General features: G+C 44.0%; 1 protein-coding gene across 1 annotated transcript; it reads left to right on the forward strand.

The window, feature by feature from the left end:
• Positions 1-1,767: 1,767 nt before the first annotated feature.
• CACNA1I (calcium voltage-gated channel subunit alpha1 I) lies at positions 1,768-210,190 on the forward strand. The gene is made up of 35 exons (XM_048499231.1): positions 1,768-1,872; positions 3,050-3,183; positions 40,246-40,343; positions 97,300-97,459; positions 99,290-99,605; positions 101,423-101,515; positions 103,581-103,887; positions 107,498-107,904; positions 126,900-127,051; positions 129,142-129,327; positions 131,711-131,828; positions 132,246-132,401; positions 133,116-133,197; positions 137,121-137,293; positions 138,956-139,375; positions 140,937-141,037; positions 142,039-142,162; positions 142,291-142,359; positions 144,362-144,546; positions 147,092-147,218; positions 148,627-148,752; positions 151,497-151,586; positions 154,845-155,037; positions 156,490-156,641; positions 160,463-160,572; positions 161,735-161,868; positions 163,886-163,956; positions 175,141-175,219; positions 179,211-179,332; positions 182,052-182,372; positions 182,983-183,129; positions 189,144-189,257; positions 190,279-190,444; positions 198,178-198,374; positions 200,956-210,190. The coding sequence occupies exons 1-35, from the start codon at positions 1,780-1,782 to the stop codon at positions 201,667-201,669; spliced, it is 6,237 nt and encodes a 2,078-aa protein (XP_048355188.1). The 5' UTR covers positions 1,768-1,779; the 3' UTR covers positions 201,670-210,190.
• The last annotated feature ends 78,168 nt before the right edge of the window (positions 210,191-288,358 follow it).

Genomic DNA, 288,358 nt, shown 5'->3' on the forward strand with positions numbered 1-288,358 from the left:
CCTGACAGCAGTGTAAAACTGAACCATTTGTCTGGAAATCAGAGGGGGAGGTTGGTGGGGTCTCCCCCTCTCATGATTTTCCGAGTCTGAGCTTTCCACCTTCGACAGTCAACAGCAAGGCAAAGTACAGCAGTCACATTAATCTCTCCCTCCCCACATCCCCTTCATGTTGGCTTCTGGCAGAGGTGACAACCATACGTGGAAGCTGGAAGAGAGAGGGGAAGCTTCTGCTGTGACTGCAGATGCAACTGGAGCTGCCATGGGGAAAGGGAAGGTCACAAACAGCCTAAGGGCAGAGGAGCTGGGCCTCTCTTTGAAGCTGGTGACCTGCTGGGAGGTAACTGCCTATCCCTTCACCTGTACCATTTGGGAAAGGATTAAGGTGGCTGCATCTGAGATCTCTTTGCCTTCCTACCTCAGTCAGGTCCTCTTATCAGGTGGCAGCAACTGGTGGATGGCTGATTTCCTGGCCAAAGTCGGCATCCACATCAGCACCCCTACAGGAGGACACGGAGGCTTGCGGTGACCCTTGTCTCTAGACCTCAGATCTGCTTTTCCTGAGATCTGCCTTTGGACAGTGCCCCCTCTTTGCCTGCGCCTGGGGCAGCTGCTCTCCATTGCCTGCCCCTCCCACCCATCTGCCCCTGGCAAAGAAAACAATTAGATTATCAGTAGTTGTGTTTCAGGATATGTAATGATCACCAGCTGGGGTAAGGAAACAAATTTCCCCTAGTTAAAGCGTCGTGTAATTAAGCACATCATGGAAGTTATATCCAGCATCGGTCACTGTTGGGAACAAAAGAACAGTTTAGTTGGTCTACTGATCTTTTCCAATGTAGCACCGGGAAGAACTAGAATCTTTAATTTCTTGAGCAAAGAAGGCAACAGAGAGAGAGAGAGAGAGAGAGAGAATAATTTGAAGACAACAGAGTCATGAATGGCATCCACTGTAGGAGAGACATTTTCCTCCAGACTTACAAATTGCTTCCTTATCCAATTGTCATGACCTAGTGGCTCAAGCGTGGACATGGTCCTTTGATGCATGCAGGCAATTTGCAAATAAAGGCCTCTTCATTTTAATGTTAAGTAATGACCCACAGAACTCTGGAATCACTGTGTCGAATCTTTCTCCCTGTTACATGGGTGTCCTCTGCAGCTAATACATGCAGAATGTATCAAATAGCTAAAATGGATGTTTGTGCCTTTTCATGTTTAATATTGCCTGCTGATTTGCAGTATTCACAATGTGTCTCATGACAGCCTTGACTCTGATTATTCCACACTAGTAAATGAAGACCAAATTATTTCACATCAATTTCAGGTGATGGTAAAAGAGTTCTTGGACTGCTGCCACTTCATCCTGTTGGGGGAGGGCAAGGAATGGCTGGAACTGATCCCCCCCTGAAAATTATTTATTTACTTACCAAACTAACATTTCAGATTAAAATCAAATCTGGGATTCTTGTTTCCTGGGATCTAGTTTTCTGTGTGCATGGAACATCTTTTTATGTAGTGAAAACGTTCAATCATTATTTGCATCCCACTATTTCACTCAAAGCAGCATTCAGAAAAGAAACTAAAAGTTTACATCTCAGCTTGTGTTAATTTAGTATCTGATGGCTTAGCTGTTTCACAGAATGAGGTTTGGTATATGAATGTGTGTGTTTTAAAACTTTTTTTTATTTTTATGCTGTCATATCTTGGGTGTGGCTATATTGACTGTAGCAGATATTTTCCTTGACTTCATTTCTTCCTTCCACTTGGTTTGAGTGTGTCAGCATGATGGTGATCCTGTTGAACTGTGTGACCCTTGGGATGTACCAGCCCTGCGATGATATGGACTGCCTTTCCAACAGATGTCAAATTTTGCAGGTAGGTAGCTTCCTTCTAGTTGTGGTCATGGATGGTTGGGGTCTTGACTTCATGGTTTGGCTGACAGTTTCCACAACATGGTTGTGTTTATTAGCAAAAAGATTAGAAAATAACCACAGCCACAAACTAGCATAAAAAAAACCTGTCAAACACACTAGAGGGAACATCTGTGTCTTAATATCTGTACTTGTACTCCTCTAGATCAAACTATGGATAAGCTGATATACCAATCCATTTCCTTTTGATTCTCTGTATTGCCGTGGTTATTGGTTTCTAGCCATCTAATATTTGCTGCTGTCCTCATGGGCCAATTTTACACAATTAATGTGAAATTGACCTAACTGTAGAAAAATGTGTACATATTTATGGAGAAAATCCAACAGCAAGGACACAGAAAGAAGAAAAAAAATCAAAATGGGGATATTCACATCAAATGAGCAAGCTTGCAAACTCCCCAACAAATCTTGTACTAGTAGGATACATGAATACATACAAACATATGTCAGGAAAGCAAGTTATGATAAATCTGTCCTTGTATGGTTTTTTTCTCCTCAATGGTGAATTTAACCCTTGTCCAATAAGCTTGAAAGGATAGGCCACTTTTGCATGGCCCGTTAAGACTGGTGTGGGGTTGGTAAAAGCACCGTTGTTGGGGGGAAGATCGCACACTGCAGCGGCAGTGGCGTTTCCCCTCCACAACAGCGTTTTTTGGACTTGCTTAATGAGTGAGTCTTTTGGAAAATGCTGGCTTCTCTTTGTTGCCGAGCAAGTGGGACCGGGTGGAAGGTGGCGTTTTCCTCGCACCAGTGCAGTACCCTCTTACCCTTTCCCCCAGCCATGTCGCTCTGGAGAGGCCAGGGAACATGCCTCCTGGCCTCCAGCCCTGGAGGCATTGCCATAGCCATGGGGGCGTGTCCCCTGGCCTCTCCAGTGTGACGGCAGCCAGGAGACAAGGTAAGAGGGATCTGCACCGATGTGCCTGTGTAAACGTGGCCCCATGGGCCACTGGGGCACCGAGGCCGTTTGCAGGGCACCGTGCGAACGGCCATGGGGTGTGCACTGGCATCAACTAGGCCGGTGCACCTCCGCTTGTGAGGCTGTGCAGGAATGGTTTAAGATTAAATAGGCAGTGAGTGAAGATTAAAATCAATCTCACATTTCCTTCTGGGTCTTTCAGGTATTTGATGACTTCATTTTCATCTTCTTTGCTATGGAGATGGTGCTGAAAATGGTGGCGTTAGGTATCTTTGGCAAGAAATGCTACCTTGGAGACACCTGGAACCGCCTGGATTTCTTCATTGTCATGGCTGGGTAAGTCACCTGCCTTCTTTTGCGTAGTCTAATAAAGAAGCGATTTGGATCAAATTCACAAATAAGGGAAGTGGGTGTCACCTCTAAGAATGAGAACACCTGGGTGCTGTGTGGTTTCCGGGCTGTATGGCCGTGTTCTAGCAGCATTCTCTCCTGACGTTTCGCCTGCATCTGTGGCTGGCATCTTCAGAGGATCTGATCCTCTGAAGATTCAGATCCTCTGAAGATGCCAGCCACAGATACAGGCAAAACGTCAGGAGAGAATGCTGCTAGAACACGGCCATACAGCCCGGAAACCACACAGCACCCAAGTGATTCTGGCCATGAAAGCCTTCGACAATACAATGAGAACACCATTTGGAGTGCAATAAAGTACAATAACACATTGGTTCTCATATATACCTATTTTTGTTGTCTTAGATAAATGTAAGATATTAGCTTGACGTTTTCCACACAGGCAAAATATCCTGGGATAAGGAGGTGAAACATCCCATTCGGGCATGGCTTCTGCATGGCTTCTGGGCCTAACTCAGGGCTGCGCTGCAAGATTTCCCTTATCCCACGGCTTTCAAAAAACAATTAAATTGGCAGTTCTTTTGGAAAAGCCCGCACTGCTCCCGCTCCCATGCAAACACCATCGGAGACAGACTGCTTTATTTTTCTGGCTTTGCCGCCTGCTCTCTCCTCCCCCACCCCCTTAGCTGCAGCCAATCAGAATGTAGGAAAAACGAAATTGACATAAACTACGTAAACGTACGCAAACAATGTAAGCAACATAAATGTGGAAAATGAAAATAAACCGGGGGCTCGTGCATAATTCACTGGAGTTCTTCCTCCCAGCCTGAACGCACTGATGGGCAGCCATGCGAAGGGAGAAACCGGGATAAAAACACCTTGGGATATATAATCCCAGGTCTATCCCAGGATATTTTGTCCATGGGGAAAACGCCATCGAATCTTGGCAATAGAGTAACTGCAAAAATTAGCTCAGGTGACATGATTCCCATCTTGTTTGGAAGTCAACAGGTTAAACTATAAGATATTAGTCCTGTTCAACTGTTTGTGTGAACAAGAAGCTGATTCTTGGTTCTGCCTCTAACTTTCATGCTTCAAAAGTTTGTTTGGAGCCTATTAATGTACCCCAGAATGTGAGTTGTATATAGTATATTCGATCCCTGTACCTTGGTAAACAGAAGGAAAGAATGTGTGCATAAGGGTACAGACAGTAAGCTCCGTGCAAATGATACACCTGGAGGTCTGGAGGGGCCCTCAGGCCTTTCCCCGCTCAGCCCCAGTGACCCTGGAGAGACCCAAATGAATGCCTGAACAAGGCTAGTGAGAGAGTGTATTAGGAATTTGTGCAAACTGGTAAATAGGGAGCAGGAGGAGGCTCGTGCCCCAGGTGTTTCTGGGGAGGCTCAGGAAGAGCCTCCACCCCAACTGATCTAGTCTGTGCTTGCTGCCTTAGAAGTAAGATAATCTTAATTTTAAAGCAACTAGAAGGGTTTTTTTGGTTGCAACAGGAATGGGGATTGGGTGGGGGGGAGGAGAGAAAAGTGGCCCATATTCTCCTCCCTGCTACTGCTACCAAAAAAAAGCCTCTGGTTGCTTTAAAATTAAGATTAGATTACTTCTAGGTGAGCAGTTGCAGGGAGGAGTCTGAGGGCACAGGTACAAGGCCACAGAAAAGCACAGAAATGGATGCTATTTTTTGTGAACATGTGACTTGCTATCATCCTTAGCTCTCTGTTTGTAAAATGGCAGTAATCAGTGACTTTTGTTAGGATAGTTATGATAAAGACCATGGGTCAAGTCAAAAGTGTTATGTCTTGTTTCACAAAAGTCGGTCCCTGTTCTGACTCTGACACACTCAGAAATGACTAGCAAGAATACAAGATAGAGCTATGTAGTTAAAGTTCAATTCAGTTCATGTTGGCTTCCATTGAATTCTATGTACCATAGTAAAAGGGCTGCACTCTGAAATGCCACGGAGGGCATTTGTCCCCAGTTCTGTGGCCACCTCTGCCTGTGACAGGCTGGCAAGTTCCCCTTTGCACTCCTTCCAATGTTGGATGGCACAGCCCCTCTGTAAAGCCTGGGGAAGATGCAGTTTGTCTGTGGATATATTCAGGTGTCACAACAAAACCTCCACAAATATGATTTGCTTGTCATTCTTGCATGCTCACTTCCCAGCCCCCCTCCCTCCCTCCCTCCCTCCTGCAACCACACACGCTCATAGAGCACAATCAAAACCTTCTGGGCTTGGAAACCTTCAGTCACACTTCAATTTGCTGTGCTATCTAAATGCAGGCACCTGGGCAAATTGCTTTCTCCCCAATAGCCTGGATTCCAAACTGGGGTTACAATCCCTGGGTGTGAAGAGGAAGTGAATTCCCATGCAAAGATGCAGCTGCCTTATACTGAAAGAGACCACTGGTCAAGGAAGGTCCATTTTGTCTACTTAGACTGGCAGCATCCCTCCAGTGTCTCAAGTACTGCTGATCCTTTCAATGAAAAATGCTGGGGATTGAACCAGGCCCCTTCTGCATGCCAAGCAGTCACTCTGCCACTAAGCCACAGCCCCTTTGCAGGCAATTCCAGTTGGCTAGGGCCCTCCAGCTTTTGCACATGCCTGGTCATTGGAGCATGTGGGGATGGCAAATGGGCAGTATTTATTCTGCCTGATTCACAGAGGTGTAATGTACCTCCTGCGCTCCTTTCAGTACAAAGGCTCATTACTGACACCCCTCCACTTATAATTGAAGAAGGGGGGTAGGTGGGAGCAGAAGGAAACCTTCTGGATAACATCAGTGCCATTGCCTTTTACAGAGTTTTGGGATTTGCAGCATCGTTGCGAAAAGCACTATGTGCTTCCTTCTGCCTTGGCATCCTTTTAGCCCACCTAAGCGCACCTCAGGGACACGATGACATTTTAGTGTTTTTTTCACAGCAAAGCTGCTGAGGTACAGCTCCAGCTTTTCATTTCAAATGTCTTGCTGCATCTTGAGTAAGGCACCCGCAAGGAGTTGCCAGTCAAAATTTCACGGGCGAAAATCCATGGGTGAAATTACATGGACCGCGTGAGAGGGCATAATTTTGTAGAGTGGGCTCTTTCATTTAAAAGAAAATCAAATTCCCCAATGGCATCAAGGGCCAGTTTAGGGGTGGGGGGTGGGGAGTATTACTGTGCCCAGTAGCAGACGTCTCCTGTGTACTGTGGAACCGTAAGCTTCTTTCTTATTTGGCACTCACTTGCCAAACTAGCATTGAGTTGAGGCTTGAATAGCAGCCAACTCTGCAGGACCGAGCACAGCCTTGTCTCTGCATTTGTCTTCAGACTAGCAGATCCATGTAGAGTTGCTATCTGGCTTGTTTCAAATCCACTTAGGGGTTTATTGCTGCATAGGAGCTTGCATTGTCTCTCTCATTTAGTCCAGCGATAACATCAGGTAGTGGTCAATGTGAAAAGGGAATGTTGTCAAATTAAGATGTACAAATGCAAAGCTGCTTATCCCTCTGCAAGGCATGCCAGCCTTAAGTCCAAATCCAGCCATTTGTCTATGGCCGATTACACACAAGGTGTTTGCGGGATGGTGGAAGCAAAACTCCACCACCGTCCGAGGCAGTGAATTCCACCGTTGAACAGCCCTGACAGTCAGAAAGTTCTTCCTAATGTTTAGATGGAATCTCTTCCTGCACCTTGAATCCATTACTCCGTGTCCTAGGTCGATTCCCCACTTCAAAAGTGAAAGTAGAGGGGACCCCTGCTCTGTGTTCGGTGCCCAGTTTCAAAAAGATGTACTTCCGACCAGGATCCGAAATGACGCGCGCTGAGGGGTGGGAGGAGTGGTAGAATCAGGGTGACTGCGTTGTCACTGCTGGTGTAGTGGGGAGTGCTGCAGGGCCCCGGGGTATTTGGCGTGAGGAGCGCGCATTTAATGGTGGGTGGGGAATCGTCCCTAGTCTCTGAGATAGCAGAAAACAAGCTTGTTCCATCTTCGACATGGCATCCCTTCAAATGTTTAAACATAGCTATCATGTCCACCCTTAACCTTCACTTCCCCAGACTAAACATCCCCAGCTCCCCAAGCCTCTCTTCATAGGGCATGGATTCCAGACCTTTTACTGTTTTGGTTGCCCTCTGGACTTGTTCCAGCTTGTCAATATCTTTCTTAAACTGCAGTGCCCAGAAGTGAACTAGCAGCATGGAAGGGAAGGAGAGGGGAGGTGAGCAAAGCAACAGAGAGGGCTTTTGCAAGGGACAGCACAACCAGGGTGTCTCTTTGGCTCCAGCCCACCTCCCCCACTCTGCTTTTGCCCTCCCCAATGATTGGGAGGGCTTTTAAAACTTTATGTCTGTCTGTGTGTGTGCGTGCATGCATGTGTGTGTGTGAGAGAGTGAAAGAGAGAGAGAGAGAGGAGGAGGAGGAGGGGGGGAATACTGGGCATTGCTGGCATTTCTTCTCTCGGCACAGCAGTTCCCACCTTGAGGTAGGGAGGTCGCTACACGCACACCTTTAGAATGTGGAGGTGGAGTTAGAATTCTGCTCAGCCAAAGCTTCAGGAGCCATCCTCAGGGATTGCCTGTGAGGAAGGATCAGTGGCCAGGTGACCTCCTGAAACCAGAAGATCTGATCAAAGTAGATTCAAAGCAGGAGGGACTTGGAGGGAGAGTTAGTCGAGTGTTGAGAGTCTACTGAACTGGGTGGGTGTTGGAAACCCTTTTGTTTTGTAGGACCCATGGCACCTTGTTACTAAACTCTGTGATCTTTGGAGGCCATTTGTGTTTTGAGACTCTGTGATGAGATCTGTGCCTTTAAAGCTGAGTGGAGTTAAGAGAACCAGAGTGATGGGTGGAGTTAAGAGATGGGTGGAGTTCAGAGTTAAGAGAACCAGAGCCCATTTGAGCAGCTGTTCCCCTTCAAACTAAACCAAGAGTGAGTAACTCCTGGTTTTACTACACTGGGGGAAAAAAGGGGCCAGTTTTGTTGGATGACCTCATCTCTGGGAAATGGGTTTTACAGCATCCCATGAACCCCCTGCATAACGTGACTAGCCATGTTAATGTGGGCACTTGAGGCATATAATGAATCCCCCTCCCTCGATAGAATCCAAAGATTATTTCGGTTTGAAACTTTATGAAAGTCATCAACATCGCTTTCAGAATCCTTAACAGTTTCCAAATAATCCATAGGAAATGCAAAGGTCAACCTAAACAAGCTGCTAGCCCATAGAAAATCTGATTAATGCCACAAAGCCAGGAGCAGCTAATTCTTCATTTTTCAAATTGTTGTTCACACCTTATGCCAGCATCAGAAAGAAATGGGATACACCAGGGTGGTGTAGAGGTTAGAGTGTCAGACTGCAGTTTGGCAGACCCAGGTTCAAATCCTCCCTCTGCTATGGAAGCCCGCTGGGGGCCGTTGAGCCAGTCACACAACCTCAGCCTAGCCTACCTCACAGGACTCTTATGAGGCTATAATGGAGGAAAGGAGAGTGATGTAAAATGCTTTTGGTCCCTATTGGGGAGAAACGGTTTGAGTATTACTCTTAAAATCACGACTAAACAAAATATCACAAAATACCAGGTGTTCATTTACTCAGAACCTTTCTTCAGCCTGGATGGTTCAATACAAAAATGGTGAAGTGAGAAAAGAAACTATACTTCTGTGCAATGATAGAAAGACCGGTCATCTGCATTTTGAAGAGGCTTAAAATGAGATCTAGGAGGTGTTGTGCTCTTTATTGGATGGGGTGGTGTGGAGTCCAAAGCTGTTTTCAAAACCCACCAAGGACTATTGAGAAAGAGAAGTAAAAAATGGCCACCCTGCTTTGAGTAATTAAATGCTCGTGGTTAATCAGATGTCTCTCCAACACTAATCAGAAGACACAGGTCCCTTGTAAGGCAGACAGTAGAAGGAAAATGTGATAGCCTTGTATTAGCAAAGCAAATCTGTTCCAGCTCACATCAGAAGCCGGTTGCTTCAGCTTTCTCTGAATGGAATTATGTACAAATGAGCCTGCTTCTTTACAATGGATTTGCTTGTATATTTTCACACTGTAATAATGGTAGTTTCAGATATTCTGTGAACATTTCTGCTGCAAAATTCAGACAGCCCAGTGCAGAACTACCTGAATAGACAGATCAGCCAGCATCCATTCAAGAGACTTTCGCATGGCTGCCAGTCAGTGCCAGTCTGACTAAGATGAAACCTGCCTAATTCTGTTCCTTCATTGCAGGATAGTGTTGGGAAACATGTGAGTAAACTGTGGTTATGTAGGGGGAAAGAGAGAAAATTTAAGTCCGTGTTCTAGTACAGTGAATTCAGACTTAGTCTCCCAGACTTCAGATTCTTTCTTTAGTTGCAAGCCTCAATACATGTCCCATGGAATAAAATGGGACTTATTTCTGAGTAGACTGTCTCAGACGTGCTCCCTCTGTTATTTCCTAATACTTTTGGCCCTTTGTTCACATTCCTGAAGTGCATTTGCATGGGAAGTATTAGTCAAAGTTTGTGATTTATGCAGTGTTCTACCAAATGATCTCAGAACTGGAGGATAGGCTCTTAGATGTGAATCATAAGATCATATGAATATTATCATATAGATGCTCCTGAAGAAACTATTCCAGAAACCATCCCATTCATTCTATCAAAACAGGAAAGTCTTAACTCAGAACCATCTGGGTATTACTGCATTCAGAAACAGCACTGTACTGTGACTTAAGAGGACCTCAGACTAGGGCAACACATTGTTAGGGCCAATGCCACTGTTTCCCTTAACTACAGTAAGGGCAAGAGGAAGGAAATTTGTATCCAAAAGAACGGATAGTGTAGCTAGGGGCCCTGGGGGGCCTTAAGCCCCAGGTGCCACTCCCAATGGTCATATGGGGGCACATTGTACACCTCCTGCAACTGCACCCCTTCCCCCAAACTCCCTGCCAAGTTCAGGGAAAGGGCGCAGTTGAATGTGACCAATAGGAGTGGCCCCACCCCCAAGCTCCATGTGGAGCTGGGAGCAGGGCCAACTGGGCTCACTTTGTGGAATTTGGAAGCAGGGGGAGCCCTGTGGCATAGCGCCAAGGAGGAGAAGGGGTGTGCAATGCACCGCCGACAGGGCGGGGGTGTTCCAGGGCATGGCGTGGCAGGGGCACACAGTGCACATGTGCCCTGGGCGCAGTTCCCCCTAGCTCTGGCCCTGGGAGAGCCTGTTGAATGCTGGCTTCAGGTGGCCTGGGTCCAGCTTAAAGCTAAACTCTGGGTCCAGTTTAAAGCTCGACTCTAGCCTCCCTGCGGCCAGGATCAGACTGACAGGATATGACAGGATCAAACTGAAGACAGGATCAAACTAACTGACTCGTAGCTCGCCGGCTACAGTTTTATACTTTTGGCTCCACACACACCCCTCCCCCATAGAGCTTGGTAGCAGGGTGAACCCGACTGGCACCTCTCCCAGCTCCATGTGGAGCTTGGGGGCAGGGCCAGCCCTACTGTGCCCAGTCCCAAAATCTGGGAATTCAGGTGCTACTGAGGGGGGCAGGGCCCCTGAGTCCCTCAGACTGATTCCCAACTTCTTACTAGCTGTTCAGAGGAAGCCAGTGTTGTGTCTGCTCCAAATCATGTTTCCTTTCCAATGCATAAAGTGAGCAAATCCTACTGATTCTATTCATGGATTTCCGGATTTGGTGTTCTGATTGTTAAAATGACTAGGGTTGCAGATCTATTCTCTACAGCTGCCATTTTTTCCCAAGGGAACTGATCTCTGTTGTCTGGAGATCAGTTGTAATTCTGGGAGAAGACCAGGCTTCCTTGGGCCGTTTCCGCACGGCCAGGATGCGCCCCCACGCCGCCAAGAGTTCTGGCGGTGTGGGGGCGCAAGCCCGTTCGCATGAACGGGCGAAGCGGAGGCCGGCAGACGGCAGGCGGCTCCGCATGGAGCCGCCTCTTCCCCCGTCCCCGCCCCACTCACGGTGTCCTCGTCGTCGCCTGCTGGGCAGAGTCCGCCCACGCTGCCCTCCGACCCCTGGAGGTCGGAGGACAGTGTGGGCGGGGCTGCAACGCCCAGCAGGCGACGACGAGGACACCGTGAGTGGGGCGGGGACGGGAGACAGACGCTCCCCTGGGGGGAGGGAAGTGCAGTCAGGTCGAACGGTCGCAGTCAGTCACGCCGCCCTGGGGGGAGGGAAGCGCAGTCAGGGCGAACGGCGGCCTGTGCGAACGGCGGCCTGGGGGTGGTGTTTTTACCGCCCCAGGCCGTCGTTAATGGGCCGTGCGGAAACGGCCTTGGAGGCTGATAACCCCAAAAAGTGACACCAAGGCTGCAGTTCTGTATCTCCAAATTGCAAAGCTACAATTATCTGGAAACAAATACAACTGTCCTTACTTTCTCCCCAACAACCTGGACTAGTTAGCATGGGTGGATTTCACACAGCATCAATATAACATCTTTAGGACATTATAAAAAGTCCTCTTTTGATATTTTGTGTTCCCATAGCACTAGAGAACACAAGCATTGCCAGCCAAAACAGATCTTTTTTCCTGCCTGCTACATGGAGCTCTTGTCAGTTTCACAGTGGCACCCACCATTTTGTGAGCTGCAGCAGATTCTCCATGAATATTCCCCACTGAGGTTTCTTCTGCTTGCAGTTCATCTGTTTGCTATTTCACTGTAAAAAGTAGATGAATAAAGTTTGTCTTGCCTAGCAATCCCAAGCACGTGTCATTTTTCCTTTTTTGCTTTGTTTTGTTTTGAGGGGAATGTCTGCAAAGGTTCGGTGACATGATTAGAGAAGCTGCAATATGCACATATTTGTGTCACCAGAGCTTTGCAGACATCCCCCTCAAAAAAGAGAGGAAAAATGACATGTGCATGGGATTGCTAAGCAAAACAAATGTTATTCATCTACTTTTTACAGTGAAATAGGAAACGGATAAGCTGCAAGCAGAGGAAAGCTCCATGGTGAATCTTCACAGAGAATCTCCTATGGCACACAGAATGGTGGGTGTGAGCAGTGGAAACTAAAGTAAAAGGTTTGGGCAGAAGAAATAAAGTGTTTACTGCCTGTTTGTGTTTGCTTAGCAGGCAGGGAACATCTTCAACCCAGGTTGCGGGGAAAGATAGCTCTGCGATTTTTGAAAAACCTGGGTTGAGAGGAATATAACAGGCTGAACTCATTTGGGGATGAGAGCTGTGCAAGGTTCTTCCCCAAAATGCATTTTATATTGTCCTAAAGATGTTATATTTATGCTGTGCAAAATCCACCATGGAGAACCGGTGTCAGAGTAACTGGAGTTACTGATATCCTGATATTTTGAGTTTTGTGCTACAAACTGAAGGGAAGATAGCATTGTCCTCAGGACCAAATAGGAAAGTGTGTCTTTTAAAAAGGGGCTCCAGAATTGAAAGACTGCTGTTATACTGGAGATCCTTATATGGTTTAAGATGTCGCTGCATCTCCCTTTGTCTGTGGCAGTATCTACTGTAAAAATAACACAAAAAGGAAACCCAGTCATTTGCAGATATTGCTTCAGCCTCTACTGTAACTACAGTCTACATATCAGCTACATAACAGCAAGTTTGCCTTTTTTGCTGGCTCAGTTGCGCTGCACTCCCCCACTCCCCCCATGCAAATTCCCCGTGATGGTTTCTCCTAACTAAATTCCAGTGTCTGTTCATTGCCCTTCTCGCTCCCACTCCCCGTGCAATTTAGCAGCTTCAAGAGGAAGACTCCGCTGTCACTAAAAATGTACTGTTGCCATGGTGATGAGAATTGACATCACTAGAACTTTACCTCCTCCCCACCCCCCGGCCCGGTTTATGGAGTGGATTTTAAAATAAAAGGCCCTAAATCAATATTTTCCTTCTTTGCTGTTTCCCTTAAGAAATCAGACAGCTCCCCAAACAAAAGCATACTTTTGCTGGGCTAAATAAAACATGCAAGTGCACACAGAGGTGATGAATCTCCGCTCTTGGTTCTGGGGACTTGGAGCCTTGCTCAAGTCACCTGGTAATACTTGGCTGCAGGTACTCAGGTATCTCACGTGACCTGTATTTGGCAGATGGTTTCCAAGCATCAGATTGTTCTCTCTCCCACTTGTTTGGGATATTTTCTCCTGTGATTACTGGTGCACAACTTAAGAGCTGGCCTTTGATTACTGACACCCAACTAGCAACATCTTATCTAAAAGGATGTGCTTCTTCCCAATACTGTTAAGTCGTGAGTCCTTAATGCTGAGCCAATAAAAATCACTTGTCAGCTTTGAAATGGTGAGCCTATATGTAAGTGTAACTATAATCTAGGTGGGGGATTGGAAGCCCAGATCTCAAAAGAACATCACCAAATATTTAGGTTGTGATTTCCCCTCCACTGGGCTTCATCTGGGTTTTGCGGCTTGCAGTGGGTGATTCACTCTACTGGCACTGAGTCATCAGCTAACTGAACTGTCACATTGTCTAACCTAATTTCAGGAGAGAGTTGCTTTGTGGCAGGTTGCAATGTTTACCTTGCCTGTCTTGAGGGGCAACCATCACTGCTTATGTGGGCTGGGAATATTTTTACTGATCTAGTCTGTGAAGTCACTTTCCAGATCGAAAGCAATAGCTATTTTACCTATTCTGTAATGTGAGCCATACCAGCCAACTATTACAAATCCAGAAGATCCCCTTTATCCAGGCCTTGGAGCCGACCCCCATACCTCCAGTTGTTTTTATATCAAGCAGTTGTTTTTATATTAGAATATTTCATATCCCTCAATGTATTGCAAGAGCATTCAAGATGCCTTCAAATTTCATATCTAAATTTTAAACTGAAACAATCTACCCTGTCTGCCCTGAGTTAGATATTTCCTGCCATTTTTGCTGCCTAACCCCACCCTCCTTCACCTCCAAAAAACCCCTCTTCAAGATGTTGGTCAAGAGATTTTTGCTAAATTCGAGTAACATGGACAAGCAGGAGAAAAAGGAATAAACCTGCTTTGGAGCTTTGCCTCTTCAGACTCCAGGGTTTGGCTTGTGTGATTAACATCTCTTCAGAGGCATAGTGCCAATGGGGCCAGGTGGGGCACGATGCCCCAGACGTGCAGTGTGGCGGGGGCATGGCTGGGATGTTCCAGGGGCGTGGCATTTCTGGGTGCCTTATGGGGTGGGGTGGAGGTGGACAATGCCGTGTCAGGGGCGCAGGGCATGCATGCGCGCGTCCCGGGCAGAGTTCCCCCTCGCTCCACCCCTGCATCTCCCCCATGCAAAACATTTCCCCTGCATGTACAAAACTACTTGTGAACGGGAAGACTCCTCAACTGGTCTTCTCCCTCATGCCAGATGTCACAGTGCAGAATGCTTTTTAACAGAGAAGCATTCATTCAGTCTTGGGAGCCATCTGCAATCTAGCAACGGGTTTATAACTAGGCCTAGACCTACTCTTGCAAAGTCTGAGTTACTCTCTGCTCAGATTTAGTGATTATGTTAATTAACATGCAGAGAAACTTGCAAGTGAATTGAACTGGGCATTGTTTTCTTATAATTTAGCCAGCTCAATCCTTGAGAAATTGTTTTATTTTAATTGGAGATACCGTTGCTTAGGAAACGAAAATGAAAGTATCAGCAAAGTTTGGAGAACCATCCTCAAAATGGGAAGGAGGGGGAACTGTTTAAAATTGGTCCTTCCCCCTAAGCGGGATGGAACTGGCAATTTGTAAGACACGTTCAGAGTCCTGTATAACCAGACCAATCCAGTTCCTTGGGTCCAGACTACAGCTTTCAAGCGGCGTAGGCCTGATACTGGCTCACATCTTCCCAAAAGGATCTAGTAAAAGAAATAATTGGCATGATTAATTGTGCTTCCTCAGCATTTCCCACCTCCTTTCAAGCTGTAGCACAAGATGCAATGCACAACAGTGTCACGCCATGTGTTCCTTTTATTAGGCATCACCAGAGAGACATTGATCTGGGACGTGGATTGGCAGTCACAATCCCCCTTACAATATCTATTTAGGCCCTGAAATATGCCATCTAATCAGTTGAAAACAGTAACCTTGAAGAACAGATAATCTTTGGGCTGTTTGCATTGTGAACTGCTGTCCAAATTTCTGCTAGGTTGGGACTGCTGATGAACTACGATTAATAAATGTATAGTGTAATCCTATTCAGAATTACTCTGTGCGAAAACAGATTGAAGATAATGGGTTTAGATTGGAATATCTCTGCATGGGACTGCACTGTTGATAACCTATTCATAGTGATTTCTTGTAAATAGCTGTACTTGTGTTAGGAGGGGATTTCTTTTTGTAATCAACCCATGCACCAAATGATGCACTCTACTTTTTTGAGTCGTTTCAGTGGAAGTTGTTGAAACCCTGACTCTCATTAAACCAGCACCTTTGACATTGGTCTGCCCTCGTCCTCCTTGCTCTTTGCTTGCGGCACTCTGTAATTTGTGTGATCATAGGCTATAATTTATTTAAGTTTTTATGTAATTGCATCCAACTGCATAGGTGGCTTAAACACCATCTTTATCAACCCTCCCCTTTTATCCTGTTTCTTTTCCCTTTGTCTGCATTTTTTTCAGTTGCAGGCTTTTATCAGTGGTCTATGTAATTTAAAACTTTAATGTATTAACAGCACAATATGAGGATGGCAGCAGTAAAATACCAATAATGTAGAAAGTGATCTAACCAAAATTAAGCATTGCAAGTCTACATTCTTAAAACTATGTAGTCAGTTTAAAAAGTACTTAAGTTTGACTAGATATTCAGTGGGCAATAAACAATGTTTTATCTCCTTGGTTTGATTTTTTTACAAGTGAACTTATATAATCATTAGCATAGGTTGAATCCTATGGGTATACAAATAGAAGGAACTATTGGTGATGGACCTTTCCTATATGTTTGTTTATATATACATACATACTCACCCAACCCTTTCCCCCAAATGAAATACAAAGGCCACGTCTACGTGCACTACTTACCCCATGGTAGTTAACTTCACAGTAGGGTTTTCCTGCTGCATTTTGTTTGCAGGGGTTTCTCCACCTGTGAAGTGTTCCTAGTTGATCTAATGCATCATTTTGCCTGCCCATCATTTCCTTGTTGTTTCTATGGAACCTACATTTGCCTGCTGGTTTTTTTGTTCATTAGTTTGTTTTTGTTTAAAATGGATCAGGTCTGGCAAAATAACACTAGACTAAAAGACAGCAATTAAACAAAAACCTTCACCCCATCCCCTCTATCAGCATATAACAGTAATAATTCTGACTGATCAATAAAACCATTATCTGCCTAGAATGTACAAAACTTCTTTAATTTTCATTGTGGAATATAAAGGATAATAATTGTTTGATAAACTATAAATGAAAGTTGGGTAGAACTTTCAGTTTCCATTTAGGAATACATCTAGATCAGGGGTCGGCAACCCGCAGCTCCGGAGCTGCATGCGGCTCTTTCAACCTTATACTGCGGCTCTGCATGGCCTGGAGGTCGGAGGGTAGCATGGGGGTGTCCCTCCAGCCCTCCAGAGCAGCTCTGGAAGGAAAGGTGAGTGGAGGGGCCGAACTGGAGGTGGCTCCGTGCATGAGGACACCGCTTTTCGCGTCCTCTCCACACACCTCTCCTTCCAGCGCTTCTCTGGAGGGCTGGAAGGACACACCCATGCTACCCTCTGACCTCCAGGCCATGCAGAGCCGCAGTGTAAGGCATGCATGTGAACGGGAAAAGGGAAAACAGGTCCATTTATAACAAATGTAACCTGTTATATATTTGCTGTATGGAATCAACCATAGTCAAAGCACATTTAGCCACTGAATGCTACTGACTGAGACGGAGAAAGTTGAGTTCTATAATGTTGGATAGCAGCTGCTTGCAGGATATTTTATGTTTTGATTTCTGTGTAGGAGCAGTATTTCTGAGCAACAAGAATTTCCACCACAGTACTCTTAAAGGATACAGTCTTAAAGTTGCCCCCCACCCTGGTACCAGTTGCTATGGGATAGGGAGGTGCTGTAGATATGAGTAGTTGTGTCACAAAGGTTGGATGAAAGTGCAATGTGAAATTTATATTCTGCTCTACTTGCTAAGTTCAAAGCTGGGGCTGAATCTTGACATTTCATGAAATATAAAATTAAATTGGCATTAAATTAAAATAATCACAGACATGCATGCCCATATATTGGCTTGGTATCTCAACCAGCAAAGTTCCTTTCCTAATGAAAAAGTTTCAGATCCATTATATACCATGTGTTACGTTATTCTTCCAACATTTTTAATTGGTTTTTCTAATTTTTTTAAAGTAATTGTAACCCCCAACAGAAAAAAAATTGAAAGCATTAGATATAACATCAATAGGACAGGTCTACAGCTAAATATCTATAAAAGGTTTCAAAATAACTAAAACAATGTCCTTGAGCAATTGTTTTCTCAAATGTTGATAAGGTTGTAATATCCTCAATCCACTGGAATGTCAGAGATGGGCATTTATCTTTCCAGTGAAGTAATGTAAGTCTTTTAGCAACAGTTAAAGGCACAGGAGGTTCTTTTTCACTGATCATCAGTTAGCCTCCAAGGAGACAGACATATAGGCTGTTTCCGCACGGGCAGAATACAGTGACCCAGGGATGCTAAAAACAGCGTCCCTGGGGAGGGGTTCGCATGGCGCAGCAGCGGCGGCCTTGCAACCCCCGAGTGGCGCGAAGCCGCTGTTTCCGAACCTCGTTCCCTGGGTGAGGTATTTCGGAAACAGCGGCTTCCAACCGCTGCCATGCGAATGGCAGCGGCTGGAAGGCGCCACCCCCCTTTCCTGAATGCCTTACCTTCCCTCCGACCTTCCGGCGCGTTGTCCAGGCCTGGGGACATGCTCCCCCTGCCCTGCGACTCCAGAGCTGTTGCGCAGGGTGGGGGGGGCGTGTCCCCTGGCCTGGGCGACGCGCTGGAAGGTCGGAGGGAAGGTAAGGCGTTCGGGCGACGGCGCAGCGCTGCACCGTCTTCCCCACTCCTACCAGGACCGTTAATGCGAACACTTCCGGGAGGTGCGTCAGCATCGTATACACCAACGCACACACACACACACCCCGAGCATCGCCGTGCGGAAACGGCCATGGTTTTAAAAGTATATAAACATCCTCAGAGATCAATGAATATTCTAATACAAAATTGATATTAGTCATTACTTCCTCTCAAAAAACTCAAATAACTAGATAGTACCAAAGCAGACTTTTAAGAGATGTGTTGCATCAATTACAATGCCAACAATTAGATACTTTTTGTGGTTCTTTATGCTACCTTTACACTTATTCCTTAGTTGCTAAAAAGTGGTTTTCTCCCTACATGGGGAAGCATGTCCATGTTCAGATGAGAGGACATGTACTATTTTCATGCTTTTGTCTGCACAGAAGTGTCTTTCTGTGTAAGCTGGGTATATCTTGTGGCCCAACCCTTAAGGCCAATGAGCATGATTTAGGGATAGTGAACTTTGCCTGCCCTAGGTGAGGGAAAATGGGGAAAATGTTGCTGGAAGTCCCCCCCCCCCAAAAAAAACAACATTTTGTGAGAATAAGTTGGGCTTCTAAATTGTACTTCCCTAAGCTGCTAAATACAAAGGAGTCCTGTGGTGCAGAGTGGTAAGCTGCAGAACTTCAGTCAAAGCTCTACTTAAGACCTGACAGTAGCCAGTTTCAAGGTTCAGGTAGCCAATTTCAAGGTTGACTTCCATTCTTCTGAGGTCAGTAAAATGAGTATCCAGCTTGGTGGGGTAAAGTATAACTGCTGTGAGGTGACAAAGGATCCCCATTGGTCAATAATGACCCGCTGCTTGTACAAGGGACTACCTTTACCTTTAAGCTGCTGAATACCTTTAGTTAGAGCAGTGGTTCTCAACCTGGGGGTCGGGACCCCTTTGGGGGCTGAACGACCCTTTCACAGGGGTTGCCTAAGACTCTCTGCATCAGTGTTCTCCATCTGTAAAATGGATAAATGTTAGGGTTGGGGATCACCACAACATGAGGAACTGTAGTAAAGGGTCGCGGCATTAGGAAGGTTGAGAACTACTGGGTTAGAGTTTCCTGCTGGGATCCAAACTTCCTTGCATTGAGTATGCTGCCCCTCCAAACAAAGGACTGACAAATGAAGAATGCTTTTGGCTTGCATTACTTTTTCACATCTTAATGCCACATAGTTGGATTGGCTTAGCTTCTCATTGGCATTCCTTCTCCAAACCCATCAACTGTAAGGGAGGTATCCTGTTGCTGGCTATCTGTTCCCAGAATAGAATGAATTTCTGTATCCCAAATAGTTGCTGGCTTTTATGACCTGGTTTATTTTTCCCAGACACACAGAAAGAAGGTTTTAGGAGAGAGCTTGTTTGAAGGATATCCACAGCATCACAGCCATCTAAACAATTATCATGTGAGGGACTATAAGTGCTGTTTTTAGTATTTTTGTTGCTCTCAGTATAGAACCATGCAATGTGGGTTTTGTCCATCTGGCTTCATTACAAGGTCTACATAACTGATGAGCCAGAACAGGTTGTGCAGGTGATATGTCTGGCTTTCATGAATGTGTGCGTAAAGTGTTTTAGCAGTTACAAGATCTGTTCAGGTTCTTCTGCTGTTTCTAAGATATGGTCATGCTAATGTTGTAACCAGAGGTGTAGCAAGGGGGGAAAGCGCCCGGTGCACTGGTGCATCCCATGCCCCTGCCCTGCCCCGAACACCCCTGCCCCACCCTGGAACACTCCTGCCATGCCCCGGAATTCCTCTGCCACCCCCTGGAACGCCCTTGCCACACCCCCACAGGGGCGTGCACCCGGTGCGTCACACGCACCCCCGCCCCATTGGAGCTAAACCTCTGGTTGTAACATATCTTGAGGGTTCATTTTGTGACCACCAAACAATTAGGGTTAACAGAACTATCAAGCCACCAAATATCTCTTGTTGACCTCAGCCATAACTGTTAAATGGCTCATTTACTTTGGAAGTCATGCTTCCACAGATGCATGAATAAATATTTAGGGTCAAGTACAGGTCCAGGACTTTAGGCAATGTTGACTTCTTCTCCCTTTGAAAATGCATTCGATGCCTTTTGCCTTTTAAAAATCTGGCTCAGACAAAAATCCTCAGCTCTCCCAAGAGCTGTACCACCCTCTTGAAATGACTGCTTGTGTCTCCACACATTAGCTTCAAAATGTCTCCACAACTCTTAATGGACCCTGACACTTTCTCTCCTTAGGTTTGGATGGAAATGTGAACATAACAAGGGTGTGAAATTATCACAACAGTGTGCATCAAGGGATGGGTGTCATAGGCGGCTTTCAGGAAGCTTTTCCTTGAAAAGAAAGAAATAAACCCTTGATTAAATCAAAAAATTACTTACTCAATTAAGTTATTCGCAACTTGAGGGTGTTGAGTATCTCAGCTCTAGAACTGCACACCAAAGTAACTGTGTAATTAGTAATTAATTTTTCACTCCCAGAAGATATGTCTTGCTCAGTGCTAAGAGAAGAAGCAAAATAAAAACCTCAATTGGTTAAAAAAAAAGCAGAAGGGGTTGAAATTACATCCTGTCTAACTGCTCTGATACCTTCTAGAAAGCTATATTCAGAGCAAGAGCTTGGGAAAGAGGGTGGAAGGGACCTTAATGGAAGCTGCTGCAAGCCCTGTGATTAGAATGTTCCACCGAGGATACTTATGCAACTTCTAGCTGCAGAACAATATACTACTGAGAGCAGAGCTGGGCAGGTCAGGAAGCTGGGTGGGAGAGACAGTGAAATGTTCTTGGCAGGACAAGATTTGTGCAAATTACTGAGAGAGAACGGAGTCTTTCAAAACCAGGGCCCAAGAACTCCAGGGGGACATGCATCAATAGAAGTTGCTAAGATAGGATTACATGTGTACAAATCTCAACCAATTTACGGCAATCCCACCAAGGCAAGTGAGAAGCGGAGGTGGTTTGCCACTGACATCATTTGCAGAGCCTGTCTTAGGGGTCCCCCATCCAAATACTGACGCTACATACCTACTGAGATCTGACAAGATCAGGGTATATCATGCTGCCTTCCCTCCCAAAATAGCCTTACTGAAGAACTTAAGTATGGCCTGACTGGATTTTATTTATTCATTTATAATTTGATTTATAGGCCACCTTTTCCCTGATGGGCCTAAGGCAGCTTATAACAATATCAATAATCAATAATAAAATCAACACAATTTCCTATGCAATATATCCAATGCCACCTTAAACAGTTTTTAAATTAAGGGGAAGAGTGGCAGAGAGGGTGGCCAGAGCTGTTGAACTGCCCTCCACCAGAGGCCTAGCAGAATATCAATAATAAAATCAACACAGTTTCCTATGCAATACATCCAATGCCACCTTAAACAGTTTTTAAATTAAGAAGGGGGAAGAGTGGCAGAGAGGGTGGCCAGAGCTGTTGAACTGCCCTCCACCAGAGGCCTAGCAGAATAGCTCTGTCTTGCAGGCACTTGAGGAACTGTGACAGGTCCCACAGGGCTTATTCAACCAAGTATTCCACCCTGCTGGTGCCACAGTCAAAAAAGCTGTGGCCTCGGTCAAGGTCAGACAGATATCTTTTGGGGCCAGGGATCACCAGTACATAGTTCTCTATAGAGCAAAGAGCTCTTTTGGGGTGTATCTGGAGAGGTGGTCCTGCAGGTTTCTTTTGGGGTGTATCTGGAGAGGTGGTCCTGCACACCAAAACTTTGAATGTGACTTGGTCCTCCACTGCATTGGAAGCCAGTGCAGTTGGTGAAGCACTGGACAAATGTGCTGATGCCACAAGGCCCCTGTGAGAACCCATGAAGCATCATTTTGAACCAGTTGGAGCTTCCTGGTCAGCCTCAAGGGCAGCCCAGCATAAAGTGAGTTACAATAGTCTAGCCCAGAGGATCAGGCCAAAGGTCAATCTAGTTTAGAATTTTGTTACCAGCAGCAGTCAACTGATGCTGTAGAGGTTTACAGGGAGAGTATGAATATGACTACTTTAACCCATTCAGTCTGGTTTTCAGAAATATACTGTCTCTGTATGGTGTTATAATTACCCTATATACTCGCATATAAGCTGAGTTTTTTTAGCCCTGTTTTAAGGCTGAAAAATGCCCCCTCGGCTTATACATGAGTCACCACTTACCAGCAATCACAAGCCGCTTGTTGCTGCCCTCCCCAGAGGGCAAAGGGGAAACCCCCGCAGCCAGCCAGCTCTTCAGGCCTCTGCCGAGGCTGGGGCTGTGGCCCGGGACGACCTCCCTGCGGCTGCAGAAGCCGCTTATTGCTGCCCTCCTCGGAGTGTGAAGGGGGAACCCTGAGGCACCCGGCTGGCTGGGCTTCCTCAAACCCCAGCTGGGAGGCAGAGGGAGCTCCTTATTGGGGCAGTGACATCAGGGGGAGTCACTGCCCAAATAAGGAGCTCCCTCTGCCTACCCCTGGGTTTTTCTAAGTCATCCTTTTTTCCTTGCAGAACAGCCAGTCTGCAGGTGAGTTTGATGTGGGCACCAGAAAAATCTTTTGCATTTGGATTCTTCTTCAACATCTCATATCCAGTGCCAAAATATCAAATAAAAATGTGAGGAACCTGTATAAAAGCAGACTCATCTGGATTTGCTCATCCAGAAAATACTTGAATTTCAATCCAACTCTATTGGGGGTTGGGGGTGCATTTAATCTTGTTTACAGCCTGTGGCACCAAAATACTGGTTCATTATTATTTCAACATTGAAATGCCCAAATTATTTTATGGTACTTTGGTTCTTCACATCTCATGGTTTTTCAGGACTTCTGAAGTTGGACCATTTGTGGTGTACTTTATATATATTCGATTGCTGCAAGCAATGCAGCATTTTGAGTTTTAAAATGCAACGTTTTGAGTTTATGTCGCAAAGCTTACTCACTGTCAAGAATAAGTTTGAATGTGAATGGATCATGGGTCCCTTGGTGCTACACTGCTGATTTCAGGACGCTTTGCCATTTTGGTCTTTGCAGATGAGCCAGGATGTGCAATTTCCATTAGGAGATCTGATGGTTTGTGCCTTGTGTGACACTCACCACCCACTTAAGCAATTTAGCTGCTTGTTTGCTCTCTTGCCCATCCCTTCGCTTGCTCCACCATGTCATTGCCATTAGCACTAATGGGGCACACTAACCAGACAGTAATTGACTCTTAAAGAGCTAGGAGGCTGAGCTGCTGCTGCTTCCCTTTCCCTCTCTGCTGCAACAACTGTCAGGAAAGTTTACAGGACTTTGCCTCCTTCCTGAGGCAAAATAACTGCCCTGAACTGAATATGAGTCGTTAAAATGACTGAGATAAAATAAAAAGTCCTTGAAATGTAGAGGGTCACTTGGAGTATAAGCCAGGAAACAAGTGGAATGCAGGACATGTAGGCTAAGATCGACCTGTCTGACAGGGGCAGCCCTGTATATATTTTTTCCACATGTCTGTTCTGCTACTGTACAAAGTGGTCTTTTTCATATAAAATGGGGGATGAGAACGCAGAATGAAACTCTCCCTATGTATTACTTCACTTTGCTGTTTCTTCATCCCCCCTCTTCCACAGTCCAATTAACTTACTGTTGTCAGAGCTGAGCTGGGATAAAATGCTTCGGGCCCACAGAATATGGTGAAGTGAAATAGGAAAGAGATTCTTCTTACAGTTCCTTTTTTTTTTCCAGAAAAGAGATCCCACATCTCTTTCCACTCTCATACATAATATGTGAATGGAGCAGACACCTGAATAAATTATAAACTGCTTCCGTTGCCGGATCTAGATAGATCCATTGAAGAAAGAAAAGGCTAGTGCCCGTAACTGTAGTCCTTGCCATTCTTGAGCACCCAAATTCCATCAGTCTAGTACATTTTTATCTCCCTTTACTTTTGTGTTGCCAGCCTCCAGGTGGTGGCTGGAGATCTCCTGTTATTAAACTAATCACCAAGTGACAGAGATCAGTTCACTGGGAGAAAATGACCACTTGCGAGGTAGACTCTATGGCATTATACCCCATTGACATCTCTCCCTTCCCCACTCCAAACCCTGCATGTTGTGCTGCAGGTCTGTTCAGTAACAAGACTCTATATTCAGATGGTTTCTTTATTATGAAACAACATCAGGGAAAAGCATTTAGGGCGATTCCGCACACGAGTAAAATAGGTTCGACGCAGTTCCCTGAGAAGGGTACTGACCTAGGTCGAAGCCATTGTTGTTCCCCACTGCAACCAGCTTGATCCCAGCTTGGAGGGCGGGATCATCCAGTGCCTGTTCACCACTCCATTCTGATTGGCTACTGTTCTACGGCGGGAAACGTGACCACACATTTCTCTTTTTTTAAAAAAACCTACGTAGGAGCTACGTAGAGGCGATGCGACAAAGCGCCGTACAGATGAGGGCAAGATTTGCATAGCTCCCGCCTCTTGTCAGAAATTTGGCGTGAGTCGCCATTTCCATTGGGAGCGCTTGATCTGAGCGTTTCTGTTCCTGCATTCCACAGCACATCTGTTGTGCCCCCGTTTCTGCATTTCCATTGCCACCCTCTCAAAAATATGAATGTTCCCTTTGGTGCCTTTGAGGGTCCGTTGGAGTTCATGTTCCCCCCAAATGCCAATCAGGTCAGCAGTCTCCTGCTCCTTCCAGGTCACTCCTCTTCCCGGACCTCTGGCACCAGAGCTTTCTGCACCAGCCATGCCTGCTGTACCAGCTGCCATGTCCCATCTATCCCCACACTCATTATAAAAAAAAAACCGCCACAGGAATGGAGGGATGAAGGTGGTATTTTTTGATTGGCTGCTTACATTGGTATGCGGAAATTGTGCGCCGTTTGTGTGACCAGCCATCGCTTCGAACGCAAGAAAGAAGAGGGGGGAAAATTAGGCACGATTTTTGCCGCAGCGGTTCTCCAGCTCTATGCATGCCCGAAACACTCAGCTGTGATTGGCTGAACAGGGGACTCCTGGCGCCAGAGATTCCGCATTTTACTGGAATTGAGCTGAGTTCAAGCATGGTTCCCCAAAAAAGTAGTAGTTCCCAACTGGATTCGGAAATTTGACCATTACACGGGGCGAAGCTGGTACAAAACCTCGTCAATCCCAGTGGTTGTGCGGAGCACTTAGGTCAAACGCAGCTCAAACTTAGGTCGATAACGCAAGTGTGGAATCGACTTTAGACTTCTATTGCCAGAACTAAAGGTTAAGCCCCCCAAAACCTTCCATTATACCCCAAATCATGCCCACCACATCACACAACACCACAACTGAACACCATTTCACAAGGGAGTTTGGACTTCCTCCACCCCCATGGTCCAGTGACAGTGCTGCCTTCAATTAGGTCAAAACAACCCACACTCCCCAGGGCTGTCAAGGGCAACAACTTGCATGTGTCTAACAAGCAGATTAGGCTTTGCTTGAGATATGAAACTGAAACAGCAGCAGACAGGAGGGAGAGAGGAGGGAAGAGGATTCTATGTCCCAGCTGGGAGACATGGCAGGTTTGAACCAGAACTGGGCATAGCATGACACCCAGAGGTGTACTGGGGTTAAATGGCGCCGGGAGAAAAATTGTCTCTGGGACGCCCCCCAAACTCTGCCCCCACCACAACCCCAGCTCCGCCCCTGATGCCCCCAGGCTCCACCCCCCACTGCTGGTGCCCTCAACCCTGCCCATATCACCTTGGGCAAGGGCTAGGGTGTCCAGCTCCCCCTTCCCTTCCCCCCTGCCAGCTGGACTCCCAGCCGGCAGCCACCAGTTCCAGCCTCAAAGACCTGCTTTTATAAGCACTGAGGCTGGGAGTGGGGCTTGGGGAGCAGGAAGGGGTGGGACTTCCTGCTCCCCGAGCCCCACCCCCAGCTTCAGTGCTTATAAAAGCAGGTCTCCAAGGCCAGGACTGCAATCTCTTCTGGCCTGCCCGGATGGGAGGTCAGAAGAGACTGCAGGCTGCCGGCTGGGAGTCCAGCAGGAAGGGAAGGGGGAGTTCATGGCGACATGGGTGGGGTTGAGGGCGCTTGGAGGCAGGCCCTGTCGATTTTGCACCCCTTGACCCCGTCCATGTGTCACTGGCAGGGGCAGGGGTTCTCGGAGACAATGAGGTAGCAGGACTTCCTGCTGCCTCATGGTTTTCGAGTGCCCTGATCCCGCCCATGTCGGTGACACATGGACAGGCTGAGGCACGCAAAAACAACGAGGCAGCTGATAACCCTACCTTCCTCTGAGACCATCCACATTCTATGGAATATACAGTTCTACCTTCCCATTTTATCCTCACAACAACCTTTTGGTTAGGTTAAATGATAATGACAAGCCCAAGATCACTCACCAAGTTTCATGGCCAAGTGATGTTTTGAATTCATATTTATTAGAGTCTAGGTTGACACTCTAGCCTCAATGTTGGTGGTTCCCAACCTTTTTTCACTTGTGTACCCTTGGCAACCCATTTTCCTAAAATTATAGTCCCATATGAGCAAACCCATGATTTTCTTTGCATAACCCCCCCCCCCCCCCCCCAACACTCTGGCATGTACCTCTGGAGGTACACATGCCCCAGGTTGGGAACCACTGCTGTGCACTACATGTTGGACAGAAAATGGCAAGGCATACAACTAAGTCTCCATGGTCAGAGAGCAAAAGGCAGTTGCCACTGATGGTGGAAAGTGTTGCCAAGTCACAACCGATTTATAATGACCCTGTAGGGATTTCAAGATAAGAGATGTTCAGAGGTGGTTTGCCATTGCTGCCTTTACTTAGCAACCCTGGACTTCCTTGGTGGTCTCTTATCCAAGTGCTAACTGAGGCCAACCTTACTTAGCTTCTGAGATCTGATGATTGCTGCCAGGTGATCACCGCCAGGTGATTGCTGCAGTTCTCCTGCTATTACATATGGTCTCCAGGCAACAGAGATCAGTACACCTGGAGAAAATGGCTGTATTGGAAAGTGGACTGTATAGCATTGTCTTGGCAATCCAAGCTAAGGCACAGTCACCACTAGCACAAGGCAAAACTGTGTAATTCCTAACAGAAGTAACAGCATCTAAAAGTACATTTTTACTTTTCCCATCTTCCAGGAAGCTCAGGGTGGGTACATGTATCTCTTTTCCTGTATTTTATCCTCACAAAAACCCTATCACATAGGTTAGAGACTGAGTGAGAATTACTGATCTAAGGTCATTCCCTGGCGTGTGTTTTTTTGTGGCAAGTAGGAATATGAACCCATGTCTCCCAGGTCCCACACTATAATCACTGCACAGTATAGGAGTCTTCAATGCAAATCAGAAATATTTCCTGATAATTTTAAAGTGGTGAGTGGCAGTATACCCTCTCCCTCCCTCCCTTTCAGTGATATGAGGCAGGGTGTTGCATTTTTGGTTCTCTAGGTCCATAGTACTGTGCTCACAGTGCTCTTACTGGACGTGTGCTGAATTAGCATGGGAATTTGCCTGTCCCCAGTATGCTTGTTATCTGAGCCAGGATGATGAAGGAATCAACAATCAGACTGTGTTTGTCCTCTTTAATCAAGGTTGGAATCTTTGCAGATGGCCCAACACATGGTGCCTTAACCAGGACTTCTAGTGTATGAAATAAAGCAGGTACTGATTGTTGTTGAAACAAAGGATGGGAGAAGAAAGCATTTTAGAAGACAGTGATGATCAAATGAAAGCAAGGTTAGATTGAGAAGATAGAAGGCACATAGGAGAAAAATGGGCACTATAGGGAAAAAGAGGAAAATGGAAACAGAAAATGAGAGACAGGTGTAAAAGAAAGTGAGATGGGGGCAGGTGGGCATAAATTGGGATTGAGATACAGAGCGGGGAAACCACAATATGGAAAAAGAGGAAGAGAGAATATCAGAAACTGAAGATGAAAGTTATCTTCAGAATTCTTTTGCACAATGTTAGCTGTAATGCATTGTTACTGTCTTTCTCCACACTTCTTTCTTTTCTGTTTTCACCCTTCTTTAGCCCTTTTTTGTCTCAAAATGACTAACTGGCCCTTTCATTATGTGCACAAGCAGAACAGAAGTAGCTTTGTTTGGTAAAAGGCACTGGCCCTATCATGGAGATATCACACTGGATTCTCCACGCTGTGCCAAGCCCTCCAGTAATTGATGCTGTATGCTTGACAAGGCATGTCATCTGTTCTGTGAGACCTAAACTGAGAGCTGATCTCAGCAAACAGGTGGGGAGCCACAGGGGCTTCTTCCTGGAGCTTCCTATTTTAATTAATTTTGTTATTTTACTACTAACAGGGAACTGCCAACCAAATGCGAATCACTTGGATATGGCTTCAGAACCTGTTTCAAATGCTAGGGCTTAACCCTGGAAGCATACACTAGTAACAAGGGAGCATCTATTCACCCTATGTATCTGTATCGCATCAAATCAGAAACGGTGGTCTCCAGACACACCTACACAGTTTGTCTGCCTCATCTCTCAAAATGAAGTTGGGTTATGGGGAGCATCCATGTTATTCTCCTCCTATATTCCTTCTGCAGCTTCTTCTCCTTTGCTGTCATATTTTCAGAATCTGCTTTGATCTGATGTTTCTGAAAAATCAGTGCAGAATTGGGGTTTTTTGTGATGTGGACAGGAAGGTGTGGGATTCCACATCCAGTACCATATTTCTTCTCCATTGCCTCATGATTGCCATTCACCCTACGTCTGCCAGCCAGAAAGAATTTTGCTGGGGCTTTTTTTTGGTGGTGTTAGTATATTCCTATAACCCTGCTCTAAATGGCCCAGGCTAGTCTGATTTCACCAGTTCTCTGAAGTTAAGCATGGCTGATCCTGATCAGTATTTGGACGAGAGGCTATTAAGAAATACCAGGCGGGCAGTGGCAAACCATCTCTGAACATCTCTTGCCTTGCAAACCCTACAGAGTTTTATTCTTTATTTTTTCATTAAAACATGCCAACATTGTAGAACCAATTAAGCAAGCAAAAGAATAGAAACTGAGAATGAACCTTAGCTTAATTTCAATTCTAAATATAAAGAGGGCGATTCCGCACACGAGTAAAATAGGTTTGACCCAGTTCCCCGAGAAGGGTACTAACCTAGGTCGAAGCCATTGTTGTTCCCCACTGCAACCAGCTTGATCCCAGCTCGGAGGGCAGAATCATCCTGTGCCTCTTCGCTGCTCCGTTCCGATTGGCTACTGTTCTACGGCCATGTTCCATCTATCCCCATACACGTTATTAAAAAAAACTGCCACAGGAATGGAGGGATGAAGGTGGCATTTTTTATTGGCCATTTACATTAGTACGTAGAAATTGTGCGCCGTTTGTGTGACCAGCCATCGCTTCGAACGCAAGAAAGAAGAGGGGAAAAAATTAGGCGCGATTTTCGCCCCGGCGGTTCTCCAGCTGTATGCATGCCCAAAACACTCAGCTGTGATTGGCTGAATCGGGGACTCCTGGCACCAGAGATTCCACACTTTACTGGAATCGAGCTGAGTCCAAGAGTGGTTCCCTGAAAAAGTAGTAGTTCCCAACTGGAGTTGGAAATTTAACCGTTACATGGGGTGAACCTGGTACAAAACCACGTCGATCCCAGTGGTTGGCGGAGCACTTAGGTCGAACGCAGTTTGAACTTAGGTCGATAACGCAAGTGCGGAATCGACCAGAGTCAATGAAGTTATACAAATGATGTTCTATAAGGGCATATAATGTTCAACTGATATCCAATTGCAATTACTACTGTATTTTAAGTATTTTTCCCCCAAATTATAACATCTATCTTATGAACTTATTCTGTCCTCCTTCTCAAATATCACAATACTAACACCTACACATATGCCGTAAGTTGGCTGAGACTTGACAGCACTTTACACACACATCTCACTATAACATTATAGCAACATGCCTGCTACCTATTTTTAAAAAAAGACATTGAAGATGTCCAATGTGGGTGTTCTGTTGCTGTGCTAATGCCTCTGGAGGCCAAACTAAACAACACGGGCATCTTCCGGTTTGCCCTGGCAATTCTTTCTGAAATAAAGTTTGTTAAGAACTTGTCAAACTCAAAACAAATTTTTATTTTCATGGAAGAGGAAGGCTTGGTTAAAGGTTGTCAATCATCCTAGAAGCAGATTTATCCCATGATCCAAGGGAATGGTAGCGGTAAACTGTAGAGAAATGCTGCGTGTATTAAATTATCTTCCAAGCCCTATGCTCAAATCCTTTCACAGAGGAGCTTTCCCATCCACTGTAATAGCGGTTTAGCTTCCTAATCCCTTTCTGTATTTACTTCTCAAATATATTAGCAGCAAGTAAACTGTCATTTCCATATAATGGAGGATGTTGGCATCCTAATGCTGTGGTGGGCAGTGGAATGAAAGAGTGCACAGACTTTGGTTACATCTCAGGCTTGGCTGCCTTTTGCCCATGGGGTCAATCATCCAGTGCAGCTGTGACAAAAAAATGTTCTTACAACCACTGTATATAATATGTGCATCAATCAAAGGACATTCCTTAAAATAATAAGTCAAATTATATATCACAACCATTTAAAATGTGAGCTAGAAGGGATCATGATCCATGTGGTATACTTGTGGGGAGAGGAAATATATCAAATTATGCAACAGTGGAAAAGAATGATGCGTGACATGCTTCATAGCATTGGGTGGGGTTGTGACTTAGTGGTGGAGCGTTTTCTTAGCATGCTGAAAGTCCCAGGTTCAACCCCCAGCAGCTCCAGGTTAAAAGATAGGAGTAGGTAATGTGGAAAATCTTTGCCTGAGTCCCTGGACAGCCACTGCAAGTCTGAGTAGCCAATACTGACTTTGCTAGATCAGTGATCTGATTCAGTATAAGACAACCTTGTGTGTTCATGTGACTGCCCTTTCCACAAGAGCCAACTTACTTAGATTATTTGTGTTTGTAAAAAGGCGTCTTTGGAAATCTCTAAAAAAACTACAAAAATATCTACTACTTAGATATTAGTTAATCTGTTTCAACTAAGATACTGCTCAGGAGCTGCAGTAGCCTAGTGGTTAAGAGCAGGTGTACTTTAATCTGGAGGAACCAGGTTTGATTCCCCGCTCTGTGGCCTGAGCTGCGGAGGTTTATCTGGGGAATTCAGATTAGCTTGTACTTTGCAACATATGCCAGCTGGGTGACCTTGGGCTAGTCACAGTTCTTCTGAGCTTTCTCAGCCCCACCTACCTCACAGGGTGTTTGTTGTGAGGGGAGGAAGGGTAAGGAGTTTGTAAGCCCCTTTGAGTCTTCTATAGGAGAGAAAGGGGAGATATAAATCCAAACTCTTCTTCTTCTTTAACTTGCCAGTCTTATTGGTAGGTCACTAATCTTCTTTATAATGTATCTGTGGTGCTTCTTTGTGTCCTTTGGCATTTCTTATGCACCCTGGAGACCATTGTGTGTGTGAATGTTTATCTTTCTCCCATTCCTGTTCACATGCCCAGCCTCTGTCCACTGCTGATGATTTTTGTGAACCACCTATGCCTTTCTGAGTTATTTTTGTTTAACTCGATTTTTTTTATTATGTGCACAAAATCCCATCTGCTTCTTTCTCTGAGCTCCAGGGGGGTTTATCAACGCTACTGCATTTCAAGAAACGAATCATTTCACTCAATTACATCAAATGTGAACAAATGGGGAAAAACGGGGGATATGAGAAAGAGGAGCGGAGAAAACAATCACAACAGTTTGACAGATTTACCTCCTTGCCTTTCAAAATGTGTCCCTCTGACAACTGCTTCTATCAACAGTTTTGACACATGTGTTTGGCCAGGTAGAGCAGCCCTGAGTGATGGATCCCAGGTAGCAGCCCTTTGGTTAGAAGCACGGAGGGGATGGGGATGGGGCCTAGTGCCGGAGAGGAAGGGCTGATTCAGCAGCTAGAGCAAACTTTGATGTTTAATAATGCATGAAGCGAATTAGGTGCTGACAGCTTTCAAGCTTCAAGCCTTCTGTGTGTAATTACCTACTGTTGAACTTACAAAATGTCTTACTTTTGGAGAGGAACTGGGGCACATTACGATTAAGCATTTATGTAGTACTCATGATCTGCAAAAATGATGATTTTTATTCATCTTTACAATCACCCTGTGAAGTCGGTTGGTCGCTGTTACTCCTGCTTTGCAGATTTATTGCTGAACCCAAGAGATAAGTCACTTGCCTAAATAGCTGAGCTGGAATTGAAACTCATGTTTTCTCAGGTCCAAACAGATTTCTCACTGGACTAGTTATTGCCCCTTAGCCCAATTTTTGCACACACTGAACAAATTCCAGATGGGGTAGCCAGGTTAACCTGTTTCAACTAAAACAATGAAGAGTCTTGTGGCATTATGAAGGTTGACTAATTTATTGTAGTCAAAACTCTGGGATTGGATCCCGTCTAGTTTTTCTGCTGGTGAAAAAGGCAAGTTGACCACCAAAAAGCCTGTGCTAGGAATTATGGGATGTGCATGGGGGAACGCCATGTGTGACTGGGGAGGGGAGCTATTTGAAAAAGGGAAAGTGGCTAGATTAAACTTCTTGTGATCTGAGGCAGAGAGAGAAAAAGGGAAAAAGTTGTGAGATGCCAAAAGATTAAACAGTGCAAGCGACAACAGTAGATTTGCCACAGTAACAGACAGCACAATGAATTCAGCATTCATTCACATAATACAAGATTCAGTTGGCATGGGTGTGACCCGTTCCCAGCATCCACTTGAGATGAATAGGCATAGCAGCCATGTAGACAGACCTGTAAAGAGGGACAGTTGCTGCCTCTAGTGATGTAGTCATTTTCAGAGTTTGATGCCAATTACTTTCACATTTGCTACTGGCTTCTAGTTGTGACAACTTCACGCTGGATTCTCCTTTGGAAGCTTTTGGTAACTGATAATTTTGCATTTCCTTGTATAGACACTAACTGACTTGGCCTGTGCAAATTGAAAAAAGGCATTGTTTAATTCCATGATAGCATCACCCAAAAGGATATGGAAATATAACTGGCTCCGGACTTTGTTCTTCTAGGGGGTTGTTTTGGGGTCTTTGCACCACTGTTTGTTTATTTAGAAATGTTCTACTCCACTTCTCCAAAGAACCTTCTGCAGAAGTCTTACAAAGCAAAACACAATACAAATATGAAAGACAATAAAATTACTTTACATTTAATATACTATTAAACCCAGTTAACATACCATTAGAAACCCAGTAAATAAAAACCCAGTAAAACAGTATAAAACATAAAGTATCTCAAGCAAGTTTCACCGCTCTGAGCCCTTTGGGGGAGGGCGGTTTAAAAATGCAATCAATCAATCAATCAATCAATCAATCAATCAATCAATCAATCAATCAAACAGTTTTCATAAAACAGTTTCAGACTCAAAAATGTTAAAAATCAGACTCTTAATTAAAAGCTTGGTTAAAAAGAAACATTTAGGCCAGGCACTTAAAAGAGCAGGGTAGGTGGCAGGTGACCCTCAAGGGGAAAAGCATTCCACAGGCAAGGATGCCTTGATGAGGGGAAAAAACCCTTCTCTCTGGCCACCACTCATCTGACCTCTGACGGTGGGGACACAAACCAGAAAGTAGGGTTGTATGTGAGGAAGCAGGGTTGCCAACTTCCAGGTGGAACCTGGAGATCTCTTGGAATTACTACTGATTGCCAGACAATAGAGATTAATCCCCCTGGATAAAATGGATGCTTTAGAGGGTGGAGTTTTTCTTCCCCTCCCCAAATTCTGCCCTCCCCTCCCCAAATTCTGCCCTCCCAGGAACTGTACCCCTCAAAAAATCTCCAGTAATTTCCCCAACTCAGAGTTGGCAACCCAGTGAGGAAGATGTTGACAGGCAAGCGACTTTAGAGTTAAGATGCTTTAGCAATAGCATAGCAGCAAAAGCTTCATTATTCTTGGCGCTGAACAGTCAATCAAGGAATTATCATCTCAATGCAGTTAAACTTACTCAATAAACTTTGTTTTATATGTCCAAGGACTCCTAAGGTTTTAAAAGCATAACATTTTTGCTTACATTGTTATCCATTTCTCTAAGGAACATTACTTGTTTCTGCTACTTACACTTGTTTTTCAATTTACAATTATTCAAGAGTCCTTGATTCTTTTCAGGTGGTTCACGTTGCTCGGAGCTTGTTATAAAATGCCTCTTCACCTGCAAAAAGAGAAGGAGGGGGCTGAACCTCTTCATCTAAGCTATTACCTTGAGATAGGGGGCTGAACAACTCTTCTTCCATACCCTCCTCTTTACAATAAAAGAAAAATTGTTCAGTCCATAGCTTGGCTTCAGTTTAAGAGCAATGACTCGATTTTGTTTGGGATAATATGGTAGATTCTCACTGTAAGGCCATAGGGCACCAATTGGGGGGTGGGGATGGATTTTTATATGATGGAGACTACAGACAGTCATATTCCAGGTACAGAAGGCCTGTTCACCATGTTCAGCATACAAGTGTCCCACCCCCAAAGAAATGAAATGCATAGAACACTCTATTGAGTGAGGCCAGGCCCTGCAAGACCAAATGCAGGGCCTGTAAGATAATTGTTCTACTGGGCATATGGTTGGGGTAGCAACAGTTACCAACTTTGGCCTCCCCCTCTATTCTAGTGGTATCAGCTTACTGGATCATAGATCTGTGCAGAATTGTTCAGTTTCTACTTGGTCCACTACCCAGTTTGATGGGCTGTTTTTTGTCTCTATCTTTAAATATATTGTATATTGATTTTGAATTTACTACGATATAATTTTATGACTTATTGCATATTTATTTTTTAATCAAATTTGACTTATATAATTATATGGAGACTCTGTATCTTGTAACGCACATGCCGAAAGTGAGTTCACTCGTGAAACTGTTGACATGATCATTTTAGCAGTCACTTACCTTGAATGTGTAAGAATGAAGCTAACGGACAATAAACTCACCTTATCAGAGCTGGGAGCAGCAGTGGCATAAGAGAAGTTGCATTCTAATCTGGAGGAACCGGGTTTGATTCCCTGCTCTGCCGCTTGAGCTGTGGAGGCTTATCTGGGAAATTCAGATAAGCTTGTTTACTCCCACACATGCCAGCTGGGTGGCCTTGGGCTAGTCACAGCTTCTCGGAGCTCTCTCAGCCCCACCCATCTCACAGGGTGTTTGTTATGAGGGGGGAAGGGCAAGGAGATTATAAGCCCCTTTGAGTCTCCTACAGGAGAGAAAGGGGGATATAAATCCAAACTCTTCTTCTTCTTCATATGATGACTATTACTAAGATAGTCCCTAGATTTCGAGGCATCCTAGCTGTACTAATTTACCTTTTGTGGGTAGCAGGGAGTGCAAATTATGGATGCTATGTCAACTCTCTTGGGTCAACAGAAGTAGAATAGCAACAGGAACTGTACCTAATAACTGTTTCCTTCCAGTCCTTTACAAGACAAGACAGATTTCTTTCATCTAAGGAATGAGCTGACTGACTATCAGTTAGACAGAACATTTGAATTAATCCTTAAAATATGCTGAAGGTCGCATTAATTTATAAATTTTATAAATTAGACAAAAGTCTAGTTTTATAGAGCGGCCAAAATAAACATTAATTTTATATAAACAGCTTGTAGTCTGCAGAATGAAAAAGTAAAACAAACGTCACATATAAATTGAACCTGTTCATTTACTGGTTAAAATATCCATTACTCTATTTCAATAAATGTGCATCTTCATGTGATTTAATGAAGGGAAAAGGTTCTGTTGTCAGACAAACCATTTATTGTTTGCGGTGGAAATCATCTTGAATGCATCACCTGATTTGAGGGAGGAACATAAATTGTTTATGACAGTGCCATCAGCCTTGAAAATACTTCCACAGAGATCCCTCTGAATTTTAATTTGATTCATGAATTAATCGATGAATTATACCAATTAATTCTATCAGCGCTAATCCCTTTTGCTTAATGTTCTCAAGCAAGGCTAAGGAGATTTGGTTTTTGCTTTTGATCTTGTTTTCTGTGTCACCGTGCCTCAGTTCTTGCTTTTGTAAACTGCAGCTAGAAAAAGCCAGCCAGCCATAAAAAGGACTTATTACAGATTTGCCGTTTGCCCAAAAAGATATAGAAAAATATACAGGGAGCATTCCACCTAGAAAACTCAGTAAATTTGTTCCCACCTTTCAGTACTCCGGTCACTGAATTTAAACTCACTGAAATGACTGAGTGCTTATATAGTTTTAATTTATTTTTCAATACCCTTAGTTAACCATTCACGCTATTTTAAACATGCCATTCTACTTCTGTATGGGTCTTCTGCTGTTTGGTATTGGATGATGATGCCCTCATTCACAAACAGGTGAGATAAGTCCCATATTTTGTAATATAACATTGATTTCAATGGGACTTTTACACTGAAATCAGAGGGCCCTGGATTGACAGCCTCTTGAAGAGGACAAAAGCCATTCATATTTTTAATTAAAAAAAAGAAACAAAATGTTTCCTTTTAGCAGCTTTCAGACTGTTAAGGCTGAGAAAGCTCTGCTGGATCAGTGCCTGTGTGCACCACCAGCACCTTGCAACCAGTCATCATGCACCTGTCCATTTCTTAGAACAACTCTGCTTGAAAAGTCATTCAGGTAGCCAGGTTTTTTAACAAGCCCAAACGCTTGTATCTTCTTCCCTGAAGCAAGCATGCTGTAGAGACACAAAGATGGCCGGTGTGAATCTCTGACTCACCAAAGTCAACAGAGGATCTTATCGATTTCCAAGAAGGAAACCCAACACTGAAGTAAAATCTCTATAAGGAAAATGCACAACTCACTCTCTCTTAATGCTTCCTGATAAGGTTCAAGGCCATTCTAAGGGCACATGAACCTGCCTTATAGTGAATAAGACCATCGGTCCATCAAAGTCAGTATTATCTACTCAGACTGGTCGTGGCCTTCCAGGCTGAGGTCTTTCATATCACCTACAACTTCGTTCCTACTGAAGATATCAGAAATTGAATTTGAAACCTGAGTGCTGAGCAGATGCTCAGCCACTAAAGCCACAGCCCCTCTGCCCAAGACCCCACAGCACCAAGAGCCCCTAAAGGCATTTTGATCAAAACTGTTACTTAAAGTGACTTTTCTTTTACCTGATTTGTAATGCAAACCCTCTGATGGCCAGAATGCTGATTTAAGAACATAAGAACATAAGAACAAGCCAGCTGGATCAAACCAAAGTCCATCTAGTCCAGCTCTCTGCTACTCGCAGTGGCCCACCAGGTGCCTTTGGGAGCTCACATGTAGGATGTGAACGCAATGGCCTTCTGCGGCTGTTGCTCCCGATCACCTGGTCTGTTAAGGCATTTGCAATCTCAGATCAAAGAGGATCAAGATTGGTAGCCATAAATCGATTTCTCCTCCATAAATCTGTCCAAGCCCCTTTTAAAGCTATCCAGGTTAGTGGCCATCACCACCTCCTGTGGCAGCATATTCCAAACACCAATCACACGTTGCGTGAAGAAGTGTTTCCTTTTATTGGTCCTAATTCTTCCCCCCAGCATTTTCAATGAATGCCCCCTGGTTCTAGTATTGTGAGAAAGAGAGAAAAATTTCTCTCTGTCAACATTTTCTACCCCATGCATAATTTTATAGACTTCAATCATATCCCCTCTCAGCCGTCTCCTCTCCAAACTAAAGAGTCCCAAACGCTGCAGCCTCTCCTCATAGGGAAGGTGCTCCAGTCCCTCAATCATCCTTGTTGCCCTTCTCTGCACTTTTTCTATCTCCTCAATATCCTTTTTGATTTGTATTACAAATATCCCTGTTCCTTCTCCTTGTTGTTCTGAATTAACCATTGTTCTATGTAACTCTGCTGAAGCCTGATTTATTTATTTATTTATTTATTTATTTATTTATTTATTTATTTATTTATTTATTTATTTATTGTATTTGTATACCGCCCTCCCCAAAGGCTCAGGGCGGTTTCCAACAAAATAAAAATTTAAAACATCATATATATAAGTTAATTAAAATACATAAAATATTAAACTAGAGATGGCTTCAGCTATTCTATTCCCCCTTTTATGAACCCACGGGAGGCCAGATGTTTGCTTTTTATTGCAGTTGATATCATCCCGGCTGGCCAAACGCCTGGCGGAACAGGTCCGTTTTACAGGCCCTGCGGAAACTTTGTAAATCCCGCAGGGCCCTGATCTCACCTGGAAGCCTGTTCCACCAGGTAGGGGCCAGAGCCGTAAAAGCTCTGGCCCTTGTAGAGGCCAGCTGGATCGCCTTGGGGCCAGGGATCACCAGTAGGTGATCACCATTTAGATATGGGCATGCACTTTAGAAACCTTAGGCATCAAGTTAGCTTACCTATACCAGTTCATTTGACTCCTAGCCTGAGATAACACCTCTGTTATAGCTTTGTTCTGGGTGTAATATACACATAAACATCATTAGAAAATCTCTTTTTCCATTCTAAGCTTTTTTTTATTAAAGCAAATCTATTGTGTTCTTAAGACAGATTAAATATCCAGAAAGCATTATCCTATCCATTTATCACAGTTACATAGATAATTAAAGGAGAGCAATTACATGAACCTACAAACGTTTCTTACCCCTCAAGGAAACAGGTCACAGGCAAGGAGTTCCTTCTGAGAAGAAGCTCTCAATCAATATTTCCACATTTATAAGCTTTTAAAATCATCTCCTAACAATAGCTACCGTAACTGTTCCACTTCAGAAAATGCACATTTTTGGCTCACTCATAATGTCAAACACTACACAAAAGTTATCTATACTTAAGGTGTTTTCTGTATGAAATATGTTCATTCTCACTATTATCTTAATGAAGTGAATTTAAAATAATGATTACAGGTTTTTCATACTTATTAACATTTTTTGGCCCTTAACAAATACTCCAGTTTTTTAAAATCATAACTTCATTTCTGTGACGGTGGACATTCTTGGGATTTTCAGATGCTTCTGCACCTGGACCACCACAAATTATATCTAGCCTTTTTTTTTTGTTTAGAACAGTAAAAAGTTTTGAGCTTGGCAGGAAGCTCAGCTCCAAATCAAATCCTTGGACTCTCCAGCTGCTGTCACTGTTCTACCTTTCCTCTTGAATATCTCATCACTATTCCTGCCTGCATTTATTACCTCCAACAGAGGAACTTGATTAACCTTCCCAGGGAGACGGATAGGGTATCTCAGCTCAGAACTTTTAATAAGAGCCTCATCCTGACACATCTGTCTCCGTAGCCTCTGAACTCTCATCTCCCTCCATGGTTGCTGTCTTTTTCAAAACCAGGGCTGGAACCAGACTTGTTCCATGTATGGAGATGTAGTCTTCCTTTCTTTCTACATGGCTTATTCAGAGCCTACTGTTTGCTCTGGGTTGTTCTTGCCCATCATGCCTATGGGACAAAAGTCCCATATTCAAAGACAAAAACAGCTGGATGGAAAGACTGAAAAGGAAACGATGCCAATGTGCTCACTGTCAGCTTCTGATTACCTCAGTGACAGCACGTCACTCAAATGCTACTACCCATGTTGGATACCCAATGATGAAAGGACCGACACTTGCTCTGGGTGAGGAGTGCACTGACACTCTGGTTACAATACAGCATCTTCTTATCCCTTGTGACAGACAAAACAGGTAAATGCCAGAGAGGAAGTGGGTCCGGTGGAGTCTGCTGGCTTTTCTTGATGACTTGTCAGAGCTGGCCTTTCAGCTTTTCTGTATTCCAAAGGATATTGATTATGGGACTAGATGTTCTGCCTTGGGACTCTAGTATCTGCTTTTGTAAATCACTGGGGGCATTTGTGCTCTCTGCCAAGGGTCCCTGGAGGGGGTCCATGCTCTGATCAGCAGTATACTGTCTCTGGAGTCCCCAAATAAAATGCAGCCTTAGAAGTACAACACTGAATATCAGTCATTAGCTTGGTCTCCCCAGTCTCAGTGTGTGGGAAGAGAAGCAGCCTCACTTATTATTAACATGCATGGAGCAATGCCACATTTCTAACCCTTTTTTACCAGCAAATTCTCAGGGTAGTATGATGTGGAAGTATTGACACACCAGAGAGCTTTTGCACCACTCCACCTGTGTGAAGAGTTCTATGTCCCTAGTTTCCCATGCTGCTTTCAATGTTTCTCACTTTCTACATCTCTTCTTTTCAGGATGGTGGAATATTCTCTGGATCTCCAAAACATTAACTTGTCTGCAATCCGCACTGTACGCGTTCTGAGACCCCTCAAAGCTATCAACCGTGTGCCTAGTAAGTCCATCTGCTTTCCTTTTTACATACAATTTTCGTTCCTTTGAAATGCATGTTTCCCTTCTGATGTTTTTAGTTTCTTGGGGCAAGTTTTCATTCAGCCTTTAGGGGACAAGATCTACTCATATAGCACATATAGGCTCTATCAATCATGTAAGAGCTATTTTTTGCTATGATAGAAACATGATGCTGAAAAGACCACAAGAGTCCTCTATTTCAGCCCCCTGCAAAACAACCTCTCTCCTTCCCCACCCCCCACCCCCCTCTCTCTTTCACACACACACACTATTTGCACTGCTGTCCAGAAACTGAGCATAACTGACAAAATTACCATGGGGGAAGGAACAATGTTGATAGAATTTCTGTGCTAAAATGGTAAGACAAAAACAGAGGAACCACAGGAACTCCTCATAAATGTGGCTTTCCAAGAATATTGTATTCACATGCTATAGCATCACAGTCCCTCTTGAAGGACTGAGCATCATAAAGTAGCATTATGTCTCCCAGGCACTCAGTGGTTGATTCTGCACAGGGCAAATAACAGGTGTACGACACTATAAAAATGTGGACGGGGGACTTTGCATAGGTTCCATCCTCAAAACAACTCTGGGCTGCTTTAGTTCTCTCTATCTGGGAAGTTCGAAAATCGCTAAACTAGTGATTCTTTTCAAAAAATCTCAGGTGTGAGCTGCTCCTGAGTGAATGCCCAGACAGGAGACATTTTGTTCATTTCGCCCCCTGCACTGGAACCTCCGCTGGTGGTGGCCATTATAAGAGGGAGAATCTGCTTGGGCCCCATGGGCTGTTTCGTGCTGCCCCTCCGCCCAGCTCCCAGTGCTTCAGTCCCCCAAGCACGTTTCCCACCTGATTGCATGGCTGCCAGAGCCTGCAGCCAGAGCCATGGCAGCTCATTCTGTGCTAACTGGCAATGGCCAGACAGTCTCTGTGTTTATTTTTTATTTTGCGTACTGTGCCAGCGTACCTACGCATGTGCAACTGACAAAAAAAATTGTGAAGTGCCTTCATGCAAAGGTGCAGAGAGGAGTCAGATCACTTCCTGAACATGAGATTGGCACCTATGCAAACAGAACAAAAGGGAAATGGGGTCATTTATCATGGATGCAACACATATTGTGCAGAATCGGCCATTTTTGTCCATTCAGTTCTTTTATTACTTTAGGTTTTTTTTCTCTTCCTGCACTTTTCAACAAAGTATTAGAATAGTCTTCCAATCCCTAGAGGATCCTCAGGTAGAATATGCAGGTCACAGATTAGAAGCTACAAAAAAGTCCAAGAGGAGGTTGAAGAGTAGAGTCAAGGAAGCCCTTTAAATATAAAGTGTTACTTTAAAGAGTGAAAGTCTTGGTCATAAGGAGGAGGGAAAGTAGCACAAACGCAGGCAAAAGAAATGTAAGTTGGCAATAAGGCAGACAAAGAACCCAGCTAAAACCCTAAAACAGTAACCTCTTTACTTACATTCCTAAGAAGATCAGTTAGGAAAGAAATCAGACTATTGGTCAACAATGAAGAGATAAAGGAGAACAGAGAATATAAAGAGAGGCTGAATAAATTATTTGCATGAGCTTCATAGTGGAAGATATTGGGCATACTCACTCTTAAAAAGCCATTTTTGGTGCAGATGTCTAAAGAATTAAGTCAAATAGAACTGACAAGAGATAAAATTCTAGGCTAATGGACAAATTAAACATTAACAAGTCACTAGGTCCAGAGTATGTAGCTGAAAGTTCTTGAAGGACTCATGGGAAATACTTTCTAATTAAAAATATGGAACTTGTTGCTAAATTGGCCTGCTTACTGGAAGACTGGAAAGTAATCAATGTAACAGTTTTTGTTGTTGTTGTTAAAAAAGGAATGCAGGGGTAGCCAAGAAATTGCTGTCCCCTTTGTATAATATCTATCCTTGGTAAATTGATAGAAATTTTTATTAAAGAATCAATAACAAATGTTGAAGAACAAGCCTTGCTGAGGAAAAATCAGCATGGCCTTACAAATAGAGGCCCTTGCTCACAGATCTTTGGAGTTCTTAAAGAGTGTCAACAATTTGTAGATAAAGAGACATTTACTTCTGAAGAACATGTATTTGCTGCCCCTCTAGAAACTGCCCAAGGCTCATTCTGCACATGCAGAATAATGCACTTTCAAATTGCTTTCAGTGCTCTTTGAAGCTGTGCGGAATGGCAAAATCCACTTGCAAACAGTTGTGAAAGTGGTTTGAAAACACATTATTTTGCGTGTGCGGAAGGGGCCCCAGGCTGCTTAAAGCATACACAATAAAACAACAGCCAACCTAAGTAAGACTCACCCAGCCAGCAAAAAAACTATCTCAGTTCAGCAGTCATAAAACCAACACTACCATCAGCACAGAAAAAATAATTAAACAACATAAAAGCATACCAAAACCCAGCATGTAATAAGCAGAATACAGGCCATAGTATCTCTAAAAGATATTAAAATAAAAAATTAATAGGTGAGATAAAGTTCAACTAACTTTTGTCCTAGCACTTGAAGGAGGGAGGCACCTTGTTTACCAGCTCACAGAACTGCAGGAAGCATTTCTGAAACCAGACCGGACACTGGCTTCTGGAGATGCTTTGATGAACTCCTTGCAATGCTGCTGTACAAGTGTGTTATGTTTTTAATGTGTTTAAGAAATGTACTTCATATATATTTATAGGGGCATGCTGGAAATATTTAAATAATTTTTATATTTCTCGTTGGAACTGTAATGTTAGGCACTGAATTCTTAACTTGGAAACATCCTTTTCATTTTCCTTACCTATCAAACTTAGTGCCCATCCCCCACTACACACATTGTCTCTCTCAGCACCGCTTGAAATATTGTTTTATATTTGTGTGTTTTAAGGGCATCACTTTAAAGAGGCTTTGTAAGAACAGAATATTATGATTCATTTTCTTTCAAACAGTTTAACTAAGTCACAAGCCTTTTGAGCAGCCTGCAACAAAGCACCAGGCCTTGTTAGATGGATTAAATGCCAAATGTAAACATTCTCTTTGCAAGTCTAATTTCCAAGTGTCAGGAATGTGTATGGACAATGGTTTTTCTGCTGCCAAGTAGTGCCTTGAGCAAAGAATTGGGAATTTCCAACCCTTGTCGAGTTTCTAGGGCTTTCCTAGTAGAACTGGAGAAGTCAATTTCATTTATCTTATTTTCTGTCATAACACAGCTTAGGTTCTGGCACCTTTAGCCAGTGAATCATCAATGACCTCTCTTACTTTGCTAAGAACCGAATTGGGGGGGATCTGCTAGTGGAAGTGGCAGATTTGCCCTCCCCAGGGCACTTACCCTGGTGGACAGGTGATTCCATTGGCATGTGGCTCCCCCCTCCCTGAGCTGGGACATGGCACTGGATGCAGTGTCAGCATCCCAGTGCCCCTGCCCACATAGCAGGGGCAAGTCAGGGGCATGGTCAGGAAGGAGCCAACTTCAGTCAACTTGGTCATTCACTGCATTATGCTGGGACATGACTTTTGAGCAGGATAAGTCTATGAAGCACCATAGAGGCTTCTTGGCAGCGGGGAGGCATTTCCACTTTTCGAGCCTCCCTGTGCCACCAGGAAGCCTCTTTGGGGGCTGCAGCTGGGCGCCCAGCTCTTGGGCAGGGCTGTTAGTTGTTTTACCACAGCCACCAACCTGATTCTCAACCAGTTCCCCCATGGAGCTCTCATTCTGTGGAAAGTCACTGCAAGAAATATCCCACATTTGTCCAGGCAAATCCAAAAAGGTATGAGTGAAAAAATAACCTGGGAACATTAAGCAATCGTGAAAAAGACTGATCTAAAGCTATGCCTGTGATGAGTGCATGGTTATGCTATTGTCCAACTCAGCAATACAGATGCAGCCAGGCTGTGGTCTTGATTCACACTGAGACACCTTACTTATTTTAGCCAGTGCACAAGGGTCGTGAGTCACCAAATTAAGAGAAGGAGTAAGGAAACCAAAGTAGTTTAGGGACATAGCTCTTGTCATCAAACTATTTTGACAGTTTTTGGGGCGTGGCTTAGCTGATGGGGTTTGTGCTGATTGGTTGGTAGGTGGGACTTCCAGTTTGGTAGGCTGGACTTCCAGTTTGGTAGGCAGGACTGCCTGTTTCTGGAGCTCTGAGGTGGGACTTCTGGTTTTTGCCTGCTCACAGTCTGCCAAAATGACTTTAAAATAACTGTAAATTGTATTTTGGGTTGATTTGGGCCACGTGTGAGGGTTTTCAGGGCTGCAGAAGAGTATTGAGTTTGGAGCTGTTTGGCGCTTGTTGGGAAATGAATGGAAATAAAAATAAAAGTTTATAGAAGGGGATTTCCGAGTGTAGGCTTGTTTGTGGCTGATGAAACAAATTAAAATATTTTTTTATTTTGGGTTGCTTTGGGCTCTGTGTGATTGTGTTTGACTATGCCAAGGTTGGGGCTCTTGTAGAAGCGTGTGGGGGGGGGAGGTGTTTGTGGGTAATAAAAATGAAATAAATTAAAATAAATTGTGTTGATTTGGGCTGTGTGGAAGGGGCTTATGCTTGAATGTGCTCTTGTGTTAGGGTTTGGGGGCTCTGTGTACCGTCGAAAGCAACCTCCCTCTCCCTGTATAGATCTTCCCTAGGTAGCCTACTTGAGCAGTGACCTATCGTCTGCCCCTGTAGAAATTTAGCAACTTTAGAAATTTCTGTTTCCCTCCCCCCACAAACACACACACACACACACACACACACAATTAAATGCTGGCTTTTCAAAAACCCACTCCCCTCGTCTGTTCTTGTTTCTAAAAGCACGCTCAAAGAAGTCAAAGCTGGCTGCTGAAATGCCTTTAAAATAATATAAATTGTATTTTGTGTTGATTTGAGCTCTGTGTGGAAGGTGCTTGTGACTTGTTACCAAAAAAGAGTAATGTAAACTAGAATGCTGCAGTTAGTAGTTTTGCAAGACTGGACGTGTCCTGACATAGACCCTTAGATGTGTAGGGAAAGCACTTAGGGGTGGGGCGGGCTCTTAAGCAGGACCCATGGGAAGCCGCAGCCAGGAGGAATAAATATGCTGTGTCTTCTGAGTGTGAAAGCTGCTCATTTGTGTGCTGACCATGGCAGTGAGAGGTTCTGAGAGCCTGTTTGCCACCACTCCACCCGCAGCTCCGAAAAGGAAGGCATGCGTGCCAAAGTGGCGTTTACGCATGGAAGAGGAGGAATTGTTTTCTAACATTGCCAGGAAGTTGTTTTCACCAGCTGAGAAAGCTAATGGAAAACGGGGATACGCAGCCATTCCAGAAAGCTCAGACACCGCACAACAAGAGCATAAGGTGAGTTGTGTGGTCTCTAGAGAGTTTTATGTTGTAACCCACCTTGAGACCTCCAGGGATTGGGTAGGATAAAAATACATAAACAGAAATAAATAAATTAAGAAATAAAAATAAAATGTTTTATCAATATTTTAGGATATTAAAGTCAAGTATTGTCCCCACCTATACTTGCAAAAACAAAACTAGACAGGACAGTTTGGGGAAGTATAAGCCAGGCAGCACAACTTTGTCTAGAACTTCACAATAAAGAGTGATTAGTGAGGGCCAAGATCTTAATGGATAATTAATAACTTGAATTTACTTTAAAAAATGTCAGAGAAACCTTGTTTCTCCTTTTGATCATGGAACTGTATTAACAGACCAGGAGAATGCTGTGCATGTAATGCAGCTGCTCTCCAGTAGAACATTTGACATGACATGGTAAGAAGATGGAGAATGTCAGCCTGGGAGGGACAGCTGTAACAAGGTGAGTGCCCAACTGAATGAAACACTAGCCTCAAAGAGAGATAATTAATGGATTGTTGTCTGCTGAGGGGCTTCACAGGGTCCGAAAATTTGGGGTCCTAACCTCTTTGGAAGATAGGATTCAAAATGAATTTGTTAAATTGATGTACTGTGCTGACTCCTGCAAAGTGAAATTAAGTAGACACAAATGTTAGGTATTGAAAAAACAGCCTGTTCTCACATTTCATATGCTGTTTGGCACCACAACTGCCTCCTCTCACCTATAAATCCTGCTCTCTGTCAGCAACACTAGCTTCATATCACCTCTTTCTATTATCACTTGGTACAGCTGCCCCCCCCCCCCACCCCAAGCATTATACTTTATGTGAGACATCCATGATTAAATCTTCTGAGGTTTACCATTAAGGTAGGTAGGTTAAACCTTTCTCTCAGCAGTTTCCCCAATAGAAATTCATACACACACGGACACCCCAAATAACTTAGTTCTGGTAGGGGGAAAACAGTTACCACAGAGATGCTTGTAATTTTTCCTTGCTGGAACTGATAGAAATTGTCCCTTTCTTCCAAAGCTTCTTTCAAGGACATAGTGAGGAAAGGGTTAACATACACACTATCTTAAATACTTTGACCCAATCCACATCACCACAGCTGCTTTAAAGTAAACATCAGAAGATTCAGTGATGGATCTCCCACATAACATGTACTTTGATTCAAATATGCCACTTCCAGGTTTAGAGGCAGTATGATGGGGAATAACAGCAGAGAAAGCTATTGTCTTAAGGTCCCATGGGTAGACTTCTTGGAAGCATCCATCTGTTCGCTATGGGAAACAGGATGCTGGATTAAGATGGACCTTTGCTGTGATGCAGTAGGGTGGTTTTGATGTTTTGATGTTAAGCATAAGCTGTTAAAAGAATCTCAGCAGAAGCCTGGTAGATTCACATGTAGGCAGTTCTTTTATGTAGAATGGCCAGTTGGCAAAGTGGATATTTAAAGAACCATAGTTAAATTTTCTTAACCATGGTCTGACATATTGCCTGAAGCAAGTGAGAAGTAATGTTGAGGCTATATTGGGCTTTCTGCATCCTAGGCTAGTGTGGCAACTGATGTTTCTTATTTCAGATGTTAAAACTGACAATCTCACATAAATTGAATCATAAAAACAAATATTCACTGATAAACAAATAGGGAACAGCTGTTGTCCCCCCATTTTCTGAATGCATAGAAAAAAATCAAATAATCTGGTGCTGGTGTCTGTTAGGGAACTATGGTTGATATTGCACACATGAAACTGACTTATAGAAGCCCCATTCACATGTAGGAAATGTTATGACTTACATGTATGTGCATTTACCTGTTTGTAAGAAACTATCAACACACATTAACTTTTCAAATGAAACTGTTGACCAGTACCTGGATAAATGTGAAGTTTAAATCAAATATTGAGCTGTATATAAGTTGAATATAACACAAGAATTAGAGTGTTGTGGGTTTTCCGGGTTGTATGGCCGTGTTCCAGTAGCATTTTCTCCTGAGGATCCTCTGAAGATGCCAGCCACAGATGCAGGCAAAACATCAGGAGAAAATGCTATTGAAAGACGGCCATACAACCTGGAAAACCCACAACACCCTAGTGATTCTGGCAGTGAAAGCCTTTGACAATACATAACACAAGAATTACTTGATACATGTGAAGGAAAAATCAAGCATACATTGAACATGGATTGTACATGCATTTACTGTAACTCTGTAACACAGCTACAGAGTCAGACCGCTGATCTATTAAGGTCAATACTTTGAAACGCAGCAGTTGTTCGGGGCCTCAGGCAGAAGTCTTTCATATCATTTACTACCTGATTCTTTTTTAAGGGTAGAGGGTGCCAGGATTTGAACCTGAGCCTTTGCTTTTTGTATGCAAATTGGATGCTCTTCCAACTTAATCACGGCTTGTCCCATAAGTAAATAACCTTCCAATAATATGGACTGATATTGAGTCTGGTTTTCGAGATAGAGGGATTAAAATGCTCTAAGTAAAAAACGATTAATAAAACCTAAACCTAATAGGCCAAATTCTTTGATTCATTTATTATAAATGACTGAAAAATGAGCAACTCAATAATATTTGAAAAATGTCTGGAAAATGTACACTCTCAGCCCCGGCTAGAAATCAGGGACTCTTGAGGATCAGTTCACAGTTTCTCTTTCCTTGGGTTGCCAAAGGCCTTCTTATGCCTGCTCTGCGAGTGAGAATTTTAATTGCCTTTCAAGTGGGAATACTCCGACTTGTCTGAAATTTGGCAGAGCAGATTTCTTGGACAAGTGGTAACAATCACTGAAAATGTCATCACCATTAACTATGTGGGAGAAAAAAGTTAGAGCAACAAATGTGTTTTCTACTAAAACCAATGAAAATGAATAACAAATCTAATAAATGAATAACAAATCTAATAAATACTAGACCTATATGACAATCATTAAGTGTTGTACCTTATGATTCTTGACAAATGTATTTTTCTTTTATGTACACTGAGAGCATATGCACCGGAGACAAATTCCTTGTGTGTCCAATCACACTTGGCCAATAAAGATTCTATTCTATTCTAACAAATCTAATAAAGTTGCACCCCTCACTATTGCTAAATTAGGCTTGCAAAGTTCTGCCTTTATGTTGGAGTTAATATTCACCCTCTCTTCCTGAGCCAGGCTCAGTGAGCAGAGAACACACAGTTAAGTACAGACAGAGTTAAGATCCAAACCCAGATCTAGGTGCTCATATACACTGAATCACACACCACTTTGCATTCAAAATTCCTACCTAGTTCCCCACTCCCTTACACTTCTTCCAGAATTAAAGGAACAACCCAAGAGGATTCCTTACCAAGTGCAGTATGCTACTGATGAACACTTTTGCACTACTGGTTACAACTGTTCCCATTTTATAGATGACTTACTGAGAGACCCTGCAGCAACACCCCATGGAATGTTCCATCCCCCTCACTGAGTTCCAGTGAATGAGGAGGGAAGGTGGCATTCTTACTGTCAGGAGTGATGACAGAGTTGCCAGGGTCATAGCAGCAGTGCCTGGCAAGTGCACAGCTGCCGAGGTACTAGCAGGACCTGCCAGAGGGTGATGACAGTACCTGCTGGTGCTGGGTTCCACTCAGAAGCAGAGTATTTGTAGCCATCATCATCATAGGTCTGTCACCACCTCCTGATGCACAGTGGCCCACCTTCTCCCTCTCCAACATTGGTGAGGGCCGGGATTTTCTCTAGCCCAGCCTATGAACTGCCACAGTCCCTGAGAAAAACCTGCCCAAGATCTCACCATAAATTGCTGGCAAAGATGGGATTGCAACCTGACTGGAAACAGTGGGTCTGAAAGCCATCCCAAGACCACTGTATGTCTGGGAATAGTTGTTTTTTCATCATCTCAGTTAGTATATGCTTCTCTCTAGTTTGATTGGATGAGCCTTGACCAGAGGGATTCACTTGCATAAACCAAATACATGATGAATAATTCTTTTCTTCATTTAAACCATGTGTTTTCACTGTGTTCCCAATATCAAGTCATACCCATGATACATTGGAAAATACAGTTTATAATACTGTTGCTAGTTTCACTGACAGCGTACAGATTTCTCCACAACTCATATAGGCTACATCCCTTGGTGAAAGAAAGAAAAATGGTCTGATTAACATTTTTGGCTGTACTCCAAAGCATGCAGGCAATTCGGTAGGTTCCACTGGTTTCAGAGGGACTTACCACTGAGTAAATGTTGTTATGGATGCTGGATGACTTTGTTAAGCTGATTGCTTGCTATTGCTAATTGTCAGAGTTCATCAGCTGGTATTTTTCCTCAATGGATTACCTAGAATTTGACAAATATTCCTTGATGGCAGCAGAAATCTCTCCCCGACTTTTGGGAGGGAGCAGCCTACAGCTAAGAGGAGGGGACAGAGAAACAGCTGGGATCCAGGTTTGCAGCCCAATGTATGGGGTTTCTGTTGGGAAAATATTGGGACACAGTTGTTTGTGCGATGATGCCAACCGCCTGGCCATCTTTTGGGGAATGAATAAGTACTGAGGGGTATGAATTCTGCAGTCTTCTGCATGACTTCTTGGTTTCCTGCCATCTAAAAACACTCCTGACTTACTCTACATAGAGGAGTAAATAATGCCCTCTTTTATCTGTATGCATCTTGATTCCCCTTTTGTCCCTACTCCCACCTCTGTAGGTCTGTGTGCATGATATATAAATATGAGTCAGGCTCCTCTGGGAATTGTACTGTCAAGATTTGCTGGACTGCAGTGTGAACTTGGATGCACACACACACACACACAGACTGTCTAATGGCTTTCTTAACATGTTTGCTCTAGGCCTGAAAAACAGACATATTTTAGTAGTTTGGTTACAAGGGCAGAAAGGGGAAAGAGGAAGAATACAAAAATAGAAAAGCTATTCACCGTACAATTTTAAGATACTGCTGCTCCTGTCAGTAACTTGAGGGCTGTGTGGAGTCATAGTTGGTGCACTGTTGGTATTCTGCTGTGCTTTATTAACTCTGATCAAATAATGTCAGCAGTGTTTGCACAACTATGCATCATGCAGCAGCTAGTAATGAATTAGTAATTAGTAATAACTTTTCCTGTGCAGAGTCACAGAGAAAGACAGGATTCCCTTGCCTGCTTAAGGGCAAAATAAACATTTGCACCCAATCCTGAATGAGCAATCTCTGCTCCTCAGTTTGTTCTATGGGTTTAATGGTAATATTGTTTCTGTTGAAGTGCACAGAGAGGATCTTCTGTGAAAAACAGTATATAGGCCCATATGGCTCTGCAAAGGAAACTGCTGGAGGAGGGAGGGGTACAAAAATAGCATCAGTTGAGTAAAGAATAAAGTGGGAGAAACTACTAAAATGAACTTCAATAATAAAAATTATATGTTGGGCATCCTTCTCTAATTTCCTCCCAAAATTTGTCTTGGAGTAGACAGAAAGTGGAATACTATTACCTTGCATTATTCAGAAGAGCAAAAATCTTCCCCATTCCAGCCAGGCAGTAGGTTTCCCCATCTCATCAACACCCTTGGGCTTTTTTTGTGGGGGGGGGGAGGGGTTTGTTATGGAGAATTCCATAAAGAATGTGCTCACTAAATTCTGTCATCTATTCTTGGTGCATTTACTTCCAATGGTAAAAGCAGCGGGGGAATCCTGTGGGACCAATGATATAAACAACAAGAAATACAACTGACAAGTGCTGTTTTCTACATCATCTGTGATACTGAAACTGAAATCCTGCCCACTCTTAGTTGACAGTAAGCCCCACTGAACTCAGTGAGACGGATGCATGCCGAGGCTCAAGGTCTTCAAAGGAGGCTTCTTATTTTTATTCCTTGGGGAAGAAGCCATTAAGGTCAATATGTGCCAATTCCTGTCATGCCCCCTCCTTGTTTCCCACCTTCGCAGTTTAGCTCCAGATGCCTTCTTAGATACATTAGACATATGTTGACAGTCTTACTGCAAGTCAAAAATATGAGAAGGCTTTCACCTTGGTTATCACGATTGGAGTGGGATTTGATGTAGTATTGTTGTGACAAGCAGAATGCACCTGAAGGGAGAGATTGTATATTGTAGGGACCCTGGAGGGAGGAAGGGAGGGAGTGAGAGAGAGAGAGAGAAAGCATTCCATGCACTTTAATCACAGAGGCAGAAGAACTGAGTCCATTGAGGCCTTTGTTTAGTACATGACCTGGTCATCAGAAGAAATTTGCCTCCACTCTGAGGTCATCCTAAGCATAATTCTTTCTTTGTAATATGAGTGCATGACAGCCATTCATTTATATAGGCAAAAGTAAAAAGGAGTATTTAAGGTCACCTCTAAGGAGCAAACTATGTAATAACCTGTAGTTGGGTGTCCTGCATAGGTTTGCCGGCTCTGAGTTAGGAAAGACCTAGAGATTTTGGGAGGGGGTGGGGTGGAGCTTTGGGAGGACTGAGTTTGGGCAAACCTATGAGTTTGGGAAGGGACCTCATCAGGGTGTAATGCCATAGAGTCCATCCTACAAGGCAGCCATTTTCTCCAGGGGAGTTGATCTTGGTAATCTGGAGACCAGTTGCAAAAGCAGGAGAGCTCCAGGTGCCACCAGGAAGGCAACCCTAGTTCTGCCACCCTGACAACACATTCTGCCTTTCAGGTAGCCCACGGGAGAAGGCTGTCTGGCCTAAAGAGAAGGGTAGGGTGGAAAGGAATTGGGGAGCCCTAAGTTAGGCAGAAGAAGGGCATTAACATGTTTTAAATAAAAATAAAGTAAACTTCTCCCCACTAAAACTCCCCTGCCCTGCCCTTTAACATTGAGCTATGCAAGGGTAAAACCCTGGAACTCTTTCCCAAAGGAGATTTGTCTGGCCCCTTCTGTGGCTGTCTATCGCTAGTGGGTAAGGACTTTATAATTTCATTTGGAAATCCCTCAGTGATCCTTTTTGCTCAGTGTTTTAATTGATGTCTTTATGATGTTATGTGTACTTTGGTCTGTTTTTAATTGCTTTAATGATGTCTGTGTTTTTCTCAGGGTTGGTTCCAAATGGTTTTTAAATGTAATTGTGTTATGTAGGTTTTAATTTGATGGATGCCTTGGTTGCTCTTGTGAGCGTAGTAAGATGGGATATAAATGTTGTAATAAATAAATAAAATGACTAGGAAAGATTTTCAGGGGGGAGGAATGCTGGACAAACGAAGTGTTCATTTGCTTTTGTTCTTTCTCTATTTCTTATCTAGGCCAATTAAAATTGAATATAATATATGTGTTTATTTAGGACATTTCTTATCCCACTTTTCTCCCCAGTAGGGACCAAAAGCAGCTTCCAAAAATACCGAGCCAGTTTAAATAAATAGAATTCTGCTTAAACATCAGCAGCAAACATCAAGGTAGACTGAACAACATCCTGGAACCTGGGCTGGCCTTGGCTCCATTGGGCTGTTCACTCCAGGCCACAGTCTCTGAGCCAAAAGGACTTTGGTTTGCATCAAAAACCTTGCACTTTAGGTCACACCCAGACTTTTAGTAGCTATAACAGGAGAGAAACAGAGCTGCCAGGCAACGTTTCAACATCCCTTCCTGAAGTCATGTGGTTTGCCAATTTAAACTAAATCTATCTCTGGCAGGGTCAATCCCAGATTTGGGAGGCCCTGGGTGAAAAGTGCTCAGGGGGTTGTCCCCTTCTCTGCCCACCACTAACCTTCAATTTACAGCATTTTCCCTACCCTGCAAGGCCCACACCTCCCTGTATATTCTTCTTCTGCTCACTCACAAGCTCTCCCAGTGTTTATGTTCGCAGCTGCCCACAATCCCTTTCCCATTGATGCCAGGAAGTGTGTGACTAGGAGTGAGGCTGCTGTGGCCACCAAAACCACTACTACCACTTGCATAAAATTCCCCACAGCACTGGGCAGCACACACAGCTGACAGCATGGGTGGCAGAGTGCTCCTAAGTAGATGGTAGAAAAGTGCACAGATAGGTGATAAGACAAGTACATGGACAGTAGACCCTTCTAGAAGCCCTGTGCCCTGGTAGGTGACTTACCTCAGGGTGCATTGACGCTGGTGCTGGTCTCTGGTAACCTCAATATTTAGCGATGAGAATCAGACTTGCCCCTCTTAATTATAGTCCATAATGGTGTCAAATGCAAAATATTAAGAGCTGAGGGGACATCTCATTACTGCATAGCTCCACTTCTTCTGAATATCCTTCTCTTGGTTTCCATTTCTTTGTGGGATGCTGGATGGTGACAGCGTTTGAAGACACAGAGAACAAATGACTATATTAACTCAGGGACAAATTAGGGTATTTTCTGTGGTACTGCTGCCTATTTCAAATACAGAGAAGCAATTTCTACATATGGGTCTTTTCCACATGAGTTGTTTGCAATAAATCTTGCTGCCAAATGCATTTTTCCTTTGAATTCCACATTTCTCCCTTCTCCCCACTCCTTTTGGTTCCAGAAATGTTTTTCTTTCATTTTTCCTCCATTGGTTTCCCAATCACCTTTACCACGATTTTATCTCATCTGTTTCCGAGCCAGCTTCCCTTGTGCATGCAATCATGTTGAAATGTTCTCTATTCCTCTGTCTCACCTGGTTCTTATCCATTCTCCAATGTAGTTGCCCAACCTCCTCTTCAGCCATTTTCTCCTTCCCCTATCCTCCATTTTTGAAAGGATTTTAATTTTTCTCTCTTCGTTATATTGAATTAGAGAAGTAACATTGAGACAGAGATAAGAAGCAAAGGGCGATTAGATCACCTTTGTCAATTTCATGGAGAGCTTGTGATATCAGTGTTCAGGCACAGATACAAAAAAGCAGGAGTTGGATCAGTTTTCTCAATTTCACATAGAACTTGCAGTGTTAAGTTCAAACACAGATATATAGAAGCAAGGGTGATTGGATCAGCTTTGCAAATTTCATATAGAACTAGTGATGTAGCATTAAGGTGTAGTTAGGAGCAAATGAACTTGACAAGGGACTGTCAATAATGATTGTGCATTATTACATCTCTAATTTGACTGGAAAATGTGTTGGGGGCCCCTACAGATTTCTGTTCCTTCTGGTGATGGTGCTTGCTCCAGTTGGTTTTTTGGCTTCCATTTTGTGTGGTGGAAACGGAAGTGGAGACATTTTTGAATTGCCACTTCAACGTAACTGTGTACCAATGCTGGAGCACCTGCACAAATGTGGGGAAAAGGGGGGAAGGTTGTTCTTCCATGTCATGGATGACACCCCACCAGCATTAGGAATACTAGATTTTCAGAAGTAGCATGTGGAGAATAAGTGCAACTGAAATGACAAGGGAGGAAATGGCAGGGGGAATGGAGGTGTGCAAAATGATTTCACAGAAAATGTTTCCAAGGCACAATGTCTGACCACTGGAAAAATCTGTGGGAAGCTGAGCATGAGGAAAATACCATGGTTTTGTGAGATGTTTTCAGCCATTCATTACCTCCCTTTTCGACAACACCTTAAGATTTATAGTGATGCTTGCGGCTTCTTCAGGACTGCCTCAAATGTTGTTTTAAACACAGAGATGTACTGTTGGGAGTCCGTACCTAAAGATGGGAGAAAATGTAATGCTAGAAGGGTAATCGATATGTCTGTTTTGGGGGGGAAACTTTCAGGCATGTTGGGCAATCTTCCAGAAGCAGTTTTTGGAGTTCATTCATCCTCATTCTGTAGCCAGCTGCAAGATTTGACAAGTCCTAGGTCTCTGGTCTCCATAGTGCCTATTAATTTGACAGTGGCATCTACAAATCTGAAATATTCTTTTCAGTTCTGTTCAGGCACCATCACTTCAATTATTCAAGCTATGACCTTTTCCCCCAGTGCAATATTTATATTTATATTTATACTGAAGTATTTATGTCTATCTTATGTTAACAATTATGTATCTGTATTAGAATATTTGTGATCTTTTACATTAAAGATGCATGTGTCAAGACTGAGTCAGTTCTTCATGTTTCTCGAATGGGATGTGGCACCCATCATACTGGATTTTTGGCCTGACTGTTCTAACTGTTTCTTAGAGCTACTTTCATTTTCCATTGCTTTACTTTGCTATGCGAACTGCGGGCTTCAAGGTCAGAGAAATAATGCATCTGTTGCTCTCTCTGGCTGGGAACTTGCACAGTTTGGGAGATGGCTGAATGCGGGGGGGGGGGGCTGAATTGCTTAGCAACAGGAGGGGGCCTGTATATCGTGGCAAGATGGGTGCCAAAAGGCAGTTTTGTCAAAGATTCTTACTGTGTTGCATTCCTGAGACCTCTCTTTCAATAAAAAGGGCTTAATTATTAAATGAGTCTCATTAATTGGATAACCCAGGGCCACAACAGCATGTGTTAGACCTAGAGTTTTCAAACCTCCGGTAGAACCTGAAGATCTCATGGAATTACAACTGATCTATAGACTACAAGGATCATGTCACTGGAGGAAATGGCAGCTTTGAAGGTGGACTCTATGGGATCACAACCCTTCTGAGCTCCCTCCCCTCCCCTCCCCAAACTCCTCTCCCCCCCCCCTTGTTCCACCACTAAATCTCCAGAAATTTTCTACCCCAGATGTGGCAACCCAAAGTACAGCAGGTCAACATTTGCGTAGTTTTAAAACTGCAATAGCCATGATGCAGTGTGACTACTGATAAAATCATATGTGTAACAATAAGTGCCTGGTTCACTTTGAAAATATGGTGGACCTAGACTGATCCATGGCAAAATCCTCTTCAGTGTTCTGTTTTAAGCTAGAATGTGTTTTTTTTAAGTAAAGCAGAGGGAGGAAAAATGTGTTTCATTTCATGATCCTAAGACCCCCTGGTCCAAATATTAACTGATGCACTAATTAAAGAGACGGTTGGAGCTGTCAGAAAAAGTTTTTGGAAGAAATTTGTAGAATGGACCTTTTTGCACTCCCCAACCAGCCTGCTGTTTTATCTGAAAAATCCTGCTGGGGGAGGTGGGTAGAGGCTTGGAAACAATATGCACAACAAAGTCTGAGGTAATCAAGTAATGTCCCACGTCGGTCTCTGCGTTCGGCAGAGGCCAATTTACTGGAGATCCCTGCCCCCTCTATGATGCGGCTGGCCTCCACCAGGGCCAGGGCTTTTACGGCCCTGGCCCCTGCCTGGTGGAATGCTCTCCCTCAAACTGTCCGGGCCCTGCGGGACCTACATGAGTTCCGCAGGGCCTGTAAGACTGAGTTATTCCGCCGGGCTTTTGGGGAGGCCGGCTGCTGATAGGTGCCCATTAACAACTAAGATCCGCTGTTCCCCTCTTAAGGGAGCTGAGGAGTTAATGGCTGAACGCCATCTGTTTTAACTGAGTATGAATTAGGAACGCTGCTTTTAACTGTTATGAATTTTTAGTATTTTATCCTGTTATCCGCTTTTATTGTGATGTAAACCGCCCTGAGCCCTTTGGGGGAGGGCGGTATAAAAGTGGAACCAATAAATAAATAAATAAAAATAAATAATGCTAATATGAGACATACTGCATTTTCCCTTCGTTCTCAGCTTTCTGAGTATGGTCGCCTGCTTCCAGGTGGTGGCTGGTGATTTCCTACAATTACAGCTAATTTCTAGGTGACAGAGATAAATTCATCTTCCCAGAATGCACCTGGATACTAGCTGCATTCTGGACCTGCTAAAGTCTGCTGAGCAGCCTACCTCCCTCAACCTTTTAAAAAGAAATTTTTAAACATCCAACCTGCTGAAGAATTCTGGAGAACTTGAAAGCTTGCACAGTTTTATGTTATTTCAAAGGATTTTAATAAAATGACACCACATGGATTTTGCAGCAAACCACCAGAGCAAAGAAACTGATTGATTTCTGTTAGCCAGTAGATTTTCTGGCAATGCCATTTATCATGTGAGTGTTGCACATGACTAATAGAAGGCATTAGTCAATGCATGCAAGGAAGTTTCTCTCTTGATCTGTCTTCCTCCCACTTCCATTTGTTCCTTGCCACAGCTACCTTTAAAGCACTCAGAAAGCTCTTCCTCAATTGCATACATCTGTACTATCCAGGTCTTGACAATTTTTCAGGTTCAGGCTCCACTTCAGTGCCCACTCAAAACTATTTTATCTATATAATTGGGTATTACTTCATCACTTTTTAAAGGGGAAAACATTGCAGCTCAAGAAAAAAAGGAGAAACAAGTGGGCGTCCAGCAAAAACTTGTAGGGAAGACATCCCATTTTCCTCTCTGCCACTGCTTCCTCATTCCCTTCCTTGAAAGCCCCCACAGCCTCTCCCTTTTTCTGTTTTCTTCTCTCCTTTCCATCCACCAACCTCCTTATTTTTTTATCTGCCCATCTGTCTTCACCTTTCCCCCATTTTCTTCCCCTGGCAGTCTGTACCCAGGAAAACCAATTACGCCACTAGACTGGGACCAGTTGCATGGTGGAGAACTCACAAAGAGTTGGGAGTGCTCCTCATATTCCCCTGTATCATCCTCTGCACAGTTTTTCCTCCTTGTTGTCTTCCAGTAACCTCCACATCATCCCTTTCCATGCTTCCGTCTCTCCATCTACCACCAATCAACTTAGCTTTTCTCTGCCCCCCCCTTACAGCTATATTTATAATTTAATTTATGCCCTGCCTTTCTCTACAATGGGGCCCTCGAAGCAGTTTACATCATTCCACTCTCCTCCCTTTTATTCTCACAACAACCTTGTGGGGTAAGTTAGGCTGAGAATGTGTAACTGGCCTAAAGTCATGCAGTGGACTTCCACAGCAAAGTGGAGATTTGAACCCAGGTCTCCCAGATCCTATTCTAAAACTCTAACCACTATAGCACATTGGTTTTCATGGGGCCATTGCTGCTGAACAGTAGCAGGCAGCCAGATGTGGGTGAATCATGCAAATCACATGGTAGCAAATTGTCTGGTGGTATTTCACGTCCCTCGTCCCGAACGTTCCTCCCTCAAAAGCCAAGACAACCCTTGAAAGGCTCCTGCTCCTTCCCTTGCCCTTTAATGACAGACAGCAAGGCTAGATGGTTGACAAGAACTACTAAAGGCATTTGTCTCATAAAGCTACCAGCATTGTTTCTATTACCTGGGGGGGGGAGGGGTGGTTAACCCTCCATGATTTTTTAAAGATTTCAGATTTATCTACAAACCTGTGACATTTTTTAGGTTTCCAGAAAGATCTGCCTTGTCTGTTCATGGCTCTGCTCTCGGGATTTAACTATCTACAGATTGGATCATGTTGAGAATTAGATATATTCAGAGGTGGGATTCAGCCAATTCGGACCGGTTCGCAAGAACAGGTAGCTAAATTGGTAGCTAGTTTGCCGAACCAGTAATCCCACATCAAAGAGGCCCCACAGCACCTTCCCTTACAAGGGAAGGAAGAAAAGGCTGGTGGCTGGGACTTCCTTCCTTCCCACAGAGGCAGGCCGGCTGGCTGGAGGCCAAGGCGAGGATTCTCGCCTTGTCCCCTAGCCAGCCAGGTGGCCTCCATGTGGGGAGGAAGCCCCAGCCAAGGGCTGGCAGCTGGGGCTTCCTTCCTTCCCACGGAGGTTGCCCAGCTGGCTGGGGGGTGAGATGAGGACTCCTGTACTGCACTGTGCACTCCTCGTCTCGTCCCCGAGCTAGCCGGGCAGCCTCTGAACAGAGAGGAAGTCCCAGCCAGCAGAGGCGGAGCAAGAGGGAACTGCGCGTTCGTCCTGCACCCCCGGAATGCCCCCAGAATGCTCCTGCCACGCTCCTGCCATGTCATAGCCACACCCTCACAAGGTGCGCAGCTGGGGCATTGTGCCCTACCTGGCCCCCTGGGCACTACACCACTACCAGCCAGCCCCCAGCCCTTGGCCTTCAGGCCAGTGGGCGGCTGGGTGTGAGCCTCCGGGGGGTGGTTGGGGCTTTCTTCCTCCCCACGGAGGGTGCCCAGGCCTCCCAGCCACTGCCCTAGCCCGAGAAGGCCACTGTGGTGCTTCTCAGGCTAGGGCAGTGGCTGGGAGGCCTGGGTAACTTCCAGCAGGGCTCCAGCCTCCAGCTCAGGCATGCGGCTCCTTCAGGCCAAGCCACCACCACCTTCCCTTGTCTCCCCCTAGCCCAACATGGAAAGGGGGGGTGCAGCAGCCAGGTAAGTGGGCAGCGGTGGCGGGGGGAGGCCAAACTGGTTGTTAAAAAATTAAATTCCCACCACTGGATAGATTCCTTTGGAAAATTTACATGTAAGTGATAATGACTAACATAGAAGCCTCCTGATCACAGCTAAATATCTGCACTCAGTTTCCTTTCTGCAGCTGATGTTATTGTCCATCATAGTCATCCATTCTTGGTAGAACCATAAATTTGGCAGGGAGTCAAAGGCCCACCAGTCCAGTCCTCTATTGCCCAGCAAGGGCATTTATATATCAACTCTCCCAAGATCAGCCATTCAATCTAGATTGCAGTTCACCATTGCTAATCTCCAGACAACATTGTGCAACGATGACCAATTGGCCATTTTCTTAACAGCTACATCAAACTTTTGCTTGAATTAAAATCTGCATTTCTTCAAGAATGCGTTGTCTCTTTTTTCTGCTGATATAGATTTATTTATGTATTTATTTACCATGATTTTTGCATAACCTGCTATCTACCAAGCAATTCATCGGTCTTAAACTGAAGCATACCCTTTTAGAGTAAGGATAAACCACAGACTGGGTTGGCAGACTGTTGCTTACATTGTTTGTATAACCTGGCAGATTTCCATCTGCTCTAGTGGAGGAGGCAGCCAAAGTTGTTCCTGGAATGTGCCAGACAAATCCGGTGAGGGGAGGCATGGTGGTGTGGCAGGAGATTTAGTTTTAGAAGGTCTCTGAGATATAGAAATCCTCAGACTTGTTCTAATTTCCAACCCATCACAAGGAATGATGGTGGACAGATCCAGAATCTTTCCTCCTCTTCAAGCTTGATCCTGTCAAGTTGATTAAAAAAACAAAACAAAATTCTACCTTCTGGGAGCTTATTTGGAGGAGGAGTTTGGATCTGGTTTGCTTGACTGAGACTTGGGTAGGTGAAGATGAAGTGCTTCCACTTTTTCAGCTGACTTCCTCAGGTTCTCCATTACTCCATTAACCTCAGATAGGAGAGTGGGGGGCTGGGGTGGAGTGGCAGTCCTCAATTGAGATTATTTCTTCTTCCATAGGATCACTGCATCAACAATCCCCAGCACTGAATGTTTTCCTAGCATGGGGTGCCAGGGAGAGAGTGGATGTCTTGCTGGTTTACTGTCCATCAAGCTCACCAGCTGACACCCTGCTGAGGCTGGCAGAGTTGGCTGCCTGGTGGGCATTGTAAATTTCCAGGCTATTAGTCTTGGGGGGGAGGGGCAGTGTTCAATGTCCGTGTGGAATCTGACTTGTCAGAGGCTGCCACAAACTTCCTGGCTGCCATGGCAATTCTCCTAGGCTGTTTTGGTCCCCCAGTATGAAACAGGCCTCATACTGAATCCTATTTTTGAGCAGGGATTGATCTGAGTTCTGCAGTTCTGTGCAAACCAGTGCCATGGATGATCATTTCCTTGTGGAGGTTAATTTGAGTTTTGCCCTTCCCTCCTGCAGAGGCTATGAGCTTACTTACACTAATCCACAGAGACTTATGTATCCAATAGGGTTCCAAATGCTCTGTGAGATTTGTCTGGTTTAGTTGACTGAGACCTAGGAGACCTGAGGCCCAGGTGTGGCCAACTTCACCTGCACTTGGTTGTTACCCAGCTTAACAGTATACAAACTTATTTTTATATAGCAATGGGAAATTACTCAGCTTGGCAATGCAAGAGGTAGGCTGGGAGGGGATCTTTTTACACACTATGCCAGAAACAGCTTGAAACGTATCCACAGAGAATTCACAAAAGACCAAATTGCAGTTTATATATTTTTATATAAGTTTTTGGTTGCAAGCAATCACACAGTGAGACGTTAAGGCACATACACATAGTTCCTAAGTATATAAACAGGGAGGAAAGGATAGGTTGGATGATAGAATGGGAGTTGGGGAAGCAGGGGACTTATACGTTACCTAAAATCTGCAGAGAAGTTCCAGAAGAAGGCAAGGATCTCTATGCCAGCATAGGGACCCAAGTGAAGGACACTATATCGTGTCTCACATCAACTTGACCAAGGGAGGTTCAGGCTAGTAATGAGCATGGAGGCCCTGGTGAGAAGAACTTTTATACCCCTTTGCGCAGGCAAGGCAGGAAATTCAAACTTAGGTTTCATTTCTTTACAACTGCTTGGGGTTTCCTTTCTGGACTTGCGGGGTTGAGCTAATTAGCAGCTCTATCCATTGTCTCTACTCCCCGAGACAATGGTGTTAATTGGTTCTAGATTATATCAGTGAAACCTTGAATGGTTTATGCAGAGGTGCTTCCTAAAGTCTCTGCCTTAAGTATTCAAATTTGGCTGAGGCTTGAGTGAATCAGGAAGGGATCTTGTTAGGGAGATCGTATCTGAGAGGTAGGGGAAATGCAGGGAAGAGGCAATTGTTTGGAGAAATATTTTCTCAAGAGCACAGTATCAGGGGCTTCCAAAAAACAGCTTAGCGAGGTGTGGTGTTCAGGAGTTCTATAGATTCCATTATGTTAAAGGAGTATTTTGGCAGGGTGGGATAATCAAAGATGCATGTCCTTGTTATGAGGCGTCCAGACTGTACCAGTGGAGTAACTCATAGATCTAATCTCTGCAAACAGACTGTTTTGCCTTAGGCTTGCTTTCAGCTTGGACACTGCTATCCACCAATACAAACATGGAAACTGGCATTTTGTAGCACACAGTGTAAGGAATAATATGAAAATCCAATAATTCATAAGGAAGGGGATAAAGGCCATGCTAACATGGGGGAGTCCACACTTTGCATTGGACTGTGTTAGGAGCTTAGGGTGTGTCTCAATTTTCCCCTGCCTTGGACAAACATGTATCTAGGGTGGTGAAGACAGTATTTTACCATCTACTTCAAACCTACCAGCTGGCCCCCAACTTTTCAACTTGACCTTTAAACTGTGATCCATGCAACAGTCACCTCCAGATTAGAAGACTGTAGTGGGTTCTACACATGGATGCCTTTGAAGAAGCTTTGGAAGCTTCAGGCAGTCCAAAATGCAGCTGCTAGATTGCTGAGTGGGTCTCCCTGGTCTTCACATATCACTCCAATACTTTGGCACATGCATGGGCTTCCAATTAGCTTCCAGTGCCAATTCACAGTGCTGGTGTTGTCTTATAAAGCCCTAAATGATCTGAGACATTCTCATCTGTTGACTGCCTATCCCAGTATAACCTCCCTTGCCTCCTTGGGTCTTCATTGTGGGGCCTTCTACAGGTGCCTGGCTCACAATTTCCCCTCCTGTCAACCTACCAAGGCAAGGGTGTTGTCAGTGGTTGCCCCCTCTCTCTGGAACCAGCTCCCCGGGGAAATTTGTGCCCTGCAGGACCTTCTAGCATTCTTTAGGGCTTACAAGTCTGCTTTGTTTTATGCAGTCTTTTGTTAGCATTACAAACCCAGGGAACTGGCCAGTTGTTTTAATCCTTCAGATTGACTTGTCAAGTTGATGTTTCAATTGTTTTATACTTATTGTATTTATTTGTATTATATTTACATTTATTGTATTTTAAACACTGTAAGCCGCATCGAGTTCCCAGTGAGGAGAAGGTGTGGAGTATTTAATTAATTAATTAAAGCAAAATTAGTCTAAACAATGCTTTCTACCTGCTTCAAAAATTCACTTTTAGAAACATTTGTGGCACATAACACTATTCTGATAATCACTTTTTCACCTGTGTTTTGTTCCCATACAAAAACACAGGGTACTTCTGGTTGTTATCTTCAATGTTTCTTATTGAGGAAGCACTCTTGCTAGCAACAGAAGAAATAATAGTAATTTTGTTGCATATGACCATTGCTCTAAACTGGAAAATGGCTAGAGGATTGTATATTTTGAAAGAATGAAAAGTTGGAACTGGGCTGAGTTGGAAGCAGGTGTCTAGCTAGACATGGCACAGATTAGTGATGGAACATTTGGGCCCTTCCCATAAACCTTATTTAATGTCTTCATTAATAATCTGCATGGAGGAGTCAGGTCTGTTAATGACATTCACAGATTGATGCTAAAATTGGAAGAGGAACAGATATTAGTGGGGATAAAAGAGTAGTACAAAGGGATATCAAAAGAGAGAGGACAAACTGAAGAGAATTGATAAAAAAACCCTGCTGACTTTAAGAGTGTATATCTACCTATTGCATTCTTTCTCCCCCCTCCCCCTACCTTTAATGGTAAGAGCACCCAAATAGTTTCCATGGCAGAGTTGCCATTGAAAGGTAGTTCTTCCTATAACTGTCATGTGGTACAGAGGCGTAAGCCAGACGCTTCTGATCTATAAAACATTACTGTTGGTCTACCTGATGTGTAACCAAAACATGTTCTGCATTTGCTCAAGATGGTATAAGTGATTTCTGGGTTTTGTTATCCTGCAGCCTGGGTTTGTTACACATAATTTGCTTATAACAAAAGTTGGTATTAAAACCATACCATTGTTGGACCCTGTGATAGTTTGTTACCGTCAGCAAACTTTTTGCTAGACTGATCATTCAAAAATATCACCCTTCCTCCACCTGCTGCCTACCACCCCATTCTCTGCACTAAGAAGAATGTCTTCAGAATCTTTCAGTTGTAGGAGAAAGGAATAGGTACAAAATTGTGGAAGGCAGGAAGATCATAGAGGATCCTTTATTGCAAAAGATCGATCTTTAGGCAATTTTTGAAACATATGTCCACTTTTTCAGCTAAAGATGACCCGCTCATTAGCATCTCTATTTAGCTTTGTCTCCATCCTGTATTAATATTCATTAAACTGCATCCTGTTCTTGCATGGAGTTGCACCTTTCACTCATTGACAGCAAAGTTCTGCAGAATATAAAGAGAAAAAAAAAGACAAAGGGGTTTTCCTCACATTGTTACTCCATTGGGTCTGGCCTCACACTGCTTCTATTTATCTCCTAGCTTCCACACAATCTCCTGAGCTATTAGCTTCCATATCACATTTCCCTTGCTTGTTCTGATAATTTTGAGATGACTTTTATCTCAAACTTTTTCTGCCAATCAAATCTGAGTCACATTTGTTCACATGTGAAATGTTTCCTGTGTTTTATTGGTCCTTACCACTTCCCACACAATTTTGCCTGGCTGGATTGTGCCTATGGGACAAACACCCCCCCCCCCCCACACACACACACATACTGTTCTCTCTTTCTTCTGCCTTGGTAATGAGGAATTTTTGTCCCTTGTTGCTCTTCCCAAATTCTTGCAGCAATTGATACCTCTTTTCTTTCTGTCTTGATTTTTTTTTTTGCCACAGCCATTTGCTTCCTTGTACTTTGCAGCCCCTCAGTCTTCCCTCTATGGCTTTATGCTTGGGTCTCTTGATGTGCCCTGACCCCCTCCCCATCTTCCCGACAGAAAGAAGGTAATTTTTCCTTGTGTAGGCAAATCTATAGGCAAGTCTTTGATTTTTAATGTCAGAAAACCTCCTTGATAATTCTGTGTCACTGTAAGATGTGTGTTTGCTTTGATAAAAGCCTCCCTCCTTTACAATGTTTATTTTTCATGGGACTTCAATATTTTATGGAGGGAGGGTTGGCGTATTTGTTCTCACTTTTGATTCTGGTGGGGACTGTCACAGACTGGCCTGTATGCAGGCTTCATTGGTCTTAGCCTGCTAGAGAGTAAACATTAAACACCTGCTGCTTGAAAGCAATTGACTAGATGGGGGAGCAATTGACTCCTTTCCATTTGCCTGCCATTTGTCAACAGGAGAAAAATTAAAAAACAGTTTCCAGCCCCAGATGTCCAAGTAGGGACGTTAATCTTGGACTAAAGGGCATTTTCCCACAGGGACAATATTTACTCCATGTATAGCCCACCTTTCTTTCCAATGAGCACCCAAAATGACTGACAGCATTATCATTTTCTCCATTTTGTCCTCACAACATCCCTGAGAGGTAGGTTAGGCCAGGCCAGACAAGGCTGAGTGTGTGTGACTGACCCAGGTTCACCTAGCAAGATTCCATAGCAAAGTGGGGTTTCAAGCCTGGGTCTTCCAGATCCTAGTTTGACACTCTAACCACTACACCATGCTATTTGTCATGGAAATCCTTTATCTGGTTTTATTTCTACCCTGCACCTCTCCCAGTGAAGCTGGGCTCAGGGTGGCTTCCAACAGTCAGTACGTATATCACATGCACTTAAAAGCACAATTGCAGTCTAATATAAAATCCCAGTTTATAATGTACAGATTCAGATGGCACTCTGCACCATTTAGACACCTGGTATAAGTGGACTATCTAGAATAGATGAGGATGGTCTGAAGATGATGATAAGTAAGTGGCGACAACCAAGCTGTAAGAGCTCACAGGCCCAAGAAGAACACAGGGAAATGGGAAAAGGAATGTTGGGGAAGAGAAGAAAGAAAGAAAAAGTAAGAAAAGGGGAAGAAAAGAAAAAAGGGAAAGAATCAAAGTAAGAAGAATGAGACGAGGAGAAGAGAGGGGAAGGGAGGAAAGGCCAGCCTACTATACAACAGTTGCTATCCTCAACTCTATGCCTGGTGGAACATTTCCATCTTACAGACCCTGCAGAACTGAAACAATTTCCTGGCTCTTTGCCACCTCTAGTTTTTCTGAATTTGTGCACAGTTTTTCTTTGTTCTTCTGGAATGGCAAGACTTTAATCACCCTTTTCTCCTATTCTATCATGATTTTGACATTGATGGAGAAAATCTTTATTCCTTTCACTATTTCTGCAGTCATATTAGTTGTTTCTGTTTTCACTGTGCTTTCCATGCTTCTTCTTAGCTTCTGGCTTATAGCAACTGACTTGCTATAAGTGTCCTTAGTTAGTACAAAAGGATTTGTTTAATACTGAGCTGAATCTGTGCTAGCTACACTGTGGCATCTGTTGGGGATGCTGAGGGCTCCTCTTTTTTTTTACTTAGCTGTATCCCTCAATTATTTAGGTTTACAGCTCTCCAGCTTGTCAAATGCCCTTTGGGGTAACATAGCAGATTTTGTTTGAGATTTAAGTTGTGGCAGCAGCTACTGCTGTTCAATCAACAGATCGGAAAAGACTTGGAATAATATTGAAAATTAAGAAAGGGTGTTGGAATTACATTATGCCATGGAAGGGATCCGGATAGTGTCATTCTTCTCAAGGTGAAGCAGTGGAACAGGACCAGGGTTTAGGAAGAGAAAAGGAGGCCTTGACTTCTTTGGCTTGGAAGTTTTGCTGAAAGCCATTGCAGACATTGGCCTGCACTTGGGATGCAAGCAGAGGTGGTCAGCTGGGCTTGTGCCATAAACTCTGGGCAAGTAATACATATGAATCCCATGAAGGAAGGGTCTGCAGGTGAGCAGTGTGGGAAACCTGCGCTAGGTCCTGGGTGTAGCAAATATCAGCCAATCTATCTTTTAAGGCAGCGGTTCTCAACCTGTAGGGGTTGAATGACCCTTTCACAGGGGTTGCCTAAGACTCTGCATCAGTGTTCTTCATCTGTAAAATGGATAAATGTTAGGGTTGGGGTCACCACAACATGAGGAACTGTATTAAAGGGTTGCGGCATCAGGAAGATTGAGAACCATTGTAAGGTATGAATTACATGAAAGTAGTTCTGGTGGAAAGAGTATGCAAGAGAAGAGGACAACTTTAAAAGCCTCCCTCCTGGATTTGGCAGTATTTCAGATTGCAAATATGTCTGGCTGTATTACTGCTGCAACTACTGTTGTTATTATTACTTATTTATTTATGCTTTTATATGACCAGTCAGTCATGGTGAAACTCTTTACATTTCACCTGCAGATGTCTGTAAGCACCATAAATGTGTGCTTTTACTATTATTAGACTTGTATTCTAGGTAGAGGTGACTGAAATCTAGTGAGTCACTGAGTCAAAAATAGAATCATTCTCTCCTGTTGCTCAGCCTTGTTCTCAACTCACTAAACCAAAGTAATGCAACAAAAGTGCTATGAAAAGCCAGGCCTCAGGTTGGCCCAGAGCAAAGGTGAACTTCAGCACTCTTCTTGCCTAACTTTGAAATGTGTCCCACTCCTGTGAGGTATATTGCTTGATGTCAAATTCATCCCTTGAAAGACAATGCCCAGCTTCCAGCTGAGAGTATGAATTTTCTTGTGTAGTAATAGGTTTTGAGGGCTTCCTACTTCTGGAGAGTACATATACATTTACAAAATCATTTGGCCAGATATAGTAGAGTATTAGTCCTCTTTGGAGTAAACAGACTTCTTTTGAATCAGTAAATAGAGCAGCGTTTTGCCTGTAAGAATGGCTTGTATGCAGTGGTGTAACTAGGGAAACTGGAGCCCTGGGCAAAACCTGAGTTTGATGCCCCCCCCCCCCGGCGCGTGCCCAATGCAACACGCACCCCCCCTTGTAGCTCGCCCAGTGGCGTATCCAGACAAACTGGAGTTTGGCGCCACCCTCCCCCACTGTGACCAAGCAATGATTTTTTACACCAGGTTGTTTCAAAATCACCGTCACATTATAGAACATGCCCCAACTCACAAATCTGAGCACAGCAATAAGCCATGCCACACAGCAGAAATAATGTTTTGAAAACATTTTCAAAATGCTATCAAAATGTTTTATTACTGCTATGAAAACATTTTATGGTGTTGTATCCAGTACCCCCAATTGGGGGAAACAGCATCACTTTCAATGTTTCAAAGGAGAATCTGGGCTCCCTAGTTTAAACAAGTGATGCTGGAATCCACCCCCAAACAGCACCATTTTCAATGGTGTTTAAACTAGGGAGCCCAGATTCTCCTTTTAAATCCACCAAAGGGAGAATCTGGGGTTCCAAGTTTAAACAACATTGGAAGTGATGCTATTTTGGGGTTGATTCTCCCGCACCCTGAAACAAGCATCACTTGCAATGTTTAAACTGGGGACCTCAGATTCTCCCTTTGGGAATCCATGTCAAAGGCGGGGGGATTCTAAAAAGGAAAAATCTGGGGAAATTCTGGGAGGTGCCTGCTGGCAGGGCGTGCAATTAGGTTAAAGCTAGCAGCACCAAACCTCTCAGGTTATCTTTTTTTAGGGAGACTCCCTAATGATACCAATCTCAGGTTTGGTGAAGTTTGGTTCAGGGGTTCCAAAGTTATGGACCCTCAAAGGTGTAACCCCCATCTTCTGTTAGCTCCCATTGGAAACAATGGAGGATGGGGCACCCCCTTTGGGAGTCCATAGCTTTGAACCCCCTGGACCAAACTTCACAAAACCTGGATGGTATCAGTAAAATATTCTCTTGATGATAACTCCCAGGTTTGGTGACGCTTGGTTCAGGGGGTCCAAAGTTATTGACCCTCAAAGGTGTAGCCTCATCTCCTATTAGCTCCCATTGGAAACAATGGGGGTTGGGGCACCCCCTTTGGGAGTCCATAACTTTGGACTCCCTGTACCAAACCTCACCAAACCTGGGGGATAGCATCAGGAGAGTCTCCCAGAACATCCCTGCAATTTTGGTGCTGCTACTAGCCTAAAAACTGTGCCCTCTGCAGGCCAAAAATAGAAAAACACTGAAAATACAAAAAATCTCACAAACAAACCTGCGCCCCCCACAGGGCTGCGCCCAGGGCAACTGCCCACTTTGCCCAATGGGAGGAACGCCTCTGCTTGTATGGCTTCTACAGCAGCTTTCTAACAGCCTCTCACCAGGGGGATGAGGAATAACAGTCTCTCTCAAGGACGGGAGAAAGGGCTAGAAGGAAATGCTTTCTTCCAACTCAGTCCAGCATGCACGATGGTCCTCTTACCTTGACATGGCCAGTCTGGACACCTGGACCATGCCACAGTTACATCAAGACTAGATTACTGTAAGGCACTCTGTGTAGATCTCCCCTTGAAGTCAGCTTGGAGTCTCCAGTTGGTGCAGTGTGCCACTGCTTGCTTATTATTAGGGCCTAGGGCCTAGGCATAGCATGCCTATTACTTCCATTCTGCAGCCATTTGCCATCAGTTACTTGCCATCAATTCAAGGTACTGACTATCACACACAAAGTCCTTCCTGGCCTTGGTAGCTTATATCTGCAGGGCCACCTCCCTTTTTACGCTCCATCACAGTAGTATTGCTCATCTGAGCAGGCCCTTTTGTCGGTGTCACCCTGAAAATGGGCAAAATCAACAGCTGCCTGTACATGTGACTCCCTCTGCCTTGCCTCTTTACAAACTGTACGAAGTTGATCCGTTCAGGATGGCTTTTTTACACAGGTAATGAACCAGTGCAGAAAAATGCTTTGGTAAATATAACCCGGGTTGCCTTTTTCCATCTTCGCCAGGCCCGGCGGCTGGCCCCCTTCCTCTCCCAAGCGGATCTAGCCACAGTGATCCATGCAACGGTCATCTCCAGATTAGACTATTGTAACTCAGCTTCTATCGCTGGCCTTCTCTCATGCTTGATCCGGAGTCTAAACTGGTGCAGCATGCGGCTAAGGCGTATTTGCTTCAAGTAGGCAGCGCTTCACCTGGGAACACACATCCAGCCTGTGCTGCATCAGCTGCATTGGCTCCCAGTAGAGTTCCAGATCATCTTCTGCAAGGTGTTGGTGCTGACAATCTGTTAAGGCCTTTAACGAGGCCTGGGACCATCGTATCTTCGTAGACCGGTGATCACCCCATAATGTTCCCTGTAATGGCCTCTTTGGATCAGCGCTGAGAGGCCAATCTACTCAGTGGTCCCTGGCCCCTCGGGTGATGCGGGTTGGCCTCCACATCGGGCCAGGGGCCTTCACGGCTCTTGGCCTCCGCCTGGTGGAACACTCTTCTCCTCCAACTGTCCAGGGCCCTGCATGGGACCTTGGTGAGTTCCTGCAGGGCCTGTAAGCACTGGAGCTGTTCCGGCTGGCCTTTGGAGGAACCGGCACTGATGGTGCCCCCTCCCCCCTCATGGTCTCCTCTACCTCATGGCTCTCCTATATCTGGGACCTGCCATTCTCCTCTTGGGAGGGAGGACCTCCCAAGTCTGGGACCTGCCATTCCTCCCTCTGCTGGATGCCATTTATATTTATTATTGTATTTTTATTGTATTTTATTGTATTGTATTTATAAGATTTAGCTTTTACTGTTTTATCACTGCTTTTAAAGATTTAGCCATTTTATGTTATATTATGTTTATTGTTGTGCACCGCCCGGAGCCCCTCGGGGATAGGGCGGTATAAAAATCTAATAAATAAATAAATAAAATAAATAAATGGACTGGGACTGTAGACTCTACCATTGTACACTGTCACTGTAAGTATGCTCCTGCTGCATAATTGCTGCATCCTTTCACACGTTAGGTTTAAAACCACATCCTTTGCTTCAGTTCTATTTCAGATTTCTGCTTATTTTCCAATTTTTGCAGTCCAAACACTATTGCACTGTTCATTGCATGGCCATTCCTGTTGGTCATATTGACTTACATAGTGTAGTTCACCTTGACTCTCAGTGAAAAAGGCATATAAAAAATGAAAATAAGTAAATGTGAGAAAGGATTTTGGTGACAGTTTTTCTGGCTCTTTACAATTCTATTTTTATTTTCATAAATATTTTAAGTGCTCATGTTTACACGGCCCTGGTGTGGATGGCCAAAACTAGCCTGATCTCCTCAGATATCAGAAGCTTGGCAGGGTCAGCCCCGGTTAATATTTGGATAGTAAACAACCAAGGAATCCCAGGGTCATATGCAGAGGAAGGCAAAGGCAAACAACTTCTGCTAGTCTGTTGCCTTGAAAGCCTTCTGCTGGGTTGCCATAAGTCAGCTGCAATTTTATGGCACTTCACCCACACACAAGGTTTACAACTCAGTGTTTTCTTCTGTTTTGGACTTGCAGAGTTCTTGATAAAACTGTCAATAAAATAATGCCTCATGAACAAAATAATGGAACCCTTCTTTATGTTGTCTCTTTAAACTATAATCTGCTAAGGGATGGAACGTTGCAACAATGAACCCGCAACCAGTGGGTGGGCAGGACTAACACATTGTGTTCTGCCCACTCATTGGCTGCAAGTTTGCCTCCCCGCATTCCATCCCTTAGTGGCCCTGATCCTGGGTATTAGACTCAGCTGGCTGAGTCCGGCACCCAGGATTGGGCTCCCTGCCTCCCCTTCCCAGCCTCAGCTGGGCCACAGCGGCAAGCCACAGCCCCACTGAAGGCCTCCCCTGCTCCGAAACAAACCCACCCAGCCAAGCAGCGGTGGCTGGCCGCACCCTGCTTCATCACCCCGACACACCAGAAATCACCCACCCCCAAAAGAACCACTCCCCACAAGGCAGGAGCAATAGCTGACTGCCCACTGCCCCAACCCTTTCCCCTGCCCCCACAACAAACTCACCCCTTAAAGCAGCTAACCTCCCCCAAAAACTTAGCTCATGCTCCTGCCGTCCCAACAGTCAGCAACCACAACCTTCGTCACTTACCTCAATCCTGCACCCACACTGGCCCTTGCAAAAATAAAGGCTAGGAGGGGTGGGGGGGAAGGCATCAACAGTTCAGGCCATTGTGGGGGGAAATGCTTGCTAGAGCCCAATGCATTTCACCCCTCTCCGCAATGGGCTTTTGCTGCTAGTAGTAAATAATTGGTTAAAACATAGTTCATCATGTGCCATTCTAGTCCACAATAGTGGTGTGCACTTCACAAATTTCCATTTTAATTTCATTTCCAGATTTGGAGAAGGGCATTATTTTGTTATCCCAAAGTTTGGGGAGTGCCAATACCATTCTGGAAATCCATTTCAGGGTCATACTTTCAGTTTGGCAATATCTGCCTTGCCCAAAATAATTAACAAAAACAAATTAAAATGCACTCCTCCCCACAAAGCAACAGGTATAGTGAAGATGGAGGAGGAAGGTTGTGGACCTCAGAGGTTCCATAGCACATTTATCTCTTTAAAGGGCAATAGTTTTCAAAGAGCAGTTTATTGAAAATAATGATCCATTGAATTTTTTGCATCATGGACCAGCTGCCTCCCTCAGGCAGCAGGAGTGATTGGGGGCAGGGGGACTGTTCAGCTGGGATATGCCATTGCTGCAAACTTTTAAACTCTTTGAAGTTTAAAATGCATTATGGTAGTTCCCTGGCATCTGCAGTCCAGATCTACCACCCATTGGCACTAGTGGGTGGTAAAAACCTGATGTCTGGACCCAGGGGGATGATTTACCACACTGCATGTTAAGCTGTAAACATTTTGAAGAACTGTGACACCACTGTGCCCCAGTGCTCAATTTTTCCAACAGTCATTGAAAATAATGACCATTTAAAGTTTAAAGGAGCTTTAAAGTTTAAAGGAGCTTCAGATCCTCTGAAGATGCCAGCCACAGATGCAGGCAAAACGTCAGGAGAGAATGCTGCTAGAACACGGCCATACAGCCCGGAAACCACACAGCACCCCATTTAAAGGAGCTGATTGCCAAAGACCTGAGAGCCAGATACATTCCTGAAGTTCTGGGGAAGAAAATTTTGTCACTGCTGGAATTTCAAAAATGTTTTGAGTTGTTTCAGGTATCCCTGAGTTGAAATGAAACTGCAAATTTCAGATTTAATTTCCGCTCAGCAATATTTGAATGTGCATTCCTAGTCTGTGATAGAAACGCTTGAACACACATCGGTCGGGCCCACCATCTTTTTGCTGGTTGCAAACAAGGAGTCAATTGTATTTTGATTGCTGTTTGCAAGCAGATCAAACTTGTTTGTCAGGTTACATTTCAAGCTTTTAAAATGTACAAAACAACTGTCAGTTTCTCACACATGTAGTTTCTCAGAAAATTCAGTGGCAGTCCTCTTCCCCCATTCCCTCACAGACCTGTTTTCACTGCACATCACGAGGCAACCAGTACTATAAATAAACAGTGAGCAAATCAATCAGTCAGTGGTTTTAAGTAAAGGGGTTTTTTTTAAGTCTTACCATTTGGTGCATGTTATTTTGCCCGTGTGCATTTTTGCACAGCCATATGGGGAGCAGAGTTCCCCACTCACTTTATTTAATGACCTGATCCATGACCCTGGCCTATCTAGATCTTCACTGACTGTGCAGATGTAAAACCCCTCATAAAGCACTGAAACGAAACTTCACCACCGCTAGTACAGAGGGTATGTTCTTGGAGTCTGGAGATGCTGTGTGCAGGGGAAGCTCTGGAGATAGTGATGGAGAGAGGAACACTGGCCTTCTCCCAGCTATGGATGTATTTTCCTTGATCTTGGGAGAGATTCAGTAACAATCCAGTCAAAACAGACAACAGCAACTTGCATAGATCAAGGCAGCTTCGTATCTTCAGGGCACAAATTAATGAGGCTGGGTTATTTTATGACATGTCATAACACATGGCAAAATGTGATCGATGAAATTGTTTTGACCCAACAAACTCAAAAAAGACTGTTTAAAAAAACAGCCAATTATTGGGCCTATCAATACTTTGGAACACTGAGCTTAATACATGTTACCTTGTGTGTGCGTGAAGTGCTGTCAGGTCATAGCCAACTGTTGGTGGTCCCAGCAAGGGGTTTTCAGGGCAAGTGGTGAGCAGAAATGGTTTGTCATTCATTGCCTGTACTTCAAAGTCTTCCTTGGTGGTTTCCCTTCCAAGTACTGGCCCTGCTTAGCTTCCAAAATCTGACAAGATTGGGCTATACCATGCCACCTTCCCTCCCATGTTACATTAAATAACTATAAATAGTATTTTGATAAGGTTTGGGTTTCAGCATATGTTGTCTACCTTAACACAGATGAATAATTCTACTAAACTCTATATACAGGTAGTGGCTTTTATTAACCAGAATTTCAGGAAGATTTTACATGACATCTGAAGACAATGATCTGAGTTAGGGCAATCACAGATGCATCTTTCCATGTGTGATATTCAACTATTCTTTATTAATCATGATATCGTGTCCTGCCTTTTCTTGTGGCTCAAGGCTCCTTACAAATTCTGTCTCAGTCTGCACAATTTGGGGCAAAAAAAGTGGCACCATGAAGGAAGACAGTTGTGATAAAGGGCTCACTCTGAGCCAAACCAAACAGTTGCTTTTAAAAAAAGGAGTTGGGCCTTGGTTCCCCACAGCCACACAGCAGCTGCGGGGAATAGCTATTAAGAAATAAAGCAGAGGTCCTTGGGACTTAGAACACTGCCATGGGCAGAGGCAAAGTTCTGCCTCCCCCCTGAACCATTTTCCATGCTGAAACAGCCTGTGGGGTGGAGTCATTTCCATGTTTTTGGCTGCTCCAATACAGCAAAACTGGGGAAATAACTTGCAATTGTGTTGATACAGAAAACAGCTGTGTAGGGGGGAGGGTGGACCTCTTCCTCCCCTGGCAGCACCATTCTAATCCCAAACAGCCTCTGTTTTACCTTTTAATAACCATTCCCCACAGCTGCTACAGAGCTGCAGGAGCCGCACCTGCTTTTAAAAAGCAAACTTTAGTTTGGTCCTGCCTCACTTTAAATCCTATTCAAGGATTGCATACAGAAGACAGTGAAAAGGGTGTGGATAGTTTTCTCTGCCTGCACAATATTGGTCCATTCTGCACAGCACAAGACATCTGTGGGACATCTTAAAAAGAGGTGACTGCTTCTTTTTGGTCTACAGTACACACTCAAAATAAGATGTCTGGAAGACATCTTAAAAAGAGGTGGATTCTGGGTGCTTTCCAGCAAAGGCATCACAGAAGGAAAGAGGCTATTTCTGGCCAGACCATTTTGCACCCTGGTCAGCTTTACTCTCAGTTTGCGTCTGACATTTTGTCTTGCAGCTGAAGGGATTCTTCCTTCTGCCATTTGCTGACGGTTGCCCCAGAATGTTTGCTCTGCAGGCTCCAACCCTGGGTGCCTTTTCAGTTCAAAAAGCACACAGGTGTATTCATTTGGTCCTGCCAATTCTGCCAATTCTGGCAAGGAGCTATTTCCATAGTAACACAGACATGAATACAAGAACCTTATTCGCTCAGAAGACAGGTCTGCCACCCATTGAAAGCAAAAGTAGATCTGCTCTCCATGGGCCAACTTAATTTTTCTGTGCAGTAAGAAAAACTAAGTTGATTGGTGGGCAGGTCAACCCAATGCTTTTCAATGGGTAGCAGATCCCTTCTCCAAGCAGCTAAGATTCTCTTATGTGTCTGCATGGCTATGAAGATAGCTCCTTGAAAATTTAAAAAAAGGGAGGGAAATTACATATTGCCAGAGTCAGCAAGACCAACTAAATACAACTATGTACTTTTCGGGCTGAAAAGGCACCCAGGATCAGAGCCTGCAGAGCAAACATTCTGGAGCAACCGTCAGCAAATGGTGGCAGGGAGAATCCCTTCAGCTGCACACAAAATGGTGGGTGCAAGCTGAGGGTGAAACTGACCAGAGAGCAAAACAGTTGGGCGGGAAACATAAGATGCCTTCTGAACTCTGCATTCTGCATAGCCAGGCGGGAGAAATCTTGCAAGCAGCTTAGGGGAAAAGGATCACTGCAAAGTTTTGGTTTTTTAAAAAAATATGTTTTGTGCAGAAATAAGTCCTTGGGGAAAAGGCTGTGCAGAGTGCCTTCCCAGGAGGTGGGGGTGTGTGTTTGTTTTTTGCATCCTCTGGATGTCTTATTTCAGTTGCATGGAAACAACAGGGAAGTGGCAGGCAGTCAAAACATCAGGCAGGCATCAGATCTGCTAGGGACACTTTGCAGGGGGAGAATCCCTGTGTAAACAAAAAACCTGTAGGAAAACCCCACTGCAAAGCAAACCACTGTGGGTTAAGTAGTGCATGCTTCAAAGGCCTTTGATTCACACATTGAATTGTTCCTATATACAAGCAGCCTTTTTTGGCTGTGTGTGTTTACAGTAACATGATCAGACCTAGGATTTATGTGGATATGCCAGAAAGTGATTTCCATGTTCGCTGCTGCATTTTTTCCAGCTGTGTCATCATAGGAATTCATGTAGTTGTATCTGTATATGATTCACTTTGGGTCTATGTTTCAGCTTGTGCACCAGTGTACACCCACTCAAGAGCAGATCCTAAGTGTGGGGATAGTGAATAAATCACTGTGTTAAGTGGTCCTCTGGTATCTTTCCTTCCTTCCACCATTTTCATAATATTATTGCGTTTGTCAATGAGATATTGAAAAAAGGATGAGATAGTAGGGTTATGAATTTTACTTAAGAGTAGAATAGAACAGAATATTTCTACAAAGAATCATGTTTGAAATTATTGGTAACTTAAAAATGGACAAGAGAGCATGCTTGCTCTTGAAGAGGTGAGAAGATGGGGGCAAAATAAATTGTTTAAGAGTAAGAATGTAATCATAAGACATTTTTATCCATATTAATTGCAGCTCGTATGCTCTACTATGCTCTTTCTAGATTGTGTGTTATAGCTTTGCTTTCCTGAGGTTGCTGGTTGCTTCTCTCAAGGTTGCCAGTTCTTCTCTCAGGAAGGTTTCAGCTGTGGCAGCCAAGCTAATGGGAGTTGACAGGAACTGTCTGGAGGGAGTCATTGACTCTGGTAAATTGACAGAAACTTGTCAAAAAGGGCCCTGATGCACCTCCAGAGAAAAACAATGGATTCACTCTGTCCAGCTCCCAAAATAAGCAGCAACTCTCTCCCCCCCCCCTGCCAAAAAACCTACATCCTTTGGGTTTAGTGTATTGAGCAGTTGTTTCCCTTATAATCCCCTTCTGCTCTTGAGGTGTGATGTGTGGCTGCAGTTAGGAGTGGCTCATTTGAGTGAGATATTTGCACTGTGTTCAGTATATCCCTGCTGCTGCTGATGTTACTTTGCAAACTTAGGATAGCCAGTCTTTCAGTGGAACATGGAAATCTCCAAAATTACAAGGGATCTCCAGGCAACAGTAATCAGTTCCCCTGGAGAAAATGGCATTAATTTATGTACATCTCTGCTGAGCTCCTTGCCCTTCTCACCTTCCCCCCAAATCAAATGAATTTTCCAACATGGAGCTGGAAATCCTACACAGACACTTCCATTCTGTAGACCAGGTCAACAGTTTCCTCTACATGCTAACACTGTTTTTATACATTCAGTAGTTATGAAGAATATTTTCAGAGGGTAGCGATGTTGGTCTGCAGCAGAATAATTAGATTAATTTTTATTTATTTTCCAAAATTTCTTAATCACCCCTCCCAGAACTGGCTCCGGGTTACAGATTCACAGATTGATCCGCAGTATAAAAAAAACTGTCTTTGCTTTCTTAAAAACCCATAAAATTGAAAAAGCTGAGTAACGGTCTAGAATTTATAATATAATTAATCCAATTATAATTAAATAAGTCTAATTAAAAATTTAATAAATATCACTAACTGAACCAACCACTGCAGCTGGATCAGAAGGTAGGTCAAATAAAATGATGGCTACAATCACAGAGTTTCACACCTGCAGCAGAGCAACACATACCCATGGGGAATAGATGGAAAACAACCGGGCCTTGACAGAATGCCTGACAGAATAGCACAGTTTTGCAGGCCCTTTGGAACTCCATGAGGTCCCACAGGGCTCTGATCTCCTCTGGGAGGCTGTTCCACCAGGTAGGGGTCAAGGCCGAAAAGGCCCTGACCCATATTGAGGCCAGACAGACCTCACATGGGCCAGGGGTTACTAGGAGCCCCTTTGCTCCTGATCTAAATGTCTGCTGGGGGTTATATTGGAAGAGGCAGTCACGCAAATATCCTGGGCCCACTTCGTGCAGGACTTTAAAAGTTAACATTAAAACCTTGAACTTGATCCAGTTCTCAACTGGTAACCAATGCAGCTTGTGCAGCACTGGTGTCATATGCACGTGGCATGGAGTCCCTGAAAGGAGCCGGGCAGCTGCATTTTGAACCAGCTGCAGTTTCCGGATCAGACTCATGGGTATCCCAGCATAGAGCATGTTGTAGTAGTCCAATCTGGAGGTGACAGTCACATGGATCACAGTAGCTAGGTCAGAAGGCGACAGGTAGGGGGCGAGCTGCCGCACCTGGTGTAAATGAAAGAATGTAAGCTGGGCAGCCTTGGTGACTTGAGCCTCCATGGACATGGAGCCTCCAAAGGATCACCCCCAAGCTCTTGACTGTTGAAATGGGTTCTAGCAGAACCCTATCAAGAGCTGGATGCCATCCAGATGTCTCTCCCCCACCCAGCCACAGGACCTCTGTCTTTGCTGGGTTCAGCTGGATTCAGCTTCAGGCAACGGTGTAGCTGCCATGGGACGGGGGTGCTGTGCCTGGGCATGCACAATAGGGGTCAACAGGGGGTAGAAAATCACCCACACACACACACACACACACACACACATCCCTCCCCCTTCCCCCACCCCACCAAGCCCATCAGAAGCCCAGAGCAGCCTGGAGTTCAGCCAGCTGCAAAAAGCAGCTGGCAGAACTAAAGTAAGTGGGGGCCAGGGCCCCATGGGGAGCATGGGGGTGGGGTCCCACAGGGGGCAGCCCGGAGCAGCCTGGAGTTCAGTCGGCTGCTCTTTGCAGCCTGGAGTTCAGCCAGCTGCAAAGAGCAGCCAGCTGAACTAAGGTAAGTGGGGGGGGCAGGGAATGGGGCCCGGGAGCCATTTTGCCCTGGGCGCAATCCCCCACCCCCACGCCACTGGCATCAGATGGCTCAGTTTAAGCCATTCCACCATGGCTCCTAAGCACTCCCAGTTGTCCTGGGGTGGAAGCTTAATGTCATCGACATACTGGTGACAACCTAGCCCAAACCCTTGGACCAGTTGGGCAAGGGACTGCATGTAGGAGACAATTCACAGCAGAATCACATTACTTAAAATGAGGTAATTCTCAATTTCCCCACATATCCATTCTAGACTGAAGTGCAAGAGAAACTGTGTAAGATTCAGCAAGAGAAGTTAGCTTGGGCCCCAACAGGTGCTTCTTCAATAATAGTTTCTGAAATACCTTGGAAAATAGAAGCTTTACTGTCTTCCTCTCCTGCTGCTTATGTTTCCCTCATTTCCCACCATCAACCTTTCTCCCTGTTTGTTTTTTTGTTTTAATTCTTAACCTCTTCTCAGTGTGTCTCTTTCTCTTGCTGTTTGTCTACGAGTCTCCCTCCCTATAAGCTGTTGTTTGGAAGTCTCTGTCCTTTTCCCTCCCTGTTTATCCTTTTTCCATTGCCAGAGCAGAAGCCACAATGGCTCGCAGTGAGGAGTAGCAGATTTGAAAGGGACAATGACCTTTTCAAAGGCAGGTTCTGAACAGTCATTCCATGAGGAGAGGAGAGGAAGGCTTGGGCTATGTGAAGAGAAGGGAAGAGGGCATCGATGAAGTAACACAACTAAACAAACATGAAGGGCATCGGATTTGAAAAGATTTACTTTTCATAGTAAAGAAAAGCACAAAGAATTAAATATGCATGAACAGCAGGTAACAGCTCTGAGGAGGGAAAACAATGTTATATCTTATCTCAGTTGCCCTTGTTGGAGAGATTTGGGGTGACAGGACTGTCTGAAAGAGGACCTAATGGAATTCTCTGGCTGGCAGATACTGTTGAGAACACGAAGCTGGTGAAATATATATTTAAGTAGTAAGAACCGAGACCAGGTCACGGGGCGGTCGCATAATTCTTAGGGGTGCCTGCCTCAATGCTTACTGACCCCAGCATAAGGCTGTTGCTCACCTCTCCTGCTGCAAGGAAGACCAAGTGGGGTCGATGCCAATGCCAGCACAGGGGTCTCAGTGAGCATCAGAGGGATGCTTTCTATGGCAGGGCGATGTTATCTGGTTGATTGAGATGCATTCCCGGAACCATGCAGCTGCTTAAAATAACACATTGCTGCTGCTATTAAGATATATGTAACCAGCCTGGTATGTGTAACCCCGCCATCTACACATTATTTCTTTGATCTTTGCTTTATGGCTTCCATGCTCCTAGACAACTAGGCTTCCCCTAGTCCTCTTGTCCCATGAGAACAATGTTGCTTTCGTTATCTCATGGGGCAGGATGTCAGGTGGCTTTCACTTGCTATCTGCTGGTGACCTTGGGGCGCTTTAGCTCCAAAGGCTGTTTTTCACAGATTCCTGGGAAAACGGGATGGGGGCTAGCTCAGTGGGATAAAGGGGACTGTGAATGCCAGCTTCGTCAGAACTGGCTTTAATGGTGTGGTGCTGCGATACCTGCTCAATAAACACCACTGATCAACACTTCAGAGTTCACTTATTGGCTTAAGCGTCTGAGACCTAACATTAAGCCAGTTCTCTCTGACCCCCACACCCACTTCCATTCCTATCATTATGGCTGAAGCTATGGGAAGGAAGGATACCAACCATGGGAGCAATGGGAACAATGGAGCCCAAGGTATGGACAGTGGGACTGTTGAGGATGACTTTGAGGGCATTGGAGAGGGGACTCCAGGAGGTACCCATGACAATATGGACCTACACAGAGTGGAAGAAACACCCTCAAGTTCTTTCTGCTGGGAGTGAATTGGGCGCACTCCATCCCACTGGGTCTCATGGCTAGGGGTTATACCAAGGCCCCGAGTGGAGTGAAGGGGGACAGCTTCTGGAAATCAAGTGGCAGGACCCCCTGAACATGGGGAAGAGCCAGGTGCATGAGACTGCTTTCCTGTAATGGTGTCACGAAGAGCTGAGACAGGACCTCCATCTTTTACAACAGCAGCTGATGGCTCTATGCTGGGCTCCTGGTCAACCCCCAGGGAATGCCCCAGTGGTGGCCCAACCACCGATGGTGGATGCACAGCAACCAGTAGCACCTGTAGCTGGGATTGGTGCACAGGCCCCACAAGCCCCCAAAGCTCCTGCTGGGCAAGTGGGGCAGCAATGGAAGAGGAAGGAGCTGAAAGCTACTATCAACGGGGACCCTGAGAAACTCTCCTATTTCGTTGTCCAAGTGTGTTCCTACATGAGAATGAGGGATAAATTTGAAACTGATGTGGAAAGGGTGTGAGGTCAGGACATTACAGAAAAGTGAGGCCGCTACCTGGCTCGTGGGGCTATTCAAGGATAATGGGCTAGAGCTGGAAGATTTTGACCGCTTCATGCTATTGTTACAGTGGCTATTCGAGGATCTGTTCCTGGAATACAAGGCCCGGGCGCAATTACAACATCTCTGCCAAGGTATGTGGTCAGTGGCAGATTATGCGGGCGAGTTCTGGCAGCTAGCCTGCAGGATATGTAACTGGCCCAAATGAATCTTCATCCATATGTTCAAGGATGGCCTCAATCCCTATGTGCTGCAGTGGGCATTGGTTGCTGGAGACCCCAATACCCTGATGAGTGGATCTGCCTGGCTGGGTGATGCAGAAGGGTGATTGAAAGAGGTACAGCGCTCCTGGCAATGAGCAACTGGACCCCCACGAAGTGCGGTCTCGCAGTCAGGGCCCAAGAAAGGCAACCACAGCTGGGCCTCAAAAGAATGAGACGAGATGGTGTTCGAGCAGCAGTGCCACATGGCTGTGCCTTCGGTGCAGAGAGAATGGCCATCTGATTGTGACATGCCCGAGGAAGCCAACAGGGCCAGGACTGGCTCCACTATCGTGTGCCTCCACCCACAAACCCACCCCAAGGAAGAAAGGACTGAAGCGCAACCCCATAGTCAGAGAAGGGATGATGGTGGGGACCCTCAACTCAACGGATGACACTTCCACCGGGGAAACATCTGAGAGCGAGAACAGAGGCAAGCTGGTGGGAAATGGCAGCGACCTGGCCTAGACATCACCAACGGCCCGGTCGAGAAATTGGGTGCTACCAAACAGGTAAGTGTTGTCTTTAGTCTTGCCATTGACTCTAATAAACAAGCAGAAGGGGAATAAGATGTCTGTGTGGGGCCTAATTGACTCTGGGTGCTCAAAATGCCTAATGGACCCCACTGTGGCCAAGGGACTGGGACTTAAGTTGTTCTGGCTCAAACACCCCCTCCAATTTGAACAGATGGACAGGCGTATGATGGGGGGGCCAATGGCCTATCAAACCATGCCAGTATTGGTTGGGTGTGGGGCTCACTGAGAGAAGTTGCAGTTCATAATTGTGGCTGTAGGAAAATATCCTGTCCTGGGGATGACCTGGTTGGCTAAACATGACCCCGAAATTCAGTGGAGGAGCAGACTAGTGTGGTTTGGGTCCCCTCCCTGCGAGACCCATATGTGGTCCCAGCAAACCAGAATACATCCGGAGCTATGGAGGGAGGGACCCTATGGAGCTATGGAGAAGTTGATGATCCTCACAGAATATCAGGACTTGGGGAGAGTGTTCGAGGAGAGTACGTCCAATGTCCTCCCCCCACATACTGCAAAACAGGTTGCAAAATCAAACTAATCCCAGGGGCAAAACTGCCGAAGGAGCAACTGTATGCTATGAGTCCCCAGGAGTTGGAGGCACTCTGGGAGTTCCTGGATAAAAACCTAGAGAGGAGGTTCATCTGACCTGTCTTAGTCTATTCTGAAGTTCATGTAGCAGCACTAACCCTTCATAATGAGTGCAAGCTAGACACCTTCCACATGGAGGGTGCTTTTCCTGCATGGAAGCCCCCGATTTAAATGGGAGCATCCACATGATACTGTGCCCATTCTGAGTTTGACTCTGGGGCCTCCTGGAATTTTCCCCTTTAAACCATATCAAAGGAAAACTTCCTTTAATCTAGTTCAAAGGGTTACCAGGCTATCTTGATCACTGTCGTATTTGTGTCTTTGCACACATGCAAAGGCATGATGGGACATGCAGTTGACATTCCTGCCTGCCCCATGCAGCTTGCTGTTGCTGTGACAAAGCATGTTTTCATGCTCCCAAGTAGAAACAACCTAGTCTTGATGTGTGTCTTGTGTTAATGACATTGACTGCATTATTCATGGTACTAGTACAGATGCACGACACTGTGTTGTACTAGACAGTCTCAGTATATTTGTTTGAATTAATCCACAGCTGCTAGTGTTATCCAGCGGGTAAATTTGCTGTAACTTATCAGCCTGAGAGAATTTACCTTGGCTTTGGGGACATTTATACCAGACTTTGGGAAAGTGATTCTGTGACCATGTGAAGCTCTTTAAATTGAAGTCCTCAAATTTGATTTGGGGGGTGGGGGAGAGACTCTTAGGGAAAGGCCACACTCAAAAGAAGTCCTGCCTCGGGGCAGAAGGCCACAGAACTGGTTCACGGGTGGCTCATTCAGAGACTTCCTGTTGTGGCACCCAGGGATAAGCTGTAATAACAGCGAGATTGATTTTCTGAGCCTTTGGGCTTTGGGGCATGCTGGGGAGAGCAGGGGTTGTCACAGTGCATTTTTTCAAAGAAGAGTTAGTAAGAGGAAAATTGCTAAGAGCCATATTAGCAGACCCTTATTAGTTGGGAATTTCATTAGAAATTAGTATCATTAAGAAAAGGGTTGCAGATAATTTGTGGCTAACATAATTTTCCTGAAAATGATATAAATAGTGGAGGCTAAAGCGCAAAGCCAATGCTGCAAAGAGTGTGGATCTCTGTCCAGCTGTAAAAGGTAAATTGCACACACAAACAGCCCCAGTTCAGATCAGTACAGCAGAAGAGGTGAGAGGAAATTCGACCCTGCTCAATTTTGCTAATTGAAACCAGTGTTCTCTAAATTGTTGTTAATGTTGTGAAAAGATGAGTCCTTTCATAAGTGTAATGTACCTTTTATTGATGGGCATTGTCAGGAAGTTCTCCTAAGCCAAGGTTACCAAAACTCCAGCCTTGTCCCAAAGTTGGGAACAAAGCGGCCAACCAACCCTGTAAGGTAGTAGTAGTGTGATACCTGAGGAGTCAATTGTCTTTATACTGACGCCACAAAAGAGAAAGGAAATACTGATGACAAAATTATTAAGTAGAGTGCAAGAATCTAGGCAGAATACACTTAACCAGAAAAACAAAAACAAATAACCTCACTAGCAAATGTATAACAGGTTGCAGTCATTATAAAGGAACTTGTTTTCCTTTTTCCCGTTCACATGTGTCCTGTGCAGGCAGCAATTGGAGCCCATGGAAACAGTCCAGGTTGCTTTCACACCTTCACACAGAGACACTTCTCTCTCTTTTTAAAAATTTCCTGCAACACATGTGTAGCTGCACAGGAAAACAGAACCTGCAGGCATGCTGATCGGGCTACACCTGAATAGCTGCACATGTGTAACATGCAATTTTGAAAGAAAGAAAGAAAGAAAGAAGAAAGAAAGGAAGAAAGAAAGAAAGAAAGAAAGAAAGAAAGAAAGAAAGAAAGAAAGAAAGAAAGAAAGAAAGAAAGAAAGAAAGAAAGAAAGAAAGAAAGAAAGACCTCCCTGCAATGGCAGGACAATAATCAATGTGTTGTTATAGATCGGTCATACATGCTGCCATGAGGAGGAAATGTGCTTGGGGGATTCTGTACCCTGCAGGGCCCTCAGAGAGAATCTGCCCACAACCTGCTGGGCGACCTGTGCACAATGGCAGGCAGGCGGATTTTCCCTGATGGTGGACAGCAGAACTTACAGTGAACAGGTGGAAGGGAGGGAAACAAAGCGCCTCCTGCCTGGCCGTTAGCACGGGAGTGGCTCCTACCTGGGATTTTTTTAAACGATCACTGGTTTAGCGATTTTCGAAAATCCTGGCTTGAGGGAAATAAAATGAGCCAAACTCATTTTGGGGATTGGACCTGTGTGAAGTCCCCCCCACAAAAAACCCCCAGTTTGTATTGATTGTGGTGGTTTTTCCAGGCTGTGTGGCCATGGTCTGGTGGATCTTGTTCCTAACATTTCGCCTGCATCTGTGGCTGGCATCTTCAGAGGTGTATCACAGAGGGAAGTCTGTTACACACTGTGTCCAGAGAGAAGGGAAAGTTTGGGGTATATATTGTCCATGTCCCAGGGTGGGAAACCAATCAGTAAGTGTTTGGGTGGAACTTGTTATGCAAAGATGTGGTTGATAGTATTGTATTGCGGGTGGGGCTTATCAGTCCAGGGAGTGATTCACATTTTTATGCCCCACAGCAGCAGCAGTGTTGGTGAATGCAAATCCTGTGTTTGGGTGGAGTCCATTGTTCATGAACTTAGCGTGCCTTTTCGGTTTGCTTGTATTGAACGCTATACCTGTTATATTTGCCCTTTGCAGAATCTACCGTTGTCTAGCACTCAGCAAAGACAAACAAATGGCAAGGCTTTCTCAATAGTTCTCATCTGCGCTTCATGGTTGGCTTCATGCCCTGACCCTTTAGCCCAGAAAAGTCCTGGGGTGTCTAGATCCATGTTGTAAAGTTCCACAGAGCATCCTGAATGCAGGTAAAACCCCATTTTATCAGAAATTCCCAAGTGCCAATCCCAGTGTCAATCATACCAGTTCCAATCATACCAGCTACTCAATCTTACTGATGGCATTGTCTTAAGAATAGAATAGAATAGAATAGAATCTTTATTGGCCAAGTGTGATTGGACACACAAGGAATTTGTCTCCGGTGCATATGCTCTCAGTGTACATAAAAGAAAATACATTTGTCAAGAATCATAAGGTACAGCACTTAATGATTGTCATATAGGTCTAGTAAGCAATCAGGAAACAATCAATAGTAATAAAAACATAAAATGTAAAATCATAAAATAAAATGAAATGTCAGCACAGGCTATAGTCATACAGTCATAGTAATTGGGAGGAGATGGGTAGCTGGCAATACAGGAATGATGAAAAAAGTAGTGCAGTAATGAGTATATAATAAATATATATAATAAATAGTTTGACATTATCGAGGGAATTATTTACCGTTTAACAGAGTGATGGTGCATCTGGGAAAAAAACTGTTCTTAATAGTCTAGTTGTCTTGAGGTGTTGTGCGAGTGCTCTGTAGCGACGTTTAGAGGGTAAGAGTTGAAACAGTTTATGTCCAGGATGCGAGGGGTCAGTAAATATTTTCACAGCCCTTTTTTTGACCCGTGCAGTATACAGGTCCTCAATGGAAGGCAGGTTAGCAGCAATTGTTTTTTCTGCAGTTCTGATTATTCAGATGCCCCTCCCTGTGACTAGGCAGAATCAGGCATGTTTCCTCAGGCCAAATGGCCCATCTCCCTCCATACCAGAATGACCAAATGATTTACATTATATCACTGGGCACAAAGTCAATGAAGGGGAGTGAGAGGCCAGCCGAGACATGTTTTTCACACCTGCAGGCTTATCACATCTGACAATTAAGCATATAGTTAGGCAAGGTCACCCCTTTGCTGCTGTTAGCCTTTTGTTATTTCACAGAAGAAAGGAAACAACACGACTTCACAAAATCTTCCCAGCCACACATAAAGGCAATAGCATATAATATAATCACAATCATAGGGGGAACTGAAAACAAGACACAAAGTCTCTTAGGAAAAAAGAGGCTTTGTGACAGGCATCACGTCACAGCTGCTTTGGCCCTATGGTATAGGCCAGTGGTTCTCAACCTTCCTAATGCCGCAACCCTTTAATACAGTTCCTCATGTTGCGGTGACCCCCAACCCTAACATTTATCCATTTTGCACATGGAGAACACTGATGCAGAGAGTCTTAGGCGACCCCTGGGAAAGGATCGTTCGACCCCCAAAGGGGTCCCATTTGAGAACAACTGCTATAAGCTATGGAAAGTCCCAGTTGTCTATCTGTGCCATTTTCTAGTTTAACATTAAGAATCATTTCATACTTCTAGCTTCCCATAATGAGTCCCATAATAAAAAGTGTGGAGGAGAGCTACATACCCTTGAGGTCTTAGGGATGGGGCAGCCTTAAGGACAATTCACACTTTATAAATTCCTTGTGTCCCCCTACATGTCTGACCTGCCTGCCCATGGGGGGGAGGGACTCAAGATTTTGCACCAGGCTCCATTTTCCCTAGCTACGCCTCTGTGACCCACTCCTTTGATCAGACGTGTTCTGGGAGTTCCATGCATGGAGTTTAATTCTCAGGTGCACATATTCCCAATTCCAATCAGGACCACAGTGCATGGGTGAGAGGGCTAACCAAAATGGCCCATCAGCACACAGGGTAAATAATAACTCCTCAGGTCTGGGAGAACAGGCTTAATCCTGCATTCTCTGCATGCTGCAGTTCTGATCTGAATTGGGCCCACAGATCCCTGAGCACAGAATTCCCAGGCCATGTCTGATCAAAAAGACCAGGGCTGACACTTGGAGGACACAAAGAATCTGTATATTGACTTTGACGTGATCTGCAGCTACAAGTCTCCAAATGCTTGAGAGCAAACCATCTGCCCATCCCATTATACTTTTTGTCATCGGAAACACCTGTGGGATCAGCTTCTGTGTAAACTATGAAGGTGTAGTTCTGAGGTATTTTAAGTGATGTTTATCGGTTAACTGGAATCTCAGTTTACATTTAAGAATTAGTAAAGGGGAAATTGCCTTATAAATGTTTTCACTGTCAGAAACTTTGGGAAACAAATCCTGGTATTCTCAGAGGTGCTTCTTGTATTTTCCTCTTCCCACCCTGTTATAGCTGAAGAATCTTGCACCCTGCTGGGAAGAGAAAAAGATGTGGCATGGCTTTGCCAAATTGCTCAAAATATATTGTGTGATGTGGACTCAAACATTTGCTGTCTCCTCTCAGAGAGCTTAAGACACAAAGTTATCGTGTTTTCAGATTTTTCAACATACCAGCGAGAACTGCAAACCTCCTCTTTTATATATAAATCAAAATGAATCAAGCTTTTCAGGAGTCTAATAAAACTTTCCCCAGGGCTCCACTGAAGCGTCTTCTGGGTTGTGCACAGCCTGCATATAAGCAAGGCCATCATTGAAAGGAGTGTTGTTGCTGATGGCTATATTCCTATTCTCCAGCTATGCCTATTTAAATAGGTACACAATATGTTTTCCAGTTGCTAATGGAGGCCTAATGAATATCCGATCCTTTAAATGGATCCATTTGATTGACACAATGAGATATTTCTTGACTTTGATACTTGATGTTGCAATTTTTTTCCTGTATATAATCATCTAAGACATTCTGAATATTATGGTCTGTTATAGCTAAGTGCTCATAATGCAATTAAAAGTACAGCTCCTGAAGTAAAAACTGGAGGTTAAAAAGTATGGAATGTATATCTTATGATTGTTTTTGCCACTTACTTAACAAGGCTTATTGACTAGGTTTGCCAGCTCTGGGTTGGGAAATACCTGGAGATTTTAGAATTGGAGGCTGAGGAGAATGGGGTTCAGTGAAGGGAGGGACAAGAAGAAGAAGAAGAAGAAGAAGAAGAAGAAGAAGAAGAAGAAGTAGTAGTAGTAGTAGTAGTAGTAGTAGTAGTAGTAGTAGTAGTAGTAGTAGTAGTAGTCTGGTTTGTTTGACTCAATGAAGTAGGCACTTGTAATGAACCCCTTCTCAAGTGTCAATTTCTGAAGTCAACCAGGCGTAATTTTTGATGGAAATTCTCAAATTTCATCTTGGCAAATGGTTTTGTCAGTATGTCAGCTGTCGTTTTCTTGTGTAAAGAGTCTACTTCTTCTTTTAATGCCATCATCCATTTTTCTTTTTTATGTGGTGGCAACTTCATCATTTTATCCCAGCTTTTAGGTTCATTATGGCTTTGCACATTCATGTGGTAGGTGTATTTCTTTCGTGCCACACCCTTTGTGCTTCTTTCTGACCAACTTACAGTTACTACAGTCTCTCTTTTTGTTGGTTTGGCTTGGTCTTCTTACCCTTCTAATTGGGAAGTCTCTTGTTGAAACACAGTATAGGCAGGCATTGCTGTTATACACTCTGTAAATGTGACTTCAGTATCATATCTGCTTTCTTTTGTGAAATTATCTTGTTTTGGAGCACACAGAATGCTTCTTACAGCTACATAGGCATTGTTGCTTATCTGGACATCATAGATCTTAGGATCCATGACTCTGTAGGCCCTTTCCGCACAGGCCAAATACGGTGCCCTGGGGACTGCAAAAACGCCGTCCCCAGGGAGCCGTTCGCACAGGGGGTGCTGCTGCTTCGCAGCCGCGCCGCCCGAGCAGCACGAAGCCACCGTTTTCCTACCTCACTTCCCCAGTGAGGTTTATGGAAAACGGCTTGGAGCCACTGCCGTGCGAACGACAGCGGCTCCAATGCGCCTTCCCTCCCCCTGTGTCCGGTCCACCTACGCTTTCAGCTCTAAGCGGCCCTCCGCGCTGTCGCTTGGAGGCCTGGGGACACGCCCCGTCCTGCCCTGCGCACTCCGGAGCCGGTCACAAGAGGGCAGGGGGCGTGTCCCCTGGCCTCAGTGACATGCCGGAGGGCCTAGAGCAGCTGGTAGGTCGACTGGCTGACTCCACGGGCGCAAGAAGGCCCAGCCACGTAGATCCCGGGAGGTTCTGGGACCGTTCATGCGAACGGTCCCAGAGGGGTTGGGTTGGCGTCATATACGCCGACCCAACCCTTACCGTGGCCGTGCGGAAACGGCCTGTAGCCTCTTGAATTTGGATTGTAGCCAACTAATATTCCAGCTTCAGATCTTGGATCTAGTTTACTTCTTCTCTCTTTGGGAATTTGTATACACATTTTTGCTCCAAATGGCTTTAAATGTTTTAAACTGGGTTTCTCATGCCGTATTTCAAAAGGAGTCATTCCAATAGGTTTGTATGATGTTCTGTTGTATAGATATATAACTGTATTGACAGCTTCTGCCCAACTTTGAGCTGTCAGGTAGTCTCGCTTGCTTTAATAAACAACATGCAGTCTCAAGTATTGTACAATTAAAGTGTTCTGTTGGACAATTTTGTGGAGTTGAGTCACTGATCTTGCATGTTGCGTACCTTCTTGTTCGAAATAATTCTGGAATTCACTAGCACTGTATTTAGTCCCATTTTCTAAGAATGAAATTTCTGGTGCTCTTCCATGCTTGCTTTTAACAGCTGCTACAGAAGCTTTGAACTTATTCAATATTTGATCATTTGGTTTGAGAAAATACACATGGGCAAATCTGTATGCTGCATCAATAAAAGTAATCACCTATTTGTTTCCACCAACAGAAGGTGCTAGAGGTTCAATTAGGTCTGAATGTACTGTTGTTGGTACTTCCTTTTCTCCTGCTCCTTGATGCCCTGAATAATGAGGAGCAGTACATTTGGCCTTAGTGAATATTTCACATCGTTCAGTACTTTTGTTGCATTCAACTAGTTTTAAATCCCAGTCTTTTGTAAATGTTCTCACCGAGTCCATACTCGGTGGCCTAATTTTACATGCCAACCATAAATACAACATACTCGGTGGCCTAATTTTACATGCCAACCATAAACACAACTGGAGTGAGAGCAGTCTTCTTCTTTTATATGATAAATGGCTCTCTCAACTCCATATCAAGTTTTGGATTATAAATGCAACAAATTTCTCCATCCATTGTAATCTCATTTCCACCATTTAGCAAACTAGGCACTGAGATTAAATTTTCACTAGCATCAGGTGCATACAATGAAGGTCATGCTGTCCTGACTAGTAGAACTCAAAACATCAATTCTCAAAATATTTTTTCCGTATTTTTTCTTCATTTTTCTTCAAAATATTTTTTCTTCATTTTCTTTCAATTCAATAAAATATTTTTCTTTTACTTTACTTTTACAGTTTTCTGTAATTATGATTGCACATCTTTTCTTTGTTTGTCCCTTTTCTTTAATTTTCTCTTCTTCTTTGTCTTAGCAGCTAAAGTTTTATTAACATCACCTCTTCATTACTTGGTTCTTCCCCTCTGCCTCTCGCAGCTGATTTTCTTTCACAACAATATTTAGCCAGTCCCCTTTTTTCACAGTTAAAGCAAATTACTTCACTGGCACAATCTAGTCTAAGCACAGATAAGCCTTTCATTGCATTTGATGCTTTGCTTCTTGCATCTTTATCTTCTAGATAATTCAGAACATAATTCAGGTCCAATGACTCCTTGGCCTAAAGCACAGACATCTGATTTTCAAAACTTTCAGGCAAGAACCGCAGGATTACAGAAATCACATCTACATCCTCCAAAACTTGTCCTGTTGCCCTGATTTGCATGACCATATCAACCCACCATTTTAAATGCTCATTCAAATTGCCCCCTTCTTTCATTCTTCTTTTGTAGAACTTCTTTTTTAGAAGTCTTATTTTCTGAACTGATTTTCTTCAGTATTTTTCTTCCAAGCCTTTCGAAAGATCATGGGCAGATTTGTAGCTCATTAATAAGGGCACTCTTCTCTTTGTGGTGAGAACCACAAAGGATTGCGAAGAGCTCCAAGCGAACCTTTATAAATTAGGTGAGTGGGCTGAGAAATGGCAAATGCAGTGCAATGTAGCAAAATGTACAGTGATGCATAGGGGCAAAAAATCCAAACTTCACGCTACAGGGGTCAGTGCTATCAGTCACAGACCAGGAAAGGGATTTGGGCATTTTAGTGCTCAGTCTGGGTATTTGTGCAGTCTATCAGTGCCTGTGTGTTTGCCTCTCCTCTTTTGCTGGAAGAAGAAAGGAGAGATCTTTCCAGAAGGTCATGTGATTCTAGGCATGGGCAGTGGTGGGATTCAAATAATTTAACAACTGTTTGTTTACAAGCATCATTTTAACAACCAGTTCTGCCGAAGTGGTGCAAACCTGCTGAATCCCTACCACTGGGCATGGGTCTTCAGCAGTTAGTTCTTTCTCCACTGAATGAAGCAGGCACTGTAAAATCCTAACAAAAGTTGATGGTGGATTATGTGTCTGCCTCTTCTCTAATACCTCAAATAAAACTTCCAGGCCCACATCCTGAGAGATACTGGTATATAAAGAAACCACATCCATTGTTGCAAATAATATGCTCTCATTTTCTAATACTATTTTATTAATGTGGTTTAAAAAATCCATTAAACAATTGAATGAAAAAATAAAAATACCTGTGAGAGTGAGTTAACTAAACTCAGCCATCTAGATGAAGAGACAGAGAAATAATTTAAAGAACTGAAGGAGACCGAGTTTAAAAATTTTCAGAGGAACAAAAAAGATTATGAAAAGAACAGAGTGTATAATTGGACACCATTTTACAAAAGGGATTCTAAGAAGTCTGTATCATTTGATAACACTCTCAATACAGACTTAGATTTTGACAGAATTATGGCATCAAAAGATTTGGGCTCCACCTCCTCCACACGTTCCACGCAACATAAAGAAAATCATTCCATTTTGAAGAAAGATGACAGTTTTTTAGGGGCAGTCAGTATTTCCAGAATGATTCCATATGTGAAAACTGCCAAGAAGGCCAAAAGAATCAAGCGGGACATGCTCCCCCTTCTCCTGTCCTGGTGAATATCAGCAATCACACATCCAAGGCCATTTGTATCCTATATCCAAGCCAGAATCCAAATTGAAATGGGTCCATCTCCTCCAAAGCTAACTGAAGCTGTGTGACAACCACTCACTCAAGAAGCATGCTCAAGACAGACTACTGGCCTCTGAACAGTGTTTATGTCATGTGCTTGCTGCTTTCAAATTGGTTGGAAGTGCACCCTCCTGCAGAGATGACTTTATTATTTTCTGGTCCTGATTAATACTATCAGTCCTCAAGAGCAGGGGCTGAGCTAGAAGTAGTGAGTCTCAAGCTGCTTCTCTACTTCATTGGGCCTCATAGACTGAAAGACATCCATGCAACGAGGACCAGACGGTGTTGAACTAGCATCTTGTAACTGAACTGAACTATATATATATTAAAATTTATTTTATGGCCACGTACAAGTCTGGTTTGTTTGTTTTACAGTTTACTATTATGATTTGATTCCATTGGGGTTTTCTTCTGTTATATTAGCTTATTTAGTTTTGTAGAGTTCTCTGTTGAAAAGCTGTGATTGTATTATTTTATTATGGCCTTGTTTTTCACCTGCTGCCTGGTTCAAGTTGTTTAATGATCTTTTTGCATGGTTGTTTTAATTATTAATTGCCTTTACAATTTTATGCTGTTTCGCTATTATCAGAGCTGCCTCCCGCAGCGTTTTCTTTGAGAGACAGCAAAGAAATATACTTTGTTTGTTTTCCTGTTATTAGTAGGGGTGCAGCTTGGAAAGTTTCTGTCAACACTGAACATAATTTTAAATGTTGTCCTATATGCTGTATACTAGTGTGTCTGTTTTAAATTGCATGAATTTTACTGATTGTTAGCCATCCTGAACTCGACCTTGGTTGGGGAAGGGCAAGGCAGAAGTAAAATAAATAAATATTTTCTTTTTTAAAGGGTATGTCTGTTTTTCACTAGCCAATCTTGGAGGGTATGCTTGCTTACATGACTGAAGGTGCTCAAATGAATGAGGAGCTTTAAAAAAAACAGGTAGGACCCAGGCAGATAATAACTAATGACCATTCTTCTTTCTGTCGGCCCAGATCAGTGTGGAATGACAGATTCAACAGTCCTCAGAAAAGATTGCATGAATAATTGAGGCTCCAGAACAGCAGCATACGGGGGGGGGGGCATTCTCCCCAGGCACCATTCAACTGGGTCACATGGGTGGTACATTTTCACCACCCGCCTCCTCTCTCACCCTCCCCTAGGCCAAGACAAGCAATGCCATCCTAACTGTCCTAGTTGCTGGTGCTTTCGGCACCTAGCAGTCGGTGCTGCGAGCAGGATGCAATGGGTAGTGCTGAGTGCCCTCTGCCTCAAGGCACTGCTAATGCCACTGCCCGCTCGACACCCAAGAGCCATGCTCCAGGGCTCCGACCGACAGATCCCACAGCCCCCGCCAGTCCCCCCACCAAGCAGAGGTGCAGGAAGAGCCAGTGGGGTGCACACCCAAAGTGACCAGGTAAGAGGGGGCCCTTGTTGAGGTGGATGGCAACTTCATTGGGGCGTAGCTTCAGAAAATGGCACCCAGGGAATGCAATTTCAATGCTTGCCCTGGGTGCCATTTTCTTTAGTTATGCCTCTGCTCCAGAAGCAAACTGACAGGTGCTCAGTGCTACCTTTTGATAGGTCAGGAGCCTAAGACTTTGAATTGACCCTCGGAGAGAGTAGTGTTTAAGATCAGATGAGACAATTTGACCATTCATCCTCAAAGCATATTGATATTTAAATTCTCGTGAATACTTATCAATTGATGTTCAGGAGTGAAGCTGTTGCAACGCTCAGGAGTGAAGGTTTTCTACTGACCCAGCAGCTGGGATTGAACTGAGATGATTCTCGTCATTTCTTCTCTGAGAACATTTATATTTGCAATGTTGCTCATCCCGAAAATCCAAATTCCTCCCAATAAGAATGCATTTATGTCTTTATTTGGAGCATATGTCTTCATATTAACATTTGCAAAAGCAGAGGAGGGTGTAACTCCTAAATGGCTGCAGAAGGAAAGATAATCCTCAATTATTTAAACTAGACCATTTGGGGGAATCATAAAGTATGAATTACTGGTGTTTTGATATGTTCTTATGAATACTGACAAGCGAAGGAGATACCCCCAGAATGGGTTATTTTTGGACCTTTACTTCCATGAGCAAAGTTTTCTATTGTTCCTTCCCAATTGTGAGATAGTCCTGAGAAACTTTAACTGGGTAACTGATCATGGAGTCACTTCAAAAAACATCTCACAAGATATGGAATCATGTACAAAAATCAACATGGGGATGTAGTTTGCTAGCTGAAACCTGTCCCACAAATCTGTCCCATGAGAAATGTCTTCTTGAAGATTCACATTCCCATTTCTTCCCTACCACACTGCCATTGATGGACCTGTTGAACATTTGAAGGGCATACCCACAACTGCTTTCTCATTCCTTTATAATACTTGCTTTATAGTACTTATAGAACATTATGAATGGAGTCTGCATGAAATTATTTTATATTCTTGCACAGCTTCTGCATTGTAAGGTCTTCTGAAATTAAGTGTGTGTGTGTATAGCAAAATACCATCAGTAGTAAGGTGGAAAACAGGTATTTTTCATTATTAGTTATGCATGTGTTTCTAAAACAATAAATCAAGGGAGTTTTAACTCCATACTCACAGCAGTATAATTACTATGCATTTTTACTGTTGATAAAAATCAGAGCCCCTGTAGCTAATGCTACTAGTAATTGGCTGTTTGCATAACACTATTCTCTGGCCATTAGTGATATGTAAGCAGTTTGGGGCATCTTGCTCTTCATTTTTTCCCTCCCTCCTTGTGACTTGGATTAAAGAAAGAAGGCTATTGTAAAAGACAATTGTTCTGCCAAGGTTTTCAGAATGTCTTCGTAGTAATTGATATCCATACCTATACAAATACATTTCCATTTCTGAATGCCCTAATTCCCTTCTCTCCAGTGTACCCAGTTCCATGTGCTCTTGTGAGTCACAAATTCCTCCATTCCCCAAAGCAGGAACAGAATAACAGAGGAAAATGAGCCAAAATGTAAAGCACAACTTGATGTGGCTAATTACTTGACAGTGGGCATAAAAAGGGGATTAACTGCTGCCTCAAGGGATTGTCATTGAATCCTAATCTTATCTTTCCCTCTCCCTTTGCCTTCCCCAGCCATTTGAAGCAATGAACTAGTTATAAATAGCTAATTAGTTAATTATATGCTGGCCTACATGCAGCATCTTGTAACATGTAATTCCCTAGACCCCTGCAGTAGGGAGTCTCAGCTGAGGATGGAGGAGCAGGTGGGATTGTTTGGGGGAGGGATTAAGGAGGTAAAGGATGCTCAGAAAGATTTGCAGCGTTTAAGTGACCCCAGAACACAGGACATATGATTAATTTTGCAAAGCATGGAGCTTGTTCTGGTATCTGCTGGTTCAGGCACCTAAGGGATCAATGGGAGAAAAATACTCAAAGCTTCCTGGTCTGATTATTTTTAGAAAAATGCATTTTGAACATTTTTAAAGCAGGCAGATTCCAAAGAAAATAATGTGTATAAAAATAGGTTTTTGACAAATTCTCAAATTTTCAGCTAAAACATTTGTTTCATCAGGAGTTACTTCAGAGATATCCTATTCCAAAATATGGTTACCTAAAAGTCCTCTGAATAGGAGCTTTCTTAGAACTTCATCAGTGTGAAATAGTCCAAGTTTAGCGACACCTTAAAATCTATTGTGGCACGTACTTAAATAGATTGGAACCCATTTCATCGAATCAGATGCATGAAGTTGACTTTCAGTTAGTAAATTTACATTCATGGTTAGAGATGAGAAGAAAGGCAAATAGTGCAGCTGTGATATTTCTGTATAAAACATAAATGTACTACAGATAAGGCCATGTTATCACATCTACCCCTCTAAAACAGGATCAGTGAACTTTTAAGAGAGTAATTTTGTTAATTCAATTTTTGTGCTAATTAGCAGGGAAGGGGTTGTACCTTTGTAATCTTGACATTTTAAAATCCAGTACATTTAGCATATATTAGAAGAGGCGAGATTGGGTCCCTTGAATTCCCCGAACCTGATTTTTAGAGAGTATTTATCTTAGGAGAAATATACATAATATATAAGGATTAGAAAAACTAGCACACAGGTAAATTTGGGCTGGATTAACCATTAGGCCAAATATGCTTTTGAACTTCAGACTTAATCCTAGTTCAAAGTTACAAATCGGTAAAAGGCTTCTCTTCTACATTTGCTTTTCCTCTAAGATTTTTTCCTCTAAGATCTTTTTTTTCCCCTTTCCCCACTGTTCCTATTTTTACTTTTCTTTTTTACTGCTTTTCGTCTCTTCTTCTTTGCCAATATCCTTGCTCCTGTGCCATGATCTTCCTGGCCCTGTTCCCTCTTGCAGGTATGCGGATCCTGGTGAATTTGCTGCTGGACACCTTGCCCATGCTGGGGAATGTTCTGCTTCTCTGCTTTTTTGTCTTCTTCATCTTTGGCATCATTGGAGTACAGTTGTGGGCTGGACTGCTGAGAAACCGATGTTTCAGGGATGAGAACTTAACAATGTGAGTGAACAGCAAATGACTATACCCACTCTTCTAGCTGTGAAGCCTTCTCTCTCCTCTTCAGTCTTTCTTAGACTGCTTCCACAAAGGAGCAGGAGAAGGTCATCCCCTGCCCCTGGCTCCATAAAAGGAACAGTAGGCCATATGGGAACAGGCAGGAATGGTGTCCATATTCTCTGTTTTTGGGCCACTCGCTGTTGACACCTGTTTCTGTCTTTCCTCTTTCCTTCAGTTTCATCAACACAGCATTGCCAACATGACAACAACTCCCCCCTCCACCATGGCCTAACAACCCACCCTTTCCCCCTTTCAGCTGTCCCGTGTAACAAGTCTGTTAAGGGCTGGGGGTGGAATCCCACTGTCCACGTGGGCAAAAATCCCTATGGAAAACCAGCAGCTCTTCTCTTTCCCAGCCAGTATTTGACAGGAACATTTTCCACTACCTGAATGCAGAGAAATGTTCCTTATTCTTTAATGCATTTTTTAAAAAAATCTTGACAATATAGGTAATACAGAAATGACCAGTTTTAATTTAAATGATAATCACTAGCAAAATGAGTGTTTAATTGGAATTAACTAGTGAATGTGTATTAATCATCCATTCTTTCCCCCACTATGTTCTCATTCCTCCATTTCAGTTGTTGCTTAGTAACCTCCCACATGCTTCCCCATGGTGTCGTCTGGTGTTAGAATGGGTGTCAGACAATGAGCTTTTGATAACTATCAGCAATAACGCAGTGGACATGGCCTCTGGTTGGTTGCCTTGGGTATCTTTCTATTGGTGCTGAGTGATGACTAGCCCTGGCACTTGAGCTCTGCCCAGTTGTATAATCCATATTCCCGCATTTCAAATGAAATTAGTACAGTATGTGCTAGAGACTACTTTATTCTACTTTAAAAGTTGCAATCATTTAAAATTATTCTTTCAGCTCTAATTTTTTATGTGAGTTCGCATGAATTGGATTCATTGAGTTTTCTTCCACAGTTTTAACTTTGAATTCAATATTATGGGAAGCTTTGCTGTCAGATGTTATAAAATAAGTATGTTAAACAGTTCCATATACTGGCACCCCACCAGATTACCCATTTGCTGTTTAAAATGCTTCTGCTGTTCAGTTCAGAATGATGTGAGAAGATGTCTTCTTTAGTAAGGGGTGGGTATAATTTTTTTTGGTAAAGTAAGTTTTTGCACTCTATCTAGCCTGTCCCCAAATCTTCCTTCTCGTCTTTATTAACTTCCTTCAACCCTTTCGTTAACTTCTGACTTTTCTTTCTCTCTTTTTAACAATAAGGAAATCAGGGTTTGCCCCAGGATTTTGAGGGTTCTTCCTCCTTGGAGGTCTTTAAGCAGAGATTGGATTAGTATTTGTCAGGGATGCTGTAGGACATCCTGCGTGGTGCACGGGGTTGGACTGGATGGTCTTTAGGGCTCTTCCAACTTTTTGATTCTATTTTTCTAATTTCCTGTCTAGCTCCTCTAACCACAGTTTGTTGCGATATCTGAATCAGCAAACATTGGCTCTTGCCCTTCCAACTAAAATCAGAAACCCACTTCAGAGCATGGGTTTCCTTTCTGGTCTGGAGGGCAGCTGTTAACCAAAGTATGCCAATTTGAATGTGATGGCATCCAGTGGTGAAGGCTAAATAAGAGGCAAGCCTCTAATGCATTTCCTATGAAATTGGATCTTGACAACTGAGCTTAATAAACTGTCTACTTCCCCTTGCTGTAATGGATTGCTCAAAAGCTATTGTGGCACTCCTGATCTCCACAGACATTAGTGCTAATGTTAACCATAATAATCTATTCTGTGTGTTTTCTGTTGTTGACAGACAAGGTAACATCACCCTTCCTCCCTACTATCAACCTGAGGAGGAGGATGAAAAGCCCTTCATCTGTTCACTGTCAGGAGATAATGGTATCATGGGGTGCCATGAGATTCCTCCACTGAAGGAGCGGGGACATCAATGCTGTTTGGACAAGGATGACTATTTCTACTACATCTCTGTGAGGCAGGAGTTCAACGTCAGCGGCATGTGTGTCAACTGGAACCAATATTACAACGAGTGCAGAACAGGCAATTCTAATCCACACAAAGGGGCTATAAATTTTGACAATATTGGCTATGCATGGATTGTTATATTTCAGGTAATCTGAGTTGGGATTTCTAGGACCCAGCGATATTTCTGTATACCAGGCATGTACAACTTCTTGTCAGTGCCGAATCCCTAGTCCTTTATTGGAAACGTTAGAGTGCTCTGTTATTCTCATGGTAATAGAATAGGCTTGGCCTTTGCAGTCAGTGCTAAGCCAGTAGAGAGGTAGAACTTTAGCATATTTTGTGTTACAACTCTTTCCACATGATTTTAAGTTCCTAAACCTCTGGTTACCCAGGAGGCCTATGGGACAGACCGAGCTAGGAACTCAGATTAATAGTACATGACTGCACCCATGATGATAACTTCCCTGTTTGAAACTGTCATAGTTAACAATGATATTTTATCACCTTGAGGTTTTGTATTCATCAGGAATTTCCCATTGGGGAACATCAGCCAACTACGTGATCACCCATATATATATCATCTACCACAGCTATCACTTAACACTAATATCTAAATGTCCCCAATTAGTTTTACTTAAACTGTATGAATTCTGACAGGCTTCATCCACACAATGAGGATTCTCTATTTTGCATTCATGAATGCTGCAAATACAGAGGCAGGTATATTGGCAACAGAGCTCCCACACAGAGTTTCTCTGCATAGTTTCCTCTTCAGCCTGCATTTTTCCTTTGTTTTTCCCCACTACATCACCAGAAGGCTTTTAAAAAATCACTAAATGGTATAGCACTGATTTTTTTCAAAAGCCCCCCCAACACCTTCCAATATTGGTGTGCAAAAAAGATTGGCTATGAGAGGTGACAGAAAGTAAATGGTGGTCCTCTTCATGGGACTTTTGATAATGAATACCTTCTTTGCTAGGATATTCTTCCCCAAAACAGACCTTATTAAAGCGGATCTGGGAAATAATGTGCTGAGGACAGGGAAATGAAAATTGAAGCATGATTGGAATCAGTTAGTGCTCCTGTTTGCATGTCAAAGGGGAGAAAAACCTCCATGTAGAAGCAGCCTCTCACTTTCTTTTGGTGCTAAAGGGACAGCAACTCTAATTGTGTTGCTGTTTAAGCAATTGAAATGTGTTGTAGAGAGAGAGACTGTTCTTGTTCTTGTCTATCCGGTTTGTGTGCTTATTTAAACGTAGGCCTCTGGCAATAAAGTAATCATAGGAACATACGCTGAATTCTTGTGATGATTTCCTGTTACGTTCGCAACAATATGGAATTGAAAGATGCGACTGGACCAGCATCAAGTACTCTCACATTGATTTCAGTGAGAGGCTTAAGGACAAGTCTCTGCCTCTCCTGTTAAGATCAGAAGGACTTAGAAATGCTTACATTTGGTTGGATCATGCACCAACATTTATAATTCTGAAACAAGTTCAGAGAACCCAGCTATTGCCCACAACAAAGCTGTCAATCCTCCAGACATCTCATGGGGAAGAGAATTGCACTGCTAGCCTTATTTAAGTGGACAATGTGTTTTCTTGCCATCAAGTCATAGCAGACTTATGGTGGTGCCTTAGGGCACAGATGTCAAACTTGTGGCCCTCCAGATGTTATGGACTACAGTTCCCATCCATCCCCTGCCAGCATGCTGGCAGGGGATGATGGGAACTGTAGTCCATAACATCTGGAGGGCCGCAAGTTTGACACCTATGCCTTAGGTGAGGGGCATGGAGTGAGAGAGCCTTAGCTATCAGATGCAAAAAAAATGGCCTTCCCTTCTTTCTTTGAATGTCTCTGTTTACTAACACTGTCTGTTTTCTCCAGGGTAATGAACTTCCTAGTTTCAGACCAGAACCTGAAGAGTTACATTTTCCCTTTTTTTTTTGTTCTCCCATGGCAGGTGATTACACTGGAAGGGTGGGTGGAGATTATGTACTATGTGATGGATGCTCATTCATTCTACAACTTCATCTATTTCATCCTTCTGATCATTGTAAGTATCGAGTGTCCTTTCACTTCAGTAGACCAGATCCTATCAAAATGGGAGTCAAAAAAGTTTCAATCATTACATGGTAGGTTTAGAGATTTTATCCTAGGTAGCATAGGAGTCTCTTAAATAACTAAAACATTCTAGAAAGCTGTGCTCAGCTGTTTTCTTTTACTCGGAAAAATAAGATCACATTCTTTGTTCCCTTTGCATCTATAATACTGGGTGTCACAAAATCCCAGGTCTCTGGCCCAGGCAGTTCAATCCATGGAGGGGGGTAGTTTCACAAAAGCTGAGAATGGCGTAGGCATCGCATCCTCAGGGCAGTGTAGTTGTGGTGTGCTAACAACTTATCTCGATTTCTCATCACAGTCAAGAGGTGAACCTTCCTCTATTTCTGCCCATACCAAAGAGCAGCTGGTGTTCTCCTTTCTGAGATGTCTTTAAGTGAACAGAGTTTCTATACACAACAAAGGATGTCAGTGTCTTTGCATAAATAACACTCCTTCCTTTGAACTAGGGAAGACTTTTAAATGTTGTCTTCCCTTAGCTGATGCTGGTTTGGAAAGACAGATTATTTGTGCCTCTCCTTGAGAGATGAAGACAGAATCAAATTGATTAGATCAGCCCAGTATTTAGGAGTGAATCTGATCCATCTGCTCAGACTTGATGATCTTGCCTTGAAGTTATAAGCTTCAATTTCTGTTGCTGAATCAGTGTAGAGGTCAGTCTACATTCTCCTTCCACCCACACATGCATTCACAGGAAGGGGGCAGAGTGTTCCCTGTAGAAACACAGCTAAGGATACTCACCACTTCTGTTCAATCAGAATAAGGGCAAGAGGGCAATACTAAGAAAAAGTATATGCAAGATCCTTAAAACCATAGAGGTTTTAATACAAGAAGCAAACATGAAAGGTCTGTGAAATCCTCAGCAGCTTCCCCCACCCCCTCACCCAAGGAAACATAATGATTCTAAAGGGCGATAGCTGATAAAGGGAGACCAGATTTAGAATAGCTTTGAAAGCTGGGCAGCCCCATCTACACCAGAGGTGGCAGGTCACGGCACTGATGCAGTGCTGCCTCGCCACTCCCATTGAGGCTTCCAGCAGTGTGGGGAAGCTCACAAAGTGAATAAACCTCTACACCACCAAGAAGTCTCTATGGGCATCAACAGACTTATGCCACATTTCTGGGGGCTTAAGTCTGAAGTAGGGCCCACCAGTGTAATACCAGGTGGGCCATGCCACTGTCCTGCCTCCTCTATGCAATCAGTGGCAGCAGGGGCCTTGGGATGATGGCGAAGCAGTGCCGAGGGGCAGCTGCCACCATATGCTGGCAGAATTGCCCCTCCACTGGGTAAGTGCCCCGGGAAGGGCAAAACCACCAGCACAGTGGCACACCACTCCAAAGAGTGGATTCACCCCTCACCCCTTTGGACAGGCTGCAATAGTATGTATATGCTTGGAAGTAAGCCTGACAGAAATTAATGGGACTTACTTGTGAGTAGAGATAGGATTGAACTATAAAAAAAGAAACTAAAGAATTTTAAAAGAACATAGAATAAGAACAACAGAGCTTTGCCTTCAGGCTCACACACTAAATGAATAGACACATGAGACAAAGAGAAAGCTGAAAGGCAGTAAAAGAAAGACAATGAAGAAAGAAAGATTCCAACTTAAAACACTTCAATTAATTGGAAAAGATGTGTGAAAACAGATATGTCTTGAAGCACTTCTTAAACTGTGTGTGTGTTGGGATGGTTATAGAAGAGCAATGCAAGAAACTAAACCAAACCAGTTGTGTCATCCTTTATAGTTTTTTGCCAAAAAGTGTCTTACTTAAAATTACATAATCTGACATGTGGCACAGCCAAAAATAAACCTCCAGTATCCCTCCCAATGAAATGCAATTGAAAATTTACCTCAGGAGGCTTGTATTAAAATCAAAGTTGTTTTTAAACATTGGTAATAGATACCTTACCAGATGAAGCAGAATTTCAGCTGTATCTCCTTCTTTCCCTTCTTGTCTTTTAATTGTTTCCTCTTCCGCTTTTCTCCACTGATACGTAGGTGGGCTCATTCTTTATGATCAACCTATGCCTGGTGGTCATTGCCACGCAGTTTTCAGAGACAAAGCAGCGGGAGCACCAGCTGATGCAAGAGCAAAGAGCACGGTACCTGTCCTCTAGCACTGTCGCCAGCTACATGGAACCAGGAGACTGCTATGAGGAGATCTTCCAGTACGTCTGCCATATTGTGCGCAAAGCCAAGCGCCGTACTCTTGGCTTCTACAACAGCCTGCAGGATCGACGCCTAGGCCGAACACCACCAACTACTGTCAAGCGGAGGATGAGTAGGAAAAATCAGAGGCAATACAGTAAGATCTGTGAGAAGAATGTGGATGGTAGTGGAAGCAAAAAAAAATGGATATCAATAAGAACATCTCTGAATACCAGGATGATTAAAACATGACCTGTAGTAATAGTAATGGGAGATATTTATATAGCAAACAGAGCAGACGATGACAAAATGAAATAACTGTATGGAGGATAGTCTGTATTGTTCAAGGCTGTTGATGGAAAGGTGGTATACAATTATCAGTAAATAAATGTAAATAATTTATCTGATAGTGGCGGCCTTGACAAGCCATATGGGACCTTTGATTTAGGATAGAAGCATTCAGGTCCCCAAGTTTTAAAAAGCAGAACATTTTGGAAGACAGAATTGCATTAATGGAATGTGAGGTTGGCAAAATAGACACACTTTTGTGGAACCTAAATGGGCTTTTATAAGTAAGAGGAAGATTTTACTGGCCATTGAAACTGAGTTTAATCCATCATTTCTGAGTGGTGGAAGCCCATACTGGCAAAATCAGAATAGGAGACGCATTTTAGTTGTTGAAGGGGCAGAAGATATTGAGTCAGTCACCTACTTCAGACTAATCTATATCACAGTAATATTCTTAAGCTAAAATGAAGTATGGGTGAACCATGTTAGCTGCTTGGTTCCACTTCCGGTCGCTGAGCTGACCAGATGCTGACGGACAACTTCTCCTTTTAGATTTTAGTTATGTTTTATCTTCAGGCCTCCCTCCTTATGATTTGAAACTTTTAACAAAACAGAGAAAATTTTTAATGAGTATATGTAGAAGACGAGCGTCAGCACAGCTGTTTCATATTGTTTACCAGAATGATTGTTGATAAAAAAAAGTCAAAACTGACTCTAGAATGTCAGAGTTCTGATTGCCTGTTAGTAAATAGAACCTACTGGAATAAAAACTTCTTTACAAAAGACCTTATAATTGTTCAGAGGAAAGATACTAACTGGCAATTAGTACAATGTTAGCTGCTTGGGTCCTCATTGGGGAGAAAGATGGATGTAAATGAAACAATTTTTTTAAAAAATGTGAACTGCAAACTGACCCTATGATCATGTAAATTATTCTAGAGGATATCCAAAAGATTGCAGTAATCAATAGTGCTTTTTATAAATGGCCCAGTTGGCTTGGGTAGAGTTGAGTCTTTGGCATTTTTGTGCACTAGGTAAAATGGTAAACCAATGTCCACACATTTAGAGGTTTTTTGAACTCCTGAGCCTGGCAGCTCCTTCTTAGCTAACCTCTCTGTCCTGCATCTTGTCCAGTCCTAGAATAACTGAGTTTTCCTCTCCCAAATCCCGCAATCATGCCAACTAAAGGAGAGTCCTGGCTCACGTCCTGCCTACGCACTCTGAAGCAAGAGAGGTGATCCCAGCATTCCAGTGGGCAGGGCTACTGCTTTTTGCTTACCCATCCATTCTTTTTACATTGGGCCCTTCCTGCCGCTGTTAGGATACATCTCCCACTGTTGTTGTCTTGGTTCTTCCTTGCTGCGGTATTTACCAGACTGTCTACTCTTTCTGAAGGAAATGCACCAAGGTAGAACAGATATTATTAAGTCGGGTAAGGAATTCAGATTGTAAATACACATTGTGTTTGGCCATGTAGTCGTAGTCTGAAAATAGTGACATAAAAAACCCTACCTTGGAGTGCTTAACTTTCCATCAAGATGAATTCTGCAAGGAAAGAAAAGAAATAGCATTTTTCTGCCACACCAGCAAACTCAGCCTTTTGAATGATAAGAGCAATTTATCACCTGTGAGTGATTATTTCTTTTACTATAACCACTGCCTTTCTGACCTCATGTCCACCTTTTTAGAAGGAAACTTGCCGAGTACTTTTGCAAACTCTGCAAAGAATATTGATGGCGTTGAAAGTCATAATGGTGTGTACATGAAATTATGAACTCAAGAGGTATACATAAACCATCTCAGGTGTATGTTCCAGAGACATCTGTGAAGTGGCCTTTAGAGCCACAAAACAGTACAGGATATACCTCTGCTAGCACCAAAATACCTTTAGGATTTAGCACAAGACAGAATTCTGTGCTCTTCAGTGAGTTTAACTGGAATTAATTTCAGTTGTAATGAGAGGGCTTTGTGAACTATTTTACTACGGTCAATTCCCCACTGGCAATTAATCGCATGGTACTTACGTGAAAAAAACAGGTTTCAGGAATGCCTCCCCATTCCTTGAGTGACAAAAAGAGTTTCTTACCACCCCACCCCCCTTATTCCACGTCCTGGCTGTACCTGCTTGGAAGTACAACTTTTTCTTTTACCATGGTTTTCCCAGTCTTGAGGGGAGGAATGGGGGACTAATCTTTAATTAAAATTCCTGCCGTGGAGCGTGATGTAAATGCTAAGTGATCGGTGTGATGTAATGCAGTGATCGGCGCGTGCTGAGCGATGCACGTGCAACATTTCCTGGTTCGTTTTCACCTTTGGGGTCAGACAGCGCATGTGTAAGCAGACAAGGACACATGAATCAGTAAACCGTTGCCATAGGAGATTGAGCAGCCGCTTAAACTATTAGCCATCCACCCTTCCAAACCAGCAAAAACCTGTTTATTCAGCCGTAAAGGAAAACTTTTAAAAAGTAGCTGCTGACTAAAATGCGAGAACACGAGAAAATGTTAGGTCTCGCGAGAACATGAAAACACGTTAAAAAGGGAAAACGATAACCAATCAGAAAGCAGGGGTGGACGTGTTACCATTCTAACGTCATGATGTGATCGCATCATGACGTGATCACGTTTTTTGCCGGTGTGGGGGAAGGACCCGCCACAACATAGAATGCCAGCCAATCAGGAGAGGCAAAAAATGGAGATCAATTTGTTGTGGGGATTGCTGCATTTCTGGAACCCGAAATAGTCCTACATGTCTTCGCTGAATAAATGCTGCAATGGGGAGGTTGAAACCCCAATGAAAAGGTGCAGTTTGTTTTTAAACTTGGTTTTAACTATATTTAATTTCCAGTGGGGAATCGCCCTATATCAGATTTTTGTTGCCCTTTCTTTTAATATCTGTGTCAGTTCTACAAACCCATTAGGAACAAGAGCTAACAAAAAAGAGAAAGAAATGTTGACAGCAGAAACAGTTGAATAAAAACCAAATAAACCTAATGACCACATGGCAAGCACCATTTCTTCAGTATCTCCACTCCCTCCAAAAATGTATTTTGGAAACATTTCTTCACATAAATAGGGTGTCATAGTTTTTTTTTTTTCAGAAAAAGGAAGCATCTTTGGTATTTTTAACCTCTTGGATAATACTGGCCATGGCCCCTTACTTAATGATTTCAGCAATATGGAAAACTGTTCTGTCTCTGCTATGTAACCAGACATAATTGAGTCCAAGCTATTGTGGCTGAAGTAGAGCGTGTCTCTGAGAGACAAACAATCTCTGTTTAAAGTCTCTCAGTGATGATGAGCTTAACACTTCCCTTGGCAGGCAGTTCCAGTGTTTAATTTTCTGCCCTCTTAAAATGGCCAGCAACCCAGTTGAGGAGATGCTTTGCTTAATTTAGCACTGAGAAGTAAAACTGTTCTTAAAATTTTTAAATGCATTTTTATTTCCATTTAAATTTGCTTCTTCCGTGTATTATGTAGGGCGTTGCCGGAAACACAATTCTGTTGATTACATGCCACCAACTCTTGGTCAGCCTATTGCCATGTCAGTGACCTCTGATCCCAGCAATTGTCCAAGCTGTCACAAGACCCAACAGGAAGCAGCCCGAAGACTTTCTGTGCTGGATAGTGCCGATTCAGATCAGGAGGAAGGAGGGGAAGCCAGTGATGAAGATGGAGATGGGAGGAAGGGAAGTGAGGGGGCTGCAGACCTGGAGAAGGAAGAGGAAGATGGAGAAGAAGGCAGACAACTGACACATTGTGGTTATGTGTGGCAAGAAGTGAGGTTCAAGCTGAGGGGAATTGTGGAAAGCAAGTACTTCAACCGTGGGATCATGATCGCCATCCTTGTGAACACCATCAGCATGGGTATTGAGCACCATGAACAGGTAATTAGACTGTGGACAGCAGTGGTGGTGCTGGTGGTGGTGGTGGTGGTGGTGGTGCAGCAGCTTAAGATGGGTAGAAATACTTCATCACGATGAGACTGTAAGGATACCTTCTATAGAACTGAATGTTACGTAACTGTTTGGTACGTCTCCAAAAAATTTGGTATTCCTGGGAGCTAATAGAACGCAACTAAACGCAACTAATAGGACGTGGCCAAGACGCAACTAAATTTGAGATGGCAGGTTCAGATGGTTACAAAGATGTTCACTTGAATCTACCACTTGCCTTTGCATAGTTGTCACAATTTACCCATTCTATTCAGAAGTGTTCCTCCCATTGGGCAAAGTGGGCAGTTGCCCAGGGCGCCCCCTTGTGATGGGCGCCAAAAATGCAGGTTCGTTTGTGGGATTTTTTTGCATTTTCAGTGTTTTCCGTTTTTGGCCTGCAGGGGGCGCAGTTTTTAGGATAGCAGCACCAAAATTTCAGGCATTTTTCAGAAGACTCTCCTGATGATATCACCCAGGTTTGGTGAGGTTTGGTGTAGGGAGTCCAAAGTTATGGACTCCCAAAGGGAGTGCCCCATCCCCCATTGTTTCCAATGGGAGCTAATAGGAGACGGGGGCTACACCTTTGAGGGTCCATAACTTTGGACCCCCTGAACGAAACCTCACCAAACCTGGGTGGTATCATCAATATGGGCTCGTGAAGATACTCTGAAATTTTGGTGCTGCTATCTTAATAATTGCACCCCTGACAGCAGGCATCCCCTAAATTTCCCTAGATTCTCCTTTTAAATCCACCCCCTTCTTGCCAATGCTTGTTTTCTTTCTTTCTTTCTTTTATTCTCCCAATGCCTAATAAAGGTTATTATTATTAATATTAAATCCACCTCCTTCTGCATGGATTTGAAGGGAGAATCTGAGGTCCCCAGTTTAAATATTGAAAGTGATGCTGTTTTGGGGGGGGGAATCAACCCCAAAATAACATCACTTTCAATGTTGTTTAAACTGGGGGCCCCAGATTCTCCCTTTAAGATGGATTTAAAAGGAGAATCTGGGCTTCCTAGTTTAAACACCATTGAAAATGATGCTGTTTGGGGGTGGATTCCAGCATCACTTAAACTAGGGAGCCCAAATTCTCCTTTTAAATCCACCTTAAAAGGAGAATCTGGGGTCCCCAGTTTAAATAACATTGAAAGTGATGCTGTTTCCCTCAATTGGGGGGACTGGATACAACACCATAAAATGTTTTCATAGCAGTAATAAAACATTTTGAAATTGTTTTCAAAAAAATATTTCTGCTGTGTGGCATGGCCCATTGCTGTGTTCAGATTTGTGATTTGGGGCATGTTCTATAATGTGATGGTGACTTTGAAACAACCTGGTGGAAAAAATCATTGTTTGGTTATGGTGGGGGAGGGTGGCTGCCCAGGGCTCCAGTTTGCCTATGTACGCCATTGATTCTATTGCTATTTCAGAGAGCCAGCATGGTGTGCTGGTTAAATGTGCTGGACTCTAACCTGGAGAATTGGGTTAGATTCCCCACTCCTCCACATGAAGCCTGCTGAGTGACCTTGGTCCAGTCACAGTTCTTTGAACATTCTCAGCCCAAGTGGAGGCAGGCAACGTCTCTTGCCTTGAAAACCCTACAGGTTCGCTGTAAGTCAGCTATGACTTGACAGCATGCATGCACTCACGGACCCACACTTCTATTTTTTGTGCACAACTCTGGAAAGCTTTGTGTGTTAAAGTTTGTACAAAAAGAAAATTCCACTGGAAGGCACTGCATGAGGCCACAGGCAAGTAAAGGGGCCAGAGGAACCAACACATATGAATATACGATGTGAGCCAATCAAGCAGTTAACCATTACTATGTTTATCCAATTATCCTGCAGTTGAACTGGTGATGGGATTGTTGGGATCCTGCAGTGAATTATTTCAGGTTTTACTTCCATCCCATCCCTTTCTTGTTGTCCTCTTCTCTAGCTTTTTCTCTTTCATAGTCCACCTCTTGCCCTACTCTTTATGTACTTCATCCAGCAGATCACTTAATTACTCCCCCCACCCCCCGCTCTGTGTCACCTGCTCCCCTTGATTCCCACTATCTTCTCTCTTCCTGTCTCATTTTTCTTTTCATTAGCTAACAGTATCCATAGTCTACTTGGTTTAGTCTAGTACAATCCTCTGGAAACAGCACAGGCTCTTCACCCCACAGCTCAAATCAAATCCATCAGTTTGTCAGCCTCTTCAGCTTAGGAGACATGCAAGTGTAACCTAGCAGATCCCTGGCTACATAAATTTCTATTAGCGGTTTGGGGGGAAATTTAAAATCAATAAAATGACAGCACCTTGTGGCTTGCTAAACAAATGTGAAAATGCTTCAACAGAATAACAAACATTTAATATGAACACAACAACTTTACAACAATTAAAACCAAATCATAGTGACTATTAATATAACACAACTCAAATATACAGAATCTTCAGTGCCCTTAAGGAAAGGCACTCAGAACAGTAACAGATGTCTAGTAATAAAAAGGGGAGGGGAGTCCAAAATATTAATTGTACGTGCAGGGCTGCTTTTCCCCATCTGCTCTTCTGTGGTAGCTGTGGCTGCTGCAGGTCTTTCTCTAACTTGGGCCTGTAAGGAAATAACCAATTCCCTCAGTCAAGCCCTGGGCCTTCTTTCTTCTGCTGCAAGCCGGATTGACTGACAGCCTGATAAATCCTTTTGTTACATTAGGGGAAATTCTAATATACCATTTCTCCCTTCTTGGGCCTACCACGTGCCTCTAAAGAACTTCCATCCGTCAAGCAGTGGACCTTCTTTCTCCTGCTGCAGTCTGGATTGACTAAGCAGGGTGGGGCTCTTGTTGTTGGTAGTACATGAGCAAACTTATCAACTGCAAATGCTCAGTAAGCTCTTGTTCCCTGAAGGCTAAACATTCCAAAAATCCTATGTTAAAAGGGCATGGGTTACACAAGTATTGTCTGATTTTTCAGAAGTATAGAAAAACAAGGTGAATCCTACATTAGCAGGACAGTCAAGGGCGGATTCCGGATGGGCCTGGGAAGCGGCAGAGCACTGGTGTACATGACACCCTGAGGCCGTTCGCACACTTCTGTGCAAGTGGCCCCAGAGCCGCTGCTGCCCACGGTGGCACCTCCAGAGAGAGGTGCACCACTTTTTAAAACTTGCTTCCTCTTTCCTGTAGTAGCTCTGCAGAGACGAGGGGACATGCTCCCATGGCCATAGCGACACGTCGGGGGTCAGGGGCCAGGAGGCATGTCCCCTCGCCCCCACAGAGCTACACAAGGAAGAGGAAGGAAGTAAAAAAAAAGCGGTGTGCCGAAAAACGGCAGCTTCCACCCGGTGCTGTTCGCTCAGCACCTGGCGAACACCGCTGTTTTTGAATAAACTTGCTCATTTAGCGAGTCACAAAAAAGCCATTGTGGGAGAAATAGGCCATTGCCACTTCGCTCCAGCAGTGGCAGCTGTGCAAAGTCCTCCTCCACAATGGCGTTTTTACCATCCACACACCACACACCGGAATCCGCCACCACACACCGGAATCCGCCAAGGAACCCTTTCATCCCCTCAAGCTACAGAGAGGCCAGAACCTGTCTGTTAGTATCTGTGGAAGAATGGGTTGAGGCACTGAAAGCAGTTGTTGATCTGGAGGTAAATGTGGATCTTATCATTGTCAAACCTTCAACCTGTAATACTCAGTTACAAGTTTCCTCCTTCTAACACTGAGTGGGTTTGTAGCCTAAGAGCCTGAAAGGGAAGAGGTAGTATAGAAATTTAATAAAATAAAATTTGATAAAATAAAATAAACATCTGTGTTAGGGCTCAACTGTCAAGCCCAAGGGGTTTTTTTTACAACACTGCCACCCAAGAGTCTTGTCTATTTACTGTAATATCATGTGGGTGGGTGGCCTATAGTCTCCAAGTCTTGTATGACTCTGAAACTCATGCTGGCATGTTGACAATTCCAGCCCCCATTTTGGTTTTAAGAGTATGTTGCCATGTCTTGTGGTTGTAAAGATAAACTGAAAACAAGATGGTCAGTATACAAAGGAATGAGACTAGTAGTAATTCTTGTTGTTTTATGTATTGTCAAAGGCTTTCATGGCTGGATTCAACTGGTTCTGGTGGGTTTTCCAGGCTGTGTGGCTGTGGTCTAGTGGATCTTGTTCCTAACGTTTCGCCTGCATCTGTGGCTGGCATCTTCAGAGTGTAACAGAGGGAAGTCTGTTACACACACACTTCCCTCTGTGATACACCTCTGAAGATGCTGGCCACAGATGCAGGCAGCAACTTTAGGATCAGTGAATCTGGGCTCCATCCACACAGCCAGGCTCCACAGAGGCTGTCTTGTTGTTTTGTTGTTGATATTGTTGTTGATAAACTGCTTCAACAGTATTTTGTTAAAAAGAACAGAGCTGCAAACAGCCTTATAATCTAAGCAATGAAGCAAGTGAAAAAATTTACTAATCCATTGCTTTTGCTCTCCTTTGGGAATTTTAGTTTAAGTTCTTTCGGTGACTGATTCAACTTCTTCCACATCAGACAGTTAAAAATGAACATCAGTAGTTTGGCCTTAACAAAGTTCATGAAAACAATTTGCAACTTGTGTTAATAACAGGCAATTATTTCATGCAAATTAGTTGTGTTCTTCTGCATGATTTAGTCCCAGAGTAGCCCCACCTTGATGAAGGGAATCTACAGAAAGTTAATAATCTGGTCATTTTAATGAACGTTATACATTATGACTCCTTGGAAAATAATTATATTTCTGAATTAGCAATTACAATGCATGATACAAAGAATTTGCAGTTCATGTGAGATTATTTATTAAAAGGCACGTCTGCTTTCCCACAAAGCAGCCTGATTAGCCTTATTTGTTGATACATATTCACATGGTTTATGATCTGGACATTTTTATATGAAAACAAAAGATAAACAAAGCACACCCATGCTCAGAATTTGATGGGGAGGAGTGCAAAAAGGCACCTTGTCTGTGTAACACTGCACAGTGCAACCTATGGTTGGCCTCATATGTAATCTACAGAGGCTAGAGATTCTTCTCTTGATTTCTAGACAAGTGGTAATGAATGGTCTTTGTGTAGTTTTTGGCCAGACATAGTTATTATATTATGAATTCACTCATGTGGCATGAAAATGAGGGAAATGATCTTTTGGAAATTGTGGTTCTAGATCAGTCACAAGAGAAATCTTTGCATGTGATGATGCTATTCTCAGAATCATCAAAACCATCTATATTTCTTCTGCAAGGATATTACATTTCAGAATGCACCCTAGGGTTGCTATCTTCAGTTTGGAAAATTCTTGGAGATTGGGAGTGGTGACTGGGCAGAAGAGAGCAAAAAGGTGGTGCCCAACCTTTTAAAGCTTATAGGCACCTTTAGAATTCTGACACAGGCTGGTGGGCACAGTGACAAAATGGCTGCTGCAGAAGGTGGAGCCAACCAGACACAAGAAGTCAAAGCAATGTGAATATGAGGGGTAATTTTTAAAATACCCTGGGAAAATGGAGTGAGAAATTTAAAAACATCATGGGAGGAACTGTTGTTGAAACAATGTCATTTTAATCTGCACAGCAAGGACATAGGCTGGGGGAGTTCCCAGGTTCAACCCCCCCATTACAAAAAGGCCTTCCTGTTTGTGCTTTTTTGTATTTTTAGTGTTTTTCTTGTTTTTGGCCTGCAGGGGGCCCAGTTTTTAGGATAGCAGCACCAAACTTTCAGGGATTTGTTGGGAGACTCTCCTGATGATACCACCCAGGTTTGGTGAGGTTTGGCTCAGGGGGTCCAAAGTTATGGACTCCCAAAGGGGGTGCACCCATCCCCCATTGTTTCCAATGGGAGCTAATAGGAGATGGGGGCTGCACCTTTGAGGGTCCATAACTTTGGACCCCCTGAGCCAAACTTCACCAAACCTGGGTGGTATCATCAGGAGAGTCTCCTAAAATACCCTGAAAGTTTGGTGCAGCTAGCATAATAATTGCACCCCTGACAGCAGGCATCCCCCAAATTTCCCTAGATTCTCCTTTTAAATCCATCCTCTTCAGCATGGATTTAAAGGCAGAATCTGAGGTCCCCAGTTTAAACGTTGAAAGTGATGCTGTTTCAGAGTGGGGGAGAATCCACCCCAAAACAGCATCACTTTCAATGTTGTTTTAACTGCGGACCCCAGATTTTCCCTTTAAGGTGGATTTAAAAAGAGAATTTGGGCTCCCTAGTTTAAACACCTTTGAAAGTGATGCTGTTTTGGGGTGTATTCCAGCATTACAGTGGCTGCCCATGGTGTGTGTGTGTGTGCAAAACTCAGATTTTGCACTGGGCTCCATTTTGCCTAGCTAAGCCTCTGTCTGGAGGGGAGGGCAGAAGGGACTGCCCACTGCCAGCTGGGAGCCCAGCCAGTGGGGGGGGGGCAGGGGAGTTTGCCATCCCTGGCCCTGGAGAGCTGCTTTTATAAGCACTGAGGTCGGGGGCAGAGCTTGGAGAGGTGTGGCCACACACCCCAGGGTGGGTGGGGGCATGGCCCCGTCCCCAAACCCACCCCATAAAAAATCTATACCACATCACTGCTGCGCAGCCAAACAGATCTCCAGTGGACAGCAGAAAGGTCTGCTGAGCAAGAGCCCCACCTAACCCCATCCACTTTCTAAAAGCACTTGGTGGGCACTTTGAAAGGTATCCATGGAAACCATGACACCCACAGGTACCACTCTGGGAATTTATGCCGTACAACCTGCCTTTCAAAGATGTCATTTTCTCCAGGAGAACTGATCTTCGTTGTCAGGCCCACTCTAGGCCCCACCTGGCAGTTGGTAACCCTACAGCACACCCATGTACCTACAAAGAGTGCTTGGAGCTGTTTTTTTTCTGTCACTGATTTCAGTCACACATTTTGGGTCAATTCCTTTATGGGATTTCAAATTATGCCTTGAATTAGATAAGAGCGCTACAAATCCTACACAGAGCAGAAAGAACACACACATGTGGAAAATGGCAAAGTTCTCTCAGCATTGTTGCTGAAGAATGGTAATTGCCCGCATTCACTGACTAACTTCTATGTCATACTCATTGCACAGAATCTACTGTGAATCAGATCCTGTGGGCATAACCTTTCAAAGATAAACATGGTTACCATATGTTGATTAGCACCTTGGTTTAATTAAGGCTAATGGAGGCTCCTCAGTCTCAGAGAAACGTCTCCTAACTCAGACAAGAGCAATGTAAAACCATAAATTGCATACAAAAGAAGAGTCTGGATAGAAAAAGAATATTAAATAAGCTGAATTGGTAACGCTTTGATCGGTGATGATTAAGGGCAGCAGACAATCAGGATAATCATCTACTAATAATTCAAAAGCTATAAACACACAAGGTTTGCATGAGGGATATGTTATCTGGAAATCGCATAGCTAGAGGAGGATGTGGGTGGGAGATCAAGAATTGTTTCTTCAAAAATTTTCTAACTCCAGGATAATGTCAGAGTTATTTTTGGAGCAGCATGCATTTTTTTAAAAGACAACAGTGTTTACTAGGACCTCTGGGAAGTATTTAATTTGAGCCAGGGTTCAACATGGTTTAGTCCCAGAGCTTGTTCTTATCAGTGCCAAGCCTCAGCCCTTCAAAATGTGAAAAAATAGCACAGATTAGAGTAGTGGCCTTGGGCCAGTTCAGGGCTCCTCACCCTGAGGAACCACAGTTACATCATACACAGGGGCAGAGGCTATGGATCCTAGGTAGGACTGACCCTGGTGCCTCTCATTTTAGATCAATATGATCACAAGTGACTGTGAAATGCTGTTCATTATGATGACTTAGTATGGAATTTGTATGGAACAGATTACTGTTCACAGGATGACAGGGGTGTAGGGGGGCAAAATGGCACCCGGGCCCCACAAGTCCCCCACCCCCCTAGAGCACCATAGCGCCCCGCCTCACCCCCACCCACTTACCTTAGTTCAGCCAACTGCATTGACCAGCTGGCTGAAAAAGCAGCCTGGCTGGGCGAGGCCATCTGAAAAAGTAGCCTGGCTGGCTGAGACGAGATGAGATAGGGGTGTGGGGGTGATTTTCCACCCCCACGTGACCCCAGTGGTGCGCCCCCGGGTGTAGAGCCCCCCTCCCTGTGGTAGCTGTGTGACTGCAGGATGATCCACATTCACAGATATTCTATATGCTTATAGCTGCCATTTGGATGAGATAATGGTTACAGCAGCAGTGGTGTAGTGGGTAAGAGCAGGTGTACTTTAATCTGGAGGAACCAAGTTTGATTCCCCGCTCTGCTGTCTGAGCTGTGGAGGCTTATCTGGGGAATTCAAATTAGCCTGTACACTCCAACACACGCCAGCTGGGTGACCTTGGGCTAATCACAGTTCTTCTAAGCTCTCTCAGCCCCACCTACCTCACAGGGTGAGGGGAGGGGAAGGGAAAGGAGTTTGTAAGCCCCTTTGAGTAAGCCCCTTTGAGAAAGGGTGGGATATAAATCTAACTCTTCTTCTTCTTCTTCTTCTTCTTCTTCTTCTTCTTCTTCTTCTTCTTCTTCTTCTTCTTCTTCTTCTTCTTCTTCTTCTTCTTCTTCTTCTTCTTCTTCTTCTTCTTCCATTAGTCTGAATGCTCCAGGACAGTAAAGTCGAATCTGAAAAAAAAACCCTGAGAAAAGCCCTATTTTGGGTTTTGCACAAAACCCCCTGAGCCAAATACTTTAAAAACATGATAACCTGAACTTCTATTGTGGTTAAAGGGTCTCTTCCACAGCTGCTTGGAGACCCTTTAAACAGGCTTGAAAAGAAAATTTCAAATCAGAGAACCCCCTGCCCTTACTTACCTTTGCTGAGTGTCTCTTCTGGGATTTCTGGTAGGGTCTGGGGTGCTGCTACCCTTTCTGCATTACTGAATCAGGGCTGACTGTAGTCTTCTTCCTGCCCTAGCAATATGGTTATGTTCTGTGGGTTGGTTTCCAGGGCAACAATTTTTTCAAAGTTTGGTTGGGGGGTCCCATGGTATGGGCAACGAAGTGAAGAAAAACTTGGTGCCTATAGAACAGATAAGTTGGTTGGTTCCTATGAGGAGAGCCACCAGCAGCAGTGGGGCAAATTTGGGGCCCTTGCTCAGAGCAAGGCCCCCACCAGATTTCCCAATGAAATCTCCAGCACAGTTCAGTTTGAAGCACAACACAACCCCCATGTAATTGTATGATGGGAAAAAGTAATTACTTTTCCCCAAATATGGAAGTTTATGTCTCACCATAGATAGTTGCTGAAGCCTGCCAGATTCTTTGATCTTGACTTGGCTCCATTGTAGCCAGCGGGGGATTTCTGGGACTGTCTGTCCAGGGTAATTTTTAAGGTAGAGGCACCAAACTTTCAGGGTGGCTTCAGGAGACCATCCTGGTAAGAGCACCAAAGTTTGGTGGAGTTTGGTTTTGGAGGCAACAAACCTTGGTGTTGTTACCAGGAGGTTTTCCTGAAGCCACTCTGAAAGTTTGGTGCCTAAATCTTGAAAAATGTGCTCCCTGCATACACACCAGAAATTCCCCATTGGCAATTCCACCAAGTCAGTTCAATAGGAGAATTTGGGGAATTTCGGGGGGGGGGTCTGTAGGGGGTGTATTTTTAAAGGCAGAGGCACCAAACTTTCAGGGTGGCTTTGGGAAACCCTCCTAATAAGACCACCAAGGTTTGGTGAAGTTTGGTTCAGGGGGCCAGTTTTATGGGTCATCAAAGGGGTAGCCCTAATCTCCCATTAGAAACTATTAGAAACAATGGGAGATGTGAGCATCCCCTTTGGGGGTCCATAAAAATTTACCCCCTGAACTAAACCTCACCAAACTTGGGTGGTCTCATCAGGAGAATCTCTCAAAGCCATCCTGCAAAGCCATCCTGGTGCTTCTATATTAAAAATGTACCCCCTACAGATGGAAAACCATAAAATCACCAAAAAAAATATCCCATAAGCTTAAAGAGAAGGGGGGGTGGAGCCAGGAAAGTGCAGGTCAGTTAGCCTAACATTTGTCCTGTGCAAAATGAACAAAAAACTGTAAAAGAGACCTTGGCCTCTGTGCCCTGTTGTTGGCACTGCAGAGTGGTTGATGAGTGTATAAGACAGGTTGCTGGACTAGAGACGAACCCCAAACCTGATCCAGAAGGACTCTTCTTAAGTTCCAAGTTCTCTTGCTATCTACTGTTACAGGTCTACATAGTGAAACAATGGTTCTGTGTCTACACTAGGCTTAAATCACAATCTTGGAATAGATTGTGATGTTCGGATTTTGCTTAATATACTGATGGTGTCAAGTAATCAGGGCTGGTCTGAGTACAAAGGGTAGTGGCTGTATGAGATGGCAATGTTTTTAGGAAGCTACAGCATGTAATATAAGTGACACATTCCAGGCCCCCATGCTACACTATAGAGCAGGGGTAGGGAACCTGCGGCTCTCCAGATGTTCAGGAACTACAATTCCCATCAGCCTCTGTCAGCATGGCCAATTGGGATCTGTTATCTCAAGCTGTATGTGTGTCGCTAGAACTATTTCCGTTTTTTTTCTCTTTCGCTACCCTAATATTTTTTCCTGGCTTCCTCCCCTTTTCTTATGTTCCTTTTTCTCTTTCAGTCTTCATCTCTGTTGTTCCTTTTCTACCACTCCATATAATGGGGTTATTGGCCATGCTGGTAGGGGCTGATGGGAATTGTAGTTCCTGAACATCTGGAGAGCCGCAGGTTCCCTACCCCTGCTATAGAGGATGCCTGGGGCATAGCTCTCAAATTATAGTGCAGGTACTAAGGGTCATAAAATGCCTTGATACATAGCAGGAAAAAAGTGATTGTACCCCTATGGCATCTTACACAGGGGGGAACAGACAGCCCTGTCATCCTGCCAACAATCACTATTAACTAGCTTTCTCCATAATTCTGTATTTAGATTTACATCTCTAAGCAGTGTCTTTTATCATTGCAAATCATTGCCACAAGTTCCTTGTTTGCTGCTTTTTTCCTTCTTCTTGCAGCACTTTGATAGTCACTTGGCAGTCTCCTGATGCTTTTAGGTTATTGGGCACAAATGAGTATTCAGTTGAGTTCATTCTCCCAATTTTCTGTATAATTTTTTTTGGATGTGAGAGAATGATTGTGATTTGTTCCAGAATGAAGTGCCTCTATTTTCCTGTCACAGCCATCAGTTCCATGAGAAGTCAGGCAAACCTACAATGATTTTAATAGTCTTAGAGGTGATAGGGTCCCTTGGAGGATGAGCATCCAAGGATCTCTAGACAATATATAATGGTACCTGAGACAGAAAGCTTTTTTCACTGTGTCTAATTTTGCATCTCAGCAGCAATGGCAGCCACAATGTATGATCTGCTTCACTCCATTGGGATCTGTTATCTCAAGCTGTATGTGTGTCGCTAGAACTATTTCCGTTTTTTTTCTCTTTCGCTACCCTAATATTTTTTCCTGGCTTCCTCCCCTTTTCTTATGTTCCTTTTTCTCTTTCAGTCTTCATCTCTGTTGTTCCTTTTCTACCACTCCATATAATGGGGTTATTAAAAATAGTTTCTTCTCCTTTGGTCCTCATTTTCAGATTCCTCTGTGGCTTATCTCTCTCCCTTATCCATCTCCCTGGGTAGGGCCATTCCCTGGGTGACTGATGGACCATTAGAAAAAGATTAACAGGTTAGCACTTGTCTAGAGAAACGCATGTCAAGGAGGAAAGCAGAATGAGCAGAAACAGGTGACCTTTTCTGTAAGAGACAGAATCAGGACTGTTAAAACATCCATCCCTCACTATGATACAGAAGAAGGAAGAGAGTGAACACATCTGCAGGAGTAAGGACAGTCCACTGTTATATCCCCTTCTGGCACCACATTACATTTCTCTTTATCACTGACATAATCTTTCAACTTAGTCTGAAATTGGTGTATTGGCTTTTCTTTTCCCCCACCAGAGTGAATTTGCATGTGCAACTTCAGGTTTATATTTAGCTGTATGATGCAAATCCAGGTAGGTCAGACATGGTCTGTGCTGAAAATAGGCACATTTAACACATTTGAATGTGTGTCTTTGTGGTAGAGAGTTCCTTGAAAATAAACACTGTGTGAGAAATGAAAATTTGCCCTCATAATCCTTCTAAACAATCAGGTTTGGGGGTCAAAAATAGATGAACCACTGGGAGAACAGTAATGAGATCCTCCGACAAAAGCACTAATAACAGTCATTTGAGGGTATGAATTAGATTGGGGTTCACATGGGGAGAAGAGGGGTTTAATTCTTTACTCATCCTAGTGCAGGGATGGCCAACCTATGGCACTCCAGATGTTCATGGACTACAATTCCCATCAGCCCTGCCAGCTGGCAGGGGATGATGGGAATTGCAGTCCATGAACATTGGAGTGCCATAGGTTGGCCACCCCTGTCCTAGTGTCACTGAACAAAACCACTGTTGTGCTTCTGTACATTTTAATTAACCCTAAAAGGAGAAAAATAGACAGCCAATCTTTTGCCTGTCTCTTTGCATTTCAGGGATAATTGCAACATGTGGGAGGGTGATTTAAAATAAAATTCATCTTCCATCTTCCTCACATGCCCGTGAACTGAATCAAGTCCTTACATAGCTGATATTAACTTTTAAAAAATTAGGTTGATTTGATCATGTGTCACTCAACATTCCCTTTATGTTGACCCTCAGCACAATGAATATATTTATTTGCCATCTTTCTCAAAGGCTGCACTTCTTTTGTGGGGATACTGCATTTTTTCAAGCATTATTGTGCTATATTTGGGGCTTGCTGTATCTTCCCTCATAGAGCATACACATAATTATTGTGATTCCCATAAGGAATGTAGCTGTTTGAGTGTAGGCGGTACCTTAGAGGATAATTTTATCTTATCATTAGTGCTGTTGGGTTAACTTTTTCCCCCGTAATATTTATATGTGTACATATAAGAAAGCCAGCGTGGTATAGTGGTTAAGAGCAGGTGGATTCTAATTTGGGGAACCCAGTCCTCCACCTGGGTGGCAGAGGCTTATCTGATGAACCAGATGTGTTTCCACACTCCTACATTTCTGCTGGGTTACCTTGGGCTACAGTTTTTCAGAACTCTCTCAGCTCCACCCACCTCACAAGGTGTTTGTTATGGGAAGAGGAAGGGAAAGGAGTTTGTAAGCCGCCTTGAGTCTCCTACAGGACATAAAGGTGGGGTATAAATCCAAATTCTTCTTCTTATTGTTTCTGGGGTGATTTTGTACTTCACCTTAACCCAATGCAATTCCAGCAATAGAGCACTTTTTATCTAGTTCTTTTTTTTTTCTGAGTAGGTGTACTCTAAAGTCTCTCTTTCCCCCACCTCTCTACCTTTTCATAAGCCAAACAAAACTTCTGATTTGATTTACCCACTCAGCATTGTTCTGTTTGTTACAGGATAATTGCCCTGGCCTGGATATCCTAGGCTAGCCCAATCGTAGGAGCTCAGAAGCTAAACAGGGCTGGCCCTGGTTAGTATTTGGATGGGAGACGACTAGCATATATTAAAGTTGCTATGCAGAGGCAGGCAAAGGCAGACCACGTTGCTATGCAGAGGTAGACCACCTCTGACTGTCTCTCTCCTTGAAAACCCCACCAGGAGAACTGGGTTTGATTCCCTGCTCTGCCGTTTGAGCTGTGGAGGCTTATCTGGGGAATTCAGATTAGCCTGTGCACTCCCACACACACCAGCTGGGTGACCTTGGGCTAGTCACAGCTTTTCGGAGCTCTCTCAGCCCCACCTGCCTCACAGGGTGGTTGTTGTGAGGGAGGAAGGGCAAGGAGATTGTAAGCCCCTTTGAGTCTCCTACAGGAGAAACGGAGGATATAAATCCAAAACTCTTCTCTCTTCTCTCTCTATCGCTCATTCCGCACATGCAGAATAATGCACTTTCAAACTGCTTTCAGTGCTCTTTGAAGCTGTGCGGAATAGCAAAATCCACTTGCAAACAGTTGTGAAAGTGGTTCGAAAATGCATTATTTTGCGTGTGCGGAAGGGGCCTATAGATGCAGTGGTGTACCTAGGCAAACTGGAGCCCTGGGCAAAATGTGAGTTTGATGCCCCCCCAACAACAACAACCTTTATTAGGCATTGAAAGAATGAATGAAAGAAAGAAAACAAGCATTGGCAGGAAGGGGGTGGATTTAAAAGGAGAATCTGGGAAAATTTAGGGGTGCCTGCTGTCGGGAGTGCAATTATTAAGATAGCAGCACCAAAATTTCAGAGTCTCTTCATGAGCCCCTACTGATGATACCACCCAGGTTTGGTGAAGTTTGGTTCAGGGGGTCCAAAGTTATGGACCCTCAAAGGTGTAGCCCCCATCTCCCATTAGCTCCCATCTCCTATTAGCTCCCATCCCATGGGGGATGGGGACACTCCCTATGGGAGTCCATAACTTTTGACTCCCTAAACCAAACCTCACCAAATCTGGGTGATATCATTAGGATAGTCTCCTGAAAATTTTGGGTGCTGCTAGCCTAAAAACTGCGCCCCCTGCAGGCCAAAAACAGAAAAAACACTGAAAATTCAAAAAAAATCCTACCTGCATTTTTGGTGCCCCCCACAAGGTGGCGCCTTGGGCAACTGCCCACTTTGCCCAACGGGAGGAACGCCTCTGGTCAGATGTGATTTGACAGCAAAAACAAAATAAAAACATGATAATTTAAGGCCTTACGCATCCTGGGACCGTCGTAGCTTCGAGACCGCATCACCCCATATGTCCCTGTACGGCCTCTCCGATCAACTGAGGCCAATCTACTAGTGGTCCCTGGCCCTTTGGTGATGCGGCTGGCCTCCATGCGTGCCAGGGCCTTCACGGCTCTGGCCCCAGCCTGGTGGAACGCTCTCCCCCGAGCTGTCCGGGCTCTGCAGGACCTTAGCGAGTTCCGCAGGGCCTGCAAGACGGAGCTGTTCCGCCGGGCCTTTGGAGAAACCAGCCGCTGATTGTGCCCCCTCCCCCGGCCCTTGACATCTGGGCCGTTTGCCATCCAAGGGGACCTACCATTCCTCCCCCCTTTTTCTTTTTGGGGAAGAGGGAAGTCTAACATTGGAATACTGGACGCCACTTATATTCCATCTTATTGCGACTTGTTGTATAATTATCGGATTTCATTACTATGGTTTACCGCTGCTTTTAATGTGTTAATGTTTTAACTGTCTTATATTGTTTCCTTACATGCTGTACATTGCCCAGAGCCCTTCGGGGATGGGGCGATACTGAAATCTAATAAATAAATAAATAAATAAATAAAATAATTATGTTTGAACGCTGAAATATGAAGATTAAACTTGGTTTTACTCACACATCCTGAACTACAATTCAAATTTGCATGGCAGCTCAACTGTGCTCCAAGGTTCACAGGGGGGAGGGAAATGCTAATCAAAATGCAATATGATGTGTTTTGTGAACGTTTCAACCAGTGACCTTTGAATCCCAATGAACTTTGGTGTACATGCTCAGGACTAGTTTTTGCATTTCAAGGCAAACCCCAGTTTAGTTTCCATTCCCATCATTCATTTCTGCCAAGAAAGTTGTAAAATATAATGAAAATATCTGCCTGAACAGCAAAAGGACACATTCAAGGCATTCTGTTTTTAAGAACAGCCTGACTTATTTCCCACCCTCCCTACCCTAGGCTGACCAGCTGTCCCGCTTTTGGCGGGACCGTCACGCCTTTGGACAATTTGTCCCGCGGGTTCTACAAATTGTCCCGATTTTGGGGAGGCTGCTGCACTGCCTTGGGGGCGCAAGGCAGTGCGGCAGCCTCCCGTGCACCCAGCCGCAGGAGCGCATGGGCTTCTGGGGCTTGCCGTTTGCCACTCTGTCACAGGGCGGCAAATGGTGAGCCCCAGAAGCCCGTGCGCTCCTGCGGCCGCCTCCCCGTCCCGGATCATGAAGGTGACCATCTGGTCACCTTACCCTACCCCCATCCCCACCCCCAAAGCACCCAAGCAGGCCCAGAAACATGAAAAGTACAGTCAGTGAAAAATCTCTGCTAAAGATAGAGACGTTGGAATGAAAGTTGATAAACATGTTTGAGACATTCTATGTTTTAAATTCAATCCCAGCTCAACCACCACACCCATTTTCAAGAGAATAAGGACAGCTATTAAGCGTAACATAATGCAATATCTGCCTTGACATCTGAGATACTGGTATGAAAGCTGATGTGCACAGGTTGAAAAACATTCCGTAAAGTTCAAAACCTCATGTTGATGCAAGCTACTACGAAGCAAAAGAGACATCTGAGATGATCAGAGTTCTGGTTCTGTGGCTCAGGAGATGGTAAGGAGAGAAATAAAAGGAAAGATTGCCTTTGAGAAGGCAGCTTATATTTCTTCTCTAAAGTGACTTGCTGTTCTCCCACTGCGCAGCAGACCTTTAGTGATCCTGTGGGACTGGGATGCCATGTTGCTTAATCCCATTGATCAGGAGTGGGCAATTATTTTTTCCATGGGGCCGCATAAGAAACAGAAAATATTGTGGAGGGCCGGGCCAGAAGGCAGGGGGGTGAGGCGCTTTCGAAAGCCCCGCAGAAGCCGGCAGCCAAGGCAACCGGCTTCTGCGGGGCTTTCAAAGACGCCTCGCTCCCCAGCACAGCAGGGGGGCCAGTCAGGGTCATCCGGCGGGCCGGATGTGGCCCGTGGGCCGTATAATGCCCAGGTCTGCCATAGATACTTGTTCACTACTGGTTATAATGGGACTTAAACCAGTGTGAATGAAACTGCAGGCATATTCTCTGTAATCAATATTTGTCTTTGCCTTTCAGTCCTTGCTTTAGTGCTTTATTATTCAAACATAATTACAGATGAAAATTGAGTCTTTCTCTTCTCCTCCTCCCCCTCAGACACAAACACATATGCAGATCACTCCATATTTTTGCATTGAGGGGAACTGGCAACTTTAATAAAAATGCTCTGACACAGGAAATATGGCCCATTTTCCCTCCCCCACATTTCCGTATTCAAATTAGCATGAGGTCACCAATCATACTGAAGTGTGGGAATGAATTAGGAGGCTGTGAAGAGAAATGGGGTTTGCTTTTTTCAGAATGAAAAAAGGGATTTTTTGGACAGCAGTTGTCAAAACCACTTGGTACAAATAAACAGATAATTGTGTGGGACAAAGCTCTCAGGAACTGGAATGGAAACTCAGGAGAAAGCTTTGGAGGGCAGGTGGCCGGGGAGCAGGCCCCAGCTTATTCATTCAGTCACTTAGGATAGAGGAGAAGCAGAACTTATTTTTCTGCCCCAATAAGTGGAAATTGTCTGCAGCTGCCAGGCTGGTGGTAAAGGATCCAGATTTAAATCCTGATCTGTCTGTATCTTGTGCACACAATGTTGAGCAGTTTGATTTACACCTCTTTCCGCCTTTAAGTGAGAATGAAGCATTGTTCTCTCTACTACGTACTAGCTTGCACAGATCACTGCAGATTCCATTAGGAGGAGTTTGTTCATGGCTGATGTTCTGTACTCCCAACTTCATTTCAGCTGCCTGGTATTTAGAAGGAATGGAACTTTTTAATGTACCTGTTTACATACATTATGCATAAAATGGAAACAATGTGAAAGGCTAGTAACTGAGTGCACATCAGTCTATGGAACTGTGATATGGGCTTGGGTGTGCAGATGTTTGCTTTTTTGCTCATTAATGTAATATTATGCTATAACAGTCTAAATTAGGTTCACATGTTTGTATCACTTCCCATGACTTCTGTGGGTAAGAAATACAAAGCATATCATACTAACAGGTATTTTGCTAGTTGCATTTATGCAATGAGACACTATCGGGTCCAAGGGAAAGGGTGTCTTAAGAGAGAATGACAGGCATCTTTCTAGATTTCAGAACTGATTTTTTTTTTTTGCTGGTGTATTGTCACAACCTCCAGGCTGGTGGTAATAGCACCATTATTCCCACACTAGTCATTTTGCTTCCAGTGGTGAGATGCAAACTTAACGGATATATGGTTGGGTCCAAATTACTGCAAGCATGGTAAAACATTCCCACTGAGCATTCCCACTGTAATTTTCTTCCTGGATTTCAGGGATCCCTCAGAAACAGTGTGGTGGGCAAATTAATGGGCATCATCAGCCTAAAAATCCCCACTGCCTACTAAAGTGTCATTTTGCTACGAGTGCCATTACAATCATGGATCCAACCCAGGGTTCTTCAGTATACATTCTGGTTCTTCCCCAAAGATAGAAACAATTTCAAATTTGCTGTGGGATGCTGGTGTGTAAATCTGTTTCAGGTTTCCGAATGTCTAGAGTTTCAACACAATAAAAATGGGATACTAGAATGAAAAGCATAGTAATCCTCCGTCATTCATTGCTTTTTTTGCAACAGTGAATTATTGTATTAAACTGACTGAAATAACATTTCTTAATTCCAGAGGGGTAGTCGGTTTCAATTAGCTGGCTTAAGGTTGACTCAGCCTTCCATCCTTACGAGGTCGGTAGAATGAGTACCCAGCTTGCTGGGGATAAGTGTAGACAGCTGGGGAAGGCAATGGCAAATCATGTTGTAAAGATAGTCTGCCTTGTAAACATCATGATGTGACATCACCCCCTTGACCAATAATGACTTGGCGCTTGTACAGAGGACTCTACCTTTACCTTTACTTAACTCTAAAGCAAGTACTAAAAATCATTATTTGGAGGTGATCACTACAGTGATAGTGAGATTTAAGAATGTAAAGGTCACCAGGTAAAAAATGGGAAGAAAAGGTCACAGAATAATGGGATATCATGTGGGGGGGCGGGGGGACTTGCTGATGTACATTTATTATTCTGAAAATAATTGCCTAGGAAGGCTCAGAAAGAACCACTGCACCCTGCTGACCTCATTGTTTGCACATGATGTGGAACAGTATGTGGTTGGTTATTTTTCTTTCTGAATTGCTTTTGATTTTTGTTTGTTTGTTTCTATCTCCTGCAGCCTGAAGAACTAACCAACATTTTGGAGATCTGCAATGTGGTGTTTACCAGCATGTTTGCCCTGGAGATGATCTTGAAACTTGCTGCCTTTGGACTCTTTGATTATCTCCGCAACCCTTACAACATCTTTGACAGCATTATCGTCATCATCAGGTGACAAAAAACGTTCGAAAACCAGTTGTCTTGTGCCATCTGAGAGATTAATACTACACCATGCTGAAAAAGCTAGATAATAAGTTAAATCGAAACCTCAGTAGGGTATGAACTGCAGGGATATGCTAGGATTATGAAACACTTTAAGGACTCCAACTTTCTCAGGAGTTCTATCTGAGATCTGTTAATTGGAACTGCTTGGGATAATAGGGCTGCCAACCTCTGCTTGAGAATTTCCTGGAGATTTGGAGACAGTACTTGTGGAGGGCAGAAGATGGGAAGAGGAGGAATTTCAACAGGAAAGTGATCCTATAAAGTCTACCCTTTGAAGCTGTTCTTTCCTCCAGGGAAACTGATCTCTATAGCATAATTCTAGAAAAATCCAAGCCCTGCCTGATGGATGATAACTTCAGACTGAACCAGTGGCGTAGCACCAATGGGATGGAGGGGGGAATGAACTCCCAGGCCCTCACCACGGCGGGGGCATGATGGGGGCAGGGCGGAGGCATTTCCTTATTTAATTCCAAGATTCAGATATTTTTTTTAAAAAAGAGATTTTAGCAACTCCACACTCCAAAATAAGCTAGGGACCACAGCTAACTATAAAACATGCTCTGGTAGATCTGTGCATCACCCTAGCTTGAAACAAAGTCCCTCAGGCATTAGTATGTGAGGTACCCTTAAACAGCAGCAAAGTATCAATAGTTTGTCATTATACTTTTCCCCATCACTCTAGGGCTGTTAAGAATTTTTGTTTCAAGCTCTGAAACATCTTGGCCTGTCTCTGGCAAGACTGTGCAGTAAAAGATGCCCTGTTTATGCACCCAGTCCAAACATTTGCATTGGTGCAGCCTGCTCCCAAGAGGGTTGTCTCCATGAGCAACACAGCCTTGCCTTGCATTAGAAATTCATCTGCAGATCATGAACTGATTTGTACTTTCTTGAGGACAAAAAGGTGAGAAGGAAAACTCTAGAGGTTAATGCACAGGGTCAAAGAACTAGGAGATAGGGATTTTATCAGCCACTCTGCTGTCAAGTTTCCGGTGAACTCTGAATAACAATTCAAGCTTCATAAATGTTGGTTTCGCCACATTAAAAAGTTTATTATTTGTTTATTTGCCTAAATTATACCCAAAGTAGCTTACACTGTTCTTCTCTCTGTTTTATCTTCACAATAACTCTGTGACATAGATTAGGCTGAGTGTGTGTGATTGGCCCATGGTCATCCAGCAAGCTTCCATGGTGGAGTGGGGATTCAAACCTGGGTTTCATACATCCTCTGCATGAACCCACCTCTGGAAGCAGCATGGGCTTTAGTCAATCTCCAGAGTCTGATCAGCCCCTGTGCACCACGAAATCACCAGCAGAAATATGCCACAATTTCTGAGGTGTATCTCTATTCTCACCAGGGGCAGAGCGAGGGGAAACTGTGCCCTGTGCCCCTGCTGCAGCACTGCCTGCCCTCTCCCTGGAATGCCCTGGAACGCCCTCACCATGCCCCCCCCAGAATGTCCTGGTCATGCCCATGCAGGCCTCACACTGAGGATGGAAGTAAATGCTCTTTTGGTTGATGGTAGTTGTGAATCTGGCTCTCTGTGAACTGCAGAGTGAGCACCACTGGACTCAGAAATGTTAAGTTTTTCAAGAATTGAAAAACTCCCTGCGAGGAAAGTGTATTCTCTCCTATAGCAGGAGCAATCAGGCATATGCACATTTTCCAGTTTAAAATCCTCTCAACACTGACTCAGAAGATTATCTATTACAGAGATGCTTTGTTCACACATGATTAATTCAGACTGATTTTGTATTACTTATATGCACGCACACAGAAAAATTCGTTCATATAGTAAGATACGCTAGAGCGATTGATATGGAAATTCATTTTGTCTCTCTCCCTTTCTCTGTGCCTCCACCCAATACACACACACAAATGAGGATGTGTGTCTTTTTTACCCTAATTGGAGGTCCCTCAAACACACTCTCTGTTTAATTTGCACCCTGTCTTTCATCTCCTTTCTGTCATCATGCTCAATGTTTCATTGCAACCTTTGCACACTTTCTCTCTTGTTCTGTTCATTTCTTGTCTGTAGTATCTGGGAGATCATCGGTCAGGCAGATGGAGGCTTGTCAGTGCTGAGGACATTTCGGCTGCTTAGGGTGCTGAAACTGGTGAGATTCATGCCTGCCTTGCGGCGTCAGCTAGTCGTGCTAATGAAGACCATGGACAACGTGGCTACTTTCTGCATGCTTCTCATGTTGTTTATCTTTATATTCAGGTAAGAAATAGAGGGGAATGGTGGTTTTCTGAGTACAACTTGGAAGGTTGTTTAAAATACAGGAGACAATATTATTAGTGGAGACAAATAATTACAAACCATTATAATTAGACGATGTACAATAAGTAGCCTCTCACTATTCCTTTCATTGTGATAGCCAGCGTGGTGTAGTGGTTAAGCCAATATATGGTTACGAAGTCATGTAAGGGAATGGTGTTGCCTCTGATTTTTGCAACCCACATGAGGGACCTTCACCTTGGTACATATGTGGTCCTTAAGACACTCTAGCCCAGTGGTTCTCAACCTGGGGGTCGGGACCCCTTTGGGGGTCGAACAACCCTTTCACAGGGGTCGCCTAAGATTCTCTGCATCAGTGTTCTCCATCTGCAAAATGGATAAATGTTAGGGTTGGGGGTCACCACAACATGAGGAACTGTATTAAAGGGTCATGGCATTAGGAAGGTTGAGAACCACTGCTCTAGCCTCTCTGGGGCAAATAGTTCTCCTTAGTTACCATCAACCATCTATTGTTATGAAACTGAGAGCAGCACTGCATGTTCAGTATAGTTCCATTATTGCTTTTTCAGTCTTTTTTAAAATACGGGCAACTTCCCCTTGTATGCAGTTTGTCTATTAAACGTTGCCTCCCTCAAACGATAGGAGACCAGTATCTGTATACTTCCTCTAGGGCTGGCAGCAACTTGGGTGCAACCTAAAATTCCATACAGGATCCAGTTTAAGCTACATCAAATGGGAAGGAAATAGATACAGTCGGAATGGGGTTGAATTTAGAAAGATGGAGCATTGGTCAACAAGAAATGAAAGACAGACTTAGATCAGTATCATTTATGATATAACTTTTCCCAAAGTCTGGTTATGGGACCAAACATGCTTTCAGACTAACATTAGTGACGATGCAGCACTTCTAGTCATGACTATTCTTCATTATTATTGGTTGGTGGCATAGTGACGGACTCTGATCTGGAGAACAGGGTTTGATTCCCTACTCCTCTACATGAAGCCTGCTGGGCCACCTTGGGTCAGTTACAGTTCTCCCAGAACTCCGTCAGCCCACACAGAGGCAGGCAGTGGCAAACCACTGCTGAATGCCTCTTGCCTTGAAAATCCTATAGGGTTGCCAGAAGTCAGCAGTGACTTGATGGCGCATGCCCACATTCAAAATTTAAAGTAGTAGGGATGATGAATTACCGTTATAACAGATGAAATTTTCTCATGCAAGTTAAAGTATCCTCATAATTACCTATTATGAAATACTCTATTAGCAACTCCATCCCCAAGGAATCCTCATACAGCTTCGTTGCTTCTTCTCTGGAATATATTAAAGTTCTCCTTCTGGCCTGCCTCCCTTAGTGGCCTCACACTCTTTGTGCAGAGGCCAGCATGGAGTTTTTCATCACATATGGTCTTAGGGGTGCAACATACTTAGCAATTTTTGTGCAACAGTACAAGAGGAATCCATCTGTGGTCATTTGTGAAGATTACATTTTCATATGTTTCACTGTTCACACAAGTAAGCATGCTCTCCCCCTCTACACCAGTACATGCAAAGTTAAGGGGGGGGGGGAGTCATTTATGAAGGTCTGACAAACAAAAAACATGTAAGCTGATAGGGGCCCAATTAGGCACAGGTGTCTCAAAGGACACCTTGGGGCAAACAAAAATGAACTACGTTCTGGAAATGCAGTAGGGAGGCACGTTTATACACACTCATGCAAATATTTACAGTTGTGATCAGCCAATGTGGTGTCTGGATAAAGGGACTCTGTGAGGCCTCGCATGTTCACTTAGCCTCAGTTCTTCAGCTGTGTATTACATCTCATGATATTATGCATAGAATTCTAAATTTGAATGAAGGAGGCCAGGTCTAAATGGGCTAAATGAGCTACCTAAACAGTTATTCTTTTGCAAAATCTGCTGTGAAAATAAAATGGAAAAACTTTGCTGAATGATCTTAAGGCTGGTCATGTCTCTCAGCCTGATCACCTTTAGAGAGTAGGTTACTAAGATAAAATAGCAGGGGGGAGAATAATGTTGTAAGCCACTTTGGGTCTTTAATATCTACATCAATATATACTGCCTTATTCTGTTTTGGCGGTAGGGTTGCCAACCTCCAGGGGGTAGCTGGAGATTTGCTTCTATTATCATTGATCTCCAAGCAACAGAATAACCTAGAGAAAAAGGCCACATTGGAAGGTGGAGCCTACGGCATTACACCCCACTGAAATTCCTTCCCCAACCATTCCCTCCTCATGCTACACCCCCAGAATCCCCAGGTATTTCCCAAATCGGAGCTGGAGGACAGGCAGGATAAAATTAGAATACCACAGAAATGTATTGATAATATATTTTTTTAACCTGACAGCATCCTGGGAATGCACATCTTTGGATGTAAATTCAGCCTCAGGACAGACACAGGAGACACAGTTCCAGATCGGAAGAATTTTGACTCTCTGCTTTGGGCCATTGTCACTGTGTTCCAGGTGAGTCCAAGGAGGGACAAAAGGAGGTTGCCGTGAGAAGGAGGTATCATCTCTCAGAAGTATGGGGTGGTAAGGGAAAGAATGGCAAGTGAACAATGGCAAGTGTGCTTTCTTGGCTATATTGAACACAGGCTGCCATGTATCAGAAATCTGCTAAGGAGCTGCATTTTATCTGCTGCTCATCTCCAGTAAACTGCCCACGAGATTTCATGAAGCACTTGTGGCATTGACACGGAACAGCGAGGCCAGTGGTCCCTTCCATAGAAACCATCTCAAGAGATATGCATATGAATGGACCTAAAAGACTCTCAAAAGCAAAGGGCCAGGCAGAGATTTTTTACTACTAATTAGTATAGTTTCATAAAGCAGCATATTTGCTCTTGATTGAGCTTTACAAGGTTGGGTTCTGTTTTTCAGATACTCACTCAGGAGGACTGGAACGTTGTTCTGTATAATGGCATGGCCTCAACTTCCCCTTGGGCATCCCTTTATTTTGTGGCTCTCATGACATTTGGCAACTATGTTCTCTTCAATCTGCTGGTGGCCATCCTAGTGGAGGGATTCCAGGCTGAGGTGAGTTGCTATGATAACTGCTTTCTAAGAGGAAGGTCTATGGAAAATAGTCTTCTAAGACATGCTTTTGTGGAGGGTGGTCTTTAAAACAGCTCCAAAAAAGAGCTTCACAAATTCAGCAATGTCACATGATACAACACCTCTCCTTCACTGGGGCTTCAGCCTTCCAGGCTGGTTAGGTCACACCTCCAGCAGTGCAGGCAAGACTATGCAAATTTGTATAGTGTCTCCTGGACTATAGGGGACCGGCTTCTCCAGTCTAGGTAGCCTTCAAGTGTAGATTGAGGCTACTTCAGTAACTCCATTATCTACATGTTAAAATAGAAAGAGAAACTAAATTACTCATCAGTAGTAATGAAAGAGGAGAAGACTATCAAAAAGTTCTCTTCTTGTCCTCATGTCCTAAAGGACTTGAAGGAAAAATGCTCCATGACAAGCAGGGAAGGAACAGCAAAAGGGCCCGAATAAAATGGCTGTGGGAGAACTTCCAGAGGCTCTGGAAGGCCTGAGAGCCATGGGAAGGACCTGCCTTTCACCTAACAGCATCCAACCAGTGGCAAATAAACTTATTAATTCCATGGAAAGGTTTTCCAGCCTTGAAGATTTCCTAGTTAGCAATGCAACAAAATGCTGTAATTGCAGGCGAAAGTATTTTTTTGTTCTCACAACACTCTTCACAATTCCCAGGTCTTTGCATTTATTTTCCCAACTCAGGGCGATGCTAACCGGTCGTATTCAGATGAGGATCAGAGTTCGTCAAACATAGAGGAGTTTGACAAGTGCCTGGACAGCTTGGGTAAGATCAATGGGTCTAAGAATCTGAACAATCATTATAGCAATGGGATTTGCCGAGCTGGGATGTGTCTTGCATAGAATATGTTGGCCTCTAAGACTAAAGCACAGGCACTCTGAAAACTTCAAATATTATTATGAATCAGCTTTCCTGTCATCTGTTGATTTAGACAAGGAAGGAAGCAGGGAAAGGAAAGAGAAGGAGGGGGATAGATAAAACTTAAGGAGGTAGCAGAAAAAGAGGCAGGACAGAAGAAAAAGAATGAGGATACACAGGGTCATTTAACAGCATTATGGAGGTAGGGTGGAAAGGAAGATACAGGAGAAATGAGACCATCCCTGGGAATCCTCATGGGTCCCTCTCTTGTAATTCCTAGTTTAGAACTGTTTTTTTTTTCATTTTTTCACATGTGTTTACCAAGAGTGGGAGAAGGGTTCAAAACTGCTTTGCTCAGGACTTTTGAAATCAGCTTCAGTTTGCAACAAGAATGTGTAAATTATTATGTGGCGTTAAAAAGAGGTCCTTAATAAGTACACTTCATTCCATTCCCCAAGTTTAGCTGCAGAGGGTTTTTTTTTAGCATGACCAACTAGTTTCCTTGAATAAGAGGAGCATCCAGCTGAATAATCTTGAGTCCTTCCTACAGCCTGTATTTTATAAAAGCATAAAAGATCTTGGGAAGCTTCCTCTTTTCTCCAAGGTATGGTCCAAGTCCACAAAGACTGCGTTCTTGTACAGGGAAGCTTCGTACTTGCGTTTCTGGTTGCTAGAGGTAGTGCTGTTGCAGTGCACTATGAAATAACTTTTAGAGTCCTTTGGTCATGCTGTAGCTCAGATGTCATGGTGTTTTTTCTTCTGTCTGATAGGAAGGGCTGTTGATTCAGATTGGGAAGGTGATTTTCCAGACAGGGTTGACATACTCTGCATGGTTGGATGATTTGTCTTGAGTTTATGTGAACTCGGATAAAGATGATAAAGATGCTGATGGATTTGGTCCCCCACATTGAGGGTTAATCAGACCCCTAGTGTCCAAATTGCAGAAGCAAATCAGACAAATGGGGAAAAAATCTGCCTAAAATATTCAGTGGCTACTGTCTTGATATAATAAAACCTGGGATTCAATCACAGATAAAATCAGCCACAAATCAGAGGCAGGAAGGATTTGTGTGATAGTCATTATTTTGAGGGTACTGGCAATATTGCAGGTAACCTTACCAATATTGCAGGTATTCACAAGATCAGATCAATGTACAAACAGAACATGGTTAATAGTTTTGTGCTGATGGTTATACAGGATATCTACAACTTTGAGCATTCCAACTAAGGGGCTGGAGAGAAAGGGAATCATTCTATGTTTGTCAGGATTAAATGGGGTTGCAGAAAAACAGCGAGCTGTGTATGATAATAACAATGGAGATTATATGAATCATTAAGAGGGTACAAGCTATTGGTTTGATCCCACAATATATTTTGCTAACAAGAGGAGGTGGTGATTTTCACTATTTCCTCTTCCCACTACAGTATGCTGATACACCTCTCATGCTGTTCCTATGGAGCTCTTCTCCCCCAGGAGTGTTGTGGGAATCATATTAGGCTGCAGAAGAAGAGGAGAAGTGAGGGACTCTACTGTTCTACTGTTGAAAAGTCTTTCATTGGCTGAGACTTACAGGATTCAAGCCTACCAGTGGGCTACTGTTCACAACATGATGGAGGGGGGAACTATTCTGACAAAATGCTGTAGTTGGCGAGAGATATCCTGAAAAAGGAATCTTAAACTTGGGTCTTAGTAATCCTGTAAAAAGGCATAGGAATGGTGTTTTGCCATATAAATACCTTGTGGGTGATTTCTATGTTTTAATATCTGTTGCTGTGATTTAAAACACAGGTCTGTAGGGCAATAAAGAAGGAGGCTGGATGGGTGAGTGAAGTGTATTATAACTGGTTGGTAGCTGTACCCTAGGGGGTGGAAGTTTACTGGGTGATTTAGAGAGAGATTTTGTTTGAGAATTCATGCTCAGCAATTTGTGTGTGGAGGAAGGAGCTTGAGTGAGGTGCTGTACAGTGTGAGTGAAATCTGCACTCTTTGTGGAAGCTATTAACCAAAGTGACAAGTTGGGGAGGGGGATTAATCTGTGTGGAAGTTGTTGGCCTGGGTGAGAAGTTGCCAACCTAAATGGCAAGAGAAGAAAATAAGTTCTGTGTAGAGATTATTAGCCTAAGTAGCTAAGGTTCTTTAAATAGCTTTAGAGAACCAGCTGAAACTATGATGCCTATGTACCATGTACCACTAATCTTTTTGTTTTGCCATGAAGTTGCAGCTGACTTATGGCAACCCCATACAGTTTTCAAGGCAAGAGATGTTCAGAGGTGGTTTGCTATTGTCCGCCTCCAGATCATTTGTGGGTTCCTATGCAGGAACACATTGGGGTCCGCACATGTGCACAGGTCAGCCATTGATAGAATAAAAAACTTTCTTCTTCTCTAGCTGAAAAAAAAGCTCTAACTCCCTCTCCCCCATTGTCAGAGGCAGAAAATATTTGCACAGAAAACTGCTCGAAAAGTGGTATGCAATCCCAAGTGGATCTGGGTGACTTTATCCTGGAAGTGCCTAGCAAAAGTGTTGCAGCAGATCTCTGGGGGGTGTACTGGCTCTAACTTGCCCGATTGGAGGATAGCAAACCATTCACCACCCAGAACAATTATTTTGGATGGCTGCTAGAGGATTCAATGATGGCAGAGAAGTAAGTTTTCATTGCCACCCTCACCAATCCCAACTTGAATCCCTTTGTTCAACTAGCGGCCATCAAGGGATCACTACATAAATACTACATGAATAGTTATTTTGTGAGATAGACTTTGATCGGGATTTTTTGCGTCCCGCAGGTTACACATAAAGGGGTCAGACAGAGAAAGAGAAAAAAGTAACAATAAATAAAGCTTGCCTTTAAGTTAAACATTGCCTTTTGTTTTCTGTGCAGCACTCTTTGCTTATTTGCTCTGCATTCACACATCTGATGCCTCATACTGCTTATTTTATTAGCTGTGGATTTTTAAGAGTGATGTGTGTTCTAGACTGGGAGTCTTGTCACTTCGGGCCCTTAAAACCTATGATATTTCAAATGTATGCCCATGGTCGGTGCAATCTGTTGCCAGGGAATCAGACACGAAGCTGACGGTCGCTTAAATGGTACTGCTTGCCTCCTAGAGAGGCCAAATAAAGGTCAATTGTGCTGGTCTGGGGATGGAAATGGGCCACTCAAATCCAGGGGGCACAGCACTCGCCCACAGGGTGGTTAATGCCTTTTCCAGTTGCTCTTATTGTTCTGTGTTGTGACTTTTTCATGCGTGTAAGTGTGAGCTTGCAAAGGGAACAAAGCTACAGCTGCCACCTGTTCTAAAGAAAAAGTCAGGCATTGAGAATTTATTGGCATTGGTTTATTTAAATGTCAAATTGTTAACAGTGCACCCAGCCATCATTCTGCCATTGGTTCTGCTTCTGCCACAGTGGAACACCTATGGCAGGGACCCCTCTGCACAGGTAAATGCTAAACAAATGAACCCTGCACTATGGGCATTATAGAAATAAGTTTTCTTTTTCCAAAGGAGAAGAGATTAAATGCTTCTAAGCTGCAGCTGTGGGAATGTGAGAAATTTCTCTAGCAGAAGCTGATGGTAGGTGATTGGAGGGCTACATTTTTCATTCCTATGTTTCTCCGTCTTCAAGAGGCATTACTGTTTTGAGATAGCAGAAATGGAGAACTGGATCTGGGGTCAGTACTTGAAGGCAGTTTCTTCAGGATCATCACCCTTAGCATACCAAACATTTCCTTGCATAAACAATGCCAGTAAAGAAGAGACAGTCCAAAAGGGAAAAAGAATGTTTTTTGCTTTCTGTCTCTCTTTTTCTTTTGTGTTTTCATGGCCAGATCCAAAGCTCTGTGCAGTTCCTATGACCCCAAATGGACATCTTGACCCCAGCATTCCTTGTCTCAACCAACCTGGGGCAGCTGCTGGAATTATTCATCCTTCCCGCCATACTCTGCAGCCAGAGCAAGTTCTTGTTGCCCTTGAATCCAGGAAAAGCAGCGTGATGTCTCTGGTGAGTCAGTTCAGTCCAGGGAAGTGAGAAGCTACTTCTCTTCAAGGCCAACGTACTAGATAGAATGAGCCCCATCCTTAATTCCTGAGATCTCTGACTTGGGAGTGAGCCATAGTCCTTTCCCATCAAAGCTACTGTTCTGCTACTGCGTTGGCACGTAAAAGCTTGCAGTCAACAGTTTCTGCTTCCAGATCAGCCAGCCCCATGCATCTTGTGCTGCTTATGCAGTCCTTTAAGTCATCCTGTTCTGGGACACTCCACTTCCCACATAGCTTAAGCCCACCCCAGCAGTTCAGTAGGAAGGGGAAATGGCGCCTGGGGCAAATGGTGGCCTCGCCCCCCCCAAAAAAAACACCCCTCACCTTCCTTTTTAAAGTAAAAAAAGCAGCCTGCTGCTGTCCGTGGGGGCTGCTGCAGGCTGTGGAGGCTGCTGTGGGCTGCGGAGGCCTGAATGATTCTCTGCCCCCCTGCGCCTGGGCCATTTGTGTCCCCTCCCCCCGCCACCCCATGGTAGCTCTGCTACTGCATCCCAGTATTGTTTGTGTGTGTGTGTGAGATGGCAAAAATGGGCACAATCTATTTCCGGTTTAGTGCCACTGAAATGAACCGGAGTTGTGCAATAAAGCTTTTGGGGTTAGTGCTAGAAATATCCAGAATGTATCCAGTATCCAGAATGTAGTATCCAGGATGTGTTGTGGTTTTATTAGAAGAACCAGGCCAGCTCTATCAACTTGTATCTCCTGTTGTCCTTCCCTTTCCCCAAATAAATGCAAGGTGCTTGGAGAGTCAGTAGAACATAGCAAATGAGGACCTTGAGAGGAAGGACCAAGGATTATATCCCTGCCTAGCCATACAGCTCAATAGGAAGCCTTGGGCATTATGTCTTAGTTTAACCTGCCTAGCACAGCCTTGTTGTAAGGATAAAATGGGCATAAAATGTAAAGATATAAAGATAGGTCATCTCATGTATGCTAAAAATGGTAAATGCAGACTGCAAGGTACGTTGTACTCCTATGGCAATGAACATCAATCTGAAGTGAGATTTGCTCTTTGAAACTCAAATGCTCAATTTGTGTCATATTTTGACAAACTTTCAAGAAGGAAAAAACGAGGGAGACAGTGATGGGGATGTGGTATTGGGTGACAAGATTGCTGAGTGTCCCATGAAGAAATGAGGTTGAGCGCTTCTACCACGCTAGGGCAGCCATGGGTTTTTGTCTGCTGATTCTCTCTTGTTCCTGTGGATCTGAGTTGAGAAGGCAAATGAGCAAATATTCTTTCACAGTGTGGTGATCTCCACAGTGGCCTGAAGCTGCTGTTAGATGCAGCTGCCAGGAAATTCATGGACACCTGATAAGAATCAGAGGCCTCACAGGGTTTTTAATGGAAAGAGGAACAATTTTTCAACAGTGGCTGAAAATCAGGAATGGCTCTGCAAGTCAGAGAGTTTTGAAAGGTATATTTGTCCTCACTTTCTAAAGGCTTCATTTACTTGAAGTTTTGTGCTTGCCCTGGTTTTATTGGCAACCCCTTCCAGATGAACTATGAGGAGGGAAAGCATCTCTAGGAGGCATTGGGTGTGAGTCCAAGACTGAAAATGCTAGTACATAACCTTCATGTTTGGGCTGGGGCGCTGAACTCTTTCTTGGATCTTTCTTGCAGTCTAGCTCTCGTAGTTCTCACTATGGAGCATGGGGCCGGAGCGGGGGCTGGGGCAGCCGGCGCTCCAGCTGGAACAGCCTTGCAAGAGGCCACAGTCTCAAACACAAGCCTCCTTCAGCTGAGCATGAGTCACTCTTATCTGGGGAAAGGCACCGGACCTCTGAGGGAGAACGAGAAGGTCTGGTCAGAGTGCGACACCATCGACGGACACTCTCCCTAGATACTAAAGGCTCCTCTGATCTGGTTGAGTTGGCACCATCTGGCCCACCCAATCACAGGGCGTCACGGAGGATAGGTGTGACCACAGGGCCTACTGAGCATCAGAACTGTAATGGTAAAATGCCAGCTATCACAAAGGACATCTTCCCAGAAATGAACAATCGCAAGGACCATGGAGAAGATGAGGAGGAGATAGACTATGTGAGTACTTCCTACCTTCATTAAGGAAATCATAAGAGTTTGCAAAACTGAAATTGATGTGGCAGGTATGAAGGAATGCGGGCCAGCCCATAATTCCTTGGGGGCACTGTGCAACAGGAGATTACAGCAAAGCTGGAATACAGTGATTTTCAATACAGTGATTTTCAATCTCCATAAAGCCCTTTCTGCAGAGGCCCTTAGGGAATGTCCTTGGACTCATATTAAGTGCATTGCTAATCACCCTGTTGGGCCCCATGTGAATTGAGAGTGCACCCTAGAAACACTAGGAGTCCCCAATGGTTTTACATTGCAGAGCAAAACCAGCAGTGGTGAACAAACCGTCCAGGGAAATTTCTCATTTTATAACCCCCAACAAGCTCCTGAGGAATGCAGGATGTCTAGAAACACAGATTGAAAACCATTGTTTAATGACTAGTCTGAGTTAGTGTCTTCCATTGGAAGCAAGTCACCACTCACTTGTTAATGGCTTTGAGAGATTCCATGCCTAGGTCCTGACTTTCATCATGAAGTCTGGAGCAGGGGTAAATGAGTATTACCAGAAAGCATTTATTTTACATAAGCCCTTTGTTACCCTGGGAAATTCAATCATGTAAAGATGCCTTTTTCATGCTTTGCATAGTCCTAATTGATCATAACTCTCAAAGCCCTTAGCACTTGAGGACCTAGAGGGATTTTACCAGCTGTGGATCCAGTGGGTCTTTAGGAAATGCCTGCTAAAAAGGGACCAGTTGGGAGATAGCTCAAGCAGATAATGCCCTTCTATTCCGCTCTGAGCTGTTTCAGTAGGCTGTGCTTGTTAGCGACATTAACTGTGGCGCAATCAGCAATGCTTTCAGTCTGAGTCAGAAGACAGTGCCGATTCTCTACTTTCTGGAGGTAAATTAGCTCATTAGCCCTACTGTGGTGCATGGGTTTGGCTTCACTGACCTTGGGAGCTCTCTTTCAGGCCCAGTGTTCAATCTTTCTAACTCAGACCGTGACAGCCCTCTGTCCATTCTCTTATCATTCCTGGAGTGTGATTTTAAGTCCCTTTCATACCTTGAATGGGGCGTGGTGGGGAATTAATCCACTTTGGAATTCTGACACAGCATGGTGAGCGAAGCACAAAATGGTTACTACAGTATAGTGGGGTGCAGGAAGCAGAGTCAGCCATAAAATGGCTGCTGCAATTTAACTTTAGTCACACAGTGAAGATCTTTGTGCTGTGTTGGCAGCTTCTGCTAATGCAGTGTTTTTAAAAATCTGAATAGCCACTCAAACCTTCAGTGCCCATCAGAAACTGTACTAGGCAAAAGTCCCACCTAGTCCTGCCCACTTTCTAAGAATGTTTGTTGGGCACCAGGAAAGATTTTGGTGGGTACCGTGGTGCCCGTGGGCACTGCATTGGAGTCAAGTGCTCTACAGAGATGAAAAGTCAGTAACTGGGACATCACCACACTGATATTCTAGGCATAAAAGAAGGAAACGCAAATAATCCTCAAGTATTAAAAAGTAAAAAAAAAAGACATCAGCTTTTGACATTCTGCTTCTTTGTCCTCAGAGCCTATGTTTCCGCATCAAAAAGATGATAGAGGCTTACAAGCCAGACTGGTGTGAATTACGGGAGGACTGGTCAATCTACCTCTTCTCACCACAAAACAGGTGGGTCTCATGCATTTGTGACTGGGGGACAGGAACAGAAACTGGAATGTGATGTTATTGTACTGCCTTGAAATTTCATTGTGGGAATGATTTTGTTACTTTTGATCACATATGAACTGCCCATCAATGGCATAGCGCCAAGGGGGGGCGCGACGCACCGGGTATGTGCCCCTGCAGGGGCATGGTGAGGGCATGGCGGGAGCGTTACGGGGCGGGCGAGGGTGTGGTAGGGGCATGGGGTGCATGCATGCCCCGGGCACAGTTCCCCCTCTCTCCACTCCTGCTGCCCATTCTTCAGAAAGCAGGACAGGCTTTGTTATTATATTATCAGACACAACATCAAATTAGTAGAAATAATATAATGACTGTGTACAATGTTAGCACTCACACAGTCACTCCTTTTTTCTCTTCTTTTATCTCTTCCTCTGCCATTTACAGTTCTTTGCTTTCATCTCTGCCATTCCTTCCTTTTTGTTTATCTTCCCCTCCTTCCCTGTAGCTTTCCCCCCAAGATCTCTCCATCCTTTAAACAAAACACTCTGTATCATAATACAAAGCCTACAGACAGAGGCTTTATCCCAACAGTCAGAATGGAAGATTCCACAAGTCTGTCACAAACTAATGCTGGATTGGTCAGCTACAGTGTCTTCAAGTGTAAGCAGATATCTGGTGGCACTTTAAAGACCTATAACATTTGCTCCAACATAAGCCTTTGTGAATCAGAACTCACTTCACCAGATGTTTGAAGTCTTTAGCAGATAGATGTATTCTTAATTTTAAAAAACAACAGCAGGAAGGCATAAATGGGGAGGTGCTTCAAAAAGAGGTACCAGCTAACAACCAATCAAAGGGAAATCAGTTTATTTAGTGTTGCTCCTAAGAGATATAGGAGATTTAACAGGGAACATTTTCTTCTCTCATTCTCCACTTCCACCAAACCTTCTTACTATCTCTGTAGTCTTTTTGTGCAGTTTTAAAAAAACCTCAAAATTATCTTTTAGGTTCCGCATCCTCTGCCAAACTATTATTGCTCATAAACTCTTTGATTACATCGTCTTGGCCTTCATCTTCCTGAATTGCATCACTATTGCCCTGGAGAGACCTCAGATTGAACAGAGGAGTACAGTGAGTTGTCACTTGCCCCTAAAGTAGCCTATATTTTTGGTTTCATTGTATTTTTATTTATAAACCTAATTTTCCAATGATTTAAACTATTGCAAGGCATATTGTGAGTCTTCCTTTATTTTTTCTAGGAGAGAATCTTTCTTACAGTTTCTAATTACATCTTCACAGCAATCTTTGTTGCTGAAATGACATTGAAGGTAAGTCACCACTAAGAGCTGCCACTCTATACCACCTTACTGCCCCAACTCTTTCAGCCTGCCTTGGAGGCATGAGAGCCTAAGGCCCCTTCTGCACATGCAAAATGATGCATTTTCAAACCACTTTCAACGCACTTTGAAGCTGGATTTTAGTGTGTAGAATAGCAAAATCTACTTTCAAACAATTGTGAGAGTGGATTGAATGTGCATTATGCTGCATGTGTGGAAGGGGCCTTAGGTGTGTTCTTTCTCTCTCTCTCTCTCTCTCTCTCTCTCTTCTCTGCTTTTATAAATTTCTCAGCTACGGCTGAGAAAGAAGACAAAAGTGTACAGCATTCAAGGAGCATTGCCCTCACTTTAAATAGACCTTGATTGCTTTCAATAACACCATCACATACCTAAACCTGAGTGGCTACTTAGCATTGTGAGATTATCCTGTTCACTACTTTGTCCCTAAGGCAGTGGTGGCGAACCTATGGCACGGGTGCCAGAGGTGGCACTCAGAGCCCTCTCTGTGGGCATGCTCAGAGTGCCCCCCACACACATCTAGGCTGGCCTGGGCCACTGGGCTTGATTATTAGCATTAAACCCAAGACCTAGTTTTGGGAAAGCAGTATAGGTAACCCTGTTAAGCACTGTTAAACCCCACTGATTTTCATGCGAAGAACTAAAGCATGATCCTTTACCTGGGAGTAAGCTCAGTTGCTGGCAAAGGGGCTTGCTTCTGAGTAAACCCTCTTGGGGTCGTGATTCACCTGTTGGAAGAGTTGCACAGTTGCTTCAAAGCAAAGCCACCGACTACCACCAAGCTTACTCCCGAGTAACGCACGCCTCAGAGCCAACCATTTTTTCTAAACTAAAACCTCAGTATTCAGGTTAAATTGCCATGTTGGCCCTTTGTGATAAATAAGTGGGTTTGGGGTTGCAATTTGGGCACTTGGTCTCAAAAAGGTTCGCCATCACTGCCCTAAGGAATTGGGATCATCCATATGACCAGTATAGGAATCGCATTGCTCTCACTCAGTCATTCATCCCTAGTGACGTTATTATGACCCAAATCTGTCTAGCTATGTAGCATTGTGGTGGCATCATGTTCACTATGTGATTCCTGACTAGCTGGTATTGCTTCGGGAAAAGAAAGAAAGAAGCTTGGCACTGATGCTGTTCCAGACATTGAAAACCATTTTTAAAAATACACTAACCAACTGCAGATCTAATTTTGTTTTCAGGAAATAAATCTCCTTCCCTTTTCCATAAGCTCTGGGTTCATCCCAGAATACTGAAATTGGGGTACACATTCAGCATAGACCTACTTCTTTGTTTTTATACTCCTAGAGTTTCCTCAAATATGCCAGCATGATTGGGAGTACTGGAAGTTAAAATCCCTTCATTTACAAATCTCAGTTATCTGGAAACTTCTAATTGTGAAAATGAATGGTACTGATTGAGAAGGAATGGGAAGGTCATCAGGATCTGGACAGCTATTAGCAGGTTTCTAAAATCTGGGACAAGAGCCAGATTCAAGGCAGGAATGACTGAAGGCATTTTGCCACCTCAAACATTCGCTTCCCTTGCCACCCCAGCTGGGTATAAGACAATCTCTGCAGCCTATCTTGGATTAGTCCAGTGCCAGCAGTGGGAGTTGCACACTTCCTATATACGTTCTGCTGTCACCCTGCCCATATGTAAAGCAGACTGTGGAGGTATTGTTTTTGGAACTTGCCCTGGAGCCAGCGATAGAGGTGCAAGAAGAAGGAATAAGGGATATGTACCTTTTTCCACTGATCGGTGCCTCAGGCAACCACTTGAACAATAAGCTGGTCTTGATGTAAAACCTCTAATTTTCCATCTTTTATTCCCCAGCATTTAATTTGAGAAAAGAGGCAAAATGTCTCAACAATGTCAGGAATCTCACTGATTCCATGACTGTTAGGGGTTCAAGAGTTCTGTGACCAATCATGGCCCTGAATCATTCAAATTGGCTGCTCTACGTTTTCTCTAGGTAGTCTCCCTTGGCCTATATTTTGGGGAACAGGCCTATCTCCGGAGCAGTTGGAATATTCTGGATGGCTTCTTGGTGTTTGTGTCTATCATTGACATCGTAGTTTCAGTGGCCTCTGCTGGTGGAGCCAAAATTTTGGGGGTTCTACGAGTTCTCCGACTACTGCGTACTTTACGCCCACTCAGGTGAGATTCAAAAGCCAAGTTCTCCCTACAGGCAAAGTCTCTGATATAATGCAGATGTTTTCCTGAGATAAGTCACTGATAACATGATTGACTGCTGTTCAGAGCTCAGGGTGGGCTTGAATTTTTTCCCAAGAGGACCCATCAAACTGGCAAAGAGGGAGGCAGAGGAAGTGTCCAGTGTGAGAAGTGAGATGAACTGGCATATGAAGCAGATTGATTAGGGCCTTTGACAAGTTGCTCAGACAATGAGCCATTGAGAAAGAGGAAGTGATTGCAGGATATTGGGTGGATGATTACAAGAAGACAGTCTAACACTGGTAGTTCAAAGTAGTTGATAGTAAACTGCGAAGCAGGTACAGTTCTCTGTTCTGACCATAGAGGAGGGTGCATCCATCACTTGGCCAAGTGGCACAGGGAGCCACCATGCAAAAAACTGCAGTTCCCACAAAACATTATTTCTCTGTCCTACACTCTTTCAGTCTCGCTCTGTCACACATGCACGCATATATATATATAGTCTTTAATGGTTCCTTCAGCACATCAAATTGGTTAGTGGACAACTCTAGATATCATTAGTTAGACATGATGTTCAGTTCAAATGTCCTTGAAACTATCATTCACTAGTTGTGGTGGGTTTTCCGGGCTGTGTGGCATTGGTCTGGTGGATCTTGTTCCTAACATTTCACCTGCATCTGTGGCTGGCAGGGGCGAATCTAGGCAAACTGGAGCCCGGGGACAAAATCTGAGTTTGGTGCCCCCTCACCCCCACCCCAGGTATGGGCGACCACCCTCCCCCACAACGACCAAACAATGATTTTTTGCACCAGCTCACAAAACACCTCCCACCACCAGCAAAACATACATGGCTTTCTCCCCACCAACTCTCTTTCCTAATTGTGTCCTCACACCAACCCTATGAGGTAGGTTGTTAGCCTCAGAAAGAGCTCCAAGCCAGTGCAAGTGGGAATTAACTTTTAAGCATGTAAATCTCTCACAAGTCACCCCCCATCTGAAGGTTTACCAAGCAAACATCAGCATCATCTCTCACAAATCACCTCCTACCCCCAGCAAAACATACATGGCTCCCTCCCCACCACTTTCGTAATTGTGTCCTCACACCAACCCTGTGAGGTAGGCTGCTAGCCTGAGAAACAGCTCCAAGCCAGTGCAAGGGGAATTAACTTTTAAGCATGTAAATCTTTCACAAGTCACCCCCCATCTGAAGGTTTACCAAACAAACATCAGCATCATCTCTCACAAATCACCTCCTACCCCCAGAAAAACAGGCATGGCTCTCTCCCCACCACTTTCCTAATTGTGTCCTCACACCAACCCTGTGAGGTAGGCTGCTAGCCTGAGAAACAGCTCCAAGCCAGTGCAAGTGGGAATTAACTTTTAAGCATGTAAATCTCTCACAAGTCACCCCCCATCTGAAGGTTTACCAAGCAAACGTCAGTGTCATCTTCAGTTCTGCTGCTGCTTCTGGGCTCCCTGCTCACCTTGCCTTTTCCTGTGCCTGCCAGGGAGAAGGCTTCTGAGTAATGCCACACTTAATTTAAGGCAAATAAGGCATGCTGGGTTAGAGGGAGGGGAGGCGGAGCTCCCCAGTCCTGCTCCTGGGAGCCCAGTGGGACTTCTCCCCCGCCCCCTGGACACTCCAGGCCACCGTATAGAGTGGGTGGGGCTACAACAGGCACTGGGAGCAGTGGGCTGCTTCAGTGCCTGCTTTCTAGGGCTTGCTCAATTCCTCCCTGTGTAGGAGGATGTTTTGGCACCCCCCACGTGACCTCAATCGATGCGCCCGGGGACAAGGGGTACCCCATGTCCCTAGGCAGGAACGCCAGTGGTGGCTGGCGTCTTCAGAGGTGTATCACAGAGGGAAGTCTGTTACACACTGTGTCCATATCATTCACTAGAGTTGTGCTGCTTATCCTCCCAGCAGCAAGCATATTCAGACTCTTGCAACACCATACAGTAACAAATCCAGGTATGCTTGCTAAAAACAACCTTTGTGAGCACTGTATGATGATTAGTTAACATGTGACAAATTTCCTATAAAAATCTTACTTCAAATTGCACATAACAAGACCTGCACGTGTTTGTGTATGATGCATTCACATAGGGTGCAGTGTTTAGAGTGCCAGGCTAGGAGCTAGAAAATCTAGAATCAAATTCCCTCTTAGCCATGATGGTCACTGAGTAAACGTGGGCCTTCCCTCAGCCTAATCAACCTTACAGAGTTGTTGTGAAAGCCATGTGCACAGGTTTGATCAACTTGGAGCAAAAATTTTAAAATGTATAGATAGAGATAAATAGTCATGTCTCTTTTGCAATATATATGCGTGTGAGAACTGCTTGGTAATTAAGACGTGCATATACTGCTCATAGTTCGGACACAGAAATGATATTCTTATAGGAAACATGTCATGTTGATGAGACTTTGAGGGGCAGCTATGTCACAATATTTGCCAGACCACTTCTTAGTACACAGAGAAGAGCCATTCAATCTCCTTTGCTGCTGCCCATCACGGTACTTCTTTTTCAGGGTCATAAGCCGCGCACCGGGCCTCAAGCTGGTCGTTGAGACGCTAATTTCTTCCCTCAAGCCTATTGGGAACATTGTCCTCATTTGCTGTGCTTTCTTCATCATCTTTGGCATTCTTGGGGTGCAGGTATCGTTATCATTGTTTGCAGAGAAATGTATCTCTAGCCACCCCTTTAGTCTCAACTCAGAAGCACGCTAAGCATTTGCTTGCTTTTAAGCTCTTGCCTCTTATAAGAGATTCCTAGGTGAGTAGGTGGAGATGCATCAAAGGAAGTGAAGCAGGCTTTTCATTTCCCATTGCAGCAATAGTTCTCCCCCACCTCCAACACACATTCCCATGCAAAGTGCTGGCCGTGGCATCCATCTCGGGTTGCCTTGGTTCTTAGGCAGGTGTCTAGCTGTTACCTGAGAACGATTCCACCAAGAAAGGAAAGCAGAAAATGCCCCTTCGAATAAACTGGGGATTGGAACCTGGGTCTTGCTTCCCAGTTGTTTCTTGGTGAGATTCCTGAGTGCTAGATGGAGAGGGTGAATTTTTAGATAAAGAGTAGGGTTGGGATTCTGAGCTACAGCAGGATCCTGCCACCACTAGAATAACAGGCTGGTCTGAGATGTGTGAGACAGCAGATAACTAACCTGCTTTTTAAAAAGCCAACTATTTTTATTTTTTGACTCTCCCCAACGTTCTAAGCACGGAATCCACCCATGGCTGTTTGGGGAGGGGAAAAAATTGATAACCTCTTTATTCTGGATTCCTGCTGGAGTGGTCTGCAGGTGTGGCTGTTGCTTCTAGCATGAGGAAGGATGTGCTGCACTTAATCTGTACGCAGCCTGCTCGAATAATGCCAGCTTCCCAATTTACAGCAAATATCATCCACAGCCTTTACAAATGCAAAAATTTAGTTTCTGCTATCAGGTAAAGAGCTGAGAAGTAGGGAGTATTTTCAAGTGGGAGCATGATAATTTTCAAGTGAACTGAAAAATGAGTATGGACTCGTAGCTGTCATGGGGACATCTGGGGACAAACGCCCCGGGGGCCCCTGTGGGAGGCACATAGGGGCGCAAAAATCACCCCCACAATTCCAGGAAGGAGGAGGGCATGGCTGGGCCTCAGTGCGGCATGTGCATGTCATGCCGAGGCCCACCCATGCCCCTCCTCCTTCCTGAAATTTGCTGGGCCTCCCCGCCTCCTCCCCCTCCCCCTGCCTCAGGCAGGCTGCTTTTTCAGCTGGCAAAGCAGTGGGTTGAAAAAGCTTTTTTCCAGGCAGTTGCTTTGCCAACAGAAAACGGTAAGGGGGAGGGGGTTGGGGCTGCGGGGGGCGCCCGGGCACCATTTTTCCCCAGGTGCCATTTTCTCACCCTATGCCTCTGGGATACAGTTGACTCCAGTTCAGCTCCTTTCTTTTCCCCTTCCTTCGAAATGGGTACAATGTAGCAAAAGATTAGATTAGCAGTTTACGGCTCTTTTCCCCATAGCCAATTTCACATCTATTCATGCTGGCAGAGGCTATAACCATGTGGTTTTTTTCCTGCAGCTCTTTAAGGGGAAGTTCTTCCATTGCCTCGGTGTGGATATCCGAAACATCACCAACAGGTCGGACTGCATGGCTGCCAATTACAAGTGGGTACATCACAAATACAACTTCGACAATCTGGGCCAGGTAAATGTGGACCCTCTGTGTTAGCTTACTTTTTATATTTGTTTCTATAAGACATTGCACACTCTAGATCTGACAGAAACAGCTGCACCTGCAAAGGAAAGGCTACATGTGTAACAATGGGAGGGAACGGTACCTCTCAAAATTATTTAAGTTTTATCTTCAAAACTTATATGCAATTTTGGTTTCCGCTTTCTAAAACAAAAATGTGTTACTGAAGACAGCAGCAGGAATAGCAAAGAGCACAATCCATCCAACTGAGGCATGTCTAAGTCTTAGTGATCTGTTGTGCTTGTGTTTATTTCCCTTATACTCTACCTTTCTTCCCAATAGGGACCCATTGGACCCCCCTTGCCTCCGTTTTATCCTTACAAGTGACCTTGTGTGGTAGGTTAGGCTGAGAGTTTGCAACCAGCCCCAGTGAGTTTCCATGGCAGAGTGGAGATTAGAATCTGGGTCTCTCAGTTCCTAGTCTGAAACGCTAACCACTGTGCCGCTCTATGTGAGCTTATTCTTTTTTTTAGTTTTGCATAGAAATGTCAGAAACTGAGCCTTTTAATCCACTGTTCACTCTCCCCGCTCTCCCTGTCTATATAAATGCTGCTGACTGAGGATTCCTTTCGTGTATCTGACAAAGTGGTCCCAAGTCCACAAAAGCTTATACTACAACAAAAGGGCAATCCTGTGCCCTGCCCTGTACTACGGCATCAGTGGGATGGGAATAGCTCTGCATAGGATTGTACTGACAGTGCCATAAGAGTCACATTTTGCTTTTGCTGCAACAGCTATCCCATTAGAATTGATTGCAGCTAGAGAAAGTGACGTTTATATTTCATCCTCTCCATGAAATCAGTGGGATGGAAAGGGATTAAGTTTGGCTTGAATCAGGTCTGTAAATTTTAGGACCCATGCGGTGAAGATGGAGAATTTTATATATATTATCTTAGGTCAATTTAAAATATTACTTGCCCCATCTGGCACCTGAAGATGGATGATCGGGCCATTTGCATGGCATTTCTCCAGGCAGCCTCGATGGGCTTTGTGCCGAGCTTTACCCTGCTCTGGGAGGCATACCAGGCACAGCAATGGTTCTTTCTCAGGAACCAACAGGGAAGCCCAGTGCTGGTTCAAAGACAGATCATGCAAGAATACAGACTTACGCAGTGCACGCGTTCACTTCAAGGGTTATGTCCCACTGCATGGAATGCTACCTCGTGGAACAGTTTTCTGGCAGCCTCTGCGTTTGTTTTGTTTGTTTGTTTCATGTGTAGTCTGCCTTTCTCTGCAAAGGGGGGTCGTAGGGGCTCAGGTCATTCTCCTGTCCCCATTTTTAGCTTCACAACAATCCTGTGAGGTAGGATAGGCTGAGAGTATATGTCTGGCTCCAGGTCATCCAGTGAGCTTTTTTGGCAGAGTGGGGATCTCAACCTGGGTCTCCTAGATCCTAGTCCAGCACTCTGCCTACTACACCATGCTGTCAAGAAGTGAGTGATGTGTTAATTGGAAATGATAACATTATTGTGGAAAGCAGGATAACAACGTTTGAGTGCCCAATTTTGATTGTAATATTGATTTGTAGTTTAAGTTGTGAGTTACCCGAGGAGCCCAAATATCAGGGTGCAGATGTAAAGGTGAAAGGTGGACAACTGATTCTTAAGGACAGAGAAAGAAGAAGGTTGCATAAAAACCAAACAGAGTAGACACCAGGAAACACTTTCTAGTTCCATGTATAACTGTTGGAAAGGAAATACGTTGCCTAGGTTTTATTTTCTAATTGAATGATTCTCTCTCCCTTGTTTGCATCTGTTGTAAAAAGAGTAGTATTTTCATACTGGATGCTGCGTACTCTTTTGGTTGCCTTCTCCCACCCTTGATATACAAGAGGCCATCTAAATCTTCTCTGACTTTCCATCAAAGGATCAGTTTTTGCACTGAGTTGGACATGGAGAAGCAAGATCAAGCAAAGGGATTGTCAGAGACAAGAAAGGACGGTCATTTTCTGTGCAGTCATGTCACAGTTCTCAGACTTTTCATCTGTGCCCTTTTGTGCAGTCCACTGAATCTGGTAGATTTGTGACAGTTTAGCAAACTGAGGAATTATGTGCCTGGTAATGAACTATTTTCACTGGGCCAAATCACATGCGTTATGTTGGGAATTTGTGGTCAAACAAGTAATTATGCTGCAAAAAGCTGCTGTGGAGAGAAGTGAAATGGATTGGTCTGCCCCACATTGTTGTGCTGCCACAGCATTTTTCCAATCAGAAATGTCAACACCAGGTTGCTCCAAATATATGAGAGGGAAAGGGGCACAATATGTGTACGTGTTTTGTAATTTTCTGCCCAGAGAGAGGAATAACTATTGCCTGGAGAATCATCATGGGGTCGGAGGTCAACCACCATTTCCTTAGTACCATGTTGCCCCCAGCCATGTTGCCCCCAGCCCGGGGGGGGGGGGGGTGTGTGTTGCAACTCATTTACAATGAGCATGGATGCCTAGAATCACACGTGGCTTGGCCCAAAGTCAACAACCAGATTCCGTTGATCTGATGCTACTTTGTGGGCAGGTTTCTCAGAAAACAGTTTCTTCCACTTTCCCTCTCCCTCTTTCTCAAGCAAATACTTGCCCCTCCCCAAGTCCCCCCTCTCTTCCTTGTCAGTATGGGGAAAGAGGAAATGCTTTCAAACCCTGAACCCATCAGAAACCCACTCAGAAAGCTTCTTGTCTGAAAAAGTTTCATGTGTTTCAGGCTTTGATGTCCCTGTTTGTGCTGGCTTCCAAAGACGGCTGGGTCAACATTATGTACAATGGACTGGATGCTGTTGCTGTTGACCAGCAGGTATAGAAGTGACTTTCCAACCTATTTGTTCATGTTGCTTTAACCTAGGTTAATCTAGGTTGTTAAATTTGCTGCATGCCAACAGTTTTCTTTTGCAGCTTCACTGTCCTGGCCGTTCTGTGAGCAATGAGAAGTTCTAAGATGAATGCTGCCTGTCCCTTTGATAAGAGGTTTCTGCAGACTGCAGACATTTGGTGTTTCTCTGATACCTGTTCATTTACAAAGGTACACATGAAGCATTAGGGAGCAGGCAGGAATCCAGACAGACAATGCTAGTCTGTAAAAGAGTATCAGTTCCATAAAAAGCAAGCAGCATCCACCTGGAGCCCCCCAAGGCACCTTCTTCTAGTCTTTTGCAAAACTCAGACCTTTTCTCTTTTACTGGTTATAGTGCATCTCCACAAACTGTTTTCCTTCTAACCATGCACTCCCACACACATAACCACACACACTGCAGTTTGCTAGTATTAGCCAGCTGAAGAAGCCGAAGCCTTCCAGCCATTAGAGCCCACTGAGGAATATTGTCTGATCTTCTCTGACTAATAGCAGGCACTGAAGATAGCCACATAGCAGCATTTGCTAATATTTTTGTACTGCCCACACTTTTCTGATTTGCTGTATGTGCAACTATCACCTATCATGCAAAGGTAGAACATCTTTTTGATAACTAGCCCCCACGTGTATTCATTTTGGAAAACCTTGCGCTGATCAGTTCCCCATCCTTTCTCTCTTTTGGTCTTATGATTTGTTTTTAGTAGCTGCTCGTGTCCTTTGGGGCATGACGGTATGCTCTTCAGATTTATAATCATTTGCTGCAAATTCTCCCTTAAGCAGGGTTTTTCACTGGTGGCAGCTGAAATCTGCTGCTGTTAACTTTAATAATGCAAGATCCCTTCCCTAATGCAGATGGGCAGTCACACAGAACAATGCAGCATTGGTAATCTATTACACCTATCTCTGCAGGTTTTTCTTGATAAGGCACAGAAGTTTCTTGTCTGCCCAATCAGGAGAAACCCATTTCCAGTGTAAGAGTTCTAAGGCATCCAGAGTATGCAGACAAACAGAAGTTACATCTCCACAAGAATACACATATTGCAGCAAGTTACGAGAAGGCATGCAGATCAAAGAAGGTTGTCTAAAGAAAGATTTAACAATTCCCATTCTTTTGGCCTTTCTAACTGTCTCTTTTTGATTGCTGCAAATATGCAATGTTTTACACAGTTGTTACAGTGCGGAATTTGCCTGTCACTCTTCAAGGCAGTTCTTCTGCTGAGAGTGTTCTTTTGAAGGACAATTCATGTGGTACACAGTTCTCAGGGCCATCATTTTAATTCAGAGGGTACAGGAGTTCCTTGCTACAGACTCAATTCCCAGGCATTCATGGGCCCAGTTCAGATCAGGACTAGGATGTACTGGAGAAGGTGCTCAAGCTTCCCCTCTCGCTATCATCCACTGTTTTCCCACCCTGAAACAAAAGCACAGTTTGCCACATTGGGGAGACTTTTGTTACTGATGTTCGACAGTGGAATTCATTGCCTCAGAGAGTGGTGGAGTCTCCTTCTTTGGAGGTTTTTAAACAAAGGCTGGATGAACATATGTTGGGAGTCCTTTGATTGTGCATTGCAGGGGGTTGGACTTGATGGCCCTTGGGGTCTCTTCCAACTCTATGATGCTATGATTCTATGTTTATTGTATGCAGCAGATGGCAGCTACAAGTCAATGGGGACAGAAAATGGTAACTGGCGAAGAATAGCACTGTTAAGTGGTCAATTTATCTCTCACAGCTCCTAAATTTATTCTTTGCAAGATGCTTTAGTAATTTCTAATGGCACTTCTTCTTTAATGATGTTTGACATTCTTTGTATACACTAAATATAAATTCTTTATAAGATTATTATCCTAGTCCTTCTGATATAGTAACTATTGTTCTGGTATTCCGCTATCGAGAAATAACTGGCCATCTGTGCACCACTGCCATTCCCCTTAGTTTCCACATTCTGTGCAGATGTCATGTTTAAGGAACGTACTTTGTTATTGTTTTCTAAGTTAAAAAAAGGCAGGAAAAAGGCACCATTTTAGAGATTGTACAGGAACCAAGAGACAGCCTGTAAAAACATTTTTGTACATTTGTTATTTGGGGTTGGGGGAGGGCGGCGGGATGGAGGGTAGCTGGATGGATTTTTTTTTGATATTTCCAAATGCTGTAAGTAAATTGTCATATACATTATGAACAGTCATGCAAGGCATGCCAGTGTTGTTATCCCTACATGATAGATGATGGACTTGGAATATGGTAGTCTGAGGATCAGTGGCTTATTGAAGGCCCTCCAGTGAACCAGAGACTTCCCAGAGCATAGTTCAGGCTCTTTTCAGTGCACTCTACTAGCTCTTGGATTGGTCTCATATTCGTGGAAGAGCTTAAAATAATTGTTTGTGATGGAGAAAGGAACAGAGGATCCCCCCCCCCAATACTGTTAATTTTTAAAAAGTGTATACTAGAAGTTACACAAATAACTGAGCAAGGCAACAAACAGGCTATATAATAACTTAGAAAATAAAGGAATGGTTTTGATGAAATGACTTTTGTTTGAAGATAAGCCAATAGTCAGGAGGACGTAGAGAGGGGGCAGCCAGGGGTTGACCAACTCTAAAGATCTGGGATTGCCAGCCTCCAGGTGGGGCCTGCTGTTCTCCTGGAATTACAGTTGATCTCCAGGCTGCAGAGTTCAGCAACCTTGGAGAGAACAGCAGTTTCAGAGAGCAAGCTTTATGGTATACTACAGAATCTATGGCTGATTCCGCATGGGCCAAAAATGGCAGTGTGAAAACGGTGTGAAAATGGTGTAAAAAGGTTTAAAATGGTGTAAAAGGGTTTATACTGTTTTCACACCACTGTTTTTGGCCCATGCGGAATCAGCCTATGTGAATCTTCTCACCAAATTCCCCTGTCCACAAACTGGTACCAAAATATCTCCCCAAATCTATAAGAATTTTCCAGGTCGGAGTTAGCAGCCCTACTAAGGACTCTTCCAAGTGTACTATCTGTCTCTCTGTGGCTCTCTACTCCCATGTTTTGATGGGATTTCTTGGGTCTCCAGTTTTTCCAGTAGTAAATTCTTGTTTTTCCTCATCCTTTGCTAAAATCCTCAAAAAAACCCTATTATTACAGTCTTTTTTTTCATCATAAACCAGTTTACAAAATCCAACCTGCCAAGGCAGCAATTTCTTTAAATTTTGTGCGTCTGTTTTCTTTTCCAGCCTGTGACCAACAATAACCCTTGGATGCTCCTCTACTTCATTTCCTTTTTGCTCATCGTCAGCTTTTTCGTGCTCAACATGTTCGTGGGAGTGGTTGTGGAGAACTTTCACAAATGTAGACAGCATCAAGAGGCAGAGGAGGCCCGCCGTCGAGAGGAGAAACGGCTGAGACGCCTGGAGAAGAAGCGTAGGAGTAAGGAACAACCTAAGTGTTTGGTTGGTTCGTAGGCTGAGCTTTCCTGAGAAAACCTTCTTCTCTAAAAAAAAAATTAGTATAGTGCAGTGGTGGTGAACCTATGGCACAGGTGCCAGAGGTGGCACTCAGAGCCCTCTTTGTGGGCACACGAGCTGTTGCCCCAGTTTGGGCACTCGGCAGTGGCATAGTGCCAAGGGGGCAAGGGGTGCGCAACACACTGGGTGCACACCCCTGCGTTGGTGTGGCGAGGGTGTTTCGGGACATTCCACGGGCATTCCAAGGCAGGGCAGGGGCATGGCAGGGGCACAGAGTGCACACGTGCCCCAGGTGTGGTTTCCCCTCGCTCCGCCCCTGGCACTCAGTCTCTAAAAGGTTTGCCATCACTGGTATAATGTGAGCGGGTGGGTAGTTGTTGAGAGTTTCTGAGCTGCTTTCCTCTTATTGCAATGCCATTGAAAGGTAGCCAGATTCTTTATTAATCTCATCTTTTCATTATCCCTAAGCCTGTCTCACTGCTGGAAGCATACTCCTGGAACTATGGGGAATTAGGTCCCTCACAATGCCCTGGTTATCAGGACATATTTTCATTTTTTTAAACGCCTTCCTGTCCCTACAAACTAGTGGTAAATGAAGGAGAGTGTTGATTGATCTCTTTTTTTCACAAGGATGCCGTTTCCTCTTCACACCTTCAAAGACCCTTTTTGAAATAACTCTACAACATCAGCTTTCTCGGGTTCAGTAGGACCTCTCACATAATTCACAGTATGCCAAAACAGAGCAAAAGAAGAAGAAAGATGTGTGTATTGTGTGTCCTAGCCTTGCTGTTCTTGACATGGTTTCGCTCATCGCGTTACAAGGCAATTTTGGAAGCAAGAGAATTTTTTTCTGGTTGTGCCCTGATTTATGTTGTCATTCCTTGTAACTCAATGAGAGAAACACCCAGAATGCACCTAGAACTTTAACTGAAGCTATTCTTTCCTCATCCACTCTCTCCTCTCATCTTCTCCTTAAACTCCATTTAAATGTACCTCCTCCCTGGAAGCATGAGAGAACCCTTATCTACCCCCTTCTTCAGATTTTCCTCTCCTGGAAGTGGTTGCTCCTTTTTTCTTTCTTTCTTTTTTTTAACCATTGGGGAATTTAATTTGTTGGGGCATGGAATGCTGGTTTAGTATTATTTCCACAAACGTAGGACTAACAAATTCTTTCTGTCACTCCCCACCCCCTGCTCATTCCCTTCATTTGTTTACCTCCATTTCTGTTTTTTCTTTCTTTCTTTTGAATCCCCTTTCCCACTGTGTTTTTGTTTCCTTTTCTTCTTGCCTTGCTCGTTTTCTTTTATTTCAATCTCTGCCCTTTTCTCCATCTTCAATCTCCCTCTCTCAATTCTTCCTCCTATTTGTTCTCCACCTTTTTCCGGATCTCCCTGTTCCCTCACGCCCATTGAAGAAGCACAGCGCTTGCCGTATTATGCCACCTACTGTTCTGTCCGCCTTCTCATCCATTCAGTCTGCACCAGCCACTACTTGGACATCTTCATCACCTTCATCATTTGCCTCAACGTCGTCACCATGTCCCTGGAGCACTACAACCAGCCAATGGTGAGTGAGTTCATGGGACTTAAATCCTGCCTTTATGCCTTCCCCCCTCTACCTGGCTTTTCTTCTCCAGTTTTCATAAAGAGTGCTTCTAGCAAAAAAGGGGGGAAACCAGTAAATGTCTAGTGGAAAAAAATCAGAACTTGGCAACTATCACAAAATGCATTGGAGCAGCCTGAATGGCTGAGAAGGCCAGTCACAGACGGAAGACAACTGTTCCATTTACCATTTCTTTGTACCTATTATTCTTGCTTTCTCCTCTCCAAATCCTTGTATCACACAAACTCACTTTAATGGGCCACACATTCAGCCATTAAATTGTTTCACTAAAGCCACTGATACTATTTTTTACTCAACCAGTTAAAAGGGGGTGGAAATTGCTCGGCAAAATTTTCTCTAAACTGAGCCAAACAGTTGGGGTGATTTTAGTAGATCAGTACAAATTAGTTGATGGTCCATTTCGTTTTAAAAGCCATCTCTATTTTCTATTCTTGATAAATGCAAGGAACGCTAGCACAGTAGATGCCTTTATTTACAGTTTGCAATTTGCCTTAAGGTCCTTGAAATTTATATTCCTTGATCCAAGATTTTTGCTCTCTCCCCTATGCCCCAGTTAACTGCATTCTCAAGGGAGTACATCACCAAGTGAGGGGAAAAAATGACATGAGAGATCTTGAAGAGAAATTCCTGTCTAATTCTTGTAAGCCAGAAAGATGTTTATACCAGTACACATATATCTGTATTGGAGGAATTGGGTTGTGACAGGAAGTTGAAGATGCGCTCCCAGGAGTAGTAGTAGTAGTAGTAGTAGTAGTAATTATTATTATTATTATTATTATTATTATTATTATTATTATTATTATTATTATTATTATTATTATTATTATTATTTTATTTACGGTCAATGGCCAGAACAATGTACAAACAAAGAAATAAAACAGCCACTCTTGTAAAATCACAATTGTTCAGAATCAAAATATAAAACCTTGCCCGCTTTTAGTTCGGCTTAGACAGTGCCATAGAAAGAACTATACAGTGACCTCTAGCTTTAATAAATAAGTAAAGGGGAGGAGAGAGAGAAAATGCCCCAACCTCTTAAGGTCCAGTTTCATCTATATAAGTAAATAGTAATGCAAGGAAGGGAGCCCACCACCCAACATTTGCTTTCAGAAGTTTCGGAGAAATTCCATCTTGGCCAGGAGCTTTGGCACTTTTTAATTGGGTTTATGTACGATTTCACCTCTCCTGGGGTGACAGAAGGCCATTTTGCCAGGTTTCCCATTTTGAGGAAAAATTGATAATGGTCTCTGGACAATCGTATTAGGATTGGGAAAAGGAGACCCACCTATCAGATGAAATACCAGAAGAGAGAGGGGTTACTAATTTCCTCTCGTGACCATAAACCAGTTTCCGAAAGAGGGTCCAAAGTTTTTTAGTATACTTTTTCTTACTGTGGGAGATTAGTTATTTATACTCCTCCTTCAATACTAACAAGTAGCACAGGCTTCTTGTTTGGTCTCCTTATCCGCCTTCAGAGCTTGTTTGTGTGCTACAGTCAGAGCCTTTTTGGTGGTGATACAGGAGTGGTCAAACCAGGGCTTGGAGAATGGCTCACATTTCAGTGGTCTTTTTTCTACCTTGGAAAATAAACAGGATTTTAATTTTTGAATCAGGCTGTCATATATTTTTTAATGGGTCATCTTGTGAGTCAAAATTTTCTGTTGCTTTACAAAAAGAACTCAGCTTTTCCAATGAACAGCAGCACCTGCCAAAGCTCTCCCAACGCTCTTCAAACAGACTATCACCAAAGGCATGTTGTTTTATTTTATTTTCAATATTATTGCTCTTTCATTTTAAACAGAGGAGGATTATATTCGAATTACCTCTGAATCTTTTCTCCTGGAGTCAAACCAGCTTAAGTCATTCCACTCCTTTACTCCTGCGCTCCTCCAATACAACAGCGGCATTGCCGCGGGCAGTTAAACGCTGAGGTCATTGGAAAAAACATTTTGAATACCCAGCTAATGGTTGCTGAAACCTGTTAGAACAACTTAATGCTGCTGGCTAAAAAAAAAACAGCCCGAAGATCTTTTAAATGCAAACAGAGCAATTGGAGTCCTCAGAGTTTAAAATAAGTGTTTCCTGTCTCTGACCCTATTGGGAAACAACCATTTTAATAGCTCACACCTATTGGAAAATGGGGAAGAAAAATAAGAGGGCAAGAGTACTGGAGGACCCATTTTCTCCCCCAGCCAAAAACAATCTAAAATGGAAGTTTTTTTCCTTTTAAAAGAACAGCGACACTATATTCCGGCTCTCCAATAGCTGTGATCCTTTGGAGCAGCTAGGAGCAGAGGACTTACTTAGTTGGCAACATGCAAATTCATCTAAGGAAGAGGGAGTTCTGGCGGAGGGAGAGGGGGAATCTGTCCCATAGGCAAATCCTCCTCCTCTGCCGCAGAAAGAATGAAAAGTAAAAGCGGGACTTGAGGAAACAGGTTCGTACAAGAAATCTTGCTATGACAGACATTCACCCCCATCATATGACAAGCACATTGTGCATAATCAGCCTTTGACTGCATGAGTCTTGCAAAATCAAATGCCAATGGATTGCTATACAATACTTACAGGGGAGGAAGGGCAGATCGGTAAAATGTAATTATTTGGGTCTGTTTGGTGTATTACAGAAGCTCCACATGAGTTAACTACCTTTAATAAACACTACAACCGGCTGTAGAAAAATTAGTTCTTGATTTCCAAAATAAAGGTCAACCACCAATAAGTTGAGGAACACTTCCTTATTTTTTAATCTGTTGTTACTGAAAAAGCCATGTTGTAAAGCTGATGAGGTGCTTCTTGATTATTTTGACCTTTTTCATACTGCCCACTTTTCATTAATAGTGAAAGTTGAAAGCAGAATGACTTGAAAGCCTTTTGGTTTGGAATGCAGTATGATTCATCTGCAACTGTACTGCTATCATCACTAGAATGTGTATTTACTAGCCAATTTTGGCACAGTATGTTCTAGTCCATGCTGCTGGAGTCATTCACGTAGTCCACTAATATGTCTGCTCTGGTTTTCACTCTGCAAAAGGGAGGGGGGGTTGCTCTAAAATGCAGAAATTGGTTTTATTACAGTATTTCTTAGTATTAGCTTTGGTCATCTGCCAAACATTTCACAATTACTTCTGAACTGGCTGTTCTCCCTTTCTTCCTCTTCCTGACTCACAGTTTATGGTTGTTATGTCATTAGTCTGTCCAAACTGTAGTAAGTGGTGCACATGTAGATACAGAGGCGTAGCAAGGGCGGAAAGTGTCCAGTGCATCCTCTGCCCCCGCATCCTCTGCCCCCACCACACCCACACAGGGGCGCATGCCCGGTGCGTCGCACACCCCGTCCCCACCCCCTTGGAGCTACGCCTCTGTGTAGATACATAGGTACACATATGTATGTGTCAGTGCAATCCTGAGCAGTGATTCACCTTTCTAATTCCATTTAATTCCATTAAAGTAAATGAGCGTAGATGGGCATAACTATGCTTAGGATTGCACTAAACCTGCTGGAAAATTCTTTAAAAGAATAGCTAGTTATTATGAAACAGGAAAGCCCCTATGAACAATGAACAAGTTACAACATACAAAGTTTATTTAATAAGAAACACAATGAAGAGGAACAAGGGGGACATGGCCTTTGTAACAGTCCAGTATTCAAGGATTTGGCTGTAAGGCATATTTTAGGTGTGTTTCTTCCCCTAAGTCTTAATCAATTACAGACCAATCAGGGAGTTTGATGCTATCAGTGTTCCCTTTCCTTCCGTTCCCAGTCTCTGGAGACTGCCCTCAAGTACTGCAACTACATGTTCACTGCAGTCTTTGTGTTGGAGGCCGTTCTGAAGCTTGTGGCCTTTGGGCTGAGACGTTTCTTCAAAGACAGGTGAGCAGGAAGGAGTGTAAGTCATATTCTGTGTGGCACAGAAAATAAGAGGCAAGCTATTCTGGGCTCTGTGGTTTGAGCAGCGCAGCCGTACTCTATCTGAACAGTTACTGTATTGTCAAAGGCTTTCACAGCCAGAATCACTGAGGTGTTGTGGGTTTTCCGGGCTGTATGGCCCAGTTCCAGTAGCATTTTCTCCTGACATTTTCCCTGCATCTGTGACTGGCATCTCAATACAGCCTGGAAACCCCACAACACCCCAGTTACTGAATTCCAAACAGCAGCGAAAATCTGCAAGACTTCTTCACAACATTCTTTGTAGTTGTCAGTATGGATTTGTTCTTCTATGTTATTCCCCATCTGAACAAGTGATTAGATGGGAAAGCAAAGTAAACTGTTGGGCATCAGTACTGCTGTGTTTGACTTGAACGCAAAATCCTCAAGGTAAAAAAAGAAGAGGAGAGACAGAAAGAGGAGAATGTTCCTGATCCTGCAGTTTGTTTGTTTGTTTTAAATCTTGAAAACCTGTTTTTACAAAGAGCATAGAGAACAAAGGAGGTGCGGATGGAGATTTTAGTGGCACTTCTTCACTGAGCAGAATCCCCCTGTCATTTTGCATTACTCTGTCCATTTCTTTGCCCTTATAAAATGGCTGTTCCTCAGTATTCTGGGTATCTCTCATTTCTTTCTCCGAGCAAGATCAGAGTACAGCACATGCTTTGTATGCAGAAGCACCCAACTTCAATCTTCAGTACCTCCGTTTAAAAAAAATTGAGGAAGCAGATCTGGGAAAGACTTCTGGTTGAGACCTTGGAGAGCTGCTGTCAGCCAAGGCAGAGAGTACTAGTATTGATCTGGCTTAGTATAAGGCAGCTCCATACTTTTTTAATATTAAAAAAATCAATTTTAGCAAAAGAATGCCTCAACCTCATTAAAACAAAATGATCAGCTAAATAAAGGATGCCAGTAAAATAAGCAAATAAATACAGATGCACATGTTTGATTCCCCTCCCCACAAAAAAAAAATTATAGAATTCTGGATTAGTACCAAGTTCCATAATGTGTACCTGGTACGGAAGTAACTTTATTTAAAGAATAGGTTGATTTCTGCCTTTCAATGAAGCAGAAGAATCCCATTCTTTATTTTAACAATTTATTTAAGGTGGAACCAACTGGACCTGGCCATTGTTCTGCTCTCAGTCATGGGCATCACTCTGGAAGAGATTGAAATCAACGCTGCCCTTCCCATCAACCCCACCATCATTCGCATCATGAGAGTGCTGCGCATTGCCCGAGGTGAGAGAAGGGCCAGAAAAAGGTATAAACTGACCAACAGCCTTGATGTGAGGCAGAAAAAAATATCCTTGTAGAAGATAGGGTTGCCAACTGTGCTTTGGAGATGCCTGGAGATTTGGGGGCAGTGCTGGTGGAAGGAGTTCCGTTTCTCTTAGACTGTATGGTATACCATAGAGTTTGTCCTCCAAAGCTGCTATTTCCTTCAGGGGAACTGATCTCTGTAATCTGGAAAAAAAATTGTGATTCTGAAGGAACCCCAGGCCTCACCTGGAGGTTGGCAACTCTAGTAAGGTGGAAGACTGGGCATGATTAAGAAGCAGGAGCATCTTTGCTAAATCCTGCACACGTCGAGTACTTCTGTCCTTTGCTTTTTTCTCTGCATGCTCAAGGGTCAGAAGCAGTCAAGAAAGGGCTTTTCTTTTGTCTTTCTCCAACATGACAGTTCCACGTGGGTAATTATTCTGTTCTTCACGCTGGGAAGCCTCCCAATGTTCTAAATTTTCTCCTAAGTTGGGAATTTGGCCAGTCACATGATGAGCGAACTGGCATCACAGTCAGAAGGGATTTTAAAGGAACATGGTACAGAGAGCAGGACAGGCCACAGAAGCACACACCTAGCTAGTTATGCTATGGCAAGACCCCTGTTTTTAAGGCATCCTTAGCAGAGATTCATATGTATTTTTAACATGCAGAAATCTATGAGGGTGTAGTATGCATGGTGCTTCCCTGTATGTGTACATGCCAAAATAAAATTTACCCATCAATGCATTTGCCAGTACCTCATCATCAAAAGCTTGTGAGAGTTAATACTTTTCAAAAGCATGATTGCAAAAAAAGAGAGAAAGAGAGGAGAATTGCTATATAGGACAGGCATGTATGGGAATGGGTTAGAGGGGAAAGCTAATTGGACCGGAACCAAATGAGGGATGGAAAAGAGGTCATGCACAGAGCAAAAGGAGGGGATAAATGGAGATTAGAGGGCTTAATGAAATAAAGGTGGAAGTGGAGAGATAAAGCGATCTATGGATGACCTCTGTCTGGGGAGCTTCTGCCAATTTGAATGGACAATATTGACCTTTATGGACTGATTGTCTGATTTAGAATAAGGCAGCTTCACATGTGTTTGTGTATGGGTCATACCTAGAACCGATGCCAGGCCCAGACTTGCCTAGCAGGGCCAACTCCCAACAATCAGACAGGAAGGTGGGCACTCACCTAATGCTGGGAGGAGTGCCAGCAGTTCAGGTGCTAAAAGGAGAGTTGAGCTGGGAGGAGCCAGTAGCTTCCAAGAGTGGGAGTCAGTCTGGGTTCATCCCAACCAGACTGATGATGTCATCAATTGACAACTGCCTGGTGACACGATCACTAGCACCCCCACGAGACTGCCAGGAAGTGGTACCCATCCCAGAGAGACCTTGCTGATGGGTCCAGTAGCAACAGCAGGCAAGAGACTAGGAGCAGGGCCAAGATAGGACAAGTTGTGGGCTTGGGTGAACACAACCCTTCATCCATCGGAAAGAATGGAGAAGTCAGGGTTTGGAGGGAGGGATTTAAAAGCAGGCAGAAGCCAGGAAGGGCAGATATCCCACCAATAGCTCCAGATTGGCCTGAACAGGTGCCACTGCCTGATGAGCAGGGGCAGGGTTGAACCTACAGAAACGGAAGGTGGGTCAGGCACCCTTCACAAGGAAATCTCAAGGTGAAAGATTGGACAGGACTTCCTACTGGAATGGAGACAGCTGTACAAGGAAGGAAAGAGTGTGGAGGTACTGCAACCTCTTCTCCCTCCTATTCTGAGGTTTGCAGGACCTTCCCCCAGCATAGGCCAACATGACTGAAGGTGGGAGGGTGCGGCTAATGTGGGAGGAGCCTCACAGGTGGAAATTTTCCTAGCCAGTTTCATTAAGAAGATAGAATATCAACAGCACTGTGCTTTAATGTTCTTCTGGTGGGTGAAACGCAAAGCACTGTCCTGTCTCAACACCAAATAGACTCTGCACTTTCTTTTCCATGATAGTCCTGAAGCTGTTGAAGATGGCGACCGGGATGCGGGCCTTGCTAGACACAGTTGTGCAAGCGCTGCCACAGGTAAAAATATCATTTTTAACAGATTTAATTATGTGCTGATGTTTCAGTTCAGCTGTCATGTGAGCTGAAGTGGTCTTAAATGAGTTAAAAGAAAAGTGGGACCGGAACTATTTTCCACATTAAGGGTTTTACACACATTTATGAAAAAGCAAACCTAATTGCACTGAAGAGTGCAATTTCCAAATATATATGCATAAAATTGTAGCCTCTTCGATGTTCGGAAATAATAAAACAAAATGAACTTTTATTTTCTGACTTCTGTTCCTTTCAGAGTACATATCATTCTTTTTTTCTCACAAACAGAATTATTCAAAACTAATTTTAAAAAATGTTGAAGGTGTGAAAGAAATCATTATTTTTGTTATGGGCCAACTGTTTTTGTGTAGAAATAAATATCTAGTGTACTGGTTGAAAACAATTGAGATTCATGTATACTGGTTAAAAAAAAGTCAAAGGACAAGCTTGCAGGTTTTGTGAAACAGGTCTCAAGGTCTAATAGCATCTTATTTTGTATCACTTACCACATTTCCAGCATTCTCCAGTGGTCACATTGCTTTTGTGGAAACTTTAATGGTGACCTGTCAGTGTCTGAGGTGGGGAGATCAGGCGGCTGGGTGGGGAAAATAAACTGGTTCTGCTCCCATGCTGTTTGCATGGTAGTGGGTTCAACGAGGGATTTTTGAACAGAATCGCCAAATTGGCAATTTTTGAAAATCCCAGAATGTGGGAAATATCGCAGGACAAACCCACTTTAGGACCCAGAACTGTGCAAACTTCTTGGCCAAACCGGGATATTTCCCTTGCTTAACCATGGATATTTGGACCATGCAGAAACGACCTTCGACTAGTAGCAGTCAACTTCATCTCTGATCCTGAATTTCTGTCACTTACACAATTGCTACAATCGCTCAACAAAGCTAATGTCCATTAGCGGCACTGACTTTCATTTTGCTTTTTGGGAAGAAAGCTGATATTCAGGTAATTAGCTCTTTATCCTTTAGAGCCTATCTTCCATTTGAGTCTCATTTAGCATAGAGCTTGCAGCATTTTTTACTGTGCCTTTCTTCATTTATTAAAAATCTCATTATGCCCTAAGGTTGGTATGCTCTAAACTAAGAATGCATGTATTTTGTGCCCCAAATAAATAATGCAAAAATGCCAGAAGGTACATAATTTTGGATCATCTATTTTGGTTACAGTATTTTCAGTATTTGAAATGTGTTGGCAGGGACTATTTCTTCTTCAGGATCAGGATGACACCATTTCCTGGACCATCTTTGTTCTAGGGTGTTTTGTTTGGATCCTGGTGCCAACATAGTTCTGACCCCACAGCACTAGGACCCCAGGGGAACATTCTAGAACAAAGACGGTCCAGGAAATGGCAGAGGAATTCTCAAATCCAGTGTTATCTTTATTCTGAAAAAGGTATAGTTCGGCAACAGGCAAGGAAAGTCAGTCAGTGGCTCATTCCGCACATGCAGAATAATGCACTTTCAAACTGCTTTCAGTGCTCTTTGAAGCTGTGCGGAATAGCAAAATCCACTTGCAAACAATTGTGAAAGTGGTTTGAAAACGCATTATTTTGCGTGTGCGGAAGGGGCCAGTGTTTTCTCAAGCCTTGAGCAATTACCACCTCTTCAGTATGTTCTCTTCAAACACAAAGGCTAGAAACTAGCATTTCAAAATTGAGATGATTTGGTCAGTCAAGACCCTGATGCCCCTCTTGAAATCAGATAACCCAGTTCTAGAAGGGTGACCAGAGGAGTGTGGATGCCAAGCAATGCTTAGGAGTTCTGGAATCTGAACAAGAGAACTGGGTTTGCTCCTATACTTGAATGGCAGACTCTTATCTGGTGAACTCGATTTGTTTCCCTGCTCTTCCCCTTGCAGTCAGCTGGGTGACCTTGGGCCAATCACAGTTCTCTCAGAACTCTCTCAGCCCCACCTACCTCACAAGATATCTATTGTTGGGAAAGGAAGGGAGGGAGTTTGTAAGCCTCTTTGAGACTTCTTACAGGAGAGAAAGGCAGGGTCTAAGCCCAAACTCTTCTTCTTCAAGGAAATAAAAGGCAGCAATAAGGGAAACTGCCCCCCCCCCCCCCACCACCACCACTACTGCTCCAATCCTGATTGTGGCATGCTCTAGGCTGAGGACTGCAGAATAGACTGGCAGAGACAAGGCAGATGTTTCACCAGTTGCCAAGTTTAGGGCAGAATCCCTGCAGCTGCTTTGACCAAGCAAGAAGCTTAAAGACATTGTTCCAGTGAAGGCAGACTGACGACTTATGTTCCCTTGCAGGGTGTGATGTGTTCAGGCCCCACTTTTCTGGCAGAACCTGCTGCACTTAAAGGGGTAATGTTTGGTTACGGTAGTGGGTCATCTGTCTGGGTTAGAGTGCTTTTTGACTTCTTGGGGCTTGAGAGGGCAGGTCAGAGGAGGCCTCAATGTCCATAACTGCTCTGGGGGCAGCATGTGCAGAACCTGAAGAGAAAGGCAGGGCTACCTGCTGAGGTTATAGAGCTATTCCTGTCACTTGGGGCTCTTCCTAGACACCAGAGGGGACTTCTGAAGGTATCTTGGGTGCTGCCTGCTGGGATGATTTCAGGAACGCACCCTAGTCTTTGGATTCTGGCCCTGCCCCGAGTGAGGAAGAGCTGGTGCGTTGCTCCATGATAGATTGCCCCTCTGTAAGCAGTTCTTTCAGTTGCAAAAGGGGCATAATGTGCATCTGTATGTAATGCGTATTTAGCCTTCAGCATCTGCAATTCCTCAGTAGTACAGCTTTCACTTCTATGAGCTTATTAGGAGTTAGCTTAGTGATGTGCCAGGTGAAGAGAAGAGTAATACACTTTCTTACCCAACCAGCTCTTTGGTGTAATAGGATCAGGACAAAACTGAAGTGAGAGAGCAGAGAACAGAGCAAGGATGGGGAGGGACAGAAGGTGGACAGCAGTCAGTGCAGGAAACATGAAGCCAGGGGCAGGGCAAGAAGAAGTTTTGCGCAAGCATATGTATGGAGGTACATAGTAAGCATAAACCAGTTTATAGTGTAGCCAACAAAAAAAGTGTGTCTTTGGGAGCAACTGACTGACGGGGGTCATATTAGAGCTAAGGCAAGACTAAAGGGCTGAGTAGCAATGGTGACACCTCCCACTGATTCTTCCCTCCTACATAAGCCAAACTATGTACGCAAAGCTGTTTCCCTCACTTTCCTTTTTGGCACGACCAGTAGAAAAACAAACTCGGTGGTGTTTCCCTACAGCTTACTTCCATATGCTTTTACTTGGCTCATGTATGTTTTTGTCAGAGTTATTTTCACATTATTATGAAGCTGATGCACCAAACAACTATTTAAAGGAAGGATAGGAACAAGACCTCTCTCTGCAAATCTGTATCTTCCTCCTCTTTTTTCCTGTTCTGTTTCCTTCTTCCTAATTCCTATTCAGTTTTGAAGATTCCTTTCCCTTGAGAAGCAATGCCCCTGTCTACTGGGACTTGCTTTGTGTGGAGAGAAATGTTACCTGAAAGGCAGCAACTGGAAGGGTCAGGGGAGATTTTCATGATTTGCACACGGCAGTTGCTCCAGAGGTACTGATGTTCTTGCTCTCACTGACTGGACCATCCTAGAAGCCAACTGAAGAAGTCCCTGAGATGGATTAGTGGCTTGAAAAATTGGGTGTGAAGGGGTCAAACAAACTCAGAATTGTTAAGGAGGGAAAAATGGAACCAAAAAAGTCTGTTGATCATAGATAAGATCACTCCTTCAGAGGCAGGTTATCTTCTCTGTTTCCTAAAAATTAAAGGAATTGTCAGACATAACATAAATTGTCAGGGAACTTGTCAGTGTTTGTGAGTGATGTAAAGGTGAAGACAGAATTTGATGAGACAGTAGGAAGTGCATGATTGAATCTTCCCTAGTTTTTAAAAAATACTAGGGGCTCCCATAAAGCTTAAAGGCTTTGGAATTGAAGGAAGAACAATGGTTAACCCTTTTGTTCACAGTATTACCCAGTGCAAATCTCTCTCTCTCTCTCTCTCTCTCTCTCTCTCTCTCTCTCTCTCTCTCTCTCTCTCTCTCCCTCATGCTGCTTTTTTCCCCACAGGGGGAAACACAGAGGTATCCAAATGGGTGTTGTGTCCAGTTTTGCTCACTGATTCTGTCCGGCATGTCTCATTTTCCTATCTCCAATGAGTTCCCAGCTAAGTCCCATAATGCAAGACCATCAATTGTTCTCCAGATTGTAGATTAAAGGCCTAGCTTCTGATGTGTACTAATTATGTGGTTTGGGGAAGGGCCATCCATTACCCAGACTACATAATGGAAACAGACAACACAGGATTTCTATCCTCAACTGACAAATGGGGGGAATTATGGCACCGAGTCTCTGCTTTCCCCAGCTCAAATGTGGCATCTGTGCCAGAACCCAGAGCTGAATTAAATCTTCTGAATGCCTGCCTTGTGTCTCAACCACAGAGCTTTTCCTGCTTTTATATATTTTCACAGGGCTGACTGAAGTGAACATTTCTGGAGTGGTGAAATCTTCATATTCCACCTCAGTTTCATGTGAGGAGCCACTTAGGGAAATTACCCCCATGTCAGAAATTTCTTAAGTTACCATAGCAAAGAAAACCTTTTAAAACACAGATTTTTCTGTATTGTACAGAAACATCATTATTTTTCACTTAAGGGCAATTTAAGACAAATGGTTCTTCTAATGGCACAGAGATCATTAATCCAATATACGAGGACTGCCCCACATCAAAAATGAGTGTGTGAATTGGTCCATAGTCATGGCCAGAGGCGTACTGGGGGGTAAGCAGCGCCCGGAGACAAATTGTCTCCAGGACACCTCCCAGGCTCTGCCCCCACCCCCATCTCCACCCCCTGATGCCCCCAGCCTCCACCCCCCACTGCCCTCGACCCCACCCATGTTACCATGGACATGGGCAAGATCTAGGGTGCCCACCTCCACGGAGTCCAGGGTGGGGTTGAGGGTGCTTGGAGGCAGCAGGAAGTCATGCTGCCTCGTCACTTTTGCGCGAGGCATGCGAAAACGATGAGGCAGCAGGACTTCCTGGTCACGTGGGGGGCCGATTTTGTGCCCCCCACATGACCAGAAGAGTGGCGCCCGGGGACAAGGGGTACCCCTTGTCCCTAGGTAGATACGCCACTGGTCATGGCACAGGTTGCAGTTGAGATATGGTTGCCAATTGCCTGGAGGAAAATGTCCTATTCTTTAAATATAGGTTTACAAAGATGTATGCAAGTCACACAATTTTTGATGCCAGTGCACAATTCAGTAATTTTGCCTGGTGCTGGAGTAGCTCAGCTTCATGTAAAAAGGTTTAGCTCTTTTTGTTGCTGAAATAGTCACAGTCGTCCAGAGTCAAGGACATTCTTATGAATTACAATTACTATGCAGTGGTTTCCCATTCAAGGGATTTAGTTAGTAGTAATGGTCAAATTCTTGTGAATGTCATGTACATTCCACTATGCCATTTGAAGTAACTGTGAATGTCTCAATTGTCTTGTGCTTCTGATGTCGTGATGATCAGTGCAGAAAAAGTTGGTGTCCTTTCTCCTCAGCACGACCCATCTTGGCTTACTAGTTTGTAACCCGCCAGGAATACTGAGTTTAAGTGAGCGCAATCACATGTTTAACGTGTGAAACATTTATTCATTTCATTTATTATACAATTATATGTTTGCACTTTTCTGAAAAAAAATTGAGGCAATTTACAACAAAATGGCTAAAAAACATTGTTTTAAAAAATACTACATAAACAGAACTGCCTCAACAAATATGGAAACAAAGGGGAATTGGAAATGTGTGGGCTGCACTTAAAAGTTCCAGCTCATGGATTGTTAAAAATTTGGGACTCAACAACAACAACAACAACAACAAAAGAATAAGTCTTCCAATGGTTCCTTTAATGTCATCCACAAAAACATATTATGATAAAAATGCAATGAAAAATACTGATTTTATAACTTATGGAAATATGAAAAGAGAAATTAAATCTGGGCAAAAAATAAAAGATGAAGATAAAAATACAATGGCTTTTATATTTTCAGTGAGTCTCAAGATTAAATAGGGAAGCTAAATCAACAGGATGAACAATAAGAGGACCTACAGAATTTGAAAAAGAAATTTCACATCAAAATGAAAATTTGTTTGGATTTTTGTTGCAGCATGAACAAGTGAAAACAGATATGGTTAAGTGAATGCAAAATTTTGATGAGGAAATATCCTTCCAACAATGGAAACATTTATGGGTGAAAGGTGTAAAATTCACAGCCTGCCAATATTAAGAAAAATTGGTATAAGATGTCTTATCCTTGGAATGTTACCCACAGGGCATTGAAACGATCAATAAGAATTACAAGAAAAATGCTGGAAATATAAAGAAAGAGATGTATCCTTCTTTCATATTTGGTGATCATATGGAAAAGTGAAAAAACTTTGGGAAGATATACACACAGAATTACAAAAGGTCTTAAAATTAAATTATTATGGACACTAACAGTGCAATCCAGAGGGGGGTCCTGAATTCCCTTCTGGATGCGACGCTAGCTTACACTAGCAAATTTACCCTCCCCAGGGCACTTACCCTGGCAGAGGGGCAAAACCACTGGTGCCCAGCCACTGCAGGCCCCTGGGACGCATGGCCGTGGCATCTGGCTCTCCATCCATGCTTCCATGCTGCCCTGAGCTACGCCAGTGTGGCAAGGGCATGGCAAGGGTGTTCCCAGGAGTGAAGCCAACTGTAATCGGCTTCTACTGCCTGGTTAGCCCACATGCGCTGGCAGGCCCACCCTCAGAGATTGTCTGCAGCGTATCTCCACTTTCCCCTATGGGAGATTTTTAGATAAGTTTTATTTTCTTTCCTTTGGAGGGACCAGAGCAGTGCTGCTCCTTGCCCGCCAGCCCTGTCTGGATTGGGCTGCCCAACATTGCTCATAGGCATATTACCAAAGAACATCTTACAAACTTCAGAAGGACTGTTCAAATATTTACTGACAGCGGCTAGAGTGGTTTTTGCAACAAAGTGAAAGGCAGAAGAATGTCCTAGCCTCAAGATCTGAGTTAACAAATCAAGAAAATATGCAACAATGACTACGCCAACAGACTACTTGAATAGATTGAATCAAGACTTTCAAGAGAAATGGAAAATGTACTTTTCATATTACTCTTAAAAATAAGATAAAGGAGAAAGCTTTAAGAGACTTAAATTATACAAGTGTGAAGCATATGATGAGTTTAAAAGGGAGGAATTGGTTTAAATAATTATAACAAGTAAACATATGAAAATTTGTTATTAAGAAACACAGCTTGTAAAAATTATGATCAGAAACTAATGCTAGTAATCGTATATCATTTTTGTATTAATATATTTGATTATTCAAATTCATGTGTGATTTTATAGAGCATCATTTATATGAATATATTAGCTCTCTAGTGTTTAGAAAAAATCTTTTTTGTTTTATTTCATTGTGTTGTTTCTTTTCTTGTTATTGGTCAACTGTTATTGTTCAAAATATTGTTATTGTTGAAAAATTAAAAATGCAAAAAAAAATCCAGCTCAAAAGTTAAAGCCCCAGGAAGAGTAAAAATGTCGATATGGCACATTTCAAAGTAGGAATTTGAACCTAGGTGTCAAACTCGCAGCCCTCCAGATGTTATGGACTACAGTTCCCATGCTGGCAGGGGATGATGGGAACTGTAGTCCATAACATCTGGAGGGCCACGAGTTTGACACCTGTACAGAACAATGGCCAAATTGGCCCTGGAGATATATTGGCATATGTATGAGAATTGGGCTAAGATGGTATCAGTATCCACCTGCTGTTGGAGGCAAGCATGAATATTCTTCTTGAACTGCACTGGAGTTTCAAGGTCAGCCTTGCATAAAATGTGTGGCAGCCTTGATCTAGTCTTACTATTATTAGTTCTTGGATGACTGTGGCCAAGTCTGTGGAAGCTTACTTATCAACTTCAACAGATTTTTTAAAAATAACCCTGGCTACTTCTACTATGTGGGCATTGGATTACCTGGATCTAGAAGTAACCTCAGACATCTGCTCCTTCAAAGCATATGCCAGCCTATGTAAAATAGGCATAGACCTTTCCACTGCCAACCACCAGTCCTCCATCTTGTCAAGATTCAGCTTCCATTTGACCATTGTCAACCAGACCACAACAGCACCCAGTCACTTAGTTAGGACTCCAACTGCTGTCGTTGGCTTTGATGGAAAAGAAACATTGCACTGGGAGGCATCAATATATAGATGACACTGAAACTTAAAATGACAAACAGTCTCTCAGCAACCCTACGTAGCTATTTAAAAGCATTGGCAACAAGATAAATATCTGAAGCTATCTTACACTGAATCAATCTATTGGCCTATCTGGCAGGAGCACTCCAGTATCTGAAGCAAAGAGCATTTGTTCTCAACATCAGCTATCTGAGTTCCATTAAGTGGATTGAACCTAAATAGTCCTCCTGCACACCCGGAGCCATGCCCCCCATCCCCCTTGTAGGACTCCCCAGGAAAGTTGCTGTGGAGTGGAGCAGCAGTCCCACAATGATAATCTTTGCAGTTTCCCATCAGATAAAATAGGCACCTTAACAAAATGTTGCCATCAAGTTGTCTACTACTAAAAGAATGTTTCCCTGATTTTTCTAAAGAGCTTGAGCTAGATAGGAGCAGCAGTGGCATAAGTGGTTAAGAGCAGGTGCACTCTAATCTGCTGAACCAAGTTTGATTCCCCACTCTGCCACTTGAGTTGTGGGGAACTAAGGTTAGCCTGTGCACTCCAACACACGCCAGCTGGGTGACCTTGGGCTAGTCACAGCTTTTCGAAGCTCTCTCAACCCTACCCACTTCACAGGGTGTTTGTTGTGAGTGGGGGAAGGGAAAGGAGATTGTAAGCCCCTTTGAGTCTCTTACAGGAGAGAAAGGGGGAATATAAATCCAAACTCTTCTTCTTCTTTGAGCACCAGGAAAATCGAGAAAACACTGCTTTTTTTTTTTTGGAACGTCATATTCTTTTAGCAGGCTGAGGGCAGCTTCATTTAATAAAGTTACATTATAGAGGCAGTAAAGATGAAGCCACAGTTAAGACTGCGTTGAGAGTTTCACTTAAGGCAATAATAAAATGTTTCACTTGTAAGTGATTGGGTTGCGTTTCCATATTTTGCAGACTGACTCTTCAGGGGACAACCAAATTATCCATAACATTATTCTATTCTCAAAGATTTATTAACTCTGACAGAACAAGTACTTCAAAATTAGCTCAGTTTCTCTAGTGCTCTTTTCTCTGAACTTTTGGCTGTGTGTTTTCTTCTCCCCACCCCAACTTTCTCTGCATTGGGCCATTTTTCAACTAGATGAGATCAATCCCTCACCCATCTGCACTACAAATGTGTGGAACTGTGGTACCAGTGGGGAGAGAGGGGGAGATGACACCATCTGTATACTTTAAACCTGCTTTTTTTTTTGGAACCTTCTTATATTTCCAGTTTTAAAATAGGGGCATAGAAAGTCCCCTTTCAAATACATCTCCAGAGCAGATTTCAGTGGGGGTAGACAAGTATGAATTTGGAAATGATGCAGGGAGATTTCAGATATCACCATTCTAGTTTCAGACTTTTCAGAATAAAGTGATGTACTGAAAACTCTACTACCGTTCACAAGGGTTCAAGGCTGCGTTCAAATGTCATCAGCTTGGTTTGTCTGAAAGTATGCAACAAACTGGTTTGTTTAGCAGATGGAAGTACAAACTTTGTTTTGTGTACAAACCCTGGTTGATTTGCTTTTTGTCCTTCCTGTTTGGGATTACATTCTTCCTATCTTGCTCACTCTATGGCCAAACAGCAGCAATGGTTATATTCTTTAATAAACAGTGCTTTAAAAATTCTGATGTCATAACAAAACACAATCAGCACAAATTGTGGTTAACAGAAGAGCTACAAACCGGTTTTGGAATCCCAGTTTGGTGTAAGATAGCTTGTGTCGATGGTAAAACATGACAGTTGGTGGGGTTGTCAGCCGGCCACCTTTTTCGAAAAGTTACCGAGAAGACATGCTTGTTCTGTGTGTTTTTTCAGATGTAATACCCTATTAATTTTTTTTCTTTGAAATATTCAACATCTTCTTGGATTAAAGGAAATCTAGTAGGATGCGTGTTTATTGTGCAATCCGGGATTGTATGGATACAGTTGAATCCATTTTCTGTTTTTGAATGACTAAAGGTTAGATTGAGCCAACCATTGTGCTGGTGTCCTGCCTACTGGTAATATGTAAGGAACACATATTCCTTTACCCACCCACATTTCCATGAACCTCGACCCTAATATGGATCAAAGGGTGGTTTACAAAATTACACTTTTTGCTCATGGGAGGAAAGGATATGACACTGTGACAGCCTTGATCTTCCCAGCTTTGCTTAAAAGGCATAGTAACCATGTGTGATCCTGATCATATGCTATTATGTGGGAAGAGAGGGGGATTAACCAATATTTCTCTAGCCCTGAGCACATCATACCTACATTCATTCAGTCAGTGCACAGAAAGGGGGAGCCGAGCCTTCATGCAATTATAGGCTCACTGTGCCTGCAAGTAGAGAAAGTATTTGGCATATACTTTCTCCCCATGACTGAGAATGCTGCTTTTCAAATGTTTCCAACAATTGAGACGAAGAGTTGATTTGTGCATACTTTCTCCCCATGTAGGCACAGTATTTACAGATTGGCAATTGTGAAGAGATAGAGAACATATTTATGCCTTCTTTCCCTCTCCACACATTGACTGAAACACAGAGGGGTAGCTGCACACTCTTGGCCTGTCTTTTTCCCTTTCTAGGGCCAATAGCATGAAAATACGTTCAGTCTGTAAAAGCTGATAAAGTAGCTGTACCCCTTCCTCAAAGACAGAATCGCACGGGGAGAGAAGGGTTAACAACCCTCACCCACAAATTGGCCCCACATTGCCACTTTTGTCCTTAAAAATGCCAAGTAAGCCCATTTATGGGTCTCCCAGGATCATGTCTATTTTGGCCCCTCAGTGACCCATGTTTGTCAGTTCTGCTCCTCAATAAGGCATTTGCTCGATACGTCTCTTCTCTTATGTGGCTTGGGCTTCTTTGCATTTGACTAACCATGAAATGATTTCCTTGTAGGTGGGAAACCTTGGCTTGCTGTTCATGCTCCTGTTTTTCATCTATGCTGCCCTCGGAGTGGAGCTCTTTGGAAAGCTTGGTAAGTATTTAGGTGAGTCACAGAATTCAGGATAATTGAATGATTTTAATAGTATCTCATGTTTCAGATGGATGGAACATTGTCTATTGTCTTTGTCCTCTCAAAGAACTGAGTGTGCCTGAGGGTGTCTCTGGCATTACTTATTGTCCATAGTTCATCTGTTTTAAAGACGGGTAGCTTGTGTTTTTCAAACAGCTACCCCAGTGAATTGTTAAAATGGGCCTGGATCGCTCTTCATTTTATATCCTGGGCAGTGTTCACTAAGATCCTTTCCAGGTGAGTGTTGTATTGTGCAGGGAATGCACAGTCATTACTCAGTTACTGCAGGTGGTCCAAACGTATTTCTTTTAGCTGCTGCTGCAGTTGTTCAGACAGTGTATTTTCCCTGCCCTCAACCCACCTGCTGCTGCTGCTGGCAAACATGCTGTTCTTTTCTAGCATTGGGAAAGAGCCTTAGTTCCCCCCTCACACATTATTACAGGGTGGTGTTCAGGAGAGGAATTACTTTGATATAAGCATGACCCCACTTCCTTCTCCTGGGAGTGTTTGTAGTAGATTCAGGCTGTTAAATAGTAGTACTGTACTGTGGTCTGTGGGAGGATTCAGGGAGGGCTCATTCCTTTCTGAAGACCCTAGAGTCAGAGAGGGAGCAAGACAGGACAACAGCCCTTTTGCAGAAATTGGAGACAATCCGTTTCTAGCCAATTTTGGACCAGAAAATCCCTGGAAATAATGGGGAGGGAACCTGGTAAGGGAAGATATATTAGTGTAGAGTCCATCCTCCAAAGCAGCAATTTTTCCAAGAGAACTGGACTCTGTAGTCTAAAGAGATCTGCAGACCCCACTGGAGGCTGACAACCCTACCCAATTTGGCTCGAGCTCCTGCCTGTCAGCTGGAGCACACTATTGTGACCAATGTCCTACTGCGGATCAGGGAAGCCTTCTCATGAGACAGCCAAAGGAAACAGGCATGACTCGAGTGCTGGTGATACAGGGCATGGGGAAGGAAGGAGATTGTTGGTTCTCTCTGGCCACCAAGAGGAATCCTGCACTCAAGAGGAGAAGGAATGGGATTCAAGTAGCCCCTTTTCATCTGGCAGGTACAGGACAAAATGTCTTACGACTGGTCCCATGCCCTCTCGCACACTGTTCATAGAAGCATAGTGGTTCAACACACCTCTCTTCTCATCCTTCCTTTGAATTTATTTTTCCATGATTCCTGCCGCTGACACCCCAGCAGTCCTCTTCACCAACTGAGATGAAGCGCAAGGCATATTAAACTTCATTTGCTCACGTTCCTCTCTTGCTACTTTACAGACTAATTTAACATATTATTGTTCTTTCCTTTCTTCAAGTAGTTCAGGGTGGAATAAATGGTTCTTTTCTCCTCCTATTTCTCTTCATAGTAATTCTTAGGCTGAGAATGACTGGGCCAAGTTCAGTTACTGAGAAACCTCCATCTCCCCAGTCTGACACAAACTCCGTCACCACCCTTCTCCTGGCTTCCCATGTCTTTCCTCTTCCCTTTGCCTGTATCTCTTCCCTCCCTCCATCCCTTTTTACTCTGTAAAGTATAATTTATAGTAAACAGTGATAGTATAATAATAGCTGTAATTATATATACACAGCCCTCCTGTAGCTCCTCAGAGAAACTGCTATTAGAATTTTATCTTTGATCTTCTGTCACTGTCTCTTGATCTCAAAGTCACACATTTTTAATGAGAATGTTATATTCTCAGCTTTAATATCAACCTGCCAGTGTCATTACCATAACCAGGCATTCTGAGATCCACAAAGATGCTTAGTCATTTACTAGCTACTCAGAGGTCTCTGAATTACACTAATTCTTTCAGGTTCCCAGATTGCCTTATGTAAAAAGGAAAGAACCCATCCACATGAAGCACTTAGGCCCTTTCCGCACATGCTGAATAATGCACTTTCCATCCACTTGCACAATTGTTTGAAAGTGGATTTTGCTGTTCCGCACAGTAAAATCCAGCTACAAAGTGGATCAAAAGTGCATTATTCTGCATGTGCGGAAAGGGCCTCAGATCAGCCACAGAGAGAAACACATTTCACCATGATAGGCATTGGAAGATGCCAGCCATAGATGTGGGCAAAATGTTAGGAGCAAAAACTACCAGAGCACAGCCATACAACCTTGAAAACTTACAACAGCCAGTTGATTCCAGCCATGAAAGCCTTTAACTATACAATCTAGCCATTGTTAATCTGCATGATCACCAGTCCCACTGTAATAAGAAAACAAAATAACTGAAATCATCACTAGCATCTCTGACCTCTACTCCAGAGATACTTCAGTACATGTGAAGAATAAGCTGTCACTCACATAAGCTCATATCCTGCCAGAAGTTTTCTTAATCTTTCAGGTGCTACTGGACACTTGCTCTTTTTTACTGGTGCAGACTAACACAGTTACCCACTGTGATCTATCTCCATAGGTACCGTTATATGAATCTCATCCAGCAGGTGCCATTATGTACAGAAAAAAATGCCCATCGTTTCAGCCAAATGCAAGAAGCCTTGGGACTTTTCAAATTTTCTGAAACCTAAAAAAATGTACTATTTGAAACAAGCGCAAACAAGTGAATTCCTGAACTCCGAGGAATTTCCATATTCTTGTAGCTGATGATATTCAGGTCCTTACAAGGCCAACTGCATTTAGTCAGGTTTGTTATTTGTATGTAAAATGAGTACCAGGAGCTTTTTCCTCCAAAGAGCTTTATGGTGATTTACAGTGCAATCCTAAATAGAGTGAAACCCTTCTAAGTCAATTGAAGTCAATAGCTAGGACCACATTGCTTTGGATAGCACTATTAGCTACACAACAGCCCTGAGGGATTGATTAGATTGATAGATACAGTCTTGTCCAAAGCTACTGTGTGAGTTTCATAACTGAGCAGAAATTTAAAGCTGAGCTTCTTGCATGATTCCACTGTGGGTTCTGCTTACAGCAACTCTTGTAGACATAATTGTAAAAGAGCTCGTACAAATTCTTTAATTATACTTGTCAATATGATTCCTTGACAAGAAATTACAGATGATTCCCTGTGCAGGGACTCCATTCATGTTCTCCTCAGAAACTATATATTGTATGTGTGTACCAATGTAGTGATATATCCAGTGGGTATCCCCATTTTGGAATTGCTGCTTTACAAAGTATGATAGCATGTGGTTTTAGTATCATGGGGATAATATGTAGCTAAGAATCTGTTGTCTCTGAGTGGATTAGTAGTTCAGTTGCTTATTGTGCCAATCTTGCTGGCTCTAACACCTGACGGTGCAGCTTTGTGCAAGTTAATTGTCCATGGATTTTAACAGGCAATGCAAACATAGAATTTTTGTAGCATCCCCAAGCAAATCTCTTTAGGCTTCCTCCCCACTAAAAAACAAAACTACTAATGGGAGAGACTTTTGGAAAGTAGCTATCATTTTTGTATTGCAGGAATGAAAGATTGTCCATTCTGGTCATTTCATCCATCCCTACTGTTTTAGCTAATCATAGAACACTGAAACTGATGTAGGCTGAAGAACAAAAGTCAGGACTCCAAAGAAGAAATCTCAAGAAGAGCTATCTTATCAGCTCTTACTGTTTCCTGCTACTTGTCTGCTTATTCACCTATGAATCCCTGCTTATTCACCTATGAATCCCTCAGGAGCAGCAGTGGCGTAGGAGGTTAAGAGCTCGTGTATCTAATCTGGAGGAACCGGGTTTGATTCCCAGCTCTGCCGATTGAGCTGTGGAGGCTTATCTGGGGAATTCAGATTAGCCTGTACACTCCCACACACACCAGCTGGGTGACCTTGGGCTAGTCACAGCTTCTCGGAGCTCTCTCAGCCCCACCCACCTCACAGGGTGTTTGTTGTGAGGGGGGAAGGGCAAGGAGATTGTAAGCCCCTTTGAGTCTCCTGCAGGAGAGAAAGGGGAGATATAAATCCAAACTCTTCTTCTTCTTCTTCGTCTTTCCAGTATGCAATGATGAGCACCCCTGTGAGGGAATGAGTCGGCATGCTACCTTTGAGAACTTTGGGATGGCTTTCCTCACGCTATTTCAGGTCTCCACAGGTGACAACTGGAATGGAATTATGAAGGTAACTTATGTCACTAATAGGATATGTCTCTTGCTGCAAAAAATTGTCTCCAGAAATGGATCAGCAAACTTGAATTGTGTGTGTATGTGAATTCACATATATGCATATTTGCCTAATAGAGAGGGCGTGCATTCAGGAAGAGCTAGTGAGGTTTGAAATATCCAGGGGTGTACGGTTGTGAAGCAGCACCCGGCACTGCAATCGCTCCACCCACCCTATGGCTGCTCCAACTCCACAGCTGCACCCAAGGGCCCCCTCAATCACGCACCCTGCCACCATGCTGCTGCAGGAGCCCATGGGGTGCTGGGCTGCGCCTGGGCTTCACCAGGTGCCCTCCACCTGCCGCCAATGTCACAACCAGGCTGTGCACCACCAGAGTGGTGGCAGGAGAGGGTCCAAAGAAGTGACCAAAGAAAAGAGCAGGTGGATGGTGGGCGGTTTTGCTGCTGCTGCTTGCTCTTGGAAGGAAGGGCAGGGGGATAGCCCAGTGCTTCACATACACGCTACAGGGGTCAGTGCTATCAGTCACAGATCAGGAGAGGGATTTGGGTGTCTTAGTTGATAGTTCCATGGGAATGTCAACTCAATGCATGGCAGCTATGAAAAAGGCAAACTCTATGCTGGGGATAATTAAGAAAGGAGTTGATAATAAAACTGCAAGGATTGTCATGCCCTTATATAAAGCCGTGGTGCGACCGCACTTGGAGTGCTGTGTTCAGTTCTGGTCGCCACATCTCAAAAAGGATATTGAAGAGATAGAAAAAGTACAGAGAAGGGCAACAAGGATGATTGAAGGATTGGAGCACCTTCCTTATGAGGAGAGGCTGCAGCATTTGGGACTCTTTAGTTTGGAGAGGAGACGGCTGAGGGGGGATATGATTGAAGTCTATAAAGTTATGCATGGGGTAGAAAATGTTGACAGAGAGACATTTTTCTCTCTTTCTCACAATACTAGAACCAGGGATCATACATTGAAAATGCTGGGGGGAAGAATTAGGACTAATAAAAGGAAACACTTCTTCACGCAATGTGTGATTGGTGTTTGGAATATGCTGCCACAGGAGGTGGTGATGGCCACTAACCTGGATAGCTTTAAAAAGGGCTTGGACAGATTTATGGAGGAGAAGTCGATCTACGGCTACCAGTCTTGATCCTCCTTGATCTTAGATTGCAAATGCCTTAACAGACCAGGTGATCGGGAGCAGAAACAGCAGAAGGCCATTGCTTTCACATCCTGCATGTGAACTCCCAAAGGCATCTGGTGAGCCACTGCGAGTAGCAGAGTGCTGGACTAGGTGGACTCTGGTCTGATCCAGCAGGCTTGTTCTTATGTTCTTATCCCCCACATGGCACGCTAGAGTGGCATCTGGGTCGTCTGACCCAGCTACTGGAAATATCCACTTGAATAGCAAGCACAGGACATTTATACTGAAGATTTCCACAAAAGGTCATCTGATACTACTCAGTCTTGGAGAAGAGAAGTAATAAAAGAGGGTAGGGATAGGTGAAAACTTCAAACATGTAGTCTGTGTCTACAGTTATGTGGCTATAGCAAGAAGGTGACAATTTGGTGGTGGAAGGACCTCATCAAATCTTGGCAATTGGAGTTCTCCTCAAAGTCTTTAGTGAATTATCAGAGTTTGTATGACATTGGAAATTCCAAAGCAAGAGCGGGTGAAAGTAATGGAAAATAATTTGAAAGTTCCTGGTACGGATTAATGTGATGTCCTTCTTACCCTATTGAACAAATAGAAATTTAGTAGAATTTTCTGTAGCAATATGAACAATTTCCATGAATTGCCATTGCAGGTTTTTTAAAAAGAATGCTTTGTCCATATTTATGCATTTATTTACCACATTTGTAATCCACCTTTCTCACTGAGTCTCAAGGTGGGTTACACAGTGTAAATCAGTGGTTCTCAACTTTCCTAATGCCGCGACCCTTTAATACAGTTTCTCATGTTGTGGTGACCCCCCAACCATAAAATTGATATATATAAAACATAAAAAGACCCTTTTCCGATGGTCTTAGGCGACCCCTGTGAAAGGGTCATTCAACCCCCAGGTTGAGAACCACTGGTGTAAATGAATGCAATCAATAGGATGAAATGTACCCTGTTTCCCCGAAAATAAGACATCCCCTGAAAATAAGACGTAGTAGAGGTTTTGCTGAAGTGCTAAATATAAAGCATCCCCCGAAAGTAAGACGTAGCAAAGTTTTTGTTTGGAAGCATGCCCATCGAACTGAACACCAGAGCATGCAGCTGTGGAGCGGAAAAATAAGACATCCCCTGAAAATAAGACATAGCCCATCTTTGGGAGCAAAAATTAATATAAGACACTGTCTTATTTTCGGGGAAACACGGTATAAGTGCAATGTAATAGGACTAGGACTACAGTAATCTGAAACAAAGTATAGCATATTAGACATGATCAGACTGATAAATTTGATAAACTTAATATGATTGCAAGAAACACTGTAAACTACAGATGGGGGGAGGTTCTATGATCAGACAGCCTTAAGGGGCCTAAATCCTTCCTCACAGCTCTGTCTGGGGATTGTGTTGTGGGAAGGGAAAGGCAGGCATGTTGCATTAGTTCCTTCAGCCCTTTCTTCCTCTTTCTCTTTGTGTGTTTGTGCGTGTTATGGGGGTTTTCTGTTCGGGTTTCTTTTGTCTGCTCCACACACATCCCTCTTGGGCACAACTTACTTCTCAAGGACACCCTTCGTGACTGCACCCATGATGACCGGAGTTGTCTCAGCAATCTGCAGTTCATCTCACCACTGTACTTTGTGAGTTTTGTGCTCACGGCCCAGTTTGTCCTCATCAATGTAGTAGTAGCTGTACTCATGAAGCACCTAGATGACAGCAACAAGGAAGCACAGGAGGACGCCGAAATGGATGCTGAGATTGAGCTTGAGATGGCCCATGGGCTGTGCCCATGTGGCTCTAGCTCGCCAGGCTCCGGACAAGATGGAGGAGGTGGAAGAGTGGACCCTGAAGGACACCTATGCATGACGTGTTACTCTCCTGCACAGGTAGGTGGAACTGTTTTACTTTCTAGGAAGACTGTGGCAGATTGATGGAGGGAAGAGTCAAGTAGCTTAAGTTTTTCTAGGACTGGTTGTAGAAGAGAGCTCTGTTGAATGCTAGGTGGCTGACTTGCTTTCAATAGTAACCTGGGTGCTGTGGTCCATTGACAGAGTCACATTGAGACAGGACTTGGCATAGCAAAGGCACTCTCTAGGATCGAGTTCAGGGTTCAAGGACTGGAATGAGAAGGATTGAAGGTGTGTGTGTTGAGGTCCATTAGCAAAGCTAGGAGACCCTGCAGGGCAAGAGTGAGGAACATTTACTGAGTTGGCCAGGAAACTTCTCTTCACACTGTCAATTCACCATATTAGGCCCCTACATTTTACTCATTCATACTCTCAAAGCCACATTCTGCCTCCTTTACTCCTGTTTCATAAGACTGAATGCCACTAATAGATGTCTGAATTTTAATGTGTTTGCTACATGCAGAGTTTAATCGATATGAGTGCGGGTGGCAGAAGCTAGCCCTGAATCACACGGAAGAACTCTGAAACAAACAAAAACATGGAGTTCCTAAAATAATTTCTCCCATCCTCCCCCTTTCTTGTCCCCTAGGAGAACTTATGGCTGGACAGTGTCTCTTTAATTATTAAGGACTCCTTCGACGGGGAGTTAATGATCATCGATAACCTATCGGGCTCCGTCTTCCATCATTACTCCTCGCCGGCCATGTGCGAGAAGTGTAACCATGACAAGCAAGAGGTAACCTGCGTGCGAGGATATGGGAGGGGGATACCCCACGAGTGCGAGAACATACGTGCACACTCTTTAGGCACTTGAGAGTTCCCCAAGATGGTCTCCAGGTTGTCGATGATTTTAGAAGGCTCGAGTTTCTTGTTGAAGTGTGCTTCTGAAATGACCTTGGCATTAGGAAAGGCTTATTTGTATTGGCAGAAATCTGAATGTAAAGACAGCTGGATCAAGAAGGATGGCAGAAAGAACTATAGAGATACACAGAAGAAGAAGGAATCCTTACGGAGGCACACTGCTGCTGGCTTCTTAGGGGCGACAGTGTTTAGTTTTTTCCTTCCAGCTGAGATGTGTGGGAGAAGTGCAGCCCACCATCCTACTGTTTTCTGAAGTTCATCTACCAGATCGCACCAAGGCGTTGGAATTGTGTGCTTAGTTTTAAGCCCAAGCCTGCTACTTAATTCCCTTGTTTACCGATGGGAGATAGGCATTTGTTCAGCATGCGCTTAAGGGTTTGTTGGCATATATGGAGCACAGGGTTTTTAAGGGGTTAGTTTGACTTAAAATGAATTTTAAAGATGAGTCTTAGAGATATTGGTTAACATCTTGCTTTGTTTAGCTCACTAATGGCTTGTTGTGAACTCTTCTGACCTTCTGTATAGTTAAAATTGCTAGTTGAAGCAAAAGAAATGGTTACAGTGGGAGAAACTGGATTTCCAACCCAGGTGTTAGGGACTGTTGTAGGTAACTGCTGTGAAAATGGCCAGGTTCATGTCACTCTTGAATACCATCACAGCAACATCATACGATCATTCACTGCCATTTCTCTCCAATGAATTTGTACGCTTTAATTATACAAATTTCAAGAAGTCCCAGAAATTCACTGGAAAGCTCGAAGTCAAGTTTCTCATTGGTAGATTGTTCTGCCGCATCTGTGCAAGCAGACTGGCTCTGTCTCTGAGTTGTGGGTATTAAGTTCAACAATGTTAAAAGAAGCACTACAGTTTTATCAGGAATTTAGGAAGTCCTTCACAACATTAATAATGTCTTTGATCACTAAGAAATTTTTCAAGAAAATTTATGTCTAAAAAAACCAACATTGCTGCAGGAATTGAAAGGAGCTGTGAAAACATATTGTGAAGTAAATAATTAAGTTCAGAGAAAATCATAAAACCCACAGTCATAGGCTTTAATTCATCAGTTCCCTGGTATGTGTGCTACAAGTTGTTAACCTCCACATGGCATTATATACTTTCATTATCGTTTCAGTGGTGCAACAAATTGTGTTAGATGGTCAGTGCAGCAGAGCTGGACAAAATGGAAGAAAAATAATTCACACTCTTGGACTTTAGTGTGTGTATTCAGGACCTTCAGATTAGAACTATAAGCACACCCTGGAGAAAGTTCTGCATCCATAAATCAGTGGTAATGAAAAATACTTAACTCTGCACAATTTGATTTCTGAAAACCCTTTCTCTCCTTAAATAAACATGTGTGCACTATAATTTATGATACAGAGCAAATGGCACATTTCCATGAGTATTTACATAGGTATTTACATAGATGTAAATAAGTAGGTACAAAAGCATTGTATACGTGGAGTGTGCACCACATTATAAAGGTCGTGATGTAGACCAGTTTTTCTACACAGAGATTATTTCCATGCCAAGATAACACAGGAAATGTTCCTTAACCAGGCCTAACTTTATTTGGCTTGTATCCATATATGTGTGTGTAAAGTGCTGTCAAGTGACAGCAGACTTTTGGGGATCCCAGCAAGGGGCTTCTACAGTAAATGAGAAGCAGAGGTAGTTTGCCAATGCTTTTCTCTTCAAAATCTTCTTTGGTGGTCTCCCTTCCATAGAGGTATACTGGCAGAAAATGGCACCTGGGAGAAGACCTGATTTCCTGCCATCTCCCCACTGCCCGGAGAGTGGGAAGGACCGGGTAGAGGGCATTTCAGCCACGGTTGCTGATGCCTTCATGGAGAGAGCCTCCAGGCACCGGCCAGATCTTTGTGTCCAATGGGGGCCCACACTTGCTGGCTTTGGGCCCGCTGTGGGCCTGCCAGCAGTCGTGGTTACTGCTGCTGGTGAGCACTGCCCCAGCACAGAGGGAGCTGCTGAGCGCAAGGACCCAGCCGGCACCCAGCAGCTCTCTTCGTGAAGGCAGCAGCAACTGCGGCTGCTGGCAGGCCCACGGCAGGCCTGAAGCCGGTGAGCACGGCACCAGCAGGGAGGGAGCTGCCGGGCACTGCACCACAGACTGCAGTTGTTGCTACTGTGGGGGGGGGGGGATTCTGCACACACATACACCCCACATGACTGGAAGGCCTGTGTCCTGGACATGTGACCACACATGTCCCTCTGGCAGGTACACATCTTCCCTTCCAAATACCCTGCTTAGCTTCTGAGATCGGCCACCTTCCCTCCTTATTTCTTTAATTAACCCAGGTATTTCAGATGGAGCATGATTATACAAACAACCCATCAATCACTTAAGTAATACCTTTAGGATCAAATAAAACAGGATGCAGTCTGATTTGAGAAGCAGAAAATGTTCTAAGATATCCCAATAGAGTTTCAATACATTATACCATAGCCAGTCAACAATAAGTGACATATAAGAAGTATAATTTGTATTTAAAACCATATACATTTGTGGGGTGTTCTGTTGTTTCTGGGCTGTATGGCTGTGTTCTAGTAGCATTTTCTCCTGAGGTTTTGCCTGCATCTGTGGCTTACAAGATGCCAACTGCAGATGCAGGTGTGAAACGTCTGGAGCAGGGGTAGGGAACCTGCGGCTCTCCAGATGTTCAGGAACTACAATTCCCATCAGCCTCTGTCAGCATGGCCAATTGGCCATGCTGACAGAGGCTGATGGGAATTGTAGTTCCTGAACATCTGGAGAGCCGCAGGTTCCCTACCCCTGGTCTGGAGAAAATGCTACTAGAACACGGCCACACAGCCTGGAAACCACACAGCGCCCCAGTGATTCCGGCTGTGAAAGCCTTCGACAATACATATACATTTGTGTCACCCATCATTCTGATTAATCATTTCACTAAAACAGCATTATCTATTCCTACAGTGAATCAACCCATGGTCAATAGATCTCTCCTACCTAAGATTCATTCGCGCAGATGGCTTAAGCAGTGATGCAGATTCAGCAAAATTCTTGAAGCTGTTTAAATTTCAGCTGAGAAGTAATCCACTGGCTGCATTAGAGTGACTTCTGATTAAAAAGCTACATCCATTAAGTTATTTGGCTCAGGAGTGAAGTAGCTTGACTCTGATCCTAGAGAATTTGGACTACATTTTCCGTTGCTCTGGGTCCTCCAGCTGAAAATGGAATCAGAATAATTGAACAGGGGAAATAAAGGACTTCTTTCCAAAACTGAATTTTATGTATAAGAAAGCATTTTTGTAGCCCAGGAACTGCTGAACTGGAATCTAGCTGTTCCTGTGCTGCAAAGTCACTACCACCCCCAAACCTTCTTAGCCATTCTTTCACCTTATAATTGCATCTGACCATTCCTGCTTGTATGTGTCTTAACTAGTTGGAAAACTTACATGAAATGATAGGCAGAGTGAAGCCCCTTCTCCATGCTGCAGTCATGATGAAAATTCAGCCCTTACATGCCAGGAAGTAACAAAACTCCTGGTGCACTTTTGATACAAAATCCTTGCAGATCCATGAGGATTCTTTACCTGCATAAATTGGCCTTCATTTTAGTTGCTTCAAGTTTGAATACGAATTTTAACTTGCAGAAAAAGTGACACCAAGTTTATCCTCGAAGGTATTTTAATAGGCAAGATATCTATTAACCGAAATATTTAAAATATTTCCTACTACCATTTATATCAGAAATATGCATGGCACTTTATTGGTTTATTTATACAGATGTTATATTATACTTTCTCCTTTCCAGGACTTAACAAAGAAGTGCCATGTTCAACAGAAACCCTGGGTTGAAAGTTATAAGTAGTTCCACACTGGGGAAAAAATGATATTTAGAATAAACACTCTCTACAATAATTTGAACTTCTTGTTCTTTTTAAAAATAGTAAGATATTTCAAAATGTTGGTGCCTACACAAGCTTGAATGTTAAAATGTAAGACACTGTCTCACTGCACTAACCCTTTCTGTGCTTTTCATGGCATTACTCTAAGACATCTCATGTTCATCATTCGTCTCCTATGTGGATTTTGCAAGCATATGTACATTAGCTCTGTTTGTATTCATGGCGGTAATGAATTGCTTCTTATTCATGGCGTCACAAGGCCTGTCAAAAAATACTGGTGTTCTGTAGCTTTGAGCACAATAGTTAGATGCTTGTTGTCCTTGACTTCAATTAAACTATTGCCTAAATTTTGCAAAACAGCAGTAGAACAAAGTGTTCTAGCATATGCAATCGCAGGAGATTTGAAATAGTTACAGGACAGATTATCTAGAAATGTTATAGTAGCTGTTAGTTCATCCTACATCCTTAATGGGGGGCAAAGTTAAGGGCAGTTGGATATAATATTTGTCTGAGTGTGGTACTTGACGGAACATAGTTGATGAGTAGTTTTACAAATGATTGTGCTTTCTGTATATGTATAGATACTGTGACTAATTAATTGTGTTGTGAGTTGATATGGTGTAATTGTGGTTGTCCTTTTCCCCCCTTTTAATTGTTGGGTGTGTTGATGGTGCTTGTACTTGGTGAAATATTGTATTTTATATAACATTGAACACAATCCACCATATTGAAATCCCATTGATCCCAAGGGATTTAAGTGCACATAATATGCATTGGATTGTGTCTTTAATCCACAATCAGAATAGCTCAGTAGATAGTTTCCATGGAAGTGTGATGATGCTTGTGATATGCAGAGTGCAGTCATTGTGTCCTTGTGCTGGATTTCATCATGAAGGTGGATTACCTGTTTGGAAATCTACTTCGGGCATTTCTTCCATTCATTCCAAAAGAGCTATCGGTCTGAAGGAGTCCTAACGTATGGCACTGCCACTAATTCTGTTATACTTCCTGTCCAAAGCCATCAGCTCTCCATATCATCTGCTGTCGCTGTTTACATATACCACATGTGTACACAGTTTTGCACAAACACAGGAAAGCAAGAGCCTTGCCTACAAACTAGGACAAGATAGCACTGATAGAACACAACTCAAAAAGATCAAATGCCAGAACAAATCAGTGGAAGTTCTCTAGAGACAAGCACATGTGAAGGAGGAATGTTTTGAAGAAGAGGAATAAGCAGGCTGGGTCAGGCGAAAAATATTTGACACATGAAGTAGGAGAAGACAAAAAGGCAGAGGCAGGTTGTAAAATGGGAAGGGAAATGAGAGGTGAAGATACAGGGGCAGATTTGAAAATAAGAAAGAAGAACTTCTTGTTAAGTGGAATGAAGAGAAAATCCCAGGAGAAGGGGGGAAGAATGCCTGCAGAGAACCAGGTTAGCTCTGATACTAGTACACTGAAACTGGAGAATATGAAGGCCAGAAAGGAGGCCAGAAGGGAATGGTTGAAAAAGGCAAAGGACAAGAGACAGTCACCTGCATGGTTTTGGTATGGACAGGATAAAACATAAATACTGCTGCTCAAGTGAAGGCATCACTATTATCATCCTACTTAAGTAGGACAGTAGACAGCTTCCATGGCAAAAAATCTGTTCTTCATTTGGCTTCAGGGCAGATCATATTATCCTCAGTCTGGACAAACCCGATATCTCTTCACCACCAGTGCACAATCAGTTACTCCTAGAGTGATGGAACATGGTACCAAAATCTCTATGGCTGAAGATCCTCTCTGCGTCTTCCTGTCAAAGAAGATACTAAAAGTGAATGCTTCCAGCTGGGGTGGACCATGAGAAATTCCAGACTGGGATGTTTTTGTTTTGTTCCAGAAACAAGGTGTTTCATTGTATGCAGAATTGGGTTAGGACTCCATATGCCTCATGTGAGACCCTTTCTGAAACCACTGATGTGGTGTTGTGGTGACAGTGTCTTTCCCTTACTTCAGGTCCAGTTGGCTGAAATGGAAGGCTTATCACTGAACTCTGATAAGTCTTCTATCCTGCTAGGGGATGATGAAGACAACCACAGCGTTGATCAGCTGAGCCCTAAGGAAACTCAGGTAGAAGCATTCTGAGATTTGCATACGTATACTCTGGTGCTTGGCCTTTGCCACCTTTCGTTGAAAGTATAAGTGGCCTCCCCAAGAATATATATAAACCAAGTGGTTTAAGTAGAAAAAATGGATATAGAATAGATACACTGCAAAAATCTGCAAATGTACAGTCTGTGTGTATTTGGTAGTGCCACAATCCTGCAGGTGTTATGGGGCACTGGCTCCATAAGGAGAGGGTAAAGTAAAGAAACAGTTGATTTGAGGGGTCGGGTTGTTATGATTTTTTTACCTTCTGATCCTAACCTGGGTCTCCAAAAACTGCACCATGTCTAGGCCTTCTCTTGCGCTCCAGTCAAATTCTATAATTATTTATTATACCTAGCAAATAAATTCTGGAAAATGACCTATTACTCAAAGACTGGGTGGGGCCAGATTTTGTTCCTTTTCCTTCTCTTCTTTTTGCACACATTGGCGTTTTCCCCACGGACAAAATATCCTGGGATAAGAAGGTGAAACATCCAGGTTCAGGCATGGCTTCCAGGCCTAACTCAGGGCCACCCCACAAGATTTCCCTTATCCCACGGTTTTCAAAAAGCAATGAAATTAGAAGTTCTTTTGAAAAAGCCCACACCGCTCCCGTTCCCATGCGAACACCGTGGGAGATGGACTGGTTTATTTTTCTGACTTCACTGCCTGCTCTCCCCACCCCTTAGCTGCAGCCAATCAGAACGCCGTTAAAACGGAATCTACGTAAACTACATAAACATACGCAAATGATGTAAATGACATAAATGTAAACATTCATATGGAAAATGAAAATAAACCGGGGGCTCGTGCATAATTCACTGGAGTTCTTCCTCTCAGCCTGAACGCACTGATTGGCAGCCGTGCAAAGGGAGAAACCGGGATAAAAACACCCTGGGATATATGATACTGAATATATGATACTGGGTCTATCCCAGAATATTTTGTCCATGGGAAAAACGCTATTCAAAACTTCATATGGCATCATCACTACTGTAACTAGGATGGTCTGGACAGTACCAACTCCCTGGGGATGGAAGATTTGGAGGAATGTCTCCTATCCTTGGCAGACCCAGAAGCTTCTCCAGCTCCAGAAAGTTATTTATGTGAAATGGAAGAAACTGCCTTTAGTCCAGTCCAGTCTTGGCTGAAGAATGAGGGCAACCAAGGTAGGCATCACCTTACTGTTCTCCTGCACCATGCTGGTACAACACAGAGCTATCTAGTTGTTTTGAGAGCTGTATTTTAATGATCCTTGGGTACAAACAACTGGAGACAAATACAAACACACTGCAGCAATTTTTGTATATAAATGGCTGCTTTTCCAGTTCCTTTCCCATTTAACTTGTCAGTATATTTCAAAGGGCAAAATGGCATGCAACTTTCATCACTGCCACAATAAATCTGTGTGTTTGTACTGGAGGTAACTGTAGATAGTGAGATGTGGCCCTGAAACAGGGTCTGCCTTAGCAAATCCTGTGTGGAATATGCTATGTGCAACACCGAGTATCATTTCTGCATAGTTAAGTCTAATAAATAAATAAAGAGCCCTTTGGGGGTTGGGCAGTATATGAAATATAATGATGATGATGATGATGATGATGATGATGATGATGATGATGATGATGATGATGATGATGATGATGATGATGATGATGATGATGATGATGATGATGATGATGATGATGATGATGATGATGGGTGCAAGCTGTTCAGTGGAGGAAGGAAAAATAAAATGTCTCCTGCTCTCTGCACAGCAAGAAGGAGACATTTTCAAAGCGACTTCAGGGACAAAGTCGCTAGTTTAGCATTTTTGCGAAAAACTGGATTGAGCTGAAATAAAATGTTTTGAGGACATTTTCAGGAAGAAACTGTGTGGAGTTCCTCCCCAAAATGTTTCTTTTAACATTCTCAAGACATTTTATTTGTGCTGTGCAGAAAGGGCCGCTCAGTAGACAAAGAAACAGTTTTCTCTTCTGCTACTCAGGAAAGATTAATAATCAGATAGAGCAGGAAGTACATCCATCACATCTGGGCATCGTTGAAGCTGCCTGTATTTTAAAGGGAACTAAGTTCAAAATGCCAGGGGAGGGGGGGTTACTGTGTCAACTCCATTCTTCTTGGCCATGTATGGCAACCAGATAAGTGCGACTTTTGGTGACCTTACAAAGCCAATCCAGGTCTGTGCCTAGTTAGGTCATGAGCGAATGTCCAGCAATTCTACCTCATCCAAAGGTTGGATGCTTAATTAAGACTTCAAGGGTCTCCACTCCTACAAAGGGCTACCTTTTTTATGTTTGTAAAAACACCAGATGGTGGGAAGGGAGGGATGACACTCTTCCAAAGGGGTGTTTTATTACAATTCCTTCTTTTTATGGGTATAGTCAGAATTTTCCACTGTATTAATGTTGACAAAATCAAGAGGACACTTGGTAACGTCTGTCCCCTAAATGAAATATTTTATATTGTCTGTTTTTAAAATCTAATAAAATCAATTGAAGGGAGGGAGGGAGGGAGGGACGGACGGACGGACGGACGGACGGACGGACGGACGGACGGACGGACGGACGGACGGGTGGACAGCTGAAGCAGCGAGTTTCTGCCAACCCATATAGCTAATTGCTCCTGGTGAACAGTCAGCATTGGGGGAAGGTCTCTCTATGCGGGAAATGAGTGATTGCAAGGGCTGTGCAGCTGTCTTCACCCGGTGCTGGCCATCAAGGGAAGAGGAGCAGTGGCGAAGCTTGATCGCGAAGCACAATGGAGTCCTGATTACCTGTGTTCACTCATTAAGGAATTAACATATGAATCAGCTCCCTGTAGGACTCTGACCTTGGATTTGACTCCTGACAGCGCTTCTTCTGTGCTGATTTCTTCACTCCCCTGTAACAACTGCTTGGAGTCCCAATGTACTCCCCTTCTCTTCAGATACAAGCAATCCTTCTGTTACCAGTTCCAGCTTAAGAGTTTTTTTCCAACCAGTTGTCTCTGCCAAACGACCAGCTCAGGAGAAAGCTTCCTGCCCAGAGAATCTCCCTAAAATCTCTCTGCAGGCTTCTTGGGTATCACTGCAATCTCCAAGTGTGAACTGCTCACTTATCCACCAGGTAAGATTTCCTTTTCCTACCCAAGTATCTGTCTATAGTTGGAGGTTTTACCCTTGTGTGGACATGAGCAAAAATGCTTTGTGATACAAAAAAGATGGTCTGTTGTAGTTGACCCACGCGGTCAGCGTAAGAACGAGACGAGACGCGGAGATAACATCTGGTGGAGATCGCCAGCAGCGGGAGACCGGAGGTCCGTGTTCCTAGCGAATCTCCCGTCTGCCGGTTCCTGGCACCTTTTATTGTTACTCTATCGGGGGCGTGTAGGAGGGAGGACTGGGGGGAGTTCCGGGAGAGCGGGAGGTCGGGAGATCATCAGGTGATGCATGATCTCATCTGGCTACGTGCGGAGAAGAGCGTACGCGTCTGAGCCTAATCCTCACCTGGGGGCAAGATCATTGTCCCTGCGCCCGGTGATTGAGCCAGACAGTTCACGACCTGTGACTCATGGGGGGATGAGGAGTGGGGGTGCGATGCAACCGGCAAGGCCGCAGGTCCGTTGGCGTGCCAACGTTCTACTACGGCACTGCCGGGTCGGCAGTGCACTACTACATCTCCTCCTTTTTTACATTTTAGAAAGCGGGGGGCCGAAACGCTAAGGGGCGATTTAAAGGGACGCTTGTCTCCTCCGCCGTTTGGTCAGGCTGACCAAGCCGCTTGTGCGACATTAGAGTTTGGTTGCGGGGTAAGGGAAATGCGAGGGGCTTACACACGTTTACAGGCAATATTAGACACGCATTTGAACGAAACAAGATCTGATAACAAGGCACATAATCAAGACAACGCAGAGCTGTACAATAGCACTCAACCATTCCCCTGGCAGCCAGCCCCAGAGGGCTGACCACCAACGGGGCAAAACATCACACTTCAGATTAGATACAATTTCTTGCAACTCACGTAAACAATCGGGAGTCATCAGGAAGATCAAAACGATACATATTATGTACACTCTCACCGCTTTGGTGATTCAGTCAATGGCGGCATGATTATCTAGAGCCGCTTAATGAAGTTCTTGTTGCTCGGAGGCCAGGGCATCCAGGGCAGTGAAAGCGGAGTTGGTGGACTTCGCGAGGTCACAGTCCAGCTGGCCAATAGTACGGGAAATAAGTCCGGGGGCTCCCACAAGGGAAGTCGCGAGGGAGGCAGACTCCGCTTCGGAGAGGACGATCGCATCGAGCCGGCAGGAGGGATTGAGAAGCGGAGTGGAGCGATGGCGGCGGTGTCCGGGCGGAGCATGCGATAAAATTAAACAGTAAGACATGGTTACCAAAGCTGTAAGTTCGGTGACTCTCTGCGAGCAAGGTCCTGGAAGAAGGCGTGTTCCGATAACATGCAAGTGGCTGAGGGCAGCGGAGAGTTCCAAGAGTTAATCTATCGGGGATGTTCCCGGCTGTAAGTTCAAATTCCGGCCGGGGGGCGTTGGGGAGGGAAGGAGGATGGCGGTCGTAGATGGGGATCCTGCAGGGGGTGACCGACTGTCACCGGTGGGGGTTAGCTGTATTAGTAGCTGCTGATGGCTGTAAAATCCACAGTGATAGCCACGAAGGCTGCAGCTTTGGGATTCTTGGGCGTCTAGAGGCGGGTCGGCTGTTGCGGGAGCCTTCGGGTTGGGCGGATCTTCGGGTCGTTCCGATGCTGATTGCGAGCCTGCTGAGGCTGTGGGATGGGGTGCTCCGGGGAGGCCTGTTCCGTCCTTGTGGTGTGGCCTGGCTTCGTTTGGCATCGTTCCTCGGGCTGGTCGGACATGTCGGGCTGGAATCCATAGAGGACCTGTAGGGAGAAGGACTGAAGCATACCCCCTTCCCCAGGTTATGAGGGGGGGCCGGTCCCCGCCAGGTTCGGTCTGGGAGTTGGCGGTAGTAGACCTTGGCGTGGGGGAGGGGGTCTGACTGCCTGAAGTGTCTTTCTATGGGGGTGACCTGTTGTCCTGATGGTAGGGCGAGCAAATTTAGATGATTAATGGTGAAAAGTACCTTTGAGACTGTTTGTTGTATGTGGCCTAAATGGGGGGGGCTAACTCCCCTCTCTTTAGTTTGTCTGGCTAAAATCTCTTTGAAGTTGCGATTTGCCCTTTCAACGATTGCTTGCCCGGTGCTGTTGTAGGGAATCCCGTGTGTTAACACGATTCCCCAGTTGTTGCAGAACTGGAGCATGGCTGCGGAAGAATATGCGGGCGCGTTGTCCGTTTTTAAACGGAGGGGGCGGCCCATGACGGTTATGCACGCAAAGAGGTGCTGGATGACGTGATTGGTGGTCTCACCTCGGAGTGGTGTAGCCCAGACGTACCCCGAGTGGGTATCTATGGTTACATGTAGGTGCTTCCAGGGGGCTAGGGCAGGGACCAGGGTTACGTCCATTTGCCACAAGTCATTTGCCAGGGCCCCTCTCGGGTTTACTCCGGGGTCTGACGAGGGGCCGAGGCGTGAGCATTGAGCGCAGGATTTAACGATAGACTGCGCCTGGTTGAGGGGGATGTTGCAGGATCGGGCGAGTGCTTTTGCCTCCTGGTGGAAAAAATCGTGTGACTGGAAGGGGTCGGAAAAGAGGGTGGAGATGTGGGTAGCATTGTCTGCGTGCTGGTTTCCCTCGCTGAGGGGGCCTGGGAGCGGCGTGTGGCTGCGCATATGGCCTACAAAGTACTGGGAGGTTCTGGATGCTAGAAGGTTCCGTAGCGTCAGGAAAAGACTCATGAGGTTTGGGTCGATTCGGGGGGCCACGTAGGCTCCGGGTAGGTGGGCAATTACGTGTGCCACGTACTGGGAATCGACCAGAAGGTTGAAGGGTTGGGGGAAAGTTTGAAAGGCCAGGATGGCCGCGGCGAGTTCGCTCCGTTGAGCGGAGGCTTGGGGCGGCGTGTAAGCGGTCTGCCATTGACCATTTCGTTGAAATGCAATGGCGCCGACGCGCTTGCCCCCGTCGGCGAAGATGGTGGGGGCGCCTTGGAGTGGGGCAGGGGCCGCTAAAGGCCGAATAGGACAGGGGGTGGAGTAGGAGTGGAGGAGCTTATGCCCCAGATACAAAAATGGCTCGTTCCTCTGCACCTTTTCGGGAGCGATGTGCAGGCCTGACTGTTTTAGCGTGTCGGCTAGCAGCGTCACCCACTGCGGGGGGATGGTCGGCGCGGCTACTAGGATATCATCCATGTAGTGGATGATCATAGCTCCAGGCGCTTTGGCGCGAAATGGGGCTAAGGCGTGATGGACGAAGAATTGACACAAGGTGGGGCTGTTGAGCATCCCCTGGGGCAAGACCTTCCATTGGTATCTGGCCGTGGGCTGCTGATGATTAAGCACCGGCACCGTGAAAGCGAAATGTACTCGGTCTTCAGGGGAGAGGGGGATACAAAAGAAACAATCCTTCAGGTCAACAACCAGGACCTGGTAGTCTGAGGGGATAAGGTTGGGGTTGGGTAAACCGCATTGAAGAGGGCCCATGGGCTGGATACAGGCATTTACTGCTCTGAGATCCTGTAGTAATCGCCACCGGCCACTCTTCTTTTTTATTACAAAGACAGGTGTGTTCCAGGGCGACGTTGAAATCTCAATGTGGCCTGCGGTCAGCTGCTCCTCTACGAGTTGGTGCATGGCAATCAGTTTCTCTCTGGGCAGCGGCCACTGTTCTACCCATACTGGGGTCTTCGTGGTCCACGTGAGGGGGAGGGCAGTGGGCGCGGGCTTACTCGTTTCGAGCTCTCCCATGACCATGGGGAGGGCGATGAGCTGCCGCCCGATTTCTAGGGGGGTTTCCGGTGCGGCCTGCTCCCTTTCCTCCCCCCGGGCGCCCAAATGTGTCCCGGCCGGCCACTGATCAGGCCGCTCGGACACTTCGTCGATGGCCGTGCTGGGGCTCCCCGCACCCTGGGGTTCACCTGGGCCTCCGAGCTGTGTGGAGTGGGCGGCGGGATGCTCTTGGGGCGTAGGAGCCCGTAGCGTGCGGCTGCCCTCGTGAGGCCGTTCCTGCAGGATGCCCGCCCACATTGGGGTGTGCGCGGGCTCCGAGCGAGCGAGGTCCGTGCCCCCTGTAACAAGGGATAGTTTTTGCTTAAGGGTGGAGAAGGCTTGGGGGGCGGGCCTCCCTGAGGGTCTTCTCCCTTTGGGGGGAGACCCCTTTCGGTGCGGGTTGTAGGCCCCCCCCTACTGGGCAGCCTGCAATCCCTACGGAAGTGTCCGGACTGGTGGCAATTGAAACACTTGCCTCGGGGCTGTTTCCTGGCGGTGGAAAGGGCTGCGGTTAGGAGGTCCGCGTGGTGGGCGAAGGACCCGATATCCTGGCAAGCCTTAAGCATGTCGGCCAGTTCAGGGTCCTTACCTAAGCCGGTGATAGCCTTGCGGCATTCAGCGGAGGCGCTCTCTTTGGCGAGACGCTTAAGGAGTTCGCCCTGGGCCTCCTCGTTGTCAACCTGCCTCTTGAGAGCCTCCTGGAGTCTGCTCACGAACTCGGCGTAGGGTTCTTGGGGTTTTTGCCGGATGGCAGAGAAGCTCTGTGTGGGCTGGCCAGAACTGGGGACCCTGACAAACGCCTTGTAAGCGCACTCAGAGGCGACCGCAAGGGTGGCTTCAGGTAGGACAATCTGACTATTGGGGTTACTGAAGGCATCGAAGCCGTAAAGTTGCGCGGCGGTGTAGGCGCCGCGTGATGATGATGATGATGATGATGATGATGATGATGATGATGATGATGGGTGCAAGCTGTTCAGTGGAGGAGGGAAAAATAAAATGTCTCCTGCTCTCTGCACAGCAAGAAGGAGACATTTTCAAAGCGACTTCAGGGACAAAGTCGCTAGTTTAGCATTTTTGCGAAAAACTGGATTGAGCTGAAATAAAATGTTTTGAGGACATTTTCAGGAAGAAACTGTGTGGAGTTCCTCCCCAAAATGTTTCTTTTAACATTCTCAAGACATTTTATTTGTGCTGTGCAGAAAGGGCCGCTCAGTAGACAAAGAAACAGTTTTCTCTTCTGCTACTCAGGAAAGATTAATAATCAGATAGAGCAGGAAGTACATCCATCACATCTGGGCATCGTTGAAGCTGCCTGTATTTTAAAGGGAACTAAGTTCAAAATGCCAGGGGAGGGGGGGTTACTGTGTCAACTCCATTCTTCTTGGCCATGTATGGAAGTAAGTCGACTTTTGGTGACCTTAAGCCATCCAGTCTGTGCCTAGTTAGGTCATGAAATGTCCAGCAATTCCTCATCCAAAGGTTGGATGCTTAATTAAGACTTCAAGGGTCTCCACTCCTACAAAGGGCTACCTTTTATGTTTAAAACACAGATGGTGGAGATGGGGTGTTTTATTACAATTCCTTCTTTTTATGGGTATAGTCAGAATTTTCCACTGTATTAATGTTGACAAAATCAAGAGGACACTTGGTAACGTCTGTCCCCTAAATGAAATATTTTATATTGTCTGTTTTTAAAATCTAATAAAATCAATTGAAGGGAGGGAGGGAGGGAGGGAGGGAGGGAGGGACGGACGGACGGACGGGTGGACAGCTGAAGCAGCGAGTTTCTGCCAACCCATATAGCTAATTGCTCCTGGTGAACAGTCAGCATTGGGGGAAGGTCTCTCTATGCGGGAAATGAGTGATTGCAAGGGCTGTGCAGCTGTCTTCACCTGTGTTGGCCATCAAGGGAAGGGAGCAGTGGCAAGCTTGATCACAAGCACAATGGAGTCTGATTACCTGTGTTCACTCATTAAGGAATTAACATATGAATCAGCTCCCTGTAGGACTCTGACCTTGGATTTGACTCCTGACCCTTTCTTCTTCTGTGCTGATTTCTTCCTCCCCTAACAATGCCAGGTCCTACTACCCCCTTCTCTTCAGATACAAGCAATCCTCTGTTACCAGTTCCAGCAGAGTTTTTCCAACCAGTTGTCTCTGCCAAACGACCAGCTCAGGAGAAAGCTTCCTGCCCAGAGAATCTCCCTAAAATCTCTCTGCAGGCTTCTTGGGTATCACTGCAATCTCCAAGTGTGAACTGCTCACTTATCCACCAGGTAAGATTTCCTTTTCCTACCCAAGTATCTGTCTATAGTTGGAGGTTTTACCCTTGTGTGGACATGAGCAAAAATGCTTTGTGATACAAAAAAGATGGTCTGTGATATACTGATTTTGTAACTGTCCTGAAAGTGTTTCCATGTGTGTGAAGGAATGAACATGCAAGCGCTATCCAATTGTATATTGCTGCTGTGTCCATCATTTTCATGCCCCATAGGATACTTGAGTGACATCAGAGGCATTTCCTGCCTTGGAAGCCAGACCCCTCAATAACTGTCTTGTTGCGCTTCTTTGTTTGGCTATCATGGCTAATACCAAATGGTAGACATACTCTCTAGAAATCTGTCCTTTTAAATACATCCAAGTCACAGGATATCAGCACATCAGGTGTAATGAATTCCACAAGACTTGTGTGAAATCTTTTTGTCTGTCGTGAACTTATTATTAATTAGTTTCATGTGATCCTAAGTTCTGTTGTTATGTGAGAGAGAATAGTTAAGAACATAAGAACATAAGAAAAGTGCTGCTGAATGAGGCCAGTGGTGCATCTAGTCTAGCATCCTCTCTCACTTGGTGGCCAACCACTTACTCTGGAGGGTCAACAACAAGGAGGCCAAGGCCTTCCCCTGATGTTGCCCCCTGACACTGGGTTTCGGGGATTTACTGTCTCTGAAGTGGAGGTTCCTTTTGTCACCATTCCTAATCTGAATCTGACCAATCCCTTCTATGCCCGTCAGAGGTGTATGGGGAGGAAATGGTACATGGAGATAAGCCTTCTCCGGGAGCCCCCCACCCCCCACAGCCTGATTTCTGCCCTCTCCAGAGCCTGGGGAGAGCAGAAGCCACTGCCAGTCTCTGGAGACATGTTTTAAAAGCACAGAGGCTGGGAGCAGTGCTTTGGGGTGGGGCCCATGCCCCTGAGCCCCTCCCTCCTGGGGGTGGGGCCTTGGGTCGAGGGCATGCCCACGAGTCCCTCCCCCAGCATCTGTGCGTTTAAAAACACATCTCTGGAGGCTGGCAGTGACTCCCCCGGCAGGCACTGGGGAGGACAAGGGCCAGGCTGCAGGGGACCCAGAGGGGGAGGGGAAGAGAGGGGCAGTGCTACCTCAAACTTTTCCCAGTTGCACTAGGCTTCTGCTTTCTAAAGGAGGCCCTCTTGCCTTTTATGGCTTCTTTGACTCCACCCATTAACAGCATTACCCTCTTGCTGACATTATTTCTACCCCTCCTAACCTGTGGTGTCCATTGTAGCTAAATTTCTATTATCGTGATTTTAAATAATTTCTAAGCATCCTTGACTCTTCAGTTACCTTTTAGCTTATCCCCTATTTTGTCACCATTTGGGAATACATTGAGAATATATGTAAGAGTTGTTGAAATTCCCCATTATTACATTGTCTTAACTGAAATTCAGTACTAGCCTTAAACACATGCAGAATACAAGCCAGTGAAAGATATCTCTTGGCTGAACTAGATATGACAGGTAGATGCAGGTGTATTTATATACATGGTCACCTGTGATGGCTCAAGGGGCATATTTCTTAACAAAAATGGAGCATAGGGGGGAGGGAAGCAGAACACTGGCCTCTACCCCACCTTTCCTCACTGTGCTTTATAGCTTTCAGCACTTGTGGTCCAGTTTGGAGAGTGGAAGTGAGCTGAGCTAGGAGAAAAGCTGAAAGGAAGAGAACATTGTGAGACACAGCAAAGGCAGGATTAAGCTCCCCTCACTCATCGACTTCCTTTTATAGATCCTCCCCAGCCTCTCTTTTAGATGTGAACTGCTATACTTGTGTATAAATATACATGGGTTCCCTGCCTAGCCATAAGGGAATATCTTGGTAGAGACTTGTACAATTATACTCAACATAGAAAGAGTGATTCAAGAGAAATGAGTGTCACTTGACAAAGCTGATGTAACTATCACTCTAACAGTGCAATCCTATGTAGAGTTACTCCAGTCTGAGCCTATTTATTTCAATAGGCTTAGGCTAGAGTAACTCTACATAGGATTGTCCTATTAGCCCATTATTGCAAAATGTAATGGTGGTCACTAACATAGGTTGGTTTTGAAAAGCATAGGAGAACTTTGTGGAAAAAAGAGCTGTCAGTAATAAGTCATCACAGCCACCAAGGTTGTCACCCTCCATGTACAGGAGCAGAAGACATCTAAAATATCAAATGTTGGAAGAAACGGTGGGTGGATGGACTTGCACCCTGGAGCCTTGCATCCAGAGCAGATTTTCTAGCACTCAGGACCAAATAGACATAATGGTGTCCTCATGGCTGCTGAAATGACCATCCTCCCCTGCTGCTGTTTTGTCACTTGAAAGGGCATGGGGGAGAACGTTGGGGAAGGGGTCAAGAGTTCTGAGGGCCCAATCAGGATGAGGCCCCCATGGCATTTTTAAGTGACTTTAAAATGGCACGAGGATACCATGAGGATACCATCATGTCTAATTTGGCCTTAAATTATAGCCACTTCACGCTGTGTTGTAGTTTCCCCTTTCCCCTCACCCAGCATTATAAGAATTGAGATATCAACTGTTTTGCTTTTCTTATTGCCTCTTGGCCCTGCAGACCACTGAGAGTGATACCTCCCTGGATGACAGCAGGAGCAACAGCTCAGAGGGCAGCTTGCAGACCACACTGGAGGACAGCTTAAACCTCAGTGACTCGCCCCAATGCACACTGGACCTCCCAGTAACACTGTGCCCAGTGCCAGCAGCCGCCACCCAAAGAGCTTTAGTGGCACCACTTTCCCCTGCCTCTCGAAGGCAGAGCTTGAGGGGTCGAGGGATTTTCACTCTCCAGAACATCAGGCGGCACCAACGGAGCCACAGCAGTGGTGGGAGCACCAGCCCTGGTTGCACTTACCATGACTCCATGGACCCTTCTGATGAGGAAGGTGCTGGGAACAGCTTAAGGGGTGGAGGCACCAACAATGACCATTCGGATACTCTCAGCAGTCTCTCTCTCACTTCCCTCTTCTCGCCTCCCCCTCCACCCCAAGGTCTGGCACTCATGAAGAAGTGCAACAGCACCAGCAGTCTTCATGCCAATCCTTCTTCCCGGGGTTCTGCAGGAACTGAAGCTAAGCAGTTCTACTCGGTTGACCCAAGAGGGTTTCTCTCCATGCCTTCATGGGTGACGGACTTCTGCAAGAACAGCCCTTCTCCAAGGGAGGACGAGGTGCCAGACCTGGACTCAGACAGCCTTGTGACTGTGGATCACAGCTCCCCAGCTCCTCCCGAGTTGGAACTGGGAAGTGGGGTTAGCAAGAGGAACAGATGAGGTTTCCTGGGAGGCTGGGAGGAAAAGCAAACTCTGAACAAAAAAAGCGTGGTTTTGGCTAGTATTTCCTGACAGCAGTTCTACATGTGGGGGACTGTGGAAAAGGAAACAAGCAAGCAGCGTGAAATATAAATATGTTTGTCAGTGTGCGTGTGTGTGTGCGTGCATACGTGTGTGTGGAAAGCAAAGACTTTTGTACTATACCTCAGAGACACGAGAGCGTGAAAGCAATATGTGAACACCCCACTCATGCATGGGACCACTGCTCCTGCAGCCCGAACAGTGGGAGAAAGGAAATCCAGAGACAACAGTGCCAGGTTAAAGTGAGGGAAGGACCTCCTGCAGAGTAACTGGCTGGAGGCAGCCATTTACTCCTCTGCTATACAAATATATATGTACAGATATACAGAATGATTTATTTATTTTTTTTACAGAGCGCTTAGGACTTTCAGAAAGTGCTAAGCATGAAAAAGGGCAGGGATTTTGGGGGCGGGGAAATCATTTCAACATGAAACGAGGATCAACCACAAGCTGGCTTTTATCTCTTTGGGGTAAATCTCAATGGTTCGTTCCTCTGCTGACCTCCAAAAGATCCGTCTAGCTTTGCGATGTAGGTATCTTGGGGTGAATACAAGATCCACAGTTGGAGTTTAGGACAGAGGAGTTTCTCAGGTAGGATTGCAAAAAGTTATTAAATATTTAATTGAGGATCTTGCCCACCCAGCTGAACAGCCAGGTGGCCGTGGGGCATCGAGGGCCATTCAGAGTTGCTTTAAAACACAAGGGAATGAGACTGCTAGCAGTCACATGGCAACTACTGGATGCTTCAGTTTTTGTTGATTTTGCCTTTTTGCTGAGAAAGAAAGCTGCTAAGGGGAAACCGTTCTGTGATGTCAAGGGTTTTTGTTGGGGTGGGGGTTATTAAGGGTTTCCCCCCTTGATTTTCAGTACTTGTGAAGAATATATTTTAGAAGCCCAGAGGTGCAAAAACCATCTCTAGAGAAAAGTTATTTTTTACAAATATATCAAATGAAAAAATAAAATTTGAGAGAATGTTGGGGGGTGGGGGGACTGACAGAATGAATCTCAAATGTAAAACATGATCACCTTTCATGTCCAAGCTGGGTCTCCAATTTTTTGACCAGTGAGTATTCAGAGCAACCCTTGAATGACTGTTCTTTTTATAGCTTGATAATCTAATTGAATCCGGTGGCTCTTGAATGGCATCAGATGCCTCTAGCCAGTTGAACAATTCCAACCAATTTGCATTGGGGGGGGGGGGGGAGGTTAGTCTGTGTGCATGTGTGTGTGTGTGTGATTGTTTGCGCATCTGCAATACAATGGGTAATTTATTCACTAGCAAATGTTTGGAATGGTTGTTGCTCACCTTTTCTGTGCTTTGCAAATGGAGGGCGGATTGATTACCAGGGAAATCGAGGGGATGTAATAGGTGGTTTGATGAGATTTGCTCAGTTATACCAATGTCATCACTCAGTATCCAAAAAAAATTCTCTCTCCCTATTATATAACCACCCCCAGTGACTCAGTCCCCCTTTTAGGGTGCCTTTGTACCCAGTCTTTCTTTTCCATCGCTAACCAAGCCCTCAGCCAGGAAGACTGGTTTCTGGAAAGGAGTATCTTTTTTCAGTTTTAAGGCAGGGATAGGGCATTCAGAAAAATCATTTTTTAAAAAAAAATCAAGATCGCCAACTGACTAAAAAACAAACAGTCTGGCCTATGTCTTTGACAAACACTTGACCAATGTGAATCCAGGCATAAAGTTTTTAATGGCATGAAGGTAAAACGTTTTCACTTGCTAACAGCTAAAGATCAAAGTGATGTTAAAGGCACAGTTACAGGGGCCAGTTCAAAAGTTGGCAACCTACTTTAAAGGGCTTTGTGGGGGGAGGGAACTGGCAAAAGAAGCCCCTCTTCCCTTCTAACAGGTTCCTCTCAACTGGGAGGCACATGGCATAGTGGAGGGGGGAAAGGGATGTTTGTCCCCAGAAATGAACACTCCTTTGCTCTACCACAAGTGGACCACACCTGCCTCTGTGGTCACTTTCGGCTTCAGCAGCCATGACCAGTCCGGTTAATTTATGGGGGAAAGTGTTATTTTCAATTTTTAAAAATGCTGCTTTGTTCTATGTATGGTAAATTCATCTCCTCAAAAGTGAATATGTGTTTATTTAAAAATAGAGCCTGAACTGGGCAGTGTCTGGGAGACAAGACAGAGCAGGAGTTTTCATTGCTTGCAGAAGAGTAATGGTCTGTGTTAATAAAGCAATAACAAGGGTCTTAATTTTTTTAAATGTTTATGTTGTGCTAATCTGTGGTGTGTACCCTGCCTGTTCTCCCTTGAAAGGGGGAAGGGTTGAGGAGAGAAATGGCAGTCCCATAAAGTGCATGCTCTTACCTGACAGAAACATGGCAGCAGTCTCTGTCAAACATTATAATCAGAAACTGAAATAGATCAAATTAGCTTCTCCATCACCACCTCAAGCTGAGACTTATTTACTTCGCGAGGCCTGGAGCCTCTGGCTTTGTATGTTTACAGGGGAGGAATCGATTGAGAATTTCAGGATCAGATTCATAACCAGCATAGTAGCCCATATTCAGACAGCCAAAAGACTTGTAGAGATCTGTTCCATAGCTAGGGATCCTATGTTCCTGTTGGATCCTGCTTATGGAAATCTTTAGAAAAATTCCATAGGAAACCCAATCCAATACAGCTTTATCACATATACACACTCATAAAATAATCCTAAAAATCTTTATATTAACTGAAAATTTGAAATGGACCCATCGTCTGTGAAGAGACCTTTTTTTAAAAAAGCCACTCACATTCTGACAACATGTGCACCAGTTTATTACTACTTACTTCACATGTAACCTTAAATGTTGAGGAAAGGAGTATGAAAAGGATCTGTGTTGCCCTAAGAATGGCTGGAAAAAGACTGAGGAATTCAGAAATGGAAGATGGGTAGCCTTGAGAGGGAATTCTTTGCCCTTCCAACCCCTGTCAATTCTTCCTGGCAGCCATCCCCACTTCCACTCTTATATTATTTATTTTATTTTATTTATGTCCCGCCTTCCTCCAGCACAAAGTTGGGGTCAAGGTGGCTTCCAACATCAATCACATAATAATATACAATTTAAAAATCAGGTGTTATAATAAAATTGATTAGATAAAACTCTCTTCATTTAAAACATAATAATCTATTCCTTTATCTCTTTGGACCTCCAATGATTATGGTCAGATGTGGTCAGGGGGGATAAAAGTGAGAGATCCAAAGGGGGGAGAGGAAGACAGGAGGGAGACCAGCTTATGTGTAGACTATGCTATCCTCAACTATAAGTCAGGCAGAACATCTCTTCCTTACAGGCCCTGTGGAACTGAGCTAGGTCCTGCAAGGCCTGGGTCTCACTAGACAGAGAGTTCCACCCTGCCAGGGCCAGAGCCATTAAAAAAACCCTGACCCTGGTCAATTGTTAGGTCTTGGACCAATAAGCAGACTCTAGAAAAAAGGATCCAAAGTCTTTATTGGGTTGGCAGCAAGCACTCAGCTTCATAGCCAGTTCTGGCAATCCTGGCTTTTACAGTAATATTAATTCCCCTCTGATTCCTTGGGACTCCCTCCTCCCTTCTTCCCATAGAATATGAGAACAATGAGGTGTGAAAGACTTTGTTTTCAAAGACAAGAAGTATCCCAAGGCCAAAGTGGTAGTCTCCTGTTGGGCTGTGCCCGCGACCTCCATTCCTCCCTCCTCCCTTCCAGAGTCCAATGCAGAGGTAGCCTAGTTATCTTCATTACACAGGGCATAGAAACAGAACAAAAGGTCCATTAATATATGACAGGTGTGGGTACATAGAAGGTCAACATTTGCACCCTTGCCCCAGCAGAGCTGATTCCTCTAAGCCCAGATGTGCCTCTTGGCACCTCTGTGTCTACTGTCGGGAGGGGGCAGGTACAACTCCTGACATCAATGATAGCAGGATAACTCAGACCAGGGACCACCAGGAGATTATTACCCTGAGAGCATAAACACTCACTGGGGGATATACCAGGACAAACATGAGGTTGCAAGCCTGTGCTCATCTTGTACTGTGTAATTCAATTCTGAGAGCCATGTACACTCAAAGAAGAGGGCAGGATCAAAATCCCAATCATACAATCCTAAGATTGCTTCATTGGAAGCAAGTCCTATTCTCCAGTGATGCTTGGGTAGGGAAAAGTGCCTCCATTTGGTTGCAGGTAGTATCATCTTGCAAAGACACCAAGAGTGGTAGCTTCTCTCAGAAACCCCTGGCTAACCTTCCCCAGTTAGCAGTATACAGGGGCTGTATGAAGGTCTAGTCAGATCTCTGAAATGTACAAGTTTATGACATTTTTCCAAACCTAGCAGAAACTGCGTTGGGAGAGAGAATGTCAGAGCTGCATGAAACTATTATTTTACTTTAGGTTTAAGTTCATCAGTTTGGATCCATCAGGTTCCTATCTTTGACAGATTTCTCAGAGGTTTGCATACATGTCCCTATACTTCCTTTTCACAGTAAGCTTCTGTGCTTCATCTAACCTAACTAGCACTTCCAATTTTGGACTTCATTATTATCCTCCCATCCTGATAGCTATGGCTGCTGCTGCATTTTTACAATGAATAACAGTGTTTCTATCTATAGTCAAGATTTTCATCCTTTCAAAGTGCCATAAATGTCTCAGCTGTGATCTGCTACTTCCAGGACCATGGGTGTATAAACAGCTTCCTCACTCTGAATGATAGAATATCTTGTTAATGGGAGGATGAAACAAGAACAAAGGCTTGATGAATCAAATCTTATTACAGACTCATGTGGCATGAACAAAGTTAACCCATTTGTTGGGCATGCTGGTATCCTATCAGGATGTCATTCCTTGGGTAAGGGTCCATTTAAGACTGCTTAGAGTCTTCTCTTGCCTTTTCAGGATCAGATTGTCTGGCAACCTCACCTGATCCTATATCAGAAGTAAATCAAGTGATTCACTGGTGCCTCAAATTAGTTTATTTGTCTTCAAGAAGCCTGTTCATGAACCCTCTTTATGTCAGTGTCTTGAGCTACAGAGCTCACATTCAAGATCAGCTCAGTAAAATAACATTGTCTAAGTCAGAAGCCAAAGAAAAGCTGGAGATGAGGGCAGTCCAGCTACATCTTGCAGCATGTCTAAATTGCTCCCAAGGGCATAAACATTCTAATGCATCCAGGCAAGTAATATGACAGAAAATAACAAACAGAAAGGCCTATCATGCTACTTTGATCCATGAAAGTAGAATACAGCATTAGAGCTTTGAACACAATCACAGATTGGGCAAAACAATAAATTCTCAAGGAACTGGAATGGGTACTGCAATCAGATTTTGTTCAGATCACCCAACGATTGAAAGGATCTTGGTTGGATTCTCTGAAACCATTAGCTCTACCTTTTCTCTGCAACAAAATGGTCCTTAGATATGGTTATGTGACTGACCAACGAGACCTTTTGTACCTTTTCTCCCTTCAGGAAGATACCTAGAGTCACCCAAAAGATCTGAGAATAATGGTTGAAAGTACTTCTGATGGCTTCATAGAGCCCAGAGGTCATGATTTTCAGATTTTCTCAGAATGTTCATAGCAACATCTTCCTTCCTGACTGAAATTTTTGACCCAGGATATAATATCACACACTCATGTGCACATTCCACAACAGTGTGCAAGTTGAGTGGCAGCAACTGGGCATGCAAAGCTATTCAGAGGGTGTCTTTTAAAAAATAAGATTCATTATTATTTTTTAACATTTGTTTTGGCCCTGAAATTGTAAGGTCAGATTATCAGATTCTTGGTCATGCTGGATACTGTTTTATCCATGAAATGCTAAGCAAAAATGCCACAGCAAGCTACAGAATGCTCCAAATTTACACTATTGGGACAAGGGGGAGAAGCCCCTTAACTATTTGGAAGAACTCAGCTGGATGGTTATATACAGATGTGCACACATGATGCTGCCTTATAATGAATCAGACCACTGATTCATATCACCTGCTATGAAATGTTTTAACTGAAGATCCTGAAAGTCAAACCTGGGACCTCCTGCATGCCAAGCAGAGGTTTTACCACTGAACCATGGTCTCTCCCCAGATGCAACACTTGTAGAGAACTAATGCCTCTTTCCTAACAATATTGTAACAGAGCAGTCATCACAGTGTGCAGTTATTCATTCATTCATTCATTCATTCATTCATTCATTCATTCTATTTAAAGGCCTCCTTTCCTCTTACAAGCTCAGGGTAGCTTCCAACATAAAACAGAAGAAAATCCATACAATGTCTCAATAAGCCTATGGTAATCTAATATTATTTCTACCAGATGGTGTTAAAAACTCAAACTTATTGATGAAAACAGATTAATTTCCCTCACTTCTCATTTCACACAGAATCAGAAAAGAAGAAAAAACAAGATACAGGCATAACGCAAGAAAATGGCACCTGGTGCAAGAACTAATATTGCACCCCCAGCCCCCCCCCCCCCAAATTGTGCCCTCTCCTCAAAACTGGGTAGGAGAGGAAGAGAACTGACAAGACAACAAGCCGGTGGAGGGAGAGTGCGAGGCAGCAGGAGAGCAAGCTGGCGAACAGGAAAGTGAGGAGGGTGAGCAAGCGGGTGGGAGAGTGTGGCAGGAGGACAAGGTGGCATTGTGCAGCCACTGGTGGAAAGGCCATCCTCCCAACATTCCACCCACTCCTCCTCCTGCCTTCCTCCAACCCAGGAGCAAGTTGGTGAGGCAGCGGTAGATTGCCATGAGCTGCCTCTCTGGCCCAGCCCAACACTCTCCACTCCCGCGGCTGCCAGCTTTCAGGCCCCCAACAGCTACTTGGCCTGGTGGGGCAGTGCTGAGTTGCCATATGCTGCCTCACATGCCCAGCACAACTCTCTCCCCTCCTTCACCTGCCTTCTTCCTGGCCCCCAACAGCCACCCAGGTGGGCAGGACAATGCCGAGTTGCCATGCAGAAGAAGCAAAAGGTAACCGGGGGGTGGGGTGGAGAAGGTGGGCAGGCAGGAAAAGCAGCAACCTTCCCACCAGCCTGGTCAGTCCTCTGCCAGCCTCCCCCTCCCCCTATCTAGATCCCATTTTATTTTATTTTAAAATGGGCTTTATTGCTAGTTTAAATGTTTTTCTGTATTACAAATATTTAAGTGTGGCCATTTCAGTCTCTACAAAATAATATCAAAAAATCCACTTCCACCTCGATGGATTTATTTACCAAATATGTTCTTTCATAGACTCTTACTGCCTTTTAAGATGTCCTGTTAAGACTTCTTGTATAAACATTCTACCAGCTAGTTTCTCTACCTTGCAGCTAACCAGTATCTAATGAAGCTTACAAAAGTTTATGCATTCTAAATTTTAAAAATTCATATTAAAGAGACAACCAGATTTTCTTAGTATTAGTTTTTCTGTTATTGGCATAAGGTTTTGGGCTTAGCTCCTTTCTAAAAATTTTGTCAGAATCTTGTGATAGGAGGATTCATTTTTAAGCATCTGGATCAATCTGGGAATCCTCCCCATTGGTGTCTTTGTAAGCTGACCCTATCTGTGACCAACAGGACATGATTTCCCAAGTGCCACTGAGAATTCACCATTAATACCAAATCCCTCTTACTTCTCAATTCAGGTGCATACTAGTATGTGACCACCTGGCAATGAATCATATGGAGAAATTGCGTAATCTATTGGGACAAGAGGAGATAAGGACTGTGCTGCTAGAAAAATGAATCTGTTATCTCAGCTGCGGTTGTGCAGTGCCAGCCTTCATTGTAGGAGACATTCAATGTGTCTCCTATTTGAAGGTAGCTCTGCCAATTTGGAACTATACAGATACCAACCAGCTTACATTATGTGAGGCTCTTACTCTGAATTTATAACAGCACAAACAACTTTGCACTACCAACTAGATCCCATCCTTCCTTCAAAATATAGATTTGTTGCTTGCATTTTTGTTTCACGACACAAGTAAAAGGCTTCTGGCCTAGGAGAGGAGTTACCATGACAACTGAGAACTTGGTTATCTTTAGAGAATATTTTGTCTCTCCCTTTTAATTATTTACTAATGGTTTTGAAGAAGAAAAACGAAGCATCTATTTCTACCCAGAGAGTGAGTTGTTACAACATGACATAATTGGTTACTTTTTCAAAAGGGATTTGGGCATATTAGGTCAGAGTGGGATTTCTGCTCTGTATTTGAGGGGGTCTACTTATGCCTGGTTGATTTTGTTTTTCACAGAGGCTCTCTTTCTAGTCCCTTTACAAGGAAAGTCATATGAAAATGCAGATCCCTTGTTTTTGTGCTCATGTGGGAATTTCTTAGATCTCTGAAGGTACTATGGAAGGGTAGAGGTCTCAGTAGAAATTCTTCCCAGTATTGTGAGGTAAACAAAACAAAACACAAGGAGACAAATGCACTTTGTGTAGAAAGTTTTGAACATTAAAGTATTGCCTTTTGACAGGACTTGCTGTGGTATGACGTCGTTTCTTCTGCACTTCAAACAAGAGCTTGCAGTTCTTCCACCACAGTGTGGTAACATATGCCAATGTTTTGTATTGTCTTGGTGACATAGGTGAGATTGCCCAGGTTTTCTGGCTGATGATTAAGGCAAGGAACAGATGACTGGAGTTTATTCATCTTTCAGTTATCCCACTTTCAGAGATAGGTTCATATGATAAAAAACAATTTTTAAAAATTCAAGCCAAGACACTTTAAAACAAAAGTAATAATCAGACTGACTACAGGTTACAACTTTTTGCATCAATTACATAATCTCAGTACAGGGGAGGGGAAGTTCCCAGACAATGGAATAACAACTAAATTTAGAAAAGGCAATCCTTAAGATTCCTTTGTCTCAGACTGCTTATGGGTTGAAACCAGCACTTTAAATTAGACAAGGAAACCAACTGACAACCAGTGCAATGCAGTTCCTTCAAAATCAAACCAAGGGCCTGAGCTGTACTTGGTCCATTTAAAAAGTGCTGCAGGGCCCTAAGCCTGGGAACAAGTGATTTTTGTTTCACACACAGAGACACCCCTGCATCTTTTCAAGTACAGAAACAGGTCCCTATGGCTGTTCAGCATTTGAAGAGACTCAGGGAGGAAGCAAGGTTGCCTGGTGCCACCATACTGGAGCCTCATAGCATTCCTAGTTTGCATATATAACTGTGTCAATTTGATTCTCCAACAGCACTATGGGTGAAGTCCAAGCAAGCACGACGCTAAACTCTTAACATGATCTGCCAGAAATAAACTTCTATTATTCAGGACTGGCAGATCAGTCCTTTCTAGAACATGGGCCTTGCCATCCAGTAACATCTCCATCTTGCCTGGATTCAATTCCAGTTTGTATCAGTCACTTGACCAGGGCCGGATCTATGTTTTTTTTAAGAGGGGGAAAAGAGGGGATTCCCTCAAACATTATGTATATGCATGCACACACACACCTATTTATAAATACAAATATAATCAACAACTCTTTTAAACGACAGAATAAATGGTGTTGTCTGTTAATTGTTAATGAATAATTATATTTCTCCATTAGCTTAGTTATCTACTGAGTGTAAAGTGCTGCCAAATCACAACCAACTTATGATAACCCCAGCAAGGGCTTTCAAGGCAAGTGAGAAGCAGAGGTGGTTTGGCATTGCCTTCCTCTGCAGGGTCTTCCTTGGTGGTCTCTCTTCCACATTCCAATCCTGTTTAGCTTCACAGATCTGACAAACTCGGGCTATGCCATGCTGCCTTCCCTCCCCTGCCTTTTTATTATCTATAAATAATTACACTTTTGACACTTGTCAAAAGTCGAAGCTGATAGGGCTCATAGAGCAGAAGCTTCAGAGCCTGAAAGATCAGATTGCTGCCCTTCATGAGATCAAGGATGGAGAGAATTTCATTAACAGCAGCCATGAGGGATGGGAAGACCAGTCAGAGCGACAACAGAATGGAAAGTTTCCCTAACAAGAATAAATGACTTGATATTAACCAACAGTTGTAGATGAGGAGAAGGTGATGGAAACTTCAGAGTGAAGTGACCACCCTGTCATCCTAGAATTCCTTTTGATTTTTGGGAGCCTAGAGAATTAATAGCCAGACATGTCTGGTTGATTTTAGGAAAACAGACTTTAATGGACTCAAAGGCATGATGAGAATCATTCCATGGCAAGAATGCTGGAAGCAAGAGGAGCAATTCGAGGATAGGTTCTGCTTTAAAAAAGAGCTCCTGCAAGCTCAAGCCATCAGTATTCCAATAAGACAGAAATGTGATACAGAATTCTCTATGACAGGGAAATTTAAACTATTCAATTAAAGAGAATAGTTTCAAAGTATTTATGAGAAAGCCAAACACTGCTCAATATTGATTGCCAACTGAATAATCTGAAATTAAACTCTGAAACAAATCTAAGTCATAGACTACATTTTCATTCCAAGTTGGCTACAGAAGTATCACTGCATTATATCAAATGCTAAAGTGAATCACAAAAGCAAGAAAACCAGGCCATCCACAGAAATATAACTCTGCTCACTGCCCTCCAAATGGTTTGATAGCTGTGGGAGATTTGGGAGGGCTGATTTCTCCTGGTCTTGCCTTCCCCCCTCCAATTTCCTCTAATTGTAAGCTTCCTGGTCTCATGCCTGTAAATCAGGCAGCAAAAGAGACCTGCCCGGGGGGGGGGGGGGGGGGCATATTCAGGAGAGAAAGCAAAGGTGATGTAGTGGTTTAGGAGTCAGACTGGGATCTGGGAAACCAAGATTCAGGTCTCCACTTCTGCCATAGAAGCTTGCTGGGTGATCTTGGCCCAGTCATACACTCTCAGCCTCAACCCTGGCTAGTATTGGGGTGGGAGACCTCCAAGTAATACCAAGGGCATAATGCAAAACACCTGTGAATGTCTCTTCCCTTGAAAACCCTATGGGTTTTTCATCAGTCAGCTATGACTTCACACATGCATGCACACCCACACATCTACACAAATATTTGTTTTTTAACTCCATTAAGGGGTGGGTGAATACCTGGATCAGCACACTGTTTGTCCTGGAACTATGAAGAGCTACTTGAACAGGTTTATTAAAACCCTTAAGAGAATATAGAGTCTTGGGTGGATATGGTATGTATGGTGGTGGTGGTGGCAGAGAATTTCCCAACTTATTCCCCATCTTTCCTGTTCTGGAGTAAACCTGAGCCTTAAGGTGAATGCAATCTATCTGCCTTCAAAAGCCACACATAAACTACAACAAGCACTCAGTTCTTTGTACAGGAATTCCTGTGATTTGCATTATCAACAATATATGGTCCAAATCATGGTCCAGTTTTACACTGTCCTGCAAAGCATCACAATTTTTTTCCAAAAAGGAAAATGAATACAAGGTTTCTGTTGCTTCTTTCAAGTGGTACATACAAAAGAGAGAGAGAATCCCAGTGTGATTTTGCTATTTTTTAAATATAGCTGAACCAAGGGAAACTGACATGTATTTTAACCCCATGACAAGGTATCCAAAAGCCCTGGCTAATCTCCTTTAGACATTTACTTCTGAGTAAACAGGTTGAGAAGGTTTCTATAAGGATGAGAGCTGATTCTCCCAAGTTACTAAAAGAGGAGGAGGAGGAGGAGGAGGAGAAGGAGAAGGAGAAGGAGAAGGAGAAGAAGAAGAAGAAGAAGAAGAAGAAGAAGAAGAAGAAGAAGAAGAAGAAGAAGAAGAAGAAGAAGAAGAAGAAGAAGAAGAAGAAGAAGAAGAAGAAGAAGAAACGTAAATAGGAGTTGCTTTTGAGAGTCAGAAGCATGCTTTAGGCCTTTGGCCAGTTTTACCCATTCCTGTCTCCCAAAATCTTCACAGACTTTATGTATTCACTTTTACTTCCTGGTCTGTTTTTAGGGCTTTTTTGTTGTTATTGTTGATTCTGCTGAGAAAAAAGTCTGCCATTGTGGCCATTCACATATGCACTACTTACCCCACGGCTGTCTCCTTCACAGTGGGGTTTTTCCATGGTTTTAGATTTATACAGGGATTCTCTCCCTGCAAAGAGTCTCTAGCAAAGTTGTTACATCATTTTGTCTGCCCACCATTTCTTTGTTGTTTCTGTGCAACCTCCATTTGGGGAGGTGGCCTGCTACCTTTTTTATTGCCATCTTTTTTCTAGCATTACTTCACACAGGGTCCATCGCTCCAACAGTAGACCTTCAGTGCTAATTTTTTTAAAAGAAGCCCTTTCAATCATTCTGAAATGGTGGCCCAAAGAGCGGGAGGAACTACAGTTGTGTGGGTGGGGGAAGGTGGGTATAAGCAAGAAAACCCAAAAAACTTTAATGCATTATGATCTCCTTCAGTTTCCCTGCAAAGGAAGAGAAAAAGTTGAAATTTAACAGCTTTCGGACACCACAGAGATTCTCTGATTTGAGAGCACAGTGAGTTTCAAAGAGTAGGAAATGCGTGCATAACCAAGAATCAAGCCCAAAGGGAATGTACACTCAAACAGAAGGTGAGCACAAGTGCATAAAATCATTTGTGTCAGTTCTTCACTGTCCATGGATTTGAAAATACCCCATAGTGTGATCTCAACATTGAGTTTGATCTGGATGTTTAAGGATAATTTCCATTTTTCCTACCAGGAGATTTCACTCTGGATATCGATATTGAAAGAGGTTGTAGACTAAATAAATGACTTTTCCCCGTAAGAGGGACCAATTTGTATCTCTTGTCTTCTCTTTTGCTAAGATGGTGCAGAAATGCATTTCCAGTGATTTCCACATGGGGACAGGTTTTTGTGGATTCCCTGTTGCTGGTGTGCAGGAGTGGTCCATTCATAAGGCAGCTCTAGACAATTGCTTAGGGCACCAGCCATGAAGAGGCACCAAACAGTCAGCCACTCCCCACCCCCCACCCCCTGCACAGGAGAGGTGCTCTTGGCCTTAGCAGATGGACAGCAGCAGGGAGCCTGCTCCCCCACCACACTGTATTAGGGAGAAAGGACAGGATGAAAGGAAAGGAGGACAGGCAATATCTTCCCAGCTCCTCATGGTGTAGCTGGAAGGCACTGTATAACTCCATGGGAGGCTGAGTCAGTCAGGACAAATGAGTATTAGTCAGTGGTGGGATCCAAAAATTTTAGTAACAGGTTCCCATGGTGGTGGGATTCAAACTATGGCGTAGCGCCAATGGGGCTGGGCGGGGCACGACGGGGGCGTGGCTGGGCATTCTGGGGGCGGGGCATTTCTGGGCAGGGCTGTGGCAAGGACACAGCCACTGTGCCGGTCCTTGGGCGGGAAACGAATGCACACAGGCGCAGGCTGCCACGCACACCGGTGCACCTCCTGCTAGACTGCTTCAAGTTCTGCGCGCTACTGCTGAGAGGAGGGGCGTAACTAAGGCAAAAATCACGTGCCAAAATCCCCAATTAGTAACCCCCTCTCGGCGCACACAAATAATTAGTAACCTACTCTCAGGAACCTGTGAGAACCTGCTGGATCCCACCTCTGGTACTAGTGGCTGCTGCTTAGCTCGGCCAACAGACCTGGCTGTAAGCAAGGGTTTGAGGCCATGGCACACTATCACTGAGAAGGCAAGGGCATTGGGAGCGGGAGCTGGAGCTGGTCAATGGGGGACCCAAGCTTCTGACTACATTAAGAAGTCACAAGTTCCATTGCAATGTTCAGCATTTAAGAGGGGGTTCTGAAAATCAATCAGATGGACAGGGAGTAGGCTAGCACACCTCACAGCTATGCCCAAAAGGTGCCCCAAAAGACTTCAAGTTCCACAGTTCAGTTCTTGTGCCTTGGGTTCTCCCAGCTTGCTGTACCAGCACCATGCCAATGCTGTGTAATCTGGGAGGGCACAAGATAATCCATGGAGTACTGGGCATCTGTGAACTCTTCAGAAGTTTCAGGGACCATCAGAGTCTGTTGGATCTCTCCTGAGTGCCTTGTAGAGATTCAGAGCTTGTAAAAGAGCCACAAGAACTGACAGAAAAGGCCACAGTTCCTTCGGGGACACTCAGAACCTGCTGGTGATCACTGAAGTCTCAAGGAGAGGACTGAAGTTCCTGTACCATCTAGGAGAAACTGTAGTGGAGTGGGGGATGTTGTTTTAGTTTATATTGGAGTGGAGGATGTTGTTTTAGTTTATATTGGGTCCTTTGTTGGTTTGAGACTTTAAAAAAAATTAAAGCTTTGAATTTAGAGTACCTGTTACATGTGTTGCTATAACAGTATATTGATATAACAATATTCAATGGCTGATTTAAAAAAGAAAACCTCCAGGTTGCAGGAAGAAGGAAATGGCCTCTGTGCAGACAGGGTCATGGAAAATGGTTGCCACATATATGGGAGAATTGAAACTTTCCCATCCAAATGGCAGCCATCTAGGCTTTACTGGGTTATTTTACCAAAACTTCACACAATGTAGGTTTGAGAAAGATTGGAGAAACTGTCTGTATATCTATAAGTGTTTAATGTATTTCATCTACTTTGGATGGGATTGTTTCTACCATTCATTTTACTATTGGAAGAGACTGGGGATCATCTGAAGAGCAAACTGCGTATATAAACAATGAACAGTATTTATTTATTTATTTTCAGGCAGACCAAAAAACAAATGTTAAAGAAGAAGAAGAGAAGAGTTTGGATTTATATCCCCCCTTTCTCTCCTGCAGGAGACTCAAAGGGGCTGACAATCTCCTTGCCCTTCCCCCCTCACAACAAACACCCTGTGAGGTGGGTGGGGCTGAGAGAGCTCCGAGAAGCTGTGACTAGCCAAGGTCACCCAGCTGGTGTGTGTTGGAGTGCACAGGCTAATCTGAATTCCCCAGGTAAGCCTCCACAGCTCAGGCAGCAGAGCGGAGAATCAAACCCGGTTCCTCCAGATTAGATACACGAGCTCTTAACCTCCTACGCCACTGCTGCTCCCTTAAATTAAAGGGGATTTAAGGGGACTCGCTCTGCTTAGCTTATCACAAAGCTGAATTGTGGTGTGTAAGTAGAAGAAGAAGAAGAGTTGGATTTATATCCCCCCTTTCTCTCCTGTAAGGAGACTCAAGAGGGCTTACAAACTCCTTGCCCTTCCCCCCTCACAACAAAACCCTGTGAGGTAGGTGGGGCTGAGAGAGCTCAGAAGAACTGTGACTAGCCCAAGGTCACCCAGCTGGCGTGTGTGGGAGTATACAAGCTAATCTGAATTCCCAAGATAAGCCTCCACAGCTCAAGTGGCAGAGCGGGGAATCAAGCCCGCTTCTGCCAGATTAGAGTACACCTGCTCTTCACCACTACTCCACTGCTTTAAAGTGCCTGAATATTAATTTCTAGTACCCTCTCAGTGAGAAAGTGATAGGCCCCAAAGAGCACTTTAATTGAGCAGAGAATGGTATGATGATGAGCCAAGCTCTGAAAGCTGATGCTGAATAAATTTAAATGAGAATTAAGATATTAAAAACATTTTTTTAAAATTAGCTGTTGACACAGCTGGTCACCAAAAGGATGAGTAGAAAGTATCAAATATCAAATGTGGGATTAAGTTGAGGTTGTCAGGATGAAGTTTATAAAGTCTTCAAATCAAATCTTAAATTGATGATTGGGTCACTGGGTGGGTAGCCTTTAGGCAAGCAATTCTATGAGGCTGAATGCCTGCTGAGTTACCTGATAAATGGCCTTTAGTACAACCCAATGGGCATAAATCTATTCCGAAAACAAGGAAGGTAGGATGTGCCTAATTCCAGCAAAGTTGTGCATAAGAAAAACTTGTGCATAAGAAAAACTTGATGTGCTCAACCAGGTAAAAATCCACCATGTTTAGGAAATAATTTTATAAGGGACTGTGAGAAATCAGTCATGATGGTGGAATGCATTTATTTACTTACTTCATTAGTAGGCTGCCTTTCTCACTGAGCAGATGCTGGGATGAAGTGTCCAAAAGAAGTGAGACCAGCCAAACATATTTAGCTGATGGAAGCAGCTGCAATCCAAGAGGTGCAAATGCTTGCACAGTGGAAAATTTCTTCTGCTTAGAGAGGGGACAAAGATATTAAGAATGATCATTTGCTTGAAGGCTCACCAGGCAAAATAATGACCTTTTTTGCATGCTGCATTTGCCCCATACAGTAGTTATTGTCGATCCAATCATTTTCCACAAATTTGACCACACGCCTCTTTTCCAAATACTGAGTTTGTTCAGTTTTGTCAGTTTCATCTTATCTGCATAGGAGGTGATTCATTCAGCCGGGGGGTGGGGGGAGCTATCACATCAGTTGTGATGTGGGGAATGATTATCATAATTTTTTATTTTTTGCACAGGTGCTCTAGCGATGTTGTGACCTATGGCATTATTGCTGATGCATGTATGCGATCTCGCTCAGCCTTCCCTGATTGGTCACCGTAACCTGGTTTGCCTTTCAAAAAACTGTCCCCGGTCTTCCCCGTGATTCTCTGATGTGCACTTCTAGCTGAGCTCCATTTTTATTGCACTATGGAGAATCTCTCCTCTGCGACCACATTCAGTGCATTCCCTTCAGGCCCTTTGAATTTGGAAAACTCAAAATGGTGCAGTCCCCCCATTCTGCACCACAAATTGAGGCATAATTCACCATTAAATACACCTGTATACCCCCTGCAAAAAAACTCCTAGAGATCCAGTCCTCAAGAAAAGGCTAGGATCTTCTTGATTCAAACCCTTTACTTCAACAATGTTAACTTAGCTCTCACTCGCCTATTTACACCAGCACTCTATTGATAGATTCACTTTGAAAATTTTTAAAAGTGCCTGAATATTAATTTCTAGAGTTCTATGTGAAATTTACAAAGCTAGTCTGTGCATTCACTTTGCAATTGACACCATAGATCAGTACCTGGATGAATGTGGAGTTTGTATCACACATTCAGCTATACATTTGTTGAATGTTAAAACCAAATTACTCAAAGCATATTTTTTTTAAAAGAAAAATCAAATGTAGACTGTATTTATTCATTTATTTGTATAATGCAAATTCAAATTCTGCCTTTCTCCCCAGTGAGGACCCAAAGCAGCCTACATCTTTCTCCTGTATTTTTACAGTTAGGCTGAGACAGTGTGACTGGCCCAAGGTCACCCAGCAAGCTTCCCTAGCAGAGTGGGGATTTTAACCTGGCTTTCCCAGATCCTAATTGGACACTTTAACTACTGCACCACAATGGAATTGATTGTGCATTCTCAGTAACTTGAGAACAGGGCTAGTGTTTCTTCAAGAGGTGGAAAGTAAATGTCTGTACTGCTAAGCAGAGTAGTAAATATAAACACAATGCATTGTTGAGCTCAAGTAGAAAGAAAGCAGGACATGGAAGAACAAGACTGTCCGTATGAGCTAAGGAAGATGCTGGTAAGACAGAGGGTGCCATCTCCTGAATTCTGGTGCCTGTGAGGGTTTTGCTAGTCCCCGGATGCATTAGGCCAGTGGTTCCCAACCTGGGGGTTGGGACCCCTTTGGGGGTCAAACGACCCTTTCACAGGGGTCCCCTAAGATTCTCTGCATCAGTGTTCTCCATCTGTAAAATGGATAAATGTTAGGGTTGGGGGTACCCCAACATGAGGAACTGTATTAAAGGGTCGCGGCATTAGGAAGGTTGAGAACCACTGCATTAGACAATCACAATACAAAAATTAAATACATTAAGGCATCTACCACACTCAACATTAGAAGTCAGATATTTTACACTCTTTTTTAACATAGAAAATCAGCCTTTTATCCAACGTGCTTGCTTGCTTCATTTTTAGTTTGCCATTCTCACTGACGCTCAAGGGTCTAACAGCATCATGTATCAGGCATGGCAGAAGAGGAAGGGCTGGTAAACAACCTAATATAGCAAAAGGTCAAGAGATGGAAGAGCAAAGCAAACTAACAGTCTGTCTCCAACATTTCCCAGTTCTTGCCCACAGGCATTAAAGACTAGGTCTGCTGATTGGTTTCTCTTGGTAGGAGAAGTGCATTGAAATGTATTTGACACAGGGTTTATAAGAGCTAGGCCCCAGAACTGTTGTCAGTATGAGGAGTCATACCTTAAATATTAGTAAATGGGTCTTTGCACATCTTGCCAGCTGGTTCGTGAATAGAGTGTTTCTGAGCATGCAAAGAATTCCCACGTTTCATCACTTGGGAACAAAACACTGTCCCCAAATTCCTAGGTAGAATACATCAGGAACCAATTCAAGTGCCAGCCTCTCTCATTTTCACACAATCACTTTTCCATATAGAAGGTGACACAGAAAACATTATGTTGGAACAGCAAGAGCAGGATATCATTAAGGAGGATTCTGCATTTCTTTTGACTCCTGCTACTAGACTTTTCCTGAAAAATCCAAGCCATAGATTTTTCATTATGATGTAATAAGACATATATGTATTACTCTTTTGGATAAATTCCAAAACAAACCCATGGGAACTGCTAAACTGGAAACAGTTCTGATTGAGGAATTGCAGTAGATTGATGCTGTACCTGGCTTCCTATTATAAACCATTACAGCCCACATGTTTGAGGGGAGGGGTTGACAGAGTTGCTGCTGTGTTTTGCTCAGCATGCGTTTTGCATTCAAGATGAAGATGATGCAGCAATGGTGTCATTTTCACACTAATACTAATTTTATGCTTTACTGACTTCTGAGTGTCTTTCATTTATACTGCTCTTCTCAGCAGTTAAAGGGCTAGTCTTCTGCACTGAAGAACCTGTATCAAAGAATATGCATCTGCACTGTGTGGGGATCAGCCTTTGAGTGTGTGAGTAAACAGTCGAGAGAGAATAAATGAGTGTTTGCCTATCGGTCTCGGCTGTAATGGGTAATGATTATGTGAAAATAGATGCAGGCACTGGAGGAGATGCTGAAAACATGCTTATCTTGATGCTGGAATTATGCAAAAGGAAGCACAAAACTGGGGCAATCACTCAGGACTCCATGCTTTACCATGTAGATGAGGTTATCAGATAGGGTCTTGGACCATCTTTCAGGATACTGTCACTCATGCCCCAGGCAATCAGTAACCATCCAGCGAGATAACACAGTCTCCAAACTGCTCCCGGTGCTCTGTTTCATAGACCAAACATCAAGCAACTGGTTGGGCATGAAAATGTCAAGGTATTTCAAGGTACCTGATGTTTCCTATCAATCTGGTGGTAACTATTACAATGGGAGCTGCTTGAGAATTCTGAAATATAAAAGCAAGCAGTGTGTTATAGCCTGTGACATTACAACCTGGCCTATATTTTATCATCTAACTCATGCAAGCAACTGTAAATTTACAGTACTTGTAAAAACTGGGAACATAAAGTGTAGAGTATACATTATGCTAAGAAACCTATGAAGTATACCTGTCACCCAGCAAATTTGGACATTCCTGCTCTGCACTCACATTTTGAAGACTCGGTGCCTGAACAGCCAGAGGCAAGTCACCCACAGAACAGTGTGGATGCTTCTGACCCACTTCTACCTGTTCAGTGTGACAGACATTGCCAGGTAATTTGGAAATGAAGAAGATCCTCTGTGTTTAACCCTTCCTCACATTTTAAAGATTTGAGTATCGTCAACTGGGGGCGTGACAGAGAGAATCCCAGCCTTTATTTATGTTGCTCCAACTCCATTTTGTCTAGAAGATGATCAAGCCTCAAGTAAACAGAACTGTTTACTAGTAGGTGGATGTCAAAATGACTTTGTATGTCACAATTCCAGCTGCAACCTAGAATTCCTTCTTTAGGTGTTATGCTGATTATATATGGCACATGTTCAATTTGTTGGAAGAAACTTTTTCCCTGAAAGAACAACCCTAAGTAAGAATGGATGGTAGCCTGTCTTTTGATTTAATGACTCTGGTCACTCACATATACTTTTTTTTTGTGACTGGATATCTTAATTCTTTCTCTCCTTAGCTGAAAGACAACCCACACCAGCCAAGCCTCTGTACATTTTCAAACTACCTAGAAGCTTGTTGTATAAGCTGGAGCTCTCCTCTAAGCCCTCTGAACATTTCAGGAATGTATAGCCAAAATGCCTTCTTCTCTGTTTGAAAGCCACATGGATGAGATCTGTTTTTGACCTATGCCTTAAACCAGGAAGAAATAGCATCATTTAAGCTATACAGTCACTGGATTTGTGTCTGGTATATTTTCCATGTCATTACATTTTGCTACCTTTAGAAGTTTTCTGCTTTATTCTTTTCTAAATGCTGAGCAAATTTCTGGTTTTTCATTTATAAGAAGTAGCTTTTTCTTTTTAAAAGTATAAACCTTTAGAGTAGCCCCTCAAACATTGCTGATCTATGTGAAAGCTACTCTGATATTGTTATCAAGATTGTCACCCACTTTATATTGCAGGTTCTTTGAACCTTCCATAGCAACATTACACAGTGGTGTGCCAGTCACTCTAAGAAATAAATGGAGGCCTTTGAGGTGGGAAGTTGGAATGTCACACAGAAGAGGGCTGCATATGTGGGCAGAGGTATAGGAGGGGGCGATTACAGCTTATTGCTATGTATGACTAAAGGCCAGTTCTCCTGTCTGATTAAACAGCACAGCTGCTTGGTCTTTAGGATACAATCTCAAATCCCTAGTGAATATCCAGCAGGCAGGCTTAAATGTCCCTCCTAATGGGAAAAGGAGACCAGTCACTCAAATCTTCAGCGCTTGTGATTTAATGCTGCCATTTGCATGGAAGGGGCCGTTTGATGTTTTTTTCTTCCTCCCAGAAGAGCTATAACTCTGCCGGCCTGTCACTCACTCCCTTAAGTGTTGATAATAAAAATGTTCCATAGCAGTGGCAGGCAAGACAAATCAAACATGCCCTCTTGAAGCAGAGAGATGGGATGGGAGACGCGCAGTCTTGGGAGCCTTCCTGCTCCCCTAGCATGTTTGAATGGGGGTCCTGCCTGAAGCTGTTGATAGGCCAAAGGTCAAGTCAGATCATTTTTACTCATAACGTTTTTATGATGAAGCCCAATATGATGTAGAACAGGAGCAGAAAGTTTGCCTACTTCATCAGCTACTATTTAGTGGGATTTATATTTCAACTTCCTTCCAGCTGTTTCCAGCACAACCCCGTTATCCTTTGATCTCCCAGCATCAAGATGTTGCTCTGATGAATAGATTTGGGTTCAGTCTTGTCCTCACTTTCTATATGTGTGGAATTATTTATTTTATTTATTTATACTTTCAGCTTTTATACCGCCCTGTCCCCGAGGTAAAATCTGAATTGCTTGGGAACCTCTTGTGCCCGTCTTTCCTTTTCCCTTCTGAACCTTTCAGTAGTGGTGAAGTTTTCTTATTGTTGACACTACTGTTGACACTACTGACACTACTGTTGGGTCAGGATTCACTAGAAAGCACCAGCCAGCCAAGGGACTTGAGGGTTGAGCCAGGTTAGTGGGATCCATCTGTTCATACCTGAACATTGGAGCTGTATCAATATCTGGGGAAGCAATCCATAGTGGAGAACCCAAAGCCCAAAGTACAAGTGGGACCAACCAAGTTTGGGGGAGGAAGTGTTGACAATCTGACTGCAGGCTTTAAGAGATGTAACAGTCCTGGCCCTGAAAGTTTCTGTAGCTCTCTTGGCAAAGTTGCAGCAGGAGCTAGTCTAGTCAGAGCTTGAGAAATCTCTGAATATTTTCCTAAATACCAGAATTGGATTCGTACATTCAGTTCAAGTACAGACGTTAAAGCCTGATCTCTTACAAACAAACATATTGGCAAAACTTGTCTTCCTGCACAGCTTAGCTTGCTAGCTTTAGTAGCCACCAGAGACTGGAATGAACTCTTATTATGATCAGAAAGATTCAAAGGAATGTTTCATTACAAATACTTCTCACAAACCATACCGCCTCGCAGAAAGATAAAATGCGATAGGACATTGTTCAGCAGAAGTGACATGCTTCCACACTAAAAGATATTTCCTTGCACAGCACAGCAGGTCTTCCACCAAATCAGACATGAGGCAGCACCCACCCCTGGATGGACACTGAACTATAGTATAGTCAAACACATACACACCCACGATGGCTACTGGGCAGCCAGGGTGCATATGTGACTCCAAGCAGTGCCTGCTTGCACCCTTCCTTTCTTGCCTTCCCCAGGATTTGTCCTTCCATGGTCACAGCTCTCCAGTCTCCCAGGAGGAGCCCCAACCAGCAGGCTGCCCCTCATCATGCTGCACAGCTCACTGGGACTCTGGTATGGCTTGGCCATCAGGAAAGAGGTGAGGCCAGCAGATACACCCTCAGCAGTGCTGCTGCTGTCAGTGGCACTGCTGTCATCTGAGTGGCGCTTGAAGGGCAAGTAGCTGACGCTGGACAGCAGCTCCAAGGCTCTGCCCACCAATAGTAGCTGGGGCTGGCCGCTCGCTTATACTATGCCTCAGTGGGGAACTGGGGTGGGGGGGAAGCAGCACAGCCAGAGCAAGGCAGGCAAGTGCCAAGGAGGCTGAGAATCTGGAGGCTATTCAGTCTCAGCCTGGGCACCTGTGTTGGGCATCTGTGTTGTCAGTTCTTCAGTCATGGAAGACTTAATAATGCTGTTCGCTAGTAAACATTGGATGGATTAGCATAGCCATCGAGTAACTAGGTATCTGCATTAATGAAGTGATCAGTGGATGGTGTGTTTCTGAGCAGGTAGGTACTTTGGGAGGGAGTAGTAACCTTTCTTTGCTCTCAGTCACTTGAAGTCTTATCTTCTCACTTGAAGTCTTATCTTCTCATAATGTAGTGGCAACATGCAGCTCAAATTGGGACTGTTTTATTGTTTTTCTACCATGTTACCCTGCCCTTGTATTTTCTTAGTAAAGTTTATGTAAACTAACCAGCACAGTCTGTGATCATTTGTTCTGCTAACTATTTTATATTCTTCACTGAACACAGTGTGTAACAGACTTCCCTCTGTGATACACCTCTGAAGATGCCAGCCACAGATGCAGGTGAAACGTTAGGAACAAGATCTACCAGACCACGGCCACACAGCCCAGAAAACCCACCAGAACCAGCTGAATCCAGCCATGAAAGCCTTCAACAGTACATTTCTGAGACTATCCCTCACATATGTGCCATAATTACATCATGTGCATTTGCATGCACACAGCCAAATTTGGGTAGGGCTGAACAGCCTTTACAGGTCAACTTCCTAAGAAGGAGAAAACAGTGGAAATTTGTAGTATCTTTGTAATAATCTGTTTATTTTCAAATGTACAAACCTGGCAGGCATTATTGGGGGGGGGGGGGAGGCAATTAACACTTTCTTCAGAGCAATGCATGTCTAGAACCTTAAACCAGCTCTCCAGTCAAATCCAAAAACTACAGCTTCCTTTCTTCCCTTGTACTCATATACCTAATAAACTCAGGCTGGGCAAATGGGACTGTGAGGCCTTTGTTCACATGCCAGATACTTGGAACAGCAAAATGCCCATTAGTAAGTATGATTTCCAATCAAGAACCAAGCCAGTAATTGGGAAAGAGACATCCACTTTACTCAGAACAGCTACATTTATTCATGTAGAAACAGTATCCTCCTTTGCATAAATCAAACACTGCTAGAGATGAACGACAAAATTGGAAACATTACAATAAAAACAACCCACAGAACAACCTAAACAGATGCAAAAAAAAGGCCAACTAATTACTCAATTGGCAGCTGGATGACTAACAAGAAGGGACCTCAAAACATCTAACTAAAGACCTCACACGGTTTTCAGGAAGAGTAAGCCACCAAACAAAGTACACTTCAAATCCATAAGGCTGTTGTGCTGACAGTCTTGCACCTACAATTTTTACAGTTATTGTTCTGCCTTCTATCTAGAAGGAAACTTGTGCGGGTCTTTTGGACTACTTCAGCTAGGCAAGCCCAACAAATGTGTATGACTTATGTCTTGAGTTCCTAAGGTAAGAGGTCATTAAATCTACACAGGAACAAATCTAAAATGATATTGCAGGTGGGATAATATAGGGCAATAGAGAGAAACTGGTTTTTAATCTTTATGGGAAATGTTTTAAAACTGGAGAAAAATAGAGTGGTTTGAGGGAAGTGCAATTCACTGTTCTAAAGTTGAGGAACTAGATAAATCACTGAATTCTGGGAATAGCAACCAACAAACAAATAATTTATCTGGAAGATGCTTCTTTCAAGCAAGATGTGCCCTTCTGCAGTTTAGTCACAGAATCTCTGTTTGTTATGAGGATGTGGTGTCCAGAGAGAGGGAAAGGGAGCAGCTGAGGAGGGGAGAAGGAAAGTAGAACAGACAGCAATCTTCTCAGAGCAGGATTCAGAAAAAGGGGAAGAGAGCCAGAGCAGAGGGTGGGGCTCAGGAAGGAGACACAGGGGAGCAGATTGGCATACATTGTCTAATCTGGCCATGTGAACGTAATCTCCGAGTTTCAACTTGGCATGGAAACAACTCAACTAAGAAGAATCCTAATAAAATAGCAGAGGGAGAGTTGGGGGGGGGGGCTGAACTTAACTTCCCTTCTGGCTTTTGGGACAAAGTGCCACTGGCTCTTATTTGGATCTGTTTCACTGCTGGGTCTAGTGATAAGGTCCTTTGTGCTGTTGGGGGATTTTGAATGCATCCTGTTCATGAAGGAATTATTTCGATGCATGCTGCTTGATGTGGGGGTCAATTTTCCTTGTGGAAGATGCTACTAGGAAAAGGGTTTGAATGGCATGAATTACCTGTGTGGCTAGCCAGATCACAGTGTGGCTTCATTAGGCTAAGAGTTGGAATCACTTGCCTGACATCTGATTAATTTTTCAGGGAAGTCTGCATTGTCAGGGTGATTCTTGAGTGGCCGGGCCTTTGATGAGCCTCCGCGAGAGTCAGAATATAGCCTTGATTAAAGTGTACCAGAGTTCCTATGGGGACCAGGTTAGCTGCTCCTTCCTGTCTTGCCCTCTTAATTGCATGTAGCCAGAGCTCAGATCTCTACTTTGATATCAAAGGCGGAGTCTCCCATGCATCTCAGACAGCATCAGGCCTGAGAAGTCCGCAGGTCTTAAAATTTGCTGCCTGACAAGGGCTCTGACAGATATCACCTGGTCTGCTATCCCACATTCTGCAGAGGAATGTAAATAGGTATATGCTACAGATGTACATGCACATGTGCAGATGTGTGTCACCACTTGCACTGCACTGACCTTCAAATGTGCAGTGATGCCGCTTGGGCTCAGCTGAAGACAGAAAACACAAAGGTGTGCAAAAGCCAGCCCTGATTCTCCATGATCTGCACAAAATTTGGGGAGGTCTCAGATATCCTGACCAGCCTCCTGTCTTATCAAACTTGTTCACAACTTGTGTGTTTAATGAAAGTGGCCTTATTAGTGACATTGGTACCCTCATTGTTGTGGGCATGTGGGTTTGCATTCTCAACTCCCTTACTGATAGCAAGATTTTTTAAAGCCTGATCAAATGTAAATTCAAGCCTTAAATATGTTTTTAAGAGGAAAAGAAACAAGCCCCTGGTCATCATGCCTTATTTAGAACAGGACTCATGAATTTTAACCAAATATTGTCATGTTGAGTATTAATATACAATTATGCAAAAAACACTGTTATGTCTCTGATGAAAATTAGATTCCACTGCCACAGCTATAATTGAGGATGGCATTTTTTAGACAAAAAAAAAACTCATGACCTAAGATTTCTGTTGCTATGGCAATAAGACTGTAAAGGAGAAAGAAGCTAAAGGTATGTATGAGCGCTCTGTGTGTGTGTGTGTGTGTGTGTGTGTGTGTGTGTGTGTGTGTGTGTGTGTGTGTGTGAGAGAGAGAGAGAGAGAGAGAGAGAGAGAGAGAGAGAGAGAGAGAGAAAGCAAGTGGGTAAGTGTTAGCTGTCTGTCATGATTCCCTTGTGCAGTTCTCTCACCTCTGCCTATTACGATACACTGTGAATCTCTACTTTCCAGACCTGAAATAGGCCAACCATTTTCTCTGTTTCCTCTGTGAGCATTATATTTCAGAAAGATGTCCAATTGACACCAGCACCAAGGTTCAACATTGCAGATCAATTCCAAGTAGAAACAGTGTGGAAAGAAGCCAGTTGTACCATGTGACAACCACATACTTGTGCAACCACTTGAGTCCGCAAGCGCCAGATTCAAGGTCTAGGGTAATTCTTATAAACTAAAAATATAAATCCAGTTGGTTCTGGTGGGTTTTCCGGGCTGTGTGGCCGTGGTCTGGTGGATCTTGTTCCTAACTTTTCACCTGCATCTGTGGCTGGCATCTTTAGAGGTGTATCACAGAGAGAAGTCTGTTACACACTGTGTCTAGTGAGAAGGGAATGTTTAGTGGGGTATATATTGTCCCTGTCCCAGGGCGGTGAACCAATCAGTAAGTGTTTGGGTGGACCTTTGGCCGTGAAAACCTTCGACAATATATAAATCCAATTTCTTAAAACAGAAAGCATTTGTGAAAAAATTCCCCAAAAGATTACCACTGGTTCACTAACCGTTGTCTTTTAGAAGAGTCCTCTTCACAGTCCTTTGCAGAAGGTATAAAACAGCACTGTGTGTTCTTCTTGGAACCAAGTCTGGAGCAGAGTCCCAAAAATCCTTCTTGCCGCAGCAGGAACTCTTCCTGGAAAGACAGTGGATGAGTCTTCAAACTTGGTCATTGCCCTAAGAGCATTTTCCTGGCAAGACATTGCCCTAAGAGCATGTCTCCTGGCAAGACAAGGAGGGGCAGTTCTGTACTAGGGTGCATCAGTGCAGTTGTTAAAGACTGCAGTTATAGCAAATGCTACTCTTTCCTCTTCCCAGTTACTGCTGCTCTAAAGAAGGGTTGCTCAGCTCTTCCTAGGTGCTGCAGTTGTCAAGGAAGAAAGTTCAGCTTTTTCAGCTAGCAAGTTTGCACTTTCCATTCAGCCCTTTCCAAACCGAAGCTTGAAAAGCAGGCTTTTCTTCAGAGAAGACTACCTTTAGTGCTCCTCAATCAATGCCTCTTGTTCTTTTAGCTAGCCTAATCAAACTTTATATCATCTTTTAGTATTATGGTGTTCATTTCAAAGGCATACCCCCACGAGCCTTTGTCAAATAGGCAAATTAACATAAGCCCAAGCACACATCAGCTATCTGCTAGTTTGTCTGGCCTAAGGTCTATCAAAATAACTGCGATCTACTTATTAATCAGACCAGGCCACAAATTCTTTGGTTTTCAGTACGGAGTAGACCAGTCTAGTTCACTGTGGAATACTTCAACCCCTTCTGCACATGCAGAATAATGCACTTTCAATGCACTTTGCAGCTGGATTTTAATGTGAGGAATAGCAAAATCCGCTTTCAAACAATTGTGTAAGTGGATTGAATGTGCATTATTCTGCATGTGAGGAAGGGGCCTTAGACACACCTGGTATGGTCATTTTTGAGGATTTAGACATGTGCAAGTTTCCTACATAGGTTTTTTTTGGGGGGGGGGATTATCTAGTAGTGTGATCAGTGTAGGAAACATTTTTGAAGAAGCCATGGTACTGTCCGCTCACACAGAGAAATTTGGGGGAAAGATCTGATTTTACTTAATATTCGCAATATTGTCTACTCTAGCTGGCAGTGGCTCCCCAGGGTCTGAGGCAGAGAAACTTATTTCCCAAAACCTGCTACCTGAGATCATTTAACTGGACAAACCAGATAATGAAACTATGACTTTCCTTATGAGATATGTATGTGCTTTACCACTAAGCTATTTAGCTGACGCTAGCAGTAAAGCCCATTTTAAATAAAATGGGCTCTAGATTGGGGGGTGGCGGGACTGATTGGGCTGGTGGGAGGGCCACCACTTTTCCTGCCTGCCCACCTTCTCCTGCCACCCTGCCACTTCTCTGAGGTTTGGACTGGGTCAGCAAGGTAGCACATAGCAACCCAGCGCTTCCCCATCAGCTTTCTCCTGGGTCAGAGAAAGGCGGATGGGGACGTGGGTTGAATGTTGGAAGGAAAACCTTTCTACCAATGGGTGTGATGGAGTGAGTCCTGGGTGCCCATGGGGGGGGGGGTTCATCATTGCAACAGCCCACACCTTAGTGAATTATGTATAAGGATATCAAGGGTAGGCCAGTTACAGACATGTTTTTCTTTAACCCGTTTAACTCTTACTGCTTTTGGTTAACCTGCTCTTCCCCATTTTCCCTCAAAGTGTTTCCCTGCCCCGCCACCCCCCATCAAAATGTAGATTATAAACTCCTTGGAGCAGGTACCTACATTTTTCCTATGTTGATCTGAACCATGTGCATTGTTGACATGATAACAGTAAGTGCACTAATCACCTTGTGCTATCTTTCACCCATTTTTTGTCACAAAGAGTCTGTTTGTCACACAAAGCCAGGATTCAAAACACAACTGCTTTTAAAATGTCCCTCAGTTGTATCAAGATTCTTTGTGTGTGTGTGGTGTTTCACTGATTCACCCAGGCAATTGTGTGCATCAGTAAAAAACTGCACCGGAAAAATCTTGATTGTCACAGATATGATTGATTTTTGCATTGTTTTATCAGTGCATGAATGTATAAAATTAATGTAGAGACAGAGAAGATATGCAAATAAATAGAAAGTATAATAAACTATATTGCTCATGCTCTGATTTCAGAATCAATTTTCAACATTCTCCAAGTTAAACCAGAATTAAGAAGAAGCAAGATGCTGGACAAAGTCAAATTTTAGATCAATAAAGAAATGGGGTGCTGTGTTGTTTCCGGGCTGTATGGCCATGTTCTAGAAGCATTCTCTCCTGACGTTTCGCCTGTATCTGTGGCTGGTTGTGAAAGTCTTCAACAATACAATAAAGAAATGGTCCAAGGAAAATTCTTTCATTCCTACTTAAAAGCAAGAGATGGGTTGGGGGAATAGCAGAGACTACAGAACTGGCAGAGAGAAATGCTGGATTCATGTAATTATGTCAGCATACAAACAAAATGACTGACCCTCCACTGGGGGCGATTCTGTGAGTCATAAATGGATTCTCTTGGTGTGATTTCAGCTCCAACAAAGATTCTGAAGATTGTTAGAACAATGAAGAAGGTGCGAGAGATAAGAACTAGTTGAGGAAATAATTTTAGTGATAAGATAAGGGGGGTTATGTTAGACGAATAAATGCTTTCTTGGGAGATCTTTTAAAAGCCTCTGCTATAACATATTTGGAGAAAGAAAGCCCCAGAGGATAATTGCCTGCAAGACCAGAAGCAAGTGCCAAACTATCAAAGGCCTGCGTCACCCACAGATCTAGCAATAGTTCCATATTTCCTTTGTAGATCATGAGTGGCTATATTGAGAATTGTCCAATGTGATCCTCCCATCCACCCCCAATCTTGCATTTGCTATAGCTCAATTTCCCTAATTATATCCTCCAGTGCTTTGAACAGCTAGCATAGCCCCATCAATGTGGATTTTCCATAATTCCCCTTGAAGACTATCCTTTCTTATTTCTGTAGCCAAATAATTATGCCCCACCTCACTCTTGCCCTTGCAGACTTTTTGCAAATAGAAATTAATTTTTGTTCACACCCTTCCTTTCTTGCAGCAGCCTTCTGTGACTCCCCCCACCCCTGCCCACATCGCTGGGGATTGCTAGTAGGTTACCAGCTATGGGTTGGGAATCGAGCCTGAGGAAGGTGGGGCTTAGGTAGGGGAGGGCCTTCAATGGAGTAGAATACCATAGAGTGAGGGCATTTGCTCCAGGTTAACTGATTTCTGTCAGTTGTAATAGTGGGAGATGTCCAGCCAACAGCTGCAGGTTGGCAACCCGAACTGGGGGAGACTTTCAGACAAAAAGCCATGCACTTTGTGAGGAGGGGGGAATCAGATGAGCTCACTCCCGCCCATTTTCCATCAGCAAAACCTTCATAGGCTACAACCCAGTATTTCAAAGAATATGCTCACTCACTGGCGTAATGCCCATTGGGCAAGGTTGGCAGCTGCCCAGGGCATCACCTTGTGGGGGGCATCAAAATGCTGGGCTCGTTTTTGGGTATTTTAGTGGTTTTCCACTTTTGGCCTGCAGGGGGCGCAGTTTTTAGGCTAGTGGCACCAAAATTTCAGCGTATCATCAGGAGACTGTCCTTATGCTACTCCCCAAGTTTGGTGAGGTTTGGTTCAAGGAGTCCAAAGTTATGGACTCCCAAAAGGGGTGCCCCTATCCCCCATTGTTTCCAATGGGAGCTAATAGAAGATGGAGGCTACAGTTTCGAGGGTCCATAACTTTGGCCCCCCTGAACCAAACTGCACCAAACCTTGGGGGTATCATCAGGGAAGTCTCCTGATGAGACCCTGAAAGTTTTGGGACTGTGCCTTCAGAAATGTGCCCCCCACAGCCTGCAACCCCCATTGACAGCAATGCAGAAAACTCAATGAAGAACAAAGATTCTTGGGCAAATTTCTAGGATGTTCCTGTAGGGGGTGCATTTTTGGATGTATCGGCACCAAAATTTCAAAGTATCATCTGGAGATGATGGCACCCCCCAAGTTTGGTGCAGTTTGGTTCAGGGGGGGCCAAATTATGGACCCTCAAAACTGTAGCCCCCTTCTCCTATTAGCTCCCATTGGAAACAATGGGGGATAGGGGCACCCCCTTTGGGAGTCCATAACTTTGGACTCCTTGAACCAAACCTCACCAAACTTGGGGAGTAGCATAAGGACAGTCTCCTGATGATATGCTGAAATTATGGTGCTGATATGTCTAAAAAGGCACCCCCTGCATGCACCAATGTCCTGGTGCAAAAAAAATTTGGTCGTGGTGGAGTGGCCGCCCATTGTGGGGGGGGGGGGCATCCAACTCAGGTTTTGCCCAGGGCTACAGTTTGCCCAGGGCTGCCTCGTTACGCCCCTGTGCTCACTTCAAGCTAAGCTTTCCCTTGGGTTTCTTTTTTTCCTGCTAGATGTTTTGGCAGACTATCACAAGGTTTTTAATTCTTTCAGGTGTGCTGAAGTATGTTGCCCCATCCTTGACGGCTGAATTTCCCTTTTTAATGGCATGTGGAGCAGGGCAAATTAATCAGAATAGCTGCGTAAGCTTTCTGGCTTGTATCACCCTTGCTTGGGAGTCACAGTCTAAGATATATTTAGGTGCAGAATAGGGCCATTTAAATCTATGGACTCAAATGTGCCTAACCACATGCAGGGATTTTGTGGCATATGAACTCACTACCTGCTATCCAATTCTGCGCCAGACCCTGCCCCCTCAATTTTCAGATCAATGTAGTGTAAGTTATTCCATTTGCAGTTGCAAGTGGGTGTTACAAATACAGAAACATTTGAAAAACAATGAAAGAGAGAATTAAAAGTGGGCCTGTCTTGAAATACAGTGAATCTGTCTGTAATATTGCATATCCCTTTGTTGTAGTGCTTTTGTTGCAGTGCTTTTTTGATCATCCCTCAATCATTCAAAGCAACCTTTAGCTCTTTCCTGGTATAGGATCAAGTTGAAATAAAAATGCAACAGACTACATGCACTTTGAGAAGACAGTGCCAAAATGGCTTTAAATAAAGTGAAGGGGGATCTCGGAATGCCTCTTTGAAACAGCAAAGTAGCTGGTATTGTACAGGATCAGATACTCATATAACCATCTTCATTGTTCAACTTGATTTCTAATGACATGTAGTGCAATCATAAGATAAGTTGCACTCTTCTAAATTCATTGAAGTCAATGGGCTTAGGAGGGTTTGTAACTGCCTAGATCTACAATGTGAATTTTGCTAATTTCAATTAATTGAATTGTTGTTCTTTCCACTTTGCCTTGTAAATAGATTTTGTATGCACAGAGATACATCTTGTGTGTGTATGAATACATGGTTTTATTTTTATTTTAATCTGTTTATTAAAATAGTTGTACTCTGCCTTTTCAGTAGTTCAGGGTGGAATATAAGCATTTTCATGCGTACTGTTCTGTTAGTGCATGTAATGATATATCACAGAGTTCCCACTGGGTACTTCCAAGATCTGATGTACCCTGTCGGGCAGATTAGAGGTGATTCAGGCAGATATAGTGCATCTGGCTGAAAATCTAAATCCTACTACACTGAAAACCAGCAGCTGATTCTGTCATGATAAGGATTGCTGAAGAGTACTTGCCCTCTTCTCTTGCCATGTCCCTGCCCTCCGGTTTCCTGATCTGCCTTTCCCCATGTAAAAAAAATAGATTTTATAATTTCTTGGGGCCCCCCCCCCTTTACATATTATGTAAATTGCACATGGTTGCACATTTCTAGTAGTGCCTCAGTGGCAGGGGCGTACCGTCCAGGTGGACATTTGGGGTCAAATATACCCAGGCTGCGGCCATTTAGTCACGTGTGGGGTAGAAAATTGCCCCCACACCCCTCCTCCTTCCCCTGGGTCTCCCTGACTTTGAGATGACCTGGTGCAAAAAAAGTTGTTTAGTCGTGGTGGGGGAGGGCAGCCGCCCATACTGGGGAGGGGGTACATTTTTCCTAGATGTGCCTCTGCTCAGTGGTGATGGGAATTAACAACCAACTGTCAAGAGAAACCTGTCTTATGGCCGGGCCACTTCCGTGAGAATTTGCAGTCATACAACTCTCATGAAAGATTTCTTAACAAGGTAAGAAAGGGTGTAGGAGGAAATCAAGTGACACCCACACATTTCTTCCTTTCTTTGCCCTGAAAATACATAGCTTGCTTTTCTGCTAAATATAATACTCCAAGCAGCTTATATTGATCTGCTACAATCAAATCAAAACACCATCATAATTTCCCAAATATCAAAAGCTGGGTGTCTGCCCCGCTCATATATACAGCAAGGGGAGTGCGTATTGAAATCAAAACATCCCCACAACAATCATTGTAAAAAACACAAAAATACAGCAGAATTCATGTGCGTGCAACCTGAAATTTAACTCAGTTATCAAATTTTGGTGTCTGCTTTGTTAACATGGAGGCTGGGTGAGGTCTAATTTTTATTATTATTATTTTATAACACATTTTTCAACAGACCTCTCTAAGCGCTGTTTCTTCTGATGCTTTTCTCCCTAGCCTGCTTCACTACCAACATGGGAACCAGACAATATTGTTGCCACAAGTGCCTGAACTGAGAGCAAGCAAGGGAACAGACAAGGGAGGCTGATGCCCCTTCACTCATTCACCTCTCACTATTTTTGCTGTAAAAAAATAGATATCAATCCCACTTCTCCCAGGAACAGAGGAAGACAGTGACCCCCAAACATGGCTGCTCCTGTTTCTTGTAGCGTGGCTCTGACTGGGGTGGCGGAGGTGGAGGGGGCGGGGGTGGGGGCAGGGAGGAAGGCTTGCAATTGTGTTATTGCAACTGACATCTTTTTTTCCAGTAGATCTCTTACTGTGTTGTGAGGAAAACATGCCCCTGGCAACTCTCTTGTTTTATCACTGGAGAAATAGCAACAGTTCAGGTTTCTCGAGTGCAGGGGGGGCTTTCTTCCCTCCCAGTTGTGGCTACAGAGTACTGTGGAGGAAAGGACAAATTGTTTTGTCTCCTTAGGATGTGGGTTACCAAGGAGCATCTCCAGTCCTGGAACTATCAAGAAATGTACTGTAAGAGAGTACAGTCTCGGATATTTTTGTTATTGTATGTTTTGTGTTGCTCAATAAAAAAATCATGCTGGTGAATTCTGATCTGTCTTTAATGTTTGTGTAATTTTATGCCTCTTCTGCCTGGTTTGTTCAGTAATACAGTGCGTGCTAGTGGTAGGGATCCCAGCCTCCAGGTGGGACCTGGAGATCCCCTGAAATGACAGCTCAGACTACAGAGATCAGTGTCCCTGGAGAAACTGAATGCTTTAAAGCACAGGTGTCAACTCGCGGCCCTCCAGATGTTATGGACTACAGTTCCCATCATGCTGGCAGGGGATGATGGGAACTGTAGTCCATAACATCTGGAGGGCCGTGAGTTTGACACCTATGCTTTAAAGGGTGGACTCTATGGCATTGTGCCCCACGGAGGTCCCTGTCCTCCCCAGGCTCCATTCCCTGATCTCCAGACGTTTCCCAACCTGGATCCAGTAACCCTACCCCCGCCTCCATGCCCATGCCCATGCCACCCAGGGGGACCTGACAACCCTAGCCAGCGAAGACAGGAATCCTGAGGAACTTACAAGAGTGCTATATTTGTCAGTAACTCCATCCAAAACAAATTCTGCAGTATTTTGCCTCCCTGTAGCCACTGAGGACTCGTTGCAAAAAGGGTTGTGAGTAACGATTTTTGCAAATAAGGTTGACTTTGCACTCCTACCTTACTTTCATACCTCTGGCACTGCAAGGAATCCTTTTTTAAAGTTAAAGAAACGCAGCAGTTCCACTGGGTGTCTGTCTCAGCCTTGCTGTTTTTTTAGCTGGTGATGGATGAGCACTCTAGCACCATGGCAGCACACCAGGGGTCATAATTTAAAATGAATCATACAGCTACTTAAAAACATAAGGGCGTTTATTGAACAAATGCTAGGGGAAGCTAAATGCAGTTTCTGCCTTCCCCTAACATGTTAAATGAAGCAATCACTACTTCCACGTGGGCCAGTGACTGCAACATATTTTTATAACATTCTTGAACTTAGCATTTTCCTCTTTAAATAAATTGAATTATGAAGTTGATAATTATTAAAAGTACACATCTTCCATATGATGTCAAAATTGATGCCTTTGTATAAATATAACAAAAGGTTAAATAGTTAGATCTCCCCCTATCACCTCACCTCAATAACAATCCAGAAAAGAACAAAGCATAGAGCCTTGTTTCCCATAACTTTGATTTATAACTCACTTTTGTGATTCTCATAATCAATTGTTCCATACATAATTGGCTTATTTGCAGTTTCTTGAAATTGGAACATCCTCCCCCCCTTTTCTGGAAATTTCATCCCACAGGGCTGAATATTTTTCAGTACCATAGAAATATAAATCTGAAATATAACCTTACTGAGACTCTCAATCCCAGAAAACTTGTTAGATCTGGTACTCAAGCAAGAAAGGTGGTATTTTTATCTGTCAAACAGCTAGCCTGCTTATGCAAGTAAAATCATCAACTGAAGTACCAGTAATTTTAAGGGCACCAAAGCAGTAATGTGCAATCTGAGAAATGCAACACAGGATCATTGGCAAAGGTACAAATGAAGATACCGGCACATAATTCTCAAGTCATGCAAAATTATGCAGCTCTCTGGGCCAATAGAAGGTTATAGGTTAGTCCGTTTGGGGGGTAAGCTATTTTAATCTATAAATCCAGTGCACATCAATGACCATATACCTAGTGATGAAGTAAATGTTGTATAGTTGGAGCACTGTCTGGGCAGCAGCTTTCTATGGTTTTGGCTGAACACTAGGTTAAGGAAAGTAGGGAATTTTGTCCAGAGTTAAAATTCACCTGCTCTTTCTGCAAGCAACCATCCTTATACAGTACTCTGCTTTTACTAGTTTCCATTCAATCCATCATATAATCAGTACAGTATTGAGCCCCCAGGCACTGGGATGGCAGAGACAGGATGGAAATGTTGACACACAAATCCCAGTTCCCAAAATTGAGCTGTCTGGCTGTGACCTAGGCAAAGGCAGAGATTTTTTAATACTTATAGGCATTCCACCACAACACTGGATTTCATCACAATTCTGTTATGTCCCTTAGGTCTTTTAGACTATGGTGTTGATGTGCTAGCAAGAGCTGCACTTCCTACTTGCAATTTTAAGCAAAGACGAAAGGAATTTAGAAAGCTACTCTCTGTCTCTGAGGTGCCAGTTGCTGGGGAATTGCCTCTTTCTGGATTATTTCTATATAGCAACGAGTGGCCAGATAAATTCTTTGTACCATGACATTTGAGATGTATAACATGTAGGACTGATCTGGGTTTTTAACCAGCTTTCAGTTGCCCACCTTGGTAAAAGTAGCCTGGAAAGAAGCTGTCCCAGGGCAGTTGACATCTCAGAAATAGAGGGTGGTTTTCTAAATTCCTTTCACCTATGCTTAAAATAGCAAATAGGACAGTGGTGAGATTCAGCCAGTTTGCACCACTTCGGCAGAACCGGTTGTTAAAATGGTGCTTGTGAACAATCAGTTGTTAAATTATTTGAATTCCCACCACCGGAACCGGTCGTTAAATTATTTGAATCCCACCACTGAAGTAGGAGCTGCCACTCCTACTAGTATATCATTACCACAGACCAAAAGAGTCAAGGTTCACCTATAATGAAATTGAACATTGAATCAGAAATACCTAGATGTATTAAGAATCCCTGCATTTGCTCATGTCACACCAGACAGCTGTGCTTTTGGGTACTTGTGTCAGCATTTTCATCCAGTGCCAGTGTTTGAGGGGTTCAATCCTGTGCAAATTATCTGTTGGACAGATAGGAAACCAGAACAAAACAGGTAGTCTATAAGACTGGCAGCTTGCAGAGACAGCGTGTGTGAACTTCATCAGTGGACAAAAAAATCTGTCTGCTTGCCTAAGAGTCCTCTCTTCCTCCCTCTCTCTTGGGCTGTGTGTACATACCTTTGTAAGAATGCTGAGTGAGCTCACACCAATTATTACAAGGAAAGATACACACATTCCCTCTAAAGAGACACTTGCATTTCTGCCAATTACTCCTTTTTGCTTATAATAAATATGTTATTGCACCATTTCTGTGCCTTATTTATTTCATTTGTCATACTCAAAAGCAGAGACAAGGTAAAGAGCGACCCCTTCACATGCTTGAGCATTTGGGTAAAAGTTTTCATTGTGAAGTAAGATTGCACCAGCTGCTCAGAAATGGCTGTTTCCAGGGAAAGCTCTAGGTGTTCTGCGACAAGGTTCTAGTGACCTCTAATGGACAACTGAAAATAGCAGGGCAAGTCTGGAAAAAATGCCCCTGTGACTTTACCAGATTTTGCATTTTAGTTGTGTTGGGGGAGGGGAGGAAGCACCATATATTTGAGATTAGCATATTAATATATGTGGATGTATTTATTTAGATAATTTGTACCCCACTTTTCTCCTCACCAGGACCCAAAGCTGCTTACAACATCCTTGCAGCAATACCCCTGTGTGGCAGCTTAGCTTAGAGCGAAGAGTGCCTGGCCCAAGGTCACCCATCAAGTTTCTCCAGCGGAATGCTGTGTGTACCTGATTATTTTGTTCCTAGCTTTGAATAATCAATCTTGAGTCAAGTCACATCCTATCTCTTCTGGGGAAACTGAGACAGAGGTAGGAAGGGCTTATAATGCATCTGTCTAAATAAAGAATAATGCCAGTGGAAGGGAGATCAGTGGAAACAATGGTTCAGTTTATACTGTTAGATTAAGGATGTGGCATCATTCCAAGCGATGCAAACAGCATTCTTACCTGCCTTAAAAAGACTCCTCTTTTTCCAAGCATTCCATGGGCACTATTACAGACAGTCACACCATAGTTTCTCAGGAGTGGGCTGTGGAGTTGGATCTCCTTAAATCTACACTTTAATTTGTAGTAGGATGGAATAGGCAATTGCCAGTCCTCTATTTCTAGTTTGGAAAGGAATGTTTCCCCCTGCCCTCCGCCTATCTGTCTCAGACCCTGCCTTTCTTCCAAGAAGCTCTGCGTGGCACATATGTGTGGGGGTGGGTTGGTTGTTTTTTGTATTTTCATGCCTCTCTGTTATTAGATAGCCTGTTATTAGATAGCAAACACCTGATGTGCATTTGCAGGATTCATTTGGATTGGTGAAGTGACAGCAGGTTCAGCCAGCAGACACATTTATATTAGCGATTCTCAAATTGCTTTTGTTTTCAAGCATCAAAGAACATTTCCTGGCAAATACAGATTGCATAACTCATTTTAATAATCAAACAGGATATTTTGAAATATCCAGATGACAGCAAATCCAGGCAACCCTTCTTCCTTCGGTTAGACAGCTGGAATAAGTGTAAGGACTGGGATTCCCAAACAGCTCTGTGTAGTTAGGGTGTCCTTAGTAATTAATCTCTGGCTACCAGAAGTAAATTTGTTGGTGTCAGTTATTAAATCTTCTGCCTTGAAGGTTTTTTGTCATGTAAGAGGTTTATGGTTGTGGAATGACCACTGATCTCCAGACTAGACAGATTAGTCAGAGCTTGCAGCTGCAAAGAGTAGACTGTGTGGCATTATACCCTGCTGAGGTCCATCCCCTCATCAAACCTCTCCTAATCTAAACTCCACTCCCTCAGCTCAAGGAATTGTCAATCCCACGGCAACCCTAGAGAGGTGGTAGTTAGATTGTTGTGAGATATTTGGACAGTATTTATATACAGTGGAACCTCAGTTTTCATTGCCTTCGATTTTCATCAGTTTCGGTTTTCATCGATTTTTTCAGTGAAAAATTTGTCTCGGTTTTCATCGGTTTGCCTCGGTTTTCATCGATTTGCAGAAAGGTGCAGAGTTTTGTGGAGAAAAATCACCTGGACAAAGCTGTTGCAGGCCATGTCTGCAATTTGTTTAATGACAATGTCTTGTCCTATTTCAGACAAATCTTAAAGAGGCGTCAGAAACAGACCTCTTTGGATAGCTTTCTGGTGTGACATTGGTCCACTGGCTCTGAAGCTGGTCCTAGTGTTATTGTTTGTTACTGTTTTCAGCATTAAACACTATGTTTATTCACCAAAAAATGTGTTTTTGGTATTTTTTTGGAGTGCCTAGAACGGATTAATTGGATTTACATTGATTCCTATGGAAAAGTTTGACTTGGTTTTCATCGGTTTCGGTTTTCATCGATTCTTTTCGGACGAAAACCGAGGTTTCGCTGTAGTTATAAACCAGTCTCTAATCATTCCAGGACAATATGTCCTAAGGTCATTCTAGTGTCATTCAATTCTTGGCATACTTAGATGAAATAGATTTTTTTAGATCTGTTTCTGATTTTCAAATTGAAATAGCTGTGCTAGATGACCTTCATGAATGAGAAATAACTTTTGGATTTATTAACAGAGTTTGGGATTTCTTATCTGATAGATACTACCGAAGTGTCTGTCTGAGGAGCCTTGCTGGTTTGGGACTAAGGACTGCCACTCTGTATTGATTCTAGTCCTTCTTGGAGTGTAGATGACAGAAAGGGGCACTGGGAGACATGTATTTCCATGGGATTTGTCCAGTGGATTAACTCAGAGTTTAATCTTCCATCTGTGTAGTTAAACATCTTTTGGGAGAGGTCATCTATGGATTTTGGCAATGCCAATGACATCCAGGTCTATTTTTTCTGGTAGATCCAGGCAAAGATTACGGTATTACAGGGATGGCATGGGAAATCCACTTTTGAATAGAATTGCACTCTTCCTAAAGTATTAGGTCTTTCTATTCTGGGCTCCCTTTTTAAACAAGTGATGCTGGAATCCACCCCCAAACAGCATCATTTTCAATGTTGTTTAAACTAGGGAGCCCAGATTCTCCTTTCAAAACCACCTTAAAGAGAGAACCTGGGGTCCCCAGTTAAAGCAACATTGAAAGTAATGCTGTTTTGGGGTGGATTCTCCCCCACCCTGAAACAGCATCCCTTTCAATGTTTAAACTGGGGACCTCAGATTCTCCCTTAAAATCCATGCCGAAAGGCGTGGATTTAATAATAATAATAATAATAATAATAATAATAATAATAAGAAGAAGAAGAAGAAGAAGAAGAAGAAGAAGAAGAAGAAGAAAGAAAGAAAGAAAGAAAGAAAGAAAGAAAGAAAGAAAGAAAGAAAGAAAGAAAGAAAGAAAGAAAGAAAGAAAGAAAGAAAGAAAGAAAGACCCTATTGATGATACCACCCAGGTTTGGTGAAGTTTGGTTCAGGGGGTCCAAAGTTATGGACCCTCAAAGGTGTAGCCCCCATCTCCTATTAGCTCCCATTGGAAACAATGGGGGATGGGGCACTCCCTTTGGGAGTCCATAACTTTGGACTCCCTAAACCAAACCTCACCAAACCTGGGTGATATCATCAGGAGAGTTTCCCAAAAAATCCTTGAAATTTTGGTGCTGCTAGCCTAAAAACTGCGCCCCCTGCAGGCCAAAAACGGAAAAAACACTGAAAATACCAAAAAAAATCCCACAAACGAACCTGCATTTTTGGCGCCCACCACAAGGGGGCGCCCTGGGCAATTGCCCACTTTGCCCAATGGGAGGAACACCTCTGCTTGCATGTGAATCCAAATGCAGAGAGCAGTCAGCTGATATCCCACATGATCTCCCCTCCTTGGCTTGCTTTCAACCTTCAAACCCTAGTCTCACTCTTTATCCAGGTAATTGTGTGTGGCCTGCTTTGCATAATACTTAAGAGAAGCACATTCCTCACTCTTTTCCTCCTTTCCTATCGAACGTTGTCAGAGGTGTCCACAAGAAGATTAAGTGAAATGTAAGGTCGATTGATCCATGGCACTATTTAAGACGTTCTTGTTCCAGAAGAATAAACTGCTGACAGGATAAACAGGGCATGTCATGTTCTGACTGGGAACTCCCGTCTGCTCATTTGTTGGCTCCCCCATTCCACGTGCAGAGAGGAGTGGAAGGCCGTGGTGTTCAGAGGCCATGGGTGGCTTTCTTCATTCTGAAGCAGTAGGGCTTGTTTGCTGCTGGATCTTTCTGCTGGGTTTCTGAGAATCCTGCATACAATGATCCAAGGTCTTTACATGCTTTACATTCAGGAAAGTGTAATAAACTTGATTTATTAGACACAATTAAAGTTGCTAAGAGGATGAGTCACTTAATCATTCATGCATATGTAAGCCCATTGGATCAATAGATGAGAGCCATGGTGCAGCTGAAAGGATGCATTTCACTGGGCCAGGTGATCAATGCAAATGCTGGAAGCTGGATATTCTTCATCCAGAAGATAGAAAGGGTCATGCTGGTAGGTAGGTATTTGGAGAAAAACTAGAACACATCCTGTGATATGTGTAAGCTTATGTTTGCCTGGCTAAACCTACTGCCCTTTAGAACAAAGAATTTTATTTAAAAAACAGGCTATGTTACCATGCCATTTTGAAATTAGAAGGGGGTTGCTCTGCTTAGGATTGCACTGTTAATTGTTTTGCACTATACTGCATTTCCTAGAAATATACTTAATGGCCTTTTCCAGTAGTTTCTTGGCACTGTGATTTAGCAATAAGACACGTGGTTTCTTCATCAGTAACCAGTTTCATCTTAAGAACTCCGAAGCAGGGCTGGCATCATCAGCATACCCTGAGGAGGAGGCATTTTGGAGACACGGGCTGCCACCCCCGCCCCCATCTGCTTCCCTGTCAGTGCTCCACCCCCTGTGCTTCCAGTGGCATATGCTGCTCACTGCTGCCAGGGAAGGGTATGCAGGTGGTACATGGTGGTAGTGCTCCTCAAAGCCATGGCAGCACCTCTCCCACCAGCGCACAGTGGCCAGCCCTGTTGGAGAAAGTGCATGCGGGCAGGTTACTGTGAGTGTAGGTTATATGAGGATTTGCAAGCCAGAGAAGAAGGAAACAAAGGTAGATGGATGGGTAAAAAGGGGAGACATGGGTGGGGGACATTGTGGGGGCCCTTGCACTCTCTGTCCTGCTCTGGAGCCCATTTAGGGTTATCAGCTCCATGTTGTGAAATACCTGGAGATTTTAGGGGTGCAGCCTGAGGAGGGAGGAGAGAGTGGGGATTTCAATAGAATATAATGCTGTGGAGTCCAGTCCACCTTCCAAAGCGGCCATTTTCTCCAGGTGAACTGACCTCTTTTACCATAAGTCAGGACTTGATGGCACTTTGCATACACTGACAACTGTGCCAAAAAAACAGAGGTCAGAATACTATTATCATTGATTTGTTGTCCTGCTGTGTCCTCCTGTAATATTTTTTTCAACATTGGGAGACACTAAATAAAACAAAAAAATATAAAGTGATAAAAATTAAAAAGATGAAGAAGCAACAAGCTTTGCAGATGATCTAAAGTAAAAAAAAGACTCCTTCCACTTGCTTTAATATCTTTCCTTCCTTTAATTGGAAAGGACCTATTCTCTTTGCATCATCTCTGTCATGCAACGACTAGCAAGTGGGTTTGATTCTAACACCTTTTAACTTTCTTATTCATTGTGTATCAGTGACTTCATACCAGCTTAAATCAGCCAATCTTGGCAAATGTGCAAATATGATCCATAGGAAAGAAAACAAAAGTGCAGAAGCATGAAAAAGGGAATAATTAGCTGGGAGGTAACACAGCTAGGGAGTTGCTCTTGTGGGGGATGTGTACACACACTATAATGTATTGTAAATTAGGAAGGTCTGGATAAGTATGAACAGGGGATAGTGAACCTTGATATGAGTAATTAACTCTGTAGGTGGCATTCTTCTCTATTGCCCTCTGCCCCAGTCTGATGCCTGCAAGTTCCTGGGAGAATCAATATTTCAGATTAAGCGTGATCGCGAGTTACTGGCACTAATGGTCACAAAGAACAGGTAAGGTTTTTACCACAGATATGGATCATAAAATTAAAAGTTGAAATTCCAATCTTCTATATCATGCAGGATGGCTTAATGTATCCCTGACAAAGGAATGTTCAATCTCTGCTTAAACATCTTTTATAAGGGAGAACCTACAAAACCTCTGGGCAACTGAACCCATCACTGAATTGCCCTTATTATTTTTTTCCAAATATCCTACTAATATTTCCTCACTCTTTATTTAAAGCCATTATTATAAATCCTGTCCTCCACTACCAATTGAAATAGCACCCTGCCCTCTTCTAAAAGACAACCCTTCAAATAGTATAAAGAATAATCATATTCCCCTTCAGTTTCCTCTTCTCCAGGTTGAATATTCCCAGTTCCTGCAGTCTTTATTTAAAAGGCTTAGTCTTTAAACCCCTTATCATCACTATTGCTCTCCTCTGCACTCATTCTGAAGTTTCTATGTCCATCCTATAAAAAGACCTGCAAAACTGGACACAGTACTTCAAATGAGGTCTGACCAAGGCAGTATATAGTGGTACTATAATCTTTAAGCTCCTCCTCCTAATTCCCCACAATCAGCGTATTAGTAAACAAACACGGCAAGCCTCACATTCCCCGGCCTGATACTATGCAACTCCCAAATGCCTCCCTATTACAAAATCCCACTCTAATTTCAAAGCTACCCCACAGACATCTCCATTCCCATCCAACATCAGTTTAAAGCCCTCCCAATTAATCTAGTCAATTAATTTGGTCAAATATATTTTTCCCATCACATGAAAGTAAACTATTCTCAAGAAATCTTCAACCATGATGCCAAAAACCAAACCACGCCTACCAGGACCACCATCTCAACCATCTATTTACCTCCCAAATTTTGTGCTCTCTCCACTTCCCTTTTCTTCTAATAGGGAGGATTGAGGAAACTACCACCTCAACTCACATAATTCATCTTTAAAATTCATCTTTATAAACTCAACAGGGAACATTTGTTCCCACATGAATCATAACAAGGGGTGATAAGTGGGATTAATAAGCCTCATCATTCTATCCATAATGTTCCTGATCTTCACCCCAGGCAAGCAACATAGCTGCAAGTCATGGTGTCTGGCCCAGAAACTATATTCCAACCCCCTTAGCAGGGAATTACCGACAACCAACACCTTCCTTTTTCTCGCTTCACTTTGAGTCGTAGCTCTCCATTCCATCTTCTCACTTTTGCATTCAGACTGATGATGATCCATTTCTGCCAAGTCTACCGCAACAGAATCTGCTGTTAACTGCTCAGCTCCAGTGGTTTAGAGAGCTGTCTAATTCTACACCTCCTATCAGGAACCAAAGTCCAAAGCAGAGGCTCCCTCCAAGATGTCTCCAATTCATTATCCTTCCAATCAGTCTCTCCCTCTCGTTGTAGAGTCTCTTGGGTCTTATCAAGGAAATTTTCCCTATTCCTATTCTTTGGAAGAGTTGCAATACATTCCTCCAGTCCACATATCTTCTCCTCCAACAAAGCCACCAGCTTACCTTTTGGACAAATATAATTTCTGTTATCCTCTAGGAGGAAAACAAATACAGTACATTGTAGTGATAGACTGTCACTGTCACCCTGTGGTGGGAGTACTCTCTCCCCAGACTTCCCCAACCAGCTTACAGCACTGTGAGGAACTGGAGCAGAATGTCTTTTCTTGCTCTCCTTTCTCTGATAGCCACCACCACCTCATGTAAAATCAGCCCCACTCTTGTGGTGTTACCCGAGGTCAGTGGGGTCCTGGGGGAGGGTGGTGGGACAGAGGGGGTGGACACTCCAGGTGCCAATTCAAAGTGTCATGAGAGGGCACATTAAGCTGGTCTCCCCCCACCCTCCCCTCCAGGAGCAAACAACTGTATTGGGCTGCAGAAGCCTGAGTGGGGAAAGGGTGTAACAGCCTGCATCTCTCCCCTTCTGAGATGGGCTTCATCCCACTCCCAACCACTCTTTAGCTTTGCTTCTCAGAGCCAAGTGAGCCATCCTGGCAGGCAGGGCTGCACCACAGACAAAGTTGTCTCTGCCTCACAGTCTCCCTGGCTGTTCCTGAGCAGCCCCATGGTCAATGCGCCTTCCAAACAGGACTGCTTGCAGCCACATGCAGCAAGCATCTTGCTTGTAGTTGGGCTTGTCTAAAGAGCAATGCTGTTTCAGCTCTTAAGGAGGGGTGCGTAATGGTGGCCCCTTGGGAGCTGTCCAGCTGAAGATGAAACCCTGGGAGCCGCACCAGCAGCAGCTCCACCAGCAGCTAATGCCAGCACAGGCCCCACCAATGCAGCAGCAGCAGTGCCCTCGTTCCCACATGGTCATCACCACCACACTGCCCCGGTAGGTTCTCCGACTAGGGTGGGTGGTGTAAGGAATTCCATAGAAGCAGAAATAAAAGGCTTTTTGGTGTAAAAGACCGTTTATTCAGACATCCTAGAAAGCTCACGTACACGACGTGGCAGGAATAAAGTCTCCCGCCAGAAGCACAGGTTATAACTCTGTCCATCCCACATCCCCCCCTCAGTTCTCATGGGAGCGGAGTTCTCATCTCTCTCGAGAGATAAAGGACCTCTGCGCCGAGTCTCCGCCCGCCAGATGCTGGCCCATCGCCCGGGTTATGGAGGAATTCAGTCAAGACCAAGTGACTGTTCTGAACATCAACCACCATTGAATCCTTTACACTCTGCCTCCCTTAAAAAGACTTCTCCCAGGTTTGTCGCGGAAGAGTCTGCGATTGGAAAGCAGAAATGAGGGAGAGAGCGTTAATATTTTCCTGAATATAGACCCAGTGATTATACCCAGAGATATCCCACCCAAGAGACTAAATATTGTGGCGTTTGCGATTAAAGCGAGAGTCCAGGATGGTGTCCAATTTAAGTAATGTCTTGTGGCCATCAATTATAGTGTGAGGGGTCTCTCCGGTGAATTAGAATTACTCAGACATCGAGGAAGCTTGGGGAGCCTCCTTGAGCAAACTGGAATGAAAGACAGGATGGATATTACTTAGAAATTAGAGCAAGATTCAATCGGGCAGTGACATCGTTAATCACTTTAGTAATCTTAAAAGGTCCACAAATCTTTTGCCCAGTTTGAAATTTATGCCGTCTCACAAGAGATTCTTGAGTAGACAAATATACCCAAGCCCTGCAGTAAAGGAAATCGGCCGGTGCTTATCCGCTTGAAGTTTTTTAGGAGTCTTTAGCCTGCTGTAGGCGGTCCTGGACCGTTTTTCCACCCCTCGGCCAGAGGTAAAATCCCACTGTTGGGACTCGGAGGATTCAAGCGCTTCCATAGCGTAGTTAAACATGAGGAGGGAAGGACCGACCAGACACAATTTGAAGGGGTTTTGTGTACTACTATGGACGCATTATTATAGAAGTATTCTGCAAAAGCGGAATTAACTTCGCACCAGTTGTCTTGAGTGATAGTTGGTGTAACTGCGTAAATACTGCTCAGAGGTTCTGTTAAGTTCTCTCTCGACTCACACGTCACTTTGGGCGATGGTAAGGAGGCGGCAATTGCCGAGTGACCCCAACAAAGCCAGGAAGGCTTTCCAGAACTTTAGCAAAATGAATTGGGGCCAGCGGTCGGGAGAGACCATATAGAGAGGCAGTGTAGGCTTGATAAATATGTTGAATGAACAGGCTAGCGCTAACTTAGGGCCGGAGGGATGGAAGCACATGGGATGAAATGGGCTTGCCAGGAAAATAAGTCCACCACCACCCACAAGACCGTGTTGCCTTGACTTTCCTGGCAAATCCGTAATAAAATCCCATGGGATGAGCCTCCCAGAAGCGGAGTGCCACCCGGAAGAGCTTCAACAGACCATGGGGTTTCCGGAGCGGTTTGGCTTCAGCACAAACGAGAGCTTAACTGATATATGTCTCAATGTGCTTTAGCCAGCGCCACAAGTTGGCCGGGCCAAATGCAGAGAGTCTTAAAGGAAGCCAAAATGTCCAGCCCGGCCCGAGGCATCATGACGGGCATAGGCCACCGAGAACCTGCTACGGAGGGAGGCCGCATTACCAACATAATCCCCGCCCGCCAAACCACCGATTCTCAAGAGGCGTAGTGGGGAGTCACCTTCCTCCGCTGGTGGTGGTTACAGCGCCAGCCCTGCCTCCTCGAGTTCCCGTAGGAAAGGAGAGACCAGGCTGGGAATGGGTGGAGAAGGAGAATTGGGCGTCTGAGATCGGTGACAGCCAGCCCCAATTGGGGAGAGGAGAGAACGGTCGCGGGATATCCGTGAAGACAGCTCCACCCCCCCTCCCGGGCGAACTACCGAGCGCATCCAGCACCAGTTGTTAGTTGAACCGAGGAAAATGGACAGTGAAAAGCGAGCGAAAAGCTATCGGTGCGGAGTTGTTTTGCGGACGCATCTTGAGGTGGAAAGAATGCGTAGAGTTCTTGGATGATCCGACCAAACTTGAAAGAGGGGTGTTTAGCTCCCTCCAGCCAGTGGCCAAAGTGGGAAAAGCGCTACTTTGATGGCCGCCAGTCTCTTTATCCCCTACAGTCCAGTTGAGAGAAACAGCACCCGGAGAATTTTTTTGATAAATGGCTACCGCGGAACAAACCTATCATCTTTATTTCTCTGCAACGGGCTGCACCAAAGCGCTTTGTCGAGGCGTCCCATTGAACCACAAAAGGAAGATCTGGGTCCAGGGTTGTTTTAGGATAGGTTGATGGTAGTAAAGCTGATTTTAAATGTTGAAAGGCTGTCTGACATTCTTTAGACCAAGAAAGGGAGGGGCCAGGGCTGGCAGCCTGTGGAGTCTTACCCTTAGTGCGTAAGAAGGTCTGTAGGTGGGAGAGTCAGTTCAGCGAGTAGGGGTATAAAGTCCACCGATAGAAATTATGAAACCCTAGAGGAAGATTGGAGTTCCTTCCGATTGGTAGGGGGGCGAGGCCATTGGAGGAACTGCTTCAATCTTAACAGGATCCATTTTTTACCTTCGAGGAAGAGATCCGGTAGCCAAATAGTGCGATAGAGTTGGTGGAAACAACATTTTAGAAAGTTTTGCAAAAGAGGAGTTGTTTGAACAGAAAGCGTTTTAATGCTTCCAGACCAAGGCTTCATGCTCCTCCATGGTTTTGTGAATAGAATTAAAAAACATCATCTAAATTTTCCCCTTCTCCCTTGTTATAATAAATCCATGTAACTAGAACTTAGTTGATAAAGAGACCATAAGAGCTCCGGGGGCCCATAGCTTGAATGGCATTATTAAATTATTCATACTGTCAAATTTTGCATGTTAAATGCAGTCAAGTGTTCATAGCGCTTCCATAATCCTGACTCTGTAGTAAAGCTTCTCTTAAGTCCAACTTAGTAAAAATGCGTCCCTTGCCAATGGCCATCTAAAAGGTCCTTGATTAGCGGCAAAGGGTATTTATTGGACAAGGAAACTACGTGGAGTCCATGTTAATCAGTGCAGAGCCTTGAAGCCGTCCTTTTTTTAACAAATAATACTGGGAGCAGCATGTGTGTGTTTGGTATTTCGTCATTAAGTATGAACCGGCGAACAGGTTCTTGTCTAAGAGGCTGCGAAAGTTCCCTTCTCCCTCATTAGGAGCTCATGCGGGTGGAGTCTACCCTTGGGCAGTTGAGCCCCTGGCTGTAATCTGATTTTGCAGTCGAATGATGTCTCTATGGAATTAACAATTAATTAGCATTCTCTTGCTCCTATGAAATACTCTGGCTAAATCTTGGTACGCGATTGGAATGCCCGGTAGATTCGAGAACAATTGGAAGTGCACGCTAGCCGAAACCAGGGGGGGGTATGTCGTGGGAGGTGAGTTTTCCCCAATTCATGTATCTTACTCCAGGGGAGGATTCAGTGAATTCTAAGATCCGTTCCTTCAAATGAATTTTGGTTTATTACAACAACAACCATGGCATGCCCAGGACTATGGAGTGTTTGGCCACCCGAAGCGCCAAGAATAAAACTAATTTTCTCCCAATGGTCCAGCCTTAGCCGAGGGAGACGGTTCGCGTTTTGAACTGGGCGGTCCTTGACTGAGAGGGCTACCGTCCATTTGGGTGAAACGGTATGGAAGAGCTTAGCTAGAAGGGGGACTCGATCTAGTCCAAGTTCCCTCTCCATGCCACTTAGGGCCGCATTAAACAATGGGAGAACGCAGAATCTACAAGGAGCTGAGGCTATAATACGAGAGATGTGCTTAAGCGGGGGGGTTAGCCAGAATGCAGCAGATGAATGTCGTAATGGGCGCTGCCTTCACTCACCCGCGCATCTGGAGTGAACCCATATCCATGGGGGGGGCTGAAGGGAGACAAACAGCTGCTTCCCCTCTTCTGGGTGCGCCGGTAACCCGCCTTAGAGCGGCGAGCCCGTTAGAGGCGTGGTTCGCGTGGTGGCAGCGGCAGATGGGGTCGCAGTCGCAGCGAACCAGTTGGCTTCTGATGTTTTTTGAGGCAGTTAGCGGCTAGATGACCAGTCCTCCCGCGAGTAAAGACACAATCCCCAAGCGGCTATTTCGGAGGTGGTTTCTGTAGAGGCTGCTGGAAGGCTTGGCTTACAAATTCGCAGCGAGGTGGCCAAATGCGTGGCGGGTTTAGGCAATTAGGCCCCGACTGGCAATGTGAAATCCAAGCGAAGGCGCCACTTGAGATCTAATTGATCCAATCAGCAGCCAGATGCGAGGGGGATCGAATAAGGAACGCACTGTTTCACGCGCGGTTTACCGTCGGCGGCATCCGAGGAAGTATTCACATTTCATGCGCTCAAGACCACCACTCAGGAGGGTGAACCGAGTAGCGCCCGCCTGAAAATTCCGCGAAGATTGACAGAATTATTGAGGCGGTTGCCTTGCTGAATGGAATTTGATGAATGCCGGATGGCTTCATTTTTCAACACCAGATTCTTGAAGGCGAGGCCGCAAAGGAGCTTGGAGAGGAGCGCGGAGCACCCGTCTGAGTATCACTCCCTTGGAGGTCAAAAGAGTCACAAACCAGTCGGCTGCCGCTCCATCCAAAGGCCGGAACCAACCCGATGTCCGGTATTTTTTTCAGCGTTCAGACCCGGTACACCAAATGCGTCATGAGTCCTCCATGTGGGCATCGAGGTTGTAGGATGAAGCTAGGGGGGAGTTTGGAAGCGGTCCCCGCTCGAAACCAGGCAGGTATTGGAGGTCTGGCAATATCCTCTCTCCACGTGACTCTTGGCGTTACCCGCTGGGAAGTAGCCCGGATTCGCGCAGGTTGGTGGCCGGCGCGGGAGGCGGAGACCGGTGGAGGTGGGGGCACCAGCGCCCGGGCGCCCGCTGAGTGTTCCTGGTGGGAGCAGGTCTTTGGAAGGTGGCAGATGCACCGAGGTAGCAGGACCCAGGGTAAGCGTCGCGCCTTCTGGCGTTGGCGCTGTGTACCAGTAACGGCAGCGTGAACTCCAGCAGGAACATCTTGTCCTGCACTGCTTCTTCCAGCTCCTTTTCAAAGGCAGCTAGGAGATCTCTTTCCTTCGCGAAGTCAAAGGCATCTTGAATTAGCATGCAAAGCACTAACTTTCTCGTTCCAGTTTGGCCAGTTCGATTCTGGTTGAATAGCTGCAGATTAGATTCACTAGCGACGCATGTAGCCTTAGCAGCTTTTCAGCGTTGGCGCTCTAAGTCCAGTTTAGGTAGTTCCAGGACCTTATCATGGACCCGCATAGATTCTGCATATATTGCCTGCGTTGCAGAAATCAGCGTCTTTGTACGTCCAATTCCGAGTTGGATTTCTTTGCTGCTGTTCCCGGTCTTTTGCAAGGTTTCGCATCTTGCTGCAGCTGCTCGTTCCTCTTCCCATAGCTGGCGTTCCGGGCCCATGCTTCCCTGGGCATCTACTTGGTCGACCCACTTCCTCATTCCAGCTCTCTTTTGGCGGGAGGAAATAGGTCCGGATGGGAAGGCAGGCTTTCTTAGTTCCCTCTTCATCAGAATGCAGCACCTCATTGTCCACCGGCGGCTCCGCGAGGCCTCAGGTGCAACCGCTGATCTGGGATCTGGGGTCCGATCGAGGCTGAGTCACGAATACCCCCTCCCAATCCCGATATAGTCCGGTTTCAACGGTAGTCTTAGGGCGGACCCCCAGTGCTATGCCACGGTGGATTCTTGGGAGCATCGCCAAAATCACCGAGTCCAGGAATGGATTCAATGGACTCCCTGTGTTGCGCATGAAAGGTGGTCAGGCCACCGTCTCCTCCGTGACAGGTTGCATCCTGAGGGTTTGTAATCCCTGCGAAACGGCAGATATCCGATCCACAGGCGCCGATCCATAGACAGCGCCCAAGCGACTCATGCAAGTCCTCATGATGCGTTTCCCTCTCGTCCCTCGTCCCAACGGAGTAAAGGGAAGACTTGTGTTGATCTGAGGACCGGAAAGAGTTACCAGCGAGAGACCAGTTCTCCGCTGGTTCCTCCAAATCCATAAGGGGAAAGCTAGACCCTCTTTGGGGGCTACCGCGCATTCCACAGATTCAGGAATGTTCAACCTCTCCATGCCGAGACACCAGAGGTCCAGCTGCACTGGGAAGATAGATGCACTAGGATTCCTGCCACAATGTAAGAATTCCATAGAAGCAGAAATAAAAGGCTTTTGGTGTAAAGAGACCGTTTATTCAGACATCCTAGAAAGCTCCGCATTACCGCGGCGTGGCAGGAATAAAGTCTCCGCCAGAAGCACAGGTTATAACTCTGTCCATCCCATCCCCTCCCGGATTCTCCTTGGGAACGGAGTTCTCATCTCTCTCGAAGAGATAAGGCCTCCGCCCGAGTCTCCGCCGCAGATGCTGGCCCATCGCCCGGGTTATGGAATTCAGTCAAGGCCAGGCGGCTGTTCTGAACATCAACACCATTGAATCCTTTACAGGTGGGGGTCTCCCCAGACCTACTGCTGACTAACTGCCTTGTGCTGTGAGGAGGAATGCAATTTTACTATTTACTGTAGACAATGCCCATGCCCAAGGCCAACACCACAGGTATGTTACTTTAGCATGCCGCATAGCCAAGGCAGGTGTGTAAGGAAATCTGCAGACTTTCTTAGTTAAACAATGTTATTTCTATATGGCATGAACTGAGGGAACTAAAAGACAGGTTTAGGTAAAAAAGCAAAGTTTTTTTAAAAAAATTATTTACTATGTAAATAATAAATAATAATAATAAAAATTATTTACTATGTAAATTTAAAATCCATGGCCTTTCCAGTCTTTGTTGGTTGCATGATTAGCCCTTTTTAGGTGCACCTGCAAATATCTTTAGTGTTATTTCCCTTTGTCATCCTCTGCTACAAAAACACACTGGTACATGCTGCTCTTAGCAACACCAAACACAATGTGCACACACATGTGAGTCAGCCCAAATTAAGGGATAGATCCCCTTTTCAGATCCCTCTTCACATGGACTCCAGGGTTGTTCACCAGTCTGGGTCCCAGGGCTCTAGACCACTAGGACATGGACCCTCCAATCAAAAGTGTTAACATATCAAAGAGCTAGCATATTTATAATTTTGGTTGTAAATGATGCTCTCCATCCAGAGAAGAACCCTTCTTCCAATCACAGGGATGCCAGTGTCCTTTTCCATCACCATAGCTGTTACAGCAATGCTTGCTCTTTTACTTCTGACCCACAACACATTTATAGTACAGATGATTGGGAACTGATCCTTTTTATTCATCCATAACATTAACTCTGTTAACCTTACGGAAAATTTTCTGGAAGACCTGAAAAATCTGACCTTTTCCAGCAGATATATACAGAGCTATCACAGAGAAGGTAGCAAAATTTTGCACAGAATGTTCATCGTGGGGAAAATAGTTTTGTTTTATTGTACTAAATTTATTAGAGACTTTGGAAATTTATTTGGAAATGATTGTGTATTAGAATTACTGTGAATTCTTTGTGTTTTAATTATGCTGGTTGCTGACCGTGATAATAAATACTTGTATTAACTCTGTTACTAGGCTATCCCAAACAGGAGGAAATAGCAATAAAACCCCCACTACATCTGTCCCTGAATCAAAAATCTTCTACAAGATGGCTTCCTCATTTTAATTTTTTTATAAATCCAAATGTGACCCCATCTTGCTGCACCAAGCATGGGAATATGTTATTTTTTATAAATGAGCACTAACCACAAGACGCTACAGTATGCTTCTAATTTAGTTCAAGGCTTCTTGGTCAAAACTTATCAGTTGTAAATAATTTAAAAAATTGAAAAGAGATTAATAGAATTATTTTTAAAATCTAGTTACCATCTACTTATCCAATAGAAACATAAAACTATACAAACCACTAAAAAAATCCAGCAGAGCGTGTCACAGTGACTCCTTATCCAGTCTGAGGTAACAAGGCCAAAACTCCTACGTTGTTAAAAAAAAAAAACCCAAAAGAGATGAATAACACGATAAGCATCCAATTAAAATCTACCTTTCAAATAAAAACTAAAAAACTCTTCATAAAAGCAGAACACAATTTTGTTTAAAGTTCAAAGATAAAAGGTGAAAGAACAAACAAATTAGCAGTCTCCTCCCAGGTCACAAGAATGATTCTCTTATCTTATCTAGGATCCAGTTGATTGGATTAATAATTGGAACAGCTCTTTGAAGCTCAACAATTGCGAAAAGTTGCTCCAGTTTTAGGGTTGGGTTGTCCAAGCAATCTAAAATCATCCCTTCAGCTGTATTTTATGTTATTTATATCCTGTAGTACTGTGTTAATGAAACTGGTCCCATAGCACACAAAGCACAGGTTTGCAGACTAGCATTGCCCTGTATTTTTGATAGGCTGGATGATGTCATATTGGTTAAATGGATTTAGAAAATAATGCTCGAGAGAGGCAAAACCAGAGGCATAACTCCAAGGGGGCGTGTGTCCCTGTGGGGGTGTGGCGAGGGTGTTCCTGGGGTGTGGCAGGGGCGTGGTGTGGCAACCAGAAGACCATCATTAATGCAAGGAAATAAATAAGTCTTCAGTTATGTGACTCCTAGGCCAGGAAGGGCTCTAAAGATCATAACCAGCAGCACCACAAACTGAACTCAAAAATAAATGGGCACCCAAAGTAACTTGCCCCTGACTTAGTGGGTTGGCTGCCACATTCTTAACCAATTGAAACCCCCAGGTTGTCTTCAAGGACAGTACAGTGTAGAATATGAGTTCACATGATGAAGGCTTCTAAGGGACTGGTTGTGTTCACTCAGGGCACCCAGTCCCTTCAAGCTCCACACAGTGAGCTCAAGCTGCTAGTCCAACAATCTAGGTTTGCCACCTCTTTTATGGGCTGTTACTCTGAGCTGGCAATGCGAATAATCAGGCAGAACTTTTACCATTATAGCGTTCTAAACAGGGGCACATTGCTTCATTGGCCATTAAGGCCACCAGGAAAAGTCCCAGTGGGTTGATGGGTGGGGAAAGGGGTGCCTTTCATCATTAGGGCCACCCTGGTCCCAAGTGAAGGGTGGTAATTGTAGCCACTGCTGCCCTAATACTTTTGGTGTGTGAGAGGACCCATCACCGTGACTGCATTGACTGCATGGGGCTTATGCAAAACAAGGAAGCAGCCAGCATTTCAAACGAACCAGTTTGTACTCATGGCCCACTCTTGCTGGGTTAGGGCCAGGATGTGGAGCCCTATCCAGGCCTGTTTTTTCTTCCAAGTTCAGCACGTTTCTAAAAGATGTCTTCCTTCCATTAAGATTATATCTACCACATTGTGAAACAGAGGCAGCAGCATTTGAAAACCAGTGTGCTTGTGCTGGTAATAAGACTATTTTATTTCAGTCAAAGATACCAAATTGCTTGTGGTATTCTGGTTATTGTGCCCCATCAATACAAATCCTTCCTAAAATGGGCTGACCAATGCAGTGACATTCAAAATGATGACCTGTGTGATTGATCACAAAGAACATAATTGTGACTTTAGAATGAGAAAAGGCACCTTCGGGCAGGTTTGTCACTAGCTCAAATGTAATGTGAATTGTCCTGTCAGCAGATGTGGTGACTTCTAATAGTTTCTAAAAAAAAAACAGGACACTTATTGTGACAATCATCACAGAAAATACTATGATTTTGCCCTCGCTGAAGTTCCTGATCTTTGTCAAATGCTTTATTTGTGTCTCAGCACCTGGTTGAGTCAAGGATTTAGAACCAAGATTCAGAAAGGTTGGTTTTTCTAGTTTTGCATTTTATATTTTATTTGTCCTTTCTGGAATGTTGCACATCTCAGATGCCAGAGGCAAGAAAACGTACCAAGCTAAAGGTCAAAGAATTGAATTTGTAACAGAACAAAAACCCAGCAAAGCATTTGGCCACATTCCATGGCACACTTTACTGCTGACATGTCTTGTGGAGGTTCATAGATGCACAGTTATTTTATGTCAAAGTGAAGAAACTTTCTGATTTAAAAGCAACATCATTAGAAATATGTTTCACAGTATTTCAGAGATCAGAACAAGAAACAATATCTGATGTTTCATTCTTTTTACCTTTTAAAGAATTTTTTACAGAAAGGAGGCCAAGCGTCTAAGCAGAGTTGGCCAACTTGAGGTCATGTTTGCAACAAATCCATTTGATGACTGTCCTGCTGAAATGTTCCCACAAAGGAAAGATATGTTCAGATATCCAAGGTCAAATATCCAGTAGCCTATGAAGAGAGCATAAGCACAGACATCGGAACTAGACACCAAGCCAGGAGATAGCAATGGATCAGATAAAGTCCCAAGAGGGAAACAGCTTACTACTCCCTGGAACAGATGCCCCTCCTCTATCAACCTTCTCCACTTTCAAAACCTTCTGCAAAACTCACCATTTCTACCAAGATTTTGTATGACTCTACCAAGCCTTCAGACCAAGGGCCACACAACAAATCATGTTTCCAGAGATCAGAGCCACATATTTTGTGGCAGGAAAGCAGTAACAGCTTGCTGCCCTGCCCATGTATATCAGAGCCTCCTTATGGCTGCTATTTTGGATAAATGTACACATCAAGGAACCTGATCACAGATCCTCAAAATCGCCTGTAGTTAAGACTTGGGACAATGACTGCCACTCCTTCTGTAGCTCAGGCTGTTTCTGCACACGCATGGAAATGCAGCTCCACCAGCATGAATTGCGCCCGTGGAGGCTCGGGGACCGTTCGCATGCTATTGTGTGAGCGGCCCCGATTTGTTCCCCTGCCGAAGAGGCGGTTCTGCATGGAGCTGCCTCTGGGTCGGCCCCCTCCACTCACCTTCCTGTCCAGCGTCGCTCTGCAGGGCTGCAGGGACCCGCCCATGCTGCCCTCCAACCTCCAGGGGTTGGAGGGCAGCGTGGGCGGGTCTCTGCAGCCCTCCAGAGCAACACTGGACAGGAGGGTCAGAGGAGGCGACGGGAAAAGCGTTGTCATCCCACCAGTGTGGTTCACACCATGCCAGCAGGAAGATGGCACTTTGCAAAAACCTCGTTCATTGAGGCCAAATAACAGCATCCTAGGGACGGAAAAAATGCCGTCCTTAGGGTACTGTTCGCACCCCGGAGTGGCGTGAAGGCGCCGCTTAAAACTTAAGGTTTGTGCAAAGCACTGTCTTCCTGCTGGTGCAGTGCAAACTGCCCCAGAGGGACGACAACGCTTTTCCTGTCGCCTGCACTGACCTTCCTGTCCAGTGTCACTCTGGAGGGCTGCAGAGACCCACCCATGCTGCCCTCTGACCCCATGTTGCCCTCCGACCCCTAGCAACAAAATTATTAAAACGAATGAAATAAAATCAGCATTAACATGAAAAGTCATGTAAAACTAGGATTGCCAGGGCAGTGTGACATCACTTCCAGGGAAATCTTGGAAGAGATGGCAATATTCTATGAATCAGCAAACCTCTGCAGTTTCCCCAGAAGTGATGTCATGCTGCTGCTGACAGCAATATTCTTTCTTTCTCCCGCCAACTACTGGCTTGCTGGTGGGCAGGGCATGCCTGGGATTGATAACACCTGCTCCCCAATGGCACATAGTACCCTTACAGAAAACAAAATCTAAACAATAAAACAGACAAGCACTAAATACCCCAGCAGTGATACAGAAAATAAAAACAGAAGCAAAATGAAAGACAACCAGGGCAAATATGCAAGAATCCACCTGAAGTATCATTTCTCTGGGCCTTGTACAAACTTGTAAAACACTCTGCCGCTTCCACCTCCCCCATTCCATTCCATATATAAAACTTAATTAGAGAAAAATGTCTTATTTTATTGCATAAATAGGCCACAACACAGCAGTGGTCTAGTATTCGGCCTGACGCCCCCCTCTGTGTACACCAGCACAAATTTGCTAATGCACACAGGGCTCCCGTCCTCCATCTGGACCATGTGCACTAGCACATGGTTGTGCCATATAAAAGTTCAATCAGAAATTACCTAATTGTCACAAATGTGTCAACATGAACATTGCATGATTTGAGACTCTTGCTCAGAAGTAGCAGGATGACTGGGTTTGATTAGTACACAGTCAGTGCTGCACTCTTGCTAGGCCAGCCTGTTCTTCATTGCTTCCAGTTACAAGCTAGCAAACAATGAACAGCTGTACTGCCACATATGCCTGTAGCTTGGTCGGAAGCACATGCTTTGCATGTACAAGGTGCTAGGTTCAATCTCAAGTAGGGTTGCCAACTCTGGATTAAAAACTTACTGGCATTGCACTCATAATGAAGTCACTTCCAGGGGAAATCCAGAAGTGATAGCGATTCCTAGAGCTTCTGTTATAATTTCCAGGGTTTCCCAGGAAGTGAAATAATCAAGCTCATGACCCAGGCTTCCCCACCATGATTTGGCAATCCTATCCCATTGGGCAAAATTCCTGGAGAATTGGGGCACAGCCTGGGAAAGGCAGAGTTTGGGGAGTGGTGGTGTCAGGGGAATGCATATCTGGGCAAACAAAAGGCATTCTTGAAACTATGTAATCACCAGATATAACCAATCAATGCCTCTTTGATATATGTAACCAGCCTGCTATATGTTAACGCTGCCATCTGTGCATTCTTTCCTTGACCTATGATTTATGGCTTTGCATGCTTTGTAGTAAACTAGGCATTCCCCAAATCTCCTGTCCAGTAAGAAAACAGTTACAACTGTTACCTTGTTGTCGGCAGAAGACCAAGTGGCTCCTTCACTATGTGTTGTTGATCTTGGGGCAGTCCCAGTTCCAAAAGCTGCCTCTGGGAAGTTGGGAGAGGGAAATGGTTAGGGTCTGCAAATGCCAGTTTCTTTAGAACTGGCTTTGCCAAGTATGGTGCTTGAATACCTCATCAATAAACGCTGCTGGTTGATACTTCAGAGTATGTTTATTGGTTTAAAGTTCCAAGACCTAACAGGTGGGAGCTCAGAAGAGCTGTGGTTGCCATACAGTCCCTGCCATTTTCTCTTGCAGAACACCAGACCCTTCATGGAATTTGGCAACCCCAAAAATGAACTTTAGTCCTCTTTGACAAAATTGACATTTAAGCCTTTGCAGTAATTAGGGTTAGGAAGGATCAGTGTACCCTTCAGAGCTGTACTCTTTTGGGCCTTGACAGGCCTCAGTCCTGATAGGTAAAGGGATTCAGATCACTCGTTCTCTTCTTCCTCGGTTCTTTCCACAAGAATGAAAATGACAGGCACAACTTTACAAAAAGAACAATATAAATGCATCCAGAACAATACAAATGCTATTTTATCAAAATGCTATGTTTCCCAGTGCAGATAATAATGGTTTCAACAGAAGCAGCACTTAAGTAAGATTTTAAAATGCTGCCAGAAAAGCCAAACTTCTTCACAATGCGGGTGCACATTTCTCCGATGTCCACTGGAGAATGCATGACTGCACTGTCTATGTTGAAAAGGGAATAGACAGGATGGATGATTAGTATAAAGCTTCATATGGCCCTTTCCGCACGGGGCTAAAAACAGCAGCCCAGGGACGGAAAAACACCGGTCCTGGGGAGCTGTTCGCACAGGCAGCACTGCTGCAATGCAGCAGCCCCACCCTGTGTGGCCCCGAGAGGCGCGAAGGCACCCCTTTCCACCTCCCTTCCCGAGGGAGGTTTTTGGAAAGCGCCGCCTTCCCATTGGCGCAGTGCGAACAGCACCGCGCCAAAGACACCACTTTCCTGTCCCCCCCCCCCACTTACCCTGTCCTCCAGCGTTGGTCTGGAGGGCTGCTGAGACCCGCCCACGTTGCCCTCCGACCCCTGAAGGTCAGAGGACAGCAGGGGCAGGTCCCTGCAGCCCTCCAGACCGACGCTGGAGGACAAGGTGAGTGGGGGGGATGTAGAAGAGGCGCCTCTGCGGGGGCTGCTCACACGCACCCGTGCGAATGGCCCCCTCCCCTCCACTGGCATAATTTCTGCCGCTGGAGAGGCGCCCTTTCTGCAGTGCTGAAAGGGCCATATGTTTTCAAGGGGGCTACATTTCCTAGAGTACGAATCTCCCACTTTGGCTCACAGATGCTGACAAGCATTTATCATGTCAATGTCCTGGACAGTTATAAAATAGCAGATTGGTTTAGGCCATTAGCCTGATTGCTTCTAAATACTGTTTTATTTCAATTATTTATGGTGCTTGTAAGGTAGATGAAGTGTAAGAATATGACATGCAAAGTGCTTGCACTTTATCGCAACCAACCTACGCTACCAGGAATTTTAAGTTATTGTTTTAACTTTTACTTTGCATTCTCAGTTTATTGAGCAGGTGCAGAACTCAATAAACATCAAAATATATTTTTCTAAGAACCATTTTGTTTGCAGTGGTTTTTTGCATGCTTAATGACAAAATCCCAACCCACGTTTCTAATGAAAGAGTGGCAGGAAGCCAGCTCTTCCGTTACATGGTGGTCCGCCCACTCTTAAAAAGACCATCCTTAGATCCTGGAGATCTGGCCAATTACTGTCCCGTTTCGAACTTGTCGTTCCTCGGGAAGGTAATTGAGAGAGTGGTGTTGGAGCAGCTTCAGGGCTTTCTGGAGGACACATCGGCACTCGATCCCTTCCAGTCCGGCTTCCGTGCTGGGCATGGGACGGAGACCATTCTCATCGCCATCACAGATATGCTCCGCATGCAGCTAGACCGAGGCGGATCGGCGCTGCTGGTATTGCTCGATCTTACAGCAGCGTTTGATGTGGTCGATCACGACCTTTTGATCCACCGCCTGGCTGCCTCTGGAGTGCGAGGCACAGTCCTTCAATGGATTACCTCGTTTCTCCAGGGTCGGGGCCAGCAGGTATGGTGCGGGGATGAGGCCTCCCACAGAGCCCCACTTAATTGTGGGGTTCCTCAGGGGGCCTTGCTTTCCCCGCTCTTATTTAACATCTACATGCAGCCCCTCACTCAGCTGGTGCGGAGTTTTGGGCTGGTCTGTCACCAATATGCGGATGACACCCAGCTCATTCTGTTGATGGAGGGGGGAGCGACCTCCGCCCCTGCAGCTCTACAGCACTGTCTGGAGTCGGTTGCTGGTTGGTTGAGACAGAGTAGGTTAAAGCTTAACCCAACGAAGACGGAGGTCCTTTGGCTGGGCCGGGGGGAGAGACCGAGGGAATTTCAGCCGCCGAATCTGGAGGGGGTCATGTTAGCCCCAACATCTCTGGCTCGCAGCCTGGGGGTCCGCCTGGACTCTTCATTATCTATGGAGAACCAGGTGGCCCATGTTACCCAGGTTGCGTTCTTCCACCTTCGCCAGGCACGGCGGCTGGCTCCCTATCTCTCCCAGTCCCGACCTGGCCACTGTGATCCATGCCACGGTCACCTCGAGGCTTGATTATTGTAACTCGCTCTACGCTGGCCTTCCTTGGCGCATCGATCCGGGAAGCTGAAGCTGGTCCAGAATGCAGCGGCACGGCTTCTAACAGGTGGTGGTTATTCAGATCATATCACCCCTGTGCTGTGCCGTCTGCACTGGCTTCCGGTGGAGTTCCGGATTGTTTTCAAGGTGCTGGTTTTAACCTTTAAGGCCTTACGCGGCATGGGGCCCACATACCTGCGGGACCGCATCACCCCTTATGTCCTTACATAGGTCGCCGCGCCGGCAACGGCAGATCTACTGGTGACCCTGGTCCTGCAATGATACGGCTGGCCTCAACCCGGGCCAGAGCCTTTACGGCTCTGGCCCCCGCCTCGGTGGAATGCCTTACTGCACTGGCTGTGCGGGCCCTGCGGGACCTTAATGAGTTCCGCAGGGCCTGCAAGACGGAGCTTTTCCACCGGGCTTTCGGGGAGGCCGGCCGTGGATCTACTGCCCCCTATCGACACTGGAATTGAAATCAAAACTGAGACTGCCGTTCCATTCTATTAAAGCTGGGCCTGTCTTACTTATAAATTCCATCCCAGGCCCTACTTACTCCCTCCCCTTTTTCTTCTTTTAATGGCCTTCGGCGGGGCGCCTGTCTTAATTAATTTATGAACTGGGTTGCTTAACCTATAGTTCTGTAGTAAACTGCTGCTTAGTTCTTAGGTTTTAATGATTTTAGTATTTTATGTTGTTGATTGCTGTCTATGTAACAGCCATGTTGGAAGCCGCCTTGAGCCCTTCGGGGATAGGCGGCCTATAAGTTTAATAAAATAAAATAAAAAAATAAAATAGCTCATGGCTCAGATCACGCCAAAATCAATTGTTTCCAGTATCAAGATTTATTTATTTTTAACCCTGCCCTTTCTCAACTAAGTTGAAATATGTTATGGCTTCAGCAGAATGAGAAAAAAAAAGAATTACTGTCAAGCTGGGCAAAATTTTATTCAGCTTTTAAAGTTGATTTAAGATCAATTTGCAGGCTGCCAGTTCGAATACAGTGTTAAATCATTATGGTGGAGTCTTAGGGTTAACCCAGTAATTTGACCAGTATCAGTCTAGGTAATGTATAGTGGATATTTGAAGAAGCTTGTAAGCCATCTGGATTCATAGCAAGAGGGATCTGGCTAGGCTCGTCAGTATTATTAGGCAATGAAATTATGTCTTTGTTCCATCATGTGCCTTGATCACAGGGAGTCAATCAGTCAATTGATTGATTGAGCACTGTATACCAAACTACCACACAACTTGATTTTGAAAGGTACAGCTTGGTGTGGAATTGCAGTAGTGGGTGTAGAAGCAGAGCATCCCTTTGCCATGTGTTCACACTTGCTAGTTCCCTGATTATCTCATATTTCACTGCTGTAATATGTTCATATGAATTAGCACCTTGAGCACCTTTGGGAATCTGTGTAAGACTTTTTTGTGCTTCCAATGACCTTTAGAAGGCATATTCTGTACCAGGTTATAGTTTCTGCATTGCCTGATAAGACTGTGGGTGCACACACTAACTGTGAATAGGGTAGCGACATGCACAATCTCCCTCCCCAGTCCATTTTTCATCTATGTCCCCTCCTAGAAAAAGGTGCCTGCTGAAGTGGCAGCAGTACATAATGTCCTTGTTATCAAGAGAAAATAGGTATATCATTTCTCTACCTTTCCCTTGCTTTGCTTTGAACAGTGCATGCAATTTCCTTTCATAACAGAGTGTGTGCTTGTCCCCTTCTATAATGCCTTTACCTTTATGGGAAAATTGTCCTATATTTTCTTTGGATTCCTGTTATTTTTAGGGTTGCACAGTTTCTGACAACCACCATTAAGGAGCTGTTTTCAAAGCTCAATTAGTGTTGACGCGTGCCTCAAGATATAAGTGGTAGTTGTTTGACATGCATACTCAAATGAGTGTGTGTGTGTGTGGGGGGGGGTGTATGTAATCAGTCTGCTCCTTTTATCCCCATGACAGTAGGAAAAGTGCTGCTTTGTGTGCTTCCTGTTGTCCTTAGTCCAAAACTCAGTCACCAAATATAAACACTTTAAAGAACAAGGAATGGTGGGAAGGATTGCTTCCCCCTAGGGATTTTCTCACTTTAGTTCTGCCATTTGGCAGTTAATTACTACGCAGGCAGGTAACTGTCAAATACCATCCAATTAATGTGAAAATTCGTTACACACCTTGTGCCTCCTCTGAGACTCTAATGAGAGGACTCATCATACCCACAGGTGGCAGATCTGCTGAATCAGGAGAGGCATTTCTTGTCTCTAAGCCGGGGTTAGGATCAGTTAGTGCATCTCAACATGGAGCTGTGTTGGGGACTTTTCCAAAAGATTTTTCTTTAGAACAGCAAAGGCACTGCTGCCAGGGAAGGGAGGAGAAATGTTCAATCCACATGAAAACTTTTGACAAGTGTTAGGAAACTATTAAAAACCTGGATTCTCAGGCTCATAGAGTTGTTTTTAAATGCTGGCAGAGTCACTTGAACTGAAATGTTACCTTCTCAAAGTTTTTTAGGAACTCTGTTTTAGATGTATTATGATTTTATTTATTTTGTTGTTAGACATTGTAAGCTACCTTAGAACCCTGTTAGTTGAGAGTAGGTTTGCCAGCCTCCAGGTGGTAGCTGAAGAACGCTCATATTGCAGCTGATCACCAAGTAACAGAGATGAGTCCACCTAGGGAAAATGACAGCTTTGGAAGGTGGACTCTATGGCATTATACCCCATTGGAGTCCTTCCCCCCGCCCCAAACCCTGCACTCCTCGAGCTCCACCCCCATAATCTTCAGGTATTTCCCAACCTGAAGCTGGCAAGCCTAGGTGAGAAGCAGGATAAAAATGTTTAAAATATATACATAACAAAATAAATTTCCATGTTTCTTTTATTTCATGAAGCTGATTATGTATGTGCTTGCCTGTGAAAACTCATACTATAAATGTGTCAAATATTATAATCCTGAACACTTACCCCATTTTGAGTCTATTAAACTCAAGGAATTTAGAGGGGTGTATTTCTATATAGGATTACATTGTTAGTCTTTCAAGTGCTATTTGGTTATGTTATTTCAAGGCACTCAGTGGGCCTGTTATGCATGCAGTTTTTCCACCATGGCTCTATTCCTTGCAGTGGGTTTTCCCCCACAGTTGTCTGTTTAATCTGGGGATTCTCCGGCTGTGAGGTGTCCCAACTGAACCTGCCATTTACTTCTGCTTCCCATGTTGCCTGCTGCCTTTTTGTTTGTTTGTTTCTTTCTTTTTGGCCATAAATTTAGAAATAAAGAAACAAACAAACAAACAAACAAACAAACAAACCCTTTAGGCTGCTCTGCTGGCCCAAAGAATAATAGAAACTTCTATCAGGTGGGGGGGGGGAGTGGGGGAAGGCGGGAGGGGTGAGCAAAGCTGAAGCAAGCTGTGGAAAAGTCACAGTTTTGGAGCTTTTGGAAGTCACGGGGCTTCTCTGATCGTGGCACATTGAGTTTGGGAGGAAGAAAACATGTGACAACCAAGAATCTGACCAAAAGGGAATGTACACCCTTTGAGGGGCAGACCACAAGTGCATAAATGGCCAGAGACACTTTAAACTCATGAGCCCAGCTGCTGAATTGAGGCTTCTGAGGAGAAAAAAAAAGCCAAGCGAAATTGTCTTTGTGAAAGTTTGATACTTCTTTTTAAAGGTATTTCATCATTGTCGATCTTGCTCCAATTTTGATTTTTCTGTCATTCTGTGTCCTGGAGAACTGCATACTGTTCTGCAAAGTCTGACAGTTTAGATACTCTAATGGGGTATGACTGCTCACTCAAAAACTTTTTCTCATCTGAACCCTTCAGTGCAAAGCTGTCAGACCATTTGATTTGAATGTTTTAACAAGCCAATTAAGCATTTGAAACGTCTGTATTTAAAAAAATGGATGCAACCTCAGTGATGAATCAAATTGCTGACTGTGAATTGCAAGTAGGTTTGGGGATACAGAATCTGAGTGGAAAATACTGGCTGTGAGTACTGTCATCACCACCGGCTTTCTTCGGCAGTCTGAGTAGTCACCTGAACTTGTCCTAGGAACCTTATTGCTTAAAATTAATCTCTAGATGGTGCAATAATTGTGGGTGCTTCACAGCTTCACTCCCTGAATGATTTTCAATGAAGGCTGGCTTTATCTCGCAGTTTTTGCTGGCCAAAACAAAGTGACATAGGTCGATTCTGCACTGCAAAAGTGTAACAGGCTGCAGTTGTTATAAAGGAACCCGTTTTCCTTTTTCCTGTTCACATGTATGCCGTGCAGGCAGCAATCGGAGCCCATGGAAACAATCTGGGTTGTTTTCGCGCCTTCGCATGGAGATGCTTCCCTCTTTTTTAATTTCCTGCAACACATGCGTGGTTACGCAGGCATGCAGGAATGAACATCCACAGTCATGCTGATGGTCCCACAATACGATCAGCTGCACCTGCATAGCTGTGCACATACATCACACAAAATTTTGAAAAGGGGATCTCCCTGCAATGTCAGGGCAATGGCAAGTGAATTCTCCATGACCATGGAGGCCCAGAGGAGGAGGGAGGGAAATAAAGCGTCTCCTGCCTGGCTGTTCACGTGGGAGCGGCTTCAACCCAGGATTTTGGGAAAGGATTGCTGGTTTAGAGATTTTCAGAAATCCCTGGTTGAGGGAAATAAAATGGGGCAGGCTCATTTTGAGGACGGGACCTGTGCAAAGTCCCCCCGCCCAATGGTTTTTATAGTGTCCTGCACCTGTCATATTTCCACCACTGTTGCCCTTTTGTTTGGTATACTCATTGATACCACTCATTGATATACTCATTGGTATACTCATTGATACCACTCATTGGTATACTCATTGATACCACTCTAGAAAACCTGAGCAGAATATAAACTTCCTGCATCATTTTGGAGGTTTCTCCCACACCCATGGTGTCACTGCAGCAGCCTGTAGCTGATGAGGGAAGTTAAAGGAGGATAATTGTCCATTATTTCTTTTAAATTGCATTCATCTTTCATCTATGGCATAATTTGGCAGGCCTTGTTTTCTGTTTCACTTTGGCTGTAGCCCATTACATATCGGAAGGGACTTTCTGTTCACTGTGGCATTTTAATGTTTCTGCTTTTCAAGGGAAAAATATGTTCCACCAGAAAGCTATGTGCAGATCTTCCCATGTGCTTTTTAATGTTGTTTCCCCAGTTGAAATGAGTCCTGGACTTTAATTAGCCCCAATACAGAGCACTTTATTTTTGCCTGTCTTCTTTCCTTATCAGGACTAATTGTAAGTTATGGAAGCAGCACCTTTTTCTGGTTCTGTAGCACCAATCCAAATCAGGAGCCCTCCATGGCTGCCTTTCGGAATGGTAAAAAATTGGGGGAATCCAATAGCAGTGATATGTAATATAGACTAGCCCTCAACAACAGGATGAATGGAAGACTGGAAAGTTCCAAGAGTACTTTCCTGGAAATAAGTCTCATTGAGTAACACAAGACTTAATTCTGAGTAGACCTGCCTAGGATTTCTCTAGGGTTGACTAATAATATCATCATAATTTAATACCTCATCTTTAACTTCAGCTGGAACTCCCAAATCCTTTAGGGTAGACTTGGAGAGGAAAGAATTCATGATAGAGTGTTTGAGCAAGAAGAGAAATGGTGAATAGAACGTTAAAGCACACAGAATAATATCCTTTAATATGGCAAGAATGTTTTGTTTACTGGAAGCTAGGGGAAATATTCTTTCCTGGGTTTTCTGTACTTCTGGTTAATCAGGAGGTACTGCATTACCTGGAAACCAGTTCGTTATTTTACCCCTGTTGCTATGTACAAACCTTTGAATTTTATTTCTGTAGTTATCCAAAACACATATTGCAATGATGCATAGTTTTTAATATAATCAACAGACTCCTACCTATAGTCCCCACACTCCAACCAGAATAAAATTGCAAGAAACCTCAATGGACTTCAGCTGAGTCCTATTACAGAAAACACAATTTAGATGTCTAGACAAAATCAGGCAACTCTGTTCAACCCTCCTCTGGCATCTATGAGATTTTCATAATGCTGTTGTTCATAATATTGGTGCAATGAAGCATAGCCTGTTTAGGTGAACAGGAAGAGATTAATGAGTCACATGGAAGCCCTAATATGTATGAGTTAGAGGATATTATTTATACTATTAGACTAGGCAAAATTAATCTGGAGCATAGAATAGTTAATTCAATGTTACAAACTCCTTGTGTTTTAAAGTGGTCCAGCAATAAGCAGTGCATTTCACTTATAAATTGTGAACAGCATTGTGGCGTCCTCTGGCAGCAGGGTTGCCTCTACCAGCTTCCCTGGGTCAGCTCCTCCAGCTCCCTGGAGTCTGCAAGGGCCTCAGAATGGAGGGAGGAGGTCTCACCCACTGCCTCTCTCTCCTGGCACATCAAATTCCCCAGCTCCAGGAACTGGTGGCCAGCATCTTCATCCTTGGCCCTTCTTGTAATCTCTCAAACAACTAGCCTAACTCCTTCCTTGTCCCCCTCCAACCAGGGCCGCTGGGCTCGGGTTGAGCCCCCTGTCCTTGGCCTCACTTGCCTGCCAATCTGGGCCTGACTCTGCCCCCTCCTAAACCTCCCTCCAACCCAGCCTCCATGACACCACCCCCGATACCAAGGCCTAGCCAGCCTCTCCCAGTCTCTGACTGTTGGCATCCCCATCAGCACCCAGGACCTGTCTCTGCTTGTAAGGCCTGCTGTTGTGGTGACTGTCACCTGTGGGAGGGACAGCTCCTCACCGTGCCTGAGCACTCCACCCCCACCTGTCACTGCTGTTTCAGACACCAAGACAAGTGAGTGGCTCACCACCACCCCAGGGCAGCAGGGGACACGGAGGGCTCCCTGGTCCAGCAGCAGCTCTCCCCTTGTGTGGAGGGCAGTGCTGGTGGTCAGCCCTGAAACCCTCTGGGGCCAAACTGCAAGGCTTGAGCTCCTCAGGGAAGTGGCTAGGCAAGTCCTGAGTTGCAAGGCACAGCTGCCCTCTCAGGACAAATATCTTCTTGCTACTATATTTAGGGTTTCATTAAATGTGAAATAAATGAGTTTTTGTAGCAAATTTTACAGCTGAACATCAAGAAGACAAAAGTAATGACTACTGGGGATTTATATAACTGTAAGGTTGACAATTGGGAAATTGAAATTTTTCAAGATTCTCCATCCCTTGAATACATCATCAACCAAAAGGGAGACTGCAACTAAGAAATCAGGAGGAGACTGAGACTGGGAAGGGCAGCCACAAAGGAGCTAAAAAAGATGAAGTGTAAGGATGTGTCACTGGGAACCAGAATCATGATAATTCATACCAAATTATTCCCTTTTACTATGTATGGGTGTGAAAGTTGGACAATGAAGAAAGCTGACAGGAAGAAACTAGATTCCTTTGAAATGTAGTATTGAATCATAGAATCATAGAGCTGGAAGAGACCCCAAGTGCCATCAAGTCCAACCTTCTGCAATGCAGGAATACACAATCAACGCACTCCTGACAGATGGCCATCTAGCCTCTCTTTAAAAACCTCCGAGGTAGTGGATTCCACTGTCGAACAGCCCTTACTGTCAGGAAGTTTTTCCTGATGTTTAGGTGGAATCTCTTTTCCTTCACCTTGAATGCATTACTCCTGATCCTAGTCTCTGGAGCAACAGAAAACAAGCTTGCTCCCTCACCAACATGACATTCATTCATTCATTCATTCCCCACCCATCCCGAAAGGGCTCAGGTCGGCTATACAACAAATAAAACAGAATACAGTAAAAATAGCAATAAATATTTAAAATACATCAACACAGCAAATTCAGCAATATCATTCATGATAGTGACTTATCAACCCTTCAAATATCTAAACATGGCTATCATGTCACCTCTTAACCTTCTCTTTACCAAACTAAACATACCCAGCTCCCTAAGTCTCTCCTCGTAGGGCACAGATTCCAGACCTTTTACCATTTTGGTTGCTCTCCTATTGGAGGAGAGTGTTACAGATACTGTGGACTGCCAAAAATACAAATAAATGGGGTCTTCTTGATCAATTTAAGTCTGGACTCTCCCTAGAAGCTAAAATGACTAAACTGAGGCTATTATAGTTTGGTCATATTATGAGAAGATGAGAGTCACTGGAAAAGAGGAAGACCATAATGAGATGGATTGATTCTATAAAGGATACCACAGCACTCAGTTTGCAAGACCTGACCACAGCTGTTAACAATAGGATGTTCTGGAAGACATTCATTCATGGGGATGCTGTCGGAAGCAACTTGACAGCACTTAACACTCAGAGACAGGCATTAGAGGTTGGAAAAATCTAAAAGGGGTTTAAACTCTGCTGTCCCAATCAGAAGCTGCTACCATGTGCCTGGGAATTAAGTTCCAAGTACAGAATTTGTAGAGCAAATCTGATTGTTAGTTCCCAAGGAAAATGTAATGTGTAGTTAGACCCTTCAGTTGTCATGGCAGCACAAACTGGGATTGCCTTTATGATTTCACTCTTGGGCAGACATTTTGGGGTTGGCAGTCACGGGCTTGAAATAGAACATTATCTTCCATTAACTTAAACTGTTGTTTTGTTTCTTTCTCTTTTTTAAAAATTAAAGATAGATTTGGATGGTGTTAAACTGAGCTATTTTGAAGTTAGAAGGAAAACAGCAACATTTTAAGGGATGAGAGGATTACTGCCGTGGATAATCTCTTGTGTTTTAAGAAAAATGTTGAATATGTCCATAATAAACAGGATATTGTAATAGAATCTACTACATACTTCAGTAAACTATATAAAATGGATATTCCAGGGAAGGAAACCATCTGAGGAGAATAAGAGTCTGACATATATCAGCTGAGTACTAGGATTTTTTTTACAACAGCCTATTAACTCTTCAGAAGTAGTAAAAGCTTTGAAACCCAAATCCGTTTCTAGGGAGGATAAAGCCAAATCATCACTAGAAAAATGCCTCTCTCAAATCTTCTGTTGTGAAAACAAGGAACCAGGCAGCCTGCTTTATTTAGCGGCAACTACAGTAAAAGCTTTTCTCCCTTCTCTCGAGAGAAAGCATTGCACACTACCAACAGTTTGTGTTTTATAGATTATCAGCTTGCAGATAGGTTGTAATTAATCACAGTTGTGTTTTCTGTTCAGGTGTGACAGGACCATCCTCGCTTTCTAGCACCACATGATCACTTCCAAACAAACTGCACTCGTCTCTTATTGTCCCATAAGTTCTTTATCAGATGGAATTTACAGTGCCATTTAAAATCAGTTTAATTCCATTATTGGCACTTCCACTACTGTTTTCTATTATGTGACTCTCTAATCAATGAACCTTAGTAATAATTTGGTGTACTTTCTGTGACTTCAAGGCCACCCAATATAAATAACATTTTTAAAAATGTTCTTAATTGTACCAGCTGTTGTCTCGAGATCCTGCATAAAACTCTGCTTTAAGGCCATCATTATTTATTTCAGAATAATTGTGGCAACCATAATTCCCATGTAGTTACATGGGTTGGAATGGAATTTTAGGCAGGCAGAAGCACACCGGAATAAAAGTAAATAGAAACTGAGAGTTATCCAGTGACTGTTTGATATTTCTTTGTTCTTATTGTTTACATGCCTCCTCACAGCAGGGGTGGTCTCAGATATTTTGGGGCCCTTGGTAAAAGTCTAGTGGGTGACCAAAGCCCAGATTAGGGTGGACATGTGTGACTGTGACAGTGGAAGCAGGGGTGTGTCCAGTGATGGGATTCAACTAATTTAACAACCAGTTCCAGTGGTGGGATTCAAATAATTTAACAACTGGTTGTTTACAAGCACCCTTTAACAAGCACCATTTTAACAACCGGTTCTGCTGAAGTGGTGCGAACCTGCTGAATCCCACCACTGGGCGTACCAGCATAAAACTGCCCCTGGGGGAAGGCAGTCCCACGCACCCGGGGAGTGCAAAAACAAGACCTTGCCCACAGCAAGCTCCCAAGCCAGCGCCAGCTGCCATTGCCCCCCACCTACTTTTATTGTAGGCTGTGCCAGCCAGCCAGAGAGGCACGGGGGGCATGCCGGCATGCGGCAGGGAGGTGTGCTGCTTGGCACCTCTTCTGGGAAGCCAGGGGCAGGCTAGGAGCCTGTGGTAAGGGCAGGAGCCGGTCTGCAGGGAGGCCGGGGGTGGGACTTGGGGGTAGGCAAGCTCCTGCCCTCCCTGACTTTCCTGGGGGGTGGGAGCCAGCCTGAGGCTGCAGTGAACAGCTCGCACCCCAGCACGGGGGGAGCTGCTGAGCGCCAGCTGGGTTACATTCTCCAGATGAAGAGCCCTGTACTACTGGATACAGGCAAGGTACTGATTTTAGTGATCACGTATTGCGTTTTTAACTTAACTTGTCTTGATCTGGGGATTAATCTGAGGATTAATTATTATGTTTTTGTTTCTTTTGCTGTTTTATGATGTGATTTTAATATTGTTTCGCTTATTTTTGTTTCAGCTTTTTTTGCTTTTGAGAGTCACTTTGTGCTTTGAAGACGTAGTCTATAAATAAATTAATGTATAAATAAATATTATTATTGGTACCATCAAGTCACAACTGACTTATGGCCACCCCAGCAAGAGGCTTTCAAAGCAAGTGAGAAACACTGGTGGTTTGCCATGGCATTCTTCTGTAGGCTTCCGTCCCCCTGCAAGTACCAACCCTTCTTACCTTCTGAGATCTGACAAGATTGACTGTATCATGCTACCAACCCTCCTAATATAAGTATTAACCACATTAAAATGATAAAATTTAAATAGCATTTTATTTTTCACAACAAAAATATAGCAAGCATATGTGCATCTATATCTACGTCAACATTAAAATATGCAATCTAATGAGCTAAGTAAGGCAGATTAGTAAAAGGAGATACAAGAAAACACAAGGTTCCTTAGGCTAAGCACCACTGTAACAATTACTGTTGGCCAGAAGCACCTTGAGCAATCTGGGGAGCAGTCATCTTTTCATGGAAATCAGCACAGTTGTCAGCTCCCTTCTTATGATATGCAGATCTTGTGCTGCACTGCAGAAGTCCGCCCTCAGTCCACACACTGCATTTTTAATCTCTTGCAGAATCACCATGACTTGTTGATCAGAACTCACATGGTCTGCACTAGGAGAATTTGCTGTAGAAAGCATGCCAGGATTAGGCACTGAAGGTACATTGTGCGTCGGACTCTTTACCAAGCTCTCACCAGAAGTGTGGCAAGTTCTACTTCTAAAACTATTCACGTTTCCGATTGAACACTTTGAATTACCTAGAAGGAGATTTAAGATGCTATCGGTCTCATCTTTATCTACATCAGATGTCTGAGAAAAGGAATGTGCAATCCTTTCCTTGAGATCTTTAAAGAAAAGAGAAGGTCTCCCATGTGGTGAAGATACACAAGAAGGTTCATGAGGAGAAATATGACGAACCCATGTTGTGTTGTTTGGAGCAACTGACTCAGGGGATGATGAGGCAAAAGTAGAGAAGGATGATGTTCTCACTGAGCTGTTAGAATCTAAAATGTGCATCAAAGAAAAATACAGTGTTACACAGTATTTAAATGTTTGAATACTTCTGGATTCCTTAAAGAAAATAAACCTAAGGAACTTTGTAATGTACCATGCTTAACAAAATACCAAGATGAAAGTAAAATATGGAAACATTCAACCTACAACGAATAATGGAAGCAAGAGATCAAGAAAGTGGCATTTCTCTTTTGACTAGATTGGATGTTTTTCCAGATGTGATGTTCATTTACATGAATGGATATGTAATTCAGGTAGCTGGTTTTGGGAGTTTTCTCTGAAACCGCAGAATGTAGGCAACGGAAATACCTGGAAGTGATCAGGTGTTGGAAAAGGATGTTGTATCCAACCTAACTTCTAGATCACTTGCTTTCAACATCCCTAAGTGAATGGCAGTCATGGGTTGAGAAGAGCCTCCATGCATATAGTAAAAAGTAACTATAGGAACCAGCTCTACATTAGGCCCGAATCCATACTTGGACTCTGATGTTGAGCAAAGATATTAGGAGTGCTCCCTCATTCAGCGTATGTCCCAGGATCAACTTTTTAAAGTTAAAATGTGGAGAGCCCTTTTTTAGGAGTACTTGTTATGATTAGTTTCTGTGTTTTTTAATGATTCATAATAGCATTAATCAATAAAGAGACAACTTTAAAGCAAACAATGTAGATACATCTCTAAAAGTAAGGCTTCTAGTTTCAAACAAAAGTCAGAAGAATTGAAGGGAAAGAAGTGGCTAGTTAGTTCAATTTGGCATGGGAAATTCACCTCTCATCTGCCTTCCTTTTCTGAGTCTGTTGTCTACTCTGAATCTTTCCTTCATTGCTCCTGGACTTCCTGCCCCAATTGTTTTATCTCCCAGGCTCACAAAATTATTCAGTAGCCATCTTGCATTGGAAGGGACCACCATAGTCATCTAATTCAACCTTCTGCCAACACATGGCTACAACTATAATATCCCAGACAAATAGATACCCAATCAGTTCTTAGAAACCTCCAATAATGAATAATCCATTCCCTCCTGAGAGAAGTTGTTCCAGTGTCAAACATACTACATAGTCAGGGACTTCATATCATAGCAACTATATCACCCCCAAATCTTTCAACCTCTCCTCGTAGGACATCGCCTCTAAACTCCTCACTGTGTTTTTTGACTTATGCCAGACTTGTTCCAGCTTACTGACATCCTTCCTAAACTGTGTTGTACATCTATTAAAATTGGAACAATACAGAGAAAATTAGCATGGCCCAAACTGAACTCTAGGTGATCAAAGCTAATCAAAGCGATGTACAGCAGCACCAGTACCTCACATGATCTCCACATGACACTTCAGCTAAAGCAGCCTAAATTCACATCAGCCTTTTTTTTACTGCCACATTGAACTGCTGGCTCACATTAAGCTTATTGTCCATTAGAACCCCAAATCCTTTCCATAGGTGTTAATGCCCAGCAAGGTTTTACCAATCTGATATTTATAGAAGTTACTTTTTATTATCTGTCCCTAGAATGCATATAAAGTTTTAATATCATCTAAACTAACAGCTTTTCTTTCCCTCACAGATATTTGGCTACACAGACTGCCAGACGCTTCCTTGCGTATTCTGTGCTGGCACACCAGATCAATCGTGTGGTATCAGAGGTTTCATTATCTCACATGCAATACAAATAAAGCGAGTCTGAACATTTGGATCTATAACTTGAACGCAGAAGGTACATGTGTCTGTATCAAATGGTAGCTGGCTGTATCCTCAATCTACTGCCATTCACATGGATTTCCTCTGTACTGAATTTGCCTAGTTCTGATTTGGATGGAAAGAAAGGAAGTGCTGTTACTTGCAGCTTCCCGAAACTGTCCCTAAATGGTGACATCACACATAGCAAGGTATAACAATTGTCTTGTGCTTATTATACCATTCAGCTCAACAGTGTGGAGCTTCTCTCTGTTAGCACCTTATGGAGCAGGTGGCAACCAGCATTAGCAATGTTCCATGCAATTGAGATGACTCAAGTAAGGAATAAGAATGTACTCAGTGGTACAGATGCTCATAGGCATTAGGTTGGATTGGCATTAGATGCCTCTTCCCTGTTTTTTTGCAGCCTCTTTTATTTTTACCATATCCTCAGTTCCTTCTCCTTCCCTCTGTTTCCTGTTATCTCTTGTGCTAAAGAAAAAACATGTCCTGCTTTATGTTGAAATGTGTGAACACTAAATGCTTGGTGTGTCTGCTCCACTTCCTTCAAGATGAGTATCACTGAGTGAGAGCTGAGAGTTCGAGAAAAAAGGGGGTACAAACAACTTCCTTAGAGCCAGCTCTTCACTTACTTACATACTGTAACTCTCGAAAATGTGAGCAGACTAGTAGTGACATGTGGTTTTTTGTGTTTGTAGAAAACTTCCCAAGTGAGAAGAAAACAAATGGATATAATCTGTTCATGTGTCACACTTTATAAAGCTGTATGGGATAAGGTCAAAATATCAAGACACTGGAGATGTGGATGTTGGTCTTACTATATACACTACTTACTTTGAAGGAAAATTACAAGAGCCAAAGAGGTTTTTTGTGCCTGTAAGTGTAAAGGCAGAAGAAAGCACCATTGACAGAAGACTTCCTCATCTGAGCTCTCTGTGATTCAACAGAACTAAGAATTCGCTGTAGTAGGTTCACTGAGCCGATTAAAAGCTTTTGAGGTGTCAGGCAGTGTTGTCTATTAGCTTCCTTGCTGTTTATCCTCTACAAAAATAACTTGGTAAGTTGTTTTAATGACTAGATGTTCCACCACCCAAAACTTGCTCACGAGCATATATCAGTTCTATTATCTGCAGATGACGCAGTCATCCTTTCCAGGACCCCAATAGGGATAAAAAAGAGCTCTAAACAGGCTAGCCCAGGGGTAGGGAACCTGCGGCTCTCCAGATGTTCAGGAACTACAATTCCCATCAGCCCCTGCCAGCATGGCCAATTGGCCATGCTGACAGAGGTTGATGGGAATTGTAGTTCCTGAACATCTGGAGAGCTGCTGGTTCCCTACCCCTGGGCTAGCCTTAAACTGTGAAAAGGAACAGCTAATCAATCATCAAAAAAACCAAAGTGCTGGCCTTTGGAAATTGTCTGAAATCCAGGGTCTGGAAATTGAATGGAAATGGGCTGAAGCAAACAGTTTTAAATATTTAAGGGTAGTTCTCCAAGCCTCTGGTTCCAATATAGGCCACAGTAACCATGTTGTCAAACTAGGAGACAGATCAGCCTTTACCATAATTAAATTTCTTCGATCCAAAGGAGAGCACTTTATTCTAGTAGCCCCCAAATTATTTAAGGCCAAGACATTGGTACAACTTCTATATGGTTCTCACCTTAGACCCCCTTCCTCACGTTTTTACTGCACTAGAACGAGTTTCCTCTAAGTTTTTAAGAATGGCCCTGCAAGTTTCAGCTGCATAACAAACTCTAAGGTGTGACTTGAGATTGCCATGATGAAGGTGGAGGCCAGGGTGCATTTATCAACTATATGGCTGAAGGCCAGCCTAAAATCTCAGGGCTTACTCCGTCTGATTCTTTGGGACAAATTCCAATCCATATAGCTCAGTGGAATCTAATCTTGAGAGACTAGGTTTCTCCCACATGCCCTTCTACAATTGGGTTTGGAGCAAGCAAAACAACTCATCAAAGAGCAGAAGACATGGACTGTTAAATAGACCTCCTAAGAACACCTGTTTTTAAGTCCTCAGCTGAGGCCAGATACATTCTTGTCCTGGCACCATAGCTGTCTTGGAAATCATCAGTTACAGAAGGGTGTTCACTTTGGCTAGGTGATCAGCACTCCCCTCAGCAATCTTAGAAGGCAAATTTTAAAAAATCCTTATACATAAAGATTACCCATGCAAAGAGGGGAAGTGGAATCAATGGAGGACATGTTCTTCTGTCATATGTTACTTGCATGATCAAAGTTTATTCATCCAGTTCTTAAAAAGTTCCCAGGCCAGTCGCAGCAAGCAAGATTTGATTGACTTCTTTCCAATGAGAACTCCCAAATTCCAAACCAAGTTGCAAAGTTCTGTCTACTAGTTTATAAAGTCCACAGTTTGCATGTCTCCAAAGAGGCTTACTGAAACCCTGTTTTGAAGTGTTTTAATTTGTTTTTGTTTTAAAATTTTCTAATGTTAATATCCTTGCTGTTTGTGGATACAGCTTCTGTAGTATGTTATTTTTGTTTGTTGATTAAAGATTATAACAATAAATTAACAATAATAAAAGGTAACTGGGTACATTTTCCCCCTTCCTAAAAACTGTGATGCTTCAGTGATGGGGAAACTGCACTTGACCTGGATTAGCTTCTAAGATCTGACAAGATGAGGTTATATCATGCTGCCTTCTGTCCTACCTACATTCATTAGCACACTGTAATATGGGAGCAGTTAGGTAGAATGCTGCCTGCACATTGCCTTTATAGCTTTTATAAATTACAAAGACTGAGGATTTATTTTCAAAAAATGTAATCTGCAGATTCAGGGGGAAAGGCTTCACATAAACCTGAGAGAGTGAAACCCACATGAGAAGACTGTGGGGATCAGGTATGCATGCATTGACACCTGTGGAGGAACATGCCCTGTAGGACATCATGCATGCATAATGCAAGGGATACACATGAACCCTTGATACCCCGTATTTGTGGCACCACATATGTGAGAAGTGACCTTGTACAGTTGTGGACATGGCAACTTTACCCGAAGTAAAGGTCAGAAAGTCTATTCTGCAATAAACTGTTAGAAAACTATAACCTCAGTTTATTTAAATCCAAAACAGACACTCATCAAGCATGGACAAGATTGCATCTGCCTTGATTCCTATATGTGAATTCTGTACGTGAGAAATGGCTAACTATCCAACCTTTTGCAGCAGCACTAACGGCACTTAAAATGCATGAGTATGCAAACTGCAGTTACTTTTTAAAAACAAGATTTTCAGCAGTCAACATTATCATTCCCTTCAATTTCAGTGTAGTAATAATTATTGTCTAATATTAAGCTGTAGGAAGGTGCCATTTAACCTTTTCATAACATTAACCTATTTTACACGTAAGCATTGTAAGGGTTGCACTGGCTATACAAGTGGGTTGCAGGAAAAGTAATTATTACAGCAATAGAGAGCCATGAACCATATCATAACATCTAACCGAAAGCTTGCTTCCTATGCATTGTCACGAAAGTGTTGCAGCTTTGTTTAAGCTGCAAAGCAAGAATGCGAACTGAGAAGCAATAAAACTGACAGGAAAACCACAAGCTCACCTGGCTTCAGAGAGGGATGACTACTTAAGTCTACTGTCTGTGCAGTCCCTTGTACTGAGAAGTCAAGGTTTTGCAGGCTAGATGTACAAGGCACACAGGGCTGCATGGAAGAAGCTGGAGTTGATTGTGTGGTGTTTTCTATGCTGTTTATCAAAGGATCAAAGGCTTGAAATGTAGGAGACTGGTAGATGGTCTCAACAGAAGGCTCACTGCTACAGCGAATGACATCTGCCTTTGAAACCTGTTTGTTAGTAGGGATAAACTCTTTGGGAGGTGATGACCAAAGATCAAAGAAAATCTTTGCAACTTTGTTTGCACCTGTCTCTTCCTTTGGAGGAAATTTCAGCATAACTCTGGAGACAGCAGAACTCTTTGATTTCTTGCTTGAATCCTGCTTTGGTGCAGGTAACCTTTCAGAAGGGCTTGACACAGTTTCTGCAAGGAAACAAAAGTGATGTCACAAAAATTAACTTTTTTCTTAGACTGGAAGTATAAAGGAAATATAAGAGGGATGTGTCATGCCAGATTGTAAGCACAATAGGTGAGATTTAATATAAGAACTCCAGTCAGTAGCTCTCAGGGTCAAGTTAGATGAAACTCCAGAGCATCCAAATCTCCAGCACATTTTTATTGCCACTATGGCTGGTCCCTGATTCAGACTGAGGCCATAGAGTGAGTGGAATGTCCCCTGTACTATGGTCTCAACCTTTAATGAACCTTGAGACCTACCCTGTTGGAAAAAGCTGGCAGGTTGGGGGGTGATTTAAAGTTCCCCTTTCCCTTGAGCTGAACTGAATTATCAGTGGTTGCTATTTACAAAAAACACATGCTGTATATCCTTCACTGTGACATAGCCAAAAGGTTTTTACAAGGGTAACATCTGAAGGCTTTTTAATGGTAAACATGGTATACCATTTTATTGAATGCTGCTGTGAACTTCTGGAGAAGAAAGGTTAAGTTTTTATTCAAAATTAGAACTGCCTTTGTTTTTGTGAAGACTGTGCAATGACTAAGTAGGCTGTCAACCAAATGGCTGATAAACAACACAGATTTTAATCATTTATAATTTATTAAAGTTAGATACTATATTTTGTTAATTTTTTGAGAGATGGCTGCTTGTTTATTGGTATACTGATTAACAAGCCCCCCCCACCCATACAAACAAATTTAATACTTTAAAAACTGATGTATCCATGCAACCATATTCATTCTTTATAAAAAACCACAATCAGATTCATAATTAACATACAAACGCAGAGGATGCTTTATCATGGAGAAAGAAAAATACCTATCAGATAACAAATCTTTGCATTTTTTTGAGGTTGTGCTTTTTAAAGATTAATCATCATGACATTTGAAAGGTAAAAGGAAACCTATTAACCATGTTCAAGAATTTCTTCATTATGTTGTTTGTTATGATGCATATTACTTTGGCACTTTTTCATTCTCCTACCACTGAATTCATACCCAAGGATCAGTAGCAGTATTTCAGCAATGGATGCCATGGGTAGAATTCCACACTTCCATTCCTTCCTGTGCCATCTTTCTTTGAAAACTGCGGAAGATTGTGACTGACACTAGTCTCCACAAAGGGTTTTCCTGTCTGCCTTTTCTAGTTGTTTCCCCCCTCCACCTGGTTTGACAATAGGACTGATTAGTATATAACACAAACACTCTAAGGATTTTAAGAAAAATAATTATTAAATTAAAAAAAGATTGTAGAGACAGCAGAAGGGGTGGTCAGTGACAATAGTCCTGGTACCCTAGACATCTGTCAGTGTGGATGTGGTCCACTTCCCAAGTCCCCATTAAAATAGCCTGAACATAAAAAAGAAAACCTTCCTTCTACTGCTTCTCACTACTAAATTAATGGCTGACTTAGGTTCTCCACCTGTTAAAGAAGCTCTGTAATCTAGGCAGTGACCCCACTCAATGGCAGTCAGGGACTTTTTGACACAGTGGCAAGGTACCTCTACAAGATTGGCAGGGACCCTGAGATCCAAGGGGGATGAAAACAGAAGTAAAGTTTCTTCTGTTAAAAAACACTGGCCTGGAAAATTCATACATCCAAGCAGTCAAAATAACACAAATCACTCAAATATCAGTAGTACAAAGGGCCATCATGCCAAGCATCAAAATCACTTAACAGTGATTGAAGAATGAGAGAAGACACAAAACAAACAATGGCTACTTACCTCTTGAAGGTTCAGGTTAGAACATAAGAACATAAGAACAAGCCACCTGGATCAGACCAGAGCAGAGGCGTTCCTCCCATTGGGCAAAGTGGGCAGTTGCCCTGGGCGCAGCCCTGTGGGGGGCGCAGGTTTGTTTGTGGGATTTTTTGTATTTTCAGTGTTTTTCCATTTTTGGCCTGCAGAGGGCGCAGTTTTTAGGCTAGCAGCACCAAAATTTCAGGGATATTTTGGGAGACTCTCCTGATGCTATCACCCAGGTTTGGTGAGGTTTGGTTCAGGGAGTCCAAAGTTATGGACTCCCAAAGGGGGTGCCCCATCCCCCATTGTTTCCAATGGGAGCTAATAGGAGATGAGGCTACACCTTTGAGAGTCAATAACTTTGGACCCCCTGAACCAAACTGCACCAAACCTGGGAGGTATCATCAGGAGAATCTTTTACTGATACCACCCAGGTTTTGTGAAGTTTGGTCCAGGGGGTCCAAAGCTATGGACTCCCAAAGGGGGTGCCCCATCATCCACAGTTTCCAATGGGAGCTAACAGAAGATGGGGGCTACACCTTTGAAGGTCCATAACTTTGGACCCCCTGAACCAAACTTCACCAAACATGGGTGGTATCATTAGGGGAGTCTCATAAAGATACCCTGGAAATTTGGTGCTGCTAGCTTAACAATTGCACCCCTGCCAGCAGGCACCTCCCAAATTTCCCCAGATTTTCCTTTTAAATCCCCCCACCTTTGACATGGATTTAAAGGGAGAATCTGAGGTCCCCAGTTTAAACATTGCAAGTGATGCTGTTTCAGGGTGGGGGAGAATCAACCCCAAAATAGCATCACTTCCAATGTTGTTTAAACTGGGAACCCCAGATTCTCCCTTTAAGGTGGATTTAAAAGGAGAATCTGGGCTCAATAGTTTAAACACCATTGAAAAAGATGCTGCTGTTTGGGGGTGGATTCCAGCATCACTTGTTTAAACTAGGGAGCCCAGATTCTCCTTTGAAACATTGAAAGTGATGCTGTTTCCTCCAATTGGGGGTACTGGATACAACACCATAAAATGTTTTCATAGCAGTAATAAAACATTTTGAAAGCATTTTGAAAATGTTTTCAAAAAATTATTTCTGCTGTGTGGCATGGCTTGTTGCTGTGCTCAGATTTGTGAGTTGGGGCATGTTCTATAATGTGATGGTGACTTTGAAACAACCTGGTGTAAAAAATCATTGCTTGGTCACAGTGGGGGAGGGTGGCTGCCCATGGGGCGCGCCAAACTCCAGTTTGCCTAGATACTTACTGAAGCTACAAAGGTGAAGTCATAAGCGCTGCATGGGGGGGGGCATCAAACTCAGGTTTTGCCCAGGGCTCCAGTTTGCCTAGTTACGCCACTGGACCAGAGTCCTTCTAGTCCAGCTCTCTGCTACTCGCAGTGGCCCACTAGGTGCCTTTGGGAGCTCACATGTAGGATGTGAACGCAATGGCCTTCTGCGGCTGTTGCTCCCGATCACCTGGTCTGTTAAGGCATTTGCAATCTCAGATCAAAGAGGATCAAGATTGGTAGCCATAAATCGACTTCTCCTCCATAAATCTGTCCAAGCCCTTTTTAAAGCTATCCAGGTTAGTGGCCATCACCACCTCCTGTGGCAGCATATTCCAAACACCAATCACACGTTGCGTGAAGAAGTGTTTCCTTTGATTAGTCCTAATTCTTCCCCCCAGCATTTTCAATGAATGCCCCCTGGTTCTAGTATTGTGAGAAAGAGAGAAAAATTTCTCTCTGTCAACATTTTCTACCCCATGAATCATTTTATAGACTTCAATCATATCCCCCCTCAGACTTCTCCTCTCCAAACTAAAGAGTCCCAAATGCTGCAGCCTCTCCTCATAGGGAAGGTGCTCCAGTCCCTCAATCATCCTTGTTGCCCTTCTCTGCACTTTTTCTATCTCCTCAATATCCTTTTTGAGATGCGGCGACCAGAACTGGACACAGTACTCCAAGTGCGGTCGCACCACTGCTTTATATAAGGGCATGACAATTTTTGCAGTTTTATTCCCAATTCCTTTCCTAATTATCCATAGCATAGAGTTTGCCTTTTTCACAGCTGCCATGCATTGAGTTGACATTCCCATGGAACTATCAACTAAGACGCCCAAATCCCTTTCCTGGTCTGTGACTGATAGCACTGACCCTTGTAGCTTGTATGTGAAGTTTGGATTTTTTGCCCCTATGTGCATCACTTTGCATTTTGCTACATTGAACTGCATTTGCCATTTCTTAGCCCACTCACCTAATTTATCAAGGTCCGCTTGGAGCTCTTTGCAATCCTTCGCAATCCTTCGCAATTCCAGATAGGGGTTCAAAATGTGAGGCAGCAAACCAAATGTCCGAGCAGCAAATACTTCAACAGGCAACTAGCAAAATCCTTGTAATGTTGCAGTAGATGCAAATAAGGCAGTTTGGAATCTAAAGTGCACGTCTGGGGCACATTCTAGCTCCCAGATGTACAGAAGGTGGCAAATTCCTGAAGAAAATATTATTTTCCTTCCAGGGTTTGAAAGAGGGAGAGGGCAAGGTGGGGAGTGTAACTGGAGAGGGCAAATGGAAAGAGACTTGGGAATACCGGTAACTGAAAATAATGTAAACTAATCTAAAAGAGAGGAGGCACATTATACCATGTTAATTGTTTTTCTGGTTGCCACATAGTTATCAGTTCTAGTTAACTATGGTGGGACCATCACAAAATATTCTAAAGCTGAGCACTAATACATGAATATTGACTCCAGACATCACTTCATCCAGGAGAGAAGGCACACAATTGAATTACCAACTAGGATAAGTGTACCTGATCCAAGGCAGCAAGATGCTAACCAAGAGACCTCTGATGTATATCTCTGCCTTTGGTTACAGTATTATTATTATTACATTTAATCTTAGTCTAGTTTTAAAATTATGAATGCATTCTTTTAATATCTGGGGTCTTTCTGTATGATTAATATCTATATTATTTGATCATTAAAGAGGACAATGGGCCAGACAATGGGTCAGGGTCAGTAATTGTCTTTTGTATTTATGCAAATTTGTGAGGCTATCATTTGGGTCAAGTATGTGTTTTTAAGGAATACTATAGTAATTACATACATATTCCTATATTTTGTTTAGATTTACTTTTAACTTACAGATATTGAGCTCATACATTTATATTGCCTAAACATTTTTGGTTCTTATGTGTCACCTGCTATAAATCTTTGCTACTACAATTTAAACCTTGTTATTTCAAATCTGGCTTCATATGCCTAGTTATAACTAGGTTTCTATAACTGCACTTAAACATCTGTAATTATGAGTTATAATAATATTGTATTCAAATTTGTCTTGCTCAAGTTGTACACTGATTTAGTGAATATAGCAGACTTTAATGCCTATCTGTTCTATTTAAATGCTAATCACCTACAAGAGGTTTTATTCCCAGAAAACACCATACCAATTTTGTTCAATAGCTTAGTATTATATTATGCAGCAGAGACTTCAGATAGGAAAAGAATCATCAGAGGTGATGAGAAACTAGGCTAGATACACTCACAGAAGGGAGAATGATAGCTGGAAATGTCTGATGCTAAAAATCCCATAAACATGACTTCCCATCTGACAATCAGACTCAGAAAGCTGAGACAACACTGTACCCTAAGCAGCTTCAAGCCAAGTTCTGCGTGCAAGGTGCGCAAGGTTCCCTGGTTAAAATGCCCAGTTTTAATTTAAGCCTTCTGCTTTGACACAGGGAGGTTGGGGAGTGGTATACAAAAGAAGGTTGGTTACATTTCTGAACTTTTCCCTTTGCCAGTTTCAGTTTAAGACAAATGCAAAAATCCACTTGCATCTTCAGACCTCTGCTCTTCTCCGAGGCCTCCAGTGCACAGTTAGTAAATTTTGCAGAAGATCCAGAATGTAACCTAATAGTGACAATATTGTAAGGTCTTAGCTACAAGTTATGTCTTTCCACAAATCCTCTCTGGATTCATACAATCAAATATGCATAGCAAATTACATGCTGGGGATCTCAGATAGACCCAGACTCAATTCAGATAGGAATTGTGGTGGGTAGAGAAAAGGCGGTTCTGCTCTTCCCCCTGCACTATATTTCTCACCTAAAACATCCCAGGAGTTACCGTTTGCCTCGCTGATGTCCCACATGCAATGATGGAGTACACAAGTTTCCCTAACAGAGAAAATAGTGTTCCCCAGGGCTACTTCAAGTGGGGAAACAGCAGGGGAGAAGGCTTAAGTCTTCTCTCATTTGTCTTCCGTGGTTTCAGACTGAATTAGGCCCATAACATGCTTGTGATTAAATTCCCAGCAGAGAACTTGTAATATACATTTAATCACACAGACCTGAAGAACCAAAGAAAAACACAGTGTTTTAAGGTAAAGGAGAAAGATTCCAGAACCCCAGAGACTGCACTGCTTTCCTCTTAGGGTTTTATCCAGCATAGTCTTGCAAATTGATTGGCTATTTCATAGATCTTGGGACACTGGATGTTCCTTCTTTTTCCAATTAATGACATCCCTACAAATCAACTTTTGGGGTGAGCCAGAAGCAAACTGGTTAAGAAAAGTGGCTTTTGAAATCATTTTTGGAACTCCACACTTCCAGGTATGTGGGACCCCAATTCAGATTAGGCCATTGCTTTCACATCCTGCATGTGAGCTCCCAAAGGCACCTGGTGGGCCACTGCGAGCAGCAGAGAGCTGGACTAGATGGACTCTGGTCTGATCCAGCTGGCTTGTTCTTATGTTCTTATGTTCTTATGACAATAACATGTGAGGAAGTGGGTAACTTGAAACTACTCTAGGAAGCCACAACTTGCTTGCTGGGGGCCCTGTGACTTCGCCTACTCTGGCTTAGGAAGTTCCTGGAGATTTAGAGGTAATATGCAGGAGGGGGTGGGAGATTTGGGGAGATGATGGAGCTCAGCAGGGATATGATGCCATACAATCAGTGGTGTAGCATCAATGGGGAAGGGGGCATGACTGGGCCGTGGCGGGGGGTTCCGGAGCGGGGGCAGGCATTGCTGCGGTGGGGGCACTGGGCGCTCGCGTGCCCCGGGCGCAGTTTTCCCTTGCTCCGCCCCTGCATACAATCCATCCTCCAAAGTTGCCAGTTTCTCCAGGGGAAGTGATCTCTGTAACCTCAAGTTCAATTGTAACTCCAGGAGAACTGCAAGCCCACTGGAGGTTGGCAACCATAAATATGTCAATCCCACCCACCCACTCACCCCACCCCCAACTTTGCTACATGTCAGTTTTCCTACAAGACCACAGAGGCTCACTATGTCCATTTCAGATTAGGAAAACACCATTGGGTGAATAGTCGACCCTCCCCACCTACTACCAAGTACCCTCTCCTCCTCCGTGTCCCTGGCCTTGTAGAGCACTGAGTGGAACAGCAGTAACACACAAGGGGCGTTTTCGCAAACACTTTTTGTTCCAGAATAAAAGTGAACCGCATTGATTCCTTGCCTTTTTAATGTAGTTTCGTCGCTCGATGGCATTCGCACATGGCCCTGTAGTCACGCATCTTCCGCTTGCTTCGCAACTCCCGTGTTTTTGCATCCCTCAGGAATGCGGTGCAAACGACGAATCTGATAGGCTGGCGCGCAGTCCTGGGGCGGTCCGGGGGTGGGCTAAACGTTCCTTGCGTCACCCGTGGGGGCGTTGTCTCGTTGTCACGTGAGAACGTGACGTGGGCGGGTGAAAACCCTGATTGGCCGCCGTTAGCTCGATACATCTCGCGTTGATTGAGACGTGATCTCGTCTCCATTTTATATCGTAGCCTCGAGTTCTCGCGTTACCAAGGAACCGACCGAGGTATTGCTACCTGGTTAGGAGGTTTCCCTCACCAGTTGTGCCCCGCTTTGGCTACAGAACTGCTTTGTGGGCATAATATCAGATGGAAAGCCATCAGGTCGCCATGCCTCCTGACACAGAGGAGACAGAGCTGCTTCTTCTGGTTGTGACGCTGCTGTGCCACTGGACGAGGGTTGTGTCTGCAGCGCAAGCCTTCATGCGCGCCATGGCTGTGCATGAAAGTTTGCAGCAGGCTTCTGCACTATCGCCGGACAGTGGGCGCAGGGCGCGCGGGTCTCGCCGTTGGGTTGCCTTGGCCGCCGCCCCAACGCCGCGCAGCTTCTGGGTGTACCCGCACCGTAGCAGGGACTGGTGGTATAACTGCGTGTGGTCATCATGGAACGATGAGGAATGGATCAAGAACTTCCGCATGAGCAGACGAACGTTCCAGAGGATCGTTGACAGCCTAGCACCAGCATTGAGGCGCCAAGACACACGCATGCGGGCGGCGTTGCCCGTGGAGATGCGAGTGAGGATGGCCATTTGGTATCTGGCCAGCCCCAACTCCTTCAGGGAGGTGCGGCAGCAGTTTGGAGTGGGCACCACCACCGCTTTCGAGGCTGTCCATGAATTCTGTGAAGCCGTGAAGAACATCCTGTTCAAGAGGGTTGTCCGGTTTGCGGATCCAGTGGAGAAGGTAGGCTCACAGTAGGTTTGATAGTGCTACCAGTCGTGCACACCCTCACTTTTAGGGTGCGTGTCTCTTGCCTCTGGTGGGCCTGAGATACAGGTTCGAATTTTCTGGAGTTTGATTTGACAGAGGGCAGGCAGTGGGGGCCACCTCTTCCTCTTTCTTTAATTTATTCGGAAATGGACGGAAGTGCGAAGGGCAGGCGACTCCTGTGGGGTTGGCTTCAAAAGCGTCATCGGGATGCGTCTTTGCGAGGTTCGAGGCCCAGAACGGACCGTCAAGGAATTGTGGGTATGCATATCTAATTTTGAAAGAAAAAAGGACCTTTGGGTCGCTCCCAGGTCAGAGAGGGCAAAACAGTTGCACATTCTGGGGGTCTGTCATTGGGAGGAAGGGCTGGGGAAGGTTCCACCCTGGGGCAGAATATACTTACCGCGGATCGCGAAGGGGTTGAGGCAGATATGGCTCGTTCAGAATTTGGTGTCGCGATTTGAGTATCTTGGGAAATGCAGCCGCCGAAACCACTCCTTAAAGAGGCGGTTTCGCTGTTTCGCTGGCCTTGCACACTGTATTGATACAGCTGCCAGGCGCTGGGCAACCACAACCCAGGCAGGTTTGTGTGTGAATTTAGTGCGGCAGCATCTTTTAAACTGGGGCCTGTCCTGGCAGTGCTGCGGTAGGACGGGCCCAGATTTTAATCCAGGGAGGGCCATTCAGCCAATTGGCCCTCCCACCTTTACTGGTTTAAAATAGAGAAGAGAGGAAATGAAGAAACTTCAGAGCAGGAGCTCTGATATGAGAGTAGCCCATAGCAAGGGGCATGCTCGCAGAGTCGTCCCATAGCACACTTCATGTGCCTCGGCGCTGCTGCTGTTCAGAGACACAGAGCAATGGGCGCCATGACACTAACTGTCTCTTTTTTCCAAGCGCACCTCCAGGTTATCGCGGCGATTTGCCAACCTTGGCTTCCCCAGTCGCGTCAAGAACGGTGAT

The sequence above is a fragment of the Sphaerodactylus townsendi genome, linkage group LG06, assembly GCF_021028975.2.
Source record: "Sphaerodactylus townsendi isolate TG3544 linkage group LG06, MPM_Stown_v2.3, whole genome shotgun sequence".
NCBI lineage: Eukaryota > Metazoa > Chordata > Lepidosauria > Squamata > Sphaerodactylidae > Sphaerodactylus > Sphaerodactylus townsendi.

Bases quoted from the DNA above. Each gene is read 5' to 3' on its own strand.
- CACNA1I (XM_048499231.1), top strand. From the start codon at position 1,780: ATGATGGTGATCCTGTTGAACTGTGTGACCCTTGGGATGTACCAGCCC. The intron at 141,038-142,038 runs GTGGGTCTCATG...ATTATCTTTTAG, and splicing joins CTCTTCTCACCACAAAACAG to GTTCCGCATCCTCTGCCAAA. The intron at 144,547-147,091 runs GTGAGATTCAAA...CTTCTTTTTCAG, and splicing joins CGTACTTTACGCCCACTCAG to GGTCATAAGCCGCGCACCGG.